The 283,426-nt window shown below is 52.0% G+C and overlaps 1 protein-coding gene across 5 annotated transcripts; it reads left to right on the top strand.

Moving 5' to 3' along the window:
• The first annotated feature begins 63,384 nt into the window (after positions 1 to 63,384).
• RXRA (retinoid X receptor alpha) lies at positions 63,385 to 178,335 on the top strand. Of its 5 annotated transcripts, none has more exons than XM_074923763.1 (10): positions 63,385 to 63,531; positions 138,474 to 138,739; positions 143,514 to 143,661; positions 144,623 to 144,802; positions 157,060 to 157,229; positions 162,798 to 162,927; positions 167,688 to 167,820; positions 168,943 to 169,034; positions 170,723 to 170,828; positions 174,756 to 178,335. In XM_074923763.1, the coding sequence occupies exons 1-10, from the start codon at positions 63,504 to 63,506 to the stop codon at positions 174,901 to 174,903; spliced, it is 1,401 nt and encodes a 466-aa protein (XP_074779864.1). In that variant the 5' UTR covers positions 63,385 to 63,503; the 3' UTR covers positions 174,904 to 178,335. The 5 variants fall into 5 exon arrangements, with proteins under 5 accessions (XP_074779864.1, XP_074779867.1, XP_074779865.1 ...); XM_074923766.1 differs by lacking the exon at positions 63,385 to 63,531 and adding an exon at positions 99,049 to 99,092; XM_074923764.1 differs by lacking the exon at positions 63,385 to 63,531 and adding an exon at positions 99,568 to 99,668.
• Positions 178,336 to 283,426: the final 105,091 nt, after the last annotated feature.

The following is a 283,426-nucleotide window of genomic DNA, read 5'->3' as shown; positions in this document are numbered from 1 at the left end:
AGAGCACAGCCCATGTTTCAGGTCTGGCTGCTCTGGAGGGTCTTTTCTTTCTTTTTTAACCATCTGCTGTAGTTAAAATCTTAACCGGGACTTCCAATTAATGTACAGTTGGTACCAGTCAGCTTGTCAGCCTGTTCTGGAAAGCTAGGAGGAGTGTTATCTGATTTGATCCTTCATCAGACTTTGAGGACATGGTTCACCAGGTTTGTGTACACTGCAGCCTTTCTCTTTTTGATTAAAAAGATGCATTCTGCCGTCTGAGATGTCTCAGACATCAGCAGAAACTGCATTAAGAACAGCCATTTAGTACAGTAAGCCCCAGGCTTCAGAAATGCTCTGACTAAGCCTATCTTCACTGGTACAGATGTCTCCTATGCCCCACGGAGAAACAAGGTTTAACTGATACAAGCTTGGAGACTAATAGGACAGTCCATCTACTTCGCTGGAAGTTTAAACTTTTGGAGCCATGTCTTCTTCTGCAGCTGGGGTAGGGCTCAGAGGGAGAAATCCCTCAGATGCGGCACACTACATTGCAGCGGACATTTTGATTGAGCAAGTTTTAAGACTGAGTCAGAGAGATTTCCTAACACCTCTTCCCTCCCTGCGCGCCCCAGATAACAAACATCAGCTCTAAATGACAGAAAAGCCCTGCTTCTCACCCATTTTGACTACAGACGGCTGCCCTGGGGTCAGATGGGGACCCTGCCCAAAGGCTGCGAGCTTCCCTCCACAATCTTTAATTGCCCTCAACTATTCATGAGATGAAGGGCACCCTAAAAATGCTACATACCCTAATAGTGATTGAGTTCATAGTTTTCTTCTTCCAAACTCCCCTCTCTTGAGTTAAAGTAGCCCTGATAGAGCAGTCCCATTCTCTACTGGTCCCTACAAGAGCCCCCAGCATCTTCCCAGAAAGCAAGCCCCAGCTGGAGCAGGGCATGGTCTTATACAGCAGCCTCAGTGTCTCAGCTTGCTCTGGTGTGTGTTCTCCTCACCCTAAGGGGTTCTTGGTTCGAGAGAGTAAAAGACCCAACACCCCAGGAGGTGCTTTGTTGCTCAGCTTTAACAGTTAAAGGGATGAAAATAAATGTAAGGCCCTATTCAAACCGGAGACATGTCCATGTTTCCAGGCCATCCATCTGCTTCTTTCAGTTCCTTTGCTTTCCTTTTAATGTATGTAGATGGAGAATGCAAATACCATCATGAAAAAACTGACCTTTTGGCTGAATGTCACCAAGTTCTGCAGCAGTGGGAGTATTTGCATTCAGTCGTTAGCTTTAGCCTGTACAATTATTTATACATATCCCTGTAAGACTCGACGGGATGACTCAAAAATGTTTTTGACGTTGGTTGTTCTAGTGGTTTGATGGGCTTCAGTCCTTAAATATTGTGTTGTTAACATCGATGCTAGCCTTTCAGATCAGCAGCCCCTCACATGTACCTGGGTCTGCCACTGCCCTAGAAACATCATTGTCCAACAGCTGGGAAAACCAGCCAGCAGTCTGAGATGACACCTCCGGGAATGGAGTCATCTAATAAACTCCATTACCAACATGATGCTTAATCATGGAAACCTAAAATATAAGGTATTGAGCTTGAAATTCCTGAGGGACCTTGTTTTCAGAGCTTTTAATTGATGAAGTCAACTTCAAAGGCACCCCAAAACATTCCTCTTTGGCCGTCATGGGCTGGATATGACCCCATGGTGCTGCTATGGAGTAGCAAACATTTTTTTTCATAGAAATTCAGCCCAAAATACAGCTGTGGTGCCACTTTAGAATACCTTGGCCACACTGCCCGTGCCTGCAGGCATCTCACGGTGCTTCTTCAGCCCTCGCCTCCCTAGGAGGGGTTCGAAGGTTGAGTTGGCGTGGTCTCAAACTTTTCTCCTGTATGGATTTCATGCTGTTTGAAGAAAAAAATGTTCTCTGTGCTGCATTACAGGCAAGCAGCCTGCCTGGCTGCTGGACTCCCTCGCTCTGAATTCTAACGCTTTGCTTTTGTACTTGCTCGCCTCTCATTGAAGCTCTGTTGATTTTCATTCCAGCAGTCTTACATCGTACACTTCCTTTATGTGATGTTAAAATCTGTCTCTGCCGTTCTCGAGGTGGTCGGCTGAGCGCCCTGGGCTGAGCCATGTGCATGGGGAGGGGTTTTATGGCTCGAAAACCTGGGACGGGGTTTGGAGTGAGCCGTGGAGGACCAGAAACGGAGCCAGGAGTCATCTGAGTGGGGCTCCGGCAGCTTGGCTGCCCCAGGTCTCTCTCTCTCCATCCTGCCACCGTCATTTTGACATCCAGCACCTCCAAACCCTTTCCTCGTCCTTTTCAGCCCTTATTTTACATGCCACAGCCATCCTGTCGCCTGCTTCTCAGTGATGTTGCTCAGAGAAATTAGGGCAACTGCTGTACAGGGTTTTTATTAGTATTGCCAAACTCTTTCAGCATTTTTAGAAAGGGCTTGAAAAGAGGCCAAGTCGTTTCTCCTTCTTCTGTTTCTTTTCCTCCACCTCCTCCCTCGCCATCCCCCCCACCCCCCCCACCCCCCTCCCCTTTGCTGTCTGCGGATGCTTTGGGATGAATTAATTTAGACGTGTGGTTTTTGAATGTTTTTGGCTCCTGGTTATCGAGCCATTCAGCAGTTCTGGGAGCCTCCCCCATCGGCTGTTATTGAACCAGACAGAGAGGGGCGGAGGAGATGGCAGCGGCCTGATTTGTTGGCTTGTTAGTTCTGCTCCTGCGAACCGTCCATCGTCTCATGTTTCTGCGGCTGACATGGAGCGATGGCAGCCAAAATGCTCCTCACAGGCTGGCTGCGGAGCGATGCCCCTGCACGGGACCATCGCTGGCATCTCAGTGTGAGCAAAAATGGGCTGTTCCTCTCTGTTCTCCCTTTGCCTCCCCCAGCACCCTGTCCCCAGGTCAGGCTGTCACCCCAGCTCTGGGATCCCCGTGGGTGTCTCGGTGAGGTATTTTTATCCCCAAGGGAAGGCAGAGCTGACTGAGCACAGCGATATGCACGTGGAGAAGACCTCTCCCGTCCTTGCTTACATCCTGGGCTGGCTTTGATTTTTCCTCCCCGGGGATGCTCAGGCTCTGCCCCAAAGCCCTGTGGCTCCATCAAGCTGCAGGAGCCCTGGTCCAAGGGCAGCCCTGCCAGGTCCCCCAGCCCCACAGTGACCTTCGTGACAGGACAAGGCTCGGTGGGCACCGATGCCGTCGGCAGAGCCGGGCTCACCACTGCTAAAGGACTGGTGAGATCCAGGACGGCTCTCCTGGAGCCTCCTGTAATGTAAGCAGAAGCAGAGATAACCACTAAATCCCTCTGAAAAGCACTTCCGACTGGTGCCACCCCGGGGGGTCGTGCTAAGACCCTTTAATCATAGGGAGGGTTGTTAGAATTCATTATTTTCTCGGTTTTCTATTTAAATTTTAAAAGCCCACCTGAAACTCTCATTATTCCCTGTCAAGACTTTCTTTGAGTGTACTTCTGCTCTGATTTCATACTAGGCTAATATCTAAGAAAAATATTATCTCTCTGCTTGGCTTACTGCCATCCCGGCCGTGTTTGTATTTCAGGGGTGGATGAAGCTGCTCCAGTTTATTTATGTAGCTGGTAAAGCTGCCCTTCCAGATGAGGGACGCGGCAGGACTCCCCTTGCTCTGAACTCAGGGCCCAAGTACAGCAGGGCCCGGTGAAAATCCCATATGGCTTCCAACCATCACGGTGTGCGTGCCATGGCCCTGCACCAGGCAGAGCTCTCTTCCTGGAGCTCTGCGTAGACAGCTGTGCTTTAAACAGCAAAGAAAAAGCGCAGAGCCTTAATTCATGCCATTCACGAGGTGGTATCAGGAATTGGTAGAAAGTCTTTGGGTGCAGAAGTTCCGGTTTTTCAATCTGTTTCATCTGTCTTACTCACTAGGTACCAGATTAAAATGTCAGCGGTGCAAACAGACAGTTTGAGAGGTTGCAGTGAGCTTTGGAGCCTTTGTTTTGGTAATTTAAGCTCAGATCCAGAGAGGTTTTGAAGATGTAACTCCCACTGGTGTAATTAAAATCCTCCTGAGATCTACCACCAGAGCTGTGATGGGGAGAGGGCTGGTGCTGCGGGACGGGGTGCTCACCACACCAACAAGCCCCTGCAAGGGTTTTTTTCAATTGATCCCTTTGGGAGAGAGTTAACACACCCCAAAAAGGGAACTTTTGGCCCCAACCTGTACGAAAGCATGACTTGTGTGAGTGTGAGCACACTTCTCTCCATCCCTGATTCCTGATGGGCTCGGGAAATGTGCATCACCTTTCCTGCAAGCTGAGATCACTCCCAGCTGTGGTTAAGAGAAGAACATTACTCTAGTTTGGGCTTTTTTTTTTGCCAACATTACCACCTGGACCGTCTGCTACCTGAGCTGAGTCAGGCAGGCACTGCTATGGCTGTTCCTGTCGGAGCTCTGGCTGCTGTCCCAGAAGAAGGTACAGCCACATGAGAAAGTTAACACGAGGTAACCTAAGGCATGATTTTACAGCACAGCAGCTGCTCTGTGGCCGTGGCCTGAGTGCATGTTTTACCCCACGGTGAAGGAAAAGAGCTCCGCGATCTGCTGCCCTGTGGGGCTGGGGATGAGCTGCCTGCGGGAAAGGAGCAGGGCGCAGACGCTGCTCAGCAAACCTTACAAACCTACCCCACGGCGAGGGCTTGCAAAGGGAATTATCCCAAAACATTTGCAGCAGGAAAATGCCGTGCAAAGAGCTCTGCTGGTAAATTCCCTCTGTTCCTGAGGCTGCAGGAGCTGGGACTGGAGGATGCTTTAATGCACTCATCTCGCACAGAGCACTTGATGCATCTCCTCCATGCGAGATGGGGAAGAATAGAGAAGAATGTGTGAGGGCAGAGGAGAGCGGTGCCAGCGCTGTTGAGTGTCTGAGGTGGATGGCGGCGAGGCACTCTGCGAGCAGCCTTTCTCCAGCTGGGTTCCTCTTTTGCAATTCCAGCGCCTTGTTTGTCAGTAATTTATATTGACAGAGTCTCAAAACACTTTAGGGTTGTTTACAACATTGAGCAAGAACATTTTGTTTCATGTCCTCCTCATTCTTAAAGACAATCCTCTCCGTCCATCCTCCCGCTCCCCTCCGCCGGCTCGCAGGAGAAGCTGCCCCTTGCTCTCTGTAAATCTGATGGGCTAGAAAAGAACTTGCAAATCTACTTGATGTGCTGTTCCTTTGCCTCTATTTACTCATTAGCTTTTCCAACCAGGGAAAAACTCACCTTTTCAATGGCAGAAACCTCCCCACGCCAGAAGCGCTCACTCACATGTGCGTGTTGGTGCCCATGGAGTGTGGTTGTGAAGTGGGGAGCCAACGTGACACAAACACTGCAGTGAGAAACGGGAATGTTCAGGTTGTGCTCCAGCATCCTCACATCATCATCCGAGCCTGTGGCCCAGGCCACCCTCTGCCAGGCCAGCTCTGATGTTTGACCTTCAAGCGCTGAGCGCAAGGAGCAAGAGTGTTGCTGGAGCCCAGCGAGAGCCTGGCCTGCAGCAAGCCCTCTCCTCTCCATCCCTCCTGATTTCTGCAGCCTTTTGCAGCGGGCTGGCCCATCTGGACATCCTTGTTGTCCCTTGTTCCCTGGCACATTGTCCTAAGAGCACTGGGAAGACGATTCTCTTATAAAACCTGTCAAATCCTGTCCCCATGCCACCAGCAATGACCAGTTTAGAACCTTTTAAAAGTCTCCTTCAGCCTTGCAGGCAAAGGTGTTTTGAAACCCTTTTACATAGGGAAACGGAACAAAGGACTTGGACTCCCTGGGTAGACAAATCTCCTCTGCAAAACCAGCTACTCCTGGGGCTTGCAAGCAAAGTGCTGGCCAAGCGTGGCAGCCCTGCCCCAGGCAGCTTTAACACAGCCAGCACAGGGGGGAGAGCGGAGCAGCACGATCCCCGGGCAGGCACTGAGACCGTAGTACTGTCTGTCCAGTCTGGCATGGTGTGTGCTCAAACCTGCATCGCCGCGCTCTCACCGCCTGTGTCCTATTCCAGTCAGATAAAAGCTTATACATGTTTGACTACCCATGCCACAATAATCCTCCCATTTGCACTTATCTAAGAAGGCTAGAGTGCCCAATTAGTTTAGAATCTGCCGTTTCACATGCTCTTGGCTTTGATAAGACTTTTCATCTTTCAGGCAGACATCAAAGTGAAACCTTGAGTTTTCCAGCACTGCATCATGGGCTTGGGGTGTTCTTGCTGCTTCCTTGTGATTAGCAGATGGGCTGCCTGGATGGCAAAGCAGCAGGGAGGGAGAACTGTGCCTCCAGGTAGAGGAGCAGGGCAGGGAATGAGGACATTTCACCAAAGTCTTCCTCCTCCTGCCCTGCTCTTTTCTACCCTTCCTACCTCCTTCCTTCCTACCCTCCTCTGAGAGGTTGCCCAGAAGACCAAGCCCATCCACTGTTATCATTGAGCACTGTTTCCAGGAGGGGACAAATTTAGTGAGCTCAGGAAAAAAGCACCAAACAGTGCTTTGGCTTTCTAATCCCAGCCTCTGGCGTGGCTTTAAGCCACTTGGTGCAATCAGTAGCCTTATACCAAAACCAGTAAAAACAAGGGAGGTCTTGGCAAGGTGTAGGTCTGGCCTGGTGGGTTTTCCCCATCCATGAAGGTATGGTCCAGCATTCCTCCTTCCTCTCCCTGTTCATTAGGACAACAGTCACAGCAGCATTCACCCAAATTAATCGCCCTCCTACCTCCATACCTCATCCCTTGCAGAGATGTGCTCATCCGAGGGACAGGTGAGGCTGTCACTGTGTCCCCTCATCAATTGCCCTGCAGGTCTAGGCAATGGTGGCACTGCTGGGAAACATTTAAATACATTAAGAGGGAAAATGGGGGCGTGCGTCTCAAGGAGGCTCCCCGACACATGGCATCTGGCTGATGAGAGAGTCTGTCAGGAGCAGCCTGCGTGGTGGATGCTCCCTGCGATGATAACTGTTCAAAGTGGATGAGCTTTCTGTCAACAACTTAATAATCTGCGTCTGCCACGATCCCATGTCAGCCAACACTCTGGTAACGAATGGCTGATAAGGAGAAGGTTAGACTGGGGAAAATGGGCTGTTTTGTCAGCACAATGTTCTTGTCAACAAAAAGACTCTGGAAAAGCTTGCTGGATCCTTCGGAGCTCACCCAGGATGATTCACCAGTCCCACAGCCCAGCAAGTCCCAAAGTCTTTCTCCACCAACCCCTGCAGTAAGCAGATGTGGTTGAGTCTCCTCCTAACCCAAGCAATTAGACTGGTTTTCATCCTGAATCTTTTCTATCTCTTCCCCACATCTTTATTTTTTAAACTATTGCTCTTGTATGTGTACAGTTTCTTATTATCCCTTGTGAATTCAGTCCATGCTGAAACTCTGCAGCAGTTTTGCCCTGCGGCAAGGAGTCCTGCAACTGAGCTACCCTCCGTGAGGAGAAACCTTCCCTTTTGCTCCCAAAATCAGTGGGAATAATAGGAATGAGAAGCCAAGATGTGGCACATCTCCCCCAGACCAGGTCCCAGATCTGCCTGTGGATGAGCTGATGAAAACCAGGGCACCCATGGGGGGGAAGGGGTGGAGGAGGCTGCTGCCCTCCAGCAGCACCCAGTCCTGCATCTCTTCTTCACCCTGGGCTTGTCCCAGTCCCACCACTCCTGGGACATGATGGTCCCATCACCCAGCTCACGCTGTGGAGCGGGATGCACTGGGGGAACCAAGCCTAGAGCCCCGATCTAGAGACTGGCAGGAGACCAGCCCATCCTTGTTGCACAACAGGAGCCGTCCCATGGGCTTCTTCTGGGGAAAAAGAAGGAATTAGCGCTCAGGGAGCAAATTCCTCCGGCTGCTTGAGGCCAGGGCTCAGCGCTCTGGAATGCCAAAGCGATAAGAAAAAAGCGAACGTTTAAAGGGGCTGTGGATGCAAAGAGCAACCCCGAGACCTGTCCCAGGCTGCAGCCCAAAACTCGCAGCTTTAAGCTGCTGTTGCAACCAAGAGCACTTGGTCGGAAGGACCAACACCCAGGGCTCAGTTCCTGGGCTGGTGTAAGCTGACAGAATTGCCTCACATTTAATGGTGTTTCCTCTGGTTTGTATGAGCTGAGTATCTGGCCCATTGTGTGCAAAATTAGCCACTCGTTAGCATTGCCTGCAATCCCTCAGTGTAGGGGTGAAATACAAACAGATGCCAAATTGCCACCTGGAGCAAATCTTTTACAATTTAATTCCAATTGGCTGGAGACAGGGTGAGTTTTTCATTCATGTTAGCTGTGTAACAAAAGCACTTGGAGGCTGCTGCTGCACTGGGATTTCATACCCAGGTCCAGCACAGCTCTCTGCATGTAACGGCATCTTCAGAACATCTTCAGCAGCCATAGGCACCAACGAGCCTCCAGCTGCAGCGTGAGGTGCCACAGTGCCAGCCTGCACGCTCGTGCCTTGCCATTAACCTATGCTTTGCAAGGAAGATGGGGTAGAAAGCTCCAGCCAGAGCCAGGCAGCAGCACCCCGAGTATGAAACCTCCACCTATTCTATCACAGATTGACACGCCACATTATGTTATGACATGCTCGTTAGCAATCATGCTTCTATTATGCACTACAATTTCTTTCATGTCATCAAGTAACGTAAAAAAAAATATTAAACTGAGACATCTCCTAAAATAAAACAGAATTTAAAGCTCTTATTTTTTATTTAGGAAGACATTCCGTTTCATTTTTTTAAATTATTTTTTTTCACTTTTGAAAAGAAATTAGCGATATTTTCCCAACTGATATTTTAATGTCTGGGGGACTGGAAGAATTTTTCCCTGAAGTACGTGGAAATGTTCAAGGAGGCGTCAGCACGGCCTTCCAGGGAACCCCAGCCTCTGTGGCATGGACCTCCCCATCATGAAACTACCAGGATACATGTCCTGGGTCTCTTACAACTTTGTTTAAGCAATGCTGCTATTTGTATTGGAGCTAATTAGCTGAAAGCTAGCCTGGATATGTCTACATATGATGCAATCACATTTCTGACTGCAGAGAGATAACTCTGTCACTTTTTGCTGGGAAGTTTTTGATGTGTTTGAGACAGAAAACATTTGTGGGCACATTTTGAAATGTAGGCAATGCACACCCACGAAACCCAACCTTTATGAAACTTTCTCTTTGTAGGAAACGTACTGATGTTAACGTTTTTTGATGTATAAATTCTAGTTTTTATAAAGAACAGTCATGGGAGATTCGTTTGAATCAGGCATTTGATATTCATGTATATGTACGACTCTATAGCTCCCAATTCATTTGGTAAATTCACCATTTGCCATATCCACTCATGCACTCAGTCAGAAAAGCCTGCTGGAACAGCATGGAAAATCAAAGTCACTTTTGCCTGGCTCAGAAAGAAAATTCTTGCAAGCTGCCAACATCTGCTTTCATCTTGCTGCTTCTGGAAGTGCCGAGGGGAGTGGGGAAAAGGCAGAGAGAGGACAAGTGTGCCATGCGGGAGCAATCACGCTGATGGACCCCATGAAAAATAATAATCATCTTTTCCACCTGAGTTCATGCTCAGTGCCTAGGTGAGACTGAGTCACCTTCCCGGTGCGATACCCAGATGCGCGGAGCAGAGCGTGGGGCGTGCAGCCGTGCCATGGATCAGTCTGCTCCAGGCTGTCAGACCAGGAGCAGGGTCAGGCAATCACAAGCAATAGCATTAGCACGTTTTCAGAAGCTCCTGCGCCCTTTCCTAGGACGAGTAATGGGTGAAGGATGGCAGTAATATGAAGTGAACAGTCCCAATTGCTTGATATCATCTGGCTCCAGCCCTGGGCATGTTCTAGCTCTGTGCCACAGCTGGGGTCCTCAGGGTGCTGGTTTCTGTACTGAGTCCATGTCCTTCTTTCTCCCCTTCTGTCTCCCCATCACAATGTCTTGCCTGGCTGATTTCGTGCTCAGAAGCACCATTGCTGGTTTAAAGGCTGGCAGCTGGCAACATTTTCCCTTGGAGTCAAATAGCAAAGCGTCTGGTCTCCCAAGCCAGCCTGGGAAGGTTGGCTTTGCTGGTCCAAGCACAAATATTTCTGGCAGGACACGCTCGCTGCAAGTTTGCAGTTGATCTCACTCATTTCCTCAGTGCTAAGGAAATGCAAAGGGATTTTCAGTGGATTCTCCATAACCTCATTTTCAAGACAAGGATTGCTTAAGCAGGATAGAGCTCAAGTTCTCAAACACTCTGCAAAATCACAAGGCACTTCTGATGTCACCATGGGATCAGGAGCCACTCCATCATTGTCAGGGATGAGCCACTCACTCAAAACTACTGGCACCATGGGGCACCCGTCCTTATTTACATGGCTCCAACGTTTGTGGAGGCTCAGCGTCATTCATTTCCTGAATGGCTCCCTTTAATGGAAAACATGATGTTTTGGGAAAGACACCGGGCCAAACTGGGCATAAAACTCTTTAAGTCATTTATCCAGGTGAAGCAATGTTATCTTCACATCCTGTTTTCGGAAAAAGGTTTAGGGATTCGGGCAGGTGCCCACATCCTGTTTCATCAGGAGTTGAATGTTTAACTCAATTAGACTCTTTTGGAAAGCCTGGTTTAACCCCACACTTCACTTCAGATGTGTCCTTTGGTCTCATGGAAGGCAACAGGACTTCTGTACATCGCTTAAAGTTTAACTGACGGTTGCATGAGCGGCTGAATCGAAATCCAAACATTCGGCTGCAGTTCTGGGGCCAAAAGCAGCCCTGCTTTCAATAGCATCCGCCTTTGCACCAGCACTTGTGAATCTGTAGAACTCAAAGCACTTTGCAAAGCCCTAAGCCTCGATGCTGACTTCTTGTAGGTGGGAAAAATGAGTTGCAAAGGGTCACCTGGAATGGTCCAGCAAGGTGGTGGGAAAGACCATCCCTGTGTCCTAGCCCAGGGCTCTGCCTCCTGAGGGCGCTTCACCTCACTTCTGGAGGGGTTGGGGTGTACGTGGTGGGACTGGCGGCAGACTTGCACCGATCCAGGCAACATCAGGATAATGGCAGTTTCCATGCAGGCAGCCTGGGAGCTGTGGAAGGAAGGACCAGCAAAAGGAGGGCTCTGAAATGAATGCTTTTGCACGTCAGGGTAATTCTCCCTCTGTACTGAGTACCAAAATGGAGCCCTTCTGCTGATTCTGGAGGAGGGAGGAGGACTGAGCCTGAAATATGTATTTAACCTGATCTCAGCACAGCTCTTTCCTTTCAGACTGTTTTAAAAATAATATTTTTTTTCTCCCTTTTTATCCTTTTCTTTGCATTGGGAAAGCTGCCAGAGGAGGACTGAGCAGTTTCTGTGTGCATGGATCCAGCTCATTTCCAGGCAGGAGCCAGGCAGGGAGCAGGGAATACGGCCCATGTACAAGTCATACATTTCATTTATTTCACAACCAAATCCCAGACCCACTTCCCAGCCCTAGCCCCATGTTTGCACTTTGCCTTTGGAAAGAGAGGGCCTTGTCCCTGCCAGAGGACCCGATCCACCTGGATATCTGGAAAAGCTTCTCCAGATCCATTTCTAAGAGCAAAGTTATCTTTGCAACGGTGTAAATCAGGAGTGTGATTCTATTAAATGAGGAACAGAAGAGCCAGGAGGTAGGGTTTAAAATAAAATCTGCTTCTTTAATACAAAACCATCTTGCTGCTCTGAAATGAAACAGGGCCATAGCTTCCCTGGCTTGGGCTGGCTTGGCCCTGGCTTTACAGATGGGATTATTATTCTCTTGGCAGGAGTAGGTTTTGCAGATTTCAGAGTGAAGCCAGTTCTTGGCATTGTCGGGGCGTTGCTTGTGTCCAAATATTTCTTAGTCCTTCATGATCATTTAGGTCAACCATTGCACATTGGGTTGTAGATCTGAACACGGGATTAAAAAGGCCATAAAACCTCTTGGGACCTAGCGGTGGATCCGATGCCGTGAGCAAAGCTCAGTCACATTTCTGGGCTGCGAGTGGGTTACAAACAGCAAAGAGATACCCCAGCTCAGCGGTTTATACCTGAGGTCATGCCAGTACCAGATACATCACAGGCAGGTGGGAAGGGGACTAGAGAACTTGCTTCACACATATTGATGTGGGTGGTTGAATGATCAAAATTTGGGGATTGATGCTGAAACAGGCGGGCGTGTTCTGGAAATAGTCTGCTTTGGATTTCCATCAAGAGATGCCACGCTTTGGAGCCTGTTCTTGCAGCCTGGCACCAACAGAAGCAAGCTTTGGACGTGGCTGTGCATGTCCTCCTGCTTTGTCACTCATGCACGCAGGTGGACATGGAAACCTCCTGCACAGCAGGAGATGTAGGCGGCACGGCCGTGAAGTGCCTCAACACAGACATCTGTTGAAGAATGTGCGTGACAAAAATCTTGTACCAATACAAACTGGCCTGCAAAGAAAGAGAAAATAGAAAGCCATCCTGTGACTCAAGATGTGTCTGTTAGCTAAAGCTGCCGAGCTGCAGTGACTGGACTCAGCTCTGAGTCCGAATCGCTGCACTTACGGGAGAAAAATCCTTTGACAGCAGCAGGTGGGAGATGTTTCTCTGTTCACCACCATTTGTTTTGATGCTCCTGTACAGCCTGTGGGAGTCCTGCTTTGGTGTTACGGTCATAAGTGTGATACAGAATAGCTCTACCAAGGGTTTTCATGGCTTATCCATGGCTCTCCAAATACGCGTGCCAGATCTCCTCATTTCCTCAAGGGTCCTGAGGCATTTGGTGCTCATCTTCAGTCTCTACTCTCTCTGAAGTCCTGATTCTATGGACATTTCAGTTATAATTACAATACTAGTAAAAAGGCCTTCTGGCACCCCTGGTTATGAATAAACCTGACCCTTCTGGGAAGACTAAATCCAGAATTTCAGAAGTAAGGTCTCGAGGGGAAGGGCTTGGAAAAGAGAAGAAAACATCCTTATCCCATGGGAAAAGCTGAGGCAGGGCAGTCCCCTTCACTCCCAAGCTGGGATGAAAATCACAGTCCTGGGAATTCTTTTCCTGAAGGGAAAACTCAACATTTCCTTTGCTTCAGTCTTATCAAGACATCTTACTTTGACACAGCACGACAGCCTGGGACCACGACAGTCAAATCAATATGCTTCCAGCCCATCTAAAGGAGCGTGATCTTTCCAAGCTCCAAATTAAGCAGAAGTCAGTCCTTCCCCGCTTTTCTGTTGGAAAAAGGAAGCTGAATGGCTGCGTTATCAGGACTTCTGACCAACAGATCTGCCACTGGCAGCATCCCCAGGAGCATTCACGGAACAGTTCTCACTCTTTTACCTGTGTCCTCACAGGTGAGCATGTCCTCACATCCAAATTACAGGGGCCAGAGGGAGCTGGGGATTTTCTTACACTCAGATCCCCTGATAATTGCTCCTAGGAGGATTTTGGTCATTGCTCAGCCTGTAAGCCAAACCTGTTCTGCTTCCCTGGGCTTGCAGCTTCCTCAAAACCCATCACAAAGAGCCATTGTAGGTCCTGCCTCGCGCTCCCGGCTCTCTGCAGTGAGCACAGTCATTGTCGGAAGAGGCACCTCTTGCCCACTTAGCTGGGAGATAAAGGCTGATTTGTCTTGAGTGGGAGGAAAGCATGGGGTGTGCTGCTGCCAGGTTTCGTGGTACGCGGTCGCCTGCTTTCTCTGCTGTTGCTGGGCTGGGCAGGCAGGTTTGCAGAGCTCCCTGGGATGATGGAGGCTGCGGAGTGGGGACCCCCTGCTCTCTCCTCTCCACCTCCCTGCTGCTCTCCCTCCGAAGCTGCTGCATTTCGAGCTGCCTGCTGAGCAGGGATCAATGCGATGTGCCGCAGCCTGGGCTGTATGAGTCTGTGCTCCTGGGGGCGAAGGCAGCCCCCCCCAGGGGCTCCGGCTGTGGGTGCATTCATGGCTCGAGGCCCGGTGGATTCAGAGGAAAGCATTCCTCCTCCTTGCTTTGCCTCACCTGGGGATGAAATAACAAAGACCCCCTCCCTCCCTCCAAGCTCTGTTTCTGTTTTGGTTTTCTTGCCTCCCCCAGCCCTCTGCATCCCGGCCCTCCTCGGCTGTTTTTCCCACAGCACGATGCTGTGAGTGGGTTCAGAAACACCCCCTCCAGCTGGGCAAGCCCCAGCGGCTCCAAACTCCCTGGGTTTGTCTGTGGGCTTCGGCTCTGGGATGGGCATGGCCATCACAGAGCCAAAAAATGCAGTGGGGGTTGCTCTGTGTGGCTCCTTTTCTACCAGGTCTGGGTTCAACAGGGAGCAAAAGCTCAGTCTGAATACAGCAGGGAAAAGCAAACTGGCGTATGGCTGATAATAGCCCTTTTGCATCCCCTCTGGGGTGGCTCTTGCTGCCTGTACTCGTCCAGTGTGAGTGTCCTAGCGTCCATCACCTTGTTAAGTCGGCCAGTTACCCCAGTCTCTCTGTGTCTCTGGGCCTGGTGGGAATCAGCTGCCAGATCCAGGTCCATTTTCTGTCCTTGTGCCCTCTCCTTCCACCAGAGGAGGATGCTGGTGTGTGGCTGAGTACTAAACCTCGCCGGGTAGTCCAGCAACCCGGCAGCCTCCAGTGTCACAGGGCTGCCCTGGGGTGGAGGTGGGTCAGGGTGAACCAGTCACGGGGACACAGGAGAGAGCAGGTTTCATCCCCAGCATCTCTGCAACCTCCTTCATCCCCACCATCAGCTCGGCCAGGCTGGGAGCACCAGGAAGGAAGGAAAAACCAAGAAAACTTGATGATAAGAGCTTACGCATCGCTGGGCAAGTCACATCTGGCTGATGGCTCTGCGAGTGGGGACAGCAACAGGGCCCAGTCTCTCCTGGGTGACACAAGGCCACTTCAGTGCAGAGCTGGCCCAATCCTCACTCTCTGCTCTGGTTGTATGGTAGATGCTAGTCAAAAATCTATGCTTCCAGGGTGATACGGCAGATGTTGCGCTCCTGATAGATTATTGCATGCCTGGAGTGCTGCTGTAATGCTGGAGATTTGGAGGCTAAGTGACTATAACCAGCTGAGCAGACTAATAACCCTGCAGAAATGCACTGCCTGCAGTCTTGTTTCCCTGCCTTAGCAGTGCCAAACTCAGAGTAAAGATGCAAGGCAGAACAGCAGGGAGGACCTTCCCCAGGACTCCACATCCCACTTAGAGATTGCTGTCTGTGTCATGGTCCTTGCTGGAGACACTGCCCCGTCGCTGGCTGCTGAGCAGAGGGGGCAAATTTCCACAAGAGTTGAATTGCAACCAGGCGAGAAAGGACCCAGGGTGTCGTGGAGGATGAGAGTAAGAGCTGTGTGGTGGGTGAGGTGCCTTGCAAGTCACGCTGAGTGGCTGGGGGCTGTGTGGGGGCAGATGCTGGCAGGCTGGGTTTGTTAGCGGTGGCTCAGCGCTGCACTGACCGCAGCCACACGTTCCAGCATGAAGCCAGGGCTGGCTTAAGCCAGCAAAGAGTATCTGCTTGCAAAATACCCAGAGGAGAAGTCAGACCAGCCTTGTACCCAACCCTGCACTGTGTTTTCCAAGGGAGCTGCCCACGTCCAGTGTCTGAAAGCCCTTTCGCATCCTGGCTGTGTAAGTCTGTCCCCCCTGGATGTCTGTCCCCCTTCGATCCTCCGGCTGCTTGAAGTGTTCCACACTGCCCGTGCCCTTTGCCCGCTGACAGCGTAGCACCGGACTTCACCCCGAGGACGCTGCTGCCAGCCAGACGATGCAGACTTGGGCTTGTGCAAACAGCCAGAGGCACGGGCCTCGGCACGTGCCCCTTCGCGTGCTGCCCACTAAGCCCAGGGCAGTGGAACGACTGGTCCGCTCCGATCTGACCAGTTCCACAAGCGGCATTGTCACGGCCCAGGAAAAAACACGGGAAGACATCATCGGGCTGCGGCTAATAATTGGATTGTGGCTAATGTGGAACAGTCCCTCGAATAGTTTCCTGATGTTGAGTTGCTCCTGGCAGGGTTCAGAGGGAGAGAAAACTCCAGGACTGGTGGGGAATCTGGAGCTCATTTCAAAAGGGCACCGTTGAGTCCCTTTGGTCAAAAAATTGAAGGTAGCTTTCATGCTGTCAGTCCCTGGGGGAGAAAGACCCCGTGTTATAATACGGGGTAGAGCTGGAGAAAACTCTTTTCAGTTCTGGTGGGTTGAAACAGAAAAAAGAAGACAATGTGGGTCCTCCAAATAAACAGCACACATGTGCTGCCATACTGGAGGGAGCATGTGTCTCTGATTTGCATGCAGTCTGGGAAGTGCCACATCCGCCTTATGTCTGGAATATTTCAGCTCTCCAAGGCCTGAATTTAACCCCTGCCCTCTCCTCCCTCCCGCCTCTTCCAGCAGAGCTGGCAGCATCGCTGCTCTCCCCTTGGCGTAAGATCTCAAGATGAGCTCGATGCTGAAGGAGGCACAAGGAAGCTGATGGAGTAGAGGGGCTCCCAGGTTGTGGAGGTGTGTGTCACCTCATCCAGGCGTGTCACAACAAAGACCCAAGAGAATAGAAACCGCAGCAGCCAGGCAAGACTTTCAACCCATTGCTGTTCTGCTCTGAGCTACCCGGGTCAGCCGACTTCTTAAGGAGGGTGCCTGTACGCTGGGAGATATTGCTGTTTGTTGAAAAAAACTAGTGAGTGGAGGTGTGTAGACATGATTTAAGAGCCATTTCTTCTTCTTTCAGCATGGAGTCCGGCAAGTATAACCCCTGGTCAGTGGGACATTGAAGGATATGGCACAGGAGGGGGAAGTAAAGGCAGATATTTCTAGTGATTGTTCTCCGCTTTTCCTCTGTGTGCTTCCAGAAAGGGCTTCAGCATGAAAAAGGATGTCAGGACAGGAAGGATATTGAGCTGGCTTCGGCTCTGTCATACAAATAGCTTAAGTGACCTTTCTCTAGCAAAACACCAACTATCGTAGTATGGATTTGTTCTAAAGGGTTGTCAGCTCTGGAAGAGTGCAGCCATTTCACGAGCAAGAGGTTCAAAGATGGGTAGATAGATAGATAGGTAAATAGATGGATGGTGTAGGGGGTAGAGACAGAAATAGAGGCAGACAAATGCAGCCTTTACAAAACTTGTTTTAACTGCCCTCATTTATAACATAGGTTTTGATGCCTTTGGAAGGGGACTTCATGTATCTTCACACCGTTCCTGAGTGTGGCAGTATTTGCACAGTGTTAATGTCTCAGGCCTGATCCTGTATTCCTTCCCCTCATGCATACCTCCCACCCAGATGGGGAAACTGAGGCACGTAGCAGCAAAGTAACTTCTAAAGGTCCCATGACATGTGGGAAGCAAAACCAGGCATGGCATCCTCCATCCTCTCTTCTAAGTGTTGCCCCTCGCTGTGTTGCCTGTTATGATCCCTGTCACACCTCTGAGAAGATGTCACCTCCTTTCAGGGATGATGAACACCCACTCTCAGGAGTCTGTGTGCATGAGTCACGCAGGAAGAGCCGAGAGTTGCGAGGTGGGAGCTGGGCACTTTCCAGGAAAAGCTGGGCTGAAACCACAGAAGCCATTTCCTTGCAGACTCGAGCCACTATCCCCCTGCCAGAAATGACTGCTTTGCACATGCTGAGCCCTTCTGAGGTTGAGATTTGCTCCCACATGTCCTCACCGCAGAGCTGCCGCTTGCCCACCCTCTGGGCTGCTCCCAGAAGCGTGTCCTGGCATGAGGACAACCATGGGACCATCTCTGCCTCACTGCTCATCTCACTCCTTCTGTAGCTTCCCTGGATTAACAACCCCTCTCTGCACTGTTGCCATAAGCTTCTTGGTCAGTTTTGACCTAAACCAGACACCATCCACTAAGAAAAATCACTACTCCCCATTTAGAGAGGTGTAGACCTTTCCCGTGAGCTGCAACCCCTCCAGCTTTGAGGCAAAAAAATCCATAGCTTCAGGCTTTTTCCACCAAAGAACAGGCACCCTTAGCTCCAAGTGCAAATTTTAGGACTTTAATCTCTCTTCTGGACTGAATTAGTCCCCAGAACATCATTAATAGATCAATAATAGATCAATAGAGAAATGGTATTGGAAGAAGTTGGCTTGACGTAGCTGTTGAGAGAGGTTGTTGTATTTCCTTGTCGCTGAGGCCTCAGGGTTGCAAACGTTAATTTGGGTAATTCATCCATTCCTCATGTCCAGGAGAGGTGAAACAAAGGAAAAAAAAAAATAAAACACCCCAGCTCTTGGGACACCATTACATTGCATTGCTCTTGCTAGGTGGGACTGTATCTACAGCTCAACCGTAGAGCAGGAGAAACCAACCCCAGGAACTGTTACGTTACTCTGAGCTTGGCTGCTGATAGGTAGCAAAGATTGTCGGGAACATTCTGGAAACACCAAAACTCAAGGAATATTTTGTAGCTGCATGTCCCTGGCCCAACCCCGCTCTCAGTGAGAGATCCTCTTTGTTCACAGGCTGACTGACAGCAGTTGTGTGTGCTCTATAAACATCGAATGGAAGAGACACTTTTAATGTAATTATAATTTAAGCATAAAATATGTCACTTCTGTAGGGTTTTGTTGTCTGGTGCGTAATTACTTTATGGCACTATAAAAATATATTACATTATGATGCCTTGCTGTGCTTTGCTCAAATAATTTATAGCACAGTAATAGTGTAGAACAATATTCAAGACCATTGTATCCAATCTAGCATATAAATAAAAATTGTGGAAAATAATGATCTTGGTTAAACGCTCATTTAATTATTTTGCAGTCTTGGCTAAGGTTTTTTTATCCCAGTTTTGTTCCCACATCCTCACCAGATTATATTCGAAATATCTAGAGGGAGACTTTTTAAAGCTCAGAGAAAATAAGAGCTATATATGGTGTATTTTCAATATGCTGCCGTTTCCAAACAACTGGGAAGAAGTGTTTGCTGCAGGTTGACTGGAATTGAAAAAATTCCCAAAAACCTATTCCCAAGCAACATGCTGAAAAATTTTTCATTTCAAGCCCACTGAAAAATTTTGCTGGCTTAAAAAAACCAACCCCCCCTTCCTTCTGCTTTTGAGGTTCTTAACATTTATGCCCTTGAACCAAAACTTCAGTCACTTTTGAAGCAAGACATTGATTCAAAAAACCCAACCCCTTTGTTGCCTTAAAAACAGGGAAGTGAAACCTTTCTCTCTTTTCCTCTCAGCATCCCTCCCCCGGGTGTCTGCTGTGACCACAAGTGGCAAAATGTTTCCCATCTGCCCATGCACATCCCTTCCCCGAATGCCCCCTCCCCAAAAGCCCTCGGGGACACTCTGCCCAGTGGTACCCCATCCCCTCCCACACCAGGAGGCTTTTTTGGGCCGTTCGCACGGATTTGCTCGGTGGAGGGATGCCCTGCATCCTCAGAGGGATGACCCTCCCTGAGATGAGCGGGTCACCTGCACTAAGACCATTTTATTTATGTTTTAGTGTTATGTTTAGCAAGATAACTACGGATGGAGTGGGAAGGAGATGTCAGGCAGGAAAACTCCAGGCAAAGCAAGTCTCATTAGCAGAGTTTACAGCTGAATTTATAGCTCACGAAGGATTGGGAAGCCTCACTGGTATCGCAGGGACTCACTGGCAGAAAGCAATAATACTTTTCCTTTTAATCTCCACGTTTTCCTCTGTGTGTGCATGTGCACATGTGTGGGAAGCTGTGGTGGCTTTGGGGAGAAGGACAACTTGTGTTTCTCTTGCAGGAAGGTCACTCCTGCTTAGCTGTTGCTTTGCCCAGTGCAGGGTTAGGACGGGCTCAACCAAAGTCCCTGCAAAGGATCTGTAGGGTTTGAGGATGAGGATGGAGGCACATGGGCCTGTGAGGTGCTTCATCGTTGCTCCCCAGATGGGCACACAACCCCGCTGGATGCCAGACAGCCCCGGGGTGGGTGTGATGACGGTCACCGAGACACCAGTAAGAACCATTGCTCCGGACGCCTCAGGGTGCCGTTGCAGTGAGGTGGAGGGATGGGGCAGTTTGGGGCTGAATCCCCAGGGCTGCTCTGGGGTGAAGGTGCCCAAGCCGGGCAGGTTCGCAGGCTGGAGCCAAGGCGAGGGAGAGGGGTGAAGCCACGGGGACATGCCCTCCCTCATCCAGCAGGATCTTCCCCACCAGGTCCCTCCTCTGCCTCCTCCATCCTCTTCCTCCTGGGTCTGCAGCAGGAGCTGGGACACAGATCTAAAAATAGTGGTGGGCCCTGTATATGCATCTTCAGCAAAGAGACTCATAAATGCAGCCAGGACTGAAAATCAATTCTTTAAAGCTGAAATCAATAACAATAACTAATATTAATAGTGATTATCCTTTCTTTATTGCACTTTGCAGTTGGAAATGAATTGTTTTTAAGGATTAGCGGCAGCTGAACTCTGTAATGCAATGTAAGACTGAAGATTTACTATGAAAACACAGCTTATGAGGAAAGACCCATTACTGCTGATGGAATACACTTTCGAAAGAGCCCCGGCGACGGCCGCCGCTGCGGCTGAGCACACGGAGCCTCACAACCTGAAGTCAGCCGTGGGTTTAGATTTCTGGCAGAAGACAGGGATTTTTGGTCTCTAACCCTGTCTGGTTTTCTTGCAGTCTGACTTTTTCGTTCCCAGACATCCCAAATGCATTTTCATTTTGGGTATCTTTTATCTGAAACAGCTTCAGACATGCAAAACTCAGGGAGGGGGGAGGGAAGGAAGAAAGGGAAGTATGTTAAGCCAGTCTCATATATATATCTGAGTCAGCCATACATATATGAGACAGCAGTGTCTAGAGCTATCTGCTCTGTGTGTCAGAGTTTCCAAAAAGCAGAGCATATTAGGTGTGCGCTGAGCACTTTAGGAAAATCTGGTCTCCAGCATCCCCATGGGACTCCCCCGGCGCTGAAGCACTTCTGCAAACTACCTGCTCTGACAATCTGGTTTCGGGTCTGTGTGAAACTCCTCACTTAGAGGAGAGGCAGCACACCTGGAGGCACGGGGCTCCATTCTCACGTCTCTGCTCCTCTGCTCGTGGGCCAGCCCTAACCCTGCTTCTTGAGTCTGTCTCCCATCTCTGGAAAGTGGCAGATACTTCCAGTGTTGAGAATAGATTTTTATTTATTTCCATTTCTTTGCTATTATTTGTGCTTTCTGGGGAGATCCTCCTCCAGGAGCTAGCCAGAGACCAGGGCTGGTGGGATGGGACACGAGGAACCACCCAGCAGAGTGGAAAGGATCACAAACAGGAATTATGGTGAGCAGCTCCACTGCCAAAAGCCTGTTTGCTGTCCCTAAGAGGGTTCATTTTTGAGGAAGCGGAGACTATTTAGTCCCACACTGTTCCTCATACGGGGGCTCTTGGCATCTTCCCATTTACCTGAAGGCCAGGAGCCCTTTCCGTGTGTAAAGACCAGCAGAGCAGCCATCTGGTAGGCAGAGCTGGTCATGGCACTCAGACTCTCCTTGAGCTCAGTTTTTCCTAGCAGACAGTAATGTACCCGAGCCAGGTGGGGAGATGGGGCTTTAGCGTGGTTTGCTGAGCGCCGGGGATGAAGTGCAGCACCCTGCCTGTATGAGATCTCCCAGCATCAACACCACACCCATCAGAAGGTCTTGAAGGTGGGCAGCTCCAGCTATCTCATTGACATGTGGCTGTATTTTCCCCAAGGGATATTTGTGCTTATTTAATGTGGGCCTTAAAAGTTGCCTAGAACAACCTTGCTCCAGGCATGGCATTCTCTCAACTACAGAATTTAGTGGGATGGAGTTGAGGATGACAATAGAAATTCAGAAAAACACAGTGGGTAAAATCCTGCCTCTGTTAGAGTTGATGGCAAATCTCCCGTTGAGCTCAGGTAAGATGGGATTTTACCACTCGGGTTGGCATCTCTTCCTCCAGCGTGCAGGATCTTGAGGATATTTGGGTCCTGGACCGTTGATTCTGGGTTGTTTACTCACTTTTCTTTTTAACACTATGAAGTTTTTTACTATTAGCTAAATTGTAAAGACAGACAGAATGAAAGCCTTTTGCAAACAGCAATAGATCAGCGGCAGCCAGCACGAGCAGCCAGATTGTATCGCGTTATTGATCTCTGTTAAAAGGGATTGACATTTTTCACCTGGGAAGGTTCTTTTATTTTTATTGAAAAAATGGCTTTTCTCCGGAAATAAAATTGGACTCTTACCTCCATTTTTCTCTGCCATTTTAATTCATAGTTGCCTTCCGATTTTGTAAAGGTTTTCATCATATTTGTCCTAACAGCTTTGAAAATCTGTGTTTCAATCAGAAAACACACTTTTCAGTGGACACCACATTCAGGTAAATAGAGGAATAACCATGTCCAAAATGAAGATAACTTGGATGGCTCAACACTTTCTCTGAAGCTGTTTTTTTTTCCTCACTTGTGTTTAATTCTCTCTTCTTTCCACCGAGTCCCTTCAGCCACCTCAGAAACAGAAGCACTGGGAACTTTCCCAGTTGGGTTGAGCAGTGCTCGAGTTTCCTTCCATCGGTGCCAGCCTGGAAAGATTTATTAGTGTTTCACTGAGCCTGGCATGTGGTGTGCAGATGTCTCCAGACTGGTTCAGCTTTGAACTTGCTCGAACAATTCAATTTTTTCAGTTGTGCATCACTGCTAATTTCCTCCAACTCATCTTCTGAGGGTGGGGGTCTGCAAAGCAGTTTCTTTTTCCCAGCTCAGAGAAAACAGCCCTCCCTGGACTTCAGGAAAATAAGATGGGGACTGCAGGTATTGGCCACTCTGAAAAATACCTAAAAAGACTGTGGCCTGCGCCTTGAGATGGCAGCAGCAGCAAGGCAAGATGCAGCAAAGCAAGATGAAACATTCTTGAGGAAACTGAGAATCCGGCTGGGAGGGAAGGCTTATTCCCACTTGGGATAGGTGCATACGCCCGGAGGATGCACTAAGTGCAGATTCGTGGGACTGTCCCTTTTCCAGAGCAGCATCTGCTGGGTAGCAGCTTGCTAAGATGCTCCTGGCCACATCATACTTTCCTGATGAGTGTGTCTCATGGCAGCAAATGAGTCACGGTGAGGGGCAGGAAGACACAATGAACTCCTAGCACACACAGGACCAGATTTCAACTCCCAACCCCTCCTGGGCTATTTCACTCCCAACTGGCAGAGTGGGAAATACAGGCAGAGACAGGCAGGAGCCACGACCAGTGCTTTTTAACCAGGGACTTTTAAACACTTGCACTCTGGGGGTTGTCTCTGTCCTCCTGAAGAGATGGGACCTTGTGAGGGCTGGGATGCACGGCAGGCAACGAATCCCGTCACTACACATGCACACAGAAACCCAGGTTTTAGAAAGGAAGTGGTTAGTGATTTATATTCTTTTTTTTTTTTTTTTTTTTTAACAGATCTGAGCCTTCTGTCTGTGCTTCCAGCGACCTGCTTCACATCGCTGTGTTTGCCCTGCTGTCAGTCCGCCCGACGCTAACAAACAGCGGCAGGAGGGACAAGAAGGGAACAAGATGTGGGGGATGGAGAGAGAAAAGGGAGAAATGAGATAACGTGGGGATTGATCTGTCCAAAGGTTAAGAAGCTGAACTTATTTAACTCCTGTTAGTTTATTTATTGTCCCTGAGCTATATTTGTGACTGCGACTGAGCAGATTAGCGCCGGATTGCTGGGTAGATTTAGAAAGCTTCAGTGTTTTTCTAGCTCAATATGCATGGGTGCATGTGTCCATGTGCATGCGCATTGTGCGCCGTGTTCTCACTTTTCACCAAGCAGTCCCTTTCCCACTCCCGTTATGGATGAATGTAAGCACTCATCTATACAATTAGGGACAGAGAAGGGGAAAAATTTCTTTGCTCATCAGATCAGAAGCTAAATTTATGCAGGGTACAACACATGCTCTTTATTATACCATGAAAGCAGTGGGTAATAATTCCTCTGTCCCCAGAAACAGGGACACTCACTTCAGTAAAAAATACATATATATAAAAAAACCCCTCCCACTGGTGGTAAACATATGCGTCATGCAAGACTGATAGAAGCTGGAGCTGGTAAGTGCTGGATGTGGATGAGTAATGTTTGTTATGGCCTTGCTGGCTACCGGGCACTCTCGGTAGCAGAAACTAGAGAGAAGGAGCAGCCCAGTGGGAAGGACCGTCTGGTGGGCAAAGGGCCCAGGAGAGACCCACGGTCCCTTCCAAGCCTGCCTGCAGGCTAGTGGGGGTCCCCGTCTTCCTCAGAGCCCTGCTTTCCCTTGGAGGGAGCTGGGGTGGGTTCAGAGGCTGATCTCGGTGTCATTCCCACAGACCCCGTTGCTGCCTGGGTCAGGCAGCGAGAGCAGAGCCCAGGCTGGGTCTAGCTGCAGAAATTGGAGGGAGCAGGCTGGATGTCACCGATCAGGAGCGAGGTGCATTAGTCAGATGGCTTGGCTAATATCTCCTATTACATCAGTTTCTTTCTCTGCCTCTGTAAAAAAGCCACAAAAAACAATGAGTAATTTCTCTGCGGAATATTCATCTTTAAAAAGCCAGGCCCAGTGCTTCAGCGCATCCAGCACGTTATTTTTCTCCCCTTGACTTTGAGAGTGTGGCTGGCCTATAAAACCAGTGGGGAAAAGCTCTTACTAGGGGAGAGAAGAGTGCAGGAGAGGGTGTCCCGGGCTGGGATGAGCACGTTCCCTGAAGGTGCTGAGGCTGGCCGCAGCAGCGCTGCTGTTTACTGTGGATACAAACCCTTCCATACTAAATGAGCAACTGCAGTTTTCTATTTACCTCCTTTGCCTCCTTATAAAGGGAGGTTAAGCATCTCTTCTGCCTTGTGTCCGACCCTCCCCTCTCCCCCATCCTCTACCCTGCGCTGGTGATCTACCCCCTCAATGGATGTAGGGGTTATTCTCCACAGCAAACATGCGTCCTTTCCAGTGGAGAAAACACAGACAGCAAAGGGAGAACCACTGGCTGCATCCTGGGTGGTGGATGACATCCTTTTTTAACCAGCAACTGACATTCCAGGTATCTATTTATGTCACTCAGGGAAATCAGGGGGCACTTACCAGAACCCAGGAGGCACTGGGCATCCCTCTGCTCCCACCAGCCGTGGCCAGCAGTGTTTGGGAAGGGACAGTGATGCTGCCCGTGGGTGTGAGTGCCCAGCTGAGCCAGCTCTCAGCCAGGAAGGAGCCTGGGGTGGATCTGGTTTTGGAGCTCCTCGTGGGAGCTTGGAGGTGTTGGGTCCAAGGTTTGGGGTTGAGCTGGGATCAAGGACAAGGACCGGTATCCAGATTGCGCTGATTCCAGCATTTAAAACAATGCCACGCTGGGGCCAGCAAGCTGCTCGGAGGGGACCACTCATCCCGTTCATCTGTCAACCCTGGTGGGTTTTCACCCTTGTACAGGGGAGCAGACGCTGGTCCAGCAACAGCCCCGAAACTGTGAGGATTTACAGCAAGAATGGAAATACGCCTCACAGCAGCTCCAGCCAGCATAAAGGCAGCAGTGTGAAGGGACACTGTGTGATTGAATTTTTGCTTGAAAGAAAGTTCAAACCACAGTGTTGGAGCCAGGTACGAAGCTCCTTGGAAAAATCTCTTCGCCTTGTCCTAACATGGTGCCACCAGCTTTACTGCAAACACAGAGGCAGAGCTACTTTTTATAGATATAAAAAAAGTCACCGGCCATTTATTTTATTTATGGAGGAGACAGATAATTGACAGGTGGCTGTCTAAAAGAGATGAAGCCCTCCAGCTAAACACTGCAGCTCCAGCAAGGGTACGAACGACAGAGAAATGGCTCCAGAGGTGATAGACTTGTTACTTTTAACACTGCGAGATATATAAGAGAACAGGGTTGAATCGCAGTTCAAAACAATGATACCTAACCACTGAACTAAATAAAGCCGATGATTTCATACCGGTGTCTACAGAAGCTTTCGACTGAGCTGGAATTAATGAGCGTGTTGTTGCCTTCCAAAGGATCTTGCAAGCCTGAGGACTTCAGGTCCCTTTTTTAGGGTTTGAGTGCACCCATCCCGAACCGGGAGCGGGGTGGAGGGTCAGCGTTGTGTGTCCAGTGATGCTGAGCAGTGGTCCTGTTTGCCCATCAGCAAAGCAAACTTTGCTTCATGCTGGGGAGGCAAGCAGAAAATGGGACAGCTTTACTGGGACCAGTGTGCTGGGCTGGCTGGTTCTCTTGTGTCCCACAAGTTGCAAATATCAATCTTCGCTTGCTTGTCTTTTTTTTTTTTTTTTTTTTACCCCCTTCTTTCTTTCTCCTTTTGAACCAGCCTGCTGGAGACTTTGAAGCTGACAAATCTCTTCCAGGCCTGGATCTCATGCCCCTGGATGGATCTGTGCCTATTTCTAGGATATTCAGTATTATCTTGTCCTGACTATTAGAAACAAAACAAGGAGCTTAAATATTAACCCCCATCCATCACGCCACCACATTGTGCTACTTGAGAACTGCTTTCTCATATGAGAGATTTCCTTGCGTTTCTTAATCAACCTCAAACTTTTTTTTTTTTTTTTTTTTTTTTAATGTTTACTCCAGTTTTCCCCCCTGCAGGGCAGAGTAACATTTACGACGTAAAATTACAGAGGCTATTACTCCGCAGTGCCGCACACTATGGTGATTCAGTGTCAGGCTGGGATCAAGGGAACTAGAGCCTGTTAGCCGGATCCCTCCACTTTCCCACCTCCACATGGCTTTGCAGCAAATCAAAGTGCAACAAATGGCTTTGCATCATTTCTTCGAGGAGTCCTGGGCCTTGTATGTTATCTCGAGGGCAGGGTATATGCTATAATAAAAGACGGCTTTATTGCCAGCTGCAACAAAGCCAAGGATTCAGACACGTATCGCCTTGTGGGTTCATTGTAAACTCCCTTTTATGGCCCTTCCAGTTTATGGCTAATAGAGATTTACAGTGGGAAGAAGGGGCCATGTGCTGTAATTAATACTGTTATTAGCCTGGGTGGGTTCGATGCAATGAGCAGCGTGGCGGCACTGCCGCCAACCTTGGTATTTGCCCTTCGTTACCCGGCCCTGGAAACAAGATGGGGCCGGGCCGCCTGCGGCGCGGCAGGGCCGGCGTTACCGGCGCCGTGCTGGGAGGCGGCTGGACCAAAGTCCTTCCCCACTCAGAGGGACCCACCGTGGGTTTGGCCACCTCGGAGCAGGACACCACGTCACGCTTCCCTCGTGAGGCTGAGGAAGATAATTTCTACTCCAGATGGATTTCCCCCTCAAAGCAGACGATATTTTCTTCAGGTGGGAGGGAACGGGAAGGGGATGGATTATTTTCAACAGTTTCAGATGTTCTTGGACACAGGAATAATTTAAAAGTGTGACGCACAGAAGTTACCAACCCTCCCCACCGTCCCTTTTTGACGGAGCCTGTTTTAGTGCACTCAGCGTATGGGGCAGGGGCCAAACATGACAGATACAGGCAGCACACTAGATACGGCAGTGGGGATGGTGCCGAAAATATCCTATCCTGCCTGCTCGGCTGCTTTCTGCTGAACTTTTGTTCATTAAAAGCGACTGTTGTTCCTTGCCCTTCTCCAGACTCCGGAAGACTTCTGAACCAAACTCCAGCCCTGTCACCACTGGAGACACTGGAAGTGGCTCTGTTAATATCAACCTGGTTTCCATCACCCGCTGCTCTGTTGGAACGAAACCTCAAATGAGGCAAATTTCATGTGGTTGCAGCTTTTTGCTATGAATGTTTCATGCCGCTCTTCTTGGCAATTAAAAAGCAAAGAACCAGGGTGAGAACAGTCCTGCTAATGATTTGCAGTCAGCTCCTTAGAGCCAAGTTGTCTTTGAAAGCCAAAATTATATCATATCAGTCTCCAGAAGCTACCACAGAAGTTAAACATTAAGTGGATGAAGTTGCTGGAAACTTCCATGGTTTCCAACTGATCACAGGTCAAGGATAAAGTCAGTGAGAGCGTCCTTCCTCTCGAGCAACCACCATGAATATGCCCGAGCCCAGAGAGTGGCTCGCGAGGAACCTGCACCATAAACCCAACCACACGTGACTGCTCTTCTGGGCAGGCCCCATCCCAATGTTGCTACTGATGATCATAAATACAGGGAGGGATTTGGGGAATTGTCTCTCAGGTCAGGTGGAAGGGAATATCCAACTCAAGATGCTGAAGAGCCACCCCCTGGTTTTAAAAGCCTCATCCAGCCATATAGGCAGTGCCAGATATTGAAGACCCAAGCACAAGTATACTATTTTGTGAATTTTTTTTTGCCCAAATTTCATTCCAAGAATTTCCTACAAAAGGAAAAAAGACAAAGGTTGAGAGCTGCAAAGGTTTTGGGGGGAGTCACTGGGAATTGGGTACCGACCTGCCTTTGAGGGTTTGAGAAAGGACAGGGAATTGTTGACGGTTCATCGGTCATGGCGAGGTTCGGGATGGAGTGTGGGGTTCGCTGTGCTTTTAGAGAAGGAACTAAAAGATAACAGGCTCCTTCTCACCATTTTTATTAATATTCCAGCTAATTAACTTCACTGAGAGCTGGAGGAAATTGAATCTCAAGAAGAACCTAAGCTCTACTTTAGATCTTAAGCCATTTGGCGCTTTTGATTCGAAGCTTGTGCTTTTATTATTATTATTTTTAAATCTCCTTTTTATTTTTTTTTTTTTTTCTGCTAACACCTGGACCACTTTAGAGGTGATATAACAGTAATAAATGATTCTTATTAATTGGCCATCAGCTGACAGGGAGCAGCAGGCTTCCAGCTGAACAGAGCCCGTTTATGGGGGAATCAGAGTCAGGTTTGGAGGTGCCAGGAGGGTGAGCCTGGCCAGCACCCCTGTGTGGGGGCTCCCAGCAATGGGGGGCTCCTGACTGGGCACTAGGAACAGGGTCAGCCTAGATTAGTTGATGTAGGAGAGCTTTTGTGAGGCTAAATAAAAAATAGCTAAAAAAAAAAAAAAAAAAAGGAAGCTTTTACAAGCCAGAGCTTTAAGATGTGCCCTCCCTTTTTGCCCATTTATTAAGTAATAATGAAACACTTTTGTCAAAGCTTAGGCACCAAATTTCTGACACCAGATGAGCTTTAAAGCTAATCAGGGGATGGAAAAATGGGAATATAATTAAGGCTGCTGACAGCCCTGTGTCATTAACCTCACAGCTCTCAGGTGCCACACTGAACCACAGCTGCAAAAGATACAGTATTATGGGTAGTTGGTTTCAGCTGTGGAAATGAATTTGGCTTTTAATGGCTCTGTAATGTCTCTAGGGCTGTTTCATCTGGAGCTGAGGCAGCGTTAGAGGGGAAGGGAGCGATGGTCTCTGCTGGGTCCAGCTTGTCTCTAGCTCTTGTGCTTCTATAGCAAACAACCGAGGTTATTCTCACCTGGAGAAAATGAGGTTTTTCTGGGTAAGGGTTCAGGCTGGGGCAGTTCTGCTCTGTCCCTTCTTCCCCTGTAATTAATTATTATCATTGTTAGGAGTGTGGGTGTCTGCTTTGCCCTAGCACCCAGGATTCCTGCCTGCACCCCTCTGTGCGCTGTAGATCTAATTCTCTGATGTAACCCTGTAAGCTGTAGGGTTGATATCCAAACCTCCTACCTGCTCTGTGACTCAGTTTCCATTCGTGCAGAGGCAGTAATAATATTGGGACCTTTGGGAGGATGTTTGGAGGTTTGCCAATGTGTCTGTGTCCATTCCTCTTGGGATTCTGTTACTGAAGGAGCCTGTGATGGGCTCTGCTGGAAACACCCTCTCAAATCCCATGCCAGCTGGAGCACAGCTACGCAATGGGCAGTACTGGTGGTGGAACAAGGCTTTTCTCTCTCTTTTTTTTTTTTTTTTTAATGATTATCTAAGTTTTCTTTTATTCAGGATTTTACTGTTCAGAAGGTGAGAAAATGGGAAGTGGCTGTTCCCACACTTTGCTAGCACAAGTGCCTCCACCTTTGTAAAAACGCTTGTAAGAGGAATTGGTGGGACAGTCACATCGTGTATTGCAGTTAGGGAGCACCTGGGCTGCTGCCAAAATTATGACAGCAGTAACTCTGGAATGGAGCCTCTTATCTGGGGAATCTCAGAGCACATTTCAACCATTTCGCAAGGCCTCTTTCATAGACAGGTACCCTGGGACATGGAAAGGGTAAAAGCATTTGCCTGGGAAGGAAGGCGGCTGCAACACTGCCAGGAATAGCACCCCGGCATCCCGTGACCCAGGCTCTCCTGCAAAAAATGAGATAACATTTCCAGCAACGGGCGCTGAGCAGCCTTGGGAAAGCACCGCGAAGCCCCCTGCAAGCGCTGCTGCTTCAGATGATCAATGTGCTCTCGTCGTCGCTCACTGTTGTCTGAGCAAAGGCTCTCAGATCTCCCTTGATGTGAAAAATACCTATTAAGAGCTAATGAGCAGAATAACACTGAACCTGATTGAGCTCGGATGTTATTTGTCATTCATCCTCCGCTATCACCGCGGTGGCATCTGTTGCCCCAGACTTTTGAAGCGTGTCTCACACTTCCTCTGCAGCATTCCCGGTTTCTCAGGTGCAAGACTCAGGCCTCGGACAACAGCAAAACCAGTCAATTATGTTTTCACCCTGTCTGTTTTGAAAGCTCTGGAGTGTGCCTCGTGCAACCACAGCCGTAGGAACGCAGGAGTTCATGATAAATTAAAAACAAAAGCACCATTATCCATATGGGACCTCGTGAATGGTTCACATACCCCAGCAATTCCAAGCACTCTGTGTATGGTTCTTACTTGGTTTTAACTCAATTTCTTTGAGATGCAAATCAGAGGGATTATATTCAGAGGCTGCATCAGAGAGTCTTTAATCCAAATGGGCTATAAGATTTATTTAGAAGAGCCAAATGTCTTGTCTGGGACAGAAGCAACTGAGCTGAACTGAAACAGATGGACATAAAGGAAATTAAGCAACTCTAATGGTCTTACCCAGAGTTTCAAAGTATTTGGTCTTCTGAAAGCTCTAGCTCCTGGAAGCACGTGATGAGATGGGAAGCTCAGGTTTCACTTAAAAACAGGCTTTGCAGTTCACTGAGAAAAACAATAATAATGTTTTTATTCCTCCTGTGTACAGAGGGAGGGCTGCCTTCCAAATTCTGACTCCTTAGCTAGGCTCACATCATCAGATGAAAACATATTGTATGGGGTGTTTGGATTCCTCATTTTTATGACAGTGTCATTATTTCAGCAGTCTGGTTTCAGGATTTTGGGAAACCTGATGCTAGCAATAGGGATCACAGATAGTTTGTTTACTAATATAGAAAAAAATGTCCCGCTGAGGTTTTGTTCCCTGTTTCTGATGGAGATTTTACCTTAGGTCTAAGTCTGGGCTTTAGCTAGGATGTCAGCAATGCAGGGCCAAGGTCACCTCTGTCTGTGCTGGATGCAGCAACCCCAGAGCACACGTCTCTGACGCTGATAAACCATCGGGCTGGAAACCTCGACAGATCAGGCAGTCCCCTGAGATCCCGCGCTCCTCCACTTCTTCTGAGGTCACATTTGCAGCTGGCAGAAGAACCTTTCCTGGGATATTTGGATGTGTTTGGCCCCAGACAGACACCACAGACAGCAAAACAAGCATGAGGACGAAATCCCTACCACGTTACTGGAGCGTTTCTAAATCACAAAGATGGGTATAGCTTGAGGAGAAAAGTTTAGGATTGAGTTGGTTCTACAATCTTCGACTTTTAGGCTCTAAATAATGCCAAGGCGTGTTTATCACGAGTAAAAAACTGAATGCACTTCTTAATGCTTTCTGAGGGTCTCGAAGCACTGCCCAGTGGTCAAAGAGACCCCAGAGACAGATGATGGATGAATCCTCAGGGCTTCAGAGACAGGAGAGGCTAAGCGGGGAGGGGAGCCCTGCGCGTGCGGCTCCAGGCTGCTGCCTTCCTCCCAAGGCTGAGCAGGGCTCCTGGGGCTTGGGGTCCCAGAGCCAGCGTGTGTTTGCCATTATCTCTGCAAGCTGGGAAATACTTTTGCAGCTGAAACTCCTGCCAATAGCTGGGAGAAGTCTTTCTACTTGCATCTAAATGCAGCCCTCCTGAAGCCATCCCCAGCTTGGCTCAGCGAGTGAAGTATCCAGAGCGGAGAAACCTCACATGTTTGTGCATTTGCCATCCTTCACCTCAGTGCATTTGAAAGTGGATTAAATAAAAGGTAAGAGAAGTGGGGAGAAGGGGAGGGAGAACGAGGGAGTGAGTGTGAGAAGGAGCTCATCCATTATTATGCTGTGCACAAGGTAGGAAGTCTTGGCCTTCTGGTTTGAGTGCTTATTCCCCATAAAATACATCTGAGAGAAATCAATACAAGAAGCACGCAAGAACTTAAATCAAAGCACAAGGAAGCAGCACTTGGCGACTGGAGCGACCTTGCAGAGAGCTGTCAAAACTGGGGCCCCAGCCCTATGAATGCAAAACCTGCCAGGAAAAAAAAGCCCTGCAAGGCTGTCGTGCAGACTTCAGACTGGTGCGGGCTTCCTTGGCATGGGGTTCGCCCTGGGAAGCGCTCTGATCTCTGCGGCAGAAACATGTGGACAGGGTAGGTTGGTCATGGGCTGGGTCAACGGTACAAGGGCAAGCTGCCAGGTTGCTCCTGGGACAGCAAGGAGAGCTGATGTACTCTCTGTTGCCTATTTAGGCTCCTTAAGCCCGTGGGAGATAACAAAGCAAGGATGGCACCCAGCTTTGAGATACAGGACGTTCTCTCTCCAGCCTTGGCCGTGCCGGACCTTGGCCCCTGGGAACGTGTACACAGACCTAGAGCATCGGTCCACCTCCACCAGGTCCGTGTCCTCCTGAGCCTCCCTGCTTGCCCACCACCGCAGCCAAGGGTGGAGGGCTGTCTCCAGCAGCCGGGCCCCCTCCTGCAGAACGCCTGCCTCCTGTCAGGAAGGGCCACCTTCGCACGCAGGTGCCGGCCGCCCGACCTCGGCGGCAGGTCACAGCGCCGTGCCGCAGACATCATAAATCTGCAAAGGTTTTCTCCAGTCAAGCTCCACCTCTGCAGACCGCGGGGCACATGTTCCCATGCTGGGAAATCTGACCCCTCGGTAGCCTGAGAGACAGGCGAAGCCTGGGTTTGGTGTTTTGAATAAGTGGCTTTTTATCTGCAATCCCTTTGGGAGCATGAGCTCAGTAACCAATGAAATTATATCTGTTGTTTCAAGCAGTGAAGAAAACTTGGCCTGATGTTTATTGAGATTTATGGCTTCCCTTGAGCTTAATTGTCTTTGGGAGCCCTGGATCTTTTTAACAGTTCAGCTAAGTGGTACTAAGAAGGATGGTAATGGTTTGAACAGTCTGCCCCCTTAGCATATCTCTTTCCCTCACACGATTTGCTGATATTTGGGAAATATAGCTGATACACTCCCCTCCTGAGGTCACAGTTATTCATTGGTGTGAAACTTCAAGAGACAAAACCAGGTGTGAAAAGCTCCCCGTGAGTGTTTCCTTGGCGAGGTGCTGACTCCCATCTGTCAGGGCTGTGCTTCGGGGAAGAAGGGAAGAGGGCATGTCCCTGCTCCTGCAGGAGAGAGTCACCCAGACCAGAGGCACCACGGTCCCCCTGCTTTGTGACCCACTCCTGGATGCCATGCTTCATCTTCCTTGGTCTTTCTCGTCGCCATCAGCCCAGTGGCCTGGTGTAGACTCCTCTCTCATTCTCAGCTGTGGTGGCTTTTCCACCGTTTTTGCTGTGGGCTCTTTGTAGTGTGTAGCTTTAGCTGCTCACACCCGAGCACAGCCCAGCATCACTTCCCAATTCGGCCAGAGCTTGTTCAGGGGTGACCGGTGGGGTGGGCGTTGGGATCAACCCATGGGGATGCTCTGGGAGGAGTGCACCCCTTCTTTCTGCTCCTCACACTGGTCTGGACTGGGAAAGGATGATCTGGGCTGCGGGGAAGGAGCTTGCCACCCAGTGATCACCCTGCAGAGATGCAGCTTGGTGCCACCTGGCCATGGCTGGTCCCTCAGCGAAGCATCCTCTGTGCTGAAGAGCTTGTCGTTGGGAGGAAAAGATCGCCCTTCACACATAATTATTCCTCGCCCCTGGAGCCTTTTCATCTCTTACCAGTGGTGACCCTTGTTGGTTTGTTATCTCTCCCCAGTCATCCAACAGAGCCGTAGACCTGTCATCGTAGGGAATGACCTTAACCTATTTACCCACCTCCACACGATGCCGTGTCCACTCAGCCGGGCGCTCGCAGCAGGACTGCGGCAGCATCGCCTGGTCGCTCTGCGCCAGGAGCAGGGGATGCTGCGGCGGAGGTAATTACAACAGCCTGTTATGGTTCAGCAGGCACCTTCATTAATAAACCTCAGGTTTCAGAGGTGCCTAACTCGGCCATTTGAAACCACATCTGGCTGTAACTCTGCAGCTTGTCTAAGCTTTCAGCTCATCTCTGGCTGCCTAAGCGGTTTACAGGACGAGCAGTAAACAAAGTCTGTTTTGTTGGGCTTTTGCGTGCTTTAAGGCAAAGAAAGCAAACACGCTCACTGGGCTAATCTCCTCAGTGTGGAGCTGGAGGCTGACAGCTCCTTCCTGGGTCATGCCAATGGGATATTTATCTCTGATATGGCTCAAACAATGAGCGTGGAGAAGTTCTCCCGTGCACGTGCAGTCCTGGCTCGTGGCACTTGTCAGGGTGTCATTGCTCTTCTGTGGCACCTCCAAATTAAATGAAGTCAAGATGATCATGCTGGGTGTGTGGAAGTCTAAGACTGTGTTCTTCCTGCTAATAACTTTCGGAGCCATGGGCCAGTTCCAGCTTCATTAGAATAACGAAGTTATACTCTGACCTTTTCCATGGCCGTAGGCAGCCAGGAGCAGAAGAGCTGTGGTGAGTGTCTCGCTGGGGTGACGTTGGCAGTGTGGCCCTTGCAGAGATGCAGGAGATGCACGAGGAGTCCTTGTGCCGCTGCTTGCCTGTGTACTGGTTTGCCCATATATCTTTAAAACTTGACTCAGCAGTGGGGTCTATACTGGGATTGGCTCATCAGGGTTGCTGCTGGGTTGTAAGCTCCTTCCTTGCAGCTGGGTAAATAAATTAATTAACCTACAGCCCACATCACCTCTAAACTTTTAAACATTTTCCCTAGCATAAACCCAGCGTACAGGAGGATGAAATGCCATGTTGGAGGGAAGGATGGAGTCAAATTCCACGGGGGTGTAAGGAGAGGAGATGGGGTAAGGAGACAAGTCGGGGGATCAAAGGGAGTGGGTAGACAAACCTCCAGCTAAAACCAGCCCCACCCGTCAATAAAACATCCCCTCTAATAACCTGCATCCCACCAGAGCTGAAAGGCAAGTGAATACAAGCCCAAGGCTCCTCTGTGGGGGAGCTCTGGGGCGGACAACCTGAAGAGAAGGTCTGGATGCCCAGAGATTTGGGGGGTGCCTGAGCTGCTGGTTTGTGATGCCCGACTGGCCCCTGGGCAGTCTGGACTGCTCAGCAGCCTCAGACCACGCAGAGCCCTCCCAGAGCCCTGAGGCACAGGGGCTCGCGGTGGTGAGGGGAGCCCGGCCAGCTCCAGCCCTGCCTAGGGAGATGCCAGTAGCGGGGCCTGAAGCCATGCCCTTGTGCTGGGGGCTTCCAGGTCCAGCTGAAGGGAGAAGATGCCCAGCCTTTGGACCTGCAGAGCAGCTGCTCCTTCTGCAGCAGCCTCGGTTTCTCAGTAAGCCGCCAGGAAGGTGATGGGCTTGACACAGAGTTGCTACCCAGCCATCCGAGGGGACAGCTTTGTGCTCAGCCAACCTGCTGAGAGTGAGCCCAGTGCTGTGGGCGAGGGAGAAACTCCTGAGCATCCCCAACCGCTGCAGCCCCAGCACGGAGTGAGCGGAGGCCACCTCTGTGTTTCTCAGGCAAGGAGGGTGCTTTCCCACCCTGGGGAGCTGGAGAGGAGGTGGCAGCTTTGTCTGTGGGTTGCTGCCGAACTCGCTGGTGGATTGCTAATGATGTTTGTGAAAACCCTGAACTAAGACCACACACAGGAGGCTCAGGTGAACGATGTATCTTAGACCTTGAGGGTACGAGGCAAAAATGTTTTTGTGCCTGACTCACCCACTCTGTGCTAACACTGACTCATAATTACTGATTTTGATTCAGACAAAAGATTTATCTGCATTCAAACAGAAAACGTTAATGTAACCTGGTATTGAAAAGAGGAGGCAGTGCTGCTAAGTTGCCTACAGCCCTGTGTAAGGCCTGGGGAGGGTATGATGGACTGGAACCAGCTTCCTCATCCCAACCTGCATGTTGTCTGTGCAACTGGGATAAGCCCCTGAGGCCAGGGAGGGTCTGGTCACCATCATTCCAGCACAAAACTGGCTATACTGGAGGGAAATTTGCTTGCAAAACGTGACTTTTGCAACAATAGCCATTTTTCTGCCGAGCTGCCCAGACTGGTTGGGTCCCAGCTCTTTCTGTTTCCCTCAGCTCTGGAGACACCCCACTGTCCCTGGGGTCGCGTCTGGCCCCTTCTGCCACAGTTCCCATGCAGGAAGGCAGCTCTGGGGATGAAGATGTCTTGTGAGCAGCACATTGGACCTGAAAGCATGTTTGCACTGTTCCTCTGCTCCAGCACAATAGGTGCTGCACAGCGGGCCGGTCACGGACAGCAAACAAGAAAAGCCAGCCGAAGAAAGGCACAAGAGACTACAATCCCTGTTAGCGAGGTAGATTAAACCCAGAGCAGTGCCTGGGCTTTGTACCCGGGGCAGCCCTGGGCTGTAAGCTCCCAGTGTGATGGCAGAGGCTACGAAATCCTCGGCTCCTGCACGATGCCGTTCACGACTCAATCCCCAGCCGTCCCTGGGACCGTGCCACCTCCTGCCCTGCCTGTGCCCTCTCTGAATGCCCTGCCTGTGCCACCTTTCCCCCCTGCTGCTCAGCGCTGCTGGATGCTAAGTGAAAATTTCCTCTTTGTGCCAAGTGTTAAATACTTATCAAGCTAATACAGCGTCTTCGCGGAGGTGCGTACATGAGGCAACATGTTACCGTAATTAACAAGCAGCTGGAGTTGGCACCAGTCTCTGCTGCAGCTGCTCCCGGCGGCTTCCAGCGCCTTTCCCAGGGCTGCAGCTCTGCCTCCTCCATGCAATAACAGGGGGAGAAGCTGGAGTGGAGGGGGTTGATGCCTTGGAGGGCCCTTTCTCACTTCAAGGGGGATGGTTGTGGTTTTCAACCCAAGATTTGCAGACCTCTGGAAGTCTGGGGGCTATTTCTGACCTGTGTGAGGTGACTTGGATGAGTGTGTCTGTTCTCAGCAGGCAAAGGCTTACACATGGGGATGAGGAGCCACTCGGAGAAGTTTTGGGGTGCACCGATTTGGAAAGGTTTAGGGAAACCCGCTGCTGGAGGAAAATGAGTCATCGGGACTCCGTGGTTTGAGTGGTTGTTGATGCGCCTGCAGCAGCGCCCTTGGTTGCTTTGCTGCTGGAATTGCTCTCGTGCAGGGTCCCTTCCTCGGGCAGAGGTGGCTGAGTGCCACTGGGGTCTGCAGCACGGCTGCCAGTGACCGGGACGCTTCTGGTGGTATCACACCTGGGGAGAGATTGGGAGAGAAAGGGGCTGGGATGGGTTTGCAAGTCCAGCCTTTAGGAGGAAGGCTGCAGAGCGGGCTCTGGATGGTGGGAACCATTTGCAGAGTTTATCATCTGGTTGAATGTATCTTCACAGCGCCCAACCCCTTTTGTCTGGGCCGATATGGATTAGTTCACTCATCCATCTACCCACTCAGCCCTACACAGAGCTGCTGCACAAAACCTCCCCATCCTTTTAAATTGCCTTGAGCTCCCTAACTTTCCAACCCCAGAGAAGTCATCTCAGCAGTAGATGTTTGTATCATGACCTACATTGCTATTGGGCTTCAAATATATTTTTTTTTCCTGTGCTATATACTAGCTTCCCACATGCAAATTGCTCTGAGTGAACCATTTATCTGGAAAATAAAGGTTATGTTCTCAAAAGGCATTTAGTTCCCTTTCTGAATGATTGAGTGAGTTTTCCTCTGAGAAAACAAAGGTCTTTAACACAGTCCAAGCCAATGACAGGGAAAAAGGTTCAGGTAAAACCCCTCCATTTATTTAACAGCTCCCCCTTCCTCATTCATATTTACAAGATAAAAGGGGCTCCATCAACCCATTAAAGTTGAAATACGTGTCCTGTCTTCAAGGAAAGCAAATCCCATCTGGCATCCCTGGAGGAATATAACCTTAACTTCAGCTTAATGCCACATTAGGGTATCTTACAGATTCTGTCTGAGATTTACCTGCCTTAAAGGGAGATTTATTTCGGAAGTAAACAGGCTCATGTGACAAATCTCCTTCCACGAGCAACTTTGGCGAGGAGGTGCACGGCATTTGTGACTCACTGGTTCCTCCGTGTCTGCCCAGCCGCCGCAGGCAGGCAGAGGGGACGGTCACCCCGGGGGACCGCTGATCCCTGCCAGGGGCTCCATCGCGCGTCTTGGGACCTGTGGGATAGACCCAGCCCAGACAGGTTTGGGTCCCGCCTGCAAACCCAGGTCCCTGCCATGACACCCCAGCCATGGATCTGAGTAGCTGCAGGCTGGGGTGGGAAAATCAGAGCCCGTATCAGACTCGCTTTCCCTATCTTGCAGCCCATCCTGGGGGAGCCAGCGCAGCTCCCAGAGCGAAGGCGTTCCCGTCCACCCCCGCGGCCACAGGCCCCGGCCTGGGCTCCAGACCTGCAGGGCATCGCATCAAGGGAGATGTGTTTAAGGAAAGGCAGGTCCAGCAGCTGTCGACGCTGCTGAGGTGCTTGCACTTGCCTGGGAAATCAGGGAGTATTCCATGGCTAAGATTAGTGCTGCCTCTGCCTTTCTACAGCCCCATCCCAACACTGCCCCTTGTCCTCATCCTCCTGCCTTAATGCTGACAATGGCTACGAGCATCTCTCTTGCATGTAACGTAACTTTGGGGTTATGACAAAGATTGTTCTAAAAACACAGCCAGCAGTGGAGGACCAGAGGTGTGTGTGGTGCCCTGGACTCTGCAGTGGCAGACAGGGCTTGTCTGGCAGCACGTGGTGAGCTCCTGCCCGGCAGCCCAGCCCCTGCCTGGCCGGCAGTGGGGTGAGAAGCCAGCTCGGGGATTTCATCCGTGGCTCCAGGAATGTGCAGATTGAATTACTGTACAGTCCGTACCTCGTGTCGGACATACCAGGCGACTTCCTCCCAAATAATACCCTGTCTACCTGGTTCTCTGGGGCAGCAAAAAGAAAGATGGTTTGGGGTAGAAATCACAGCCTCCCCGTGTCTATTAAAAGGCTTTTGAGGCAGTGGGGACATGGGGACTGAAGTGTTGTGCGGCTCATCTGAATGGAGTGTTTCTGTACAGAGCTACCTGGAGGTACGCTTTGGTAGCCATCAGTTTATTATTATTAATATTATTATTATTGATGGTTTTAATAATATTCATTAAAAACAATGAAGGTTTTCTAATTACTGAATGGTTCCCAAATCCTTTCAAACATACAAGATTATTTTTAAAAGTCACGGGGCTAAAATATGAGAAGTCTGTGAATGGTGTTTCCCCATTGCCTGTGCTTCGGGTTCGTAGGTGTAGCCCTTCCTTCAGACGTTGCTTCTACAAGGGGGACCCCGATAAAAAGCCTCTGGTGGATGCTGAGTAGATGCTGCTCATGCGCAGGGGCTCTGGGGCCAGGGAAGGGCACGGCCAGCCTGCTGTCCTCTGTTACCAACCTGCAGATCATCAGGCTGTTGATGTACATGCTGTTCAGCCTGAGAACGAGAGGGCAAGTCAGCTGCAGGTGGGTGAAACCTATCTCCTCTCTACTTAACTGGCCTGCCTGACTGGTTTTTTTATGATTATTTTTTATTCTGTCTCCAGTTAGGCAATACACTTGCCTGTTAGAAATATCGCCCTGGGCTGCCAGCTCAGCGAAGGAGAAAAACGAGTGTGTGTTACCAAGGGAGGATGGGGCATCACCTCCCTCCCTGGGGTGGGCACCTCTCCCCTTCCTCTCCCTGGGCTGTATCTGCTGACCATCCCCTCCCTGCACTGGTGAATCTCTGCCATTCGAGAGGAGCATCCTTATGGGGGGCATTTTCTTAAAGGCTACCCCTGACTCACACCCTGAGGATCACTGGAGCAGGTTGCTGGACCGGAGTGGGTGAATTTAAGCCCAGCCGGTAGTTTGGGATCATTAAACATCAAGGTGCCCCTGGGAAGAAGCAAAAGTTATTTGGGAAAACTTGCTAACAGACTCTAATGACTTAATAATCCCTGCCGGAGAGAGCACGGCAGGTTATGTGAATGTCAAGTTTGTTTGCTTTGCCGAGAGCTGGCTGCTGGTTATGTAATCGGAGGGTGTGACCTCCTTCAAGGGGGTAAAAAGGGAAGAAAAAAGAAAGCTCCTGCCTGCTTCCACGCTGGGATACGGGTAAGCAGGAGCACAGGGATAGGTGTTAGCCAGGAGCCCCAGCAGCTCTGGCAGCACTGGCTGGGCACTGAGCTCTCCCCCTTCAGCCCTTTAGGAGGGTTGGGGGCTCGCAGCGTGCCCAAGGATGGGGTGGGGTCCACCCAGAGCAGCGGGTACCAGGGCAGGGTCACTGGAAATGCCACTGCCAGCAGAAGCAGCCGAGATCCCAAGTAGCAGTAGGGATGGATGCTAGGACATGCCTGCTGTGCTGGCATGTGCTGCAGAGGAAAGGGGGGACACAGGGTGGATGCTTGTCCCTGAGCAAGCTGTGACACAGCACAAGCCCTTATCCCTCTGCCAGATAAAGGTCTCTTGTTGCTCCAGCTCACCAGGTCGTTATTCCTGATGTAATTTCTGATTTGGGGAGGCAGGACCGAGAGCTGCTCAGGGGTCTGCTTGGTGGTGTTCAGAGGTGATGGCTGAGGTAGCTCGAAGCTCCTGGGCTGACGAAAGGGAGCGTCCAGCCTCGGCTCACAGCGAGGGCTGGGAGCGGGACAGGTGTCCTAAAAACTTTGGCCCCTCTCAGCCAAGGCTGCCCAGAGAGGGAAAGCTGTCCCTTTTTGGGGAGGCTCTGGGGAGTGCCTCTACTTCACCTGGCTAAAGGTGGTCAGGTCTGAGCGAGGCTCATGGTTTGTTGAATATTGGGGACTTCTCTGGAAGACGAAGGGAAGTCAGGGCTGTTAAGCTGTGGCACGCATTTAAACATGTTTTGCATTAGCTGGCACGACCCACGGCACTGGTATAGCCTGACCCCACTCCCCATTGGGGTCTGACATCTTGCTTGGAAGCCGAAACAAGGCAGGCGGGTGCTGGAACCCACTCCCCACGGCCGAGCCAGGGTGTATGGGGAACGCCGACTCTTTCCCCATGAAAACAAGCGCCCGGGCTCCTGGGGTGCAGGCTGCTGCCTTGCAGCCCCAGCGCTGCTCCTCAAGCTCGGACTTGCCTGCCATCAATACTGTTTAAACAAGCACATTTGCAGACGTAGCTCTAGGCCAAGTTGTGGGGCAGCCGGGAAGGAGCAGCCGCAGCCTGGCTCCAGACCCTTCTGCGGGAGGTCTGGGCGGCGGGCGCGTGGGTGCCAGCGGCATCGCGTGCCAGCCGTGGCTCTGCCCCAGGGCTTTCCTCCGCACCTGTGGCCACTTTGAACCCAAGCCACAGCCAAAAGATGCCAGTGGTGCGGGCAGAAAACATGGGAGCGCTGGGTCTTGGCAGGTATATGCCTGTTTATATGACCACCACTCGGTCCTTGCTCTTGGGGCAGGTTGCACATCCCAGCAGAGATGCACGTCCTTGCAATGGGGGAGTCCTGGGGTGCTCCCACTGAAGCACATGCCAGGCCAGCACTTCTACCATCTTCCTTCCTCCTGCTTTATGTCTGGTTTCCCAGGCTGACAGACTGCAAGAAATCTGGGGAAGATGCAGAGGAAGATGGCCCTGGGCAGGGTGGTCCCTGGAGTGCAGCCCCTCTGGAGGCACCCATGCACAGCACCAATGCACAGCACCCATGCACAGCACCCAGCCTTCCTGCTGGGAAACCAGTGCCACTGTGAGGGAGAGTGCAGACAGCTCCGGGAGTGTGAAAAGCACTCCTCCAAAAAAAAAAACCCAGAGAAAAAAAAAATACAGGCAGAAAAAAAGAAAAAAGGAAAAGGCTTCTGAAGCTTAGAGCTGGATATTTATACACTTGACATAAAGGATATTTCTGCATTGAAGTAATAAGCGTGACTCAGTAAACCAATGGGGAAAGGGTGTTCCCTTTGCAGCAAAACCTCAAAAGATCAAAGAACTTCTTGAGCGGTTTAACATTTCGAATGTTAAATGAATCGGGTTCCCCTCCCTCTCCCTTTCACCCCTGCCTTCAAGTTTTGTAAAATAAAAGGTTTGATTTTAGCTCAGAAAGGAGTGTTTTGGCACCTCTGGGGAAGCGTGGCGCTGGCCTGCCGGGAGCATGAAGGTCACGGGCACGTGTGTGCTCGGGTGTGGAGGATCCGGCCGCTTGCTCGGTGGACATCAGCCCTGCTGGGGACAGGGACATGCCACAGCCTTGGGGACTCTCGTTTGCCAGCTGAGCTCATGCTGGTTTATGAAAACTGGCTTTTCCATTGCTGTCACCTTCCAGACCTGCTCCTGCACCGGCCTCTGTCCTACGTGTCCCGGCTGGGGACCTTCCTGAGCCAGTGTAACGCTGCACAGGGGGACGGTCCCATTTTGGAACTGCAGCTTGCAGATGCCACGGTCCTGCAAGTGGTAGCCCGGCGTGCTCTGGCAGAGCCTGCAGCCCTGCGTGGCCACGGGATGGGTCTGGGCAGCCCTGGCTGCAGTGAAGCCACCGTGTACTGCCAAGGGTGTCCCAGCCCATCACTACAGACCAGGACGGGCTGGCTCAGGGCTTTGCACAGAGCTGAGCATCACCAGATTCCACTGAGTTGTTCCCTTGGGAAAAGAAAATCCTGATATTTTTCAGCATATATCCAGCAGTGGGGAGATATGAGGGGCTGGTCCCTGTCCCCAGCCTACACCCAGCAGCAAGCACTTGGGGCTGGCGTGCTGGGGGGAATGCAGCGGTGGATATTCGCCAGGGAGGGATCGAGCCTTGTTGGTGGCCCACGGACACATGTGCATTTCGGGGATCGATAGGCTGGAGTAATATATTGCACCGAGATAACAAATCACGTAGCTTATTGGGTCTTAATTAAGCCTCTTTTATCTCCGTGACAGCCACACACCTGGGCTATCACCCAGGCAAACCGTAGCCGTGGCCGAGCCGTGGGGACGCCGCGCTGGAGCCGGGGGATTGATGAGCCTCTGCTGGGTGGAATTACCTCATTGTGTTTGCAGCGCTTGGGGCCATCGATCTCCCAGCTCCCCTGTCCCTCCATGCCGGCACCCCGAGCTCCGGCCGCTGCCCTCTTCGCTCAGCACCCTGCGGGCAGGGGCAGGAGATGGGACAAGGGACCCCCACAGTCAGGTTGGCCTGGGTGCAGGTAGGTGAACTGGGGAAAGCTGCCCCGTTTGGCCTCCTGGGTAATAGATACAGTTGTTATAGTCCCTGACAGCATGAAATGAAGACCTACATCACCATAATGTATTGTCAGCCTGCAAGCACACTGCGGCCCCCGAGATGAATGAATGCAATATCTCTGCGTACGAGGGGGAAGGAAGGGAAGGGGGTTTTGCCGCTGCCGCCAGCCTCTGGGCTAGAAGGCAGTGCCGCCGCTTTGTGTGGCTGGAGAAGAAAAGGCATTTTTTATTTGTGATGTGGAGGTTGAGGGTGTCCGATCCCCGCGGAGCCTGTGACAGATACACTCCATGAAGGGGAGCGCTTAACAAACGGCTGAAATGCTCCTGTGATGAGTTCATCCAGCAATGAAGTAATCTTGCCCCTGCGTTACTGCCAGCTGAGGCAGCAGGGCAATCTGCTGCTCTGGGCTTAGACAGATCAACACCGATTTCGGCACATGTAACCCAAGAACGGAGGGGAACCATCCATACCAGGGAGGCCCATTCGACTGGAAACGTGTGTACGTGACAATAGGAATCTAAAGCACGTATTGCTTTTAGTTATTGGAAAGTAGGACAGTTTTTACTCTGAAGTATGACTGCTGCTGTACTGACTTGGAGTGAAATAATGAGAGCTGGGAGTTGCAAGCGACTTACAGCTGAGTCGCCAAGTCCTGCAGGACCCCTGTGTTTCTGTAGCAGCCACCTTCTTTAGGTTGATGTTTAAATCCTTTTCCATCTAGGTCTGACGCTAGGACTCATCCTGCCTGACAGGCACAGCGTGGCAAGAGGCAGCCCTTCATCTCTACTTCACACCCTGGCACCTGGTGCAGGCTGGCAGAGACGCTTCCAACACCAGAAAGGGTTGGAAAATAGATAGATATCCCCAAAATCAGGTCCCAGCATGACCATAGGCTGATTTTGTGACCATGGGCAAAAATTGCTTAGGATTTCTGCCTTCGCCAGAAATGGCAACAGCCATATCCAGCCTCCTTTAATGATTTTCGATTCTTGCAAGAGCAGTTGCAAGGTGCTGAGTGGGAAGATATTGCATGTTTGCAAATAGTCATTTAAAAAAAGAAAAATAAGGTTCTGTGCTGGAAGACAAGCAGCCCATAATTCATCTTAGTGTGAAACAAAGTCCAAAGTACTCACGTTACACAAAATCCAACAGAAGGGCAACACCCTTCTACTGTTCCTGAGTTTTCATGACTATTTACAGGTTTTTGGATAAACATGAGAAAGTTGATATAGAAACGGCCAAATCCCATAAGCTGTCGGTAAAACCTTCCTCTGCAGACTAGTTCAGCTGGGGCACATGATGTTGGTAAAGCCATTCACAATGTGGCTTCCACATGATGAACCCGTTCTTGGTCGCTCGTGATCTTTCACATCAGGTAGGACAGGGTTCCCCTCCCCGCCGGGGCAGTTTGGTTTGGGGGCTGTACTCAGCCTTTGGTTTCTCCTTCCCAAAACCTTCAGCCGGAGCCCTGGACTGTGAGAGCTGCTTTGGGGGGCGGTGGGGTGGCCACGTGTGGTGGGCAGGGGCCGAAGAAGGGCAAAGATCAGCTTGATCAGCTCCAACGGCACGATTAGCCATTGATGCCCGCAGCGATGCCATTTAGGCCAGGAGGTGCAAAGCCCAACGGCCTTCACATCATGGCACAGATGTCTGCTACCTCTTCACGTAAATATTTCCTAGCTTTATATCATTAACAGCCAGCCAGCAATGCCTTTTGTTATTGCGGGAGGCACCAGGCACGTGGCCACCGCATCATTTTTGCCATCTCCCTCTCTTTGCTACCAAACTCCCCGGCTTTCCCAAAGCACAAGCAGCTGCCAGAGGGACACAGCTCTGCTTGCTTTTTTTTTTTTTTTCTTTTTTTTTTTTTCTTGGCCGTTATTGTTGCTCTGAGATTTTTCGCTGAAAGGTTAGGCCAGCCCTCGCTCTGGTGTTCAGAGCCCGTCTCCATCGCTGATATATGATGCCCTTGTAATCTCCAGTGACATAAATTTTGCTCCTGTTTGTCTCCCTGTGTCATATCCTTCTTGTGCCGTGTCTGTTATTGTGTCTAGCGTTGCGGTTGTGTTCCAGCGCTTTCCGTTGTTTGTCTTCTTCACCTGAGGATGTCCATTATGGGATGTAACAGCTTTAATAGCTTATAAATGGGAGACTGGAGTTTTTATGCTTCTGGGAGTACTGCTTATGGCAGCCACCATTCAAAAGTGGCATTTGCTGGTACTTAGTACCTAAACCAGCACCTTCCATCCCAACTTTCTTTTGAACCCAGGGACAAACAACTCCTGTAAAGCTATCAGCCCTTACTGGGGATCAGGTTTGTACCTGCTGGCGTTTGGAGCTGGTGTGAGTGGTCTGGTTAGCTGGGATAGAGCCTGGCATGGCTGGGGGTGAACGGTGGCTCCTCTCCGCTCCCAGTGCCCGTGTTGGGTTTGTCCCTGTCCCCCCAGCTGATCAGCAGCCTTGAACCAGAGCTTGAGATGTCCAGTCTCACCGGTCTCTTCCCAGAATACTGCCCTGTGCACACGGGTGCCTGGAGGCAGAGAGAGCCAAGGCTCTGGAAGCAATTGTTCAACCTTCCCGCATCAGCACCTCTTCCAGAGCAGAGCGCTGTGCAACCAGGATCTAATTAAACTGGCTAATCTGAAGGAGGTACTACATCTCCATGGAAAACTGCTTCAGTTTGGCTTCTCTGAATAATAAACAAAGCACTTGGGCAGATGATAGGGCATTTAAGTGTTTACTCTTCAGAGCATTAAGTGCTAAATTTGTTTTTAGCTCCCTTATGAAAAGCCCTTGCAGAGTGAAAGCACACAAGGGTCTCAGTCATCCCTCGCAGCTTTCCTCCAAGCCTGCTGTGTCCAGCGGAGAGCCTGGCTGTGCAGCTGCCCCAAGGGGACAGCCAGAAGGACCGATCATTAATATCACAAGGAGCCACTGAGGTTTAATCTGCTGGCAAGGAGCAGGGAATAAACCAGAGCCAAGCCCAGATCCACCCATGGGGACGCTGTGCATGGAGCCAGCCCGGGCAGGGGGCTGTCTTCAGTTAGTCCAAACTAAGATGGGCCTCCACTTCTTTTTATTATTTTTTTTTTTAATCCATTCCGTCAATCACTTCGTGTAATAAACTCCCTAAATGGAAAAGATAGAGACAATAACCTTCAAGCGAGCTGGAGCACAGAGCTCATTTCTCTTGCCTCCTCCTCCTTACCGTGCCACGGCTGTTTTGGCAGCCGGTGCTCAGGCTTGGGATACAGGACCTGAGCAGGATTTGGCCAGGAGAATGTGGAAAAGGAGGGAAAAAAGGCGCCGGGATGGCTGTTTTGCAATCACAGGGGTGTAGAGGTTGTCCCACTGGTGTGGGGCTGCGATGGGGTGTACTGCTCACATATAGCCACCACCTCCTGCTCAGCCCAAAGACCACGCAGGGAGGGCTTCAGGGCTGAACTCGCCACTGGAGCTATAGAAATGGAGCACAAAAACCAACAAAACAACTTTCCATTTCTAAGGCTTGAAGGAGTTTGCACCCCACCATGCCAGGACAAAGGGAGAATTAGCAGTCAGCAAAGAGAAAAACAACACAAAGCCACATCACAGTGTCAAGAAGCCAGAAAGTTTTTTTCCTTCTTAACATGCGGGTACAGCTTAAATGACTCTTGTTCTCGATGCGATGCGGAGCCCGATGCAGTTCAGCTCTGCAGCACTTTGCATTCATCTGCATGTGCCTGAGCTGAGCTCTCCTTACTGCTGCTTCAGCTGTGATTTTTTAAACCAATTTTGACACATCAAAACCGATGCAGAATGACTCAGAAGTTTTCAGACAGAGCTTTCTCCTTGCAGAAGGGAAAGGAGGGGGCGCACGCATATTTAGCAGCAGCAGCCTCCTTTAAATCGACCTTTTTCAAGAGGAATACTATGGTTTAGGCAAATTTGGGATGTGTCTGAACATGCTTCCCGTCCACATCATGGATTCAATTACAACACAACACTTTGCAGATTTCTGTTAAATTTTAACTCGTTTCACATGGGTTGCGTGAACTTTGCCTGACATTTGGAAGCAGGCAACTTGTGTCATCAGGTTACACTCACACTTATCTCTGCAAACATATCCTTGTACCCAGACCAGCACCAGCACAGCCGCCTCTGCCGTGGATGGCATTAATTGAACCTGAAATGTGCTCTCCTCCGGCGCTACGCTCCCGCCCGCCCGCGGAGTGACGCGTGTGACCCTGTCCCCAGCCCGGCGAGCTCCGAGCGTGGTGGCTGTGTGCGTGGCCATGTGCGTGGGGCGGCCGGCAGCTGAGCCTGGAGGCGGTGGGGACAGGGGAAGCAGAAGGATGAGGCTCAATGAGCGGTGGGAGTGTGGTCTTGCTGAGGGTTTCTTGGTGAAGGGCAACACTGGTGCCATGAGAAGGGAAAGACTTTGAGATGATCCTACTTCTCTCAGCCTCGAAATTGCGGGGATGTGGCTGCAGCCAAGACAAGCGGGTGCTGCTGGTGGCCCCAGACCACATCTCCCAGGGGAATCCCACAGGTCCAGGAGCCCCTCTCCTGTCCCGAGAGCCTGGCAGGGACAGCGTGGTTGGGTGGCTCTTGCAGGACCGGTCAGCTGTGCTGGCCGTGCCCTGCTCTCCTCCATCGCATCACACCATGAAAACCCAGGGCTGAACATCTCCTTTAAGCAGCAGGTCCCTGAGATGGCTGAAAAATCACATCTGATCAAAGCCCAGCTTCTCTCCTGGTACTGGGGGTCAGCAGGGGGAGGGGGGAAATATTAAAATCCCAAGATCAGTCAGTTGCTGGTTCTTACTTCAGCTGCAAGAAGTGACTGGCTCTGCTGATCAAAGGCCTTGCCACTGTTGTTTTAAAGGTGACATTAACATTTAAGGAGCTTTTGAAAGCCCTGGCTTGCAATAAAAAGCCAGACACCCGGTCACAGAGCCACTCAAACGCAAGTTTAATGATAATGAAACAGCCTTTTGTTCTTAAACTCAAAGAAGAACCACAAACCTATTTATAGTGTTTATAATAAAGACTGTGAAGCCTTTTACACAGAATCCAGCAAACCGATACCTGCGAGCCACAGTGTTATCCAATGATCCCCGGAGTGTGCAGAGCAGGCTTTTGTGCGTGCTCCTCTCCTCGGCTTGCAGGCACAACCACCCCGTTTCCTTCTGAAGATGCCAGGCTTTGACCAGCGCCACGAGCACCGCGCGGAGGCCACTGGGCTGGGACTCGTGAGTGTGTCCCCGGGAGGGGAGGAATGGTGGGGCATGGCTCTACAGGGCATGTTTTGACACAGCACTGCTGTGCCATCCCATTCAGCTTGGAGCCTCCTGCACCAGGACAGATATTTTCGTGCCCGGCTCACGCACGCCGTTAGCACAGCAGTCACCGAACCTCCGTTTTACAGCAGCTGGGATCACCACTTTTCCTCCTTCCCCCTTTGTGCAGCCCCATGTCACTCCCTGCACCCACCAAAACTCTCTTTGGACTTATCCCTGCTGCAGATATGAACCCGGATGGCCGGGGCTGCCGCTCCCCTCTGCTCTCAGAGCTGGATCTCCGGGGAACCGGGTGCGTTTGAGCAGTGCGATGTGGGGAGCCGTGCGCGCCGTGCCGGGGGGCTCGATGCACACGACAGCCAGCCTTTGCCCAGCACTTCATTTATAAATAGCCTGGAAATGAGAGCTGGGTAGATAGGAGCCACAGCTGGGTAAGAAAATCCTCCTCTCCCCACACTGGTTGTGGCTGTATTGTCTCTCACTGTAAAGCTTTTTGCTTTATGGCTCCCAGCCCTGCGCTGTCTCCTGTATTTTACCTTGCAGCTCTGATAAGGGCAATTGCATGCACGTTCCTTATCATATGCAATTGGAAAGAGCAAGCAAATTCCCTCATTCTGCAAAGTCCTGGAGAGCCTCTGCTCTACTGTACAAACATGTTTTTATGACAGCGTGTTACATCAAAGATCTTTTTTTACTCCTCCCTCCCTCCTGGATGTGGTAAATAGCACTGGGGCCTGATCACATGCATTCCCTGAGCACGGAAAGAGCCAGGGAGCCGAGCAGGAGCAGGAAAGGGATGCTGCTTCATTTGGCTTCTTAAGGGCTTGGGCCTGGCAGGTCAGAGGTCCCAGAAGAAGGTGCAGAGGATCAATATCCTGCAATGCTGCTCCAAACCCCTCCTGCCCACGGCCCTGTCCAAGCGGGAATTCCCTCTCCTTCCTCTTGCAGCAGCAACCCAGGATTATTATTTCTGTTTTCTGGAGGGATGCACAGGCATCCCGCCCCGAGACCCTGCTCTGGCCACTGCCCTCTGCCTCCCGCGCCCGGCCAAGAGCCAGGGTGCTCTCCGAGCTGGGATGCTCTCAGCATGGAGGTCATTGTCTCGGAGCCCAAGAGGGGAACTCGGATCTCCCCTTTGATTTCTAATGGCATGGATATCCAGATAAATTAGCAATGGGAATGTGCGGGGGTGGGGGAGGCAGCAAGCGGAGAGCTGGCGGGCTGGAAGTGACCCAGACCCAGGGAACAGATGCAACTCATAACGTTAATGAGGGGTTGTTTTTTTATTCCTTCCCCAAAGGCACTGCACTCTTGAGAACGGGGGGCTTTCTATCCCATGGCAACACCAAGCAGGGAAAAAATGGGCCTGGCTTTTATTTCATTTTTTTGTCCTTTACAGGAATCGCAGGCAAACAAAAGCCCTGAACAGATTTATCATTTTTCTTTCTCCCCCACCCCCTCCTTTTCTTTCCTTTTATATTTTTTTAAAATAGGGTTAGAGCAAGATGGATGGTTCCCCCGGCCCAGGGAATGAGCAGATCGAGGCAACCCTGTCGTCTCTGGCATCCCATTAAGCCAAGCTCTGGGAGGAGGCCACCGTAAGACTTATTAAATTTGCCCCAGACCAGACCCCAAATGTCGGCCCCGGCACGGGGCTGCCCCAGCTTGGCTGCCTGTGTCCCACCTCACCCGCCTCCCTGGTGCCACCACCAGCACCTCTCCTGCATCCCCCCTCCCCAGGGCCCGATCCGGCCCCACTCTCGCCCCCCACATCAGCCCGGGAAGCACCTCCATCCGTTCTTGTCAGCCGAGGCCGATTCGTCACCGGCGGGGTGACAAGTGGTTGTATGGCTCTGTCAGCCCATCACCGGCAAGGGCTGGGCCCCCCACGGCAAAGCCAAGGGTCCCCCCCTGGGTGGGGGCTGGGGGCAGCGAGGAGGGGGCACGGCCAGCCCCCGACCTACCCCTGACCTGGGGGCTCCTGGGGCTGGAGAAACGGCAGCAAAGGAGAGGGAACACAAAGGGAAAAGGGGGAAAAAAGACCAAAAAAAAGGGGCTAAAAAAATAAATCGAGCCCTACTGGGTCCGCTGCTGGGGGGCATGGGGGCAGCCTCAGCCAGCGGGCAGGCAGGGAGGATGCTGTCCCATCCCCACCGCCCGCCAGCACCGTGTTAGCACGGTTATTTCCACTTTAATACTTAACAAGGATTTAAAACCCTTCTGTAGTCAGAGTTTGTTCTCAGCGATAAATTTTGAATAGCTTATAAATTATGGACACAACGCGGTGTCTCTGTCTGGGAGGAAGGGCCAGACCCGGGTGCTGTTACCGTGGTGTAAAGCCGGCACGGCCTCGCTGGCAGCGAGTCTGGCAGGTCGGCGTTCCCGGGAGCAGGATCCGACCCACTGCGCCTGGATATAACATTACTGTGACGATAGTATCATATCGCATGGCAAAGCACAGTCACGTCTGCTTCACACCTCCCGATAATAATCACCCGGGATGCAAAAATCACAGGACAGAATTACAGATGAACGGCGAAACGCACATCATCCCTCCCTCCACATATGTACGTATGTGTATATATAGATGTAGATACACAGATATATATATATAGCCACGAGCACTTGCACTTGTCTGGATGGAGAATATGCTCATGCTCAGGACAGGAGGGGTCAGATTGCCCATCTCCCATGGACAGTCATCCCCCCACGCCCCGGCTCTCCACCGAACACATCCCAGTCACCGCGCAGGGAACTGCAAACATCCACCTCAAATCCCTGCAAACACGGAGCTCCGGCTCCTGCAGAAACACTTCGAGTCGCTCCTGGCTCTGGGGCCGGGAGGGGATCCACGGCGAGAAAAAGCCTGGCTGGAAGAGATGATTTCATCTGCCCGGTGAGAGAAATAGCGAGCGTTTCTGAAAGCCACAGGGGTGTATGCAACGGGCCTTCCCTACTTCATCCCTGGCACACCGAAGCAAGTCGGTAATTAGGTTACAGCATCGCTCCAGCTTTATTTCAGTGCACCGATGTCCAATAAATGTGTATGAAGTTCGTATGTGGGCCTGTAGCGTATAAAGGCCGTCGGAAAATGGCCAGTTTTCACTACATTAATTCATAAAGCAGGCCATGTTGCTCTGGCCCTTTACCTCACTTGTTATTTCTATTTATTAGTAATATTGATGTTTCAACCAGGGATCAGGACCCTATCGAGCCAGCTTTAACATCAGAAAAGATTTAGCAGGAGAGCACTCTGTAAAGAAGCAACAATCCCAATGCCGAGCTCTTACGTAGCGCAGCTCACAAACACTATTATTATTTGTAATAATGTTTTATTTCGCGTTTCTCTTCCGCAGCAAATCCAGCATCTCCGATTACCCCGGCTTGGCCACGTAAAACGCCCGGCTGCACGCTCATCGGCAGGTTATTAAAAAGGACTGAAAACTAAAGAGGTTTAAATGAACAGACGTTCACTTTGTGGAGCCGCGGCGTTAACGGGCCAGGTACCCAGCTGGTGTAATTAGGTGCTACTGAGCAATGCCGATTGCGCCCGCGGGAGGTCTGGCAGGGCTGCCTGTGCGGGCAGCTGAGCGGGCAGCAGGGCAGGGGCTGTGGCAGCCCGTTGCCCATGTCAGGCTTGCTCTGCATGCGGATGGGTTTTCCCACCCTTTCTCCCTTTTTTTTTTTCACCGCAGGCTTTGAGGGTTTCTGCCAGCTCCCTGCTGAAGCTGCAGCGCGTGATGGAGAAACTTGAGCACCAACAAAATGCTGGATAAAACTGAGCGGTAGGTGCAGAGCTGGGGGTTATTTGGGAGCGTCAGGTGGTCAGCAGTGCTTACCTCTGGTCAGAGACAACACATCCTCCAGCGCTGGAGGATGGATCCCCGCCCAGAGCGGGGCACACGGGGCACCCTGGGACTGGCACCCCCAGGCCTGGTACCGCGCTCAGTCTCACTCTTGTGGCAGGGAAGGTATTTAGGTTGCATTAGGGAATGATCCCATATATGAATGCCAAAACTAAGTTTTTAAATCGTACTGCCTGGGAGCTCTACAAAGCCTAGAGCCACATCTAAACCAGCTTCAAATTCACTGCCTGCTGAGATGCTGAGCACGAGCCAGTCCTCAACCTTGAGTGATCCGCTTAAAGCCACGATATACTTAACCAGGGTTCGTCTGGCAAACACCCCTGGAACTATTGATCCTTGAGAAAAAGCGGTCAAGGGAAATAAAACTGTCCTGATTATTGCCTTACCGTGTTCTCCATCACAACTGCACAACTTTAGCAGCAGAAGCAAGGGCAGGACAATCACTCCGGCCTCGAGCAGATCTCCCTCAGTGGTTGCTGAGTTGGGTCACCTAAGTAAAGGACTCCTGTTTGGCCAGGCAGGCAGGACCCTCCAGGCATGGCATTACCTCTGGGTTTTTATTTTTGTCATTTCTTTCGGATGATAATATATACTAGAGCACAGTGGACCAGAAGCTGCATTTCTGTGGCACGCACAACAGCAGGATTGAAAACTGCTTCAAGCAGCATCAAACCCAGATGTTCCCAAAGAGTCGAGGGAAGATGTTACCTGCCTGCTTCATCAGCCCAGGGCTGCGATATTTCAGTGCCAAATGGTTTGAGCCTGAGCTTGGATCTATTGCATTTGTGGAGCAGAACTGTGCTGGGGGGGGGGGTACAAACGCCTGGGCGTCTCCTGGGAATTGGTGTCAGCACAGGGGGCTGGAGGAAGAAACGGAGAGATTTCAAGACATATTGGGAAAAGGGTCTCTTGAAATTCCAACCTTGCTCGCTAAACAAGATCTCAGGGGTCGGATTCTGCTCTCAGACGCTGCTGCAAAAGATAAGTAAATCTGGGGGAATTAGCCAAGGTCACTTCTGGCTGGGAAGTGACGTCTGATTTCCCATCGTGTAAATGGCAGGAGGATCTGCCCCCCCCCAATGCTTCTCTTCATCCCCCCTTCTGCCATCTCTTTGAAATGTTTATGTTGGATTGTCTTACGATTTACACTGGAAATCCGTGCAATGCGTCTCTCTCGCTGAAACGTGCAGTGTCAGCAGCTGGTGATCTGAAACCCTGGCCTCATCCTGGAAACCCCGGTGCTGAGAGAAGGGGGCACGAGTGCTGCGAAGGGCCGGGCACTGCTCATTCAAAACAAAATGCAGCACCTTCGGGGAGCGTTACAGGACCCGGGCTGTACAGGCAGGATGAGACCGAGCCGTGGCAGCAGGGCTGGTGCTGCTGGAGCCACTCGCAGCATCGCCGGCCGTCGTGTGGGCTGTGCAACCCCCTGTGTCTGCACCTTTTGCATGTGCAGCAGAGCCAAGTGGGAACTTTCTGGTGGACTTTCTTTTCTGCAGGGAAATTCCAGTCAGCTGAAATTGAAGCTTTAGCAGAGGAACCCTCCTGGGCTCTGGAGGAGGAGGAGGAGGAGAAGGGAAATTGCACAGCGCAGGGCTTGGGGCAGGGGGAATGAGCCAGGTTCAATCCCTGGCGCTGAGCCAGGCAGGACACGACCTCCGGCCTCAGGAATTATCCCAGTTTGAGTGTGACTCTGGGTTTTCCCACCTTTTCATGACAAATTCTGCTTTTTCACCAACACAGAAGAGGAAAAAAAATCAGCAGTGCCCCCAGACTCTCCCTTCGGCTGATGTGAAGCACGGCTGGCGCCGCAGTGCTGTCCCTGAGCTGAGATGAGCAGGGCTCATCGCCACCATCAAGGGGTGAATTACTTCTGCCTTGTGGCACTGACGGTGATTTTCCTGGGATAATGCAGGGAAGGTTTGCAAAGGCAGTTCCCTTGCTTCCTTGTGGGAATACGTGAGTGTACTTTGACAGACTCAGCAGGGATGGACCAGAGCACCCCCAGAACATCCCTCACCGGGACGAGGAGTACCTCAGTATGGGGACAGGAGCTCTGGGGTGTCTCTGCAGCCATTTCCGTGGCAGGTCCCCTCCACCGAGCCTGGCAGGGGGATGGAGCCTCTGTCCCTCAGCCATGTGCTGTTTACTGCTTGCTCTGCATCCTCACCGCAGGGCACAGAGACTGCAAGGCCATATGAGACCGTGGCGATGAACATCTAGCCTGACCTACTTACAGCCCGGGCCCTGGGACTTTCTGGAATTCATCCTCTTGGAAACACAACATATAATTTTAGGGCGGTAGAAATCCGCACTGGATAGGGATGTTGTCCCGGCCTCCGCCGGGTCCATGACGCTGGAATTGCTTTGACTGCCCCTGAGCGTGCTTGGCACTGCATATCAATGCACAGGCTCCATTAACAACTCAAATTGCCACTGATATGCTTCTCATTATATTTCAGGCCTTACGCATCATTATTTCATTTACAAGACGGTATTTGTTTTCCCTTCCCTGAATTCGCCGCCCCAAAAAAATCTCATTAAAACGTTGTCGCCCGTTGCAATTGGGAGCAAATCGCAGCTTAATCCAACCTGCCAGGGAAGCCAATTGCCCTGTAAAAATCTCCTTGAAGTCTCCATTCAGGGGCAGGCAAAGAGGGGAGAATAATAAAAAGACATCGAATTAGGAGGTGCCGAGGCTTGTTTGAGGAGAGAGGAAGGGACTGTGGATGCTGACAGGATAGTAATGCAAATCCCTTTCGGAGCACCCAAAGAATCAACCTAAATGGATTAATGTGCGGACAGAGAAGAAATGACTTTAGTTGTTTCCCTAATTTGATTCAATTTATTTTTATATGGCATCTTCATACAGAGCATCTCACAGCTGCTTCAGCCAGAAGAGAAATAATAGAGAAAGGCCGTTCTGGCAGAAGTGCTCACCAGTACAGGCATCTCAGTGGGAGGAAGGAATATGAGTGCTGGCCTTGAGGATTTGATTTTCCAAATCATCAGGAAATCACATGCTATTTTTTTCCCTTTTTTTTCCAATTTCAATATTACTAATTTCCCTAGGCTTTCCTCAAACCATCTCTGTAATATACTGAGGCTGATTCTAATCTCACACTGCTTTTATAGCACTGTAACTCTGATCTCACACTGGTTTTACACTGGTGCAGTTCCACTTATTTCAACTGAGTAAATTCCTGATTTATGTTCGTGTAAACGACGGCAGAAATAGGCCCATGGTTTTCCCTGGAGCAACGCCTGGCTCACTACGGAGTGAGGAAGATCAGGTCCCTCGCAGTGCCAATGATGTAGAAAACTGTCATTAAATTGCACCATGACCCTTATTTTCAAATATACTTTTGCTTTCTTTTATAAAATGTATTGTCAAAGTTACAAATGCATGGGAGGAGATCAGCCAGGAGGGGAGGCCAGGACACGTGGTTCTGGTGTTGATGGAGAGGACGAGTTTCAGTCCCCCGTTCCCCTCTACTTTTTTTGGGAAAATCAGTCTGCACCCCCTCCTTGTTCCAGTTTCTTTCACCCAGTTGTGCACAAACTGCTTCTCTCTTCCTTGAGCCCAGTTCTGTTCACCAAGAGTCTGGCACTTTGGCTTGAATTAAAATGTGTGCACGCTGTTTGCTTTAAAAATCTTAAAATATAATCCTGGGGGATGAAACCCCGTGAAGGCAGTGGTGTGACAGGGCAGCCTGCAGCACGGCCTTTCCCCCTCCTTAGTGTGCAGAGAAAGGAGGGCCCTTACCACCGCCAGAGATGAGAGCACAAGTGGGTTCCTCTGCAAAGATCCACTAATGTAACTCTAATTAATTTATTTTTTAAGGCTACACACGAGGGAGCTGATCAATGCTTTGCCCTGCGGTCTGGTTTGTTTGGAGCAGATATCATTTCCTTGATTTATTCTCTGATGTGGCAGGATGTAACTAAGCATCTTGATACCTGCCTCTGAGGCTGCTCCCCTCCCCTTGACACAAGCAGGCACAGCATCAGGAGATAAGTCCTGAGCTCTTTATGCAACCCCTGATCCCTATTAGACATTAGACGGCTGCTGTTAAAGGCAGCTCCCCTGGCTGCAGGGTGGTGATGCTGGGTTGACACCAGGCACCAGTGCTGGGGGTGATCTGTGCTCCTGGACACCCCCCCCAGACCCTGCTGGGTGAGACCAGGACTGCCACGTCCCAGGGATCCTGCCGAGCTGGGCTCTCCACCCAGGCAAGTCTCATCCTCACTGCTAAGGGAGGGAAAACCAGGGACTGCTGTGATTAATGATTGTGGCAGCCACTGATTGATCCTGGATTGGAGTGGTTTTCCCTTCTCATTTGCTCTTGGAAAAAAGCTGGGACAGAGATAAGGGAGATGAAGGCAGGCTGGCAGCCAGGAGGGAAGGGCACCTTTGCTTCTCTGGTAGTGATGGAAGGATGTTGTCTTTGGATGTGGGTCTGGTTTTGTGGCCAGAGGTCCCTCAACTCTCCAACCTCTGTGCTGTGCTCTGAGGAGCCTTTGGTGGAGGTGTGTGATGGTCAAACAGCACATAACTCAGTGTCGGTGGTGTCACCCACAACTCTCTCAGCTTTTTTCCTGCTCTAGCCCAGGTAGAGCCTTGCTGGTGCTCATGGAGGGTTGAAGATGTGTTTATCTCCTGCTGTGAACTGGTGCAGGGAAGGGAGTGAGGCTGCAGTCCTCCTGCAGATCCCTGGCTGGGGCAGGCTTTGGGCACAGGTAGCCAGTGGAGAGAAGAGGATTCAGGTGCCCAGCTCCCACTTCTGGGTGCCAGAGCCCCATTTGGGAAGCCTAGTGAGCATAAATCAGTTCAGCTGTAGTACTTTTATAGGGCTGTGCTGATTTCTGCCTGCTGAGGACCCTTTGCCATTGCAGAGGAGAGGCCATTCTCGCCCAGCCTGCTGGATAAACACCCAGCGTGGCACCAGCTTCTCCTTTGAGTCCCTCTCCCGCTGCTCCTTGCCTTCCTGCTCTGTACAGTCGGAGAAAGCACCGCCAGCACGACCCTCCCAGCACACACAACCTCCAAGCAGCCTCGCTGACAGACCCGGGGCTCTGCAGAGACCCCTCGCCCTCCCCAGCCTCCCAGACAGACCCAGGAGGAGGAGATGCCACAACCTGACATCAGCAGAGTAAAATACGGCCCTGGCAGTAACCTGATAGAACTCGATGGTAATTTGGGGTAGGGGGGGAGGTGAGGAGGAGGCATTGAAAAAAGGAGGCATTGAAAGTATGCTTCCTTTCAGTGCATTGCTGGGAAGACCATTAGGAAAACCACTAGATTATTTTTCACATTCTTCAGTGCAAAACTACTGCTTTTTATGACCACTATCAATAACAGCTATCATATTACTAATGCTACAGTTGCCACATATATAATATTTAAATCACATTTGTGGCTGACAGAGACCTATGGATATTCTCGATCCCAACAGGCTATTACAGTTCATATCATGTCTGTCATATAAATATTATGAATCATTTCCCACTATCTTTATGGGGGCTACACTGACATCGTCAAAAAGGCTCTGGGTACTGCCGGATACTGCATATTTATATACACCTTATGTATATGTATGGGAATGGAGGGAGATTTATACAACAATCATCAGTAATAAATGCCCATGATAAAGCGTATTATCTTCACACTTCATTTGCAAAGTGTTTTGTATGCAGGGACTAGGAGAAGGCTAGCAGGGAAGGCTCTAAGTGACTGGGCCACATCCCCAAGCCCTGGTGTAAATGGGGTGGCTTCTCTGCCAGCAGCTGATCTCTGATCAGCAGGTGAGGCACAGTTGGTCCCCTTACAGCGGTGCAGGACGAGCTTGGTCAGTGTGCTGCTGGCTGAGGTCCCACTCGCTGCATGGGTGATGCTCCATGTGCTTTCCGAGCTGTAAATCTCCTAGTTCATGCCACTGCATTTCATCTTCTATCTCCTAATGCTTTCTTTGCTGGCTTCCTTGGCAGTCAAGCCCTGGTCTGGGTGATGAGATGAAATAAAGAGATCTCCAGGTGTTATAAAAGGCAGGACTAGACTTTCCCTTTACAGAGTCTTTTTGCAAAGCAGTTAAACCACTGTCCCTGCAAGCCAGGTGAGACACATTAAACCCAATTCACCAGCAAAGCACGAGAGAGGAAGAAACCTCCCCTAGGATTATTCAAGCTAGATCCAGACAGGAACCCAGGTGCCCTGAGACCTCTTCCCCAAACCTGTTTTAACACTTTATTAAGACTCACTCCATATGTGGAGACAGACAAGAACAAATGCAACTTTATGGCTTGGAAGTTAGGAGGTCTTTAATAAGCATTTAACGTCCAGTCTTGAGGCAGCTGAAAGTGCAGCGTGGTACTTCTGACTGTGCGCTCTGTTATTTTATCTTGAGCAGCCTCCAAAAGAGGGGAGAATGCAGTGTCTCTGCCTGTCCTTGGCGTGGGAATGCGGCGCTCCAGCAGATCAAATAAATCATGTGCATTTCACTTCATAAACAAACATCATCAGCCTGTTAAATGCTGCTGGGAAAAAAACAAAGCAATTCGAATCTCTGGCACTGGGAGAAATGTCTCGTCCTTTGGCAGTTTTGCTGGTTTGCGTGTGTAGTGCCTCCCCGAGCAGTGGGGACCCACCCCCTGCAGCTGTTTGGGTTCGCAGGGATGCTCCTCAAGTGTCTGATGGGCGCTGACAATCCGGCAGAAGTCTGCTAAGTGGGCACGTGCTTGGGGACTGCCTCCCCTGTCACACTCTTGTGTCACGCCATCGCCTCTGACCCGTTTCCCCCAGATCCTGCCATGTCTCTGTTAGCTGCCGGGGGACTGGGCTGAAACTGCAAAGAAAAGCAACATCTGAGCTCCTCTTGTCCCTGAGCACAAGAGGTAGGTCCTGGCCTGAAGACTATAGTCCAGATACACCAGGTAGAAAGTTCCACAGTGCACAGACATTTTCAGAGACTGGTATCGCAGATCCTGCTCCTACGGCATCTGAAGAACTCCTGGAACCTGCCATGATTTTGGAGTTGAGGATGAGCCTGGGAAAGTCCCACAAAGCGTGCATGAGTGGAGGGCGTCTTTCCTTGGCTGCAATTGGTTTTCAGTTCGCATACGCGGCTGGATTGCTGGAGTTACGCGCTTCCTTCTCAGGGAGGGACTCTGTGGCCATAAGCCCCAGGCCAAGGGTTGCCACCACCCTCGCCCTTACATCAGGGTAGCTCTGGCCACCCATCGCAGCTGTGCAGGGAGATGGAGGCCGGACACAGCCCCTGAGCTGCTCTTGTTCTTTCTCACTTAGACTTTGTATTCGTTATTTCTTCAATCTGTAATAAAATGCAGCCAGGGAGGGAAATAGGTTTGGGATTGTTTTTTGAACTGTACAGGAGGACATAAAATAGGGGAAGCACAGCAGGTTTTGCTTTTGTCCCATCAGATAATTCTGGGTTATGGACAAGATAAGATGGAATCACTTAGGAAAAATAATAAAAGCTGTGATTTCTAAATCCCCTTACTGGGCCCAAGTGCCCAGTTCTGAATGCAGTCTTAGGTCTCAGCCCCCGCAAAGCAACCTGGCACCTACCTCCAGTTGATGCTCACCCCCCACCTCGACCCCTTTGCCCCAAATGTCTTGAGCACACGTGGCAGCAGCAGAGCGGGGGTGCAGGGATGGAGAGAGAAGCCTTTGCTTGACTCTTACATGTGAATGAACTGAGTCTCTCTGTTAAATTCAGCTAGAATTGAGCGATAGGACTGAAAGCTGTTCCGATGAGGACAGGTGGACCCCAAATTATTCTGTGACATAATCTACCTTCCTTGGGATCCCAGGCTAAAGGGTGTGTGCATTACCCAAGGGCAGAGAGAGCCAGAGCCTCTCAGTTTCACGAGTCAGCTCTCCCAGACAGCGTAGGACCTTCAAGCATCCCTGCATCAAGCAGATGTACAAGCCAATGACCTGCAAAAATTATCTTAACATCCCCCCATCACCCCCCGTGATGATTTAAGTCCTTAGCTAGGAAGCGCAAAGCTGAAGTTGAGCGCAGCATTAGGCAGCCTGGTAGAGCTTATTAAATTAATAGTGCATTAAAGAATTGAGGGGAGGCGAGTGGGAGGGGGGGGAAAGAGAAGGTTTGTAACATCACCGAAATCTCCTTGCTACCTTCTGGCATCTTCAAGAGACTGGAAATGTGGGACTGCATCCAGCTGTCTTCTCTGGGGCAAAATTCCTTTGGCTTCTGTGGGAGGTTTTACCCAAATAAGGACTGCAGGATCAGACCTGTTATTGTCACTGCAATTAACATTTAGATCCACATCTAACACGAACTGTTACAGGCTGGTTAGGGAGAAATTTAATTTGCTCTAAACAGCTTGATGGGAGAGGAGCGTGAAATGTCCTAGTTATGGTAATTTCATGTGTTCGAGTCTACAGAGGTGGGTTTTTCAGCCGTGGGTCTTATAACCCTGATATCTGCTGCAGCCATCGACCTGAGCGTGCTTTGGGATGCGGAGGTTTGGGGCCAGGCTCCGGCTGTGCTCGGTGGTGGGGTAAACCCTTTACACCAGGCTGTGGGATCACCGCGGACACGCTCAAAGCCGTAAAGGCCCACGCCGTTCCTGGGCTGTTACGGCACCGATGACTCAAACGGCGTTTGTGTGGTACGGGCAGGCGAGAGCCTGGATCTGCCCCGGCCAGGCACGGAGCAGCGTCGTCCCACATGTGTTTTCCCTTATCAGACACAACCATGAGCTTTAGTTTGTGTATCAGGGCACTGATTTCTGCCTTTTTGCTGTCAGGGTTTGTACACAGGTATCCACGAGGTCTATGATTTTTGCCCCGTCGACCCGTTCTTTGAGGCTTCGGACCTGCTTTTTCTAACAACCCTCAACTTTCTTCTATATCCTTATGTATTTCCTTCTTTCCCTTTTCTCCCAGGAGTTAATGTAACTCAGCCATAAAAACTGACTTGGAGATGAAACTTGGCATTTAAGGTCCCAGCCCGGGAGCAAATGAAGTTACCAGTTATAAACACACACCAAAATCTGTTTGGACATGCTGAAATTACAGGAGCAGAGGATAAAAAGGATCCAAGAGGTTTTATTTTGTTTTAACTTCTGCAGCTCCGCGTGAGTTTGCAGCCGCTTGCCTGACGCAAGATGGGTCCTCTTGGTGTTTTTCTTCTTGTTATAATTCAAGCCAATGAACTCCTGCTGTCCTGAGCGGGTCGGCACCAGGATCCTGTGGGGTTCCCAGCTGTGTACCCCTCATCTAATCATCCATGTGTGGGTCTGCCCAGAAGGACAGGCAGGGACTATCCCCTGGTAGATGCGCACAGAAGAGCAGCCAAGAGTTTTAAGAGAAATCAAAACATTTGGGCCTTTTCAGGGCTTCTTCTGTGTGGTTTCAGATATTAGTGACAGGTATGAGAGAGACCAGTAAGCGCAGGCAGGTGATAGACAGGGATATGGCACTGAAAGATAAGAGGCTTCATTTTTATAGGAGGAGGTGCTGGATTGCTAGTATTTATGGCACGAGACGCTTTGCCAATTAAAGAGTAAATCATGGCAGATAAGAGGCTCGGAAGCGCTCACAACACGCGGCGGGAGGATGGTTGGCGGTGGCAGCACACCCATGTGCTGTGGCAACTTCTGCCCCGTGTGCGTGTTGCAAACCGGGATGGCGATGGGTACCCCGATTTCCCCCCACCCGGGCTCTGCGCTGGGGGTTTCCTGTGCCATCACGACCCCCCCCAGCAGTTGTCCCTGGTGTCATTCCAGGTTTCCTGCGTGACTGTGTTGCTCCCCGCCGTGGGTGAGCAGCTGCAGCCGTGGGCCGAGCCTGTTTGTTATGCGTTACGGCCATCAAGAGTGAGGGTCGATATGATGTTTAATATGCTTCATGCATAGCGGAGTCGCTTTGGTCCATCAAGTCACTAATACACATTCTTACAGGGCTGAGTATCATTTATTAAACCTGGAGGCATGCCAGGGAGGGTGGGGGCCGGGGCCCCTGCTGCTGCTGGGGGTGTGGGGGGGGAGCAGGCAGAGGTGCTGGCGGGGTGGTACCCGCAGTGCCGGGGAGGTGAGAGTTTGCAGGCGAGCTGCACACGCACAGAGAGTTATTTGTCGTGCCTCATTTATGGGAAATGAAGTAAATCGTGTTTGGAACGCCGGCCGCTGTGCCACACGCTCAGGGGCTGGGGGTCTCACTGGTGGAGGTTGTGCAGCATCTCTCCAAGAGCCAGCCCCCCCCTCCGCCTCACTCTTTCCCCCCCCCCCACCCCGAGGCTGCCACCGCAGCGCTCTGCACTTTTTGATTTTTAAAACGATTTTTAAATTGATTTTTATTTTTAATTTTTATTTTAAAATTTATTTTTAATTTTTATTTAATTTTATATTTTCCCGTTTTTATCTTTCAAAATTGTTTTTAAAAAATGTTTTCAAATTTTTCAATTTTTTTTTTTTTTTTTTTCCCCCGTTTCCCCATCACTTTAAAAAAAATAAATAAATAAATGGCGGTTGTTACTCGCGGCGGGGCCGGGCGCGGGGCGGCGCTGCGCGGCGGCGGGGCGGGCGCGGCGCGGCGGGGCGGTCGCGGCGCTCGCTCCCCCCTGCGCGGGCCCCGGCGCGGAGCCGAGCGCGCCCGGCGGAGCTGAGCGGCGGAGTTACATTGTTGGGAGTTTTGCAACAACTCCGCGGCCTCGTCTGCGCTCCCGGCGCTGCGCGGGGCCGCCGGTGCGGGGCTGCAGCCGCCTCCTCCTCCTCCTCCGCCCCTTGGGCTTTTTTTTTTTTTTTGCTTTTTTTTTTTTTTTCCCTTCCCCCCTCCCTCTCCCCCTTTCGCTTTGATTTCGCTCTCCTCCCCTCTGCGCGCCCTGTGTGTGTGTTTTTCTCCGCCGATCTTCACCAAGCCCCTTGGCATGAGTTAAGCACCAGCTATGGACACCAAACACTTCCTGCCACTGGGTGAGTTTTGTTCCGAAAAAGATTCTCCATTCCTGCGGGTGTGTGTGTGGGGGGGTGTTTAAAAAAAAAAAAAAAAAAAAGGGGGGGGAAAAAAAAAAAAAAAAAGCTCCTGACCTGCCCCCTCCTCCGCTTCCCCCTCCGGCAGCCCGCACCGGGGAGGCGGCGGGCGGGGGATGCGCGGCCGCCCCGCGGGGAGAGTTGGTGTCAGCGCCGCGGAAAGTGCCGGGCGGGCCTGTCCGTGGCCCCGCTCCGGCCCGTTTTATTTTAGTTATTATTTTGGGGTTGTTTTCTTGGTTGTTTTTGTGTTGGTTTTGTTGTGGTGGTTTTTGTTGGTTTTTTGGTTTGTGTTTTTCTTTTTTTTTTTTTTTTTCTCCCGACGCGCAGCCTAGGGGACGGCGGGCCCCGGCCGGGGAGCTTGAGCCGAGCTCAGCCGAGCCGAGCCCAGCCGGGCCAGGCCGGGCGATCGGCCGCCGGCGGCGCAAGCGGTATTTTCAAACGGGGCAGCGGGCACCCGGGCTCGGCCGGGAGAACCCCTTCCCCGCCCGGGGCCACTTCTGCAGGAGGGCTTGGCAGCTCGCAGTTCCCCCTCTTGCTTTTCTTTCTCAGTTTATCTTTTAATTTTTTTTAAATTATTTTCTTTCCTGCCTTTTCTCCCTCCCTGCCAACATCTGGACCCCCAGAGGCTGCGCCCGCACTGACCCCTCTGCTCGCATCGTCCCTCACTGGCAGCTTCCAGAAGCCTGGGGACCCTCCTGACTTTTTTTTTTTTTTTCTTTCCTCTCCTTCTCTTCCTTTTAGTTACATTTTAAAAACCTATTTCCAGCTGGAGTTTGCCATCCTTTCGGTGACTGAGTCAAGTCCTGGCTTGTAAGGGCGAATGCCTCCTTGCGTCTCGGTTTCAGGAGAAGTGATATTGCAGAACTCAAGTGTTCAGGGTGGGGGGAAGAAAAGTTTTAGCGAAGTAGCCAGGCGCCAGGTCTGGGCGAGGGGGGAGAGGGACCAATCCTGCCGTCTCTGTCACCGCTCAGCGTGGCAGCGTGTGGGCTGCCAAGCTCCGGCCGAGCGAGCCCACGGCCAGTGGGAACATCCACTCCAGCTTCCCTGGGCTTTAAATCTGTGTTGGCCTGTGGTGGTGTGTTTTGTTTGTTTGTTTCTTTTTTTTTTAAAATGTTGTTTGGTTGGGGTTTTTTTTTGTTTTGTTTAAGAATTGCGATTTTAGTTGTTCCTTTCTAAGAGCGGAATAAATAAAAACACCATCACAAGGTCCCCAGCTAGCCCTGCCTCCCGGGAGGGTTTCCAGGACTGTTGTGGTCTGGGGACTTTGGCAGGGAGAACCTGGCCCCGTGGGCTGGCAGGTCTTCAGCTGGCATCTACTTTCTCCAAAAATCGTGGTTTTACAGTGCCCCTCGTTGATTCAGCTGTGAGGTGGGAAGCGCTGCTGGGTTGACTTACTCAGAGTTGCTGCTCGGGCTAAAAGCATCTCACCTGCAGTGTCCCCCCGGGAGCGGGTCCTGCTTTCTGAGCCCAACTGACTCCTTTTGGGTGGATCAAACGCAGGTGTCGGGGATTGAAGCAGAAAGCGCCGATTTCTTGCCGCACAAAAGTGGTTTTAGTCTTAGGGGTGGCTGTTGCGAGATTTACATTTCCCTTGATGCTCGCGTGGAAGACAGTCCAAACCTCTGCTGCTACGGGCAGGATCAGGCCCCTATGTATATACTTGCATTTTTTTTCAGGCCTGAGCTCTCATGATACTCCGTAAATGCTAAGTAATATGTTGTGTTATTAGTCATGTTGACTTTGACAGGGATGGAGGGGGGGGGGGGAGAGTGTGTCACCTTGCTGCTGGCTCGGGTGAGGATTTTCACCCTGGTGCAAATGAAAAACAACTGATTTATCAGCTCATTTATAAATGTGTGTGTATGGCAGGAGAGGGTGGGTCTTTGCACCGTGCGGTGCAGCACACCCGGAGCATCCAGAGGGAAACAAGGCGGCTGGCCCAGGCCAGCGGTGCTGGGTGGGGGGTTATAACTTCGCATCGCTGGTTTCGGAGAAAATTCAGCTGCCTGCGGGAGCTGTTTAGGGTGTGTGGTCTGGGTTTGTGTCTGCTGCGTGTTGTGCTGCTGCAGAAGCGACTCTTAAACTTTATTCACTGGCCTTTGGCCACTCATTACTGGAAAAATCAGCTTTGATTGTGAGGGCGGTGGGTGCTGCAGGTTTTGGAGGGGGAGATCTTGGTCCTGCTCGGAGGATGGGAGGCAGAGCCTGAAAGCGTGTGAGCACTTTGTAGGAGCCTCGAGGAGTGCGAGCAGAGAGCTTCCCAGTGAAACCAGAGCAGAACTGGTGGGGCTGTGGGGTGTTTTGGAGGCTGGCTGGTCCAAAATCCTCTGGGTCCTGGCTTTGCAGAGCTCTAGGGTGTTTGCCAGCCCCGTCCCCTAGCACAGTTGGGAGCTGCTGTTTGCAAGCTGGCGCTGGGATGAAGTAGCCAAGCTTGTGGAGTTTGTTTCCCTGCACACACCAGTATGGGCCTGAGCTGGAGAACTGGAGCAACTGGGGGCCAAAATCAGGCTCTGTTACTATGTGGCCCCATCAGAATCTCAGCTCCGTTTGGCCTAAACGCGGTGGAGGTTCCTAGCCAAGTCCTGCCTGTGGTTAGACTCAGATAACCCCGCTGATGTCATGGGTGGAAGCGTGGCCAGCGCTGGGCACTTTTAATAGTAGTATCTCATTTTCCTGCTTGTCTCGGGCGCTGCTGGCAGATGCCAGGCAGCGGCTTCCCACAAGGACAGCACGTCCCCAGGCATCTCCCGGGCTGGATGCCCTTGCCCTGCAGCTCTGTCTGCTGTCCCGCTCCCCGGACAACCTGCAGCCTGATGGCAGGGTCTGTGGACAGCCGGGCTGCCTGCGTCTGCCCCGTGTCTCCCTGCCTGCCTGCAGCCGTCCCGCGTGGCGTGGGTACCACCACAGCCCTGCTGAGGCTCGGAAACACCTCGGGGTCCAGCGGATGCTGCCTTAGAACCTGTCTGGGGCTGTAGATCTCCCTTCACTAGGTTTTAAATGATTGGGGATGTCTTGCTTTTGTTCCTATATGCTGTGCTGAGTCTCCAGGAGGAGGAAAATCAAGAAAAAGCCATCACATGAGTGCTTGCAAGGCTGGGGGGATCGTCTCCAGCCTAGTGGGGTGCACGTGCCAAGGTCAGGCTTTGCAGGGGGCGAGGCTGGGGACTGATGTGCAAACCAAGGAACGTGGTTCTTCGGGTTGCTGTTTGCTCCCAAAGCTCCGACCGTTGCAATCCTTTTATTGCTTCGTTTTCTTCGTTTCCCATTCCCCTAAGAAGGTGGTAGCTCCTGGGAAACATAAGAGGGATGGTGAGGTCGGGGAGTCCTCCCTCGAGGCTCAGCCTCATGGAGGGAAGAAACAGTTAATGGGTGTCCGAGGTTGGTGCTTCCCTCCCGGAGGTCAGTTCACCGGGTTGTAACCTCTGCGAGTCGCGCAGCCGTGCCAGGGACGCGGCAGCTGCTCAGGATGTGGGGTGAGAACTGGCCGTGCAGAGCCCTGCCGGAGCGGGAACGCCTCCGAGGAAAACAGCAAAACAACCCCCCTGGAGCGTGGGGGCTGGTTTGGGTGGAAGAGGGAGTGTGAGAGTCCGTGAGGCATCTTCATCCTGCAGCCCCTGGCCTTGCCGTCGGGCACGTGGCGGGGATGAGCCTGGGTGTTGAGCAGAACCCGAGGCAGATTGGTGGGAGCCCACGTCTGGGTTGAGACCTCAGCGTGATCCTCGGTTTGGCTTCTTTTACCTTCCGAAATTTACAGCAGAGAGGAAAATCCGTAGGGAGGAAAAACTCTTGACAGATGCAGAAAGTGTCACGGCTTGTCCGAGCATCCCTGTGAGGGAGGAGAATCCTCTGCCCCACATCTGGAGGATGTTGGCCGGCTCCGTGGGGCTGCTGGTGCTGCACCAGAGAGAAGCCTCATAGGAGCAAGAGATAAAGTATAGTCGTGTCCTGGTCTCTCTTGCTGAAGCCTAGTTTAGGGCTCGACCTCTCCCAGTTGACATATGCAAAACAAGCTGGGAAGGAATCTTTGCCTTTTTCAGAATCTGGGCTGTGACAGTTAAATAAATCCTCTGAGGGTCCCTGAGTTTACTCCACGTTGTCCTGCTGTGTTGGAGAGAGCGTTTGTGTTTCTCATATTTAGGGCATTTTATTTATTTAAAAGAGAGCGGGGGAGAAAGCCACAGAATTTTAGTTATTCATTGCAAATATTATTACTGGCATTTTGCTCCTGTTGAAAAAAAAATCAAGGGGGGAATCAAAACATTTCACTGGAAAATACACCCTGGCTTCGTCCCACCCACATCTTGAAAGCGAAAATAAATATTTATTAAGAAACGGGTTAAAAACCTTTTTGTTGGAGTATTGTTTTTTGAGAGCAGGGGTGGCTTCCCATATGCCACAGCTCTGCCACCCGGCTGAATTTTTTTTTTTTTTTGTGTATTATTCTTTTTGCAGGATGGTTAAAAAAGCAAACAACAGCGGAGCTGTGGGTGCCACGGGGCGGGGGCGTGGGCTTTGGGATGTTCTTTGGTCCTGCCTCATGCACAGGGCGTTTGTTTCTACGAGCATCCCGGTGCCTTTCTTGGGGGGGGACACCGTGTGTGAGCAGGGTATTCCCCCGAGGCTCTCGGCTGCCTGAAATCACCGAATCATTCTTGCTATAAATATCCCACGACCTCGCTGCGGGAGGCGGTGAGACAGCAAGAGGCCACGGCCCTTGGAAAGGGGCTTAACCGAGGGTGGTGGGGATGGAGCGGGGATGGCGAGGGGGTCCCTGTGCCCCAGCCGAGCTGGGCTGCCGCTGAGAACCGAAGCCGGGGACACCTCAAATCACTGCCAGCGCATTGCTGAGTATTGCAGGGACCTTCCCCGGGAGCTCGGTAACCTAATTGGGTTCTAATTAATCCTGTTCTCTGGCTCCGATCCCCAGCGCGTCTCCCCATCATCACCTCCCTTTGCGGAGGAAGGAACTGGGTCTCTCCTCCCTGCGGCCGGCGGTGCGGAGGGATGCTGGGCAGAGCGAGCACGCTGCCGGTGCAGGATCCAACCCAGCAGTTCCATAATTGGTTCCTAAAAGGCCCAGGTGGGCTCTCAAAGTCAGTATAGCTACGAAGCAATAGGGGAGGCAGCCTGGGTGGTTTTATTTTAATTGATTTTGTCAGGAGTTGCTGTATTTTATTACATTTAAAGACTAGACTCTGGGATAACTTTGAACGTTTGACACACACACAAAAAGCAGCTTTCTGACATTTTCCTCTTTGCTTGTCTTTTATTTTATTTCTCCCCTCTCCTCCTCCTCAAAGGAAAGCGTGTGCCTGGAGGGAGGACAGAGGAGGAGGGAGGAGTGGTTGTGTCTCTCCAAAGGCTGCTTGAACATCAAGGCAGCGCAGAGCAGACGAAATAATATTGCAAATAAGGATTTAAAAAACCCTACAGAAGGATCCCCACACATGCCAGCCAGCTCAAACTGCTCGAAGATTTTCAGACAGAAGCAATTTAGCCTGGGAAAATGCTCTATTGTTGAGATGGAAACTGGCTGGAAGAACTTGCCTTTTCTGACAACGTTTTGCTTAGCCAAAGCGAAGTCAGGGAAACAACCTGAGTTTTTATTTAGAGAAGAGTGAGCATTTCAAAATGGAGGGTGTTTTCTGAGATAAACAGGGAACAATTCTCTTACAAGAAAGGGAAGAAAGGGTTCAAATTAAGCCCAAACGTAGCTCCCCTCCTTTGAAATTGTTTAACGTGGAGTTAAAAAATAATCCAGTTCAAACAGACCACTGGTAAGCATAAAATGGTTTGGTTTTTGTTTTTTTTTTTTATTGTGATCTACAATAAAAAGTTTCAAGGTTGCACCTTGGGGCTGTAATTCTGATCACAGCCCTGTTTGTGCCAGCTCCTGCCTCTGCACATCAGGAGGGGACGGATCTTGCCTTGAAAACTCATAGTCTGCCCAGATGAGACAGATACCGGGTGGGAAACTGAGGCACGCGGGTGCGTCTGAGCGCCAGCGAAGCTGGGAACGGGGCCCGGAGCGAGGGCGTGGGGTGGTTGTGAAACCTCGGCTGGGATGGCGGCTTCCAGCCCCGTGGAGCAGATCCGTCTGGGATCTGAGCTCTGTAGGGCTCCCGTGGGCTTTTGAGGGTCCCGGCTCCTGGAAGCCAAGAGAAAACCCAAGCTGCTTCTTGGCCTGGGAGCAAAGAAGTGCTGGCGGTTGGGATTTCTGTGTAAGCCAGGTGCTCCCAAACCAGAGGGCAAGGATGAAACACACTGAATATTTGTTTTATTAAGCATCAAGAGCAGGGCTTGCATCCCCACTCTGCTTCAGTGGAAGCTGGTTCCTCTCACCGTGGGCATTGCTTCTTCTTTCAAACCCCGGGCAATTTAATTTTTTTTTTTTGTTGGGGGGGTTAATCTCTTGGTTTTGGTGGGCCCTGGGTGGAGGTTGATGGCGTATATGGATCTTGTCTGAGCCATAACCCTTTCCCTGGGCTGTATCGGATGCGAGATCACTGTGGAGCGAAGAGATAAAAGGTGCAATACTGGTATTTGTGACCAATAAAATGGTAATGGGGCTTCCCATCTGGTTGTTACTTTTCATGGTCTCCTCTTTTGTGGAGTTTTGGCTTTCTTCAGCTTTTACAGACTTAAAAAAAAAAAAAAAAGAAAAAATAAGAGGAGGGGGAGCTGAGGGCAGCTCCCTGAGGTTTACAGCCCCCTCAACTCATGGAGCAAATCCTTTGTGCTGGGGCTGCCAAGAGCGGATTAGGGAGGGATGCCCTGTCTGCTTTCAGCTGGCTGTGCAGCGCTGGGCGCGAAGGCAGAATCATTTGATTATTGTTTTTCCATTTTTGGCTGACAAGTAAGTGCTGGAAAGTTTTGGTGTTGGGTTTTTTTTTGTGTGTGTTTTTTTTTTTTTTTTTTTTCTGTGAACTCTGTGGGCTGCTGTGAGACAATTCTGTTGTGGGCAACGCGTCTCCTACGTGCCCATTACAGAGTCGAGATGAGGCAATGGCAGCGGTGAAGCAAGAGCGGAAGGAGAAGCGCGGGAGAGGGGGTGCGAGATCCGCCTGGAGATGTGGAGGTGACGAGACAGGGTTGGCACGGGATGCGGTGGAGGAGGCTTGATCTGAGCGGGTGAGATGGTGAGTGATGGCGGAGGCACGAAGGGGCGTAGAGAGGAGCGGGGTCAGAGGCAGGAGCAGACCCGGGGGCATTGCATCGACCTGGGGAAGCTGTTTTGGCTGCTCCCAGGGATGGGTGAGAGCAGTTTGCCAGCGCTGTGGTTTCCCTGCCCGGCACCTCAGGGAGCTGCAGCCTCTCCCCGAGGACCTGTGTGCAAGTGGGGGCTCTTGAAAAAGGGGGGAAAAAGAGAGACCCCCTTTCCCTGCCGGTCATCCTTGCCAGACCATGCTGGACTTCCCTTCTGCCCCCACCTCTTCCTTTTGCCGCCCCATTTTTTGTAAGATGAGTGACTTTATCAGGCCCGGGAAGCTGTGGGCTCTGCCTGGTGTGGAGGAGCTGTGGCCTCTGACGCCGCGGAGCAGGGCCCGGCCAGCAGCAGATAACGGCGTATCGGCGGCAGGTTGTGCCGGAGATGCTCGCTCATGCCGTGGTGGGGTGATGCACGGCCCCGTCGTGCTTCACATCAGTGTTGGGGCTGCTTCTGGAACTCCCCCTTGCACCCCACAGCTGCCCTGACCCACACCTGTGGGGCTGCGGCCTGGGGGGGGGGGCACAGGGGTGTGGGGTAAGAGCGGGGGTCCCTGCGAGGGACCAGACGACTTCAGCAAGTGGAAAACCGCTGGCTCAGAGCTCCACACCTGCCCGGCCGGCCCTCGCTTTTGACCTGCACTTGTTCAAGTGTGACTTTCAATTGATCATAAAAATCCGGTGTGATTCACAGCGCTTCTGCCCTCCAGCCTGCCGGGCTCCGTATCTCCACATTCGCTTAGCGTGAGAGAGCAAATTGCCCTCCAGTTCATCCTCCTCATTCTTAATGGGGAGCTGTTGCTTTCTGGGTCTGCTCCCCTCCCATGCGCTCCTTGAATTATAATACATTAGAGATGGTGGCTTAGCATTTTAATTTAATTTTCTTTTTTTTTTTTTTAATTTATTAAGAAAACCCATTTCAGTGCAAGCTCCCAAATGTCGGGGTGGGGAGGGAGGGAGGTGCAGCTCCCTGCTCCCTCCCAGCGAAGCCCCCGTGTGCATGCGTGTGCGTGTGGCTCACAGACAGTGAAATTGCACCCTAGAGTTATAAAGCAATTGTCTAGCTCAGCAGCAGAATGAGCATGAAATGGTGCAGAAAGCAACTAAATAAAATTGGGTAAGGCAGATGCATGAAAATAATGACATCTCTATACCGTAGTCAGGCACGCTTGCTCTTTCTCGCACACGCAGATAAACTTTTATAACAGACTTTGCATTTATTTTCCCAGGAAACTCTCCTGAAATGGAGATGTGTGTAAGTGTGCCGTGAGCCCTCACACCCCCTCTCCTGTGTTCCTGGGGCCGTTGGGCCGTGCACCGTTGCCCCTCTCCTCCCCCGCCGCCTTCCCCGTCCCCCTTTTCCCTTTTTTTTTTGTTTTCAGAGCAGGATTTTTATGCTCAGTCAAACACCAAAATGATAACCTTTGCGACTTCATTTCCCTTTGGCTGTGGTGGCTGTGCCGGGCTGAGGGGAGCGTTGTGGGCTCTCGGGGGTGACTAGCTACGTCCTCTGCAAACTGGATGAAGAGTTGCTTTCCTGGCTTGCTCTTGCTCTGGAGTTTTCTCTTTTTTTTTTTTTTTTTTTTCCCTCCCTGGATGGTGGCAGCTATAAGGACAGAACCATGTGGGCTGTTGCATGGAGCTTTGGGATGTGAGAGCAGGGATGGAAAACTCAAGTCAGTGCACTGGCTGCATCCCTGCATCCCTCCTCCCTGGTGATGGCTGGTGGCACCAGGACCACCCGCTGCCACCCTCCATATTTATTCAGCTGCACAGGTTAAATATACCCCAAACTGAGGGCCTAGAGAATTCACCTTAACTTCAGTTCCTCCCCAGACACCCTCCCCGGTGCTTCCTCTGGGCTCTGTGCTGCTGTCCCTGCTCTGACACTGCCCCAGAGCCTTTGCCTGGGCAGAGGCACATTCCCTCATCAGCTCCTGGGGAGCTGATATGTTTTCTGGACACAGTCTGGCATTTCGCTCCTCTTGCCCTGGGATCCCCACGAGGCTGGGAACAAGCTGCTAATCTTCCCACCCAAGAGGTCCTTTAGGTGACATTAAGGCTGTGTCTCCACCATCGCCGTGCCCTCCTGCCTCTGAAGGCTTTGCTGAGCACCGCTCCGTGTGCTCGTGGTGCTGGGGATGCCCCTTCGTGATGGGGTGCTGCCTGCTGCATCCCGCCTGGGCCGGCGTATCGCGGGGATGGGGAGCGGGTGGCAGCAGTTGGGCTCCCCCAGCTTCCCCAGTCTGCTGCTCCCCTGTTCAGAGAGCTCGGGACTGAGCTGGTCGTGGATCCTTTCCCTCTCTGCAAAGAAAATTAAGCCCATCCTTTGCACTGCTGGGCTTGCTGCGCCAGAACTTGGGGCTCACCACCCAGGTTTTTTCAGCAAAACTTCCATCTCTGTTTTTTCTTTGCTGGGATGTGTCCCTGGGGTCCCAGATCATCTGCTCCAGTGCTCTGCCCGCTGCCTCCCTGTCACACGCAGACCAGTGCGGGTCCCACGGGTGACTGGGAGCCACGTGTGGGCTGCACAGCCCCGAATGGCAGCGTGGGACGTGTGTGTTCCCCTCCCCACTGCCTGGCAAAACCCAGCTCCTCGGGAGAGGCAGAGGAGGAGGCTTCCCTGCAGAGATTGCTCTGCCTCTGGGCAGACGGATGCCGAGGCCCTGCCAGTGTTTTTGCTGGTGTGGAGCCACAGCACCAGAGTGGAGAGCAGGGAAGTGCACGCATGCAAAAATCAGTGTGAAGGCATAAATCAGGCCGAGAGTGAAAGGTTAAAGAAATCCAGAGGAAGTGGAGTGATGTGTGTGATAGAGAGGGGTTTCCTGTACCTACACAGGCCACCCAGACTCCTTTCCTGTCAGGGTAAACCTGCTAAATCTGAAACTTTCTGCACCCCTAAGCAAATTTTTGGTCTGCTGGATGGGCACATTGTGAGCAAGCCGTGCCAGCCATGGTGTTAATACTCTGTGCTTTACAATATGCTCTCCCCGAGCCTCAGCGGTGGTATTTATAGGATGCCCAGGCAGCTCTGGGGCAGAACCGCAGCCGTTTGACCCTGTGATGGGGAGCGGGAGACCTTGGGGAGTGCAGATGTGATGACCCATGCTGGAACCTGTGGTGCAGCCCTAAATTCCCTGTCCTCTTCACCGCCTTCCTCCCTGGGCTGGTTTTCTGCAGGTGAGCGGTGCCAGCCGGCTGCCCTGTGCTCCTCGACAGAGACCGGACATCAGAGGTGGCTCTGGGAAGAGTTAAGACTTCTGGGACAATTACCTGCAGGCCCCCATTTAAGCACTTAGGGAAGGCTTAGCCTGATCCCTGCCAAAGATAGCCTGGCCCCAGGCCAGCTGATACCCATTGTTTGCAAATGAGACTTTATCTAACCACGGTTCAGAGCCGGGGCTGGATGGGAGCAGGAATTCCAGAAGTGCTGGGGGGGGGGGGGGGGCCTCTGCTGACTTGCTGTGGGGTGGCGGGGGGAATGGTGCTGTGCAGGGACTTGCTCCTGAGATACGTAACAAGGCAACACCCCAAATGACACCTTGCCAGCAGATTTCTCTGCTGCTCATAGGGTTGGGAGACACGGATTTGGTGCCTTGGGGTTTTTGCCCGTGTTTCCAGCTGTGTTTTGGTAGCGGTGCTGCTGTGCCCTGCAGCTCCAGGGCTTTGCCTTGGAGCTCTGGTACTTCTCTGCCTCGGGGTTTCACCCTTCTCTGGGGGGGAAAAAGCCATCAGTTGCCTTACAGCAAGTCCACCCTCTTCGTGCCTCACCTGTGGGGCAGGTTTAGGCTGTGGAGATCAGAGGCCATCGGTCACCGCGGGCTGTGTTTCGCTTGGCCACTCGCTTTTCTCATCTTTGTTGTTTTTCCACCTGCGTTGCTATCGCCGAGGGGTGTTTGGTGCCGCTCCCTGCGGGCACTCTGCTTGGCCTGGTGTTATGCCATGGGAACTGAGGCTGGGTGGGCACAGAAAACCACATCTGGCTTTCCCAGCAAGGTTTCACAGCCTCTAGGTGTGTGCAGAGAATGTTGCAGGAAGGGATTTCTTGCCGCCAGCCCTGGGTGGCGGATAACAGAGCGGTGCCCATCTAAAGCCCCTGCCTACACAAATGGGGAGGCTCCATCTCTCCCTGCACCTTCCCAAGACCCCACAGCAGCGCAGGGGATGTGGAGCTGATCTGAGCATCCTCCCAGGTCTCTTTCTTGGCATTTGCCCCTGGGCGCTGTCACGGCTGCTGTAAGGTGCAGCCCACCCTGGGACTGCCATCTGGTGTAGCTCAGCAGTAGCTGGTACCGGGGGAACCCCAAAAACTCTTCTCAGGGATGCACAAGGAGGCGATCCCCAGGTCACAGCTTGGGCAGCAGTGCTGTTGAGGGCAGAAGCTCATCCTGGCTCATCCCCGAGAGCGGAGGGATGCTCCCAGTCTTGCCCAAAACGTGGGACCCCAAATCAGCCCTTTGGAGGGAGGAGAGTGCACACTGGGATGGAAAAGTGCCTGTGCTGGGTTGGGGTCCCTGCTGCCCACACTGGGTGGGAAGGGGTGAGCGTGGGGCCGGCTGTACATGCCGGGTGCAGGGAGGTGCCCGTGGGGTGGGAGCAGCCGGTCCTGCCAGTTCTCCCCGGCGCAGGGCTGGGTGCTGGGAAGTCCCGTGAGCCTCAGTTGAGGCTGGGGTGAGGGCTGATCCCGGGTTCCTCTCTGCCACCGCTTCCCCGGGCTCTTCCTTGGCTGTTCCTAATGGCTCAGCTGTCAGTTTTTGGGAGCGCAGGCTCTGGCAAAGCACCCCGAGAACCTGGCCCTGGCTGGGAGTAAAAGTTTGCTTTGCATGGGAAGGGAAAGGCAAAGCCAGCGTGCTCCCTAATGCACCTTTTCAAATTAATAAAATTGAAGTGACTCTACCAAAAAAAAAAAAATTAAAAAAAATAAATCCCAGTGCTGCCTGGCCCCGGGCTGGGGGTCACAGGTGACCTGTCAGTAGAGGAGCCTTTGCTTGGGGGTTTGGCTGGCAGAATCCTGCGAGTGCTGGCGGGATCAGCAGCTCGGCATTGATTTTATTGAATGGGTTCACGATCACGTCAGCTTAACTAAGGGCTGAGATTGATCCGCAGTGATTTGCTGACTTTATTATTAAGATGACGGTGTGGCTGGGCTGGGGGAGAGGGAGCTTCTCATTCCCATCTCTGCGTGGTGGGGTGGCTTGGTGCAGGACTTTTCCAGATTTTCATTGTGTGTTCTGCTGTGAAGAGGTAAAATCCTGAATGTACCTTGAAGGAGCATTTAGGAGAAGGACTTTCCATCCCAGCTCTTGGCCCTGTCAGTAGCTGCAGAAGAAGAATGTTATAAGGAGCTATTCATCATTGCAATTATTTTATTAAGAGTACACAGTGTGCTTGGGAGCTGGAAGAGATGGAGCTTTGGGATGTTTTCAGCATTATAAATACGGGTTGGTTACATCACCCAGCTTTTAAAAAATGGTATGTGTAGTCCTGGTGAAAGAGGATTTGCAGACAACCTTGGAGAGGAGAGCCGGGTGTCTGTTCCCAGCAGGGAGGGCAGCGCAGCTTCTGCCCTCGCATCTCCCTGAGGACCAGCAGGGAGAGAAATCTCTGGGCTCTGCCCTTGTGCAAAATCCCTTGGGGAGGAATTTGTGCCTGGTGTGGGCTGGAGATGGGTGAAATTTGCTCTTCGGGGAGCAGCTAAATCACTATCACAGGAGGTGGGTTATCTCCTCCGGCAGAACCGCTGCTCCCTCGCCTGTGAATGCTCCCTATAACCTCATGCTACCAAACCCCAGAATGCTCTGAGGCCTGTTCTGCAGTTTTCTGTCCTGCGTGGGGCCCTGCGTCTTCCGCAGGAGTTGCCCACCTCGGTGGCACCCCGGGAGCTGGCACCTCCGCGTGTGTTATCGCAGCCGCGCTCCGGGGCTAAAGTCCACGATGGGAAAATGCCCGGTGGACTTTTAACTGGAGTCCTCAGGAGAGCCCAGCTTAGAAACCTTTAACTGTTTCGTCGCAATCTCTGCTGGAAAACAGAGAAATCGGGGAGAGGGTGGGCTGCCCGCCCTCGGGTTAGGTCCCTGCGGTGGGGACTGGTGGCTGTGCCGAGGAGGTGATGGGGACGGTGCTGGCTGGTGCTGGGGTTGTCACTACACATGTCCGCCCCTCCGCTGGCTTTGCTGTCATACCCTCAGCTCTCGGCCAGGCAGTGCCGTGTAGGATGGCCCCCCCAAAATCCAGCTCTGGGTTTGTTGGGGCTGCACCAGGGTCACCCAACTGTCCTCCTTGGGACACATCTCAGCACGTGTCCCTGCCCTCCTCCTTTTCCTCTCCCTCCCGCTGCGTGGCCTGAAAAGATGAACCCTGTTCAGTGAGGAGGGGGTGGGCATGGCTCTGCAGCATCCATATCAATGGGGAGCTGCATCTCTGAGGGTTGAAAGGACACTTGGCTGCTGCTTTTTTTGCTGTCCCATACACTGGTTTTGCCTCCTGCTTCAGGCACCTGGGTGTCCAGGGGGGTTTATTTCAGCCTTTTCATCTTTATTCCTCTTGCCCTTTCCCTTGCTTTTTTTTTTGCTTTTATTTTTTTTTTTCCTTGCAAGTTGTGAGTCTTGTTTGCTCTGGGTGGGTCTGCAGGCCCCAAATGAGTTCCTGCTGCCGGCCCGGGGCTCAAGCGATGCCCGTGGGGGGGACGAGCGGGGCTTTCCCGTGACTCCAGCAAAACCAAACAGCCGCCCTCTCTGCGTCACAGGGCGATCGATCCGTCTGCAGCAGGGACAGGGCGTGCTCCCCCAAAGGGCCAGGGCTTTTCAGGGGGCAAATGGGCGCAAGGAGGGACGGGACAGGATGTGTGCCCGTTGAGACCAGCTGAGTGTGGGACGGCAGCACTGGCAGACCCCGGAGGCAGAGCTTTGTGGGGGAGCGGGAAAGCTCCTCGTGTGCCACGAGCTGTGCCCTCGGTGGAAGTGATTCCCGGGTGAGAAATTCCCACTGTGGAAGCCTGTATTACCGGGCAGAGCTAGGTTTGTTTTGTTTATCATCCATTTACTTGGCTTTGGAGGCATGCCCAGATTTCTCCAATTTTGTGTGTGTGGATGTGTGATTTATTAGGATTCAGGGTTTTTTTTTGGGGGGGGGGGTTAATTTGACTTCCTCAAACTGACAGGCCGTTTGAACAAACTTCTTTTGGATGATTTCCTCTATAGTCTTAAAGGGATGCCTAAAAATAAAGAGAAAATGTTGCAAGCATGGTTGACAATTAAAAAAACCACCCGGTCTGCTGCTGTGACAAACCTCAGTCCTGATTTCGGTAATGGAGAGAGCTCAGAGTGTGAAAAACCAACATGATTTCTCACTTTTGGGTACTTAGAGCTTTTGACAGCACTTCAGGGATCACTGGCTTTACTTGTTTCGCTGTAGAGTTGATCGTGCTGCGATCCCGCACACACTTAGGCATGTTCTTAGCTTGCTGCATGCAAGTGGTCCATTAAAATAGCTGTGCGTGTCTAAAGCTCTGCCAGCTCCAAGCTTTGGTTTCCTCTCTTTGGCTTGATCTGTTCCGCAGCAGTCAGGAAGAGGGGAAAAAAAAAAACAACAAAAAAACCCCAACAAACCAACCTCCATTTAAGAAACACTGGAAAATGTAATTGCAACCTCTGGAGAATGGGGAGCAGGTAGGAAAGGGCAGAGCACCTGTAGCTGCCTTGAGCTGTGTTTGCTGCTTTTGTTCTGCCGGGGTTTTTACAAGCTGGGATTTCACAATGGCAATGTGGCTTTCGAAATAACTAAGACAGGGTTTTGCCTGGGCGTTCTCCGGGGCTCGGCGCCGGGCGCGTTGCTGGCGATGCTGCCCGCGGCGCTGGGAGGTGGTGGGGTGCCCTGGTGGTGTCGGGGTGATGCTCAGGGGCTGCCCGGGTGCAGGCAGAGACCTGGGGAGCTGCTCTGTCCGTCACGCTTGCGGTGCCTGTCAGCAGAGAGATTGAGATGAAGGAAAACTTCCTTTCCCCTTGTCCAAGCTATAAAAGCATGAGAGAGAGAGAGAGAAAGATTTCCCCTAGGGATCAGCTGTGATAAAAAGCCTCTCTCTTGAAAAGCAATGAGAGAAAAGAAGTGTGTCTAATCCTCCTGGAGAAGAAAAGGAGAACATCCCTCTGTCGCGAGCTGTGCGGGGGCTGGAGGGACCCCGGTGTGGACGCAGCGACCCCGTGCTCCTGCCCGGCCGGATCCTGCCTGGCGCTGGCTGATGCGGAGAAAGGGCTGGATCCTCCGTGCAGGAGCAGAGATGCTTTTTATGGCACAGGATCCAGGCGGGTGGGCTCAGAGGCGCTCCTGGGAGCCAGCCCACGGGTCCTGGCAGCACCGGGGGGCTGGCTGTGCTGCGATGCAGGATGCAGGCAGTGGCGTGGGGCTCATGGGGGGGCTGCTGTCTTCGTTGCCATCCCCACATTGCTCTATCTTTGCAAAACTGCTGCGCTGGCACCCGCCGGGGGAGAGACATACACAGATTTTCTTTTCCCTTTTACCCTTGGCACTGGGGCTAGAGAAGGCTGGAAAGGGGAGATGCAGCCCCGAGCGAGGAGGGATGCTTGTCCCCGGGGTGGGTATCCAGGGGACTGCTGCCACCCTTGATTGCTTTTTCCTGGTGATATGGGGGTGTGCAGCTGGCCCAGCTGGCTGTGACCGCAGGTGCCTTTACCTTCCTGGTACAACCATGTCACTATTTCCTCGGTGACAATCTGCAGTGTCCAGGCTTGGCACAGGAGCCGCTCCGTCACCCTGCCAGCAATGGGGCGGCGGCGGCTCGGCCGCTGGTCCTGTACTTGCAGAGTCCGAGCTGAGGCCGCCCGGTTGCCTTTATTGCTGTTGTGGTTGATGATTTATTTCGAGCAGCATCTGCCCTGTCTTGTGACTTGATTAAAAAAGAAAGCAAACAGCAATGTGGCTACTGTGAGCTGGGGGGTCTCTTCCCTGAACCCCCACGGGGTTCCCAGCCTGTGCCTGAGCCCTGCGGGCTGGGGACAGGCTGCTCCGGGGGGGGCATTTAGCAGAAAAAACACGCTAGGGATGGTAGGGTAAAGGCAAATGGCAGCATCACGGTGGAATGACCTGTCTGGCCGGGAGAGTGGCTCGGCTGGGGAGGGAGAGGTGGGCGTTGGGGCAGGAGCCCTCCCCACGCCGGCTCACACGCAGCTGAGCGAGGCAAGGGGCGACTGCCCAGCTCCTGGGGAACCCACCGCCTCGCCCGTCAGAGGGGCTGAGGATCCTTTCATAGACTGTAGATGTTGTGAACAATTATTTGTGTCTCCTTGAACTGAATAATGGTAATCCGCAGCCGAGTCCCCGCTATGCTGAAATTAATGAGTTTGTTGTTCTTGGTTTTTTTAAACAAAAAGAAACCCAAACCCACGACCCTGCAAAGGAAACCCCTTCAGGAAGGAATGGCTTGATGGGGCAGCGGCGCGATGGAACTCTTGCCACAGCCCTGCTGCTGCTTCAGTGGCTGGGGAGGAAAATAAAGCTGCCATCCGGGTGTACCTGCTCTCTGCCCAGCCTGGGGTAGGCAGTGGCATCCCTGGGATTCATGCTGGGCTTCCCCAGCAGCCTCACCTCGGGAGTGTTCTCGCTTCTGGGTGAGGATTTTGGAGAGACCATCAGCGTGTTGCTGTTGGAGACACATGCTGTGCTGGCCGGTGGGCGAGCACGGAGCATCCTTGTGCGTGAGGAACCTTTGAGGCAGCTGGCATTAGACATGTCTCGGTGTCACTTGCTGCTCTTCTCAGTGACAGCGGGAAACTGGGGCTGAAATTTTGAATATCATCCTGGGATAATGACAAGTTTGATGCTGGGAGTTTATGCCCTGTCCATGGGGAGGGCTTTGGCAGAGCCCACCGCCCTCCACTCGTATATGGAGGGAGCAAGTGACTCATGAACCCCTCGCAGAGAAAGGGGAGCAGGAAGTTAGCTCACGGCTCTTGTGAAAGAGAGAAGCTGACATGATACCTATAATTAAAGCGGGTGTCAAGGAATGAAGAGCAAATTCCTCAGTGGGCATCTCACGGGGAGGGAAAGCAGCACCTGCCGACTGACCCGAAAGTGGCAGCTCCTCCCCGGCGAAGGGCTGCGGAGGGGCCGGTGCTGAGTCCACAAAGGCCAGGCGTGAGCCCCCTGCTCCCATCCCTCCTGACCTGGTGCGGATGGCAAAGCCACGTGTCTCCTGTCCCAGTCCTGTCCCCGTCCTGCTGCTCCAGCCAGCGCGAAGGAACCAGCTGCGGGGAGCTGCGGGAATGTTCTCAGTGCTCAGCGGGGATGGTGGGTCTGTCCTGGGCAAAAATGGTCCTGGGGGGCAAGTGGGGCTTGTCGGGGAGGTGAGAGGATGCTAGGCACAGAGCTGGGGAGAGGTAGGGGTAGAGAGTGAGTCGAGGGGGGATTTGGGGTGCTTGCTTTTGGATGTTGCAGGTGAGCGAGAGCAGGATGTGGAGGCCGTGATGGTGTGGTGGGGGTGGGATGGCCTCTGGGGGAGATGCGGCTCCTCCCTTGGGGGACCCATCCTGCTGAGGTGCCTGTGTCACCTTCATGGCCTCGTTCCCCCTAAAGTGTTTGTGTTGCCCCCCAGCATGCCTCTGCAGAGAAGGGAAACTGAGGCACGGGGCTCACGTTGTGTGGTTGTTTTGCGTGAGCGCTGAGCACGTGCATGGTGGCTCCAGGCTCCTGCACCGATCCCTCCTTTTCCAGCTGCTCCTACCTGGCATCCCTGGGCTGGTGCCAGGAGCACGCAGGGAGCAGTGGGGTCCCTTCGTCCAGCCCCCCCAGCACAGCACCCTGCCTCGGTCCCCACGGCTGTGAGCGCCTTGCCAGCAAATGTCAAATCTGCTGAGCAGATGGAAAAAAAGAAAGAAATTAAAAAAACAAACATCAAAAACCCAACCCAATAATACGAGGAAGAAATGCTGGTGTGTCCTGGGTGGATTAGTCGAGACTCCTCACCGGATTCCTCCGAAGGGAGGTGCTCGTGCTGGAAGCCAGCCACCAGCCGGGCCTGCTGCATTTTTCCTGGATTCTCTTACCATTTGGGGACTGAACTTTTGTCTGAAAAATACGTATTTTTAACTTGGTTGTGTCTGAAGCTTGTCTCGGCTTTGGGCTGCTTGGCTTTCTCCTGGCTTAGCATGTGCCGAGGTGGATGTGCTGGGAGGTGAGAACTCGATCCTCCATCCCGGATCGGACCAGGAGGAGGAAGTGAGAGAAGGAAAGGTTTGTTCTGACGCAAAAAAAAAAATTTCAGAAGGTGCCTCCTGCTTGGCCCCATCGCCTGACATACCCAGCAGAGGCATGGAGCAATGGCACTGGTGTGTCAGGACAAAAGCAACAGTGATGGAGACATCGGTGAGAAAAGCTGGTGTTAAGATAGTTAGGGGAGAAAAAGGAAAGGGGATAAACATCTCAGGCTTGTAGCCCCCAACACGCAGGACTGACAGACCCAGACACACGATTGCCTTGGAAACAGCCATTGAAGTGTGTGATATTTCTGTCTCTGGTTGCTTGTTTCCCTCCCAGCTGCGGGGCTGTCGTGGGGCACTGGCACCACCTGGGCCAGCTGCTCGCCCGCCGGCACAGTGCTTGAGCTGAGCCTAAGCCTGGCTCAGCCTGGCAGAGCGATAGTGTGGCCGCTGAGGATAGCACTGCTCCGCAGGGCAGGGATGAGGCCGGTGAGGTGCGACGGCTCCTTTGTTTATTGTAGGGTTGCCGGACACAGCGTGGCTCTGCGGGACTGCTAGTTCGCTTCCCCTGCTCAGGGACGGAGCCTGCCCAAGCCAGCAGGACAATCCGGGCTATGTTTTCATAATTAAAACAAATAAAACAAACCCGTACGCAGCATTATTTACAATACGCGCTCGGGAAGAGTCGAGCTGAATATTGTTTCCTCGCCGAGTTTTTCCCTTTGTCGCTCACACACGAATTTGTTGTTGTTGGCTGCTCCCGAGGCCGCGGTCTCGCGTGCCGGGCTGCTGCTGGCCCGCAGCGGGCTACCTGGGGAGCCAGCGTGGGGTGGCCAAGGCTGGGCTCTGCCCACCACGCTAGTGCAGGTTTTACTCTGTGGTACTTGGGGGTTTATTCCTGGAAAGATAGTTGAGGAGGTTGAAAGAAAAATGGAAAGGTGGTTGATGCTTTTGCGAAGTGATGCTGCTGCTCGTGGGACTTGGTGCTGGCACAGCAGGGATCTGTCTGGGGTGAAATAAAACGTTGGAGTTTTCTGAAGAGGGCTGGTGGGTGATTTTCCAGCAGAGACCAGCATCACTTGCTGGTTGTTGCCTGCAGCATCCATCTGGAGGGGCCGCGCTGTGCTCCACCAGCATTGCTCCTGCGTGGGGCCTGAGACCTGGAGGTTCTGCAGCGTCTGGTCAGATGGGCAGGGGTTGGGGTTTGGGGGCGGGGGGAGCAGCTCTGGCTCCTGGCCCCCACCCAGTGCTTTGAGCAAACGTTGCCCTGAGACTGGAGAGAGGAGATTTGACCCCCGGCGGCGGTGCTGGCTGCAGGGCTGCAGCAGTTGGGTGCTGCATCCACCGGGCAGAGTTAGTGCGGTCTCAGGTGATGCTGGATGCTGCCCCGGGGAGGGACATCACTCCCTGAGGAGGGGGAGATGGCTGTGGGTGTACACCCGTGGGGAGGGGGGTACGAATGTCCGCACTCACTGTGTTGTTTTTCACCCTGCTCCTTTCCAGCAGGCACTGATGTGGCGGGGAGGGATGCGGGGAGGGATGTGTGCCAGGTGCGGGATGTCACAGGGTGCAGGAGGAAGGTCCGTTCCTCCCCTCACGCCGAGCTGCAGGCAGACACGTTCGTATGGGAAGCATATGGCAGGTAATCCGGTGCCAGATGGGTATTTGCTTCCATTTCCCCTGCTGCCGGTGGGCCCGTGCGGCTCCTTCACACGCAGCCGGGCTGAGCGGCGTGGCCGGACCCCCGCCGGGGACAGCCCCGAAGGCTCCCCGGGAGCACGGTGTGGCAGGCTGGGCAGGGTGCCGGTGGCAGAGCTCGCCGGCCTCACGCAGCCCTGCAGAAACACCCTGCGGAGTGCCCGCAGCACCGCTCGGGCACCAGCGCAGCGAGCTGCGCAAGGGCTCAGCACGCACAGAGCCGGCGGAGCACGCCAGCCCCTGCCTACCAGGGCATGGCTTAAACCTGGGCTTAGGAGGTCAAAATCTAGCTAATGAGTTAATGGCAATTAATTAACTTCAGGGCACTTTACAAGCATTAACTAATTGTTTTGCTGCGAGCAAGGTCTGTGCGATTACCCCACCTTATAGACTGAGGCGCTCAGGTGTGGAGGAGCCGTGCTCCCGCAGTTGAGGCGCGTTAGCATCAGAGCTGCAACTAAAGGCAGGCACTAATCCTGCTCCTCTTAACGTGGTGAACAGTCGCCTCAGGGTTTTAGGCACGGCAGGGTCAGATCCCACCATAGGCTCCTGTTGGGTTTTCTGGGGAAGCAAACTGCACCCCGCGGACTTTGGAGCTGGAGCATCTCTCTGCCTGCTCCATCCCCGCGTGTGTTTTAGGGGGAGGCAGCTGTAATCATGATGCTCTCGGTAACCACTGCCCACGCAGGCAGTCTTATGTCTGTTGGCTTTTTATTGTGGTCCCCAGAAGCAGCAGCATCTGAGCAGCGTCTGTGGTACGCGCAGGGCAGTGGGGGTTTTGCAGAGGGAGAGGGGCCCCCCGAGGGCTCGGGCTGGGGCTCCTCGCTGGGCATGAGTAGGTGGGCGGTGAGGTTTGTGCAAGTACGGTTATTTTTAAATCCCTCTGGACAGAATGCTTTGGCCCTCCTGAGCTCACTGTTTGTTTGTTTGTTTACTTATTTCTGTGGCCTGAGAAGTTTGTAGAAATGCTGCAAACAGCAACTTATTTTGTCAGCTTTTTGGGCAGGGAAGAGATTAAATCTCAGAGGCCCATTGTGCGAGCAGAGCTAATTTTAGGCCTCTGATCTTAAAATAGAAGAAAGGAAAGGGAAAAAAAAAAATAAAAAAATTAGGCGTTTTCCCCTGGGCCAAGGGAAAACAGACTGCTGGCGTTGGCTTGACCACCTGCGAGGTGGCTCCAAGGAAGAGACGCGGTTGCTGACGGCCAAAGTCAACACGGAGGTGGCCAGGGCTGCTCCTGGCTGGCAGCGGCCGCCACCAGGAAAGGGCACGGCACAGAGTGGCGTGGGGATGAGGCGAGGATTAACCCCCCGGCGTGCTGGGCAGGGGAGGTCGTGGTGCTTGGCCATGCTGGACGTGTGCTGGGCACCCACGGCTGTGCTGGGTGCAGCAGCCCACGCCGATGGCTCGAGGCTGGTCTGACTCCTGCTGGGGAGTGTCCGCAGACCCCCGTGGCTGTGACCCCCTGTGCAGGAGGTGAGCCAGGCTCGGTCTCAGTATCCTTCCCTCTCGACATTAAAAAGGCAGCAGAGAAGTGTCCCCGTGATGGGCCAGCTCTGCGGAGGCTGGATCCCGTTTCGTGGCGGGGTTTGTCATCCTGTGAGCAAATATTCTGGCTATATTAAAATGCTTGGGATTTTCTAGCGAATTGAAGCTCTCCGAGCAGTGCCAAGAACAATTCAGCAGCCTCCAAAAACAGCTTTCCCTGAGGATTATTTGTTCCTCTTGCCAGAAGGATTGATGAGAACTGGTAGATTCAGGTGACTCAGCCCAGCGTGACCTGACGGTCTCGTCCCGGGCGGGCTGGCCGCTGGCTCCCGCTGCCATGGGACCGAGGGGTCCCCACTCTCTGTGCAGCCCCTGGAGGATGCTCAGAGGAGGCTGATGGCTTTCAGGGCATCCCGTGAGCTTGTCAGCACTTTGTAACCACCTTTCTCCCTTCTCCCCAGGAAATGTCTTGCAAAGGTGTTGACAAACTCAGGGGATGCTGTGACCGAGCCGGTGAGCGGGGTTAGATGAGCTGTGGCACAGGAGCAGTGTGCGGTTGGCTTGGTCCCCCCGAGCACCCACCAAACCCTCCTGCCACTGCCAGAGCCTCCCCAAACCTGCGGGAGCCTGGCTGGCTCCGAGGGGATGGAAACCTGCTCCTAATGACAGAGTGGGAATAATTCTGGCTGTTACCTTAATAACAAAACCAGCGAACGCTGCGAGCTGTCTTTTAAACTGCCAGAAGTAGCAAAAATGCAAGGCATGTGTTCAGGCAGAGTTTCAGTCTCTGGGTGTTTTTGGAGGAAAAAAAAAAAAATATGCACAAGGCTGTTTTCTTTTGGTTAAAACCTCTTTTGTGATCCCCCTCTTTTGGATAGCGCTCTAACTTTCAGCAGCTCGCGCAGTAGGTGGATGTTTGTGCTTGGAGATGTTTTTCCATATGCTTCCCTTAGCTCTGCTCGCAGGTTTTGCACATGGGATGGAAGAGAGAGGTAGGCTGCTTTAATATCATATGATAATATGAAATTAGCTCCACTTTACATAAATTGAGACACCCAAGCACTTTCAGGCCTGGGTAGGGCATGCTGGGGGTTCCTGTCCTCCTTCCCCTCTGCCCAGAGTGGGAGGCAGAGACCCCGGGGCTGCCTGGGAGCAGGAGCCCGCGTCTCTCCCTGCACACACAGCTATTTTCTCCCGTAATCCTTTGCCTGCAGAGGGTGAATTCCAACCCTTGGTGGGAATTTAGGTCAAAGGTGCTTTTAGTTCGGAGGAATATGATCAAATTAGGGCCTTTTCTGTTTGCTTGTGGTTTTTGTTTTTACTGTTTTTAAAAGGACTCGTGTAGGCAGGGCAGCAAGAAGAGCTTGGCAGGTAGATGGTCAGATCCTGACCATCCCTAAATTCAGGGCAGCGCTGTCTTTGCCTGCTGCAGGGCTGGGATTTCAGCTGGAAAGGTTTAGGGACTTCCCTGGCCTGGGGGTTGGAGGGATTAAAACTTTATCCCTTGGGAAAAGAGACAGCATCCCGTTGGTTGTGAGCTAGGAGGTTTCCACGACGTCCCTGCAGTCCTGGGAAGGGGGAGAGTTTGTTCCTGCTCCTCCGTTGCTCCAGCTCTGCTCCAGTGTCATCCATGCTCCGGGTGGGATCCCGTGGGAGCTTCCTCTGGTCCTGCTCGTGCTGTGGCTGCCCTTTGGGTCGGGGTGGGCTCGACGGGGTGCCGAGCCCTTTGCAGGATGGATGCGCCGGCCCAAAGGCACGTGCTCCTGGAGCAGGAGACGGCGGCTGGGAAGCAAGAGGGAGGGCATGGATGTGTGACTTGAAAACAAGTCGCTGTCAGCTCCTCCGCGCCTCTCCTGTTTCATGACACCCCCTTGCTTTCGCGTTGATCCAGTGAACCAGCCATTACAGCAATTTCCAGCCAGCGTGGGCTTCTGGTCCCCTCTGCAGCTGCTCCGTCGCCGCACTTGAGGCAGCATCGTGCTGGCTGCGCTCTGAGCCGGCAGAAACAGCCGCAAGCGGAGAGGAGGCGCAGGGAAATCCGGCCTTCCGCTAGCGGCAGGCTTGAGGAGCGGGGAGGAGGACAGTAATTAGGTTTGTGGTTAAGCGCCTCATCCGCTGGGACCTCTTTGCTGAGAGGAGATTGTCGTCCTTGTGCCAAAAATCAGCCATCACCATGCCGGGGCGTTAATCTGCTCCGGGCTGTCTCTGCAGGACCAGAGCATCCCTGCAGCCGTGGGATGTGCCAGGGCTGCATCGATTCTTCTGCCTCAAAGCCACCCCTTTGAAAGCGTCGGGGCTGAGCTGACAGAGCACAGAGAAAAAAGTCTCTCTGCTGCTCAGGCCTCTGGGCCGGCTAATAATAACCTTCCTCCTGGCTGCTGGGAGCTTCATTCATGAATGTTTGCAAAGTCCCTTCAGGTTTCGGAGGCAGGTGCTGCACATGGGGGCTCGGGAGCCCGGCCATCGCCCGCTCGGGGAGCGTGGCCCGTGGGGATGGCACCCCCTGAGTGGTGGGGGGCTGAGCCTGCCCGCTGCAGGCAGCTCTGCTCCATCCCATCACTATCCTGCCCGAACCACACTCGTGGGCAAGAGCAGGGGGAGAAGGGGCAGGTGCATGGCAGGTTCTTGCTGTAAATAGCCTAAAAAAGAAGCTTTTATGAAGAAATACATTAGTTGTCATCTGCTGTCTTAGCCAAGCTACCGCGGCCTCTTAAAACCTGTTTGTTTACATCCCTAACATTAATGCAAGGTCTGAAATAAGAGCTGCAATTTCCAGACACTTGTGCTATTAGTGATAGGCAGGAGTTAACCATTCAGGCTTAAATTAATTGTGCTGTGGTGTGTTGTGTTTTTTTTGTTTTTTTTTTTCTTATTGATGCATAATGTATGATGAGAAAAAGTGAAAAAATAATTAAAGTCTGAAGAGCGCTGCATGGATTCATTCATTATGAAATCTGGGTCAGCAGCCGGAGAAGGAAAACAAGGAGGGGGGGCTGCTGGAGTGGAAAAACAGGACTTCAGAAGCGCTGCAGGCATCGGAGGAATTCGCGAAAGGCCCTTTTCAGGCAGCCTGGGAAATCCAAAGTTGCATCGCAGCTGCCCCCCGAGGAGGAACGTGCCTCGTGGGGACGTGGCGGGGCGAGGGCTCCGCACCTCGCTGGCGAGGGGATTCCCTCTCCCGTCTCCGCTTGTGGCTTCTCTTTCAGACATGGGGTGGGGGCAGGCGCAGACGTGCTGAGCCAGCAGATCTGTGTGGAGGTGACTGAGGGGAGAGCCCGGAGAGGTGGGGAGGGCTGGGCTGGGTGTTTTGCAAAGCTGGGACTCAACAGCCAGGCTCTGCTTGTGCCACGAGCATCCCTGGGCCTTTCCTGGGAGCTTGTTGCTCCTGGTGCACTGAGCGCCTGGCAGAAGGGCTCGTGAGCTTTGTGCTGGGCTTTGTGGCCAGGTAGAAATGAGTCGGTGGCCATGCCCAGCTTGAAGCCTGCCTTTGCTCTCAGGCAGGCAGCTCGTAGGCACCCTGCCTTCACTAACCAGCCGTGGACGCATCCAGAAAACCCCAGTTTTTACGCAGCAGCGTGCACATCTCCACGCAGTCGAGTTTGGAGAGTTGCAGTGAGGGGTTTGCCTCGGGGATCGGAGGCTGGATGCTGTGGAGGTGACGGGGAGGCACGGGAGCTCCGCTCGCCCTGCTGCGCAGCCATGGTCAAGTTGCTGGGTTTTTGGTTCTTGTCTAGGACACAGCTAATTGAATTGCAAAGAGTGTGGTTGAAACTTGGGAGTCTTCCCCGTTGGCAGGAAACGCAGAGGTTTCAAACCGTGCTTTTGTCCTGATTTAGAAGAAAAGTCTTTTCGGAATTTAATCGCAAAATGGAAATTCCCCGCCTTCCTCATGCTCCGTCCACAGGAAATACAGTCCATATTGATCGGGCTTTGCAAACAATCAGCATTCATCCTTGGGAAATACTTCCATCATAGGAGCATTCATCCTTGAGAAATAATTTTCTGACCCAGCCAGATAAAGCGCTCTTCAGAGCAAGGACTCTCCATCCTAGTCCCCAGCAGAATGGAGACACGATCCCAGTGGGAGCTTTTGGGCTTTCCCTTCAAGCAAATATTAATTGTAGCAGCGATAGGAGAACCTTCCTCTTGTTTTACCCCACTAAACAGCCACATAAGCGTAGCGGCGTGTGCACCACAAGCCTGGATTCACGCACACACAAAGCTCCTCCCGGGGAAGCCCTCTGGTCTCGCTCGTGCACACGCACGTTTTTATCTTTCTCCGAAGATGCATTTCCTGCTCTCTCGCAGATCTGCTTGTATCATGTAGAGGCCATAAATAAATTGATGTTGAATTTAGATGCTTGTGTTGTAGCAGTGAGGATGATATAATCTTGCGCGCAGCAGACATGGCAGAACGGGATGGGGTTAAGGATGGATATGAATGCGTATCGATCGCCCGGCTGCTGCGGCACATACGCATCTGCCTTTTCCTCCCAGTGAACGTCCCGGGGCAGATCCAGCTTGGTGTGAGGGCTTTGATGGTTGCACGAGTGGGAGGATCTGTCCCTGTGGAGAAAAGCAGCAGGTTGGAGCTGGGGGAGGGTCCCTCCAGGGTCTGGATTAGTGGGGCTGCCTGTGGCACGCGTTGGTGTGTCCGGGGATGCGCCGTGCCAGAGGCTGACACCGTTTGCCCTCATGGTTCTCCTTCCCGGGGTAGTGGCATCGCCGGCTGTTGTGCTTTCTCTCGAGGTATCCGGTTTCTCTCCCGCTCCCCTCCTGGAAAGGCTGGCCTGATTTATTTCCAGTCTAGCAGAAGCAAAAGGGATGCTTTAGGGTGGGGAGTGCTGGGAAGAAACGGTTAAACCGGAGATGCCGGGATGTTTTCCCACACGCTGAATGGTGGGGGAACACAGAACACGTATTGAATTGGAGGGAAGTAATAACGCTTCTAATTTTCCTGTGTGATTTAATAAAAATGTAAATTGACTTCGGGTGGATGACTCACTATGGAGGGTGGTGTCGATCAAGATTAATTGGTGGCTGCGCGAAACCAGTTGGGCTTTGTTCCTTCTCCTCAGAGGCGACTGGAATGGCTCTGTGGTGATGGCGAGGCGGTGGCCCAGCCCCGGGGCTGCCAGGTACCCCTGCCAGGTACCTGCTGAGACCCTCGGCCCGTTTGGCCCCAGCATTTTGAGGCAGGGCACAGGGGGAGTGTTGTGTGGGCAAAGCCTCGTGGCTTTGTCCTGTGCTGGTGGATGTCTCCCACGGGGACCCCAAGCCCCAAGAGCAGGTCCCGGTGCTGTGGGGAGGGTGGTCTCGGTGCAGGACTCGCTGCCAAAGGAGTTTTGGACAGGATTTGGCCCCGTAGCAGCTGGGGGCTTCCATCTGCCTGCTCCTACCAGGGCGAGCAAAAGCGTGCCAGGATGCTGCACTCCGACCTGGGTTCAGCTCTGGACACTAATGGATTACAAATAACAATAATAAATTACAGGAGATGGGATAATCTACCTACTGTAATGTTGTATTACCATGACTGTTAGTTATATATTAATGTATAATTGTATTACATTAGCTACATATGCATAAACCTCATGCTTCAGGGCCTCAGCCAGCCTTTAACTCTCTGTGGCTCACGAAGAAACTTCATCTGGGGCTGGTTATCCCACGCGCCGCTGCCGGCGTCGGTGGCACCCTCTGCCGAGGTATCTCCTGTGTTTTTGCAGCCTGGTGCTGCCAACTAAAGCATTTCTGCTGCCTCGTCCTGTTCTGCCCAGCCCTCCTGGGGGTACCTACATCCCCATCTCCCTGAAACGTGGATGGAGAGATGCAGTCCTGAGAGCAGGGGCAGGATGTAAAGAGTTCTGGGCGTAAGGGATCTGTACATTTTGCAACGGCAGGTTGGGGAGAAGGGGAAAACCAAGCCCTGTGCAGCCCCCTTTCATCCCTGGCCCTGTTTAGCTTCAGCTTCACACCTGAGTGGCACAGGGGAGGGCTGTGGCGTGCGGCGCCGTGATTGCTCCCCAGCAGATACTTGGCGTGACCAAGACCCAGTTCTGTCGAAAGTAATGAAGTGCGAGCCCGTCCCTTCAGTTATTTTTAATGCGCTGAACCTCACGACGGTTCTGCTCAGGCTCTGGGAAATCCGAGCGAGCTGCCTTTTTTTTGCAGAGCCTCCCCCAGCACTTCTGGATTGCTTCTCTTGGGGTGAATTACTCCTTAGGTTGTGAGGCTGGATGGACTCCGTTGTGTTTGGTTTTGGGCTCTCCCCGGTGTGATTAAACATGGGTGCACATGCTTCCCTCCATGCTGTGACTGGGATCGAGGGTCTGGGGATCCGGATCGGTGCCTGTGCTGGGAATGGTGCATGGGGCAGCTGGGGACAAGGGGTTTCACCCTGCTGGGATGGGTTTCCAGCTGAGGAGGATGGTCTGGGGACTCTGTCCCTGCCCTGTGAAGGGACAGCTTGGCTTTTAACAACTCCAGCCCCACTTGCTCTGCTTCTCCTGGGGCACTGATGTGCTCTTCACTGGTCCTGTCCTCTGCTGAGAGGTGCCTGCGGGCTGGGCAGGGTGGCACTGGGAGGGATGGAAGATGGGAATTTCAGCCTTGCTTCCCTTCCCATCCTGGCACTGTCCTCCCTGCCATCCCGCCTTTAATTTTTGATCCTTTTCTCCTCTCTTTGCCTGAGAGCGCGAGAAGCAGAGGCAGGAAACGCAGCCTGCTGCCAGATGGCTAGAAATGTAGCATCTGTAATACTTTATCAGAAGAAATTACAGCCGAATCGCTCTCTCTGATTAAACAGCCTGTCCAGATCCTCTGCAAGCCAGCTGGACAGCCTCAGCCTCTCGTGACAGGAGGGGAAGCGACGGAAGCTGGAGACGGGGCGGATGGGGGCAGAGGGATGCTCAGATGGGGAACGAGTTGGACCGAGCCCTCCTGTAGCAAGGTCTGCATCCCTTGGGCAGGCTGTCACCTCCCTGGGCATGTCCTGCGGGGTGCCAGCTCCTGCCCTTCGTGTTCCCATGGGGTGTGGAGGTGGGCATCCCTCCCTCAGAGAGCAAGGGAGAAGGAGGAGAGGAGGAGCTGACATTTCCCCTCGCGGGGAATGCCAGGGATGCTGTAAAAGCACCTGCAAAAAGGAGACAGGCAGTGACGTTTGGCAAGAAGGGAAACTGAGGCAGGGTGGTGGGCTGTGTCTAAGATCTGAAAGGTCATCTGTAAAGCTAACAAGAGGCAGATCCAGAGTTTAAGCCTCTGAGCAACCTGTCCTCTGGCTCACCCTGCCCTTGTGCTTGTACTGAGCGCAGGGGCCAAAGCACGGTGCTACCGGTTTCAATGGACTTGGCGTACGGACGACTTTTCTATGAGTTCACTCTGTCTGGCTGGTGCAACGCAGGCGTGGACTAATGCCACTAATTTCCACTAATGCTGGTGGAAAAATCTCTTGCTGGCATGAGCAAGGACTGGTTTCCCAGGCTGCTGCGTGCAGGGGGCGAGCGGCCGTGTGGGGCCAGGGAGAGGGGGACACGCTGCCTTTGCAGAGGAATTTGCATCCAGGCATATGAAGCTGTTTTCTTCCCTGATTTTCTGCCCCAGTACTTGAAGTGGTGGCCAGATTTTTTCCTAAATGGAAAACAGGAGGAATCTGTGCTCTTAAATGTGTGGAATTAGCTGTAGGCTGTAGGAGGTTTATGTATGAAACACCTTAAATAGGGGGAGAGAGGTGTTGAGCGTCTGTGTTTGAGAGGGGGAGATCAGGCATTCCGAGCGTGGCCTGACACGGGATGCTTTTGGCCGGTGTCTGAGCTGTTTTGCATCCCCGTGTCACATCCCTGTGCCGACTCAGCCAGCAGATGCTGGCACCCGCTGCAGGCACGGACGTGCTCAGCCCTGGTCATCCCTCTGCCCTTGGTAGGGAAGATGTGCTTGGCCCAAGAAAGACACCAAAAAAATCATGTTTTCCACTCAAATCCAGTGGGGTTGAGGGGAAAGGATGCAGGCGAAGCAGTGATTTGAGCGGGGCTAGGGGTCTTGGTGCAGCTCCTGCGTCTTGGGAAGGTTGCGGCCACGGGGTCCTGCATGGAGGAGGATGGAGAAGCAGATTCCCTGGGTGGTGAAGCCTTTCTCCTGCAGCAACCTCGTGGGGGACTGCGCCGGATGAGGGGAACTGTACACCTGGAGAAACATTATCCCTTTCCTTACCCGTAAATATTTAACAAGCAGATTAAAAATTTAAGCCAAAATGAGCCCTGCCATCAGAAGAAACCGGCTTGGTTTCAAGTTCTGTTTAAGTATTTTTCTTTATAATGTAGCTGTGTCAATTAGAAAATGACATTGCTATTTAAAATGCTGTTCCGTAGCCCTCTTTAATTAAGGCAGCGATATAATACCAATCTGCTCTCATTAATGAATTTTTAACAATCAAAATGAGAGCTGAATGACGCACAGTTGGATTTTCAGCACGGGTGTTTTCTCCCAGAGCCTCCGACGGTGGAGTTAAAGGAGCAGCGGCTGGTGCAGGAGGAAGGCTGCTGCTCTTCCTCGGGCGGCCTTGGCACCGGGCTGAGGAGCTGGAGAGGTGTCTCAGCTGCTGTGTGGTGGGTATTGAAGGGCTTCAGCCCTCCATTGGCATCGGAGAGTCATCCTAGAGGGAGAAGGTCCTTCTGAGGCTGATGGGTGGCTTTGTGTGACCTGCGTGGGAGAGCTGTGAAAAACCAAAGACACGTGCCAGAGTCTCGCAGAAGCCTGAGCTTGATCAGAGTTTACTCGTCGTCCCTCCCCGGTGGGCAGTCCCGAGCAGAAGCAGCTGAAATGAGGGATGCGAATGTGGTTGTGAGCCCAGTGGTCACCTCGAGGGTTACATCCTGCCCAGCGCAGCATGTCCTGGCTGTTTGGACTCGCTGGGCATCCTTGGAGCATCCCTTGGCCCAGTTTCCCCTGGAAGTTTTGCTGCGGCAGCAAAGCGTACGATGCAGTGCCAGAGTTCACAGCTTTCCGACCCAAAATAAATACCCAATTGCAGCCCACTTTCCCGCGAAACATTTCTTTTTTTGTTTTGTCAAGGCAGGACAGATTAAAAGATGCTCCCACACGGTGGCTCGTGCTAATTGTCTCCCATTGTTTGAGCAGGAAGCCTTTTTTCCGCGGCAGTTATTATCTGTGATTGCTGAAGGAGCTCTCTCCCCTCTGGTTCTTCCTTCGAGGAGGCAAAACAAAAACAGGAATTTCTTTGGATAATAAAAAAATTAGCCAGGCGTGAAAAGCTTAAGTGCACTCATTTCCGTGGCCTGTTTTGATTTGAGTTGATATGATTTGTTTGCTCTCTTATCCTTCCTCCCCCTTTCCTCTTGGACACCCACTCTCTGCTCTGTCCTTTCCATGAAGAACAAATTGGGTATTTTTGGAGAAGCGCGTGCATCGTGCAGCATCCCTGGTGGAGCTGCTGTTGGAACAGGGTGGCTGCGGGCTGGAGAGCAGCTTCTGTCCCATGATCCAGCCCGGCAGCCACGTGGATTCAGCCCTGGTTGGGCTGGGATGCAGGTGCAGTGGGGATTTCTGCAAGTCCTTTCCTTCTCCCAGTGTCCCTCTGCTCGCTGGGGGTCTGCTGATGCTTCTGGGCACTGCACAGCCTTGGACCCAGATGAGCCACACGCGTGGCAAAGTTTCCTTTATAACAGTGTCAAAAGTTTTGCTTTAAAATAGTTTTGCGTCGAGCTGAAGCGACCAGCCCGAAGGGGGCTGGGGCTCCCCCAACCTCACTTGCCTGTGAGAGAGTTGGGTGAGTGGGTTGAGGTTTCCTGGCTGGGTTTTTGTTGCCATAGGGAAGAGAATTGAAGCCTGGAAACCATCTTGTGGGTGATGGGAGGAAGTGTAAATGTCTAGGAAAACAGAGAGAAAATAGCAGCGGCAGCAGCACGGTGGCATCCAAGCCCCGGTGCGAGTCGGTGCAAATCCTCCCAGCAGATGGGAAAGGCCGACGGGGTCGTGTTTGCCCTTCCTGGCATACGTGTGCCACGGCACCGCTGGCACGATGGACTGGTGGCCAACACGGGCAGTGGCCACAGCCCCGGGGAACAGGGCAGCCATCCCCAGAGCTCCTGCTCCCATCCCTTCTTACAGGGCTGGGAGGGAGAAGGATGTATTCATAGCGGGAAAAAAAAAAAAAAAAAAAAAGGCAAAAAATAAAAAAAGGGAATATATTCTGTGATGATTTCAAGAGGAGGAGAGAGAAGCAAAGGCGGCTTTGAGCTTTTGCCCAGGAATAGCCAGAGATTTGCTTGGAGGCTTACATCCCACTGTCGATAATTTTGGAGCTGAATCATCTGCATTTTTGCTGCTCCTGAGGCAGCGTCAGGAATAAGCATCCCCAGGGTGTCAGAGGCACATTTTTGAGTGTTGATAATGGGCCTGATTAAGAAGAACATCCCAAATGACATCTAATGCCGACATCCTTGAAGTCTGGACTCTTGTTGCTCATCTCCAATTCAGACACTTCGTAGGGATGCGCGTGGCCGTGGTTGGTTGTGTGGAGAGATGAGGGGATGAGTTAGACGAGCCTGTTCCTCCTCGCTCACCCGTGTGCAGATACGCTGTGATCTCCGTGCCCGGCCGGGATGGGCAGCGGCACGGATGGACTCCAGTGTGGGGATGTGTCTGTGAGCTGTCTGGAGCTGCAGGTTGGGGTCTCCCCCTTTTGCAGGGTCCCCCCTTTCTCAAGGTCCCCTTTGCTGCTGCAGCTCCCCTGGCAGGCCGAGCTGGTGCTCTGAGGGCAGCCAACTGTTCCTGGGGCCACATGTGCCTTGAGCCCAGGGGTTGGCTTGTCCTCCTGAGCGGAGCGTCGCCCTACGTCACCCTAAATGGCAGGACGTTTGGTTTCTGGGTTCCACCTTGCACCACCTGGGATGCGGCAGTGTGGGGGGAGACGTGCACCCACCCCTGTTGCCAGCTCCAGACCGTGGGATGATTAAAACCAGTGTGCAAATTGCTGAGGGAGAGGAGATGGAGCAGTGGGGTGGTGCAGCCTGGGGGGGCTGTGATGATGTTGGGGCTGTTGGGGTACCAGGGAAGGCTCCGGTGGGTGCTAACCCGGGTTCAACACAGCGCGGGGAGCAGGTGGAGCGTGCGGCCGGATGCGTTGCCAGCCCCTCTGGCCACTATCCGTCCAGCTCAGGTGTTGGGTCACTCTGTCCCCCAGCCAGCACAGGGGGTCAGGCAGCGGCCGCCCGAACTGCGGCATCACAGGGCTGGAGGGCTGGTACCCCCGCAGCCCCCCGCTGCCACCACCACCGCGGCGAGGGGCAGGTGTGCCCAGCCGGGGCTTGCTTTCCCCACGGCGGCCGTTTCGAAGCAGCCATCAGAGCTGGTTAACATAAACTTATGCACAAGCCAACCCTGGGACTCGGGGCGCTGGGGTCCGACCTGCCCAGCGGCACCTCTTGCTGCCCGGCTGAGCACCTGCCGGGAGACGGGGCATCGCGGGGTCGGCTTAACCCGTCCTTCACCGGGCAGCGATGCCGGGCACGGCGGTTGCCGTGTGTGTGCTCCGGGGATGGCGCAGTCCTGTGAGCGCTTCGTGACTCATTGCTTGCATAAAAAACGAAGCAGGAGGAGAGGGGGGGATAGCCGTGCCGTTCCTTGGGGAGCTGAGCTGATGCTAAGCTGCCCGGCGCTGCAAAAAGCAGAAGCCTGGCGGCTCCCCAACAGGCACAGAAGAACAGATTTCTCCGAGGAGAGAAATGTCTTTTGTCACCCAGCCTGGTATCAGGCGTTCGCTATAGGGCCTCCTCTGTCGCATCGGGTATTTCCGAAGCGGCTCCGCAGTCTGTTATCGCTCCTGACTTGCAGCGAGAGGCTGCGTGCGACTGCGGGGCCGGGAACCTCTGCGCGAGCTGCTCCTGCATGTGGGGAAGGGAGCGAAAATTAAATCAGGGGGAACCTCTGAGAGTGCAAGTTGCTTCTTAAGGCGACCCTGGAGGGAAGCTCCCGGGCTCTCCGGCGTCGCTGAGGCTCTGCAGCACACAGCCTGTCAGCAGGGAAGCAGGACTGGTGTCCCCAAGGTGCCACCACCTCGCTGCTTTGTCACCTGTTTGTAAGCCAGGCTGCCAGGTCATTTCCCATGTCTCGGGACGTGCCAGCTCATCGCTGGGATTGTCGCTGGGTTTACACCGGGACGTGGGAACTTCCTAGTGTCAGGGGTTTCGGGTGGCTGCGGCATCGCTGCAGGGACCAAGGCAGCGCTGCTTGGCAGAACCAGCGCAACCTCCACCCAGTTTATGTGCCCCACACCGATCGGTTTTCTCCTTCACTATGATGTGAAGACAACTTTCCTGGCTGGAAAAGAACCTTTCATCCCTCTCACGCTTATTTCTTGTCACTGCAGCTCTTGCCCTGCAAGTTGCAGCGGCACTTGGGGGTCTCAGAAGGACGTGGCTCAGGTGGAGGAGCCGGGCTCTCCTGCTGCTCTCCATCCTCCTACCCTGCCTCTGAGCCAGGCGGTCAGGCTGCGATCGTCCTGCGCCAGCACTCCACCTCCCCCTTCATCCTCTCACACCTGCTTTTTCCCCGCCAACGACTTTCCTTAACGTACTAATCAGGGTGTCTGCGCCGTGTCCTTGGGTAGGCGGCTTGGCTCCTTGGTGCTAATGGAGCTGCTGTCACAACAAACGCCATGGCACACGTGTTGCCCGTGCACCGAGCCTGGACGGAGGCTGCCGCATCCCCAGCACTCTCCTGCTCGCCCTGTGGTACCGGAGCTGCTCCTGGCAGCATCCTCATCCTCTGTCCCCGTGGCCCCAGGGGAACGGAACGGGGCCAGCGCTGCCTCGGTGCATGGTCCCGTCTGCAACCCCCCCAGCACGACACCACCCTCCTGCCTTCACCCCTTGTCCGTGGGGAGAGCCGAGTTAAGGGGTGGATTTTAATATATTTTATATTATTTAATATATTTTAATAGTAAATTTTCTAATAAATGGTGCTTTGGCAGGTCAGACATGGTTTGTCAAGTCTGGCTGGATTCAGAGAATAGTTTGATCTCCCAAAAGGGGACTGCAGTATTTTTAATATTTCTTCCTTTTCTGATCAACCTTCCCCTCCAAAATACAATTTTCCTTGTAAAAATAGACCCGCGCTGGCCAAACAGCCCCCAGATGAGACACAGCGCTTGCTTTGAGCTCGGGAGAAGCATTGCAGCTGGACAACAAAAACATTTTTCCTGCTTTTTTGGACTGTCGAAAAACCTGGAGATTTGGGGCTTTGCTTTAACCCCATCATTTCTGTGTGCTCGCCTTTCCCAGCCCCTCTTTGCTGCCAGTGGGAAGCCGGGAAGCACCAGGCAGGATTGCTGTTTGCCTGCACGGTGCTTTCTGTGTCTGAGCAGCACGTTCCTGTGTTGTCACGAAACAGAAGACAGGATAATTGAATTGCCCTTTTCCCAGCAAAATGTTACCGTCTCCGTGCCGCGGCGGGCCTGGCTGTGGCCCGTTGCCAGTCGCACATGCCTGGCTGCTGATGGAAGGTGTGAAAAGCGCTGGGGAGGAGACTGGGCTGGCGATTAGGGGAGTTTATATGGATATTTGTTGTCCCTTGGAAGGAGAGACCCAGCAGGCTGCAGGAGATGGAGGCTGGGGATGCCGTGGAGGGATCTGGGGTGCCCCCACCGGTAATTCCCATCCTTTAAGCTTCTCAAGAGCAGCAGGGGCTGCTCGAGGGCTCCTGGCACGGATAATCGAGATATTCTTGTCGTTAAGCCTCTCAAGCAGTGCAGGTCTTAAAAACGGCTCCGGCTGTTGAGTCCATCCACCGCCGGGTCGGGGGGGGGCTGGGGCTGTCGGGACACCATCAGGGCTGGGGACAGCGGGGCTGGCTGAGCCCTGGCAGCAAGAAGAGGCTCAGGAAAAGATGCCCGTGAGTACGTGGGATGGATGGGTGCAGCTTTGGCGGCTGCTGGCACCCTCCGGCAGCGGAGTGACTGGCAGGAAAACGCTCCAGCGCTGAGGATCCAGCCCAGCGCGGCGGCTGCGCGGCCCCTCGGGTTGCAGCAGGGCCCGTCGCCTCATCCCGAGGCTGCCTGGGTCTCCTGCCAGCCCTGGTCCCCTTCTGGGATGGCGTGATGCTCCCTTCCTAGGACAGGATCAGGCTAATTAATGAAACGGCTGTAAGAAGCTCATGGTGACCTCGCGTGAAGGCAGAGTGTATTTATGCTGTTTGTCACCCTTCCTCGTCTGCTTTCTTCTCTCCTTTCCTCCTCCAGCCTCTGCCACCCCAGCTTCTCAGATCCATCAGTGTTATTGCTTCGCCTGCAGCTATAACCCTGCTAACTGACTTTCTAGGGGCTGGCTCCCCCCGGCTGTTGTCACCCCCTTCGGTCCCCTCCCCTGAAATATTAACGCCACAAATCACAAGCGACAGCTGCTCGGCTGGAGCCCCCGTCGCTCGCGCGCCGGCCGGGAGGAGGTGTCGGAGGAGGGATGGGACAACACGGTGGGTTTGTGCTTCTCCTTGGGGGCTGTGTTTTGCTCCTAGGTCAGAGGGGAAGAGGGGTGAACCCCCCAGTTTAAAGATGGGGAGGTGGAAGGGCAGAGCATCAAGGCTTACAGTGCGCAGCCCGCGCGGGATGCGTTCGGTAGTCGACGGGGTCGCTCACGTGAGGACGAGCTGGGAACAGCAGATGTAAAGGAGATTACAGGCGGGTTTTTTTGCACGTGCGTGTACACGCACGCAGCCAGGGTGGCGGGACCGCAAAGCGTGCACGAGCATTGCACCCTCTCTGTAGAGACTGCAGAGAGAAACAAGGGGGGCAGCGGAGGAGAGGTGCGGGCATGGCTCTGCTCGCTGGGCTCTGCTCGCTGGCTCGCCGGTTGGTTTTGCACTGGTGGGTTTTGTAGTGGGGGGAAAGGGCAGTGCGGTAACGTGGGCCAGTCTCTGGCAGTTGCTCGGCCCTGGTTTGGTCCTTCTGTGCCTCGGTTTCCCCCAGCAGTGAAATGGGAATGGGATGGCTGTGACGGGAAGGGTCACTGTCCCTGCTGGGTGCATCCCCACGCACCATATCATCCTGAATTACACCCTGCTGTGGCAAACAGCATCCCTGGCCCTCTCAGTGCACCAGGAGCTCGCCACGGCCCCACGCTTTCCCTGGAGAGAGGTGGGAGAGCAGGAGCCAACCGACCTCTTTGGCTTTCACACTGGAAATGACAGCAGGGAGGGGGAGCAGTTGGACCCAAAGGTACCGGCAGTGCTGTTCAGGGTAAATACAGACATGGCTTTGCTTTTCCCTCACGTTCCCCCAGCGATGCATTTACAAGGTTGATTTGTGCATGGAGAGAGCTCTGCTCACGCCAACCCCTAGGACCGGCTTTGGGAAGGGATGCCCCAGCAGAGCGGGCACACGGCAGTCGCTGCTGCCCGTGGGGCGGCCGACTCCACCGCTGGAGACGACCTTCCCTCTCCGCTGACCTTCATGCCCATCAGCATCAGCTTTTGCTGCCATTTGACATCTCAGGATGCTGACGGTGGCAGCGGCCGGGGTGTGAGGCTGGGCAGTTGTTCCCGCAGGGGGCTCGCCCAGTGTCGGGGTGGGGGGGTTTATGGGCAGAGCCAGAGGGAGGTGGCGTGGGTGCACTCGGCTGTATAATTCAAGGACTTCGACTCGCTAACAGAGGTTAAAAGGGGAGCGGTGTGATCTGTTGGGAAAATCATTAATGGTAACCTCTGCCGGTGGTGCTGCTCATTAGCCTCCCCCTCGCCCCCACCTGCTTCCCTGAGCAGAGGGAGAAAATCACTGAGGGGGGAGAGTGGGAGAAACCACTGCTGCGGTGGGGTAGCTCTGCTGGAGCTGCCTGCCGAGGAGGAGCTGTTTCCCGGGGCCTGTCCCTTAAGGAAATAAAGATGTAACTGGTGTGGAAAATACGTACGGGTTGGGTGTCCCCGGGGAGGTCTCGGAGATGGGTGCTGCTCGCCCCGGGGGAGGCTGCCGTGGGGAGCAGGGTGCTGGATCCCTGCACGGGACAGGTTATGGGTGTCAGCGTGAAGGTCCGTGGGGTGGGAAGGGCAGGAGCTGGTCCCAGTTCCCAGGCTGCTCCCCAGGGTCTCCCCGCTGGCTCAGCCCCAGCTCTCCAAAGGGAAGTTTTGGTGTTACCGACTGCGGTGAAAGCTGCAGCCCCCGCACAGTCACCCCGGGGCCGTTCTGGGGGACAACAGGGGAATTTGCCTTTTTTAGCCTATTCCATCTTGACTGTCTGCCACAATGGGGGACAGGCTGGGCACTGCCTGCGGAAATGCCCGTCTTCTTGGAGCCCACAGGAGACCCCTCAGCCATCACCCAGGCGTCGCTGGAGGGGTTTTGGACCCGAGCACAGCCAGCTGCTTGTCTGGAAAGACCCCAAAGCATCCCTTGAGCTGAAGTGTGCCCCAGCCTCTTCATGGTGCCTCAAGCCATCCCATTCCTGCAGATGCCTGGGGAATATTAGCGATGCTGTAAGGAAACGGGTGGCAAAACAGCAACGCCGAGGTCTCCCCAGTGCTGCACGCTGCTTGAGGTGACACCTCCTTTTTTTTTTGGAAACATTTCATACACCGTGCTGCCGGACTGATGAATACCTGAACTAACTCACCATCAGCTGGATTACAAATGGGAAGAGCCATCAGCTCATTTGGGGTACCCCAATGCCCACAGGCTGCCAACGTGGAGGCGTTTGTAGGGCTCTCGGCTGAACTCACGGCGCTTTGCTGCTGCGGTTTCTGCCCCTGCCCCATGCCTGTGCCCAGCCGAACCCCTGAGTGATGCTCCAAGACACCCTCCTGATTCCCTGTGGTTGTTCTCCTCTTGGGCCTCCTCCAAAGCCCATCAACGGCCCTGGAAGCTGTTCTCAGATGGCTCCATCTGAGAAAAGAAAGTGTTGAAATACCACAGGAAACGCTGTTTTTCTGAGATATCTGCTTCAGCCAGAAATGGGAAAAAAACCAGTTTTGGATGAAAGGCTGGTTTTCTTGTCCTGGGCTTCAGCTCTCTGAAGTTCATTTCACCCAGGAACTGGCTGGTTTGGGCACAAAGTGGGTGCACGTGGCCCCGGGGGAGCAGCTCAACATGGCCACAGGTGCCACCGTGCCTGCGCCCCAGCACTGGCACCCTCCTGGGCACAGGAGGAAAACGGGCTGAATTTTGTTCCCCCAGCTGAAACCATGGCTTGTGTGCCCATGAGCCAGCTGCAGCAACCTCGGCGGGTCCCCGGGAGGCCCAAAGAGACAGATTTTGGCTACTGGGGACCCGGCGTGCTGGGGGGGTGTGCGCGGTGGCTGTCCTGGTGAACGTGGCAGCCAGTTTGGGGGGCACTGGGGGCCCCCCAACTTGTTCGCTGCAGCCAGGCCAGAGCTTCATTTTGCAAAACCAACTGTGATTCTGGTTTGGTTTGGTTTGGGTTTTGGTTTTTTTTTTGCACGTGAGCGCTGATCTTGTGGGGCATGGCTGACTTGGAGGCAAATTTCCTGACTTTGGCCTTGTCTCTAGCTTCGAGTCCTTTTTTTCTCTCATGGCAAACATCCGTTTTAACCCGCTGCAAGTCTATTATCACCAGCTTAACTGGGCTCCCGTCAGGACCGGCTGTGCAAATACACGGGCAGAGGGGGAAGCAGCTCTGCTGTGGAGCTGCGGCGGGGCCAGCTCGGCGTGCTGGGGAGCGTTACCCTCCTTGCACAGGGCACCCCAAATAGCTCTGTGCTTTATTCTGTGGAAGACGAATGTATGTCATGTTACGCAATGTGCATGCATAGGTTTAATATAGATATTTATATCCGTTGCATAATAGATGCACAACGATAGACTTTATGGTGCCGGGGGAGTTGCTGGGTGGTTTGCACCCCGGCTCGCTGCATGACAGGGTGGTGGAGGACTGTAAAGTCACTTGTTGGTGTGGCCTGGTGCTGTGACCCCTTGCCCGGTGAGTTTTGGGATGGCTGCTGGGCTGGGGCAGTCGGGTGGGGTGGGCTCGCTCGAGGGGCTGGGTGCATTGCCCAGGTAGCCCAGCACACACAGGCTGTCTGTCTGGAGGTTGGGGGGGGGGTTGCTGAAGCCACGTACCCCTTCATCCTCTGCTTCTCGCCCGCCCTCTCTGGGTTCTCCCTCTGAGTGATGGTGCTTGGGGATTTCTGCAGCGATTCCCGCATTGCTCCCTCTGTCCCTTCTTGAAGCAGCACCCTTGCCAAAACCTGTGTTACGGAGGTACCTGCAGCTCCTGTCTGAGAAATGGGCATGCAGGGGGGCTGTCTCCTATAGCACCCTGGCACTGGCGTGGCTCCTATAGCTCCCTGGCGCTGGCGTGGCTCCTATAGCACCCTGGCGCTGGCGTGGCTCCTATAGCACCCTGGCACTGGCGTGGCTCCTATAGCACCCTGGCGCTGGCGTGGCTCCTATAGCTCCCTGGCGCTGGCGTGGCTCCTATAGCACCCTGGCGCTGGCGTGGCTCCTATAGCACCCTGGCGCTGGCGTGGCTCCTATAGCTCCCTGGCACTGGCGTGGCTCCTATAGCTCCCTGGCGCTGGCGTGGCTCCTATAGCTCCCTGGCACTGGCGTGGCTCCTATAGCTCCCTGGCACTGGCGTGGCTCCTATAGCTCCCTGGCGCTGGCGTGGCTCCTATAGCACCCTGGCACTGGCGTGGCTCCTATAGCTCCCTGGCGCTGGCGTGGCTCCTATAGCACCCTGGCACTGGCGTGGCTCCTCTGTACATCCTAGAGAGGTTGCAGATGGGTGCCCATCTGTGCCGGTGTGGGGCAGAGGCTGTTCCCTGCTGCTTTTGGCCTCGCCTCCTCTGTTAGCTGCTGGCAGCGGGGTTTGCAAACAGGACGACGTCAGCTTCATCCGCTGCTCGGGGAGGACGAGGTCGCAAGGTGAGACGGGCAGGGACCAGCAGCAGCGCCCACCCTGCCCACCGCCCTGCTCGCCGGCCTGGTGCTGTGCAGAGTACCTGGCGAGGGGACCCAGGCCTCCCCCTGCATGAAGGAGGAAAAAATAATAATCTCCAAGCCAAGAAACTTGGAGCTGCTGGGAGCGTATTTATCACGGTGAAGAAAAAGGCTCTGTTCCCTGCCTCTCCGCAGCGGCTGTTTATCACACACACAAGGGTATGGAGAAAATGTTCCATTTGTTGGGTACAGCCGTCAACCCACACAGCGTATAAATTAAGGGCTTTTACATGCAGAGTTCCCGAAATAAAACACACACACACACACAAAAGAGAGAGGAGTTTTGTATCGGCCCCGGCGCGCTGCCTCTCCCTGGCTGTCCCTGCGCCCCGGCCCCGGCCGGCGCTGGCTCCCGTTCAGGAATTCCACATTATCTCCGACCGTTTCCAGCTTCCTCAGCAGGGAACAGCTCTGCTTCTGTCTTCCTGCAGCCACATCTGGAAAGTGTTACGCCAGGGTGTCAGCCGTCAGAGCCGGGCGGCTGGCATGTGCTCCCCCCGGCAGGCTCGCTCCCACCACCCTGCCTGCTCCCTGCCTGCTCACTCCCCTGCCTGCCTGCTCCCTGCCTGCACTCTCCCTGCCTGCCCGCTCCCTGCCTGCACTCTCCCTGCCTGCCCGCTCCCTGCCCACTCCCTGCCCGTTCCCTGCCTGCTCCCTGCCTGCCTGCCTGCTGCTGCGCTCAGGCTGCTGAGCCTTCCCCGGAGGCCTGCGGGGCCGAGTTTCAGTGGCTTCCCTTTTTTGAAGGAGCTTTTGTAGCTGCCAGGGGGATGATGGGGAGAGATGGCTCCGGGGAACCCCAAGGGTTGATCTCTGCAGGCAGGAGCTGCTGCAGGCAGGGATGCTCTGCTGTGGTCCTCAGCTCTGCTGCCTGCTGGGAGGCAGCGGGGAGAGCTGCGATGTAAATCCTCCTCTTTGCACGCTTTGTGGGGACTCCCTGCCAGCTCAGGGGAGTTTTCAGCTCCTGGCCCTGTTTCTGGGCTGGCAAAACCGGCAGCCCTGTGCTGCAGCACGGTGGGGATGTGGTGGTGTGTCTGCTAAAAGCTGGGGGTTAAAGAAGGGAGCTTGTGAGGGGGGAAAGGACCTGTGTGATTCCCCAGTGCTGCTGGAAGGGGTCTGGGGAGGTGCTCCCTGCGCTGAGAACAGCGGCTGTGCTTGTTCCTGATGACTCTGGGTTTATCTCACCGGGATTCCTTCATACGTAGGGGGGTACCTGGGGCGTAAAGGCATTTGGCTGTCAGTGTCTCGGTCCCCAAGGGGGAATCCCTGCTTCGTGTGGGGGCACATGGTGATGCTCGGCTGGATGATTACAGAAGGGGAGATGAAAATGAAAGAGCTCCCTGCGGCATCCTGGTATTTTTGGGTTCCTTCCTTGGTGCAGCGTGTTCCTTGTGACACCCTGGTCCCTTGCTGCAGGGTGATGGTGCGCCGAGGGAAGGAGCTTTGCACAAAGCAGGTGGTTCAGGGACTGATGTGCCCTTTAGAGCAAAGGACATGCAGAAAGCTGGTGTCCTGTTTTTAAAACGGGGGTAATGACAGTGACCTGGAAGCAGGCTTGCGTGCCTTAACGATCAACGCGTGCAGTACACGTGAGGGACTTTAACAGGGAGGGATGGTGAAAGTGGTTAAATGTGCCCTAACTTATCATCAGTGGGAATCAGAGGGGGCTCCCTGCAGTTGTCTTTTGGCGTTTTTCTCTTTTTTTTTGCTCTTGTTTTTAAACTGGCAGGCCTACCATTACGGGATTTTTAAATTAAAGCAAAAGAATAAAAAAAAAAAAAAAAGAAAAAGAAAACAGGCCTTGGTTTTATAGACCCTACAGATGCATCCGGCACCAAACTGATCCCAGATGCAGCTCCACTGTCAATAGTGTTACACGAGGGATCAATCCCCTTCATTGTTTTATGTGGCCTCTACAGCATCATCAGCTAATTAAAGCTAATGGGTCCCAGAGCAGCACTGACAGCATCTGATCCTATCAGCCCGCGCAGCCGTTTTAGCTTGACGGGCCACTCTGGAGCTGGATCCTGCGCTCCAGACCCTGGTGAAAGCCTGTATTGACTTGGGGGATCAGGCTACAGATCAATGGGAGCTGTTGTTAAACAAACATTGCCAGATTAATGTCAGCTCCGCAGGGGGAGGAGGTCGATGGCTGCTAATTCGAAAGGGGGTGGGAGGGAGGAAGGGGACGTGGTGACAGTGGTGACAGGGGATGGAGGGGGAGAGGCCAGGCTGTGAAAACGCTCCCCGTGTCTGCGGCAGCGTCTGAATGTTTCCCAATCTCAGATGTATCATCACCCTGGGCGGGAGGCTGAGCTGGAGAGGAGTCGGGTGATGTCCCCAAGGGCATTCGAGGTGCCTAAATCCCTTTGTGCCTGCAGGGAGGCGAGGTGGCCTTGGGCTGTCCCCGGAGGGGACAGGGACTCCCGTGTCCTTTCTGCACGCTGGCCTTAGCGTGAGCATCTCCCCAGCTGCAGAGGAGCACTGGAGCTCGGGTTCTGGCTTTCCCTTTTCTTGTGGCTCCCGTTGTCCTTTGCTGGGGCTCAGGGATGCCCAGGGATGCGGGTTGGGAAGGTTTCTGTTCCTGCAGTCAAACCACCCTGCACTGCAGCTAGTCTGTTTTGGACTCTCGTCTCTTTTTCCCACTTTTTTCCCCCATTTCTCTGTTGCCAGGGAGGGTGAGATGGGATGGGGAGAGTGGCCAGTGAACCCATCACTTGGCCCCATCACTTAGTCCCGTACCGCCACAGGGCAGGCAGGATGCGGAAACTCTCTTCAAGAGTATTTTTAAAATCTATCCCACCATTACTCCGGGATGAACTGTCACAGCAGGTGACTCTTACTCTTGTTGGCTTGCAGGATCGGGCGGCACGTTGCTTGGCAGGCGCACGGCCTCTGCCCCGTCCTCTCTGCAGAGGGGATGGAGCTGCTGCCTGCCCACAGGGCCACGGGGCGGGCTGGCTCTGCGCGCCCAGCGATGGGCGTTGCACGGCCCCCACGAAATTGGGCAGGAGACCTGGGTCAGAAGCAGCAAGGGGACCCTGGAGTCCCAGCCCTCCTGCTGAGCGAGGGTCCTGGTACCTACTTGGCAAGTTAATGAGTAAATACAGCCCCATAGGTTTAACCAGGGACCTTGGGCTCTGTCTGGAGACTCGATGAAAATCAAATGCTCTAAAATTGACTTTTCTCTTCCTGTTCTGGTGTGACAGAATCCATCTGGGGGAATCCTCAGGGTTTTGCAACCTGTTGGTGTGTCTCTGGCTCCCTTTGCAGCCCGACCCCAGCCCGGCGAAAGGGAGGACTGGGGGAGAGGGACAAGCTCCCAGCACATCCCTGCCCCATAAAGTGAGTTGATAATTAAATCCTGCAGCTTTTATGTGAATTCCAGGGCATTTTCCTTGGGCTGGAGCCATCTGCAGCATGCACCCCGCCCTCCTTCACCTCTCCCTTTGGCTCTCTGCAGCTTAATTTTTTTTCTTGCTTTGGTGTTGGGTGAATGTGATGCTCCAGGGAGCAAAGAGCCTCAGTGGCTCCTTGCAGCAGTGCAGCTCCTCTCCATGCAGCTCTTCCGTGGTCTCTGGAGCCTCATCCAGCACCAGCATCACCCTGCAGCCCCACTCCAGGCTCCTTTCCCATTATGCAGAGCCTGCACGCTCCTTTGACTGGCTTTGCACCACTTTGGCTGCTGCCGGCCCGGGCTTGTTGGCAGAAAATACCAGCCAGCTGTGGCAACCTTGGTGTCCGCTCCGGCGAGGCTCTTCTCTCCTGCGGCAGTGTGGGACGAGGCCATCGGATCCCCCCTCGCCAGGGCTGCAGGCTGGCCTCTCACCTGTCACTGCTGGGGGAACCAACGCCATTTGCAGCTATTGCTGGGTTTGTTTTTCCCCATTCTGGCAAATCTGGGGCTGTGTGGAGGCGCAGAGTTCACCCCCACATTTAAACCACAGGTGGTCTTGCAGGTCCTGGGGGGTTTAGGAGGGTGTTGGCTGCACCTCCCCTTGCGCCTCGTGCTGCCCCATCTCCCTCGGTGTCTTCCTCCCTGAGGTACATGAGCGCAGCACTGGTCTGCCCGGCCGTGGGTCTCCTGGATGAGCTCCTCTTAGAGATGGGACCCACGAGGGCCTGTGTCCCCTGGGTGTCCCCTCGTCTCCTGAGCAGCTCTGGAGTCTGGGACCTGGGGTTGCATTTCCAAAGCCAACAAGTCCACTGTGCAGGTGGGTTGTAGACATTTCTTTCAACCTGTGAGCTGGAGGAAGATACTCCAGTGCTGGCAGTCTTCCCCTCCAAGGAGCTTTGCCCAGAGGATGCAGAGGACACCAAGAATCTCTGGATTTGGCACAGATGTTGCCCAGAAAGTCTTTACTCCACACCTGCAGTAGCTGGGCTGAGGAGGGTCTGTCCTTTAGGACAGGCCCTTGGCTTTGGACTTTGCATTTCCCTTTACAGACAGAAAAAGCCTGAGGAAGACTCCCTCCCACCACCGCTTCTTCATCCTTCACTCCCCGTGCCCGCTTACTCTGAGCTGTCTCTTAACCAGGCTGTTCGCGCTGAGGTTAGTGGGAAGATTTGAGAAGTTATTTGAATGCCAAGCTCAAAGGAGGCGGCAGGAGCGTTCCTGGAGCTGTTACCAGCTGACGTCGGGGCACACAGCAGAACTCTGATGTCAGTGCAGATGAAAGCAGAGGAGGTGGGAAGCCCCAGACACCTGCAATTTGGTTAATAAATATTTATTTGGAGGTGACAAATACTCTTCTGGATAGAGCCGAGTTAGCAGAAGAAAGATTGCGAGGGAGTGACAGGGTGTGCTTTTTTTGAGGGTTTACCATGGGGATGTTGAAACGAGCAGCTGATGAGCTGAAGGATGTTGAAATCTGCAGTTGTTTCCCAAAGCGGGCTGGCTGACGTCAGGGGACGCAGGCAACCGTCCCCCCTTGGCGAGCGAGTGCCCGGCATGAGGCACCCTCACCCTGCAGGGACGGTGGTAATTCGGCGGGGGGCTGGGGTCACCCCCCTCTCACGGGTAAGATGTGACGGGAGGGGATGGGAGCCAGGGAAGATGCAGCAACCCTGTGTTTGGAGTCTGGTATGGATGATAAAAAGGCTGAAGTTTAATTTTTCTCTTACAAAGGAGAAGCAAAGTGAGGGGAGCTGGCCTGGGAGGGGAGGGTGATGGGTGCTGTCACCTCACGGTGTCTCGGGGCTCCAGTGGATGATTTTGTGGGGGACAGGGTGGATGCCTCAGGCACTAACCCCATTCACCCCTGGGAAGCTGGCCCGTTCCTCCTGGGAAAATGGGAAAAGCTGCTTCAGTTTCGCCCCTGGTCCCTCTGTGTGTGATCTGGGGAGGGGAAACTTTCTGTACTGGGACTTTGTCTATAATAAGATCGACATCCAGCGGGGTTTTTCTGGGCAGTGGGGCTGCTGTGTGCTGTCAGCAGTGTGGACGAGACGACCTCCTGGGGGTCTGCTAAACCCTCCCTGCTCCACGCTGGGCTCGGCTCACCCTGGGTCAGCCCGAGTGCTCAGTTCCTTCACCTCTCTCCTTCCCCTTAGCAGCCGACACCTAACCACGGCGCCCGTGGCTGTGGTTAGAGGCACTGGAGGCGAGACACGGTGTGGACGGCTGCCAGGAGTGCTGCCTTTAGTCTGGGGGGGCTGGGGGCGCTGTCATCTGTCCCCGTCCTGAAGCTGCTGATGATGATGCTGGGCCCTGTGTTGCAAACGTGCCCACGGTACCTCCAGCTGCAGAGTGAGAGGACGAGCCGGGCAGCTCTGTACCGGTGACTCAGTATCTTCTGGCTTCGGAGGAAGCGGCTGCTGGAGATGCTGATGTGTGTGGGCAGCAGGGCAGCGCATGGCTCCGCCGGGACACAGCCTGCACCGGCTCAGCACCACGCTGTGCTGGAGCAGGAGCCTGGGATACGGCAGCGTGTGGGAATCAAAGCCCCTCGGATCCTTCCAGCAGCCAGCCTGCACAGCTCATCCGGATCCTGGGGCTGATGTGCTGCTCCTGAGCAGCGCTAGCTTGGGGTGGCCACGAGCGCCAACAGTTTTTGATACTGGCTTTGTTTGTGTGGGGAGGCTTTTAGCAGAGGAGGAGGAAGGCAGGGCCGTGCTGGGAACGGGAGCTGTTTCCAGGGAATCTTGCCTGGCCATCCTTAACTCTCTCTGTGCCCTGGGGAGGTCTGTGGCTTGGCTCTCCATCGTGTCTTGGTGCTGTGAGATGATTTTCCCACTGTGAGACCTTCCCTGGGGCTGGTAGCCCTCACTTAGGCCCTGGTCTATTTGAGCTGAAGGCTTGGTGTGAGCCCTCCTGTCTTTACAGGTTCTCATGCCCCACGCTGTAGTGGAGGGAGGAACCACCTCTGTCCCACTGCCGCTTGCTCATCTTCTCTGCGGCTGCACGTGGAAATGAGTTCAGTGAAATCAAACCTCAGGAAACGCCTGGCGCTGGCGTCGGAGGAGGTTTTACCCACCCAGGAGCAGCGTAGCTCAGCTGGGGAGTGAAGCCTCTGGGCCACGTGTGAGCAAGCACAGAGGGGCTGTGGTGCTGCCCTGCTGTCCCCTCCCCTCCCGTGGGGACCGGGGGTGGCAATGGCAAAGCTGGCAGCAGCGGAGGGGGAGGGAGCCTGCAACCTTCGAGATTAATAATAGAAACGCTGGCATCCGTTTTAGATTAGCGAGAGAAAGCTCAGTACCCATCTCGCCCAGCATGTAACTTTAATGCTGAGATAATGAGCAATGATATTTATTTGTAAAAGATCTGGAGATATCGCTGCCCAGGGAGCAGCCAGGAGCTGTTACAGCCCTCTCTGTCCCCGCCGCGGCTGCTCCGAGCTGTAACCCAAGTGCTCTCCTCCAACCAGCTCACTTTTCACACTCCAGCTCCGTTAACCGAGCAGGGCACCTGGCCCGATGCGGAGCCCTGGCTTAAGATTTGCTGAAGCCGCTCGTGATTTGGGCCGTTGCGGCGAGGAGATGTCTGTCTTGCAGGATGGGCTAGAAACATCCCCTGGCACCCGCAGGGCTGCCGGGATGGGGTTTAAACCCATCTTTGAGCCTTCCCCGCCGCTGACTCCTCTCCCAGCCGTCCAGGCGCCAGGGCTGGAGTGTCGGGGTGTGCCCGGGGAGGGCTGGCAGGAAGGATGTGGGGTGCAGGGAGGAGGTGGCACGGCATCAGCGGAGCTGGCGAGGGGAGGGCGGTCCGGAGAGCCTGCTGACAGGCGCTTCCCTCCGCCGAGCCCCTGCCCTGGCTGAGATTTTGGGGTTGTTTTGGGGAGTTTGGGGGCAGATAGCTTTTCCTGATGGCAGGGTCCAGGAGGACGTTGGGGGCAGAGATGGCCCCTGCTCCAGGGAAACAGCTGGGTCTGATGGGCATCTGGGTTCCCTCAGACCCCCCTGGTTTGGGACAGAGCTGCTCCTGCTCCCCTTCCCCTGCCTGGGTTTGTCCGAGAGGGCTGGAGGATGCACGCACCAGCGTGCCCAGCCTTGTGTTGTGTAACTGGACAGGAGGCAGGCTTAGGCTGTATTTGGCAGGTGGGTGTCCCTTCCTCATTAAGCCATCCCCTGGGTAATTACTGGGTTAAGGCCTGATGAGATAATGCTTCATTATTTTTGTGCTATTGGGGGATTAGGAGCAGTGGGATTTCTCAAAGGCTTTATCTCTGCTAAGGACCTTGGGCTGCGAGGCACGTTTGCAGGGTAAGAGGACCCGGGCTCTGCCAGCCCCCTGGCTCTGCTTGCCTTCCCGGGGGGGGTCCGTGCTGGAGCCTGGGGGGGGTGGATGCGGGTTCAACGGCTCTGGGCAAGGGGGGAGCTGCTTCTGCCCCGCTTCTGGCTGGGGTCTGCCATGAGGAATCTCCTTTTAATGCTGTTGCAGCCCCATTCATCACCGCGCTCCCGCGGCAGGCTGCGTGCCAGCGGGAGGGAGGAGGTGACACTTAGGAATAAACAGGGAGGTGGGTGGTGTGCGCCGAGACAGGGAGCGGAGGGCGTCCTGGGGGGCTCCTCCTGTGATTTATGGCTGAGATGACGCGGAGCTATCAGCGCGGCCTCTGGGAGCTGTTTACTAACAGTGTCATCTCCTGGCTGGTACGCCGGCGTGGGCTGCTGGCGGGCGTTGCGAGGGGAAAACATCAGCCCTGCATCGCTCCTGCGACGCGTCCCGCTCCCAGGATCCTCGTGCCCTTCCCGGGAGCCCGGCCAGAGACAGGCTCAGGGTGCTGACGGGTCCGGCGTCCAGCCCTCTGAGAGTCCCAGGGATGCTCTTAATGAGGGAGTTTGGATGGCAGGAAGCAGGAATAGAGTAAAATGGGCTTAAGGAAACAGGCCTGGCTTGGCAGGGGCTCCCCTCCTCGCTGCCACCCAGGCACAGCCAGCCCTCAAGGCGGAGGGATGGAGTTGGCACCGGAGTGGGGAAGAGGCAGGCTGGACGCGGGCCAGGCTGTGCACTTGATCCAAACACAGCTGGAGCTGATCTGATGAAGTGAGAGGTTAAGAAGAGAGCATCTGTTATCTAAAGGGGACACACAGTGGGAAACTGTAAGCTCTTTATTCCCCCCACCCCACCCCCTCTGTTCAGTGCATCATCCCTGACTTTATTTCTTTGATTTATTAAGGAAGCCTGAGCTTCCGGGGCTGTAATTAAGTGCCACTGTGTGAGCTTTTGATAGCGAGTGAATGATATAATGGCTTGCACATTCGCTGTCTGCTCAAGTGCTTTAGGATCTAGATAACACGAGGAGGGATTTCTGCTGCCCCCCGGGAACCGCAGCGGTGCCGGGGCTGAGTCACGGCGGGGTTTAGCTGAGCGTGGTGGTGCCGGGGGAACGGGGAGGGATGCGGGAGCCACTTAGCACTGCCGTGGAAGCAGGGTGCAGGAGAGCATCCATGACCCAGGCTACAGTTCAGCTGAGAAGGGAGTTCACATCCTCTTGCAGAAACCCATCACAGCATCTTCACAGGCTGCTGGAGACTAAATCGGGTGTCAACCCTCCTTGTTCCCTTCCAGCCTCGGGTGGTGATGGAGGTGGAGAGGGGACCACGGCCCCTCCGCCGAGGCTCCTGGCTGTACCGTGGTGCTGTCCCTGTGCCAGGGTGTTTTTTAGGGTAGAGAGGGCTCGAGCATCTGTAGCCTCGAAGAACAGTTGGCGTCAGCATCCTGCCTGACACGCAGGTTCCCCTCCGCTGCCAGAGCAGTTTGCTGGCACCGTGTTGGTGCAGAGCCAGGGGCTGGGGAGTGCTGCCCAGCAGCATCTTCTGCTGCCCCTGCCAGCTGCTGGGAAGGGGCCAGCGCTCACAACCACATGCAGCTGGAGGTGCCAGGAGGGTTTTGCTGGAGCTGTGTCACCCCCTGCACCCTCCTGAAATTCCTGGCATGCCACCTCCGCCCCTGTGACAAGGTGCTGTCCTGCGCCTCCCTGCACAACAAGGAAAGGCTCCCAGGCAGGGGTGGCATTTCTAGGCAGACATGCAGGGTATTGTCGTAATGCCAAGGGAAAGGTCTTCTACTCTAAAGCAGGAGCCTCAGCAAGTGGTCTGGTTTACATTCCCACTGGGCGTCTCCGTATGCCGTGCTCCAGGCTGCCCGGCGCTGGGGTCTCTGATGCTGCTGGCAGCCCTGTCCCTGTCCCCGTGATGTCCCAGACCACGCTGGGAAACCCACGGTCACTACTGAGGTCTCTGGCTTTCCCCCAGGGCTCAGTTCTGCCCTTGGTTCCCAGGACCAAGGCTGAGCCTCCCTCTGTGCCCCAGCAGTGCTGCTCCGACACCCCCACGCCTGGTTTTTAGGCAGATATAAATTTCTTTTTATTATAAGGACCGTTTTTGATAGATAACAGGGTTATTTTAGTGGCTTGGCTAACAGCCACAGGAGCGAGCTCAGTGTCCAGAGCAGCATTTCTCAGCAGTGGCTGGTGCTGCGGCTCACGAGCTGGCTGCCTGCAGCTGCGGGGGCAGCAGGAGGAGGAGGAGGAAGGGGTAAAAAAAACCCCAGCAACCCTACATGTAAATAAACTTAAAAATAAAAAAGTGACAGAGATTATTTGCTGCTTAATGAACTAAAATGTCCAACCTCCCACTGAGCAGCAACATTGTTTATAAACTACAGAAAGGGCTTTATTTTAATGGGCAGTAAATCTCATTCATCCCCAGCCCTGGCAGTCAGGAGTGTGCGGGATGAATAGGCTGGCGCTGAACGTGGCCTCCTCGCTCCTGCACTCCCTCTGGCCGGCTTCTCTCCTGGGTATTTTTTCCCCCCTTGCCCATATTTGCTGTTTTCCTCTCCTTCTTAATCCCCTCCACAGTGCTGATAACAGTTATCTGGCCAGGAAGAAAGGAAGAATCCATCCCTGTGCCTCGGCATGTCACATCCGCTCGGTTTTGTTTATTCACTTGAAAAAAATACACCCCCTGCCCCATTCTGTCTCTGGGTGGCAGCTGGAGAGTGGCCCGAGATAATCACAGCCTTATTTTTTATTTATTCCTCTTAAATAAAGCCTCCTGTAGCCTGCAGGCAGATTTTGTCCAGTTGCCCCCATCCTGCTCCTTGCTCTGCAAATGGGGAGTGAGAGCGATGGTAATCGGAGCAGAACCCCGGTGCTTTGGGCAGGTCCCCCTGCAGATCCCCCTCGGAGGGGACATGGTGGCTCCACTGCGGGGACTGGAGTGGGCAGGACCAGCATCCCCTGCCCCACAGATGGCATCTGGCAGTCGAGTGATCGTAGGCACAAAATACCTTTCGATATTCGATCTCGGGCAGAGAATTGTAGAAAATAAATATACGGTCTGAGCGTCCGTGGAAGTGAGAGCATCTGAGGTGGGGGGCGAGATGCTTGGGAGAGGTTTCGCTGCTTGGGGTTGAAAGGGACGATGACAGGTTGTTCCGAGCTAAAAACAGGTTTGGGAGCTGGTCAGGCCTTGCGTGACACACGGGTGTTAGCTGGCAAGCACGTTGCTGAGACTTGAGCTGGGGGCTCTTGAGCTGCCAGGAAGAGTTGAGTACCCGCCACGGGAGAGGGGCCACGGTCAGGTCAGGTGGGAATTTCAGACGTGCGTGACTTTCCCCCGGGACAAATCAGGCACCTCAAAAACTTCTGACCATAACTCACAGGGTGACGTACTCCTAAGGCAAGAAGGAAAATAGTAATTTATCTATTCCTGTTTGAGTTTAATATCCATAATCTGCCATTAATCAAACCAGGACTATAAGATCCTTACTTAGGCCTAATCAGTGCATAATGGATTATCTACAGGAACTAATAAAAGGTAATTATCTATGCTTTGCAAGTTCCAATTACTGTACTTATATGATCAATTAATTCTTGTAACAGTTTCACAGGTGCAATTTGTGTGACAACATTACGCTGACTCCAGGCAGAGGCTCAGCGCCTGCCAGGCGACGCGGCGGCACGGCTGCGGGCAGGGACGTGGGGGGCAGCGGGTGCCGGCAGCCTCCTTACACGGAGCTGCCGGGCGGCGAGGAGCTGGTGTTCGCAGGCTTCCAGCCGTGCACGGTGGTCCTGCCCCCAGCAAAAGCACTTCTGCCCTGTGCTGTTTCCCTCCCCGAAGCAGGAGACGGAGCGCGGGTTCGGGAGCCGCTCGGCGCCGTCCATCGCTGCGTGTCCCAGGGGACATTACCCCTTCTCAGCATCACCCCGGGGAGCCCCGCTGCTCCCTTCCCATGCCCCAGCCTGGCCAGGAGGGCGAGCAGAGCCCTGTGCAAAAGGCAGCTGGCTCCAGTCATCTCCTTCTCCCCGCCTGTCCTCGCGTCCCTCTCGCTGGCTTGCAGAGTCGTCCGAAGGTCTTAAAGGAGGTGGAAATATTCCAGCAATGTCTGTGCAGTTTTAGGGATGGCTTAAAATTACAATAAATTTGAGACACTTTACATGTCCACTTGGGGCCCAGCATTGTTATGGTAATTTGAAGCAGATTGAGTCAAGGCTTGTGGCAAATGGCAGATCTAAGGGCTCTGGCAGGAACGGGGCCGGCGGGGGGATGGAGGAGGAGAGGTGGTGGGGAGTAAAGGAAAACACCATTTCTGCGATGTCAGTTGGAGCTGCAGAGCCAAATCCTCCCAGACTGGCCCCAGACACCTCTTTGCAGTGGTGCAGCCCTGACCCACCACTCAGCCTGGGGTTCTTTCTTCTCTGTGGGGGAATTCTCTTAATCTCCTGGAGCTCACTGTCACCTTCTGGTGTCCCCAAGCCTGTGTTGTGTCAGAGTATGTTTTGGGTGAAGCTGCTCACTTGGACTCGGGGCCCTAGAGCCAGGTCCTGCCCCTGAGGTGGCCTTTGGGGACATGGGGATGTGTCACCTCTTCCCTACCCAGGGTGTGGATGGTGAACCAGCCCCTCCCTACGAGGGCCAGTCCACAGCCCTGGGGAACCCAGGTCCGAGGGTGTTCGGGGAGGGTATTTGATGTGTTGAATGAAAGTTCTCTCAAGCTCTTCCTTGACATGGTAAGGTTGGGTAGGGGTTTGATAACGGGAACCACAGTCCTTGCCTGTGAGCGAGCGCTGCGGGTGAACCACCGGCTGCTCGGGTCGGTGGAGGGAGCAGAGCGGTGCCTCTGGACAGGCCGGGCGCTCAGTCACCATCCTTCCTCCTAACCTGCCTTTTTCTCAGTGCAGAAAGAGGAAAGCAGAGGATAAAGAGGACCAAGGCAGGGTGGGGCAATTGCTTTCTCCTGGGAGATCCTGGGGGCGTTGAAAACGTCTGTGAGTCCCGAGTGTCGTGCTCCCACACGGACCAGAGACACAGAAAGGACCACTTGGAACAGTTTGGTTTGATTTCAGGCTTTGCAGAGAGTTTCATGTCACTGCAAAGGAGCAGAAACAAGAATTTATTTCAATACGAAATTTGGGGTTTTTTTTAAAAAAAACTGTCAACATGGGATCTTTTGAGAATTTCCATTGTTGTTTCCCCCCAAACATGACATTAATTCATCTGTTTAAGTCCTTTTTCTGGGAACAGTCTTGGTTTCGTTGACATTTTTGGTTAACAAGGGAAAAAGCAAACCCACAAAAAAAAAAAAAAAGAAAAAACACCCCCCCCCCAAGCCTTTCTACTTAAAAAAGAAACTCCCCTCCCAGCTCTCCCAGTGACCATGATACAACTGCTGCTTTGTTCCCAGCACGGTTGATGTTGTTCTGAGCTGCTCCACCAGCCTGGGACCGTCCTGGACGGGGCCAGAGGGGAAGGGGCTGTTTCCTCCTCTCTGCTCTTGCACGAGCTCTGGGACGTGGTGGCATCCACGGTGCAAGAGGGGTGTTTGCTGGAGGGCATCTCAATGAGGCTTTGGTTTCGGTGGGTTCGGGCACACCTGCAGCTTTGCCGTGTCAAGGGACGGGGAAGTGGATGCGGGCAGGTGATGCTTCACCTCTCCATCCCCTCCAGGGGAAACTGAGGCACGCCGACAACTGAACTACCAGACCTGAGGGTACAAAATGACACTAAGGACAGGCACCAGCTCAAAGTGCAGCCCAGGTGCCCCAGCGCATCCCCCTCCTCTCCCCATCGCTGCCTGCCAGCCCCCTGGCACAGCCCCGTGCTGTCCCTCCGCGCCAATCCCCAGGGACATGTGCTTCCCCACGCCCGACGGCCACCACTCGGCTCCTGGCCTTGGCCACCCCTTCCTTTGGTTTTGTGTTCCACGTCTTGGCCACCGCTTCCAGCCCCGCCAGCGCACCGCGGGGAGGAAGCCCTCTTCGTGCTGCTGAGAGATGCAGCCACACGCAGCCCTCTCAGCGCCCGCCCGCAGCACCCGGCCGCTTCCAGAACTGCTTTTTCCTTCTTCTTTTCTTTCTTTTGTTTCTGTTACGCTTTTTTTTTTTTTTTTTTTCTTTTCCCAAGCAAGCCACCACAGGCTCCTTCAAACATTCCCCTGAAGATTATTCTCCCGCTTGTCTGCAACGTGTTTGCAATGCTGAAACTCCCGTTGCCCCATCCCAACCCTCTGCGCTTGCTTTCTTTTCTTGGCTCAGCTTCTGGATTGTCGGGACCAAGTCTGGGCATGCCAATTCCCATTCAGTACGTTTTTCATACCTCTGATTCCACCTTTCCCCTGACAACCCGGGGCTGGATCCCAGAGGCCGTGCGGACGTGACTCACTGCCCCGTGGATGTGCTGGTGCGGTGCACGGCTGCGAGGTTTGCTGGGTAGCGGTAGGTTTTGGAGCTCGATACCCACCTGCTGGCTGCCTCCAGCTGATTTACATCTTTCTGGGACAGCTCATCTTGCGCTAAACTCCAAAATTAGCTCGACAGCGAGGTGGCAGGGGCAGGTGGGTGATGCTGGCTGGGGTGCTCAGGCTCACCCGTGGGTTCCTGGGTGCAGGAGGGCAGGGATGCCGTGCCCCAGCCTGCCTGGCTGCCCTATGGAACTATAAGCCCCCCCAGTTCAGTGCTGGGTGGACGGCCACAGTGAATAGAGTTGGCTGCATTCACGTCATCAGACAGTGGTCAGCGTTAATTAATCTAATACTTCAGATTGCACTAATCATAGGTCTTGTCTGATAAAAAACCCAATCAACCCTATTTGATGGGATTTGCAAAGCGTGGTCTCGTCGGTTTGATGGAAAGCTCCTGGCTGTGGCGGGTGTAGAACAAGAGTGATACAGAGCACATTTAAAAATGCCACCCTTGGTGACATGGAATCACTGCTAAATAGCTGCTTGGCAGCAGGAAAAGGCCAATAACTGTTTGTCTGGATTGTGAAGCGTGTGGTTTGGCAAAGCCCGGTTTAGCAAGGGTCGAGTGCAGATAGACACATGTTACGGACCGTCTTTGCATTTGTTTTTGGCTTTGTTTTAAGTTGAAACTCAAGCCTCTTCCCTGTGGTTAGATCCTCCTCCCAGCTAAGCAAGTTTTAGCAGAGAGAAGTTGCTTAAGGAAGAGAGAGGATGCTGGACGCGGTGTAAAGTGAGAGCAACCGCTGTTACCACAGACACTTCCCGACCTCTGTTAACAAAACCATCAGCCCTCTTTGGTCACTTCTCTCCGTTCGGCCCCTTTTCCAGTGCAGTTATTTTCTAAGCCAACACTGCACGTTTTATTACTACTGCTTATTATTTAAATGATGCCAGAGGTGTACACAGCACTTTACAAACACGGGGGAAGAAAGGGTCCTTACTCAGAGGAGTTTTTATTATAATTTAGATGGTTGTAGTAGAAGTAATTAAGGCTGAGGCGGGTAGGCAGAGCTGTCAGAGCAGTAAGGTGAAAGGCCCGGCTTTGAGTGAGGTCCTCATGCGATCGTTCATCTGGGACTAGGGATGCTGATCTTTAGCAAGGTGGGTGATAGGAGAAGCATCAACTCTGCCACAGCAGGTTAAGCCATTACTCACTCAGAGGTTTTCTGACAACGGCGAGGTCGCAGAGCTTCAAAAAGGAAAGGGAAAAACAATCAAGGACTTGTGCCACCCGGTGATGCACTGACCCAATTGTGCACTGCTGTGTAAGGGGAGAGAAATTCCTTCCTGACCCTTGTACTCATCAGCCCATGCCCTGAAGCATGAGATTTGATTTTCATTATCTGGCTTTCCATAATTGCAGATGTCGTGTTTGGTACTCCCTGTACCCCACCCCTCGGAAACAGCATCTGCTGTATTTAACTCAATGGACCTTCTCCTCTGGGAGTTCAATCCTGACTCTTTTCTGGGAAGTGCCTGGAAGGAGGGAAGGAGACCTGGTCCCATCAGGCTCCCCAGCACGTTGGGGGTTTTCCCCTGGGGGTTGCTGGTTGCTCAGCTGGGCAGGGCAAGTGCCCCCTGACATCGTGCTACATCCTCCCTATTACTATGGACAGGCTTTATTCCAACCTGCCTGAAATATTTGAAGTTCAGTTTGTATGTAGGTATTTGTAAGGGTCACTTAGGGGTTATTTCTCCCTCTCTTTGCTGGACCCCAAGGAGCGGAGTGTGCCAAGGCCAGGCCTAAGCCCTGCTGCTGGTTTTTCTTTTGATGAGAAGGCACTTGAGGATGCATGAGCAGCTCAAAGCTTGGAGGGGAACCCATGGTATGTGAGCAGGAGGTGCCACTCCTGCCCTGCTGAGGGTAACCTCTCCGGGAGCATGGCTGGGGCTGCACGGGCAGCAGTTGCAGGCATGGCTTGAGCTGCCTTTGCTGCCTGCTCTGGAGTCAGGGCCCAGGGCCTTGCTTGGAGATGCAGCCATTGGGTGTTTCCTCTCCTTGGCACTGGTTTGTCTGGGGCTTTGCTGGCCCTGAGGAAGGGCAGAGCGTGCTGGCCAGGAGGGACGGTTGGGCCGGGAGGGTCTGTGTGACCCCCCGGGGTCATGGATAGCTGGCTTCATTTGCCTACCCTGTGGGTCACCTCCAAAACAGGGCAGGAGACGGTTTGTTGTGGCATAAGAGTAATGGGTGGAAAGTTCATTTTTCCCTGGAGCTCTCTATTGCCAGCAACGAGCATCACTCAGCCCCGTCTCAGCTACCAGACCATCTGCCTTTCTGCTCCAGCCATTTTGCATTGAGAAAGGAATGGGAGGGTGCTGCAAAACCCCGCACAGCCCCGATCGACCTGCACTGAGCTGCTTCTGCTCCTCAGCTCCATCCTGCCTGCTCCTCACCTCCATCCTGCCTGCTCCTCAGCTCCTCAGCTCCGTCCTTCCTACTCTGCTGTTGAACACCCAGGGATTGTCGGTGCCCTGTGAGCGGGGAGCCAGTCGGCAGAGCCCGTCCTGAAAGAGTTAAAGGCTCTCGCCCCTTCCAGCCTGGGGAAGTGGGATTAGTCACGGCCTTCAGTAGAAGTGCTGGCCAGGTTATAAAAATGACAAATGAGCACAAATCAATAATGAAGTTAGTGTTTTCTGGGAATGCCAGACACGAACGGAAAAGTACATCAACACGGGTGGTGGGAGCGGTGATCTATAGGATGAGCTGCCCCACATGTGCATCCCTTGCACAGGCGCGTGCAAGGGGGCAGGGTCCCTTTCACCTCCCCATCGTGCTTGACTCTCCCCTGGCACCATCTCTGCCACGGGAAGCTGTGACAGCTCCGCACACCAGCACCTCCCTGGGATTTTTGGTGCCTTTGGGAGCAGAGCGTGCACGATGGGAGCTGTCACTGGATGCTGGTTCAGCGTGAGGTGCCGAGGACGCAGCTCTGGGGTACCGGAGATCAGGGATTGCAAATGGTGCCCTGGGGATGTCAAGTGTCTGATTAATCTTCAGGACACACGGTAGCGTTTCCACAGCACCGAGGTAGCATTGGAGGCCATGTTTCCTTTTCCAAAGGGACTTGAGCATGTCTGGAAAGGAAACGGCCTTCTAATTAGATGGCTTGAAAATCTTTACCATCGCTCGTTACAAATACATTAATCAGCCCATATTGAAAGAACTGCACTGCAAAAATGACATAGTTATTATTATTTATTGTTTAGAGATGAATGAGTTTGTTCCCTCCTTAGCCTGGGCTGTGTTCAGAAATTGACCCCACGTCCCAGTGCTGTTTCTTGGCCCCAGTGTCACCTGGATTCTGTGTAACCATAAACCCACCTGGGATGTCTCAGGGATTTTCATCGCTGTCACCAGCCTGGCGCTGTCCCAGTTCCCTCCCAGCCATGGACAGCATGCAGAACCCGAAGGGGGGGTGTGAAAATGCAGATACCAACCCATCGTGGTTCTTCTTCACCTGCAGTGGTCTGGATGATGCCAGCAGGTCATGGGAGAGCAGGAGGAACCATTCACGCTGCATCTCAGTGGGACCAGAGATGCAGGCAGTTTTTTCACCACTATTGGTCTTGGCCAGTGTACCATCTTTGCACCTATGCAGGCTTCAGGTGCCAACCTCATCGTCAGAAACCTCTTTAGATGCATCAGCCACTTTCTGTCATGGCAAGTTACCCTCCAGACCTGGAGGAGAGGGAGCTTTTGGAGAGCAAGTGCCAGGGGTTAATGGTGGCTGAGGGTGATGGATACCTGGGAAGAGCTTGTCAGGGAGAATCGTGTTCCTTTGAGGAAATCGATAATGTGGGATGCTTATGCTGATCATTTTCAAGGGGTTGCCTTCATCACCACTTTTGAACTGAAAATAGTTGGGCCAGTGCGGGCAAGCTTGTTTTTCCTCCTCCTCCCTCAGTTGACTTTCAGTTGACGGTGTCGGTAGGGTCTCACCACGCTCCAGGCCAGCTCTTTACAATGCTGCAGGATGGTGAATCCAGAGCACAATCCAGAATGGACCCAACACAGAAGCTCCAACTCCAAACGCCCCAAGAGCTCAGCAAACTTAAAAAACACCCACAGCAAACCAACCCCAACCCTCCACCCTGCGTTCTTGGAAGGAATGAAGAAATACTTGAGCGTGAAGGTTTCCCAGCCCCTCTTTTGCCGTTGGCTGAGGTTGCCCTTCGCAGCAGAAAGGCGTGTGGTGCCCTGTTTGAGTGAGATGGACCTCAGGAGCATGATAAGGGGTGATCCCCCTGCTCCCACAGGTAGCTGTGCCTGGGGCACGTCTCGGCATGCTACGGCACGTCTGTGCGGCAGATTCCGGCAGAGCCGGGCTCTTGCCGTGACCGCGGCTCCACCACTGCCTGGGGCTGCACCAGTACAAGGTGATCTTCCTGCCTTGGGTCCTTGCCAGCACCCAGAGCTCTGCCCCATGTCCCTGAGCATGCGGTGGCACAGATCCAGTCCCCACGCTAATGAGATGGCTTCAAATAAGAGTTAATCATTTGCCAGCCGAGCGCCGCTGGGGTGTATCTGAATTCCTCACTCCTATAGATACACTGTCGTGCAGTAGATTGTTGTGCTCTCACCCAAAGCTGCTGCACCAAATGTTTTGCAACAAAAACCCCAAACCACATGAAAGTAGTTGAGTTTCATATTTCATTATAACCCCAAATTCAAGTTTGCCAAGAGTTTCAGTAGTTTTATGAACCGTTCCCATGAACCTTCAGCAAAGGCTGTAGTTTAACGTGGTTTTGATGAAAACCCAGGTGCGACTCGGTCGCTTTGAGCAACTTCTGAGGTTTGTGCAAATGCAAAATTTGAAGGCTTTTGAGAGGAAGGAAGAAAGGAACCTAAAAGCACTTCAGAAGCTGATGCCAGTGTTTGCAGGGAGCTCTGCGCCCATCTGGGGCCAAGCTGTAAGTCCTTGGGGACCTGGGCCCTGGGACCCGGGCACAGCATTGCCAGGCTGGCACGTCTGTGCCCAGGCTTTGTCCCAGGAGATGCTCTCGGTGATGCTTTGAACCCCGTTGGCAGCATTGCCACCAAACCAGCCGCGTCGATTCGGTGAGCGCTGGTGCTCTGAGCGCTGCGACACCCGGGCCTGACCCGTGGTCCCTGTGGCAGCATCTCCCGGAGTCTGGTGCTGCTGGGGCTTTGCTTTGGAGTGGTGGTGGGTGGGCCCGAGCTTTGCTCTCGGTGTTGCTTTAGGAATAACTCTGCAAAAGTCAGCGGTGTGCAGGAAAGCTCCAGAGCCAAAAACTAAAAGGCGGGTGGCATGCGAGGTGGGGATGGAGCTCCCGCTGAACCAGCCTGGCACACACTTGAGTCCTGCCTCTGGATTATGTGTATTATTATATCCACACGCGGATTGCTTTTTCGGCAGTGCCGTCTTTCCTTTCTCCAGCAATTTCCTGAAATAACGTTAGGGAAATGTGAAAATCTTGAACTTTTGAACCTCCCCGGAGGACGGCGCGCAGGGGGGTGGCGGCAGGAGGAGGGGACGCCCGCCTTCTCCCTGCCGTTTATTTTGGCTACAGGGCCCAGGGATGGGGAGGAAGGGGCTCGCCAGTCCCCCGGTTGGCTGAGGAGCAGGATCAGTGCTGCCCCTTATTAATTAATGGCTTTCTCATCAGTGGGTCGTGGAGGCGAGGAAGCCAGAGGAAGTTTTCTTTTGCTCACAGATGCCGGGGAGAAGGGGAGTGCCTGGGCTGGGTGGCGAGGGCAGGGGGTGACACGCGGGGTGATGGATGGGGCCTTGGATTTTTGGCTGGGCTCTGGACGTGGGCAGCTCGAACCGGTGAGGAAGAGAGAGGGGAAGGGGGATATGCTGTGCCTGGAAAGTACTTTTCCCTCTGATGAACTTCAGAGGCGTATAAATCACTGCCAGGCTGCAGCTGCGAAGCATGTGACGCTGGCAAATTAATGGTCCTTCGGAAAATGCCGGCCATCGCGCTCCCCTCCTCGCCTCTTAAAGGCACAGCCGGCAGCCGGGCTGGCCCCAGGCGTGGGAATCGGGGGGTCAGGGCCGGGCTGGGGGAGCCTCGTGTGCCTGCCAGCCCCTGGGATAGCTGGGGCTGGGTGTGCCCGCGGAGGGGGGCAGGCGCTAGGGGCTCCTGCAGCCCTCTCCGTCGTGGTGCAACACAATCCGTGGTACAAAGCTCTCCACGGTGTAAAGCTCTCCGTGGTGCAGTGCTCTCCGTGGTTGGCCCCTGCTCTGCTGCCCGCAGTCCTTGTGCAAACAGGACCTAGATGCTCCTGGGCGTGTTATTTTTTCCAAGGGGCCTTGGGCGCAGGGTGGGAGCTCCTGGTCTCTGCGTGGTGGTGCCGCTCTCACCCACCTGAGGTTTTTGCAGAGCAGTTACCAGGGGAGGATGGAGACATGGAGGGGATCCAGCACAAGCCGAAACCTTACGGTGACTGGGGTGTGGGATTTGCAGTCGAGACGGACATCACGCCAGGGGCTGACCACCCGCCTGGTTGCCAAGCGCCATAGCGAAGGACCACGGAGCATCTTTCTCACGGTGGCATCGAAAGGCCACCGCATGTCAGGGCTGGGCAATCACACCGGTGAGGCACAGCCATCCTGTGCAAACCTTACAGACAAACTGCTGCAGCAAACTCCCCAGGGCCACCACCCGTGTCCCAGACTGCTGCCTGCCCATCACACCATCTTCCTCCTCGTCCTTGCTCTCGCTCTTAAAAGCAGCGGTGGAAGAGGAGGGGAATCCAGCGCTGCAACTTCTGCTCAGTACTGCTGGTATGCAGGAGGGGGAGGGAGCTGAGCCACCGGCAGAACAGTTAAAAATTACTAAATACTTCCCTAATATAATTAGGTTTCCATGCAAGCCATTGCCTTAATTGCCAGAGGGATGTGGGGCAGTGGGGAGGGGAGCCAGCCTGGGCTCTCCCTCCGCTGCCGCTCCGGATGGTGTTTCACAACCCAGTGCTGATGCTCTGCTTGGGCTGGACCAAAGACCTCGTGGGGCAGATGTCCCCAGTGAAGCCTGAGTAAGGATTTGGCCCAGGCTGGGCAAGAAGTAAATAAAAGAGTGTTGCAAACGCGACAGGGCTTGGCATGACCCTTGTTGGCCCCCTTGGATGGGTTTGCCAAGGAGATTGAGCTCGGAGGCTACACTATGCTGCAGTTTAAATTGCTGTTTATTTTCTAACTGCTGTTGGAGCAGGGAAAGTTAGCCAGGCAGGCAGGAAAAAAAAAAAAAAAAAAGACAGAGCCCACTCTGTGATTTACGTGGTAAAGGAGATAAGTGGGGATTTAAAGAGAAGGGAATATATAATTGAGACGAACATGTAATATGAGCACAGATCCAAACAGAGAGATCGTAATCAGAAGTGTTAGGAGAAGCTGAGGTTTATTAATGAAACATCTCATCTATTTGTCAGCTGAAGAGGAACAGCCTTTCCTGGCAGCCGGAGGTGGAGGGAGCGGACGGGGGGATTGCATTCGGCGTTCCTGCTGCTGCTGCAGGGATCGAGGCTGCTTTCCTGCCCAGGTGGATGATGCTCAGGCCTGAAAGCAAAGGCAGGGTTAGAGGAGAAAAGGAAATACGTGGGTTTTAGGAAGGTGGACGGTGTCATTTTCCTCGCTGTAATCTGCTGTAGAAGGCAGGAGCTGGCAGAGTGCTGCCAGGGGGGGTGATACCTGCCTGAGGAAGGGCTTGCTGGAGCCTTCCTCAAAGCCCCTCTCCTCCTCTTCACTCTTCTGCCCAGCTGGCTGCCTCCGGGTGCAGTCACTTGTTGTCTGCCCTGGCAAGGCATGACGGATACTCGGCAGCTGGGAGTAAATGTCCCTGCAGCCTTGGGAGCAGCCTCAACTGCTGGGTTCAACTGTGCCTCTGGCCATGGGTCTGTGCGGGGCTTTTCCACGGCTCCGACCTGCTCGTGGGGCCAAAGTGCTTCTGTCCAGCTCGTTTCTCACCCTGACACTCCCTACATCTTCCTCACTGCTCTCCCTGAGACCAATTCTTGGCTGCCCTGTAGTTTTCCCCCATGCTCCTCATCTGACTACAGCCAGGTCGCGATGCCCAGGCGTGTCTGGAGCTGCTGTTGACCTTGGGCCAGAGCCGTGTTGGCTCACGGAGCCGTGGTGGTAGCTTGGACAAACCCTACTTTGGTGACTGGAAGCTGCAGTCTGGTGCAGGCACATCTAAGCCAGCTTTGGAGGAGGTGTTGGTAGCTCTGCGGGGATGTGGAGAACACAGCACACCACGTTAGTCTCGCTGTTTTTTCGGTAGCCGTGTGGCTGGGAATTCAGCTGGTTTGCTGTATGGCGTGTGGTGTGGCTCACCAAGCTCCTGTCTTTGGGGCGACACCGTGAGAGGTGCACACCAGAGCTTGGTGGGCAAGCCACCCTATTTATCCTCCACCCCTGCCCCAGCATTGCCGTTGGGGCATCTTCATCGCTTGGGGTTCCTCAGGCACGAGGGTGATGCTGGCGGCACCCGAGGGGTTAACCTGGCGCTGTATGCAGCTTTGGCAGGGAAAGGCTCTGGCTGTACGTGAAGTGAACATTTTTGTAAGGGTCTTTCCCCTTCCCAGGCCCTGGCAGTTATCTGTGGGCTGACAAAACGCCTGGAATGCAGAGACCCGCTGGACATTGACCCATCTGTGCCGAGCTCAATTAGCCGAGGCTATCTGATTGGACTTGGCGCAGCCTAATTAGCTTTGGACTTGAACCAGGAACTCAAACCCAAAGGCAGCTTGCAGCCAGACCATCCTGTGCTGCAGCCTGCCCGGGGAAGGGGGAAAGGCTTTCACAAGCCTCTTCTCTGCCCTGGGAAGGGGGAGCAACCCACCAACCTTGCCAGCCCATCCTCCCGGCCACGCAGCTCCTGTCGAGGGGGCTTAAACCTTCCCTCCTACCCAGCGTCTGTTACTGAACCCAGGCGAGTCATGTAAGACCAGAGGCAGCTTCTTTCTCTTGAAAAATGGTGCATGCTGTCTAGTTCGAGTGAACTTGCTTTTATTGAAGGTGACCTGGCTCTGGCAGCTCCCTTCCCTGTCTTGTCAGGCACCTTCCTGGGTGGGCACCCAGTTCTCAGGCTCCTTCTCCTGGACCTCCAGCTGTGGTGCACAAAGTGGGTGGTTTGTCCTTGAGGCAACTGGCTCACTCCAGAGCGTGCTCCAGTCATCGGTGGAGATGTGGAGAAGGAGCTGAGCTGGGAAGGGATGGCTGTTTTGGGACTCCAGGATCCTTTGCCCATCTGCATTTCCAGCTCTGCGCGCTCTGTGAGAATTGAAGCACAAAAATGCTGGTGGGAAGGGACCTCCAGGGATCTGTTGACCAACCTACCACCAAGCACGGGCTGGGGTGTGGGCATTTCCCCAAGGAGACTTAGAAAATGGTGTTCACATGTGCTGCCCTTGCACAGCTGCCAGCAGTGAAGCTCTTGGGGGGAATGGCTCATCCCACTTGGATGCTCATGAGATGTCTCCTGACCAGATGACACCTCATGCCAGGCCTGCTGGGTCTCACCTGGGAGATGGGAAGACCCATGTGGCCTTACAGTCACCCGCTGTGGTCCAGCATCCCTTAAGGAAAACTCCCATAACTGGTTTTCTGGAAAACCAGTTAGCGGTGTTGCCTTTTGCTGGTCATGGTGTGGCTGGCTGGTGGCAGCGCAGCTTCGGGGTGTTGGGATGCCAGCTGCACGCCGGCGGCGAGCACCAGCGCCAGCCACGTTGGATCAATTAAAGCCCATTATGCCAAGTGAATGACTGTAATTATCTCAAATCTGGATTAATGCGCGCGCACAGCACCGTAATATAATCCGTCTGGCCGGTGGTTTGTAGGCCATTGGAAGCCAGATGCAGAAGAGGATCTTGCAATACACGGCTGTGTCCTCCCCCTCTCACCTCCTGCTGCTGTCTCAGACCCCGAGGATGGAGCTTGTCCCATCGGATGGATCCTGCACACGTAGTGTAGGACCTTTTAAAGCGACGTGGGGTGGTGGTTGCTCTCCGTGATGACCACAGACGGGAGCAGAAGAGCAACTGGGAAGTGTAGAGATGCTGTCACTCCTGCCAGTGCCTCCAGCCAATCCGCATAATTAGCAAAACCGGGGTGGATGGAGCACTTCTACTGGTGTCCCTGGGCTCTGTGTCTCTAGGACCCATCGGTGAGGGGGAAGCACATATTTTAGCCCACAGATCTCAAAGCTGGAGGCAGGGAGAGCCGCTGGGCTGCTCCTGCTCCTAGTCTTTAGGATTTGGCTCATCCCAGATCTCCTGGAGAGAGAATACGAAGAGCTGCTGGGTCTCGTCCCCAGCTGCGGGCAGGGCAGGGCAGCAGCACGTATGAAGGGTTAATGCCGCGGGAAGCAGCGGGGACATTTATTTCTGAATCCCCTGGGCTTCGAGCCCCACGGGTCGGCTGTTTTGGCTGCTTCTTTCCCTGCCTGCTTTGGAGAGGAGTATTTTAGGCTTCCCCAGGAGAGGAGCCTGCTTAGCTCCAGGTCTGAGACCCATCTCCTTTCCATGTCCATCCCCCTGCCTGGAGCCCAGCCTGGGGACAGGACCCCGGTGCTGAGGGGCAGCGCGTGGTCCGGGTTCACCAGTGGGCCCGACACGTGCCCTCGTGTGTGGCTCATTACCACGAGGACCTGGGGGAGCTTCGATGTGAGACAAAACTTCTCCTCTTTCTGCTAGAGCGAGCCTAATGCTTTTGAGCTCCCCTTGTGTCTCCAGGGATCCTGCTTGGTTTTTCATAGCTCAGAGCGTAGCACCCCCTCAAGGGCAATTAGATCACTTCCAATTTGCCCGTAAGCCCATAAAACTGCAATTGAAGGTAATTAAAAGGCCATAATGAGCTTCAGCAACCTGCGGGACCACTGCACTTTTGCTCTCACTGTGCTCTTTTTGGAGATTGGGAAGGAGTTGGGGAGGCTGCGAAGGTCAGTGGTGGCAGGGAGGATGAGGAGCTCCCAGCAGAGCTCCCCGGTTCCCAGGATGGGACAGACAGACACAGGGAAGCACCTGGGTGCCACCAGCACCATGTGCCTGCGCTGGTGGTGCCCGCCAGGGAGGGCTGAGGGGGGTCCTGGGTGCAGCCCTCCGTCTCTGCAGAGCAGAGGGAACGTCTTCCCCTCTGTTGGCATCTTTTGCTGCTGCTTTGGCTCCACAGATGCTCTTTGGAGGCTGGAACGGTGCCAGCGGGGATAAGTCCCCTCTCACTGTGGCCTGGTTTGCTCCTGGTGTGCGTTTGGGGAAGGTTAGTGGCAGGGGACAATTGCAGTGATGGGGGCTCAGCCCTTGTGCTTTGGCAGTGAGGTGTGGCTCCCCCAAACCATCCTTGTGGGGGTGCATGGGGACACCTCAGAGGATGGAGAGGTGCAACCCCAAGCAAGGCTCACCTGGGGGGGCTCACGCGAGAGCTGGGGGCATCCCCCGGGTGTGTGCCAGGCAGCGCCCGCTCCCCGAAAGCGCGGGGCTCGGAGGGGACAGCGAGCCCCCGCTGCGGGCTGCTCCTGACGGCAATGGCACGAGCTCAAAAGAGCCGCGGCGTTGAGTCCTTCAGCAGACGTCTCCCCGGCCCCGCTGCCAGCCCAGGAGCCCTGGCAGCGGCACTACACTGCACCTATTATTGCCTGTTCCTGCAGCGGGTTCCCAGCCAGTAAATTAGGGGCACTCGCTGAGCCGCTGACAGCAGAACAGAGCGCATTGTAAGAGCAAGGACAGCGCTGGCCCTTGAGGGATGAAATAGGAGCCTGTAATTTCTCAGGACTGTTGTGACATCTTTGCACAAGCGTGTGATTGAGTCACATTTGCTTTATCAGCAGAATCCTTGTTTGCCTGGGTGCACCCTCCCCCTCCACCCACTCCTGCCAGGCTGGGGGAGAGCCGAGCCCGGCTGCCCGTTCCCCTCCCCCTGGGTTTGCCTTTGCTTTTGCCTTTCCCTTCTCTCCAAGGGGCTCCTCACACTTTCCATATGTCACGCTCTCCCTCTTGCTCACGCTTCCTGCTTCTGCCTTCTCCACCCGCCGCCCCGGCTCCTGCCGAGGGGGGCTCGGAGCCTGCCCCGCGGAGATGCAAACCCAAAAAACATGGGGCGTGGGGGGGGTCCTCTGTGGTTAGGGGGGGCTAGGGGGATCCTCCATGGGTGTGGGGTGTGGTTAGTGATGGGGTCTGTCTGGGGCAGGAAGCTGGGAGCGCCGGCGTGCCGGAGGAAGAGGCGTTCGCAAGCGTTTCCTCCGGTGACACGGTGGCTCAACGGGGAGAGCAGCTTCTGGAAAATTCCTCTTTGAGTCCTTCCCCCTCAGAGATGGGAATAGCCCCTGCAGGCTTCCGGCTCTGCCAGTGCCTCCGGGAGCGGGCTGCGTTTTTACAGAGCTCCTGAAGGCAAAAAAAAGACAAATTAAGCCCCATTGCCGGAGCTGAACATGTTTGATCAGCCCCGGTGTGGGGTCTGTGCCTGTCTTGCACACACACGTCTGTAGTGGGGCTGCTCCCCCCTGTCCATGCTAGCTCTGTAGCATCAGGCAGAAGCATCCCATTTTTTGGTGTGGGTCCTGCGGTGGGACAACACCAGACCTCTGGGCATCCAGGTGATGGGGTGGGTTAGGGGTGAGTGTCTCTCAGAGGGGACCCTGTGGTGCTTTAAGCCAGGCTGCCAAAAACTGGGAACGTTGCTGAGCCTGTGATGATCCATGGGGAGAGACCCCCAAATGCCACGCAGCACTTGCCAGCCCAAGTCCACGGCACAGACCACAGAGTCCTTCTTCTTAGCGCTGGGGAGGTCTAATATTACTTAAAAAGTTGCATCCAGAGGAGAAAATAAAATAGGAGAGGAAGAATGGGTGTTGGGGCTGCAGGAACAGAAGTGTCCAGGTCTGCCCCATGGGGTAGGGATGCTCTGCAGAGCACTGCCACGAGATTTGGGCTGGGCACCACTTTGGAGAGCCCCCATCCACCCTGTCCCATGGCCTGGGGATGGGATGCTTTTGCATTTCTCCTTCTTGTCTGGGAGAAGAGCAGAGGTTTCCCTAAGCTGCAGTGACGGGGAGTTGGGCTGGGGAAAGCAGAAGTTGGTGTGCGGGGTGCAGTGGAAAAGCTGCTCGTGGGCCCTGTGATCTCCTGCCATGGCCCATCAACCCCGTGAGGTGAAATGCTGGCAGGAGGCAGCAGCTAATGCCTGTTGATCGCCTGCAAGGGGCCGGGCTGGCAGCGTGCAGAGGGGTGCTGCCGGATTTCCTCCAGCCAAGGAAACCCCCTGGAAGGGGACCCCGACACGGCTCGAAGCCCCGAAACGTGCCTCTGCTCCTCGCTGGGTTTGACAGCGGCTGTGCCGAGCTGTCTTGGGCAGGAGGAGGGAGCTGGGGGCGAGAAGCCATGTGGCTTTGAGGTTTTAGTTTGGTCAGAGTGAAACCAGGCAGGAGGAGGAACCCACCGGGAGCAGAGAGCAGCTGAAACTTGAGTTTCTCACCGTCCCTGAGCGGCTTGAACCGTCGCGGCATCGCCCGGCACTTCTTGGGGAAAGCGCCAAAACTCTCCCAAACCTCGGAGCAGGTTCCTGAGGAGAAACTGCACGTGGTGATTTTTAAGTGCTTTGGGAGGGTCTGAGGGGGATGTTCTTGGGTTTGTCTTTGTATTCAAGTCCAGCGATGTAAAAAGAAAAAGCTAAAGTTACGTTTTGGTGAAGTCACAGCTACTCGGGACCAACGCACTTGATGCGGTGTGGGCCAGGGCTCCTACACCCTCTTACCCATAGCTGTGGCAGCGATCCTCAGAAGGGAAGGGATGTATGAAAAACCTACAGCTGCATCTTCTGACATCTCGGGGTGTCTGTTCCCAGGGATGCCTTTGCCATGTGCCTGGTGCCCAGGTGGTTTAAGGAGACCAGTTGCCTCTCCTTGCTGGGCAAAGTGTTACAAATGCAATTAATGTGCCTGGGCCACAAGATGATGGTTTGTTTCTTGGACCCACGAGTGATTTTTCTGGGGTAACAGCCACGCTGCACCATGTAGGTTGTCTCCCTGAGGTCGCCCAAGTTGGGCACTGTCAGATCCGTGGCAGCAGCCAGCATTGGAAGGGAAAGAGGCAGCTCTTGCTGCATCCTCGCTTCAGTTCTCAGCTGTGCTGGTGTAAATTGAGAGGAAACTTACTCCAGATTGTAGGCCAGGGGCTATTTAAATTCATCTGCTGTAAACATACTCTCTGTTCACTCAAGTTTTTGATCAGGGACAAAAGTGAGGACCTGACCTCTTGTGGTCACTGTACTCCCATGCCAATTTTGACATGAAGACTACGGTCAGACCCCAGTGTCCTGCCCAGATTTGCTGCCTGCCCCTTGCTCTCAGCATCCCGCTGCGTAGGCAGGTGCTGGCTGTTTGCCACCGGTGCCTTGGTTTGCTGTGCTGGGGGAGGCGAGAGGTGGGGAGGTTCCTTGGATGGAAAGCACACGAAGAGATTTCTGTACTACTTTTGAGGAATGAGAGTAAATGGACAGTGATTCTCACTACCAAGTTTATTTAGGGAAACTCACCACCCGCAGAGACACTGAAAGAAGGAACAGTGCTCTCCGCGCTCGGTGCGCTGCGTTTACGTGCAGATTCACGTGCATTTGGATGTCAGTTTTGAACCTGGTCAACACCAAAGTGACACTTGAGAGGAGAGGAGGAGGACATTTCCCAAAGCCTGATCTCAGCTGCTGGTCCCGATCCCCTCCAGACGTGGCCCCACAGTGCTGCAAAGCCCTAACGCAGAGGACTGATTTAAGGAAGGGAGTGGCAACCCAAATTTAGAATTTCCTGCTGTTTAATACCAAGAATTGATCTGCTTTCTGATTAAGGAGGAAGAGGTGCTGAGAAGAGGAAAAAAAAAAAAAAAAAAAAGCGGAAGCAGGGGGGTGCGGGTGGCTTTCCAAATCTCTGCTGGCGTCAGGGCCCGGCACGGGGGTGCTTGTGGTGTGGTGGCTCCCTGGAGCCATGGGGGCCTGCAGACCCCTCTGAGCCCGCTCGGATGGGCTGTGGGCTTGTGTCCTGGGTCTGCAGCCCTCCTCGGCGGCAGAAAACCGTGGGTCCAGCAGTCTGTTTGTGCCTTGAGATAGTTTGTTGGTTTTTTTTTAACTTCCCGTCTCTCAGAAGCAGACTGCCGAGCCACCGAGCTGCTGAGTAAACTCCCTGGATGTGCGAGAAAAGGTTTTCCAGCAGAGCTAGGTCACTGTAGTTTTACTGGCAAAGCCTCTTAAGCATAAATGAAGATTATACTGGTGAAAGCTTATGCTGGTACAGTTTATTCTGGTACAAATGAGCTATGCTGGGAAAAAAACACCTCCGCGCTGTTGTAATTGTTTCTGCTCTGGGACATTTTGTGGTTTAGAAACGTTAAAATCACAGCCCTCCTTGATAGTGCCCTATCAGCAAAAGCTGTTATTAGCTGAGGGGCTGCTGCAGGCCTACCCCGGCCAAACAGCAACACTTGAAGAGTCCCGGGCACTGGTTGATAAAATGCAACAGGAAAGTATTGCGAGGACTGGTGGCACGGTCGGATGCTCTCAACAGCTGCAGCTCCCAGGGGGTCTGACCTGCCTGTCGGGCTGCATCCAGGCGTGGGGGTTTGCTGGTCCAAGCTGGAGGTTTCTACCGTTGGACCCGAGAATGCCAAAGGGATGGAAAATAGCAGTGAAGCTTTGTTTGGTGCTGGTCTGAGTGTCTAAAGCAGCTGGATGACAGTGGCGACAAATGTTTTATAAAGATGTTTTCTTCCCTTATTGGAAATTAATAGTGAAGAAGTGTTGTGTATCACGAAGCCAGGAGGAGAAGAAAAAAAAATAATTACAGAGCAGGTTGATTCAGCAGTCAAGATGCTAGTTGGGGTCTTGCAATAGCCAGGATCTATTCCCAGCTTTGGCTCCAGTTTCCTGCATGACCTTGGTGAGGGTCACGTAAGCCTGTGCCCTACTTGTGCCGTCTGTCTGCTAGCGGGGCTGCTGCCTCGTCGGGGGCATTGCGGTCCCGTGCCTCGGTTTCCCAACCTGTGAAGCAGAGATGGTGGCATCCAAAGGAGATGTTGCAAAGCCAGATACCTGCTAAGGGGAAAGGGCAGCGAGGGGCACCCTGCCAGAAAAACAAGACCCAGGCTCTTTATCTCGAGGCCAGATCAAAACCCGCTGGCTCTAGTCTCTGCGATGGGTTTTCAGTGTTTCTCTGCCGCGGAGGAGGAGAGCTGAAAGCACGCACATGGCTCTGCACAGCCACCGCACTCCGTCGCTTCAGATGGATCATGTGGCCCTGCCCTAAATGTCTTCTTCTTTGGGAAAAATTCCCAGCCAAATTCTGTGGCTCGCGGGTTTCGTAGTTTAGAGAAAGAAAAGGAGCTTCATTGCAAATTCTTCAGCTGCTGAAGAGCTCTCCTTTCCGATCTCCCAACTGCCATGGGGCATCTTAGAAGATATATAGAGGTCGTTGTGTTTAAACAAAGGACACACAGAGAAAATAGCTGCAATTTATGGGTGCGGCAAGAGGGGAAATGCTTTGAGAACTTTTTTTTTTTTTTCTTTAATTTAGAAACAGGCACAGAGTTTATTTTGGTCAAAAGATAGTCACACACACCAGCTTTAAATGGCAAAACTACGCAAGAAAAAATGAATAGTCTCACACGGCTTGAACTGAAAACGTGTTTGGGAAAATACCTCCCCTGTTTGCTGCAGTCCAGGCAGTATCCATCAGTTTGGGGGTATATTTGTTTCTATTAAGATATTTTCTCAATTTAATCTTTTTTCCTTTCTAAATTAATTTTTTCTAGCGCTCCTTTAGCTTTCAAGGTCCTATAGGATGCTTGTGATGAGTGAGGAGGGCAGAATTCTCACATCCAGCTCCGGATCCCCATCTCTCCACCTCAAGTCATTATTTTCCCCAAATGCATCTTCCCTCAGGGAGCGTTACCCCTCAAGTGGGGGCTGGCAGCAGCTGCACTGAGTTGCTTCAGGTGGACTTTTGATTTTCCTAAGAAAAAAAAAAACACAACCTTTTTACATATTTGCTGGTTGGTTGGGGGTAAACGTTTCCCATTGCTGCAGCTCTTACAGTGGGGTTCTGGGCTGTGGAGGAGGAGGTGTTTGGGTGAGGAGTGGAAACATCCCGGTGTCCAAGGGGTTGCTTTGAAGCGGGCTTTGAGTCATGATGCTCTCAAGGAGTTCGGGTTTGGTTTAGATTTCAGAGCCAAGGGTTTTGGGTGAAAACACACCCAAATGTGTCCATGCCTGCACACACTTCTCCCCAACAGGCCTGTGCAGTGCAAGGTTACTCCTCCTCTCGCCTTCTTTCCTTTTCGTTGCTGTTGCCTGAATTATTTTCTCCAGACCAGCCCTACCACACACACGCAGTTCCTCACTGGGTGCTGAGGATTGCGTCTGCGGGGACAGCAAAGTGTGTAAACAGGACGGGTGAGGGGAGCTGGCTCGGGGGTGCGGGGTGCCCAGGGAGGGGGAGCTCCTGTGGTACCCAGAGGATGGGTATTTTGGGAGAGGTGTCAGCTCTGCAAGTGCTTTGCTTTCTGATGTGCTTGAGTAGGCACGGGCCGGTCGCCAGTAACCTGCCTGTGACCCCTCCTGCCTTAAATATTCAGGATCTTTTAAAAGGAAGGACTGTACTTCGCTGCCTTCCCTTGGCCAGCAGGTCAAGTGCCTGTTTCCCCTGGCCAGGGGATCCAGCGCATCCCTGGCAGGTCTCCGTGCATCACCATGGCTGACGGGTGTTTCTGGGGGTGCTGGCTGGGACCCCGTGCCCAGACACACAACTGCTGCAGGATGAGCTCCGGCTTTCCCCCCCCTGGACCTGGGATGGCGGCAGGGGCACAGCACAGCCACATCCCAGCTCGCCGGAGCACATCCCATCACCCAGCCCCGCTCCTCCTCCCGTGTAAAGACCAAAAAGCAGAGAGCCAGGCAGCACGGTCCTGCTGGGCTAAACCCCAGGGGCAGACTAAACCCCAGGGGCAGACTAAACCCCAGGGGCAGACTAAACCCCAGGAGCAGACCTCGAAGCCTCGAGGAATTTCCCGGGGTTCCTGTTGCACCACCCGCACGTCACTCGGCCACGGGTGACGTGGTGGCCGCCGGTTGTTTTCTATCAACATCCTGTGGGAGCCGATGCGAGGTCAGCCCCCGGGGATGCCTGGAGCACAGGGTCTGGGCGTGTGTCCCCTCTGCCTGTCCCCTCGCTGGTGCAGAAGGAGCTGGCAACATCCCAGCCCAGGAGCCTCATCCTCATTTTTGCATCCAAATCCCCATTTTTGCATCCAAACCTCCTCCCCTCTTCTACCCCCCCACCCCAGGGATCCCACTTTCAGATCTTGTGTGGGAATTTAAGGAATTATCTGTGCAGGGAGTTAGCCTCCTGGTGTGTGTAACCCTGCTATGCCTGCAGCAGGGAAGGTGCTTCAGGGGGGCGCTGGGGGCAGCTGGGCTGTGTGGGGGGGACACGTGTCACGGGGAGCTTGGGGTGTCAGGACAGCACGGCTGGCCATGGCAATGGCTCTGCGTGGGGGAAACCCTCGGGGGTCTCTGTGCCCCTCCAGCACCCTCGCGAGGCAGGGATGGGGCTGAATCAAGGCTGGAAGGAAGGTGCCAGGGCAGGAGGTGTGACCGTGTGGGGTGCAGTGGTGGGACTTGGGGTGCAGCAATGGGACTCTGGCTGCTGTGGTGGGACTCTGGGTGCAATGGTGGGACTTGGGGTGCAGTGGTGGGACTCTGGGTGGAATGGTGGGACTCTGGGTGCTGTGATGGGACTCTGGGTGCAATGATGGGACTCTGGGTGCGATGATGGGACTCTGGGTGCAGTGATGGGACTCTGGGTGCAGTGGTCGGACTCTGGGTGGAATGGTGGGACTCTGGGTGCAGCAGTGGGGTGCTGGCTGCATGACTGCAGGAGAGGCATCACTGCTTGGCTGGGCCTTCGCTTCCTCCTGCTGAGGCATCCCCTCCGGGATCAGTGATCTCCAGGGAAGGTTGCCGGGGCTGGGCTTGCTCTGGGTTCATCAAGCGTGTTATAACATTCCTATACTAATGCTCCGAAATCCTGGGGAGACAGCTGACCCCGTGCAGGTGATTGAAGACGCTATTTCCCAGAATTTAGTTAACTTCGGGCCCTGTAGCTGAAAGCAGTGGCTCCCAGACCTGCCTGTGAACAGCCCCTGCCTGTGAACAGCCTCTCTGGGGCCATGTTTGCTGGTGTGAACCGGGGGGTCCCAGCGAGTGTTGGGGTGAGCGATGGCGATGCCGTGGGGTCCCTGCCCACGCTGCCCATCCGCCCTTGCTGCCTTCTAGCAGCTCCTCCTTGCAGCCCGCCCGGGGGCCACGAGCCAGCCCCTTCCTCGCTCGGGATTGTTTTGCAAGCAGCGTGACAGGATGAGGAGGAAATGTGCCAGGAATGGCTACATGTCTCCTCTCGGGAGAACTGGAATCTATTTTTAACACACACACCCCCTTCCCGCCCCCCCCCCCCCCCCCCCTTTCTCCCGCTCCCCCAGGACAACGGAGCTGCTGGGGCGCAGGCAGACCCAGCCCATGTGCTGCTGCCTGCAGAAAGCTGCCCCCCGCTACCCGCCCAACAGACAGGCCTGTTCCTCCTCGCCGACACACTCAGACTTCCCCATCGCACGCTTGTGCCCTGGGCAGACACACAAACCCCCCCATGCAATGCTCAAAGACACGTTTTGGCCACCAAACCGCCCTCCCTGCCGCCGCAGCGGGCGGCCCCGCGGGCGCTGCTCCTCGGCGCTCCCCATGCATGGCCCAGCCCTGAGATGCTGTGATAAATTTGAATTATTCTGTAGCACGGAAGGGCATCTGTCCGCTCCCGTGATGGGGTTGCTGCCCGTGCATCAGCCGGAGCAGTGATGCTGCCTCTGTGGCAGAGTTTCGAGCTGGGATGCGGCGGTGGGCGAGATGGAGGAGGGCAGTGACGACGGGCTCGTGAGGTGGGAATGTTCTCGGCGGCTGTCTTAACACCAGCGTAGGCACTCCAGCAGAAGGGGGGTTTGAAAAATGGGGGGTGCATTGGGAATTTCGGGGGCAGGTTGAAAATCAGCCCCTCGGTGGGGCGAGGAGCGGGGGGCTGCTGCGTAGGTCTTGCTGTGGAGATGTGCCTGTCCTAGACAGGAGACTCAGCCCCGTTTCTCTCTTTCCTCTCTTAACAGATTTCTCCAACCAAGTCAATTCGACGTCCCTGAACTCTCCCACGAGCCGAGGGCCCATGGCCACCCCGTCCCTCCACCCGTCCATTGGGCCGGGCATCGGCTCTTCGCTGGGCTCCCCGGGCCAGCTCCACTCGCCCATCAGCACCCTGAGCTCGCCCATCAACGGCATGGGACCTCCGTTCTCCGTCATCAGCTCCCCCATGGGCCCACACTCAATGTCCGTCCCCTCCACCCCCAGCCTGGGATTCGGCACCAGCAGCCCGCAGGTAAGGGGAAGGTGGCAGGACGTTGCTGCTGCCTGTTGACTTGGGGAGAAGCCACCTCCCTGGGTTTGCTGATCCAGAACCGGCTCTGGGCTCCCCGCTGCAAGCCCTGGCTCGCTGGAGGCTGGGCTGGCTGGGCACGCACAAGGAAAACCCCATCACAAGCAGGTGCTGAAGGGAGAAATAAAGCAGAAACCCAAGGGGAAAACTAAGCCGGAGGCATCCTGCTCTTCTGGCCAGAGTTGGGGGGCTACAGCCACCTTTGGGGCTGCCCTCAGTGGGCTCCAAGGGACCAGCACAGCCGGGCTACGGCCATCCATCCCCTCCCATCGCTTGTCCCCACCCATCCTCCCCTGTTCATCCCCAAGGCTGGGGATGAAAGGGGAGCAGTGACTACCCCTGGGTCAGCCGGGGGCTGCTGTAGCTCTGGCAGGAGCCTGAGCCACCCTTGGACTGTCTGCACCCCATGTTCCTCGCCCAAGCAGTCCCATCCCCTCCCTGGGAAGCTGCACGTCCCCTCCGGGGCCAGCCCATGGTCCCCGTGGCGTGCGCCGAGGGGTCCCCTGCCCGCTGCCCCTTTCTCCTTGCAGGGGAAGGACTGGCATTCGCTGGCTGAAGATTATGTAAAAAACCTCCAACTACGGAGAGATAAGCTCTTTTTAAAAATAGCAAGATCGGGGCGCGCAGGCCAGCCCCTGCCACCTGTTGCTGGCTGCTCGCACGGTATATGTTTAGTAAAAGGGCAGATTAAGGAATTGGCCGCCACCTGCCACTCGCTGCGGGTTTATTTATTCCAGGCCTTCTCTGGGAGTCAAGCACCTGCCGGCACCTTTATTTTTAAATATTGGCCTGATTTATTTCCAGAGATAACAGGTCTTTCTACCCGGGGCTGGGGAGGGCTCTGCTGTGCTAAGTTCCAACCCTGGGGACCCCCAGGCACTTTCCCCAGCATCCCCATGTTGGCTGGAGGAGTGGCAGCTTTATTTGCCTTTTGAGAGGCTTCTCCAGGCAGGATCCAGCCCGTGACCCCCATAGATGTGTGGAGACCTGGGGCTGGGTCCCGCTCCCCAGTGCAGGAGATGTGTGGGGTGGACGTGCCACCTCCCGTCCCATGGCCAAGGGAAGAGGAACTGAAACGGCGCCTGGGAATGGGTGGTCAGAGCAAAATTAGCAGCGAGAGCACCAGAATGGTGGGGAAGCAGTGGGAAGGGGGGATGTGAAGCAATGCAGGGGTGAGCCGCAAGCCGGGGAGGAAACAGGGAAGGGGCGATGCAGCCCCAGCGTCAATTCTGAGGCGCGGTTGGGTTTAGGGGCCGGCGAGCTGGGGGAACTGAAATGAAACGCAGCCACAGGACAGAAAGGGGAATTGAGAGCGTGGTCAGATGGTGCCAGGGAGTGAGGTAGCAGCACGGCGGCTCCAGCCCTCTCGGCGCGGTGCAGGCGCCCGTCCTTTGCTCAGGGACTTGTCTTAAGTGGTTTTCCTAGAGGTGACAGTCAGGAGGTCTTCAGCCTAATGACTCCTGCCATCTGTTCCCTGTCTGGGCGCATTAGGTCCCTGTCCCCGTCCCTGCAGCGGGTGGAAGCGCCTACCTGGGCCCGCAGAGGAGCACAGGAGGAGGAGGAGGGTGCGGGAGGATGCTCGGAGGGGAGCGTGGCCCCCCGCATCACTGCACCGGTCGGCAAAGCGCCGGGGGTAATGAGGCGTGCGGCCCCCGTCGCCGGGCGGGGATGGCACTGATGGAAGGTGGTTTGAATCAGATGGCAGATGCCACTTGCCATCAGGCCATGCCTCGTCGCCTCTGGAAAAGCCAGCGGAGCAGAAGGGCACGGGGCGTGCGAGGTGCAGTGGGTCCCACAGGGTGGGTCCCTTCCACCCCAGCTCCTGCTGGCACCGGGGTGGGAAGGAGGCAGCAAGCTCCCAAAATCTGGGGTGCTTTCCCTCTCCAGTTTGGTCCAGTGGAGGTGAGGAACCAGCAGCCCTTGGTGCCAGTGCTGGAGGATGCTCAAAGCGCTCCCAGCACCCTCCTTCCAGCACTTTCCAGGACCTTGCATGGTTTCCAAATGAAGCCCCAAATTCCGGGCACGAGGCACAGTATCCCAGCCCCCAGGGAGCACCCAGACCCCCTCCAGGAGGAGATGCTGGCACCGAGCTGGGCCAGGGGTGAGATTTGCAGTGGTGAGCAAGGTCCTAGCCAGACTGGGAGGTTAGACCCAGCAGCTCTGCTGCTTCCTGGGATTTAGCACATATTTAAACCCTCTTACCTAAGAATTCTGGGAAGACAGGGAAAAAAAAAAAAGCAGGATTTTCAGTAAGAGCTGAAAGGGAGGGACTTTCCACGGGATTCTCAGGGTAGCACCGGCGCAGCCGCCCCAGGCATCACTGGCAGCAGCTCGGGGCGCCTGGGGGAGAGCGGGGAGAGATCAGACACGGGATTAGGCTTTTCCAGAGCCGCTCTCTGTCTTTGCACAATGCTCTTTGTGAGGGTGCCTGGGGGACCGGAGAAGGGGTTTGGTTTTTTTGGATGGGAGGAGGAATAAAGCTCTGCTTGCCAGAAGGGACAGGATTCGGTCCCCGGTGCAATGAACTGAACAAGGAAGGGAGAGGAGCCGAGGAGTCCCAGCGTCACGGGGGAAGCAGAGCCTGGTTCCTCCCTCGTCCTTTCTCACTTGCTGAGCTGGAGTTGTCCTGCCCCAGAGCAGAAGTGCTGTGCCAAGGCCGGGGGCTGCTGCCTCCCCTTCTGCCTGCTCCCTGCCTGCACGTGCTGCCGGTTTCGCTTGGCGGCCGCCAGCGGCGAGGGGAAGGCACGGGGCAGGCGCCGGGCTGGTGTGGGAACCCCGGGGTGCACGTGGTGCCTGGGCTGAGGTTTTGGGCCCGCGCTGTGAGAGGAACCGATGACTTCCCCCACCCCAGCCCGCGGCTGACTCAGCTCTGACTGGGGTGTCCTGCTGATGCACGGGACCCCCTCACCCTCCTGAGCTGGTGCAGGGGCTTGGCCCATCTTGCTCTGCCCATCACCGCCCCCCCCCAGCTGCCTCTGGGGGGCTGCTGGGGCTGGGAGAAGTGGTAGCGAAGGGCTTACCTTCAGCAGGTGGCCAATGGCCTCTGTCCTTGCTCCCATGTGGCAGCGTCACGAGCCGTAGCCACCGGCTGCACCTGGGAAATGGCTCCGTTTCCCGGGAGGTGCACTGGGGGCAATTGCTGGAGCCGGTGATCCCGGAGCCACGGAGGGATGTGCCTGGGGGCTCTGTGCCTGGGGACTCACAGATCCCAAAGAGAGATGCTTCTCCTTGGGAACCCACTCACCCCTTCCCTCTCGGCCCCATCGCAGTGTAACCAACCAGCAGCTCAAGCCCCTGAGCCTGTATCTCAGTGGCATCGGGTCCCGGCAGCCTCTGATTCATCAGCTGGCACAGGCAGGGCGGGAGAGGGAGGCAGATCCATCACATTTCTCCCGGGTGGGTTTACCTTGCTCTGTTCTGTGGTTGTTAGTCATCTGCCTGCCAAAGATTCCCCACCAGTCTGGAGGCTTTAAAGCCGGAGGAACGGCTGCGCTGCTCTAATTGACAGATCACAAGCCCTGGGACTTCCCTGAATTAATTTGTGACAAGTGCAATTGCTGAGTATCTCTATTAGGGCAGAGAAACACAACAAAACAAAGCACAAATCCTGCGTATTCAACCTGGATTTAGAAGTTGGCAGGGACGGAGGCTCTTGTGACAGTCCCTGGCAGGCTGGTCCCCAGGAGGGCAGCCACAGCAGTCCTGGCTGGTGCTGCATCCCGAGCTGACTGAGCCTGGCGCCCCTGTCCACACCCAGACCTCCCTGAACCTGCCCTGCACTGGGTCGGGATTGCTGTGAGCTTGTCTCTCTTATTAAGATGGGTCTGTCCTGCATGTCCATGCCTCAGTTTCTCTCTGTACACCGGGGAATAACAGCCCTGCCTTGCTACACAGGGAAATGTGGGAATCAACTCAGGAATCCTTCACTCAGTACCAGAGCTGGCAGGGCCATGCCAGCACCCAGCTCCCACCCAATTCTCTTCTTTCCTCGCTGTCTGTTGGGGACCGAGCTCACCGACAGGGAAGGAGCGGGGTGTGGACAGGCTGCTGGAAGACTGGGAGTTGCAGAGAAGTGTCCCACCCAAGCCAGCTCTGGAAAGCCAGTCCCCATTGCATCTGGGATCTATTTATTTACTGTGAAGCTTTCCTTTGGAAAGATAATGCTAAAAGGATGTCTATAAATTGCAGAACTAAAGCACGAGTGTCCTGGCCTTCATCATCCATGCAAGCACTCGCTCCCAGCCAGCAGCTCTCCTGCAAATCATCGCTGAAAATCACCTTCCCTCCCTTCATCCCGAGGCGGCCTGAAGCTGCCGTGGGGGCTGTGCCATGGGCAGGGGTCTGGCAGTGCAGGAGGAACTCGCTTTCCCCTTAAATCATGGAGGAGCATCCTTCATGGGGTGTCAGCCCTGCGTGGCTCCTGGCGGTGCACAGGGGACTGGCCACATCCCTGCTCCTTCTGCCCTGGTGCCAACAGTGAGGCCCGGTGGTATCCTGCTGCCAGCTCAGAGCCACACCAGCTTTCACACCAGGGCAGCAGATGAGCAACTGTGCCTTTGGTCTCTGGACTCATGTGTCCAAATCCTCCTCCTGGTTCAGTTTTGTGGGTGGGTGTTTTAAGTGGAAGCTCAGCCCCAACTTGGTGCTCCTGCCCCGTGTCTGAGTGCATCCGTGCTGCCTCGGCTCCCCGCTGAGCATTGTCCTTTTGTCTCAACAGCTCAACTCGCCCATGAACTCAGTCAGCTCAGAAGACATTAAGCCACCCCTGGGGCTCAATGGAGTCCTCAAAGTGCCAGCACATCCCTCAGGAACGATGGCCTCCTTCACCAAGCACATATGTGCCATCTGTGGGGACAGATCTTCAGGTAAGACTGGTGCCTGCCCCGGGGGGGCAGGGGTGCTCCCAGCAGTGTGCTGGGGCTGTGCTCACGTGTGGATGCCCTGGAGAGCGTGGTGAGGGTTTGCGTGGCTCCCCTGCTCCCTGCAGCACAGCCACTGCAGGGGGGGACTCGCCAGTGGGAGAGGAGCTGCCCATGCCCTCAGAGAAGGGCATGAAAAATCCCTTATTGAGCAGCCTCGCCCAGCCTGCCTGGTCTGGGGCAGGCTCTGAGCTGAGCCAGGAGACCCCGGGTCTTTGCTCAGCAGCGGTGTTACATCCTCAGCCCTGAGCAGCGCAGCCCCTCTGAAGACAAGGCAAGAGTGAGCGTCCCTCCCTCTGTCCATCCTTTGATCCTCAGTGGTATTGTCACGTAGTGCCAGATAAAAAGATGTGCTTCACATGGAGTCTCGCTGCTCCTGGGAGATAAAGATGTGCTAATTCCCTTTACTCTGATTCTGGTTTTAAAAGCTTTCAGCTCCAGAAGTGTTCTGGTCCACTAGTTTGTCCTTGGGGACACCTCCTGCGCCTGTTGGGCTCCAGGGCTGGAAGAAGAGGGTGGGCATGTGGGGCAGAGCAGGCTGGGCTCTGAGTCTGATGTGGGGAGTCTGATGGGTTGTGGGGGGCTCAGTCCCCCCCTCCCCATTTCACCACTGTGCTGCCTTGCCCCTGATGTATGGCTAAGAAATGGCGAGGGCTTTTCCTGGGTGTAAGGCAGGTTGTCACCCATGGAGGGCATCCTGATTTTAGAGGAGTCAAGTCAAGACGAAGCCGCTGCTCTTTAGCTCCTGCTCCCAGCTCTGAGAAACCGCAGCTTCCCCCCACCACGGCTGGGAGAGGCCCTGGGAAGACCCGATGGTCTTTGCGGTGAGGGAGAGCAAAGGGGCGGTGCTGGGGGCACCCGAGACACTCAGTGAGTCCCTTTAACCCGAGTCGCATCCCCCCCACAGGTAAACATTACGGGGTTTACAGCTGCGAGGGCTGCAAAGGCTTCTTCAAGCGCACGGTGCGGAAAGACCTCACCTACACGTGCCGCGACAACAAGGACTGCTTGATCGACAAGCGCCAGCGCAACCGCTGCCAGTACTGCCGCTACCAGAAGTGTCTGGCCATGGGGATGAAGCGAGAAGGTAAGGCAGAGCCTGGCCGGAGCACCCATGGGTGCTGCAGGTCCCTTTCCTTCTTTGGGAGGCTTCAGCAGGTTCCTGCCCGTCAGCAGTGTGGCAGCACCAGGGCACCAGAGCCAGCACGAGCCTCGCCAAGGGCTGCCTGCACCCGAGTGCCAAAAATATACGTGTCTCAGTTGTATTTTGCTTTTGCGCCACAGCCACGGCCTCTAATGGGCTCCAAAGCAGCGCTAAGTCCCAGAGTGGTACCCGGGTGATGGATGGTTGCATGTTAGTAAATGAGCCAGTGCCCAGAGGCAGCGAGCACAGCACCGGGGAGGAGCGGGGGCAGTGAAAGCAGACAGTGCTCACGAGGTCCTTTGCTGTCCTGGAACTTGCACTCCCCATTTTGCACCCGCTGCCTCGTGTTGGGAGCAGCGATGGCAAATACACGGAGCTCTTCCCTTTCCCCGCAGAGCCCCATCAAGCAAGAGGTGCGGAAGCTGTGGGGGCTGAGTGCATTTCGGGTGACAAATGCTGCCTCCTGGCCTGGCCCTTCTTTCTCCATGCAGCACGGGATTGTCGCATCCTGGAGAACTGGAGCTGATTAGGGGACACTGGCAAGATAAAGATCGTGATTAATTCGCTAGTTACTAATCGCCGTGCTGCCAGGGCAGTGAGAGGCTCCCACGTGTGTCCCAGCTGCATGCTGTTTGCAGTGCACACCTTGCTCAGGAGGGGCAGGGAAACCTGGTGAATTATTGTCCTTCTTGTCAGAGTCTGCTGCTCAGGCACCAGCACCGAGCACCGGCTGCTCTAACTCAGTAGCATTCCCTAGCAGTCGCAATAGTTGATTTTTTTTTTTCTCATTGGAAAGAAGAAAGAAATTCAGTCTCATAAAAGATATCTCTCCCCTTACTGGAATTTAAATTTAGGATGTAAAACTCCCCGGCAGTGCCTCTTTTAAATGCTGACTGGGTCTGTTTTAAACTGCTGGCAAAACAGGCTTTTACCAGACGTGACGTGAAAATGACCCCGTGGTGCTGCTCAGTTCTCTGCTGCCTTCTCCCTTTACATCTTCTGCTCCACTCTCACCTCCCTGACCCGCCGATAAACCCGTCCCTCCGCCGAGCAGCGCTCCAACCCGGGTCTGTTTGAAGAGCACTTAGTCTTGTCTGAAGTGCTCACGGAGCTGCACCCAGCGCTGAGCAGCCCCTGCCACGCTCGATTTACGGGGTTACCCAAGGACCCACGACACGCGGAGCCTTCAGTGTCAAAGCTGCCTCTGCTCCAGGTGTGGGGGGGATGGCAGCGGGCTGGGAGGTGAAGACACCCAGAGGACCTCCTTGGCCCTGCACAGCTTAACCCGTCAGTGCCCGGAAACAAAGCTTTCTGACCCACCAGACCTCTCATCTTAAATGGAGACGTTCAGAAAATGCCTCTAAAGATGAGTGGTACAGGGCAGGCGTGGTGCTTTGTGTGCGGGGGGCTGGTGTTGCCCTGGCATGATGGGCAGAGCTGGGGAATGTCCTGGATCCCATGGGAGGTGTGTGGCAGGAGGAGGAAGGTCTGATCTCCAGCCATGGGAGACTCGGGTGACTAAAAAAAAGCCAAGAAGTCTCCTGCGTGTTCAGCAGCAGCACTTTCTTCTCCGGGGAGGGATGCAGGTGTGGATAGGTGTGGAGCATCCCATTACCCTGGCTTTGCCTCCACCACCTCGCAGCAGCAGCTGGAGCCCCTCTTTCCTTTCAGACCCCTAGAACATCTCAGCCAGCGTCTGTAGGGAAGGGAACACCAGCAGTGATGCTTTAACTCCACAGCCTGCACTGACATCCTGTGCTCGGGTACCTGCTTCATGCCTACCGTTAGCGGTGATTGCATGGGCAGCATCACTAAAATTATAGGTCCATTAATTAATTTCTAAATGGTGGTGGAATTCCCCAGGGAGTGCGTACAGTATGAGGACTCTATTAATTCATCTTGATTAACATTATCACAATGAATACCAAATGAATTCATAACGATCAGCCAATTATTTAAAAGTGTGACAGATGGGATCTTCGTAACTCTAGAATTGCATTCAGGCGGCGCTGGCTGATCTTCCCATGCCGGCGCTGCATGAGGACAGCTTCAGAGAAGGGCAGAAAGCCAGTGCTTTGGCAGTCAGTGGGTGTTCAGGGTATAATCCCCACATAGGGAAGGCTGGAATAACCCCCCCCCCCGTCCCCAGATAAAGCTCGCTTGTTATAAATCTAAAAATTCACCGTGTCTTCTGGCAGGTTTGGAGATGTCCTAGTGTTGTTCTAGACCTGAAAGTCAGAAGTTAGGCCTCGCTGAGCTTTGGTTTTGAGCAGCTCTTGAGTTTCACATGGGATGTCTACCAGATTTGTCAAAAAAGAGTCTCCTTCCCGTTGCATCCCACCCAGCTCGCTGCTGCTGCCCATGCACTTTGCCAGCCAGGAGTCCTTACACCGGTCCTGCTGCCTCCCCATCATCTCTGATTTAGGGAACAGTTTTGGGCTAAATCCTGCATTCCTCATTCCTTTTGCCTAAATGCTCACAACATAGCCAGCTTTTTATCCTCTGGTGTAAACTGTTGCATATTTTAAGTAACAGAGCTGGGGTAATGGGCCTCATTTCCCTAAAAAATATCTTGCTCTGGAGACCTAATTTACAGCTACATAAAGGCATAGCAGATTCCTGCTGGGGAAGTATCTCTCCTGTAGCCCAAAGGTATTTGTATGTCATGAAAGTACAGTAAAACCCTCTAAATGAAGTACTGTAGCTCAGGTGAGAGAATAAGTGTTAAAGGCATCCTGCAAGGTGGTGAGAAGTGCTGCAACCTGCAGTGGTGCTGGGAAGAAGAGGGGTGAGGGCCATGTTTGTACCCAAAAAACCTGTGCCGGAAAGGTAAAAGGAAAGGGTCTCTTAGAAGTTGGCTTAAAGGAGCAAAATCAAGGCGACCCCTGGGACAGCTGATGGGGCTCTGGAAGGGTTTGATCCCGACACCTGGGGGGTCTCCGGGTGAACGTGCCAAGAGCAGACCCGGCGGGATGGACCTTGACCACGTGCTCCGGGAAGGAGCCTGGCCACAGCAGACGGAGCAGGGTGGCAAGAGGCAAGGGGTGGCCGTGGGCTACTGCTGGAAGGCCGGGGCATTGCTTCAGGGCTGCGAGGCTTGGCTTAAAGGGGTGAGAGCCTGCAGAAGCGGAAGATTCCTTCTGGTGCGTGCGTCTCTGCTTGCTGCTCCCTGTTAAAAACATTTAAGATCCTGACGCTGTGTTCATGGTGAATGAGCCTCATGGACTCTGAGGTATTGCAGCTATAATAAATAAGCAACTGGGAACATTTTTCCCCTATGAATTACTGCCAGCTGTGTGAGGCTTTGGTTCTTGTACTCTGTCTCCCACTAAATACCGGATAGTCAACAAAATTAAGATTACCATCAGGGATCTTGACTAATGCAGGGATTATTATTGTGGGGGTGGCTGTTTGCATCCAGAAGCATAACTCTCTGCTTGATCTGTTACTCATTAGAGTCTAAGGTGTCTGTGTATCAGCAGCCTTACATTTTAAAGGGAAAAAAGTGGAAACTGCCTTTGAGTTAGGGAAGCAGAGGTCTTGTGAAGAGGTGGGAGTAAACACCGAGGGTCTTGGGATAAAGGCGTCTTGCATGTGGTGCCGTTAGCTGGGGTTAACTCCAGAGGTGAAGGGGGTCATCAGAGACGACAAACTCCATGGCCTGGCGTTGCAGTGTGCTGCTATCTCGTACGACGAGGTCCCGGCCCCACCATTGCTGGCAACGCCGCCGGCTCGCACAGCGAGCAGGAAATACCAGCGAGGAGCCCTTTCTCATGCTCCCGCCGGCCGCTCTTGGACGGCTCACAGGGAGCAGACGTTGGGAACCGGCACAGCCCGGCCCCGCTCCGTCTTCTGCTTCTCCTTCCCCCAGCGCTGCCTCCGGACATGAGCGGCTCCTCGGGTGAGCCAGACTGTCTCCGTAGGACCTGCTGGGCTACCCAGTTTGTTAACAGGGCTACCACTTGCCAAGCTGAAGCCTGCAGCCCGAGCGCGCTGCGGAGCGCTAACAGCGGCGTTTGGTGCTGACTTGGTAAAATGGATGTTGATGCATCTCCGCTGGGAAGTTCGTAGCCCATCTGGAGACCAGAAGGCTGTCCTCCCCCAGCGGCTACGGCTCAGGCTGCATAACTGACCCCCAAGATCGTTCCTAAATCCAGGCGCAGATACCGGCACGGCGGTGGCCTGGGTACGGCGTGGCTGCAGCTTGCCTCTGTCAGCTGCCGTGACATGATCCAGAGTCCTGCTCTGAGGATCCAGGATACCTTCTGTCCGGTTGCACGCCTGATCTCTGACTTTAAGACTTCATTAAACTTCACAGCCTGAGATAATTCTTCCTCTTCCCTTGTGTTTGTGCGTTGGCTTTTCCCCTCTTGCTTGGCGCTGGCGTTGAGCTGAGGGATTTAACTTGGGAAGGGTTTGACTTGGAGCATCGCAGGGACCGACTCTAGTCTGCAGCTCAGAGACCTCTGCGTGTCTCCAGGGAGCTGCTCAGATACATCACTTAGCCCAGAGGGATCAAAGTTTCCCCCTGTTTTAACCCGGAGTGACTTGGAGCTCAGCTCCTGCACTAACGCAGCAATCACTGAGCTGTGCCTGACCTTCCTGACATGGCTGTGTGTCCCCCCTGCACCCCCAGAGCTGGAGCCATCTCGGCTCCCGGAGCATCTCGGGACCAAGAGGAGCAAGGGGAGTCTGGGGAGAAGGAGCAGGAATTCAGGTCCAAGTCAATGTAAAAGCAGGCAAGTAGCCATAGCCTAGTGAAGGGGCAGAGTTCAAGAGCACAGTTATTTTTAGTAATAATTTTGGAATGGAAAATGTCTTTCAGCTTAATGAGCTTGTTTCTTATATCCTTTTAAAGTGCTGCTCTTTAAACCAGCTGGTTAAATGATGTTGGGTTTGTTTTTTGTTTTTAAGGATACTCTTAGGTTGAGAACAAGAGTTTGGTTTATGATTTTCTCTCATCGTTTCAGCAATGTTGCTGTTGCTTGTGCTTTGCAGTGTCCGGCTTTTGAGAGTGAAGTGAGCTAGCGATTTTTTTCTGTTGTTTTCCAGATCTGTTGCCCATGTGGACTGACTGCATGCAAAGGTTTTAATCCACTTTTTAACACTCTGAAGTTACTTTTTTTTTTTTTTTTAATCATCACAGCGGTATTTTGCCTATCTTAAAAAAAATGTAGTATTAAAAATGTCAGAGAAAACACCACTGTTTATTTCTGGTATGTCAGCTTTTGAGGCTGCTTAAAGTAGTAGAAAGCTGCATGTTTGAAAAAAGAGGACCACAAAAGCAAAGCAGAAGAAACACTGTCTGAATTAGTTTCCTCGGCTATCATGGCATTTTCGATATAAACAGGTACCTCAGGCATAAGCGCTTCAAGATGCTGATGATACACGGCTCCGATGTAGCTTCATAAAAAGGTAGCAGAGCCCAATAAATTCCATCGCTAGTGAAACGGAAATCCCCAATAACCCTCCACCCAGCACTTCATAAATAAAGCAGCCACCCACTTGTAGGCTTAGAGAAGACTGGGCAGATTTGGGTCTCAGAGGCCAGCAGAGCCTCTGGGCTCTCCCGGAGGAGAGTGGCGTGCCCTGGGCAGGGGCATGTCCCCAAAATGCGTCCAGGTTGGAGCAGTCCGGAAAGCATCATCATCCCTGTTTGTTTTATGGGTCCCTGCATCTGCCAGGGAATGGCAAGGAGCAAAAGGGATGAATGTGGGAGAGGATCGGAGCGTGCTAAGACAAACGGGAGAACCAAGGCCCATAATTGCATCTTCTGTTCACCCACGGCTGAGAAATGGGCTGAGCATCGGCGCCTGGCCCCCGCGGTGCTGGGCTCCCCGTGCCCAGGGACTCCAGATGCTGGATCTGTGCCCCAGAGAAAACCCCATTCAGTCCATTTTTGGTGGGAGTGAATTATCCTTCCCCCTCCTCCCTCATGAAAAGAAACAAACCCCAGCCAGTCATCCACACTATTGTTCCTGGAAGGATGGGTTTTTGTCTCAGAAACAAGTGCTCATCTGTATTAACGCTGGGTGAGTGGTAATTAGGAGCCGCTGTAGCCTCCACATCTCTCTCGGCAAACAAACAAGCCTGCGATGCTCGTACCCACAGGGACTCTAAGAAACACGTCTGCTTTGGTGAAAAATCCTGTCCCCTTTGTGCCTCTTTCTCCCCTCATGGCAGCCGTGGCCGCACCGAGGTGTGGGGGACCCGGCTGAGAGTGCCCGCATTGCACCTATGGCTTTAAAAACAGAGCATCCACTTGTCATATCTTTTAAAAAATGTAATTAGTCTGCGGATCACAGCATCAGGTTTCTCTCCATGAGCCCAAGGATTAAAAAGGGAATAGCTTTTGCTGGCGGATTGGGGTTCGGGGGTGTTCACACGGCTCAAAGAGCAGGGACTTGGCGGTGTTCATCATAAGGCTTGTAGTGAAGGGCCAGGAGTTGGGGATGCTGCAGTGATCTCTCAGCAGTGTCCCCCAAATCCTCCCCAGAGCCTCAGCGAGTGGCTTGTTCTCTCCAGCAGCTGGGAAGTTCATTACTCAACCGCAGTCACCCACACCAGTTGGTTTGGCCACCTGAGCTGGGTTGGTTTCTCACTTTGGAACGGACTCAAACCTGCTTGTTGCTGCACCACGAGCGAAGGCAAAGGCGTCCAGTGCTGGTGTGCACACTGGCAGAGGATGGGTCTGGCATTTTTGCACATCAGTCCTTGGACCCAGGTGGCTGAGGCTCATCTGCAGTCCACGGGACGAGACGTTTTGATTCTTAGAGAGGTCACCAAGAAGTGGTCTTGACACATGGGGCTCCATGTCTTGCTGTAGCGTAGCCTGAGGAAGTGCAGATGGGCTGGAGAAGCTCGAGATGAAAAATGACAGCAACTGGCCTTAGGCAAGTAAAGGCCAAATCAAGCAGAATAACACGACAGCCTCTTCATCAGGTGCCATGGAAAACACAGGCTTCTGTCCTTGGCTCAGCTGAGACATAGCTGGAGGAGGTGGGGCTGCCTCTCAGAGCTCTTTGACTACAACATCTTTTTTTTCTCCTCAAGTGGATTGCAGGGTTTAAATGCTTCCCTTATGTTAAGAAAATCAGACGAGAAAACCTCTCAACCATACGAGTCTCCTTGAAGAAAATGAAAGCATTGGCACAGCCATCAACAGCAGAGAGCGCGGGAAAGCTCATCTCTGAAAACACGGCAGACAAGGGCTGGTGTGACGACAGCTTGGGAATGCTTTGCCTCGCAGGAGAGTGTTTTCTGTGTTGCAGCAAGCAAGAAAAATCTTCACCATTGGGAACAGCACAGTTCTAAGAGTGGATCTCATCGAACACCCGCAGCTGGAGCGGTGAGGTGGAAGGACCAGGACACGGGCTCCTCTCGATGGCTTCCCCCCCTCCATCCGAGACAAGCCCCACAGTTTGTCCGGATGAGCCCGTCTGCTGAGGCAGTAGTTGAGTGTGATGGGACACACGAGGGTCATACTGGTCTTGCCAAGTCCTGGTCAGCCCTTCCCTCATCTTGGTGAGCAGCAGCCGGGGAGGTGTTCTCCAGCCCTTCACCTCGTTGTCACCATCTTATTGCAGTAAGAGCAAGACAGCCCCACCTGAGGTTTGGAAAGGCCCTTGTAGGTCATGCTGCCAAGTGCCTTGTTATCACAGCCGCTCTGTAGTTTAATTCTCATCCCAAGGTCCTCTTGGAGAGAAGCTGGATGTCTCCTGACCCACCCAGCTGAGCAGAAGGGCACAGTGCAGAGCGGGGCATCGGTGATGAGCAAGGGAGCTACAGCAGAGCCAGCTCCCCTGAAATGCCACGCTGTGTCCTGTCCTTGCTAATCCTGCGAAGCATCACAAGCAAGACAGGAGGGAGAAGCATCTTGTGGCCGCTCTAGAGTTGAGAATAATTTTTTTTCTTAAATATACATTGATTGTGCCACAAGGGAGAATTTGGGTTGGAGGAGCCAGTTGCAGAACCCCACTGTTTTTTTGTCTTTAACCTGTGAGTTTACAACATACCCAAAAAGAAGAGAAAAATCTAGCAGAAGCAACAAGAGCCAAATGATATAATGATCTTTGTTTCTAAATTTTACTGTGTTACAGGGATGGAGCACCATCCATCCCAGCACGCAAGACTTCTGGGAAGCCGAGAAGAACAAGGTATTCCCGTTTCAGTATTACCAGACAAGCTGCCATGCAGCTACCACATTTGTATTTAAAAAAAAAAAGAAAAGATAAGAAACCAAAGCCACAAAAAAACCCGGCTTCCAAACCAAATCCATTTGAAAAATGCATTTTTGTCATTCCACCGTGGTTTATTTGACTAATCCCCAGTGGGAGTGGGGAGTGGACTCCAGAGATGAGGTCCTAGGTCTTTATGGTGAGGGTTTATATACTGAAGATTTTCCTTCACACAAACATCCCATATTGCATTACTTTTTTTTTTTTTTTTAAAAAAAAAGCAGCTCATTTGCTTGAATACTTGCTTCTTTTTGCTTTTCCCCTACCCCACCTGCTATTTTTTCCTACATCTCAGGAAACACAGTCCCCATTCTTTGGTGAAATGGTGATGTGTCCCTCAGCATCACTCCTAAGAAGGAGCACCAGCTTGTCAGGTCTCAGCAGGTCTGAGAAAATACTGATGGCAGTGAATTGCAGACATCTGTCCCTGGGCTTATGCCAGTGGAGATCAGAGACATGGAGGACTCTGCTAAGAAGCTGTATGACTGGCAGCTCTTAGACAATTTTGCCTGCTCCTTGCATCTTGGATGTCCTCTCCGTTCTGCTGAGCTTCTGAGGCACAGACTGCGGGGGTGACTGCATCTGCAGGAAAGTCCAAGTCTTGGAACCCACAGAGTACAAGAGTCTTGAATGCCAAACTGCAAATCCCTGCGCCTCTCAGGACGTTGTGTTGGGCTTGCCACCCCTGGAGCTGTATGGTGCTGCAACTAGGAAAGCGGAGACGCTAGATTTGAGATGAATTCAACCTTTGCATCCTGAAGAGGGACTCTGAGTGTGCCACACCAGGGAGAAGGAGGTGACAGTAAGGTGACCGTTGGAGGGGAGCTCATGTGTGCACTGGCAGCTTACCCCAGTGCCAGGCACAGAGCTGCTGCAGGAGCCGACCTGTTGCTCACGTGCAGGATGAAGCTGCTCCCACTTCATTCCTTGAGTTGCCCATGGAGAGAAAATAGCATCTACAACTGAGGCAGCATCTAGAGGAGTCGCTGCCTCTTGGGCATCCCCAAAAGCTACATCCGACAACCAGGGCTGGGCAGGTGTCCTCAGTCATTGCCACATGTCGGGTTCATAAATACCTGGTGACGTGGGTCCTGCGAGCCAGCAGCAGCTGAACTTCACGTGGTACAGTCACCTCCTCCTGCAGATGCACGCCTTGGTGAAGACCTGTGCATGAAGCAGCTTCGCAGGGGGAAGGGAGGATAACAGCATCTCTGAAACGGTCTCTGCAGCTCAGAGAGCCAGGGGCAGGGGATGGATGGATGGATGGATGGATGGATGGATGGACGGATGTCGGTCATCCAAGCTGCGGGGAGGATCACAAAGCAATGCCAGGCTTATCCTGGCTTTAGAGAGGGCCGTCTGGTCTTGGAAACACCGGGGTAGCAAAGCAGGTGATGCTCTCCCTGGCAAGGTTTATCTTTGGACCTGACATACTCAGTGAGAATGCGCCATCTGCTCTGGCTGGGGTGTCATTGCTGCCGACAGCCAGCTGGGCAGGGGTGAGAGCCAAGCGTTTGGCGTGGGGCTGGGCAGGCTGGGATGAGTCAGCTCTGCTGACCAGACCCGCAGCGAGCAGCAGCATCAACTTGCTGGTGTAACAGCTCAAAGCACAGATCAATAGAAATAAATACCAACATCTATAATCTCTTTCCATCTGTCTCTTCCATCTATTGTTTATATCAGCTAGATTCAGCTTAATCGCTAGCAAACGCTGTCGTGACGACCTGCAAAATTCCCTCTCCTAGAACCCTTCAAGTGTTTCTCTGATTCTTCACCCCCCCCCAAGAATGTGACTGTTGGTTTTGATGAGGTTGAGATTTGCAGATTTCAGGCTTTAAGTAGCCCCTGTCTCCCCAGACCTCTGCACTGCTTTCCCACAAATCCCAGTGTCCAGCTAAGCCACTGGCAGCTGAGCAAGAGGATGTGTTTTTTGGACTAACACCCCTTCCCGGCGGAGTGGCCCCAGCAGCGGGGGTGGTTGATCTCAGAGCAAGGAAACACGCTTTGCACCTTTATCCTTGAGACCTCCTGTGACTGTGCATCAGGTCTTTGGCATTTAAGTCATTTTATAAAATCCCATTTGTTGAGGGTTTGCCTTTCTCTTAGGCTTTTCTGTTATTTAGTAGGTGTTTTATCTCTTCTAATGTGCCCAGAGGAGTTTTGGTGCATCTGTGCTGTTGAAGGAGGGTTGGCATTAAGCAAAAAATTTCTAGCCTTTTGATGATTGAGAAAGCAGGAGTAGGGGTGGGGGAAGAAATTTAAGCAGGATTTTATGTTGGCCTGAAAAAGTAAAGAGAAGAATCTGTGCCAGACAAGAGCCAGATGGACAAAAGCCACGACACAAATCTGAGCTCTGACAGCAGCAGCTTACCTGCTCTGGCAGAGCCAGCAGAAAAGCGTTGCGTGGGCCTCGGGAGCCTCTGCAGCCCATAAACTTAAGAGCAGTTTGCAAAAAATAACCTCTTGCTTTTTTTTTTTGCATAACAGCTTTCACATGGAAGGAGTCTGAACAGTGTTGACGTGCAGCAAACAGCAACGCTGCACCGGTGGCTGCTGCGGGAGGGGAGTGGAAATCAGCCCCAGGCCTTGGCGAGCTGGGTTAATGGGATCAATGTCCATCTAGGACTCTTCTCCCGTGTGTCTTAATTTCCTGGGTTTTTTTTAAGAAATAAGTTTTATATTCTAGGTTTTATTTTTGCACTTTGCTTAGAGCTGGTCCCACTGATGGCTTGAAAAGCCTTATTGTGTTACAGACAGCTCTGATTTCCCTAGAACAATACCTGCACCCCTGCTGCTTTCTCTTAACATCACATAACCAGCTTCAAATTCAGCAGAGAGGTAAAGTGTTGGGATAATTGTCAATAAATAGCAGTCGTTTTACATTACTGAATGCCTCTTTCAGTCCTCAACAAAAAGCTGGGTAAGTTCAGGGAGTTGTCTCTCATGACCAGTGATGGAAACTCCTGTTTCTTGGGCTGTTCTCAACTAGACTGGGCTAAAACATATTGTGGGAAACAACGGTGCATGGAAAAATGTGTGATTTAGGGTAGGTAACATGATGATTGAGAAGGAGATAGTTGCTGGTGTAACTGCATAAAGGTACTTTCTAGGTTTAGGGAAAGCCTGTGTGCTCGTTTCAAAGGGAGATCCTTATTACTAGCATCTAGTAAGTGTTTTTCATCTACTTACTGCTCAGACATTAACTCATCAGCATGTCACATGCTTCTGGCTAGATTACTCCTACCACACGGGATTTGGGACAGGTCTCTCCTGTCTGTTTAGAAATTGCCCCGAGACAAAGGCGGGATGGTGGTTTGCATAGAGCTGCGCCGGCAGGTCCCTGCTCCCAGCGCCTGTCCCGCGGGAGCCTGGTGGCAGCCGGTACCATCGCTGCTGGACTGGGGAACTCGGAACATGACATGACCCCCACGGACATTCAGCACTGCCTGGCTCAGAAGATGGTTGTACTCTGGATTTAAGCTTTAAGCTGACCGATTTATCTTTTCTTTAGGATTCCCTTGTACTATCGCTTCACCCATCCATTTCCCTCTCCCCCAGTGACTCGCTGTGTCGCTTCTTTTTCTTTTCATTGTGTGTCTTTAACTTTTTTGTTCCCAGGACCTCTCCCTCTGCAGAAAGGGGGTTTTCCCAGCAGAGTCCAGGGCTAAGCTGGAGCCTCCCTCACCGTGCTCTTAGGAGCAGCTCTCCCAGGCCAGGGCTGCTCGGTGTCTTCTCCAAACCTCACACCCCCTTGGACTATCCAAGCCCAAGACCCACTGACCACACTGGTGGCAAGGTCAGGTGGGAGAACAAGACCTCAGATGTCTGTGTGATCCTACAGGTCTAGGATGCTTTAGATTTTCATGGCTCAGTAGCTCCGTGGAGCTTCAGGGTCCCAGCTCAGCCCATAACATCATGGCCAGGGGCCCAAGACTGACACTGTCCCCTCTCTGTCACTTCCAGCTGTCCAGGAGGAGAGGCAGCGGGGGAAAGACCGCAACGAGAACGAGGTGGAGTCAACAAGTAGCGCCAATGAGGACATGCCCGTGGAAAAGATCTTGGAAGCTGAACTCGCGGTGGAGCCAAAGACAGAGACGTACATTGAAGCAAATATGGGCTTGACGCCGAGCTCGGTAAGGCACCGCTTCCCTTGGCCCCAGGATTGGCCAGGATTGACCTAGCAGTCAGGATTGACCTAGCATACAGCAGCGAGCCTAGGTCAGAGAGGGGTTATCCTGTGGGAAAAGAAATAGAGCTCAGAAATGCAACTTCTTAGCTCTGCTGTAGACACCGTGTGTGAGCTTAGATGAAAGCAGGAAGAAAGCAAACTCCTCTGCCCCTGCACAACCACCAGCACTGGTACTTTCCTGTCTCACAGCCATAGGGAAGGAACAGATACTGTAGGGCATGATGAGAAGGGCTCACAGGAAAGATTTTATTTTAGTTAACAGCCCATAGTGCTAAAAGGCAGGAAGATACTCCATGCTCTGAAGAGCTCAGAGTCCAGTCAAGCCGACAAACAGACTGGTGTGGCTGAAGTGCAAAGAGATAAGAGCTGTAAAATTAGGGTGTGACTTTTCAGATGCAGAATTATAAAGCTGCTTGGCTCTAAGAAGAGAAAATCTGGAGAAGTTTGGTGAGAAGTTTGCTTCCAATTTCCTTTCCCATTTAGAAGCTTGCGTTTAGGGCCTGCTTGAAGCATCTGGGCTCTAACAGGACCTTGTGTAAACAAGAGATAGCTGACAGGGAAATAGGAAAAGAGTGAGAAGCTGTGGTGAGGGAAACTGTTTTGGTCCCTTTCCTAAGAGATTCCCTTATCTGCAGGCTATAGCCTTGCTTAGAGAAAGCCTCCCTGCAAAGCAGCTGCCTCCAAATGTGAGAGCCAACCTACCCTCTAAAATTCTGTTTCTAGGAGAGACTCTATGCAAATCCCTCATAAAGAGCCCTGTGGCAGAGCAAGTACCTGCTGCCCAGCCGAGGCAGCATTTAGGATGCAGTCCCCATTCCTCGACAGCCCCTATTCCCCTGAAAGCGATGGGAATAGAGGAATGCCTCGAACAGATCGGACAGCAGTTGAGGCAACTAGCATAGCAGTAGGGTCAGGAGTGGGGCTAATTACCCTCACCCCTGGGTGCACCGGGGGAGCCCTGAGGGACTGGGAAGTCTCAAAGCAAAGAGATGGAGGGAGAGAGGAAAATAAAATTTAAAAAAAAAATTGCCGTGCTCTATTGTGCGTGTGCTTTTGGGGCCGGGGTCAGCTGCACGTGTTTAATTTCCCATTTACCTTACGGCGATGCCTTCTGGCAGGCACAGCCCAGCCCACATGCTCTGGGAGCAGGAAGGGCCGCTGCTGGTGTCATCAGGGCTGCGGAGGGGCTCAATTAACCCCAGGACCCTGGTAGCTCTTGCCGGCCGTGCTGCTGGGGAGTGGGGAGCATCCCCTGGCTGCCTGGCTCTGCCAGCGTGCAGGCTGGCTCAGCCGGGAGAGCAGGATCCTACGCTGAAATATCCCTCTGCATTTCCTATTGCTCCGTGCTAGGTGTCTCTGAGGTTGGGATGATGAAATGCAGCTATTTCTAGCAAGTGGAAAGTCTCTGCAGTATTTATTTTCTGCTACAATCATACTTTATCTCTGTCTTTATAAGAGGCTGGGAGGATTGAGACAGGAGTACCTGATCTGGCAGGGCATGACAGGAGGTCTGCAAGTCAGGCCGTTCCTTGGATGAGATGCTCTTTTAGGCCTTTATCTACAAGGATGCTTTAGGGCTGGCTTGCTAGGTGAGGCTTAAGGCTTTAGGGCTGGCTTTAGGCTGACTTGCTAGGTGAGGAGTAGGGCTTCTGGCTACAGACAGAACCAGTTCCTCCTCAGTGAGACTCTGCAGAAATGGGTACAGGGCCATGGTGCTCCCCTGCATTTGCGACCCCGGTGATGCCCCCCGGCCGGAGGGTCCCATCGCCGTGAGGCTGCAAAAGGGGCTTTTTTGGAGGAGGTAGCTCAGCCATGGTTAGTGAGGGGCTCGGAGAGGCTCTGACGGCTATCAGGATTAAAAATACTTCAGGGGAGTTGTAGCCAGCGTTGTGCTGACTTGAAAACAAACCCCAGAGAGCGAGCTGAAATAAATGGCTTCGTCTGGCACTGCGTCTCCTCAGCCTCTTGTAGCAAATTGAAAGCTGGTTCCTGCATAATTCAACACGCATTACTGCGAACAAGGATGTGTGTTGCATCTAAATAGAAGCAGGAGGCTTGTTGAAATGCCCTATTATTGTCAAGCGGCTTCTGTCGATGAGGTGACATTTGTAGCAGGTTTAGCAGATGTATGAGATCAGCAGCTCGTGGTGACGAGGCCACCGGATGAGCCGAGGGAAGACGAAGGAGCTGCTCTCCTCCCAGCCCTCCCCAGAGAGCCCGAGTGACGGACAGGCAGACAAAGTCAGTCCCTAATACACATGGGGTAAAAAATAATTTTTTTTTTAGTTCCTATTAGCCTGGTATGTTGGGTCCTTTTAGTTGTGCCCCTGCACCTCAGTCCATCCACAGTGAATGCTGCTGGTGAGAGGGAGAGCTCCAGCACTTGCATGGCCCTTTCTACCAGGCTGACACAGGCTGGGATGGGGTGTCAGGGTGCTGTAGGAGTTCACACCGACCTCTCCTAGATGCGACTGTCACCTCGTGCCATGATGCCCGGCTGCTCTGAGGGCAGAGATCCCAACTCCGGTTGAGGGAGGTCCCTCTGCTCCACCAGGCTGGCACTGGCACTGATTTCTTTTGCCTAGGACTGTGTGGGACCCAACTGTGGGGCTTCAGCACAGTCCTCAGAGCTGGTAAAAGGGGAGGGCAAAGTGTCTGCAGCCTCTTGGTGGTGAAGTGCTGCTCCGAGTATGTGTCCAGGGACCCATGGCTCTGTCCTGAGACCTTGGTTGGCCCCAGAGAGGATGGGTACGTTCATGGTTTGAAGTCCATGATGGGGAAGGGGGGGTATAGTGGGGTGTGAACCTTGCAGGTGGCATGGACGGGACAGGGAAGGATGCTGAGCCAGGCCCAAAGCACTAAGACAGAGGGACGTGCCCCTGCAGATCTGCTCTCCTGCCTTGGGTGGTAGGAGAGTGTCAAGACTAGCTTTTCCATGACCATCACTAAAACACTCACTAGAAGTAATTGCACTGGTGAGCTCCTGATAACAGCTCTTCAGCCACTGCAGATAGCTGCTAACTGAGATGGTTGTCTGGCTTCTGACCGTGGAGAAGGGGATAAACCCTTTGAGAGGTTCCCACAAGCTGTAATCCTGCACGGCTGCAGGATCCCTCCACACTGCGTCCCCCGGAAAGCCCCCAGACCCCGTGTGATCCGTGTCCCTCGGGTGCTGGGGACTGGCCCTACGCCCTCAGCAGGTGCCTGTCCCCAGGCAGGACGATGGGGCGCAGGGATGGGTTTGCCTCAGCCCCGTGTCCCTGGCAGCGGTGAAGCTGGGCTCCTGCAGTGTAAGCACCACCTCGGATGGGCTCCTGGCCACTGAAAGGCAAAGCCTGTAACTGAGAGGCGTTATCCCCATTAGCTCTTAATTGGCCTTTGAGCAGCTGGTTTCAAGTCACCATTTTCTGGAAGATGTCTCCAAGCTCTGGTTTTCCAGAAGGATCAGGTGCCTGCATGTCCTTTCATTCTGTCACACTCCGGCACCGTGCCCTTGCTATTTACTGCAGGAGGGGATTTGCTTACCCTGCTCAGGGAGGGTTTCTAGCACCGCTTCGCAGATCCTCTCCTGGAGACAGGCAGGACCCTTTCAGCTTCAGGGATGATACTTTTAGCTGCCTCCCAAGGTATGGCGATTAAGTCCTGCCAGGAAGCACCGTGGTGGTTCCAGGAACTGCCATTTGAGGTGTAATCAAAGGCTGGGCCCCTCGTTGAGGCTTTGTACGAAGCACCAAAGGCTGGCTACAGCTTGTGCAGCGGTGATACAGCCTGGGTTTGCTGCAGCCGGGCGAGTCCTAGAGACGGTGACAACCTGCCCAGAGGCAACCCCTGATAAAAGCTTTGGCAGAAACATCTCACTTTCCTAAAATCCCCCTTTCGTGGGGCCGTGCAGGCACCTGTTGCTTCGTGAGTTGGTTTCTTTTGCAGGATGGGGTCTTGCCTAAGCCATGACCCCTCCGGGGCATGAAGGGCTCCATCCCCACCCTGAGGGAGATGGGACGCCTGGGTTCGCCACCTGGCTGCTCCAGCTTGCTGACCAAACTCAGATGACTTGAAGATGGTGATGTTTCCATACCCTAGGCCCCAGATGTCCCTTCTCACCCTTTCTGCAAACGCCTCTGAGTGCCCATGTTCCCTGTTTTTCTAGTGAAACACTTAACCCTGCAAAGCTCCTCACACCCAGCTTGGGGTTTTCCTGTTGTCCAGAGGAAATCCTGTCTTACCTCCCTCTCCCAAGGAAAAGTCCAGTCCCTGCTCACATCTCTGTCCCCAGGGAAGAGCCCAAGCTCCCTCAGAGCAAGACTCCCCTGCCCTTGCATGCGTCGGGGAGCTGCTGGAGATGGGCAGAGCAAGGAGGGAAAATCCCCGTAACGATGCTCCCTGCTCCTCAGCTGCGCTGCTGAACGCCAGCCCATTCCCATCCATCTCCGCACACAACAGGTGAAAATGCTTCGAAGGCAGGTGCCCCTGAGCTTGCCAGATGCTGGTTATTTTAAGCCTGGAGAATGGGAGACATTGGCCACTGAGGCACAGAGTTTGTGTTTGCTGCCAGGGGACAGCGGAGGGGACTGGACAGGGGTCTGGGGCACGGCTCTGGGGGGGCAGGAGTGAGATTTAGCAGTGTGGTCCTTGTCTGCTGAGCCTGGGAGAGGGGTTTGTCATAGCACAGCCAGCTCATGATGAAGAATGGCCTGGTCCTGCTGAAAGCAAGCCTTGCAGGAGAAAGAGGTTATGCTGGCCTTTGTGTCTACTCTGCCTCTGAATTCACACCCCTTCCCCCTGCAGTCCAGGGGTGAAGTAAACACTCCTTCTCCGATTTGGAAACTGCTCTTTTAAGGACATAGAAGAAAAATAATTGTACAAGCAAAGCTGCTAGATATCAGCAGGGATTACAGTGGGATATGTGGAGGGGCTCATACATCCCTGTCCAGAGAGGTAAACCCTATGTACACACTTGTACTAGTAAGGTCTGTCTTTGCCAGGGTTAGACAGGCTCTTCCAGTTCCTAATCACAAGCCCACTTGAGCTGTTAGCAGTTCCTTTAAACAGGGATTTGGTGTGTTTAGGCTGACTGTCCTCCTTGAGAGCAGATGGTTTTTGTTACTGGATAATATTTCAAAGGAAAGTTTTTTTTCTCTTTTTTCCATAATGCCCCCTCTGGTGCTGGTTTATCGAGCTGAGAGGTGCTGGCATGGGGAGCAAGCGTGCTACATGGGTGGGAGCCTGCCCTTCCCTAGGCTGGAGCTCGTTTGGTTCATCAGTCCTTGTGATGGATATTGGGTCTCATGGTTCCTGATTTGGAGCTTGCTAAAAACTATTTAAAATCACGTGGTGGAAAAACCAAGTCAACCTCCTCTCCTTGTGACTGATAACGTCCACTTCTGGGGTGCTTCCAAATCTGGGGTCCTACACTGCAGCAGGGAGGCAGCAAGCCCCTTCAGCTCCTCCTCCAGCCTCTCCTCTTCTCCTTGCTCTGCCTTCTCCAAGCCTTTCGATCTCCTTTTCTTGGCAGCCCAATGACCCGGTGACGAACATATGCCAAGCAGCAGACAAACAGCTCTTCACCCTGGTGGAGTGGGCCAAGAGGATTCCCCACTTCTCCGAGCTTCCCCTGGACGACCAGGTCATCTTGCTCAGAGCAGGTGAGTGGGAACAGTCCCCGTAGGAATGCTACATCTCACCCGTGACAGGTATTACATGTAGATTTAGGTCCCCGGGAACTTGAAAGCTGTTAGCTGATTCTGAGTAATAGCCTCTGATAATTCAGTTGCTAAATAGGATTTTAAAGGCCCCAAGGGATGCGTTGCTGAATGTGATCCAAAATGTTGCACTAGCTGCCAATCAGCTGAAAAATGGCCCAGATGAAGATCTCTGATGAACGAGGCGCTCGGAGATGTGCACTGGGTGGTTTAAACCAAGGGAGCTACGCGCTGCCTTCCTCCCAAGCCGAGACTTGAAAGATCAAGTGGGCTTGGAACTCCGTGAAATTTCATCCAACTAAGATGTTTGATCATAATTAAAACCAGAAAGGGGAGAAAAGTATATCAACCTCCTTCTCCCACCCACCAAGATGAAAATAAAATTCTCTGGGCTTGCTTTAAATTTCCTTGTGTGGCAGGGGGTCTGCAAGAACAGAGTCTTTGGGAGGTGAAAAGCAGTTAACTGTGAAAAGGGACTTCTTCCAATGAGTAAATTAAGGCCTGACTACTGACAGGTTATGAACAAAGAGCAAGGAGAGCAAGATATAAAGAGCAGAGCTTGACAAGGGTGTATTTTAGGGATGAAGCTCTTTGCGTAGCTCCAGTCATCAGATAAGCCTTTTTAAAGGCTTTGGCTTGAAGGAGTGGAGAGTTTTGCTCCCTTAAGCAAAGAGGAAGGCAAGTTGTCAGTGGGACACATGAAGCTCCTTCCAGCAAATTACAAACTCCATGTGAAGGGTGAGATTGGGAGAGGAAATGAGGAGGCCTTGATGGCTGGTGGTGGCACCCAGCTCTCTGCTGGGCCTTGAGAGACACCAGCCTTGGCTACTCGAAGTAGGCAAGGGAATTCAAAAGGGAATGATGGAGGAGTCTGGGGCAGTGAGTGAGGTGCAGCCTCAGAGCAGGGTGAGCTGGAGACCTACCTGGAGCAAACCAGCCCATCAGCCCAACCCGAGCAAGCCAAGGACTCTGAAGGCCCTTGTAGTTTTAAAAGTTCCTCTTGTTTGCCCAAAACGTACTTTCATAGGGAAATCAAGAGGGGAAAAACATGTGTTCCTCCATCTGCACTCTTCTGGCCTCAGGTTAATGGCCTCTGTAGACAAGACGCTGCTGATCCACCTTGATGTCAGCGTTCCTGGCTTCTTACCGTTGAAAGTGTGTGCCCCAAAATAAATGCGCGTGAAATGGGGCAGGAAAGTGCTTTAAGAACCAAGTGCAAGGTATTCACATCAACACTAAACATAGGAACTGCCACAGCTCTTCCAATCCAAGGTCTGTCTAGGTGGCTTCAGGAGGAGGTATAAGGGCTCCAGAGTAGAAGGATGATGGGATCAGTGTTTCCCCCTTCCCAGCACATAAACACTAGCTGTCATTCTGTTTAATAAGACTGACTGTAGCCCAGATGCATGAATCTTAATACTTTCTGCAGATTTTTATTGGCTATCAAGCAGTCTAACTGCGTACCTTGGCCCTACATCCAAATACCCAGTGCCTCTTGCAACCTCTCTGAAATCCTTGACCTTGATGGTTTCTGGCCACACCATTTACTGGTGTAGGTTTTCCACTCTTCTTGTATTACTGAAAGGAGATTTTTATAGTCACATTTCATCTAGTGATTACAGCAGTAGTCTGGGAATGGAGAATTTGGGGGTTTTATACTTGCTGCAGGCTTGGCCAAGTCCCATGCCCTCCCTGGGTGGCTCCTGCTAGCCCTTTGGTGAAGGTGCTCCTCTGACTTTTCCGTGGGTGTGAGGATTACCAGAGCTGGCTCAGGACCCTTTCTGGAAAATACAAAAAGTGTATTTCTGAAGAGGGTCTCTAGAGCCTCTTGTGAGAGTGGATGAGCAGGGGAAGCATCTCTGTAGAAATCTTCGAGGGCTTTCTGCAAATATCGCAGGGAAGAACTGGATTCAGGCAAAAAAGCTGCCTTTTTCTTTCGTGAAATGGAAACAAACCCCACAACAACAGTTCAAGCTTTTCCTTTCTCTTTAACAGAAGGCTAATGAAGGCTAAATCGGAGATATTCTGCCCTGATGTTCTCTCCTTCGTGCTGGTGCTTGTTATGACAAGTTCTGAGCTGCCATCCTGGAGGGGCCACTCCAGGGGGCAGGAGAGGGGGCTGCAGACCCATCGCATCCCAGATTTCATGGTGGCTCTAACCCCATGGCCATGAGGCGGGCTGAGCGCCTGGAGCGGCTCCGATGGGCTCCCTGCTCCAAGCGTCTCTGTCAGGGCCTCAGATAACCCCTCCCAAGTCTTTTAACCAGTGACTCTATCTATTATTGAGTGGGGAGAGCGGCCTGCTGAGAACAGCTGCCCATGAAATATTTAAGTATTAAAATTTAGCTAAGAGCGTCAGGTTCAGTCATGCATCCTCGGAGGCAAAATTAAGTGGAGCGCGCATCTTTGGAGGAGCAGTGCTGGATGGGCTGGCAGTAGTTTTCCTCTCATCCTGAATCATTTAAAAATTTTCCCCCTCTGAGCTTTTTTTGGAGAAGAAAACCCAACTTTTCAAACCTGTTTTCCCTGGATTTTCGTGTTTCCAAGCTTGCTGTGGCTGAGACGGGAATAACCTGATGTTTTCTCTATGTCAAGGCCAGCCTGGCAAAGGATGCTGAGCACCGCATCTGCAGCTGCAGCTCATTTTGTAGGGCTGGTGGGGAAACTTTGTAGTGAGATGGATTAACACGGGGGTCACCGCACTGCCAGGTGCCTTCCCTACCCCCGAGGAGCCATTCCCGGCAGCTGCAGCCTCCTTGTCTGATGAGAAGGGAGTCACGAGAGTCAAAGATATCTCCTCTGCTTCTCTCCGGAGCTTGGGCTGAGATGCAAAACTCTTTGGGTAGACTTGTTTGTTCTCTGACTCAGATTTGCTGCCTAATTTTTCCTGCTTGCCTGCTTATCTTGTCAGCTCTTTGGGGATGCTCTGGTGAAATAAGTTCCCTATTTCAGCCCAAACATCCCAGCTCTAAATGGCAATAGTTCAGCTGAAGGATGGTGATTAATCCAGCGCTCCTTAGCTGGAATAAGCCCAGCACAGATGTTGGCAGCACCCTGCAGCCTCACCATTTTCACATATTTCTGGCAAGCTGGAGGCTGGATTCGGCATCACTGGGGCTGTGCGGAGCCGTGGCAGAGGGGTGTTGGGTGATGGCCAAGGGCAGAGTTGTGAAAGCTGGTGCCATGGAGGGACGTTGTGAACCAGCTTTGCTCTGTGTTGGTTGGAGCTCTGTGGAGAGGCTGCCTGTGGAGTTGCTGTGGGTCTGCGTGTGACGGCTGGTGGGAGGCACCCACGGCACCTTTCTGTGGGTCTGGCTCTGGGAGGGCCCCTTCAGCCACGGAGCGTGGTTCCAGCAGGCTCCTGGTGCAGTCCCACGGCTTCTCCCCCGTCCTCCTTGGGTTTCACAGTGTTGCAATCCCTCTGCAAGTGCCAGGCCTCGCCCAGTAAATAGCCAAATAAATGTTCCCGTGATTGGGGTGGAAACATCCTGTGGCCACTTAGGAAAGAGTGAACTTTATTCCTTGTCAACATTTCTTGTGGCACAACCCATCTCTGCAACAGTGGGTAAATACAGCACACATGGACCTTGTATTTATTCCAGTCAGTGAGAAAAGACTCGTTTCTGTGGCAGGAGGGGAGGTGAACGATGTTGTTTTGCTTTTCCAACCTGGGAAAAAAGATAAAAAATCAAAATATCTTGATGTTTATGGACCCTGCCAAGCACCCCTGTGTTCTGGACCCCAGAACATTTTCAGGCCAGGTACATCAGCCACGGGTGTTGCAGAAGACTCATCTTGTTTTAGTGAAGATGTTTCTCCTGGTGGAAAGTCACCAAAATTTCCACCCTGCGAACTTTACAGCATTTTTTTCTTGTTATGGGTTTGTTTCAGACATTTTTGAACTCAGCCAGTAATGGATTTAAGAATTTGAAGAAGTGTTAAATCAGGAGGGGGAGCTGGAAGGTGGGGAGGGAGGTCGCACCTCCCTTCCCTTCCCCATTTGTGACTAACTCACACTGCTCCCGTGGTGTCCGGGCTCAGAGGATGTGTTTGCTCTCTCCTGAAGTAGCATGGCCAGTAACTAGTAATACAAAATTTCCACGCAGCTGTGGAAAGCTGTTAGTGGAGCAGTCATGGAGGATGGTCATCCCAGTACAGCCTGAGGAGAGGCAATCCCTCCCAGTATTTATGTGGCAGAAGCAACAAACCTGCAAGCAAGGGTTTTCTTGGTCCCCATTTACACAGCTGAATAAGGGTGAATGAACTTTTGTGCCCCATCATGGCCTGAAAATGAGCCCAATTAGCTGATACAAAGCATTAATAGGTCTTTAACTGCTCAGAGGCACTGGTATAAGGTCAGAGGGGGAAAGCAGGGCTCCACACCCACTCGTAGGTTCACAGAGGAGCAGGGCAGTGAGCTGTTTGCTCTGGTGCCTGGAAGGTTTATAGAGGAAACTGCTTCCCTTATTAGTGTTATATTTTTAGTGCATTTGTTCCTTAACGGTTTTTTCCTTCCCTGACATCCAAGAAAGGGTTGGATTCCCGCTCCCTTCCCACGTCTAGCCTCGTTACTCTACCAAAGACGGTTCTTGAGTGGTTTCCTCCTCTCTTTTTAGCGTTGAGGGGGTGACTTTGCTGACTGCCAAACCTGCTGAGGACCCTGTGGCTCTAACCTGCAGCCTTGGTTCTTTTCTCCTCCCCAGGGTGGAACGAGCTCCTAATCGCCTCCTTCTCCCACCGCTCCATCGCCGTCAAAGACGGGATCCTCTTAGCCACGGGGCTCCACGTGCACCGGAACAGCGCGCACAGTGCCGGCGTCGGGGCCATCTTCGACAGGTGGGCAGGGGGAGGGATGGGTGGTGGGGACCATGGCTCCGGCCACCTTGCTTAGACATCCCCCATCTCTGTCTCTGCACCCCTCTGCCTCCGTTCCCCACGTTGCAGCTTGCCTGAGGGGTGGGGTGGAGATGCGTTGGCACGTGGGCTGGTGGTCGGAGAAGCCCGGGCTGAGGCGTGTCCATCCCACGGCCTGCATGAAAATGTCATGGTCCTTGCTGCAGGCGATGACATTAAATCTCTCCTCTTAAACCTGCAGAAACCAACAGCCCAAAATAGTCAGGGAGAGGGCTGCCCAGTGCAAATCGAAGCCTCTTTCATGGGGTCCAGATGCCTTGTAATGTTACGAGCAGGCCACTCCTGTATTTCTTTTCATCTTTAATTGGACCAAGACATGATTTTATTTTCACAATGAAAAAGCACCAAAAATACCCAGCAGGTTCCACATGCGTATCCCGAGGGCTCTTTAATCTCATACTTTGGGAAAGTGTTTTAAAGCCAGACTTCCAGGGTGTTGGACCCACAGTGTGGCTCCAGACGCCGCTTAAATTTCTCTGCCCGAGACTCATCTTGAGACGACTCACTCGAAACCAAATCACCTTTGCTTCTTTGCTTTGCAAGGAAATTTTTCTTTGGACCTGGGTGACATCATTCGTTTCCTGTGAGGTCATAAGTGCAAGATCATGACTTCACTGCAGGATCTAACAGGAAAAACTGGGCAATCAGTGAAAAATATTTCAAGACCGGCACCTGCAGTAAGAGCAAAGGGAGTAATAAAAATTACCGGCAGAGGAAATTGCTTTTAGATACCTGTTGGGGTTTTTTTTGGTTGTTATTATTATTTTTTATTTTTAGGCAGCTTTCTCAGGTGCCAAAGCCTTTCAGTGAATGTATGAAGCCAGTTTTTATGGTCCCTGTTGCATCTCACAGGAACTATTGATGTTCCTAATGAGCTATTTTTGATACAGGAGGAAAATGAGGGCATATCCTCAGCTGGTAAAGCGAGCACTATCCCATGACTTCATTAACCACACACCAGAGGACCTCGCTCTGGGTCTGACACCTGGGTGTTTTTTCATTTCTTTTTAACGCTGACGCCTGTGATTTCTCTGTCCTTTGCAGAGTACTGACAGAACTCGTGTCAAAGATGCGAGACATGCAGATGGACAAGACAGAGCTAGGCTGCCTGCGAGCCATTGTCCTCTTCAACCCTGGTACATGCCGTTACCTTCTCTCCTGTCCTCTCTTGGCTGATGCTTGTCCCTTTGGTTCCTCTTCTTACCTATAAAGCTCCATTGCAAATAACCGAGGGCACCCAACTCCTGAGGACAGGGCAAGAAGGAAGAGAGGCAGGAATGAAAGTCAAACTAAGTGCTGCACCTGCATCTGCCACCTTACAAGCGTGTCCTTTGCAGGTCAGGGACGGCTCTGGATTCGTGCCCAGGGTTGCTCTCTAGGTCTCCCTTTCCAAGAAGTGTTTTCCCATTTGTAGAGGGCAGAACAGTTTCATGGTCCAAAATATTGCCCATACAGGGTCCAGCCTTGGCCAGGACTTGGCTGCAATTCTCTGAGGAGATGGCAAGTCCTGCTTTGGGAGCTGATTGCTACTGATGGGCTGAGCTGTCTGTTGAGCTTGAGGGGCTTTGGTTTGATCAATGTACACAGTCCTGTTTTCAGTGTTTCAGCTGACTCTGTAAAAATAAAGTTCTGGTGCTTGAGACAGTTGTCCCTGAATAGGAGCAAAGAGGAATCTAAATATCCTTCAGGGCAAAAGTATGGGTTAGAACAAAGTTAGAGCATGGACCTTGTTGTCCTCTCTTTTCTGATCTCAACATCCAAGGGCTTTTATTAAGTGCATTTCTGGAAGAGCCCTCTGCAGAGCCCGCAGAGGGTGAAGGGCATGAAACCTGCTCACAGCATACACCAGAACTGTCCTTTTTGTCAGCAGCTTGCTTAGTTTTACAGACTCCAGGAGGCTTCATGCTGCTCATGTTTCCCCCTTGGCCCCAGCTGCCCAAGGAAGGAAGAAGGTTCAGTGCTGGGGGTTGTCTCCAGCGTGTTAGAGAGCAAAGCAGGAGATAGACTGCCAGCCTGCAGATACCTGTACGGCTCTCTTGGGGGGTTCCTCAGCTTTTAGAGCAGGCCAGTCCAGAGCAGAAGCAGATGGCAGCCGAGGACAGACCTCCACATCTGCAGCCACCCCTCCCTGCCCTAGCAGGAGCATGGTTTGTGCCCAAGCATGGCTCTTTCTCTGGCCTTTCCCACCAAACCCGGGCCAGGGCATTTCAGCAGGGTTTATTGCTGTTTCTTGGGTTTGTTTTTCTGCTTGACTTTTTTTTTTTTTTTTTTTTTCCCTCCCCTCGCCTTGTAATCACCAGTAATTTATTGTCTGTAATTTGGGATTAGCCGTATATGGTAAAAGAAGGGGAATCTGGAGAGGTTCCCGTGGCACATGTGCTTGGGGATATCGATTGCTTGACTGTCCCTTTCACCCTACTAAAAACAGATCCTTACTGTGTTGCAGGGGACCTGCCAGAGCAGAGGCTTTTCCTTTAGCCCTGTCTCAGTGCTTTGTGCTGGAGGGAGAAATCCCACTAGCCCAGGACTTGAGGGGGACTTAAACCCTTTAAATGAGCCTCTGTGACCACTGGAATGTGCCAGAACACTTGGGGTTGGGGTATGAGGTGGGGTAAAACAGATCTGGAATCACAGAGCAAAGCTTTCAGGGCTTGAATGCTCCCCGGGAGGTGTTAGGTCCTGCCCCAAATTCCTGGGGTTCAGGCCCCACGTCCACGCTGTGTCCTGGGAGGGATGGAGGGGGTGTTGGGGGTGCACAGGGGGGTCTTTGCCTGCCTGGAAAGCCTGGAGGTTTTTGACTGATGGTCCTTTCGTTGCCTTTCAGACTCGAAAGGTCTCTCCAACCCGGCTGAAGTGGAGGCGTTACGGGAGAAGGTGTACGCGTCGCTAGAGGCATACTGCAAACACAAATACCCCGACCAGCCTGGGAGGTGAGTTGCTGGCTGTGCCTTGTTCTCCTGCACCCTCACGGCCCTGCAGAGCCCCGTGCAGTGGGTGCTGCAGCCCAGGACAGGGTCCGAGTGTCATCCTCGGGGTCATGCACCTGTGTGCGGGTGCTGGGTCCCTTCCATTCAGGGCTCTCTATTCCCACACCTTCTGGGAGTGAACTCCGCTGAGAAAACCACTCATTTCTACCTGCTTCAGCTGTGAACATCCTTAGAAAATGGCCCTGTGAAGCGCAGAGAGGTTTTTTTTTCCCTCGTGCCAGTAAACGCGACACAGCCAGGACAAGGTCGGGCAGTAACGGCGGTGCCGGGACCCGAGGAGCCCGGCTCCTGCGGCCGCAGCAGTGGGTTGAGCACACGGGGGAAGGGGTATCATTTCCCTTTTGGCAACCACGGAGAGCAAACCACAGTGAAAATAAGACTCACACGGAGTTAATTTTCGGTGGCAGATGAGCATCATTGCTGGGAAGTGAAAGCCTCAATTGATGCTCTTTTCTCCCCTCCCCGCCTCCCCCAATCCAGCTGGGAATGGGAGGGGGAATTAGGAATGCTTTCCTGGACTGCTCTGGAGCTGAGTGGGCGCATTTTCCCAGTTACAGCCTGAAGCTGGCAACTGCCAGTTAAGTTACTGACAGCCATTTGAGAAACCAAGCAAAACGCTGGAAACTGCTGCTGTTGCGTATCACTGCTGAGGCGTGAATATTGGGAAAAACAGCCCAAGCCACTGGGATTTACATCTCACCTGCATTCCCGGTCTTGCGTGTCTGGATGGTTAAATGAAAAAAAAGAATGCTTTTACAGCAGTGAATGCAGTGGGCAGATCACGCCCTCAGAAGTAATATTGGACTTATTTTTCCCCCCTTTGGGTAGCTGGCAGATGGAAAAAGTTGCATTGTTAAGGGGCTTCTTGGATGTTCATGGTTGGCTTGTGGCAGGAGAGGTGGGATGAAGGTCCCGCTGGGTGTGTTTGCCTCTGCGGTGAGGAGGGGAAGCGGGGGATGAGCACAGTGCACAGAGCAGGGGTGATTACCTCTCCTCTCCCGGGTGGTTTCTGTGGACCTCAGGCCAACTCTCAAGCCAACTCCTCTTCCAAAAAGCGTTATTAAATTGCAGTTCCTAAGCAAATCCAGACCCAGACCCTGGACTTTGGCTGTTCTGGTGTTTCAGAAGAGTTCTGCTCGCCTTGGGGCTCACAATGAGCAGCCAGCCGTACCTGGCACAAGGAGAGCTGCCTTGGGAATCGTGGCCAATCCTGGATTATTCCCCCGGTGGGATGAACTCTGCTTTACACAGGCATCCAGTGTCGGCAGCTGAGCCGTGCTGCCCTCGCACCCGGCTGCAGGCTGGGCTGGGGCTGGCGTGGGGACAGCCCCGCTCCTCATCGACCAAACCACCACGAAGCTGCTGTGCGTGACTGAGCAAAGTCGCTGAGCCACCAGCAAAATCAGTTCCCCAGGGCTCTACCTCAACGAGCAGTGATGTGTAAGGGAGCATTTTAGGTTCGGTAGCCTGCACCAGGAGCTCTGGATTCTGATCTCTCACTGGCTTTGAATGACCTTGTGCTGGGGACTTCCTTGTGTGATCCTCACACCTTTCTTGGTGAATTTAAAGATTTTTGTACGCTTAAGGCTGTTCTGAGAACTGTGACTGGGCATTGCTGACCTTACTCCATCTCTTCTGTGGTTCAGGGCAATGGTGGAATAAGCCCAGGTGGCTTGGGAGGGTTAACTCGTGGGCTGGGAGTCCGGAGTTGCACAAGAGCTAAACAAAGCTCCCAGAAGCTCTCTCCATCCTCCTGGTCTCATGGCACAATGTGATCACCATCTGGGCCTGGAAACAAGTTCTTCCTGTGGCTGAGCAAACGCCTGGTCGATCCCGTGGTGGGAGCAGCCCTCCCCTGCTCCACGCTGCGGCGAGCGCTTGGCTTCCCCCCCCCACTTCAGATGCCCTTTGGCGTGTGACTTCAGCCCAGTCCCCGGCCATCGAGAGCTTGTGAGCACCATGTAAACACCAAAAGGGAACTTCTCTGCAGCGCCGAGACGAGGGAGGCATTCCTAGGAAACCCAGCTGTGCTCCCCCCACGCCAGCCCCTGCTCCTCTGCTGGGGGGGGGAGGGACAGACACCATGTGTACGTGACACCGAGCAGCCGCAGGGAATCGGGGCTATTTTGGGGCTATTTTCTCCCCTCCCAGCCGCAGCCCTGGCACGTTGTGCTGCGGGCTGGTTATCTCACAGTTAAACATATCCAAGGGCTGGAGCCATCATCTGGTTTGGTTTAAAGTGAAACTTCCTGAATGGGATGGTAGGACTGATTTGTTTTTCCTGGCTCTGCTCCCACTGTTCTCGCCAGCTCAGCAAAAAAAAAAAATAAAAAAAAAATAGGGAGAGAGAAGTGTGCATCCATGTATAATAACTGTATGTTTGTGCATGTCTCTCTCTCTATGTGTGTGTTTTCTAGAGAGTCCCCTTCTCCCTGGGCTGGTTCCGGCCTTTGCTTATGTTAAAGCCCTGATTGTGCAGCAGTAAAAACAAATAAATGCGCTCCCGACCATTAAAGCGCCTTTTCCTCGTTTTGAGAGCGGGAAGGCAACATCCCGCAGCGCCTGGGCTTGCTGCCTGCACCCCCGGGGCGTGGGCAGGCAGGATGGGGGCACCCCGGGTGGCACCGCGGGGTGCTCCAGAGCACCCTTGCAGGAGCTGGTTTCTGCAGCCTTTTGCCAGCCTTGGAGCCCAGCACACAGCAGCCTTTCCCCAGCACGGCCGGGTGGCCCTTGGGCTCGTCTCCTTCGCCCCGGCCGGCTCCTGCAGCACTGTCGGCTCTCCCCAGCCCCCCTGGCTCTCCCCTGCCTGGCTGCGCAGCCCTCCTGCCTGTCAGCTCTTGCCGGCATCGAGGGTGCGACCTGACAAGCGTCTGCACAGGCAGGGCAGGCTGGGGAGAAAGGGCTTTTGTTAGGCTGGGCCTAATCGGAGCCCCGCGTTGGGCAGGGAGAAGGGGAGCACCCCGTGTCCCAGCTGAGTTGCAGTGCTTCTTCCAGCTTTTGCGTCAAAGCCCTTGTCTCCTCCATTGGCTTCATCGCCAGGGTGCCCCCAGCCCGGCTGTCAGCAGGGTTTCTGCTGTGCCAGCAGCCCCAGGGATCGCTGGTGGAGCTGCCTGGGAGGTGCCGAGGTGCCTGTAGGAAAGGGGCATTGACGAGCCAAGAGCCAGCTAACCCCACTCAGCATCTTCTCCATCCCCTTCCCGGCTACTTGCCCTTTTCCCTGACCGTGTATCGGCTGCTGGGGCTCCTGCACCACTGCCTGCACCAAGGCTTCTTCCCTGTGAGGGGGGTGAGGCCCTGGCACAGGTCGCCCAGAGCAGCTGTGGCTGCCCCCTCCCTGGCAGGGTTCAAGGCCAGGTTGGACGGGGCTTTGGGCAACCTGGGCTGGTGGAAGGTGGCCCTGCCCAGGGCAGGGGGGTGAGACTGGATGATCTTTAAGGTCCCTCCCAACCCAAACCGTTCGATGATTCTATGATCCGTGGCACTTCCTCCCTGTTGCTGTGGTGTAGGGACCCCACGAGCATCTTGGGGTACTCACGGAACAGTAATGCACATGTATGACACAGATGCATGAAGCCGGTGGTACACCCCAGCCCAGAGACAGCCTTTCATTTCTTATTTTACTCTTCCAGCTCAGCTGTCAGCACATTTGTTGTGAATGTGCACTGTGGCTGCCTCATCTTCAAGACTGGGGACATCATTAATGATTTCCCGGTACAGCTCTGAGGGTACCCCCATGACTTCGGTAGCAAAAGAGCTTGTGTCTGACTCCCAGCCCTTCTGAGCAGGAGCAGCCAGAGTAGCTTTGGGGGTCAGGGCAGAAGCAGGGCTGCTGGTGAGGATGTCTGACCGTGTCCTGTCTCCTGCCCCCAGGTTTGCAAAGCTCTTGCTCCGTCTCCCAGCCCTCCGGTCCATCGGCCTGAAATGCCTGGAGCACCTCTTCTTCTTCAAGCTAATAGGCGACACACCAATCGATACCTTCTTGATGGAAATGCTGGAAGCGCCCCATCAAATGACTTAGAGAACTGCTGCTGGGTCAGTCCCTCGCCCGGCCGGGGTCTCGCAGGGCCCCTTCCTCTGCTTTCCTCCGCTGCCGCCCCAGCCCATCCCTCCCTCCTCTCCCCAGCGCTGGAGGCACCGTCTGATCCGGGGCGACCCCCTGCCGTCCTTGCCTCCTCGTCGCCTTCTCCCTTGTCTGTTTGCTGTCACTGCTGCATCTCAAGACCTGCTCGCTGGTCCCCTGCGCTAGATGTAGAGAAGTGGGAGCGGAGAGAGCTTGCCACCCGCCGCCCCGGCTCGCACCTCTGCCCCGGCCCCCGCCGTGCCATGAGTTTTGGGGTGAGCCGCTGGCCGGGCTTGGCATCACCCTGCGTGCGTGCAGGGATGGGGACGGTCCCAGCCCTTGGGGCAGTGGGGTTTGGACAAGCCGAGGGGAGTGGTTGAACTTGCCGGATTGCAGCTGGCTATTTTCAGAGGATGGAGTTTTTGAAAAAGAGAAGAAAAAAAAAAAAAAAAAGAGAAAAAAAAAAAAAGAATTCTATTTTTGGTTTGTAACTATTATTAGTAGTCTCGGTAGTTACTTCGCGGAGGGAGAGGCGGGCTGAAGAGGCGGCCCGGCCCGTGCCCTGCAAATGAGTCACCCGTGGCTGCACAGAGCCTTCTCCTTTCAGTTAAAAGCAGAGGATTTGGGATTGAGCTGAATCCCCCCAAAATAACGAGGCAACTGGTGGCACAGGGAGCCCGGGCACCCTCTCACTCTCTGTGCCGAACGGCAGCACCTGAAAAATCCCCTTCTGCCATCCCAGAGGGCAGCCGGGCATCGCTGCTCTTCCCAGAGATGCCTCTGCGCTCGGTGTGGAGCTGCCCACGCGGGCACGAGCCGGCTGCAGCACTTGCTTTAAGGCTGACAGGGCCTCAACATCACCCTTCCCCAGCTCGTAGGGTCTTGCTGGGACCCCTGCCCTCAGCACCACTCCCGGCATTCCGGCACAGCCCCCTCGCTAGGCTCGGGCCAGCCTGTCCTGCCAGACCCATGCTTTATTTCAAGGGCTCTTGGGTCAGCGCAGCAGGAGCTGACGTGAGAGCAATAGCTCCTTGGTTTTTTTGGTCCTGACCTGCTTTAGGGAGGTTGGAGGAGTATTTCCAGCTGATGGAGTGGGCTCACCAAAACACCCACTCTGCGGCCGCGTTGCGGGGATGTGGCAGCCCCAGGTACCGGCAGGCGTTTCCCCGGGGCCAGCAGCACCCTCGCCCTCGCCTCACACGGGGGTTTCGGCTCGCCCAGGCGGCTGCTCCTGTTGATTCAGCAGCTGCTGTGCAAAACACTGTAAGGCAACAATTAGTGGGAGTGCTTGGCCAGGCTGGTAATTGTGGCTGTTAATTAGTGGTGGAGCAAGAACAAGGCTCCCCCTCCCCTCGATCTCCCTGGTTGGGCAGGGATGCGGGGGCTGAGAGGTCCCGGCTGGGTGGGCATCGTCCCCATCCAGGATGCCAAAAGCACGTTGGCTTTTGCACGGTCCTCTCCTTGACTCTTGGTGTGACAGCAGGGAGATGGGCAGGTTTTTCGGGATTAGGGAATGTGCCCACACCCCACAGGATGGGTCTCCCCAGGAGCACCTGGGGAGAGGAGGTCAGCTAGGGAGTCCTTCCCCTTCACCTCCCCATTTCACCCTCATCAGATGTCTCCAGAACCCCACTGAAAATACGAGTTAGAGAAAAAAAAAAAAAAAAAGGCAGAGCAAGCGGCGAGGGATGTTAGGCAGAGTTTTTTCCCTCCTTGGCAGGACGGACTGTCCCGAACACACCGTGGGACGGGCACTTGGAGCCAAGAACGAGGTGCCTGCCTGCGGTTGGCCTGGGGCCAAGGGCTTCCCCACTGCTTTCGTGTCTTCTGTTCTTTTAAAATGGCAAAGTATTAGGTCCCAAACGTGTTTCTCTTCTTGCTCCCCGTGGGTTGTAGCTGGCTCCTCAAACATCTCCTTTGTGCCTGGAGGGGATGGAGCAGTGCCCACCAGCTCCCACCTCTGTTTTTGAGGGGCACAGTTGTCACAGGCCTGTCATCATCCCGCCTGGCAGCTCAAGTCCCCATCCCCTGCAGTTAACCAGGCCATCTCATTGCTAAATAAATACTCAAGATTTCAGGTCATAACTTTCCCTTAGGCTGGCCTGAAGTGGCAAATCCAGAGAGGCAGGGAAAGTGTTTTGGCTGTGTTTCTCCAGCAGCCTGCACGCCGCCGAAAATATTATTAAACAGCTTCACCCTGCAAGAATTTGCCAAGAAAACTAGGCAAGAGAAATGAAATATGTAAAGGGTGCCAGTAAACACGAGCAGGCTGTTCCTTGCCAGCGTAAGGCTGGCGCAGCCCCGCAGGGGGCTTGCAGGGAGGGGGTAGCTCCCAGCCAGCCGGCACAGAGCTCAGCCTGGAGCCAAACCAGCCCCCGGCCGCCGGCAGCCCCCAGCCCAGCTCTGGCTGGCAGAAAGGAGCCTGGAGCTCGCTTGCCGGAGAGGATGGGGGTGTTTTGTGAAGGAGTTGGTGGATGTTGCACTAGAATAAACCCACTGTCCTCCGTTGGGTGGAACCACTTTTTTCCTGATTGGTGGCTTGGAAGGGGCTGTTTGGTGCTGGGTGCTGAGCTGTGGGGCTTTGCAAGGCTGTGCCACTGCCGAGCTGCAGAGCGGGAGCTATCCCATCCCATCCCATCCCATCCCATCCCATCCCGTCCCGTCCCGTCCCATCCCATCCTATCCCATCCCATCCCATCCCATCCCGTCCCATCCCATCCTACCCCATCCCATCCCGTCCCGTCCCGTCCCATCCCATCCTATCCCATCCCATCCCATCCCATCCCATCCCGTCCCATCCCATCCTACCCCATCCCATCCCATCCCATCCCATCCCACCCCATCCCATCCCATCCCATCCCAGTTAGCATTTAACCCCATAAAAATAAAATGCCACGAGCAAGGGGGTGTCCTCACAAGTAGCGTGGTGCAAAGGGGAAGGCTCCATGGACCAGGGGCTCTCGGTCAGGACACGCATCTCCGTGCCTCCATTTCCCTGCTAGAGCAGCGCACAGCTTCAGTTCCTGCCCCCAGCCGAGGAGGATTTTGGGGAAAAGCTGAGCATTGTCCTGGGCGCTCTCTTTTCAGCAGGCGTCGAGGGACCTCCCCACTGCTGTAACTCAGCATGACCATGTTGCTTTCAGTGAAGCTCTTCTGGTTTCCCCAGGAGCCACACCAGGCATTTCAGTTTGCCAGAGGGTCCTGAATGGGTGTGACCAACCCCCGAGCCCAGACCCCAGCCCACCCCACCGCCTCCCCCTCCAACGTCACCAGCCCAGCCCTCGCCATCAGAAGGAAAAGCTTTCGTGCATTTGGTAACATCTGCCACAGCAGCCTTAAAGCAACGTGCTTTTGCATGAGTTTTGAGTCTTTCATTTGTATTCTTTTTCATTTTTGGCTTTTTTTTTTTTTTTTTTTTGTCCTCATCATAGTAATTATAAATATACTACATGCTTGTTTGAAGAGGTGATACATGGATAAAAGAAAAAAAAAAGGCACATTATTCACTAGAGAGGTAGGACTTTCATTTAACCAGATCTTAGTACTCTAGCAAAAATCTGGTTTGATTAGGGTGATCTATTTTTTAATTATTATTTTTTTTTTAAATTCCTTTTTGTTGGTGGGACAATCTTTAATTTTCTAAAGATAGCACAAACATCAGCTTTTCAGCCACCCGCCTGCCACCCTGGATGTTCCTCGCTGCCTTCTCATGTGTGCGTGTTTCAACCAAGCCCTGACCCAAACCGAGCCCAACCCCGCGCCCCCGCGGGGGCCCCCCCCGTGAGGATGCCGAAGCTTCCTGAGCATCCATCCACGCCGAAGGGCTGAGCACCGCTGCCGGGTGGGACCCCAGGAGGGGAGTTACAGACAAAGGACCTTCATCTCCCGGCACTTGGAGGGGTAGGAAGCTCACTCCGACCCCGCCGAGCTCACCGGCAGCGTCTCGGTGCTTCGGAGCTGGTGCCCCCCACCCATCCTCAGTGCCCTCCGCGGGGGGCAGAGCCGTAGCACCGCTGGCTGGGCTCAGCTCCTGGTTGTAAAAGGGTTGAGGATGGTGGGCCCGTGGCTCAAGAGCTGATGCTGTCCCCATCAGTGACGAGCGTGCATGAGCTGGTTTAAGTTGATCCATATGTGCGTGTGTATACATGTATGTACTGTAGATATATACACTGTATAAATATCCTCACTCACATATACATATATTATAACCGTAGCAATTACAGACTTTCTGTGGGGTTTTGTTTTTTGTTTTTTTTCTTTTGTTTTAAGTCGATTCTTTTTTCCTATTTTTTTTTTCCTGCTTTTTGGGGGTTTTTTTGCTTCATGTAAGCGAGTACATTGTATCCGAAGCCCTTTCCGAATTGGCAGATGCCAAATCTGGATCTTTATTCCTCGAGACAATGGAACTGCATCTATTTTAAGATGCCTTTTTGTTTTTTTGGGGGTTTTTTTGTTGTTTGTTTGTTTTTTGTTTTGTTTTTCTTTTGAGCAGCAGGTGGTTTTGAGTAAAAATAGCTTTAGCAATTCCCAATACTTAGCGATGGATGCCTTGGCTATGGGATGCATAGATAAAAAATAAAATACGTTAAAATTTAGAATGACAAAAAAAAAAAAAAAAGAGAAAAGATAAGGAAAAATATCTAAAGCATCAATAAAATTAAAATCTATTTTTGTACAAATGTAATTTTATCCCTTACGTATTCTTGGATATTTTCTTTCTGGATTGTTTTGTTTCTTCTACAGAGATTGTTATAAACTCTCTTTATTTTTTCTCTTTCTCTCTCTCTCTCTTTCTCTCTGTAAGTGTTCAGCCACAGGGACAGGGATCTGGAGAAGAGGGAGAAACTTTTGACCGTGTTTTAAAGGCTTTATATGAAAACTCTTTTGAAATAATTTTTTTGAATGAACTTTTTATTTTTTCCCCCCAATTCCAAAATCTTTTTCGGGGAGGGGGGGGGTGGGGGGAGGGGGTGGGCTGGTCTGGGGGTGTCTTTTGTCACGTATATCCGGCGTTCCCGCAGGTCTGTTTTACTGTGAAATCACTACCGTATATTATTATTCACTTAAAAAAAGGAAAAAAAGGAAAAAAAAAAAAAGAATTGCTGCTGGAAACGCCAGTATTTTGATGAACAATTGTATTAGAATTGTGGAAAAAAAAGAAAAAGAAAAAAAGAAAAAGAAAAAAGGAGAAAAAAAAAAAAGAAAATATATGAGCATTTTAAAATATAACCCAGTCCAAGTCCTCTTTTTTTCTTCATTGCTGTGTTCTGAGTTACTCCTTCAGGTACTCCCCCTTGGGGGGGGCTGTTCCCAGGGGTCCATCCCCCCCCCTGCTCACTGTGAGGCCGAGTCAGAGTAAATCCAGCCTGGTTGGTTGTAAGTAAGGAGCGACAGCAGAACCCAAGGAGGAACCCCAAGACTCAGCGAAGGAGATTTTTTTTTTTTTTCCTTCCCCTCGGAAATTTCCCTTGAATGAATTTCAGATCCCTTTGACATCTCCAGCTGCACCCTGCTAGGGTCACCCCCCACCCCCCCCAGCTGTCCCCTTCCTTTGCAGCAAATGGGGCAAGTGGCCACTGTCCCCAAGAGGGATGTGCCGTGCATGGGTGGCACTGGGACGGTCCCCATGCCATCGCTGCACCCAGTAAATCTCCCAGCTCTGCCCTGGGGGGGGGGGCATCTCAGCTTCGGCGGGGGGGAGCCTGTGACCCAGGGGCACGTCTGGAGGGCGTGGGGCCGTGGAGGCTGGGTGGCACCCCCAGACACGGGTGTATCGGTGAGCTCCGGTGGACGCGAGGGGACAACAGGCTGTTTGCCACCCCTTGTCCCTCCCGGAGTCACGTCAGGGCCCCTGGAGCAGGAGCGTTGCTGCAGAGGGGGTGCTGGGAGCCCCGGCGCAGCGAGTGCGGGAACAGGAGCCGTTAGCGCTGGCCTTAGCTTAACCTGGATTTGTTGCCAGGTACAAACAAGATTGAACTTGCTCTTGGGTTTACAGCTGAGATAAATTCTCCCCCGATGGCTGCAGAGCCGGTCAAATAGAGAAGGAAAATAAGAGTTTCAATTTGGTTAGTGACGATCCGTGTGTTTCTAACTTGGCCGCAATATTTTTTCATTTGAGAAGCCCTGGGAGGTGGCTGGTGGAGGGCAGGGGAAGGAGCACGGGGGATTATCCCCAACCTGCTGCTCCCCAGTGCGGGGTCCTGCCTGCTCCCACCCCCCCCAGCCCCACTTTGGGACACCCCAGGGACCGGGCGGGGGGGCAGCCAGCCGTACTCACACATCTGATGGCTCCTGCTGCACAGGGTGGTTATGTGTCTTGTTAACCTCCAGGCAGCAGTTTGTGTTTAGAGAGTAAATATTTACCTCCCTTCCTAAGGGTTTTTTTGGGTTTTTTTTTTCCTTCCCCCATTTCCCGGGGTGGAGAGAGCTGGGGTCCATGGGGCAGCACTCACTGGGATGCTCATCCCCGTGCCACAGGCTGACCACTGCCTCGAAAACCACACTTTGCTTGGAAAATCAGGTTTGCTTCTCAATTTAAAGATGCTAGAACAGAAAGAAAAGCAGAGCCAAACCAGCCCCTGATGGGTTTGGTTTTGTTTTTTTCTTGTGGGTGATTGCTGCTGTGTTTGCTCTTGCCCCTCTGCAAAAGTGGGGGGGTTTTCCCAGGCCCCCAAACCCAGCTCTGGGGAAGGGCTGTGCTCCCCCTCCTCTGCTGCCGGGGAGGGAGGAGGAGGTTTGCACCTTGGCCAACTCGTTGCTGTTTCTCCAGCTTCTGCAGGGATCAAAGTGCCTGTTTTGACTCCCCTCCCGATTCCTTGATAACAGAAGATGGTTGTAATGCAATTAAACGTCTCACACACGCAATGGCTTGGGGCTTTTGTTGTGTCTTGGGGCTGGGTGTGCGCAGGATTCATCCTTGCCCCGTGAGCAGCGTGGAGAAATGGAGCTCAGGGATGGCACACTCAGAGGGATCCAGAGCTCTCTGGTTTATCAGGAGCCTCCGAATACCAGATTCCTTAAACCCTGAGCTCTTGGATGCGCGGGATTTGGGAGGAGACTTCAGTTTCCCCCTCAAAACACCATTTCTGGTCCTCCGGGTGCTTGAGGGGACGCAGAGTAGAAGATGCTGTGTTGGGGAGGGGGGATGTGCAGAGCACGCTCGGGGTGCTCACTCCTGGAAATGCATCTTGCTTGGTGGCACCAGGCTGACCGCTGAATTTCTGCGCATCCCCAGCGCTGACAGAGATGGAGCGATGTGTCAGCAGACTGTTTTGAAATCCTTAAGAGAAGGGCTGTGATCCCGCTCTTCGCCTTGCCTTAGTTTTGCAGCGAGGAGGGGGCTCTACAAATAAATACAGACAGATGAGCTCTTTCACCGGTAATTTGTCACTTCATAATTGCCAAAGAAAAGCAGGTTAGTTTTCTCCTCCTGACCTCTCTCAAGTAGCCTTTTCACCCCAGCTGGCCCCTGGGCCGGGGTCGGGGTCCCGCCGTGCCCCCGCAGGGCAGCCTTTCCCCCCCCGCCCCGCGCGAGGGCCGCAAAGGGCACCTTGGCCTTCGGCATCGCGACGTTTCCACGGGTCTCCCCATGGCATCACCAAGCCGTAGGGACACCCACCCCTCCTCAGGGGTGCCCCAGGGTGCCCCACCGCCTCCCCCATGTGTGGGGTGACAGTGGGAGCGGACGGGAGCGCTGGGACATGGGTGCTTAGAGGACGTGGTAGAGGGTGAGTCCCAGGTACTGACAAAATCTGGGGGGTCCAAGCAGTGGGGACGCACCCGAGGACCCATCTGACCCCATCGCCATCCCCGGCACCCCGGGGCCGTGTCCAGGCGTTTTCCTGGGGGGGTTTTGAGCTGGAGCCCCCGGGGTGGTTCATCCGCCGGGAGCCGGCGTGGCTACGAGACCGCACGTCGCAGGGCAGGAGGCTGAATTTAGAGAAGGCAGCGGGCCAGCAGCTCCCAGGAGCGGGGCTAATTCCCCCCTGGGGTGGGAGGCAGGCAGCCCCCGGGGTCCGGCGTGGCCCGTCCGAGCAAAGAGCAAAGTGCTGCTGCCACCTCCCGACCGGAGCGAGCCCTGCCCGCCCCGCAGGAGCCGAGCGGCTGCCGGGGTCGCTCTCCCCCTTCCCAGTCCTTCCCCCTTCCCAGTCAGTCCCTCTTCCCTTTCCCAGTCGTTCCCCCTTCCCAGTCAGTCCCTCTTCCCTTTCCCAGTCAGTCCCTCTCCCCTTTCCCAGTCCCTCTCCCCCTGCCTGGTCCTTCTCCTCCTGCCCAGAGCACCCCAAACAGATCAACCTCTGGGAAAAAAAAAAAAAAAAAAAAAAAAAATTGTTTTGGTTTATTGCTCACTTTTGACACCGTCCCGGAAGGCTGCGGAGTTGGTGAGGCGAAGCTCTGCCTCCCTCTCGTGCTCCCTGGTGCCATGTGAGGACCTCGGGCCTTTCTGAGCCCCTTTGCTGAGCAGCTTTCTGTCCCTGAAAGGTGCTTTGCTGTCGGTCACCTCCATTTCCTTCCCCCCTCCTTGCCCTGACTCTAAAATTTCTGTCTGGACTCTAATTTCTTGCCGTGGCAAGTTGCACAGATTCAACAGCCCACAGCCCAAACCACTTGGTATTTTAAGTATTTTAACTCACTTTTCCTCCAAAGAATGCAAGCGCCTGCTTTTTCCTTGCAGTATGACAAAGGGTTAACAAAATGCTTTAAGTAAAGCATTGCCTAAAATGAGTATCCTTCATTTCCAAAGAGCCTGAGATCCCAAGGCACAGGCAAGAAACACTAGCCACAAAAATTTTGCATCTCTCTCCCTTACAACACTGGCAGTGAAACCTTGTTTGGCTTTATATGCAAGATTTTCCATACCGTGCTCCAACGCAACTCAATTCCACTAAGCCCACATCTTGTTTTCCTACTGACAAAGTGAGGTATGATTCTTGGCTCGGTGATTTTCTGCTGTGGAAGACTAAATGAAAAGATGCTTTTAAAGCTCATTCACTCAACACTCAACCCAAAACCCAGGGGGAGGGTCAAATGGAAATTTGCTGAAGTTATCAGACGAGCTTTCTGCCGTATTTCTTTTATGGTGGGTATTAAGCTGAAGAAAATTAAATGAAGACACAAGTGTTTGCTAAGATACTGTTAAAGGTAGACCGGCCCGATGAGTAAACCAGCCAAGTCATTTAATTTATTTTCTTATAAAAAGCTTGTGTTTGAGTCATTGTGATTCCTAAGGACACAGCTCTTATTGTTCATTTTGTCTGGACCTTTTAATTTATAACATAAAAGCACCCCACTTTGTAATAAGTGCAGCCACGTCCTTTGCTGTGGTAGGGGCTACCTTGTGTGAGGCCACCGCAGAGCTGGAGCAAGCGGGGAGGGAGACGAGAGGCCAGCGTGAGGGAAAACCCCTTCCTCACCCCTGGACTGGCCATCTGAGGGACTGTGGCCACCATGTGCCACAGGAGGAGTGGAGAGGGATGGCACTGTCCCCCCTGGCTCTCTTGGCCCCCATCAGTCACTACCCAGGGCCTGTCATCCCTTCCCGATCCCTGCTCCATCCCTGCTCCATTCCTCCTCCATCTTTGCCCCATCCCTTGCTCCATCCCTTACTCCACCCCTGCTCCATCCCTCCTCCATCCCTCCTCCATCCTCTGCTCCATCCTTCCTCCATCTTTGCCCCATCCTTTGCTCCATCCCTTACTCCATCCCTGCTCCATCCCTCCTCCATCCCTCCTCCATCCTCTGCTCCATCCTTCCTCCATCTTTGCCCCATCCCTTGCTCCATCCCTTACTCCACCCCTGCTCCATCCCTCCTCCATCCTCTGACCCATCCCTCCTCTATCTTTGCCCCATCCCTCCTCCATCCTTGCCTCATCCTTGCTCCATCCCTCCTCTGCTCCATCCCTGCCCCAACCCTTACTCCATCCCTACCACATCCTTGCTCCATCCCTGCTCCATCCCTGCCCCATCCTTGTCCCGGGACAGGTTGGGAGGGCTGCTGTATCCATGTCCATCAACATCTGTCTCCCCCCAGCTCGCTGCCTGCGCAGACACATCAGGACGTAGGTTCCTGGGCGATCTGAAGACATTACCTAATCCTCTGAAACCGGATCCTCCCGTCAGACTCCGGTTGGATGAGAAAAGCTTGCTCTGGCCTGTCTGTTCCTGCTCCAAAAATGTTTCTCTCCTTATGGCAAAGAAAGTGCTGTGCACAATTTCCTGCTATCTGGAGGGTGGAGGTGGGTCCCCAAAGGCCCCATGGATTAACCCCTGCCTGAAGGGATCTGGTCTTCATGTGCTGATAAATCTCCTTGTTTCTTTTTGGAGGACCACTGTTTCTGTCATCTTTCTCTGCTGAAAATTCCCACCTCTTCTGCCCCAAGCTCTCTGCCTTGCCCTTGGAAGAGGCTCGTTGTCAGGAGTTTCCTTCAAGTACATCAAAAGTGCTCCCCACGAGTTTCAGGCTCTGCCTTACAAAGCTTGAACAGCTCAGTTCAGCTGTTTTTTAGCTCTGACCTTACACAGCACCATGTCCCCAAGCACAAACCAGCCTGTGCTGGTGATGGCAGAGGCAGTGGGGTGGATCTCAGGGGCTGATCTGTGGTAGCAAGCAAGAGATAAGCCACATGGAACATTCCCCACTTCCAGAGCCATTTGCACCATCCAGGTAGCTGTGGAGTCACTGTGCTCCCACACAATAAAAATCTGGAGTGGTGTGAGAAGGTGGAAAAGGTTCTTCAACTGTCCAGTGCTTCCTCTGGCGTGTGTCCCTCCCGTGTCGCTTGGTTTCGGCAGGGACTGTGGCAGGAGAAGGGCTCGGTGGGATTGAGAAAAGGCCCCTGGATGGCTTGGTGGGGTGCACACAGCCCATTTCAGCATCCGTGCTGGGAGCTGGGGGCTCTCCGAGCATATCAGCCTGCTGACAAGCGGGAGGAAGGCCGGTAGGAGAGACAATTTGTGGCTAGCTATTTGCTGTTGTCACTCCAACCATTTTACCTTAAGAGGCAATAAAGATGAAAGCCAATAATAATCAGCCAGCCATCATTTGGGGGGGAAAGGCTATAATTTACTCTGCCAGGGCTGCAGGGAGTCCATCTGAGGCTGGTGTTATTGACAGGAAGTCTATATGGTTTGTTTCTTACAGTACTTACGTGTGCTCAGAGCAGTTGAGGGTGACATTTTTGAAATCTAAAAATATACAGCCGGTAGCAAACTTCCAGCAGCATGGAAAGGAGGCGAAGGATTTATGCCCAGAACATTTTGAACTTGAAGAAAAGTACATTTGTAGAAAAGGTTTTAAAGGGCTCACAGGACGGGAACAGTCCCTGGGCTGCTGCTGGCTGGGGGTGCTGCTGGAGCTGTTGGGTTTTGACCGTTGATGCTTTGCTGAAGGACCATGTCCAGGGTGAGGTTGTTGTACCTTCATGGGGATGTAAATCAGGAACAACACTGCTCAAGTCATGGAAGTTACAGACAGATCAAACAAAGGAACCAGGTGCTTTTGTGCAGCCCTGGGTTGTAACCCCTAAACCAGGCTGTGCCTCTACGGAGAGCCCTGGGTGGGGTTTCTGTGCTGCTGAGGAGCGTCATTCCCCAGACAGATGCCACTGCGGAGCGTGAGCAGAGCACACGGCTAATCCTGCTCCGTGGCTCTGCTGGAACAGGTCAGCCTGCAGCTGAGGGCAAACCCAGCTCTGGTGGGAGCAGCCACGTCCCCTTTGATCTGGTCCAGAGGACAGGGCTGCCTTACATGTGTCTTCCCAGTAAACACAGTAGAAACGATGTTTTTACCCTCAAAGGAAGATGATTTGGATTCTCATTTTCTTCTGCTCAAAATAAGCAGTAACCTTGCTGACAGCAACACTTTCCCAGGAGTACGAGGGCTTGATCCTACGAATCCGGGGAACTCAATGATTAAGACCCGTTGTAGCTTTTCTCACAAGGAGCTTCAAACCCTTCCTTCTCTTCAAGTCATCATCTTGTGGGGGAGGGAGGAGGTGGTTTCAGGAAACACAACCAATGACTAATCTCTCTCCTGCCTCTGCCAAGGGAGAACAACCAGCCTCACGAGCATCCCTGCTGCTTGCGAGAGGTCTGGGATGTCAGCAGGGTTATGATTTATGGCAATCAATCCATCATCCTTATTTATAGCAGCAGCTCTATGTGAGATTTCACACACGGAGATTGGCTTGTTCTATGGCCTCGCTCCTGCCAAAATTGTCTCTGGGCCTCCTGACCTTCCTGGGGGGCTTTGCCATGCCTCTGCCATGCCCATGTGGGGAGGAGCCATTCCTGCCCCATTCCTGCCCCATTCCTACCAACTCTTCCCTTCCTTATTGCCTCTGTCATTAGAGTGCTTTCTCACAGCCAGAGTTTTTCAAAAAAGCATGAGGACTGCTGAGGTAAGAGGGGAAACAGTCTCTTCTGCCCTGCAGCACTGGGCAGAAACAGAGGGCTCTCCTTCCTAGCAAGAGTGAGCTGCATGTTACTTTATCAAAAATGTGAACTTCACCTCTGTGAAATGTCCATCTTGACTATTCAAAATACTTTCCTGCTTGCCAGATGTTGTTGTTTGGGCCCTTTTCCATCCCACTGGGATTTTGCATGTTTTTTCTGCGGCTCCTGGACATCCTAGTGTCCACTGGTCCATGCGGGCTGTTGCTGGTTTCCAGCACCCCAGGATCTCCCAGACACCTGGAAAGCGATGGGGGCATCTAATCCACTTTGCAGCAGAAGGCTTGAAAACTAGAACTCAGATATCATCCTTAAAGTCCAGAAAACATGGCAAAGGAATGAGCATATAGGAATGAGCCGGCAAACCCCCTGATCCTGTGACAGCAGAAGGGAGCAGGAGTCTCACAGTCACCTGGGGATCGCAATTACATTTTCTCTCTGATTATCTACGAATGGGCACCCTGGAAACCCTTTTCCCTGTTGCAATACATGGTGACAGTGAGAGAAAGTGTTGCAGCCTCTGTTTAAACCTGAACCTGCTCCCAGTTGTTCGGTCAGCCCCGTTTCTGTGCCGTGATGAATGGAGCCCTGGGACGCGATGCCTGTAACAGCCAAATCACTTACCTTGAAAATGCAAACCTTATGGAAAGCGAATCAATAATTTCTGGAGCCTGGGTTTTGCTGACATGCGGCCCGAGCCCGCAGGAAATAAACCCTTTGTTAATCTTTCTCAAGAGGCACGCAGTCTCCTATAAAAAGCTTCTGAAGTAAGTAACTAATTACAGCCTGCACGAGGCTCCAGTCTGTCACCCCCGACAGCTCTGTGGGAGAAGGGGCTGCGGCGCTGCTGGCCAGCATGATGGACGAGTGTGCACGAGCTCTTGGCTTCGCTCTGAAAGAGGAAGAATTAATGGGCAAATAAATTACAAATCAATTATTAAACCTTAGCAGCGTGCAGGGCCCTGTTCAGCCTGGGTATCAAATATACATTTCTAATTAACTCAACAACTCTTGTCTAATGTGCACTGGATGCTACCTACTGCTAGAAATACGAATTTTTGTCACGCACTCTAGAGTCTTTTATTTCTCTCTCCTTGCCTACCGAGACGGTTCAGGCCGCAGGTCTATGAGGAGCACTTTTTATGCGTAGACAGCACCGAGAAACCCCCAGCTTCATGCTGAGACTCAGGACGGCCCCAGGCAAGCTGCGTGAGCTGCAACGCAGCAGAGAGCAACTCTGACACATACTAAGTGCTCAGTGTGCTGTGGGGCCTTGTTCACTCTCTCTGAGCCCAAAATCCCCGATTAAGCGGGACGCCACGATATTTTCCTCTCCTCCCTGCTTGCTCAGGACTGTCTGTCAGCACCTGGAGCTATTGCCACGAGAATAACCACTGCCTGCTACCTGCCTGCAATGTCTAGACAGATCCCAGGCCAGAAGTTCTTCCTGGAGCACTAAGAAAATAAAAAGGGCTTGGCAGATGGACGGCTGCACTTACAGACCCACCTCTGCTATCCTTGGACGAATCGTGTCCTTGAGTTATCAGCATGCTTCCAGGTTCAGCACCGCTGCTCCTGGGTGAGAGGGGCAAGAAGCCCCTCAGGGAATTTTGGCTGCCACTGGAGTGCGGCTGGAGGGTGATTTTTGGGATGGAACGAAGGCCAGAGTCACTGTAGTGTCAGGCCCCTTGAAGGAGCTAAACCTTTGAGGTATTCATGCTCCGTACCATGGCAATATTTCTGCCGCTCACTAATCAATTATAATTCTTAGACAAGCTCCCATATGGTGCCTTTATAAATCACTCTCTCCAGTTATCAAGCCTGTCTTATTTGCCTGACATGAGCTATAAGGAGGGTGGTTTTTTAGGCTAATGTTAACTCAAGTGCACAGAATGTGATTTATATATAGAGTTTGATAAAAGTGTTTTAAAAGTCAAAATCTGGGTCCTAAGGAGCTAAACAAAAGGCTGAAGATTAATTCTGCAGCTTCAGCCTGAAGATCTCCCTGGTTCAGAGAGCTGGCCCATAAATACAGATCCTTGGTCACAGCACAAAGGTCTGTGGGGCTCGGGGCAGACCCTCCTCAAGGGACCTTGGTGGTGGGACCTGCCACATCTGTCCCACTGGAGAGGCTCTCCTGGACAGTGCTTGGCCTGGGAGGCCGAGGGGCCCTGGGGACAGGCAGGGCACTTGGACAGTGCCCTGAAGGTTGGAGACTTGGCAGAGGAGCCGGGCAGAGAGCAGGGACAAAGGGCCTGAGGAGGAACTAGAGCAAAGAGAGGAGCCCATTGCCTCCCCGTCTGAGCAGAAAACAGCACCAGGTCTGTGGAGCGCTGGTGCTGAGCACAGAGGAGGACACCAGGGGTATGGCAAAGCCCTGTGCCCTTGTCACGGGCAAGACAGAGTAAAGGACAGTCCGCAATGGATCTGGATGCTGGGGTTCAGCTATGAGCAAGATCTGAGCTTTTCCCCACCTCCGCTCCCTCATATGACTCACTTGCTCCCCCCAGTGCTGTGTTCACCCCACTCGCCCCCTTCCCAACATCCCTGCCTTTGCCTCCACGCACCTCCCTGATCTCCAGGATTTTGCCAATTCCAGGATGTTTCCTCCAGCCACAAGGAAATTCCTTTCTTTCCAGGCCCCCTACTTCTCTCCAAAACCACTTCTTCAGTTTGGGAATCCTTCTTTCTGGCTTTGCCTTCTTTCCAAAAATCTAAGTCCCCATTTTTCCGCATCTAAATAGTCTATGTGAAGGAGCACGATGTGTGATCAGCCTCTTAATCAGTGGCTGTTTCTTCTCTCTTTACAGGAACATTCAAGATATGCCACTTTCTCCTACCAAAATTTACAGCCAGCCTGCACCGGTTGCAGATTGTGCTAGGAGGCTTCTGGTTGAGTGCTCAAAAGTTCAGTTTTACCATTCACCTCCCCATAGATACACATCTAATTACCTCCCACCTGTAAGATTTCACAATTTAAGCTGTGATTTTTTTGCCTACAACAGCTCTGAACTACACTAATGCTCTCTACTCTACCGAGAGGCAAAACTCTTTGGTGCCTGGTGCTAGAGTTTAGTTTTTCTCCCCTAGAGCTTTGGTTCTAGCACCCGTAAAGCCAGGAGTGGGGTGGGGGCTGCTTCCACACCTGACAGTACTGAATAAACAGCTTTTCTTCTTTTTTTTTTTTTTTCTTTTTTTCTTTTCTTTTTCTCATGGGAAAAATTATTCCGCCTGAAAGGAAAATCCAGCATATCAGCTCGGTGTCATAAGGGAAGGGAACTTCCCTGGACCTGTTGCGTTTACATGATTTGCATGATCTGAAGAGGATAAGAGTATGGAAACCAGCATTAGGAACTAGAAAAAGCAGGCACTGCTACAGACAGGTTTCTCGGGAAGTCTCGGGGAGCCGTCATTGACCGGCTTTTTTTCCTAGTGCGAACAAGTCAGAGCTTGCAGCCATTGCAAAGCAGTTCTGGGGAGGACCGGAGGAAGCCTGTGGCTTGCTAACACGACACCAAGTTTATGTGAGGAAGCAAAGCATTTAAGCTTGGGACCTTAAGTTCCTTCTGGGTTTATCAAAGTCAAAAAGACAAAAAACCCCTACACTTAGCTCCTGTGCTCTGCTGCCACACTGCACAGTATAAACCGGCTATGATGAAACTTCATATTGCAAACCACTGGGGACCAGGGTGACATGGGGACGCCTCAGCGTGCGCCTGTGGGGAAGCCCCCAGGGTTTTGGCTCTGCGGCCGGAGTCTGGCCAGGGTCTGCCTGCGGTCTGGCCAGGTCTAGCTGAGGTCTGGCAGGGGTCTGGCCAGGTCTAGCTGAGGTCTAGCAGGGGTCTGGCCAGGTCTAGCTGAGGTCTAGCAGGGGTCTGGCTGGGTCTAGCTGGGGCCTGGCTGAGTCTGCCCACAGGGTCTAGTCTGGCCAGGTGTAGCCGAGGCCTGGCCAGGTCTGGCTGGGTCTAGCCGATGCCTGGCCAGGTCTAGCCAAGGCCTGGCCGGGCCTGGCCGGATCTGGCCAGATCTAGCTGAGGCCTGGCCGGGTCTGCCCGGGTCTAGCCGAGGTCTGGCCGGGTCTAGCTGGGGCCTGGCTGAGTCTGCCCACAAGGTCTAGTCTGGCCAGGTCTAGCCGAGGCCTGCCCGGGTCTAGCCGAGGCCTGGCAGGGGTCTGGCTGGGTCTGGCCTGGTCTAGCCGAGTCCTGCCCGGGTCTGGCCAGGTCGGTCCCGCGGGCGGGATCCGCCAGCGCCGGTGCCGCGCTCCACGGCGCCCACCAGGTGGCGCACTAGGACTGCTCATCCGCCGCCGCCGAGCCCTCCCATTGGCTGCGCCGCCGCGTTGCCCTGGCAACGCTCTGGCAGTAGGTCCCGCCCCCCCCCTTCATCTCTCCACCCCGCCATCGCTTGGGTCTCCCACAAACTCTCCGCTTTTCCCCTTCTCTTGCTCTCCCCGTCTCTACCGCGGGGGATCAGCGGCGGGGGAGCCGGGGTGAAGCTGCTGCCAAAGCCGTGTCCCGCTGTGAGACAGGGAGGGTCGTGCCAGGCCGCACGGCTTCGCTAATGCCGCCTCCGCGGCTGTGCCGCTCCCAGACCTGGACACCAGACCCGTTCTCCTTTCCTTTCCATCTCTCTCTGCCCTTTTTTTCTCCCCCCATTCGCTGTGCGGGTGGGTGCCGCGCGGGGTGTGGGCTGCGGTGCCCATTTTGGGGTCAGTCTTGCCGAATTCTCTGGGGAAGAGCACAATGGCTCAGATCGATGCCGACGGCCAGGCCGCGGTGTGGAGCTGGGCAGTGGCCTGCGGTAGTAACATCTGGCTGGCCTTGGCTGAGAAGCAGAAGTACAGACTATCTAGAAACTCAGGACAATCTTTTAGAGGCCAAATTTCCTTTTCTTACTCTGGCTCCTCCAGCCAGGTCTCATTCTTGCCCTGGGTGGAGCTAGATTTCCATTCCTCTGGGAACAGCAAACTGTGCCAAGGGTAGAGAAGGCCCAAGGCCCTTCAAACGGGATGGAGCACCAGCCCTCGAGGCCTTGGCGATGTGTTCCCATGCAGATTACATTTAACCCTTCTTTTGCCTACGCTGGGGAGGCACAAAACAAGCTTTCGGCCTACTACCTGTTCCCAGCAGGGAGACGGGACGCATTGCACTCACTGGTGTTTCTAAAACAACTCAGCAATAGACCCAGGGGGTTGCAGCTATGGTTTCTCCCTCCTCTTTAGAAAGGGCAGAACATCTGGAATGGGTTTGGATGAGCTGTATTTGCACTCCCAACAGGAGGCTGGAAACCACCCCCTCACTATTAGGAGTTTGATGCTCTGAAGATCCTGGATATGACTTAATTTTGAGGTCTTTAAGTTGATTCAGAGATGCGTTTGACCCAGACTCTCAACAATTCTTGGCTGGCTGCATATTTTCCCACCCCCTCATGCTACTAGTTCGGCGGGCTCTGTAGTCCTTAGGAAGTGCTTGATTCATTTCAGCTGTACCTGCCTCATTCCCTAATAAATATGCTGGGCTCACTGATCAAGTGGAGTCATTGTGGTGGTCTCCTGGGGCTGCATCACCCTGTGTGCTGTAGGGGAATGGTGCTGAGAGCACTGCTGCATCCTTTGCTCTGTCAGCTCAAAGAGAAGGTCATTCCTGCAGGATGGGGCCACCCCTGCCTTCTTACAGCTGCTACGAAACTGCAGGAAAGCACTGCAGATGGGATTTCTCTGCTGGCTGGGGGGGAAGGCAGGACTGGTCTGGCTACCGCAGACAGTGGTCCCTGCCATCCCCTCTGAGCTCACCCCTCGCCACCTCCTCCTGTGGGCACTGTGGCTTCTCCTCCCATCATAGGGCAGGGAGAGGCATGAGGTGGGATCAGCAGAGCCTGCCCCACTGATGGGGTTTAGCCCTCATCCTCTGGGACCACAGCTTTTCTGGTCCCAGCATGGCAGGGGTTGTGTAGGAAGAAAGAGGCGTTTTCAGTAGGGTGTGACTCCTTCCTTTCCCCAAAGAAAGGGAGCTTGGTGGAGAGAGGGCAGGGTTTCAGGCACCTCCTTAGGAGTTTGTGTTACCCTCCTCCAAGCCAGCTCAGTAAATTACAGCCCTGATTGAAACCATGCCTAGGCTGTGCTTGACTAAATCGTGGCGTGAGCATTTCTGCTTGTAGTGGGGCTGTTTGCAGGGACAGAGGAGCTCCTCCTGTGTCAGTGAGCAGGGCTCTGTCTCTAACAGGCCATTTGGTGCTCCAGCAGGGTCATAAATTTTTACCCTGCATCATTCGTGAGGGTCAGTGAGGCTTGGATGCCTGCAGCACTTGGGGGTCTTTAAAAACTGATGCAAGTGCCTCATGTGAGGCTCCCTAGGTGCAAACTCACCTCCTAAGGTGACAGTTTATGAGTGGGTGTAAGCAGCTCCACAAAGGCATTGGCAACCAGTAGAAATGGTGGTTTATCAAAGTCCTGAAAGTGCTCAGAGTTCAGGAAGGGGCAGGCGAAGGTTCTGTTGGGAGCCACCACTTCGATAAAGGGCAACAGGCAGGTGAGGAGCCCAGTCTGAGGTTAGAAGAAGTCCTACATGGCTCTGGGATTTCCCCTAATGTGGAGGCTGACTGTGCCCAGGGCATATGTTCAGCACCCCTTGCTCAGCTCAGGACCATTTCAGGGTTCCCAGCCTGGACTGTGGGGTGATGGAGAGGCTGGGCCCGCTGCTAGTGAGGATGGGATGGGATGGGATGGGATGGGATGGGAGAGTGTGGTCCTGCATCAGGCCCACGGGCAGCGAGATCCCTGCGCCTCAGCAGTCAGGGAGCTGCTGGGCTGCTCTGAACAAAGGCTGCGGCTTTCACCGCTCCCCTCCTTTGGCTAGGGAGCTCTCGCTGCCACGTGGCCTTTTCCACTACAGCACCCTCCTCTCTGCCTTGCTTTGCTTCTTGCTCTTTTTCTTTTTTCCTCAGGAAACATCTGGAAGCTGAGTGAGAAACATTAAAAGGGGGAAAAAAAAAAAAAAGAAAAGGAAAAAAAGCAAGGGGGAGGGGATCTTGGGAACACCATATGATTTCACTTTCCTAAGACAACTGCAATTATGCCTTTGAGGCTTTACCAGTCACTGTAGATTCAAACCATGTTGGATGATGTAAGTGGGAAAATATGAAGGGCCTACTGGCTGCTTAAAAAGAAAAAGAGAGAGAGATCCGTTTCTGGCATTTTATTTAACATTATGATTCAGAAGAAGGGCGCCGTCCAGATGGGCTTTTTCTTTATTGCTTTCCTAGACTTGGTTGTGCCTTGCTGATCCCTTGGGAGAGGGGAAATGCCTCCTCTATCTGTCCAAATGAACCTCCTCTGTCCAGCAAGTCTGCTTCTGCCATGAGCCCCGAGGTCCCCACGGGCAGAGCTGGGGATGGGTTGCTCCCGGCCGAGACACATCCAAGGCTGGGCTCTTCTTGCTTGCACTGACAAGGGACTATTTGCTTTTTGGAAGCCCAGCTGGTGAATGGGGTAAGCAGGAGCTGTTGATCCCAGTTTAGAAACCATGAGGACTCCTGTTTTCAGGCAACTTCCAGCTAACCTTGCCTATTTAATGCTGGCTCCCGGGCTAGTTTCGGGAGTTTTGGATGTGATATCTCTGTGTGGAGGCTGGAGACCAAAGCCTGGCACAGGGGCAGAGCCACTTGAAAGGATAAAGATGTTGCTGTCAGATTTAATGGACTTTCCATCTGAAAAAGCAGGAGGCTGCAGGGGAGCTGGGCTTTCAGCTGACAGGGGTTAAGCTGTCATCAAATAGGCTTGGGAATAATGAAAAACTTTCCCTGCCCCCATTTCCCACAGGAAGAAATCAGGTGTGCAAACGGAGAGGGGAAATCCTGTGCCAAAAGGAGTTGCCCAAAGCCCCCATTGCTGATGCTGGGGGAGCCAGCGCCTGAGTGGAGGTTGAGAGAAATGTGTGAGTCTCTCCTTGGCTGTGAATGAAGAAGCAATCTGGGTTTCTGACATTTTCCTTTTTTTTTTTTTTTTCTTTTTTAATGAACAGCTCCGGATCCCAGCATATCTCATTAAGCAGCTGATGTGAAGACATTTTAGCGACTTGTTTTCATTAATGAAAGCTTGAATGTTTCTGGGTCTTCTGGAGCAGTAGCTTTGGAGAGAGCCAACGCCAGGCATCACTTGCAGGGCAGGACCGGGGTGGTCACCCCAGTTCAAGGTGTCCATCAGTCTCTGGGATGGTGCTGGGGTCTCTTCTCCCCGTGGGAAGGGGCTGGTGGTGGGAGAGGGGCACGGCTGGGCAGACATCTTTGTGTTTAACACTGAGGAGGAAACGGGTGCTGCTGGAGCTTCTATATAAAAGCCTCTTTTTAAAGAAGGGGGGTGTGAGTGTGTTTGCTCATCAGAAATAAGGGCAGAGGAGATATTCCAGGAGTTTGGGCTAAAAAAAGAAAAAAAAAAAAGAAGAGATTATTTCCTAATCTTTTGGCTGCTGAAACGCAGAAAACGGTGCCCAGCTGGAATTTCTCAGCTCACCGTCACTGAAGACATAGACCCTGATTATTTCAGTACAAACCCAGGACAGTTTCAAGGAAAATATCCAGTGAAAAAACTTGGGTTTCACCAGTCTGTCAGAAGTAAAAAACCCCTACAATCAAATGGAGGTGAAGCCCTGCCCTGCCCTGCCTGGGTGGAAACAGAGAATGTCCCCAGCATCCCCATGTCCCAGTCAGGCCTGGCCCAGGCTGCTGGGCTGCGTGGCTGGGGTTTTTGGGGGAGTGAGCAGGGCAGGAATGATGGGGGATGCTCTACAGCCTCTCTTTACCACAGATCTCCCTTGATGAAGAATTGTCTGGTGCGTGGTCGTGACAGACCCCTGCCCACACTGCCTTCCCTTCTCCTTCCTATCGCTGAAGGGATGGAAAAATTCATCCAACTTGAGTAAAACCTCCCTGCAGATTTTCCTCGTCTGAAACCTGCCTGGTGCCTGCCTGCCCTGCCTGGAGACCCTTACCCTGCGGTGCCTGGGCGCTCCTTGGCTGTCCAGAGCTCCCCATTCTGTGCCTCCCCCTGGACTGGACTCAGAAACAGCCCATCAGGCTGCATATGGGAAGGTTTTGCCGCGGATTAGTCCTCCGGGGGTTTTCCTGGCATCTCTCCATCAGCTTGTAACCTTTTTTTGCTTTGCAGTTTAAAACAACAGAGAGATCCTGGCAGAGCTATATGGACTATATGGAGGGAATTGGTGATAAATCCAAGGAGTTCATAAAACCCAGGAATTGGAGAGTCCTGGGAGCCACAGCCCAGCCACAGAGAGGCAGCCCTCCTCAGCTCCATCCCCAAAATTCCTGGCCAGCCAATGCACAGGCCAGGTCTTTCCTTCCTTTATGTAGCCCTGAGCTCATGGGGGGATGGCAGCCTGCTGCAGACCTGCTCCTTCCTCCAGGTCCTGAGCATCCCCAGGGACAGTGTGGGGCCACGAGTGGGTTTTTGTTGGGGCCAGGAGGGCTCATAGCAGACATCACCCTGCCCTTACCAGCACAGCACATCTCCATCGCGTGTCACCACAGTGATCCCATAAAGATCTTATAGTATAAATGGACAGGAAGAAGGAAGTGTTATTATCTTAGATTTTTTGGGCAGAGAATGAGAGTGGAAAAATTAAATGACTTGCCCAAGGTCAGTCAGGGAAACTGTCAGCGATCCTGGGAAAGGGGCCAGATTTTCTGAGCTTCTCGGTGCTCGAGATGTGCCTGAGGCTGCAGGGCACATCCCGGGCACTAGCAGCAGCGAGGCTGGGCTCCTCTTGCCTCCTCAGGGAGGGGAGACCCTGAGGACCCCGTGACACTGGGCTGAGTTTTGCTCTCTGACCATGTGGGCAAGTGGCACGGCATGACTTGAGACCAGCAAACAGAGCTCTCCCCTGCCCTGGAGCAGGGTGCAGCCCAGACCCTGGAGTTGTCTTGGGGAACATGACTTGTGCCAGGAGCTGTACAGGAGCATTTGAGCCCGTCCCCTGGCCCTGTTTGACTGCAGCAGGTCAGGTAGTACCTGGTGCTCCCCATTTCTTCCAACCTCCCGTGAGACCAAGCCCTTGCTCCTGCCCCGCTCCGCCCTCTGCCCACCTCTCACCTCTGGGTGCAGGGTGCCTCTGGGTGCGGAGAAAGGAGGTGGTGATGGGGAGGACCCCAAGGTGGGACTCAACCTCTGGTTTCTGCTGTCTGTGCCTCTGAGGGGGTTGATGCCACCATGATTCAGGCTCAGGCCTTGGCTGCCTGGAGCCAGCGCCCACGCCGGGCGGCGAGAGCTTCCTCCTGGCTCGTGGGGGTGGCTCCACGCCTGGGAAAGCTCCTGGCTTGATTAAGAGCTTCCTGAGCTGATGCACACCGAGCTCTTGGGCTTCTCGTTAAGAGTCATTTCCTACTAAAACTTGGAGTAGTCAAAGATGGGGAAGATCAAAGTAAAGTGAACCCAACAGCGCTGCTCTGTGCAAGGACCAGCTTTAGCCTGATTTCCCCAGAGTTTAAAGATGCTCCTTCCCCAGCTTCCCAAAGCGTCATCCTCCAGAGATTTGTCCTCTGGGAGACTTTTTACAGCTCCCTGTTTACCAGGGAAAGAGCTATTTGCAGATTAAAGCTTCCCCGGATCTGTGTGAACAAACAGCACAAGTGTACAAGATGGTGGGAGGGGTGTAGGAGGGGACATCCCTCTGGGTGATGCTGGGAAGCCTTCCTGGTTTTCTTACAGCAAAGGAGATTTTATTTCACAGTCACAACGTGGGGGACCACTGCCTGGAAGGGAAGGGAAGAGGAAAACTCATCCCGTCCTCAACCTCTGCATAAGGGGAGGGAGCAAGTGTGCCCATAGCAGCACTGGAGATAGCCCAGTACCTGTGTGTGCATACTGGTGGCTGGCAGGAAAGGAGCCTGTGGGCAGTCTCCGGGCAGCTGGAGTAGCTGGAGGGCTGGATCACTGGAGTAAAAGTCTGTTTTCCACCCTTGGATGTCCCTCTTGCCTGGCAAATGGCTGGACACCAAAATGCATCCCCACGTTCCCAGGACAAGCTGTGTTTGGAGAACTGGGACTTTGCTTCAGCTCCTTCTGGAGACTGGAGCCAGCTGCAAACCTTGGACTTGGGTCCCAGCTCGGGGCCTGCCTGTGGCCGGCCGAGCGTGGGGAAGGGGGTACGAGGGGAACCAGCAGTGCCCACCCCGTCCCACCATCCCCCTGTGCTCTGCTACTGTGGAAGATCCCAGCAGCACGGCTTCCTGCAGGCAATCACATAGAGACTTTAATCTGCAGGCATTTAAAATATGCAGCATTTCCTCTCATCTGAACCCGAACAAAGCCTGGAGAGGATGAATGCTCCCTGCCCATGTCCCAGGTGATCCTCCTGCCTTGAACACAGGCCCGTGGGCATGTGGACATCAGTCCAGGCATGGCTCGTGTCCCCTGGCGATGGCTCTGGACAGGTACAGTGGGCGAGGGCTCGCCGGAGGGACGAGGGGACCAGCAGGTCAGCTCTGCTGCAGTTGTGCAGCTGCCTTGGGAAGAGCTGAAGGGATAAACCTCACCCAAACAGGCGAGTTGAAAATCTCTTGCCTCATTTCAGATGTTCTCTTTGACTCCTGGGCATTGCAACCCCCAGATATACAGCTCAGGTGGCCTTGAGGAGCTGAAAGAGCCGTGGGGCAGCCCCAAAGCCTGCTTTGGGCTTTTCTACAGTAACAGCTTCAGGTTCAGCTGCTTCCTGTGACATTTTTCTTTTTTTAACTTGGTAAAATGGGGCTGAATTCTTGCTTTGAGTTCTCTTCCCATCGAGGTGGAGCTGGAAAGGCCAAGGGCAACCCACTGGGGTTAAGCCTCAGCCAGGTTCCTACAGAAACCTCCACACTACATCTTTGTCTCACATCTAGCCAAAACTTAATTCGAATGGTGATTGTAACAATGAATATTATTTGTTTAGTTTTTACACTGATAAGGTTTGCGATGGACACCAAGTTTCCAGAATCTCTGACCCCAAAGTTCTTGCCATTATTTCAAGAAATGCAACAAGTAGAGGAGGCACAGGAAGAAGTGACTTTTCCAGGGATGCTAAAACCCTGGATTTTCTTTTTCTCTGTCCTGACTCTGGGACTCAGCAATTTGGTCCATATTTTATCATTTAGCTGATGAGTTCTGCAAGGCTTGTGCAGAGTGCCTGCATTCTTCAATGCAAAAATGGAGCATGAACTTCTACAGAGCCCGGCTCCTCCCTGGCACCACTCTCGGGCTGCTCCAGCCGCTCTGCCGTGGCACACACAGCTCACAGCGAAGCAAAGCAGCCCAAGTCCAGCCAGCCTGGCTGGAGCTGCTTCCCCTAAGCCCTGACGTGTGCCATGATTGCAGATGACAGCCAGCCCTGCATTAAAAGCTCACTCAAGCCAATGCAAATCTTCCACTCGCTCCAGCAGCTTTGGTGAGCCTTGTTTGGAGGCAACGGGATTTTTGCTGGTTTTATGGGTTATCAAAGCCAAAAGTTGATTTCCACGCACACTGGAAACAACGAAACAGAAATGTTCCTGGAAAGCAAATACTTCAGGACTGCAAATATGGATGTGTTAACAGTTGTAGTTGGATTTAAGCGAAGGCACACACAAAAGCCTCTCAGAGGGAGGGACGCCAGGGACACCCTTGGGATGGTGAACCCAGCCCTATGCGGGCTCTGGGTCCCTCCTGCTCCAGGAGCAGTAACACCTACGGAGGGGCAGGGTGAGCCCAGCAGGTGGGATGGATCAAGTTTAAACCTGCCGAGACTCATTCTGCAGAGCCCTCAGCAGAAGGAGAAGAAATCAGGTCCACGGGGCCCGGGATGTGACCTCTCCTTGCAGCACAACATGACTCTTGTCTCTGCTTTGTCCTTTCAAGGTGTCCATGCTCGGTGAACCCCCCATTTATACGTGCAATCTGCACAGCCAATTTACACCTCGCCTGTCCTGTGTGTATGTGTTTTTACTAACCTGACCTTTTCAAGCTGTTAACACTGTCCATGGGATGACGTCTTGAACCCTTTGTAAGGTTTTTCGGTGGTGGCAGTAAATAGCATTTCCTGACATATTTGTGGAGATGCAGGTCAGGCCTTTTGATAATGTCTCGCAAACACGATGCTCTCAGCATCCTGAAAGGTTTTGCTGCTTTTTTGTGAATCCTAGGGGAAGGCAGGAGTGCAAATGAGAATGCAAGTGTTTACAGCTTATGGGGCCTCACAGCCAGCCTCCTCCAGCCCCTCTTTGCAAGGGATTCTCCTGTCCAGATGTCCTTTGTGTCACGAAGACACAGAGACAGCCCTGAAAAGATATTTAGGGACCTGATTCATGCTCATTTCCATCAGCTGGTTGTTGAACAGGAGATACCCAACCCCCTCAAAACCCTCTCTCAACACCCACCTTTGCTTTCCTAATTGCCATATGAAGAAAATATTATTCCTTTACTGCTACTCTTTACACAGTCTATTACCCTGTGCTATTTCAGCTCGTGTTACAGCTCTAGCCTCACTGTTTGAAGCCAAGACTAATCCTAAATCATGAATGGATATTAGGCAGGTAGGGTGAAGGCAAGGGCACTGCACAACATGCCTGGCTTCACTCCCTGAGTACATGGAGGAGCCCTGGCTGGGCTGGGAGCTGGAGCTGCTGGTCCCATCAGCCACATCCCTGCTGCTCCCTCTGTGCTTCTACTGCTTCTTCTTCCTCTTCCTCCTCCTCCTCCTCCTCCTCCTCCTCCTCCTCTGCCATCCACTCCCACCAGCACCCCATCCCCAGATGCTCCCTCGGGGCTGCAGCCCCAGCAGAGCATCTGTGAGTGCCTGGTAACTTAAGGCCCAAAAAGAGCTTTAAAGCACCAAATTCCCCCCCCTTTTTTTAAACCCAATTAAAATGTTCATTCATGGACTTCAGGACTCGGATTGCAGCAATTAATTAATTTCCGTGTCCCCAGGCACATCTTGCTCACTTGCTGAGGCGAAATCAGGAAAAGCATTTCAGTTTCTATCTAACCCCACAACTTCAGCTGTCCCTTTGGTGGCTGGGAACTGAGCCTAGACATGAAATAATGAACTAAAATCCTTCCATGCATTGACCAAAGAAAACAAGCTGTCAAATAGAAATATTCCCTTGCTTCTTTTCAAGGCATACCAAATCTCCTTCCCATCTGTAGGTATCGTTATGTCGGGAAGGCAGCATAAGTAACTCAGCATGAAATTGTCAGCGACAGCATGTGATACTGTTTGTAGAGCATAAATCAGTCTAGGAAATGAAAAGCACTAGCTTCTTTTTTCCAGGTTTGCTCAGCATTTTATACCTCTGCGGGGATGTTATGAAGGAGATTTTTTTGGCGGATTAAACCCAAGTCCAACATTTGTCATTAGGGCCTTAATGATGTTCAGTCTTCTTTTTGCTGTTTGCATTAGGCCATAATATCTCCCTCTCCCGAGCTCCAGCGAACCCCAACAGAGTCAGTGACTCCACTTAAGCATGAAAATGCTGGTGGAGAGGTTGAAGCTCCCCAGGTTTGCCGGCATTCAGCTCTTGGCTCAGCCTGGAGAATGAAAGAAGTCAGGGCAATTTCATTGCCTCTTTCGCATGGGTTTCCCCTCCACGGCTGTGCTGAAGCTCCTGCCTCCACAGAGACAGTAAATGCGATGGAGGATAATACAGCAAATTGGGCAGAGGTTTCTGGGTGTTGAAAACTGAAGACTGGTTTTGAAAGGACAGCTTTGTGCAGAGCCTCCCTGCCAATGCCGGGGGTTGCTGGCCTCTGCATCTGAAGTCTTCAGGAGTAGCCTGAGCTCAGTCACATCCACACCGCCCAATGCAGTCAATACTCTCTCTGAAGCAGAGAGAAACTTGGTAATTACCCTTTAATCCTGTTTAAAGATGATCCAAACCACCAAACCCGGTACTGAACACTCCTCTAAGCCGAATGAAAAGAGGCTGTCTCCGTTCTCCCTCTGGGGTAATGCAGGAGAGGAAATGTTTGAAGTTGTCTGGTATCTGCCAGCAAATAGGTGGCTCCAAGTCTCTCTGGAATAAATCAGGTCAAATCTCACCAACAAGTGACATCAGGGTACGGTGGTGATGGCACTGTCAGGCTGGGGTGCATGCTGTTCTCCATGCCTGGGTCTCCACAGGCTCGTTCTGCCCCCTTGTACTTTGGCATTACCAGTTGTAGGGTTCAGAGCTTTACCCAGCCTTACCCCCAGCTTTCCTGCCTCTCTTCCTTTCCAAAAAAGCAAACCAGAGCCAATCACCATTGTTTCTCGGAGCTCGCACAGCTCCTGTGCCATGGTAGCTGTTCAGACTGCACAGCCGAGCCCGTGGATTCTCCGGCAAAGCAACAATTAGTACAGATTTTCCTAGACAGCTGCTCCCATCTGCTCTGCGGGTTATTTGTATTTGCTTAGTGAAGATAGCATTTTTTGCTGAACTCCCATGGTTTCTTGCGGTTGAATTTGACAGAGTGAGATGGGCCATTTCATTTAAGCCAGTTCCTTCTTTTTTTTTTTTTTTTTTGCAGAGAGCCTAGGCGAGAGTTTTGGTTTAGACTGCATGATAATGCTACATAGACCAAAAACCTCCGAGGAGGCACAAACGTTAGAAATGTCTCAGCTGCTTGGCTGATGAGCTGTAGAATTGGGATGAGCTTTTCACATGGCTTTGCATTCAGCACAATCATTGCATTTTTGTGAGGTTTTGCTCAACGGTACAGGTTTCACTCAGCTGCACTGGGAACAAACTCCTCCTTTCTTCCCCACTCTCTCCTGCTCAGATTGGAAATTCAGCGCTGGCTCGTGGTCCTGGAGACCACGATGGTACCTCATGACTGCGGAACCTGGGCTGTAACTGGAGCTGCAAAGCCGTGAGGAAATGCCTTTTCTGGGATGGTTTGGGTTTGCAGGAAAGAGGGTGCCTTTGGGAAGGTGGTGTCTGCAGGAGGCCTTGCAGGTGCAGCTTGGGGTTTAGCCGTGCATTGCTAGGGCTAAGGGACCACTTGCTGGAAGCAGAAAATACAGCCAAGGCAGAGCTAATTCATGGGCATAATTAGGACCAGTCAAACAGTCTGGAAATGGGACCTACTCTTTGCAAACGGTGGGCCAGGAGATCTCTGCTCCACAGGAAGGGTAGTTCACATGCTCCCTATAGAGCATCACTTGCTGCAGGGGACCAAAGGCATGGGGATTTGTTTAAGTCTTCTGGAAATCTGCACTGGGTCAAAGATATAGCCCCATCTTCTGCACCCCAGCCCTGCTGACCCTCCTTGTTGAGAGATTGGAACATATTTGCAGAACTTCAATGCAAAGTGTCTCCTCTCTCCAGGAAAAAAGGCTCCTCACGGGTTGTGCCTCATCTCTTGGCACTTCCCGGTGACCCCCCTTCCCTGGAAGCCGTTGTGGGAAGCTGTAAAGCCCCGTTGTGACAGGCTGAGCGGGAAGCGACAGACGGCATTTAGGGGAGGAGTGCTGGGAGGGTCAACTTCCAGAACTGCAGCACTGAGCACAGTGGAAAGCGAGAAGGAAGGTGGACATTGATCTATTACTTTTATTAATAAAGAAAGTGGTTATCTGACCAGGTAGCAGAAGTTTCTCAGTATATCCTTGAGAAATCAGGGTTACTAGGGCTGGCTTTTATGTGGCATTAACATTAACGCTCTTTTCACCCATTTCTTCCTTCACTGCTCTTCCAACAAGATCAGCTCATTTATTGCCAAACACCTTGCTGCTAGGACGCCTGCCTCGTGGCTTTGAAACCCACTTTCCCTGCTGAAGAAGTATGGATTACTCCTTCCAGCTGAGCAGCCGAGAGGGATGGAGAGCCGCTTGTGGTGGTGGGGAGGCAGGACAGCAACTCTGTCAGGGACTGCGAATGCTTTTACACCCCCCTGCCCAGTAACACTGGGGAGAACGCAGGTACGTGGGTGAGTAGGTGCTAGAAGGACTGCATGGTCTGAATGGCACCTCAGAGGAGGGCAGAAAACACAGTTATGGCCCTCAAATACGTGCCTGCAAAGAAGTGGGGAAATGTGAGCATTATTCAACACAGAAATAAGGAGGTTATGGGTGAACGGGTGGCTTGTGCAGCCCTACCAGGACACGGGAGTCCAAGGGGAAGGTCTCCTCTGGGTCTGGGTCTTTGGGGGTCTCCCAGACCGGGCTGAATTCGGACTCTCAGAGCTGGTTCAGTTCCTGTCCCAGCTGACATTGCCAAGCTGAATTCTGCTTAGCTGCAGCCCCGGCCCTGGCATGTTGTCAGCTCTGAGTTCATTTGTACCGACTGGCAGGTGGGGAAAAGAAATCCCTGCCCTGGGCTGGCAGAGCATCAGGAAACCCTGGAGAACCCCGCGGGCACAGGCACCACCTTTGCTGGTATTGTCTATTCAGCTTGACACCTCCTGAATTTGCAGCTTTGTCCATGATCGGGGCTTCTTGTCATTTCTGTAATCCGTGTGATATAATCAAGACTGTCTAATCCTTTGGGAAGTGACGTTGCCACTTCCCCCAGAGCAGGATTAACCAAAAAATTGTTAGGGAGGTTTCCAGCAGGCCCCACCATCAGAAAGCATCTGGTCTCCGAATAGAAATGTCCCCCAAATTCAAACTTCTCTGGCCAGTGAAGAGTTGTTACGAGGTGTTGCTCTAGCAGCGTTGCAAAGCTGAGCCCTGCCGCATGCCGCTGTGTTATCATCTGGAATGCATTTGGGATGGCGTGTGGCTCAACCTTGCGTCTTGAGCCCAGCCGGGCTCACAGTTAATCGCACAGAAAGGCCACGCCACGTTGTGATGCTGTGCAGCCCGGAGGCGTTGATGCAATGGGTGGGAAGGGCCAGGCAAAGTATTCCAGCAAACCTGCTGGCCCCTGGAGGAAGTATTTATGGGGACAACGGAAAGTTGAAGAGTGAACTGAAGATAACAGGCAAATAAATTCATTATTTTTATAAAATATTGATGCTCTTCAGGCCCGTTACACCAGGTCCTGAGCACAGGCAAAGGAGAAGAGGGGAGACAATGGTAGCACTTGCTGAACTGAGCTCACCAGGCTGCTGCCCTAGGCATTGCCTCTAGGACAGGGGTGTTCTTCCTGCCTCGGTCTGTGTCGTGTCCCACAGCCCACCGCAGAGCCTGCCTGTGCCTTTCCCTATCGACATTTGGGAAGGAGAACACCTCTCAGGAGGCTGCTTTCCATTTGGTTTTGATTTCTACCCCCTGCCAAGCTGTTATTCCTCCCTTATGACCTGCCATCTGTTTCTCAAGGGAGAGCCCGGTGACAACGGCGCTTTGTCACACACACAGCTCCGCACAGGAGCAAGGCAGCACTAGTTGTCCTGCTGAAAATGGGGCATTCAAAGCCCTTGGCCTAGTGGACTTGGCATGAAACACCCCTTCTTCATTTTAAAAGCACTGGAGCATGAGCGTGGCTGGCTGGTCTGCGTTCCCTCTACCTATGTGCTGCAGATGTTCAGCCTCCTCATCCCACCAAGATCTTGTCCTTGCTGTCCCAAAGCCCCTTGGCCCTGGGACACACCAACAGTCCATGTTCTTGCCCATGCCCGTGCCTTTTTCACCTAAACTCTTCTCTCTGCATCACGGTAATTGGCCAGAGAGATGTGTCCTGGTGCTTGTTGTAGAGCATTTGGAGACATACAAGTGGCTGCCATGTCATTTCTGTCCCCAGCCAGCACCTGAGCCCACAAAGGGTTGACCGGCTCCGGTCCCAGGCAGCAGCAGGGAGCCCACGAGCATCCTACAGACAAAACTTCATTCTAGGATGGAGGAGAGGGGCAAAGCATCACAGCCCCAAAGAGCTGTGCCAGCCTCATCTGTGAGCCTCCAAAACTGTCCTCTCCACGTGCCTGGGGGCTGCCCAACACCAACCTTGGTGTCTGCGGGAGCAGTGGCTGTGGCGGGACGGGAGGGGGATTCGTGAAGGGGGTTGAGCTGATGGGGCAGGGGAATGAATAGCGCTTCTGTTCGGTGCAAAGGGCTTGGATTTCAGCTCGGGGAGGGAGTGTGTGCTGGAGCAGCAGGAGAAGCCCTGGTTTACAAAATAAATAAACCACTGTGGCTTATGAGCACGAGTAATCCGTTATTCTGAACGGTCCAGGGATAATTTACCACCTGATGTCAAACTCTACATTTTGAAAGTGAAGTTAACAAATGGAAGCTGAGACGGAGAGGGGGAAAGGCTGTTTTCCCACAGTTGCTTTGTTTTTTAACTCCATTAACCCAGGCTGTTTAAGCCCAGTGTGTTACTCTGCCTCTGGGGACAGGGGTGAATGTGGCCACAGCTTGTCCCCGAGACCAGGCAGCACATCTGCAGAAGGGCTGGAGCCGCCACTGTCCCAGCACTACCCACCCCATCCCACGGGCTGGGGATGCTGCTGCACCGCTCACCCCAGGGTCTCCAGGTCGCCTTTCTCCTGGCCTCAGAGGCAGTGCTGGCACGAACCCTGGTGCGAGGGCACGAGGGGTGCATCCCATCACGTCCATCTGCGTCTGCGTTGGGATCAAACCCTGAAATGCTCAAAGGGTGAAATAACCTGAACATTTTCTTTGGCAGCTCCATCTGACTCCTGACAGTAACTGTGGCCACCCCTTCCCTGTTTACATGACATCATTCTAGCACAGTCGGCAGTGGTTAGAGTGGGCCTTTTTGTTTGGACTAATTTAATCTTTCCATTTTCAAAATTGCTGATTTTTATAAACAGTTTTAAGCCAGAGGCTGAGCTGGATGCTCTGTTTCCTTGAAGTATGGCACTTGCCCAGCAGCGCTATGTGAAAATCCTATCCGGACAATTTTGTAACCATAAGCAGCTTGTGTCTGAGATTCCTGGGAACAGAGCATAGGGGAGAGTCGGGTCCACATAGCGCTGAGGGATCTGGTGTAGTTGGGAACTGTCGGTGCTAGGTTAACGGTTGGACTGGATGATCTTCGAGGTCCTTTCCAACCTAGATGATTCTGTGATTCTGTGAAAAGGGCAAGTATCCGATACACACAATGACAAGTTCATAAGCCATCGGAGTGTCTTGGGAGCCAGGATTTATTCCCTGGCAGCAGGGGAAAACACACTCTGGCTGTGCCAGATGCTTTTCTAGGACCTTTCCTGCTGTGTGTGTGGTAGAAACACTGGGTCAGCCCTTAAACAGGAGCAGCAGCCAGCTCTGGGTTTCCAACCTCTGATGCCCAGACCCACCAAGCTTCACAGATCAGCTCTGATTTTTGCCATTTCCCAGCTTATCCCGCCAGCACTTTGCATTAGCGTGACGTCTCCATGTGTGCTCGGTGGAACCAAAGACACCTGGGATGGGTGATGCCTTGTCTGTGGCGGGGGATGGCTCTGTGAGATGTCCCCATCACATACACATCACATCGGGGTTCTCGTCTCCCTGCTGGCTTTTGGGGACGTCGATAGCAGATGGCCACGGAGAGCTGCGAGGTGCCGGGGGGGGGTAACCAGCGGTGAGGGTCAAGCTCTCGCTGCTGCTAAAGATGAGCCGTGCTGTGGGAAAAAAGTAGTTTTGGAAAGAGGGAGGAAAAAAAGAACAGCAAAAACTCCTTGCAGCCTTGAAACACCATTAATCTCCCAGCTGACCCCGCTGCCTGCTTGCTCTGCTGCTGGCAGACCAGAGCAGAAGCCCAGCGAGGAGCGTGTCGATGTGGATCCTGCTGTCAGAGCTGCAGCGCCGGGCGGCCTCGAGCAGCTCCAGATGCTGCCGTGAGGTCAGCCGGGGACTCGGCCCTCCCCAGGAGCGGGGCTGGCCGGCGGGACAGCGCTTTGCTTGTGTTTTGCAAACACCAAGGCAAAGCCAGGCTTACTTCCAGGCTTGCCCCTAGTTTGCAAACACAGTCCTAAGGTGCTGCAGGATACTGAGCAAATTGGGGTGCTGCTGGAGCTGGCAGGGTGTCTGCTCCGTCCAGACACGGGTGTGAGATGATCCTGGGCTGAGCTCCAGCGGCTGTGACTGTGTGAGGCACTCAGTGAGCACCCAGTCCTGGCTGGGGAGGAACTGGGAGGAGGTTGGACACAGATAGCATCCCCAGGGAAAGGCACAGGGCATCCTCGGAAGCAACCAGGAGGAGGGTTTGCTGCCTGCGGGCACTAACACCGGTGGTTTTGTAGGATGTAGCCCAGGGGGTTCCCTCTACTTTGGGGATGGGAGCCAGGCAGCACCCTCCCACCTCGCTGCTCTCGGGGGTCCCGTTGGAGGGGTTACCACAGCTGGATCAAACCCTGCGCTGCGTTTCCCTGCCTGCTGCAGGCTCTGGCAGCCAGAGCTGGGAGGAAAACACTAGATGGCAGGTTGAGGCCATGTCTGAGCACCTGGCTGCCAGCCCAGGCCCAGAACAGGGTGGCGTAGGATGGCTGACAGGGTTGCGCTGGCCCTGCGGGCTGGCTCTCTGAGACAGGGCGGGTGCAGGATCCTTCTGGCTTTATCCAGCTGCACGTTTTCGTGAAACGTCTTCAGAACTCTTCCCCTCGGGCCCCTGGGCCTCTGCCAAATCTGGCAGCAGTTGACAAGGAGGGTTGCCAGCTATGCAGGCAGGGCAATGGCCTGAACAGTGTATTTGCAGAAAGTTAGGCTGAAAACTAGACAGATTATTTCCGTCTTGCTCTGTGCCCCTTCATGCAAGGGCTGCCTCCGCTCACCATTGCAGCCCCAGTTGCTTCCGAGCTGCTCAGCATAAACTGGAAAGAGCCAGGCAGGTGGGATCGGGGCAGGACCCTGCATCCCCGGAGCAGGGGGCGATGCACCCCAAAAGACATCCAGCCACCCTCGTGAGCCTTGTTCGCTCTCAGCGCCCGGGTGCAGAGCAGAGCACCCTCTGCAAGGCACCACACAAACCGGGACAAAATGGGGTGTCTGTCCCAGAAACAGTTGCTCTCAAAGGGTGACTTTTGAGGAACGGTTTTTCCTTTCTCCTTTTATTAAATCTGTGCAAGCTGGAATCCCAGATTTATTACTCTCCAGGGATCCAGCAGGCACATGAGGGGCTGATTAGAGACATGCCAGGAGTTTTTAAGGACAGGGACAAGAGGTAAGGCCATCCTCTAGTCCAACACTTGCCGTTACCAGACTTTTGTCTGACTGTAATGTACTTTATAGCCGCTCGGTGTCTCCAAGGGCTGCCGGGAGCTGCAGGCTGGGGAGTCGTGGAAAATCGGGGAGCAAAGCAGGGAAATGAGCTGCAGCGGTCTGGGCTTTAGGTCAGTGTTTGCCAGTGAATATGCAAAACTGCTGGTGAGCTGTGGTTCCCTGTAGCTCTTTGATTTCTGGAGCAAAATGTTAAAACAAAGGAGTTGGGAACTGTGGGATGCTGGTTCTCGGCTGTGAGCTGAGCAGTATAAACCCTGTCTGGAGAGGGGCTGGTCGGCTCCGAGTTTGTTATCTGCTCATGGGATTTGGGCTTTAAAGAGAAGCCAATGGCTGGGACACGGCTTTCTCCAGGCCAATTTTGCAGATTGGAGACGTTTCGCATCAGTCGTGGCTGAACTCCTGAACTCCTACACACTTCCCAGAGCTGCACCCCAGCCCCGGGGTTGGCCCTGGCTCCAGGGAAAGCCATCTCCCTCGGGGCCCCCCGGGACATCTGGGGACGTGGCTCCCCAGGGGCGGCTTTTTCACCCATGGAGCCTCCATCACGCTTGACACTTGTTAGTTCAAAGCAGGCACTCAGACCCTGCCATTTTGGGTGCCAAGAGCTGGAGGAAGCAACATCCAAACAATCAACAAAAATGGCAAAAGCACGCGTTCGGGCTGTGCACGCAAAGAGCAGCTGATTTATGGGGAAGTGTGGTCTGTCCCGAGAGGAATATTTAGTGAGAGATCTCCCGGGGGCTTGCTCTGAAAAGGGAAATCTTGCTGCGACTGCTTTTTGAGCGTTCCTTGGAAAGGGGGCTGTGATGAGAGCTTGCAGCTGGGGGGTCTGAGTGAGGAGTGGGGCTGCCCCAGTGCTGCAGGGTCCAGCCCCGCTACCACTGTGTCCCCCAGCACCCCTGTCATGGGATGCAGAGGGGCAGGACAGTCCCTCCGGGGCTCTTCACCCCCAGATCTGCGAGTTGTGTGGGTGCTCAGGTCCCAAGCGGGGCTGCCTGGGTCTTGCTCCTACCCGGGGTGCCGGTGTGGGCTGTCGGGGAGCTGCAGTGGCCGGGGCCATGCCTCAGCAGAAGGGAATGTTCTTCTTGAGAAATTTTAAATGCAGCCTGAAACGCTCGGTCCAGATCTTATGAGTCACCTACCACTGCACATGTGGGCTCCGACACAGCCAACATCCCCCAGTGCCAACAGCAACACTGCGTAGCCTAGCAATGAGGAGCAACCCTACAATAATAAACCGGAGGGAGAAGCGCTCATAACCCTGTACAGCAAACCCATGTAAACTAATTATGTTTGATGAGGATTTTCCAGCAGGCAAAGTCTGTGATCATGAGGAGGGAAAGTAGAGACAAAGTATTTGTCTAAAGCAGCCTCGAGGTCAGGGCTCTGTGTCTGCCTGCTGCTCACACACCTCCTCCATCCTTCTTTTTTTTTTTCCTTTCCCATTCTCCCCCCATCCATCTCTCTTTGCTTTTTTTTTTTTTTTTTTTTCAAATCCTTTTCATGGGGTGTTGCTTGCTGGCCTTGCACTGCCGGCAGCCATCAGAGACTGCCACGTGGACCCCCCAGACGCCCCCCCAGCCATGCGATGCCCCCAGAGCCCAGCTGGTGTCACTCAGAGCTGCTGGCCACAGCCAGGCTGCGTCAAGAGCCAGGTCCACATGTTGCCGAACAGCAGCATGACCTCCAGGGATTGCAACAGGCCCTGAATCAGGCCTTGACTGCTCAGTGCGTCTTGTCTGGATGGTGCATTCACATGTGGTTGGCTTTAACTAATCTCCTTAAAATATAGGCGTAGCTTCAGCACAGGATGCGTCCCTCCGCCATGGCCCAGAAGAGGGGCAGTTACTCTGACCTGGGAACAATATATTATCCTGAAACATGTCTTTGCTGTTGGATAAGACTTATTCTTGGAAAGAGAAACAGGGCAGCTCTCTGGAAGGTCCCTGTATGGATGAATAGTATGCTGCCTCCTGCTCGTTCAGCCCCCCAGCCAGGCTGGCTCCAGGCGTGGGAAGAGGTGCAATGTGGGAAAACACCAGCTATTAGTGTCTCCAAGTGCCTCAGTGATGAAAAGAAGCACCATTAAATGTTCTGAACTTAGGTATAAATTAACTGTCCCGGCTATGGTCATTTATGATGTCTTTCAGGTTAAAAAACGGTCCTCATTTCTAAGGATTTAGAGTCCCCACCTGCCTTTAATGGAACTATTCTCCTTACAGCTATTGCTGTAGGTAAAGACTTAAAGTCAAACAATAATTACTCCCAGGAAAGAAACACTGTTTTCTTGTCATGTTCCATTAAATAGTTCACAGCATGAGCCAAAGAATTAATGGCCTTATTATCTGGCCTTCAAAATAGATCATATTAAATAGGAGAAGGCAGCTCTGAAGAGTACAGAAGACACCAGGGATGCCACTGCCCTGGATGATACAGCTACAAGGCTGTCGGGATGTTTAATATGTTTTAGCTCAGTATTGGCTCGATCACCAAGGGATGGAGGGTGACGATGGGAGAGGACCCCGGCCTGGGCAGACTGGAGATGTGCCCTCCCTGCTGGGATTTGCTTCCCGCAGAGGTGAGGTTGATTTTTCACCCTCGCTATGTGCGATCGGCTCCATCCCGGCTTCGCCTAGGGTGAGTTAGTTGTGGTAGGTATTTTTGCTGCTACATGAGGGCTGGCATCCACACGTCTTGGCATGATGGCAGATGTCAGCTCGGGAAGTGAATGTGCCGCAGCCACGTGCTGGCAGCGGGAACCTGAAATTCATTTGATTAATGCGTGTTGTTGTTTCCCCTTGAGCTGGAGAACCTGGCAGCCTCCAAATGATTTGGAAGTACATCAAATCCCCCAAGGAAGAGAGAGAGAGTTTCCAGCCCTCCCCCACAACTTCAGGGCTCTTCGTAGAGAGGATTCAGAGCAGTTCATCTCCCAGACACCTGCAGACACACTCAGGCATGTGCACATAGGTGCGGTGCTGGCGGCTGAATTCCTCGTGGCTGAAGGGCTGCATATTCCACCTTTCTGCCTCTCTGGCCCTGAGGATTAAGAGATTTGCTCAGTTTTGATGAAGTCTGAGCAGTTGTAGGATCACTCTGATTATTCTCAGCTGCTCACAGTTCAATTCGGCCATTCGTGACAGCAGGGGAAGCTGAGGCAGGGGAATGCCCTGAGCAGAGATCCCTTTTCCTTGTACACCCTCCGGACGGAAATCCCTGTAGAGAGATCTCAAAGTTCAGTTGGTGGCACAGATGTTGGTCCCACGGTCTCATGTGGGTGGGTGGATGGATGGATGGATGGATGGATGGATGGATGGAGTCACCCCGCTGAGCTGGGTCTTATTGCACCTCCAGAAATACATGGTACGACTTTGCCCGGCTTGATCCTCTAAACTTCTTTTGTTTTTGTTTCCTAGTTAGCCTTCAAATAAGAGGTGATATGGGCTATTTTTGGCTTTTCATGAATATTAAATTGTAGAGTGGAAATGTGGGGAAAATCACTCATGGCTGTCATGGGCCTGTGTCCATGCTGCCTCATCCGTCAATCTTTAATTAGTTTAAGGACAGATTTGCCAATATTTTCTTCCCCTCATTTTATGGGGTCAGTGGAGAGAATGAGAGCCCTCTGGTTGTGTCTTTTTATTTTTTCCCTGGCTCGGGAGGTGGGGATCTCTGCTGCTGAACGTTGGCAGAGGTCTGGTGTTGCAGGGCCAGCCCACCTCACAAAGCAGGACAGGCTTATGTCGTCTCCTCCGTTTTTCACTCGATGGCTTGTTTCCCCTCAGGGGTGTCACTGGGAGACACGCCGTGATGCAGATGGATGCAGGACCCCTGCACTATCCCAGGATGCTGCATGTTTGCTGCCGAGGCTGGAGAGGAGAAGCAAAGGGAAGGAAACTCCCACCCAGCTCATGAGCACCGTGCTTGAGCCAAGCGCTGCCGTCGGGACGGACGGGTGTCTGCTGCTCCCTGGCATGGGCCCTGGCCACCCCAGAAACACACACAGGATCATCCTAGACAAGACCTCATGTAGCCCGTGAAAAGTCTGGAAAGACAGGAGAGAAAGGGCCGGTTGTTTTTTGTTTTCCTTCCTCTCCTCTCTTCTCCTGTTGCATGAGCTGGCAGAGACCAGCGACGTTTTAATCAAATTTGGCATGTGGTAAGAGAAAAAGAAGGAAGGCAGGGAATTGTAGGGAGCCAGGAGCCCCCTGGAAAGGCAGGCAGAGGGAAGGGAGAGAGCACAGGGAATTAGAAAGTCCATTCTGGGTCTGAGTGGGGGGAAGATGTCTGGAGCAAACCCTTCTGGAGAGCCAGAGAAGCAGTGAGCAGCCCCATCCTTGGGGGAACTGGCTGAAGACGTGCTGCTCCTCCCGTTATTCCTTTTCTTGCATTCCTTGTGTCCCTCCACCACTCATTCCCATATGTTATGTGCCTGTTCTTACCTCCAGGATGATGCCTCCTATATAGAATGGATCAATTTTCCCCCAAGCCATGGTTTCAGCTAAAAGTGCATTATTTGAACTCAAGAAACCTACTTGGGGAGTGTTTTTTGAGTGACACTGTTGTGTTGCCTCTTACATGGGGACACCAGAAACGCCAGCGGGCTGCAAGGCTCCGCTCCAGAACTTCCTCACTCCATGGGGAGAGCAGCTCACATGGGGACACAAGGATCAGGGCTGTGCCTACCAACAATTCATATGGCACAAGGAGACCAGCACAACGTCAGACCAGTCTAGGTCTGCCTTCACCCTTCTCAGGGGACCACACTTCCCTAGGACATGCTTTTTGCAGCAGACCCACGCACCGATCTCGCTGGGATGTGTCTCATTTTGGGTGGGGGAGACACTTCTGCTGCAGCCTGGCAGGGATGTGCAGGGCTGCAACGGCCCTGGGTGGGCGCAGGGAGTCACGGCCAGGACCCTGCTGTGCTGTGGCACTGCTGTCATCCCCACTGAGGATTTCTCATGGTGCTCCTACTCCAGCCCTGATGCTGCCTCTTGCCGAGGGCACGGTGCTGCCTGAGCTGCTGCGGGCTGCCCCACGCCGGGAGAGCAAAGTCTGGGCTGGCACCGTCTGCATTTACCTGGCCTTGTGTCCTGGAAAGCTTCTCTCTGGCCCATGCGTCTCTCTGGACTCTCTTCAGATGTGTCAGGCAGCCCAGGAGAGCACAAAGCAAAAAGGAAATAAATCTGCATAAAATTCCTTCAAGGCTTTCATTTTTTTTTTTTAATTTTTTTTTTAAATTTTTTTTTTTTAGGTTCTGCTGCACCATTCCTTGCAGACCAAATGTTATCTTCCACTTCCTGAAGGACACAGCAGCTGTAACATTTTAAATAGCACCTTCCTCTTCTAAACACACCAATCTAGAAGGCTCATTTTTATATGCGTTGATCTATATTAATTTCTTTACCTATTTCTATTTCAGTACTGATATTGCTGAAAAACTTTGAAGATGAAGGGGCACCCTGCTGCCCATTTGTTTTCTGCTGCAGCCTGATGACATTCATCTGGTTTGCATGATATTTTCATTAAGGGGGCTAGGCCTAATGGGACTTTACAGTTGAAAAATATCTCTGCATGCTTGCAGGGTACTTAAAGGATACGGCCCTCATCCAGCAAGCATCACTAGACTTGAGGCAAAGAACTCGGCTAAGGACAGTGGGACGCCTTGGAGTGACACCAGACACACATGAGCACAGATGCTTTCAGGATATAAAATATCTCCTTCAAAATCAAACTCAGAAGGAAGTGTTGCATGCCAGCAGGCACACTGAACCTGCTTTTGCTATCTAAAAAAAAAATTGTTGACACATGAGGTATAATCAGTACGGTGCTTTGCAACATTTTCAAAAATGTTGCTTTTAATTCTTATTCAATTTCTTCAGGCACTAGCAATGTTGTGGCTTGGGTTTGTTTGTTGTTCTTCTCTTAAAATTTTCAAAATGTTCTTTTCCCACATAGTGGGAACACTCTCCGCCTTCCTCTTATTCCATGGAGGTGACTAAAAACCCAAATTGCAAGAATGAAAAGAAAGTCAGGCTCACCATTATTATCCAACCTGTCTTCTTACGGCTCTGAGGATTCACAAGCTAATATTCCCACAGTTCTACTTGGGCATAGGAAAATGGAACATTATCCAGAAATTCTCTTGGATTTTTCTGGGTAGGGAAAAATATAAAGCTAATGCCCTCTTGTGGCTCCTTACAGCAAAGTGTTTGGCTGCAGAGTGGTAGCAGAGTTCTCTCACCTTTTGGTTGTTATGAGGTAGGAACTATTTAGGGGTCGTGTCCCCCCATCCCTTCATTTCAACAAGATTTTAAGGGCTGTAGGTACAAGGTGGGTTTTTGGCTCACGCCTGCGGGGAAGCCCCGGGGCATCATCTGAGCCTTGGGCAGGGCTGTGGCGAGGCTGCGGCGGGGGATGCCGGCTGAGGGGCTGGGGTGCAGGCAGCAGACCTCATCTGGAAGGCAGCATCCCAGCTCCTGGCCTTGGCAGGCTGTTCTCCACCAGAAAGAAGCGGTTTTAGAAATATTTAAGTCGGTTTTGCAGATTTGGAGGCAGTCCAAAAAAGCATGGTGTTCTTCTCCCAAGGCAAAACAGCCTGAGGGCACACGGGATGGAGGAGCCCACTGCTCCATCCATCCATCCATCCATCCATCCATCCATCCATCCACAAAGTCCATCCAATCCAGCAGACTTTGTAGGAACATTTAGCCTAAGAAAATTAGATGGTTTAGGGGTTTTCATCAAAGCCCAGCTCACATTTTGTTCTGAACTGCTCCGAAATGTATAGCCTGTTGTTGCCTGTTGTTGGTGCAAGGCACCATGTACCGAAGTACATCAAAAATATTTTTAAAAGCATAAACATTCACAATAATAAAAAGTCTCTATATTTTAGAGCCCATGTGCCTGCCCCCACACCAGCCTGCCAGGAAAGACCTCCATCAGCATCTGCTTCCGATTAAACATCATTGGGTTCCAGCCCAAAATAACTTCAAAGATTTATTAACTTCCATGATTTCTAAATAACTCCCAAAGAGCAGCGGAGAGCCCGGTGTCAGCTCCACTAACCCGGTGGGATGAGATGGTGCTCCATGCTCCTCATCCCACTGTTTATCCGAATATGGAGCTAATCACTCCCCATTTGAATGTTAACCTAAAAACTATTTCCACTGTGAAATTTTAGGAATTCAGGACTAGTACAATTGCTGAGTAGATCAGAGATCAAACCAATGGTCCACATTACCCAGTAACCTACCCCAGCAGTGATCTCCTGTTGCCTGTGAGAAGTTGCCATCTGTTAGAGGCTAGCATCTTAAAATAGGAGGACCATAACTCCTCCGTGCATTTCTTTCAGTCCTTCTTCTTGTAAGCTGGATAGTCTCTCCTTCTAAATAAATGCTGAGCATCTGATCAAGCCCTGCAAGTGTCTGGTGGCTGAGTGCGCCACACACTCCAGGACCAGCATCGCTGCTGAGATGGTTCTTCAATTTTTATTCTTTTTTTTTTTTTTTAATTATTATCCATGAGAAATTTCAGCAACACCAAGTTTTCTGTCAAAATACTACTTCAGAATTTTTGCAGAGGTATTTTCAGCTTGAAGTTTTCCTCTATAAAGCTTCCAAACACCAAAAATTATGGAGATTTTTAGCTTTAAAAGAGGAGGTTTTTTCACTTTCAGCTTTTTGGCAAAGACCCAAACTTATTTTCCTAGGAAAAGTGTGAGCTGCAAGAGGGCAAAGTTCCTTTTGTGAGCGCACCACACACCATCAGGAGGATGCTTACAAAAATAACACTGGAGAAGCTAAGCCATCTTAGCCAAACTGCAGACATTGCATCGACGTGTCCCCACCACGGGCAGGGGCACGCTGCCGGGCTGGGAGCCAGGAGCATCCAGCATCCAGCTCTTTGCTCTGCAAACATCCCCTGGAGTGAGCAACTACATGGGTCCTCCCTGCTGGGATGAGCCTTGCCTGCCCCTTACCCTCTGCCCAAGCAAATCCTTCCCTCCTAGACATCCTTCTGGGCTCTTGGCTGCTCGCTGGCCAGTATAGAAATGGCCAGTATAGAAATGGGTCCTTTATGGACACAAGCAGCTGTGATATTGCTGCTGTGAGCCAAGTACCAGCTCCCAAAACTGCCCCATAAAACAACAGGGAAATTGCCAAGTGAGTCCCTGTTTGGCGAAGACCAGCCCCAGCACCTTTCCTCCTTGGCTTGACCAGGTGAGATCTTTTAAGATGCCGTGTGACAGCTCAGGTTTACCAGTGTGAGAGTGTTTAAGCAGAGCTGATGCTTTTTCTGGGGTCTTCAACACCGTCGTAGGGAAAAAATAGAAAGTGTGACAAGGTCACACCTTGAGGAGCCCCTGGAAGCATCCACCAAGAAAGGGATGTTGGGGGAAGAAGCGAGCAGAGAAGTTTGGCAGGGAGGCAACACACATCTGGCCCTGCGAGACTGTATGTGCAGTCCCAGTACTCTCTGCTCATTTCTCACATTTTCCTTTTTAAATGTCCACTTAAGGCAGAGAAATGGCTGAGAAAAGAAGAGCGGTCGGCTTTTTTGGCCACAGGCCTGGAGAGTGTCTGGCTGACTGATGGTGATGCCGGGAGGGATGTGCCCAGCGGCAGCGGGTGCTGCAGAGGGGCCTTCCAGGGTTTTGTTTTTTTCTGATGGCTCATGTTTGAAAGGAGGGCTGTGGGAGGGGGAGGCGAGCAGATGGACAGCCGAGTTTGACGGCTGGTGGGGGGACTGACGGCTGAGATGCCGTGACAAGGAGAAGGGTAGGGGGTGGAGAAGGGAGTTTGCAGCCTCTGAGGATGTTTCTGATAGGATTTCCCTCCTTACTTCCAAGCTCTGTTCAAACCAGGGTGCTGTTTTCTGCCTTGAAAGCAGAGGCTCCTTCGAGGGGCTTTTCTTTCTCTCAACCAAATACAGATCTACTAAAAAGCATGGCTCTGATCTCTGCCAAGAGCTCCATTTCCATCAGGATTTCAGGGACTACTTAGTGTCTTCATTTCCCGGGAATCTCTTTCCAAGAGCTTTCTGCTGGTCCTTCCTCGCTTTGCTGTGGGGCTGTGGGGAAGAGGTGTGTGGGTGAGCACCGAGACCCAGGGCAGCGGGATGCTCTCATCCAGCTGCACTGGTGCACAGAGCGAGGTGCAGTGTCCAAGCTGCACCTCATGCACTATGAAACACGGTGCTTCCCCCAGACCCTGCCACTTTTTCCAAGCTAAACCAATGCCTAGAAAAGACTGAGGGTATTTTTTCACTGACTCAGGTGGGGCTGTGCTGGAGATGTGCACGTCTAGTTTCTGTTGCAGTAATCACTGAGCGGGTGAGCAGTGGGAAACATCAGCCACTCTGATGGATTTTCACCCCAGAAAAGGTCGGGGGGAAATACCATGCTTTGCACAAGGGAGAGCTCTGTTAGGTCTCTCTGCTAAGTAGTGAGCAGGGCAGGAGGGTGCTGCTTCTCCCCGCCTGCCTGCTGAGAGGGGCTGGGACTGTTTGCCAGTTGCTGCTGCTCTCAGACAAAAAAAAAGAGATGGAAAAGCCTCGGTCCTCACGCCTCTTTTGTGGCCTGGACAATGTGAGTCATGCTGAGTGCCCGGAGCATCCGAGGCTGCTGCCGGCTGTCCCCCCCTTCCCCCAGCACTGTGGCTGCCTCTTTGCCCCGCCAACGTGGCAAGGCAATGCTTCTGCCTCGGGTTCAAGGCGAGGAAGACAGAGGGCCATATGGGAGAGGATGGAAGGACAGACTCCAGCAGGGAATGGGAAGGAGAATAAGCCCCCGAACAGCTCAGATCAGAGAGAAAGGAGCCGGCGTGTAGCAGAAGACTCTGGCAGGAGCGTTCCCAAGCCTTCGGATCAGCAGTGGGACAGAGGAGTAAATTCGACACATATTTTCCATCCTCAGCTATCCACATTGCCCCTAACCTGATCCCAATTAGATATACAGAGGCAGCTGCCAAGGAACTTTTATGACTCATTTGAAAGGGAGCCTGCACAAGAACCGTGCATTCGAATCCAGCTGTCTCCTCTCTGTTGTTGTTTAGGGAGGACATTTGTGCTTGCTTAGCTCACCTAGGAAAGGGCCAGCGGGCCCCTGGACACAGGGGAAACTGGTTGTCAGCCCAGCCTGGGAACATGCTGTGTATTCCTTAAAAAACAAAAAACAAAAAAAAAAAAAAGGAGAGCCAGAGCTGAGCTGGCAGGACTCAGGCGGCAGCCCCCTGCTCTGGGGGAGCCCTCCTCGCCGCCTTGCCTTTCGCCTTGGCAGGCTCGGCTGAGAGCAGAGCTGTTCCCCACCAAGCAGCACACTGCTGGGGACCCCAAAGCACCCCGGGGAGTGGAAATCACTGGGGCTTGGCAGCTCCCACTTGTTCACAGGGGTAAAGCCCTCTCCTCTCGCAGAGGCACCAACAGAAGTGAGATGCGGAGAGCATCGGGTGCGACCTAAAAGCGGGCTGATGATCAGCAGGCAGGTCTAAGTGACACGGTCGAGCCTTGCTCAGGGAGGACAAGGGAAATCCCAGGTTAAATGAGACCTGAAGCCCATCTGCATCTCTTAGAGCAGCCAGGTACCGCTGCTGTGGAGGCAGGCGGAGGACTCACACCAGTGGCTGTGCCTGCCCTTATTAACTCTCACCCCGGTCTTTAATTACGACAGATCAACCTGAACCCTGAAGAGTGAGATTGAAAATCCCTTCCCAAACACTTGCTGTTATTATAACTGCAGTGATCCATGCTATTGCCACGCACACAAATTCCCTGCCTGTCCCCTGTTGTGCTTGAGGTATCGGCTGTTCTGGGACAAGGTGCTTGGGATGTTTTCAGCTGGAATTGGGCAAAGAGCTAGAAAGAATATGATGAATACTTTGCACTAGGAGTTTAGAGGCTGTTGAGCTGGTTTTGTTAGCAAAATGCATCCTTTCTGATTCCAGCCTAGTACCAGAAACCAGGAGGTTTATCTTGAAAGCTGTGACATTAAAACAAACCAAACCAGCCACCCCCGTCTCGTGAGAGAGCAGAGCAGGCTGTCAGTGGCACTTTAGCTCTCAAAATACAAAACGAGCCTGGAGATGCCACAGTCTCAGCGGTGCCTGTCCTGGGCAAGGTTGATTTTCCTGGGCAAACCCTCTGACTTATAAACATTTTGCTTTTAGTATAGAACAGGCCACGTTTTCACTCGATACCTTGAAAATATTCACTAAGTGGAATTGTCCTTTCAGCAGCCATCTCTAAAATCCCGCATCCACGATACATCTTTTACTTGGCTTTTCAAGTTTCCGAAGCCCTGCCGCTCTTTTAGCTCATATTTTCCTAGCGTTTCAAATAAGTACTGTTAAATGAAAGCTGAGACACTTATAAATTCACATAATTCTGGGAAATAGATCTTTAAGAAAAGTACCTGCTACCCTTCCTAAGCCCTTCCTAGCCAGTGCCATGGTGTGTCACGAGCCCAGGTGGGATCCTCCTGGCACCGGCACCCTCTGCCCTTTCAGGACAGGGGTTTAGACACCCCAAAAGCTGGAGCAGCACCCCGCAGAGCTGACCACCCCTGCGCTGCTCAAAGGATGGTGGAAGCCCTTCCTCCCTCCCTGGGGCAGGAATGCAATGCGCAGCACCCAACCCAGCCCCCCCAACCCGGCTACCGTGGGGTTTTTTGGGGCCGGTTGGCTCAGGGCCTGCCCGGGCAGGCCTTCACCGAGAGGACAGCAGCCGGTATCACTAGATGGTGCTAACGGTTGCGTTTTCCCAGCTCCCGGAGCCGCGGAGCAGCGCCCGGGCAGCGGGCAACCCGGCGGAGATGCTGGGAGGGGGCTCCCGGTGGTACCTCGGGCCCCTCTCCTCGGGGCCTTGGGATAAGGGTGTTGCCATTTATAATAACGGCGATGAGGAAGATGTCTCCTTACTCTCCAGGCTCTCAAGGGGAAGGAGCTGGGCTCAGCAAGTTGCAGGATGCGTCCCTGGGGTGTTGAGGGGAACCTGCCCTTCCTACTGCTGCTCCCTTGGAGGATCCCTGTTCCCTCTCTGCATCCTTTTGCACTGACTCAAACCCGAGCCAGACACAAGTTTGTTGAGGCCGAGGGAGCAAAGCTGCCGTGTGGGTAGGGATAACCGGCTGCAATTCCCAGTCGGTGCTCCCTGTGCTGGTGATGAGCTGGGAACACACACGCATGTTCCTCCCCAGGGCCCCCACCACCAGAGCACAGCCCTGGGCAGGTTTGTCAGGCACTCAAACAGGAGCTGGTAGGATGGGGACTTTCTCTCTTGTGGAAGGATCACTGCCTTTTGGGAGTTCCTCTCTAAATCCCTGGCTGATAAGGCACAGCCTGAGCTACAGCTGGCTGATCTTACCCCTCCTCGCTGGGGGAACTGCCCTGGGGAGGTGCTGGGGCACAAGGAGGGGGGAGCAGAGCTCACCCACACAGCTGACTCAATGCCGATAAGCTGCCACAGCCAGACACTAAAGAAATGTGTCTGGGAATGTCATGTTTCTGTTCCCCAAGCCCTCCTCACGGCTTGCAAGGCTGAGCTCAGGGGACAGAGCTGCCCCTCATGCCTTGGAGGAAATCCGTGCTTGGACAGTGGGGCTGAGTCAGCTGGAGGGTGTTGAGAGGCTCATGGTAATGGGATGAATTCCCAGCAGGAGAGGACATAGTCGGCAGTGCCCTTCTGCAGCATCGGCCGAGGCTGCCATCACTCCCAGACAGGGTGCTCAGGCCCAGCCCCGGGATGCAGAAGCAGCAGGGATGTTCAGTCATGAACTCTTCCATGGGGAGAGAGCACAGATGCACTCTGTACCCTGCCCATCATCCAGAGGGCTTCCAGCTCCTGCAGAGATGGAGATTGTTGCAAAAACCAAGGTATCTAAATGTAATTTTTCTCATGGAATTGGACAAAATATGGATATTTCAAGTCTCCAGAGAGTCCTGTTGGGAAGGGCAGGGACGCCAGAGCATCCGGAGCAGAACCAAAGCAAGCTTTAGCTTGCTGATTCTCAGCTTTTCCCTCCCTTGTTCCCACCCTCCTCTGTGAGCAAACCCTCCAGAGCATTGTCAGCTCAGCCGTGGAAGTGACTTATTTGAGGTCAACCCATAAGAGAGCTCACAAGGGAACCCAGAGCTCTGCCCTGTTTGTGAGGAACCCCAGCTTTGCAGGTCACTGCTCTGGCCCATCCTCACACCACTCACAGTGCCACCACCCCAGTTGTTGTTGCTCTTGGAAGATAACTGGAACCAGAAACAGAGAAACATGAAAGAAACCACACAGAGAGACCAAAGCAAACCCAGGCTCAAATGCCAGCGGTTACACCAACCTCACCGGCCTTGTAGTGCCACCAGATCTCGTTCAGGATGGAGAAACACTTACACAGCATTTACTGTGCAGGGGGAGAGGCCAGCATTTACCTGCGGCAGCTGACACCGCTTTGCCGCAGAAGGTTACCTCTGGCTAGGTGAGGAGCTTTGGCTGTTTGATCAGACGCATGGGAGTAATTAACATCCTGATTTTAGGATCTGATCATATCAGGCTGAGCAAATAAGCCCCTGACATTTTTAATCAAAAGCTCTTCTCCTCACACCGTGTTCAAAGGCAGAGAGGACGCTGGGAGGAGGATGAGGGCTGGGTGGCTGCCGTCTCCCTGATGAGGACTGTGTGTCAGACCTGCTGCCACGTGCCAGCCCCGCTGCACCAGGCTCCTCTTGCCGGGCTCCTCCGTCTCCCGTGGGGCTCACATAGCCGTGAGTCACTGCAGCCATCGCTGCGCCACATCCTCCGAGACAAACCCACACAGGAGCAAGAGAAGCTCAGGGCATTCTCTGAAGAAATTGCTTTCTCATGACTAAATGTCAATGTGCGGAAAAAATAAACCACGACCACAGATTTACTTAAAAATCATCAGTGACTCCCCAGCCTGGGGATAAGTGTCAATGTGGTGGTGTGAAGCAGATGCGGGGAGAGGGGTTGCTTGTGTTGGTGGGGGCTGCTCAAACACATCTCCTTTCAAAGAGCTTCCTCCAGCAAGCTAATGACCTGGGCAGCAGTGGACCTCCACTGGGGTGGCCTCCAAAAGGGCGTTTTTTTGGTCTTTATTATTGTAAATAATGATTTATTTATTAGCAGCTCCTTGAGGCACCCAGGAGAGGAGCAGCTGGGAGTGCACTGACACACAAACTGGTGGGGAAGCTTCAAATCAGCTCTGGCTTTCTGCAAGTCCCCTTCCCGGGGGCAGGTTGGGGCATGGGCAGGGCAGGAGCTGCTCCCAGCCGGGTGCCCTGTGACAGCAACACCAGCACCTTTCTGCAAATTAAACGAAAATCCCACTCTAACCTGTCATTGGGGGCCCTTGTTTTCTGCTTTCTCATTCCCTTTCTTCTTGGGTTTGAGGGTGGTTAGAAAAATGCCAGCAACACACGAGATAGAGAGTTATCGTAGGCATGGCTGGGTGCCAGCCACCCTTGTAATTTTGTTAATAGACTAATAGAGGAGCAAATGAAGCCATTGTAGGTAATACTAACACTGCACAGCCCCATCGTGGTCAGAAATGTTTCAGGCTACTTCCTTAATAATTTTTTCTCCTGCACGATCTCATTTGCCCTTGGCTATATCAGGACTGGGCTGGTGTGGGTAGCGTTTTCAATTCTTTAGTAAAGTTTGGTTTTTCTTTTAAATGAACAGGCATTAACAGACTGTTTAAGTTCAGTTTTTAATGACCTGATATAAACCTGAAATGAGGTTAACACACCCATTTCAGCTGTCCAGGAGTGGCAGACAGCCCTGGGGCTCCTGCAGAAACCTGCTCTGCACCAGCACCGGGCCCCTGGGATGTCCCAGCACTAAGAGAGCGGAAAATCCTTATGACAGGTCAGAAAGGCAAACCCTGTGCTGCATCGAGAAATGGCTTTAGCAGAGGAGCTCTGCCGTGATGTAAACCCTGCAAATGCAGATGCCCAGGTTGCTCTGGAGAAAGCCATCAGCGTTACTTCTCTTCCTGCAGTTCCCGTCGCTCATGCCAGCTGGGATCGCCTTTGCCATCTTTCCCCGTTTCTCGGGCAGGACAGGGGTGGAAAGAGTCACACGATGAGGATGGGGGGAATCACCCCCTGCACACAGCAGCTCACTTCAGCCTGGGACAGCCCCGATGGGCTACTTACCTTCCATACAGTGCAGAAGCTGGAGTGTTAAACTGCAGCCTTGAGATGAAGGTGCTTGGTGGCTGCAACCCTTCTTGCAAAAAGCATTTCCCTTTTCCTGGTCCTGCGTGGCGTTTGGGAGTGAAATGCTGGAAATCAGGATGGCTGGTTTGGGGAGGAGGCAGCCGGTGGTGCTGACAGGCTGCAGCCAGGGCTGCTGGTGCCCATTTTTCCTGGGCTGTGGAGACAGTCACAGAAGCAGAGCCACCACACACGGGGATGCGGCATTCTCTGAGATGGAAACCATCATCCTCTGCCCAGGCAGAGGAAGCACAGCTGGGTAACAATAAGGCGCAGATGAACATCACTTTTGGGCTCAGTTATGGGGCTATTCCAGGACCTGAACTTGCACGTGCAGAAATGTGACTCTCTCTGCTGTAACAGCTCATGGTTTGCTTTGACTTCAGCAGACAGGCTTTCACCACCACAGGCTTTTCTCCCCACATTCCAGGCCCCATTAGCACAGCCCTACCGCGGTTTCCTACCACGTGGGACTGGACCATCGCAAATTTTAGTCACCTCTTCTAGAAAGACGCTTCCTAGTGAATGACACGGTGTTAACTCACCTGCTCCCAACAGCAGGCAGCGCCCAGCAGCACATCGCTTTCGGCTCCCAAGCCCTAAGATGAAAGCTGTGGCAGTGCTAATTGTCAATGAAAACCCTCTGTTTGAATCTTCTAGCTGTGAAAGGGGAGGGCAAGATGCAAAAAATCCTTCTGAACTTCCCTTTCCTTCAATTATTTTACAAAACACTTTAGGGTTGGGTAAAGAAACGAACAGTCCTTTATGACCATCTAGCACCTTTTTTTCTCCTGCTCTTGATAATGAGGACCAGAGTGATGGACCACAGTAGACACAGCCATTTCCTCACTGATGCTAACTGGGAAGGAACAATTCCTGGAGAAATGGCAGAAAAAAGGAGAAATTTTGTCTGGGCAAACCAGACCATGCAGCCCAGAGCAGAAAGTGAAGGAGTGGGAAAGGCAGAGAGTGGAGAGTGCCGACCACGGGGTCACACTGGCTTGGAGCGAGCTGGGAGGGGAAGGACACGGTCCAGGAGAAATTTGAGGGAAAATGTAAGGAGGCAGAAGGGATTACTCCCTGCTGGGGTTAGCCAGGATGAGCTAAACACCCAGGCTCTTGCGCTTTCACCCAGGACCCAGGCAGAGGTGATCTGGATGTGTTGCAGGAGGGTTTAGGATGGTTGGGGGGAGCCCAGTGCCTGTGGGACTTGTCCCAGTGCAGGACCCCGCGCTCTGTGAGTTGCCTGACCTCACACTCTGCGCCCACGAAACCGGGGAGCGAGCAAAAAGGAGTCTGAGCAACATGAGTGATCGCAAATGTGTTTCCACTTAGCTGGTCCTCCGAGGCCAAATGATGTAACTCCCGCGAAGCCCTGCAATATGTTGGCAGGAGGAGCCTAGTGACAACTCCAACTGTAAGTTCCTGAGCTAATGAGCAGAAAAGTTGAATAAAAAAAAAAAAAAAAAAAGGCTTTTTCTTTGGCTTAACATAGCGATCCTCCCTAGGACTGTTTTCTGAGCAGAGAAACAGCACACCGAAGGAAAAAAATCCAGCCCCCAAAGACCTTGGCTCCTCTCCTCTGGGTCTGGTGGGGCAAAGCCAAGGGGTCTACACCCATCAGGGCCCACCAAACCAGCGGAGCTGGGGGTTTGCTCAGCCTGCCGAGATGCCGGAGCAGATCCCTGCTCCAGAAGCAGCTCGCTGCCACCCTGCTCTCCAGCCTTTATGGAGTTAACCACAATTATTATTACTAAGGGTGGGTTTTTCTGTCTATGTGTGTGTTACCAGCAAAGAATGTTTTACTACAGCTCTCCACACAGCCACCAGCCTCCAAATGGACCATGTTACAGTAGAGCTAAATATTGTGTCAGGGACCATGTGTTTCTTGTAAGATGGGCTTGAGCCACAACTGTGTAGGAAATTGTTTATCTCTCTCCCCCCCTCCCTCTTTCTGCTTTTATCCTCCCACGGGCCGCGTGGACGGACGGGGTGCTGGGAACTTTCCTGGGGATGCTGGTGGATTTTTTTTTTTTTTGCAGCCGATGCAAGTAGCGAGGAGCAAGCTCTGTCTGGGAGAGGCGGCTGCGGGCCACCGTGTCTCCCCGTCTGCCGGGTGACATGCCAATCCTGTCATCCCGAGGGACACGGGTGGCTGTCACCGGGCTCGGGTGTCACAAGGCACTGCCCCAGGCTGGCTCGACACCGAAGATGCCTGGGGAACCTCTGCTAGAGGGTTCAGGAGGGGCCAAACCAAAGCACGATGCTGCATGTTTCAGAGTGAAATTTGGCCCGAGAGGTATTGCCAACCCCAGGGTCAAGGTGGAGATCAACCACCATCTTTGATTTGCTGGAAATCCCGCTGTCTGCAGCGTGGGCTATAGAGCCAGGTGATTAAAGGAGGAGTAGAGCAACCTCACTGAAAATTGTTTTATTGCTGCTGCAGCCAGCGCAGAGCAGAGCAGAGCAGCCCCTCCGCTGCCTGAGCCATGGGCAGGGCACAGCTGACCCCACGGGCAGGGTAAAACCTTGCCTTCACGCTCCGATGCTGCACATCCACCCATGGCTCAGCGCTGGGCAGAGGCACCGTGGGCAGGGAAAGCCCCTTTGCCTTCTCTGAGGAGGAGACAGAAGATCTGGGACTTGTCTCTCCCCTGCTCTGCTCTGCAAGAAGAACGTCAGGGAAACCTGAGCCCCTCGTGCTTTCCTCTCCTTATCCATCCATCTCGACGCCATCCCCAAATGCAAAAACGCACTTTTCCTTTTTACTGTCTCTGCTCTCTCCCCGCCACTGATCCACACAATAGTATAATTGGATATAAACATCTGATTTCTTTTATTTTGCCCCAGTAATAGCTTGTAGCAACCCTTTCCAACATCTATTAATACTGTGCCATATATTAGATCCAGACTTCAGATCCCCAAATGTGACTGTCTTCAGAATAAAGTGGGGAAAGCCTGAACACAGATCAAACGTTTGCCCTCTGGTCAGTTTTAAATATAGTATAAACTGCACCTCTATATAAATTTAGCAAGGGCTCTTGCTTCTAAACACCTTGCACTTTTCTCTCTGTGAGATTATTATAAATGATGCCCACCTGGATCAGACTAATGATCTCTCAGCATCAGTATCTCACGTTTCAGCAAAGGCCAGCTGGACCTGGCAGAGCAGAACTCATCCCTTTTGTGTAGAGCAGAGCTATAAGAGATCAAGATCTCGACTTCTTAGAGGAAAAACATGAGCACAAAGAGATGAATTGACTCATCCAAAACCAGCCAGCAGCCAGGTGGAAGGTAGAAACCACTGGAGCTTGATGGTGGTCGCTGTGTCCAGCAATCCCAGGACCCGGGGTGGGTTTCTGATGGGAACGATGCTGAGATGCTATTTCAGTGCTTTACATTTGCTCCTTGTAACACACAGGGAGATTTCCAGAGGTGCAGTTGCTTCCTCAGTCATAAAGGCCTGCATTTTCCTCACATTTTGGAACAGGAGGATTTTTACTTATAGAGAAATGAAGATTTTTCCAGATGGATTTTTTTTTTTTTTCTTTTTTTTTTTTTCCCTGGTTTGACTTTAGACAGATTTGGGGGACTTCTCATCGAATGTGGCTTGCCCTGTCTCTTACCTACCCACCTGCAGAGGCAAAAGCAAAAAAAGCAGCAAAAATATAGCTAAAAATATAAGCCATATCTAACTCCTGTTCCTTCCCACCATAAGATTGGATGATTTTTGAGCAATTCTGTACATGCCAGCTCGTGTTTTGGCATAGCTGCAAGGCCTGGCTGTGCTGGCAGGCAGAGCACCCGTCAAGAACAGCACCATGCTTGACCAAAGTCAGAGGCAGGGGAAGGGGCAGCACTTTCCATTGGGAAATAATCTTTCTTTGCCCAAAAAAAGAAAAATCCACACGGGTTATAATAACAAAAAGTAACATGTTAGTCCTGATTGTATCTCTAGGAATGAGAAAAACAGCCAGGGTTAAAATCTTCCAGTTGGTTTTAATCCCTGAGAAGTACCCCCTGCCCTTCCTTGTTAGGACAATGTCAGGGTCCGGTTCCAAATTTGAAAAAGAACATATATTTTTTTTCAAAAACAAACTGTAAAACTGCATCCTCAGCTATATCTTCCACTGCTCCATGGCATGCACACACCCCAGTTAGTGGCTGCCTGTGCTAGAGCTGCTGTGAGATGGTCGTGACTGCTTTGTACATCACTTTGCTCCTCCCGTGACCCAACAGAAGATACTTAATGAGAAAAGGACACTGAAGAATTTGGCTTGGAGAGAAAAACTGTGTGCGAAGATCTGCTGGGGCTCTCTGGTTTTTAGGATTAGTAGGGCTGCTAAAAGAGATCAGATTCTTTTTCCCCTTCATCAGAAATAGTTTGGGGATTTCTGTGGTTCTGCTTTGCTTCTTGCTACTGGCCCACGCGTCTAAATTGTGCTGGGTGAAGCAAAGTGGCTGTACATTTTTCTGCTCCTGATGGCTGGGATCATTAAAAAGCCTGAACTGAACATAGACTGGACCAGCCCTTCAGATGACAACTTTCTTTACCACCAGCCTGTGCCCCATATTTATTAGGTTGCAGCTGGGAATCTTTCTCTTTGATCCATCTCCCCTATTAAACAGCTTCAGATAAAGCTGAAAAGCTCGTTTCTAGGAAAGGAAGCAAAACAACCTAAATCTTGGAGCTGAACAGTAGTGAGGAGCCGATCCACAAGCTGCATCTCCTCACCAGCTTCAAAAGCAGCTCATTTTAACACACTGCATGGCACTTCAGCAATGATTAAAGTACCTTAAACGTGCACATTTTTCATCACAGACCTGTCTGCTGACAGGGTGCCAAGGACAACAAACCCAATCAAAAGCACCATCCCTGTGATGGATCTAATTGTTATTGTCTTATTTCCCGAACAAGAAGAGCTGTAACAAAAATAGAGCCTGGAGAAACATGCACATCCTCGTACAGAAATAACCCCCTAAAAGCAAACTGCAAAGCCATAGAGGAGCCAGCCTACGAGCTACAGACACAAAGTGCCGAGCGAAGGAGATAACTGGCTGGTGGATGCTGGGAAATAATACCCTAAAATCCTTCTGAGCCCATTCATCACCCCGGCTTCAGTGATCATCTCAGCAATAAATTCCCTTATCATCCTATTGGAATTTGACATTAATGACCTGCCTGTTATTTCAGAGGGAGATGGACTGTAACCGGCGGGTAATTGGTAGGAAAAATTGCCAGTTATAGCAAAGATCTGATACCATCAGAGTAGTTACACCATGAGAGAGGGAGATTAGGGAGCTCTGTTTACCACAAGGGGCTTATTCATCCTGAATAAATGTGTTAGCTGCCCAGAGCCTTCCTCGCACACCCTCATTCCCTTTCAGTGGCATCTTAACATCAGCGCCAACACAGGTTTTTTCCCAATGTTTCCAGTTTTCTGGTATGAAAACCAGCAAAGACACCACACAGCAGAAGCTGTTGTCAGCGCACAGGTGACTGTAAAAACGATTAAAAAGTTCTCCTCAAACAACTCCCATTAGTTTGTGTCTTTATTTCTGAGTTGTCTCAGGAAAGACAACTGTAATTTCTTAATCATTGACATGACTCAGAACGCTTCTGCAAACATCTCTAGGTCTGCGAAATTTTTCGCAAGCAACCACCCAGGCTGTGACTGGTTTAGGTTTTGATTGTATTTCTCTGCTGGAGCGACACAATAGATTTATTAACATTTTTCATTGCACCTGCAGGCCAGCTTCAGGTGTGCTGTACCTAAATCACAGAGCCCACGTTTGCAGGGGGAACCTGCAGCCTTCACCAAAAATAGGACAACTGACTCTCTAGAGCATGTTGGGGGAGAGCTAGAAGCAACTCCAGAGGGGAAATCCTGGCTCTGCTGCAATGAATGATAGCTTTGCCCTGACTTGATGGCTCTGTACCTTTCTCAAAGTTTTCCTGCTCCTATCTTCCACTGCCCAGCTAACAGGACCAGCAACAGAGACATCTTTTTTTTTTTTTTTTTTTTGGTGAACACACCTGCTTTTTCAATTAGTTCCCTGGAGTATTCACAAAAACAAAACTACAAGACACATCCACATGTCAGGACTGAATTTGCTACAGAAATACTGGCAGATATTCGTAATAAAACATCTGTACGATTTGCCCAGCTCTGATTGTAACTGCCCTCCATGTCCTGCATCCTGGGAAGGAAAAACTGGTGATGGTGGTGGGAAAATTGATTCGCTGGAATCAAAGGGGATTTCACAATCACTTTCACTGGAGCCAGGGCTGCTTTTAACCCTGTGTGCTCCCCACCCTATGGGCTCCCCGCCACTCTAAGCAGTGGTGGAGGGAAAGAAATGCTTCTTTTCTGTGCAAATTCTCCCTGGCGGGCTCGAAGGTGGTGGGGATGGCCCCAAAGCCTCCCTCAGAAGGAGACTGTCTCTGACAAAATTCACCTTCCAGGCTCTACTGAGCGCTCAGATGTGCCAGTCTGGGTGTGAGTGCAGAAGGGCCAGCCCTAGGGTCTGCTGCCTGTCCTCAGCATCACCGCAGGACGCCATGATCTGGGGACAAGCTACACGCCAGCAACATCCTTCCAAACCAGCAAAACTACCCAGAGAGAAAGACTAGCTGGAGCTCCTCTCAACCGCTCTTTAAAACAGTGGTTTGAAATCGGGCTCAGTGCAGAGACGGAGCATCAGACCCTTCAAGAGGGAGCAGAGCTTGGAGGGATGGATGGAAATTTTGAGCTCCGCGTTGGTAGCATCTGAGACAGGAGGCTGCAGCAGCCCTGGAGCTGCAGCACGCTGCCCCGGCGCTGAACCGTCCTCTCCGATGGCTTTAACAGCGGTTGGGACTCGATTCCCAGGTCTCTGGAGCCGTCCAGAGAGGAAGGTGCAGGTAACGAGCTATGGCCGTGCCTCTGCTGGAGACGACTGCACGACAAACCCGAAGGTTGGATTTCTTCCCTACAGCCTTTCTTCCCTACAGCCACATAAAAAGCTGTTAACTGCCACGGCAGGAACCGAGCCTGCGAATCCCGGCTCGCTGCACTCTTTTTTCATGGGAGGCTCTTCATGCAAAAAAACCATCCGCAGGATGAATTAAATGCCGTTGTAGTGGCCACATTCCCACATGCTCCTTGTGCTCTTCCACTTGACTCACCAATAAAGAAGCCAAGATATTTTGTAGAGGCTGTTTTGAAAACACTCTTATCGATTTAATTCATAGCCAGAGGCCTCCCGGCTCACTTGCTGGACGTTCCCCCAGGAACGTGTTTAATCCCTGGTTGCCCTGGGTCGATGGAGATGGTGTCCTCCAGCCCGTTCCCTATTGGTGACAAGACCGTGCCTGGGGAATGAGTTTTTTTCTGCTGTTCTTCAAGGTCACGCACAAGAATGAAAACATTGGTGACAGCCTGAAATAAGCTTCAATTTCTTTTTGCCTGGTTGAAAGGCATGTTGTTTACTGCAGACAAATTGAGGATGAACACACCGTGAGAGTCCAGTGAATTCATAAAATAAAACCCGGAATAATCACAATACAATATTCTGCAAGAAAGGTTTTCTTATCTTGATTTTTTTCTCCCCTTTTTTTTTTTTTCTCTCTCTCCCCACCCCATCTTGGACTAATCACTACCAGACCAGGAACCTTCAAACGGTTTTGTTTGGAGACTTGGCGTGAGCTCCATGGTAGCTAAAGATTTCTTGCTTTCTCTACAAAAAAACAGAGACCATTCGGAGGGGAAGGGGAGCTCCAACGCTCAAGTCAGAACTTAAACAGCATATGTTGCAAACAAGATGAGAAGTAGAAAGCTGCCTAAAACATCTCTGGCCCCTTCCCTGTACATCTACAGCAGAATCGCTTTCCCTTTGGCTTGTGGCATCTGAGTTGAAAATGCTACAAGGATGAACCCAGAAGCCTCCTGTGGTTTGTTCTTTACATATTTGAGAGGAGGCTTCCAAAATAAAGTTTGAAGGCTGTCAGTCTTGTCTCAAACAGCCACAGGCAATGACGTGTCAGTCTGTGGGAAAGCCTGGAGGTTCATCCGCACGGAACGACTGGGTTAGCAGCACTCCCCCGCCGCCCTGCCTGGGTCCTTGCCTGTGGTGATGCACCCCTGATGGAAAACGGGGTGTCGTGAGGTGGGCTGCTTGGGATCTACAGGAACAGGTTGAGGGGCTCATGAAAGTGATGAGAGAGATCCCCCAAGGGCTGTTGTGGTCTGGAACAGCCGGGCAGCCCCCCAACTTTGGGGAAATGGACCCAAAAGATGGTTGGGACTACGCTTTGGGATGTGGCTGTGCCATGGGGAGCAAAACCAAGAGGCAGGACCCCATGGTGCAGAGTGAGGAGGGGGGGGCGCTTTCTGAGGGCCTTTCTGCTTAGCTCAGAGGGGAGAGGGTTGGAAACTGAGGATTTCATGTCTTCCTCAGCTGGAAGTTTCAGCCAATGGCAACACCAATGGAAAGCCCCCCCCAAACACGAGTGTCCCATCCCAAGGGTCTATCCCCCTAACCAGGGGCAGGGATGATGCCTGAGCAGGAAATATGTCGGCCATATGAGTTTGTGAGTCATCCTGGTTGAGAACAGCACACTAGTCAAGAGTTGGCTAATGTGTACATCAGGACATATGCATTTATATGTTCTTCTTCTGAATCTTTCTCTTTACCTCTTTGTCCCAGAAAACATCCAAGCTGCTAACACTCTGAGGAGGATGACGCAGCAAAAATAAATGTTTTAGCAAGAAACAGAGAAATGAGATTTGCATATGTTTTTCTGGGAAAAGTATCAAATTTTCCCTGTTAGAAAACGAATGTGTTGGAAACTGGCTTGCAGAACTTGAAGCCTGACTCGAGCGTTGATTTGTCACGGGACTGTCACCTACACTCGTTGTTCATGAGGACGGCTCAACCCTCTGTCCAAAAGGAAAGATTTCTGGCTGTTGCTGTTTTACTGATGGATTTGTGGAAAAGCAAGTCCTGGTCAGTGAAGTGACTGCAGAAGCTTTCTCTGGATTCAGCAGCGGGCGAGGAAAGTTTGTGGAATATAGAATTATCCTCTGCTTGCTGCAGAGCTGTTCCCAGGGAGATTGGGAGCACAGTGATAAATGAATTTCAGAAAGCCTGGGGGTTCAGCTTGGCCAATGGGAAAAATGCTGGTGTCTATCCGAACGCTGCAAACCCGATTTTCCGCTTACATGCCTGATTATAAATCAGCAGTAAATGTACTTATGTTGACACGCCAAGTTTTCCCTTGAACGTCGTACTATAGGCACATGCTCCTTTGACTACAGGTGATTAGATTTGATGAAGAAACCATGGAGCGAGGTGCTTTGGCGGGTGTCAGCAGGAGATCCTGTTGGATCAGCGCAGCGCTGCCTCTCGCCCTCTGATGCTCTGACTGCTCGGCTGAGGCAGAAGAGAGATGCCAGCAGAGACTGTGACCCAGCACAGACCCCACCAGTGGGAATCCTCTGTCTGCAAAGCTCCTCAAGTCTGTAAAAACTGGGTTGGAAATCTCTTAAGAGGTTTTTGATTCATGTAAATTGCTTTTTTTTTTTTTTTTTTTTTTTCAGCAAAGTAAAGCTTTGGTTTATATTCACGTTCCCTTGAGACTTATTCAATCTGAGGTTTCCTTGCTGAGAAGTATGTACAGCTCTTCTTTTTGTTTTCATTTAAGCAGGAGAGAAAGCATCCCAGTGCCTGTATTTCTGAAGAAGCCAAGGCCTGAGCCTGCAAACCAACCTAAGCCATGAGAAGAACAAGGCAGAGCACTCCAGGCCAGCTTCTGCGAACTGCAGGAAAGGAGTCGCTTGGAAACTGGGGCAAAAGTTGAAACAGGATTTAATTTTATCTGTATTGATTCATCTGTCCCTAATTAGTAATAGCTTCCCAGTGCATGACGTAAGAATATGCAGAGGGTTTTTTAATGAATAACTCTCGGCTAAGATAAAATATAGCCGTGCTCAGATAGTTCTTTTTAGACGCCAATAGAGATTTGTGCAGTCAAAGATGAAAAATAGATGAGATCCCACAGTCACACATGTTGAAGACTAAAATCTTTTAGAGTATGGATCCTGTCTTCTTACCAATTTATTGTGGAAAAAACAGTAAATTTTGCATATCCTCCGGTTTACTATCCGTATTTACTTTCACTGAGGGAGGACCCTTAAGCTCCCAAAACTGCACAAAGCATGATGCTGCACAACATCTGCCTGTGACTGTTCTGAAAGTCCCAAAACCAGCTAGCAAAAAATGTTCATGTTTAATGGCACTTCAACAAAATAAATGAAGCTATTAGTTAAATTGAAAAATCCATATTTTCCAAGTTTTCATGGCAACAATATGAAACTGGGCCACAGGTTGATCTCGCTCACCTCATAATGCACAGTCCTCCCTCTTCTAAATCATTCCTTTGCTCCTAGTTATATCTCCGTGTACCATCCCACATATTTCATCCTCTGTGCTCACACCCTTGAAATCCTTCCAGGTTGCTATCGTTGTCCACTTCTCTAACTCACCTCTTGGAGCCAAGCTATACATCCAGGCTCTAATTCTTCCCCATAAACCAATCCCTCTGGCTCCTGACCGTTTTCTGATATTTCCATGAGCTGTGCAACAACTTGTGGGTTCATGTCTCCTTTTCTAACATCAATAAAAGTCCAGAAACACCAGATAATCGGGTTTCTGGGTTTATTTTATAACCGGAGTGAAAGATGAAGCTGGGGGATGCTGTACAGGGTCCTCACTGAGCGGTGAAGAACCAGGGCAGGACATGTTGAGCAGATGGTGATTCTGGACTGCAGATGAGGACTAAATTACTGTGTTCAAATCACATCTTTGATACACTTCCAGCTTTTATCAGATGGTTCCACTCAATGTTTGGCACAGCTGATGCAAAGGGGAGGCCAGGAGAGCAATCAAACAGCGTGAGCAGCTGAAGCAGCCCAGCGCAGGAGAAGGGCCCCATCCCTGGGGTTCTCTGGCTGTCACGGTCCTTCCCCACCTCCTGGGAAGCAGCACACTGAAGTGGGGACTTCCCTGACAGCTCCCACTCTTCCAGCACCTGCGGAGCTTTAATATTTACCCAGACGTGCAAAAAATCCCAGCACCTCACCGGCTACACAGCTTCTGCTCCCTCCTGCCACATCACTTCATGTTGCAAGCAGCTTGCCCAGGCGATGTGATTGTAAGTTAAAGTATCTGGGAGGATTGAGAGCATGTAAGCGATTTCTTGGAGTTAAAACACTCTCTTCCTCGGGTTTTGGCTTTGGATGACCCGCGCTTCTAATGCACTCTTCACTTAATTCACCCCTGCCAGTGCAAATGCTCTTATTTATGAGGTTGGTAATCACTTTCTATCAACACGCTCTGAAAATCTGCTCCTTCCACAAAACATTCCTTCAAGTAAATCCTTCCCCATGAATATTCTCAGTACAAGCTGTGTCCAGGACCTGATCAGGGCATAGGAGAAGACTTTCAAAGGACTCCCACTGAGTTCAATTGGCTCAGACCCCAAGTGAACACACATCCACACCCACAAAGCTCTGTTATAAATGGTCTCATAGAAGCTCACAAGAAGGAAACCAAACCTTTCCCAAAGCCTTTAGGAGGGTCCGTGGTTATTTTGCCATCCTATTGCTGCACATGGACCACAGGGTTTTACCTCTCAGGAGAAATCTCAGGCAGCACCATAAAGCTGAAGGGCTGCGCTAATTTAAAACCCTTCCAGAACACTGTGTTTGGTGTCTTTTTTTTTTCTTCCTAAACTTAAAAGCCAGAAAAATATCTAGAAAAGTCTGTGCAGGAGAATCAATCACATACTAAGGAACCTTCTGGGTCCCATGAAAGAGCCCGTGTTTTCAGCCTTGGCAGTTTATTCTTCCTCCTTTTGGGAGGCAGCACAGATATGTTTTCCATTTGAAATATCCCAGGGGTCTTGCAGCTCATGCTGAGCCCTCAGAAGTAAATGAGCCACTTTTCCCCTCAGCAACCCCAGCTACAATTAAGATTTTTTTTTTTTTTTTTCAGCATACCCAGACTGGCGTTTGGTTCAAGCCATAGGAAAGCTGAGGCACAAAGTCCACACTAGAGCAGTACCAACAAATATATAACATATGAATGAACATCTTTAGCTCAGAGTTTTCTGCTCCATATCTCTCAGCTGTTTCACAGGCCAACTAGAGCTCTTTATCGGTGTCATTTACTCAGCTGTCAAGTGGGTTTTTTATCCTAAAGCTCCACAGTGGGGAAATAGGAACCCGCAATGAACTTGCCTCACACAGAAACAGATATTTAACTAGAATAAACCAGTGGCTGGACTGAATAAACACTGCAGGCACTTTAGAAAGAATGTTAAGTTGACATAAGATCTGTTGGGTGAGTTCAAGAAATGGGAGACTTTATGCTGAAGTCATAAATCTGCTGGGTTAAAAAGGGGATACTGCTGAGCTCTGCACCTTGGTGCTTCGCTAGGACAGACCATTGCAGGAGATTTGCTGTCCCAGAGGCTGCAGAGCTGTCGGTAGGGGCAGGTAGACTTCTTTCTCCTCACAGCTGCTGAGGAGTGTGGACTTTATCTCCATTTCTCCCCTCCCCAACTGCTGCAGCTCGCCGAAGCCTCTGGCAAAGGGTCCTGTCCTCTGCCTCTGTGAACCTGGGTGTTTCGTGGGGAGCTAAGTCTTGGCTGCTAAGCCCTGATACACGAACGTCTTGAAGGACAGTGAAATTCAGGGTCTCTGGGCCAACAATATTCCTTCCAGCTGGGACAGACCCAGATGCTGTTGAAGGCCAAGGCAGCGATGAAACCCAGTGGCTGTTCTGGTGGGGCTGTCGCAGGGCAGCGAAGCTGCTCCAGCTCTCGCTGTGTTTGGAAACCACGGTGCCCTCGTATGACCCTGTCTCTGCTCTCCTTTTCCTCTGAAAACGCAAGGATGGATGAAAGGGCGGGTCTGGGTCTTGGCTCCTGATCTCTTCTGAGCAGCCCTGTTGATCTCAGGGGCAAGTAGGAGCACGTCTCCTCCAGGCTGGCAGATGCCAGCAGCTGTGGAAGGTGTGAACTGCCTTCGGGCTGGGCTCTGCACGGGACATCCAACCAATTCCCTGCACCTCCGAGGGCAAACTCGAAATGTTGATAACCCCGGGTAAGGTTGGGCCCCGTGCTGAGTGGAGCAAAACCTTCAGCGGTACTGAAATCCCGTTTAATGTCATCGGGCAGTGGACTTGTCAGAACAGTCTGCTGGAACACGGGTGGATGTTGTCACTGCACAGCAGCAGCCAGTCACAAAAAATGTGCAGGCTGGGAAGGAGCTGTTGCTTTTGTTTGTTTTTAAAGAAAAGTGTACTTAATAAAGACAGGCTTTCAAAAACTGGGTATCGCAGGAGACCGCGACACTAATCCACCTGTGATGAATCGCCTGGGCTGGCAGAACCCGTGGCCTTTGCTCGGCCAGACGTGACAGTGAATGTCTTGAGAGGGTTTGGACGTGACTGCAGTTCTGCCTACACCTGCAAACCCCCTCTTGAGAACGTAGCTCACGTTTCCTGCGAAGCGGGCTGAGCTCAGCAAAATGCATGCCACGTCCCTCCGTGGCGCCTGCAGGGTGGACTAAGCAGTGGTCCACGGGGTGAGAGCTCACCCTGGTAAGTCAGCCTGGGCTAAAGAATCACAGATGTTTAATATTTGTGGTCCCTGCTCCGAGGAGAGGGAGAGAGGAGCTGCAGAGAGTGCAGCAATATTTTTTTCAATCCATTCCATATGTTTCCTCCATAAGTCAGGATTAAACAGTGGTGCTGGTCGGAATAGAAATCAGCCTGCCCGCTGTTCTGCTGCCTTTGGAGGAGGAGTGAGCCCTAGCACAGGCTCTGACCTGACTGGAGAACACATTTCCACGGGGACAAGTGGACTTGTCGCTCACACTGTCACCGCTCTCGCTGGTGCCGTTGACTTTGCAAGAAGGACTAGTCAGCCCTGGCCACACCTGCCTGGTAGAAAACCCTGAATTTTGGCACAACAGCTTGGAGGCCTCATGTTATCCTCGTGCTGCAGCCTGGTGTGACATTCCTGGGCAAAATGTGATGTCCTTTGGGTGTCCCAGCCCTGGGCATTCAAACACAAAGGTGGTGCAAGAATCTCAGCTCATGCCTCAGCGCCCGCAGCCCAGGTCCATCGAGCCCTCGGTTATCATCCCTCCCATGAGTGCATTTTTTCTAATTTTTCCCCTGTTTTCTCACTCCAGCAGCATTATTTCAGTCTTGTTACCATCACCACTCCAGTTGCTTAGCTCCAGTCACTGCAAAAGCCATCGCTGAAGATGGCAGGTCCACAGGGAGGAGGAAAACCCAGCAACCAGGAGGGGAAGGAATTTGCTCTCTCCTGAAGGGCACACTCAGTATAATTATGCCAGCCAAATGTGCACAGAAGCCCTCAGTAATTGCTATGGTAATCATTTCACATGTGTGGGATTTTTTAGGCTAAAGTATAATTACAGCTAATTGCTGTTTGATTTTGTTCCTGTTTATATACCCATTAAAGGAATTGTTGAAATGTCTCTGCTAAAAGACTTTCTTCTTTCTTTTTTTCTTCTCTTTTTCTTAAATCATCCAGGAAAAAAAAAAATAATAAAAAGGGATCATGTTGCAACACTCCCGAGTTCATGAATGGCCATTAGCTCTCCAATGATTTTACAACAAAGAGCCATGTTAAGCCCGCAAGAGCCTGATGTTTTCCCAGTGTTGGGAACTGACAGTCCTTGAATTTGCAGAACTAACGAGAATCTGCAAAGATCTTGGCTGTTTGTTAATGAAACCCTTCTGGGCAGGAGGCTGAGTCTGAATTCATGTGGGGAGATGGGAGGATCTGAACTGTCTGAGGTGCCTTCAACCAGCTGTTTTGGTGATGGAAATAAGTTACGTTTCTGCTGCGTGCTCCCTGTGGGAAACTGGCCCAGGTAAACACTACAAAAATACCTCTGATGGCCTTTGTTTTCAGAAGGGGACAGTGTTTTGGACTGTCTCTTTTTTTTTTTTTTTTTCTTTCCCCATCCTGCATTGATTTGACATTTTGCCCCCTTGCTAGAGCCAGCAAAGAGAGAACCGAAGCTGGTGGGGCTCAGTGCAGGTCCAGGGACACTGGGAGCTTCTCTCAGCATGGCTCGTACCGGTATCATCACTGATTATTTTTTTCTCAGCCCTGTTTTTTTCACACAGTTGTCCCAGAGGACAACTTGGAGAGAATTAAACATCAGGTGTGCTCAAAATATGGGGAGTTATCATGTTCTAATGTCTTGCAGTGCAGGCAGATCATTCCCTTATCAATATAAATATATATATGTCTGTGAGCCATCCTTCAGAATGGCTTTTGCAAGTTTTATTTTTCTGGCAGAAAATTTGCTTTATGTTAAGGTGCTGAGCAGGTTTTGGTAAAAGAAACAGAACGAGTCAATTTTCCTGTCCTGGGAGAATCCCCCATCCCCATTTGGAATGACAAACTGGAAATGGGAACAATGCCAAAAGGTGAAAACATTTTTTTACTATGCCCATTGAAATGATTTAGGTTCTTTCAGCATTTGACAACTAAATATCACACAAAACACATGCATAAAACCCCCTTTTCTTCCTGGGTTTATACTATTTCAGCAGTCATTTTTCCAGGAGCTTCTCCCTTACTATGTGCTTCTCCAGGGGCTGGAGCACTTGGTAGAAGCTCATGGACATGAGGTGGAGGATGCTCAGCAGAAAAGCTGCTGGAAGAAGGGCTGGAGAGGGGCTTTTATGACTCCTTTAAACACATTCTGGAAGAGGTGCCAGGGGAGCATCTTAGCAGGCACTCCTACCTCACCGAAATGCAATGTTCTGCTGGAGGAAGGGAGATGCCCTGGCTCACGAGGGCTGTAATATTCTCATTCCTCAGCATTGTATCCTTCGGAGGAGACCGAGGCCACATGAAAACAGTCTTGACTGTGGTGAACCACAAGCGATTGCTCCAGTCCCTCATCAGCCTCATACAAAATTCAGAGCAGGGAGTGATCACAGAAAATGCAGAACTACGTTGCTAAGGGACTGGATGGAAAGAGCAGGCTGGTGCCATCACAGCCCTTTGCCTTGGAAAACAGGGAGCTTGTTTGCTCTATTTTTTTTCCCCTTTCGATTTGGCTTCTGCCTCTGCTCCGAGAAGCCAAATTAGCTCATGGTCTGAGGCTCCAGAACTGAACATAAGCAGAAGCAAGATGACATTGGCTTGAAATAGAAGCAGAAATAGAGCTGTTTACCATCCTGTTTCACTTTGACACTTGGAGGGAGCAGGAAACAATTTCAGGGCACGGGCACTCACACAAGCATGACTCCTTCCCATGTGGCAGACGCTTTATGGCTGCTGCTTATATCCACTCCAAAACCCTATGGGTGAGGACATCATCTCCTTCGGTTTGGAGGTCCCACCACATCCAGTGATTGTGAAGGAGATGATTTCCAAGGCGCTACATTGCTTTCCCTGACCAAAAGACGGGAGTCCAAATCTCAACCCGGAATCTCTCACCGATGCACAGTTTATTCAGGGAATACGAAATAGAAATTGAAAAACACAATATCCCAGCTGACTGCTTATTCCTAATTAAGATCCCTTTAAGCTGGTGACTGTATCTAAAAGCTGCTGCCCCTCTCAGCACCAGAGCCTGCATGGATATGTGGTGTATTTTTAACCAGGCTCTTCTGAGGAGGATAATGATACGGTGTGGTACCTCCTCCCTGCAATTTTGTGAAGTCTCTGTGTTTGGAAGATGATTTCAGCCATGGTGCTTACATGCTAAATAGCAGGCAGAAGAAGAATGAGCTCTTGATTAAAATACGTCTAGACGGCTTTCTGTATTTTTAGGTCCTAATTTAGAGGACCTAGGTGTGGAGGGATTTACGTAGCTTCCAAAATCTGATGCGTTGTTTCTAAGGGGGGTAGGACAGTCCTCATGGTCAATCCTCAACTTCAGTAGCAGTCTTGGGGTATTTGGTGTTTTTCCGGTGGCCCCAATGGCTATGGAAGAATAGCTGCTTCCTTTTCTGCAAAAATAGGAAACTCTTATCCTTAATGATCCCAGAGCAAATGAGACCCATAATGGTTGAAGTATGGGATGGGGAGGGAAGTGGAAGAAGATTTCTATTAAATGGGACATTTTGAGACATGTCATGACTTCTAAAGGCTTGGGGTTGCTATGCCTGTGGAGGAGACCTTTATAGCTTTCAGGCTACTTGTGTAGCTTAAAATTCCCAGTCCTGAGTCTAGGACTGCCAACAGCCTGCAGAGTTTCTTTACCCAGCATTCACCAAACCCTCTGAAGGTAAACGCTGCCATGCAGGAATGACAGCCCCAGGACGCTCAATGTGGTAACTGAGTCTTTCCATTGGAAGATCAGCTTCTTCCAATTCAAGCCATGTTGGCAGCATCCTAAGGTTACACCAAGTTTGCTGCCGGGCTGGGAGCTGCTGCCAGAAGGACGTGTTTTCTAACGGTGTGAACACACTCAACCTAAGAGCAGTTTACTCTGCTTGTAGAAAAGCATCAGGACCCCAGTGAGGCGTGCTCCAGGTCGCTGTGACAGCACAAATCCCCCCCTGATTAGTAGGGGCATCGGGTCCTCAAATACTCCACTGCAATTATGGCTGGCACTCAGCTTGATCTGGAAATCAAGTGACCTAATAGCCCTATTATTTAAACTTGTGCAGCAGACCAAAAGTTGAGTCTGTAGCTTCCCTCCACCAACAATCAGCTTGAGTGTTTTTAGCATTTGCATCACTCGGCCATGCGTTTGGTTACAAAGGCTTGAGGCAGGAGGAACTCACCGTTAGATGCGTGTATTGAAGAAGTCTACAATTATTGGCCTCTCCAATGCAGACGCAGTTGGTAGCCAGAGTTAATTTTCCTGGGAAAGAGAAGCTGAAACTCTTCAGACTCCACTAAGAACAAAAAGTGACGTTTGGGTGTATTTTGCAGAGATCTAGAGAAAACAGGCTCTGGATACAAAATTACTTCTGCCAAAATCTGTTTTTCCTTCAGAAGAACCTGATTCTGTGAGGCATGGAGACGGTCGGGTAGGAGAGCTTGCTCCACACTGCAGAAAGCAGGTTTCCAAATAACCACGCTCTGATCTGGTGAACTAACAAAGGAAAAGGAATGGAGACACTAACTGAGACGTAATTAAGTTTAAATTAATTCCTAAAAGGTCTTTAAGGAGAAAATCAGAGGAGCTTTTTGGTCCTGGTAGAGTACCCAATTTGCAATTGCTCCCATAACCAGTAGCATTAAAAAGATGTCAGGATAAGAAAAATGAGAACCTCTGGGCCTTTTAAAATCCTCTGTTCTGTTGGGTTTAATGGCTCTTTCTTTTTGAGAAATGCTTCATCCTATGGATGTGTAACCAGCACCAAGGAGAGGATGGCATTGCACATCTGGAATAATGCTTCGTGACAGCTCTGTGGAGGTGGTGGGACTTGAAAAAGTTAATGAGAAACATAAGCTCGCAAAAAAAGTGGGTGGGAAAAAGGGTTAGAGATACAGCAAAGTGGTTTGCATCCAGATTGCAGGAACATTTAATGACACAGTGTGTGCTGATTTTTGAGCTAGAGATGTTGTCAACTCCTTAATGATTTCTCCATCCATGGGCCCATTAAGACAGGTTTAATGTACTTAAGACATGAGTCACTATTCCAGCCCTTACAAGGCAGAAAAACCCAGGGAAAAAGATGAAATGGATCCTTATTATGCTTGTGGATGACTAACCCCAGGAGCTCTCTAACTCTGTCATCTCAAGGGTATCATTCAAAACCAGTATGGGAACCCTCCCAGTGCCACACCACGATGGTGGATGGGTAGCCTGCACCACAAGGCGAGGTTTATTTTTGAATCTGGGCCTCGCTTTCGAGAGCCATGATCCCTTCTCCCATCGCCTGTCAGCATCCTAGGCTTCTCCCAGCCTGGGACCATCCCGGTTCTTTGGATGAGAGCTCATTTCAAAGGCAGACGAGGCTTCCCACAGCTATTGTCCTGTGGCTGTCTGCATATTTCAGCCCTTCACTATCCCTGCTCCCAGCAAGCATCTGATCAGAAGCTCTGAACTTCATCTGAAAGCACACAAATTAAACTTTGAACTAAATAAAAAGACACCACCCCCCCTCGAACCTTTACTGAAATACTCTTTAAAAACAAATCCTTATATATTCTAAACTCAAAACCATCTGGGTTTCCAAGCCTCAGGAAATTACAACTGCCATTCTGGAAATAAAATACATGTTTGTCCATATATCACATTAATTAAACCCCATAATATGGAAAGAGGCTGGTAAAATGCTTTCCTGATGGCTAGCAGATTTGCATAGCAATTTGTAATATTACCCATTGCAATTATTATTATTATTACTACTATTATTATATTATCATCGTCATCGTCATCTTTTCCTTTATGTCAGCTGTGTGTAGAAAAATGGTGTGGTCTTTGCTGATGAAGAGAGAGAAGTATCTGGCCTCACAGTGATCTAATTATTATTTAAATGCCCTGTCTCTCCCTTGGGGAATCCCAAAGCCTTGTCGACATGCTGACTTATTGATTGTAGCATGTGATTTTAGCAAGGAAGGGATTTCAAATTGAATGATGATGCTGGTGATTTATAAAAACAAGCTATGACAGGCTGAAGAAGACTGCAGATCTGTTCTCCAGCCTGCTACTGGAAGGGCTGTGGTTATATCCCCCCATTTCTGTCTCAGGGATAATTTCCCATCTGCCTGTGCTAAGCAGTGGATGGGGAAAGCCCTCAGAGATGGAGTCTGCTCCATCTATTTCTGCTCCTGAGCTGTGTGCCTGCAGCTCCTGGCCCGTGAGCTGGATTGTAGGAAATGCCACATCAGAAACATTCCAGCTACTGGGGAAAAGGATTTGGGGACTGGGAAAACTGCAGACTTCAGTTGTTCTTCGTGGGTTTTGCATTTTTTCCTAGTGAGGTACAGTGCACGGAAAACCATCGTACACTATGTGGTCAGCATTTTTACCATAAACAGAGAGGTTGCAAATTGTTAAATTATTATTAGCTCAGCTACCACTGGGGAGGTTGTTTCAGCCTCCTCCAACAGGACTAAAACAAACATCCATTGGTTGCACAAGCTCTTGACTAGTTGTGTGTTAGGATGAACGCATGGCACTCCCGTAACGTGCTCCATCTCACATCTGTCCTCCCAGACACCGACCCTTCTTCCCCCAGAGCCAGGGGAAAGGAGTCCGAGCAGGCATGCCTCCGCAGAGGAAATTATTTCCAAAGAGATGGGTTGAACTTGTGGATTCTGAGCAGAGTCCAAATTGTCTCAGACTTCTGTACATGCTTTCATTCCCCAGTTGTGTCAGCCCATCCTAAGTTGAAGAAGTCACTGCCAAAGGAAATCTGGACCCAAATTTTGAATTCCAAACTCTGAAGCTGGCAGTATTTGCATCAAGAAATATGACAAAATTAGGGAAGATTTTCATGGCCAACTTTTTCTGCCTGGATACAACTCATGCCATTCAGGTATGCCAATATCAATATCGATTTTATGAAATATTTTTATGGCATTTTGCTATGCCTGTGCCATGGGAAAAAGGCATTATTTTATCAGGAAAGGTCTGTAGAAAGAGCACCTAGCAAATCCAACTTCTCATCCTCATCCAAGGGGCAGCCATCAAAACGAAGTTTGGACTAGAAGCAGCTGTAAGTCTCAGCCCGAACCTGGAGTGACCATCCCGCTGTTAGGGAGGAGGATTTCAGCCTCCAAAGTCCCGTTGGATGGAGACTGCCCACAAACGTGGCCGTCTGTGGCAGTAATCTCCCTGCCATGAGGATCTGCCACAGCGCCAGCTGGCAGCGGCGTGTTGGGTCACTGGGAATCCCACTGGGTGGGAATGTGTCTCGCATCCCAGGCAGGCTTCACTGACCTCCCCAGACCTCCTCAGCCTGTGCGAGGATTGCAAGGCTTCCTCTCCCTCGACAGCCCAGGCAGGCTTCGTTCTCTGCAATTAACAGCTACGTTATTGTCAGCCAAGTAACCGTATACTCCATATGAGAAAGGCAGGAGATCCTGTGACAGCTACCTCATCTCACAAAGCAGGGGATGTTGCACGAGACAAAACATCCCATTCCCTCTCCTCCCTTGTTAAAATAAATGTCATATACTCTGATCAGCCTCTGTGTACATGCACGCAGCCAGCAGGAGAAAATCAAACATCAAAAGGGAAAAAAAAAAAAAAAAAAGAACAGGATATTGACATCAATAGGAGTTCTGTGAATTGAGATGAAGTGTAAAATTGAGTTGCAATCTGCCTGATAGAAGTTAAAGACACCGTTAACCCTTGAGCAGGTCTGCTGCTGACATGAAAGGAAGGAGAGCTGTTAAGGCTCTGGGCTACTTGTTCTTACACGGGCACCTGGGCTGTGCTTTTCTCGGGAATCTGGAGAGAATTTGGCACCCAAATTCTTTGGGAAGTTAGACACATAACGTCATAGGTTCCCTGGAAATTGCCACTTCTCTTCAATCACTGCTACAGATCCAACATGTCAAAGGGGAGAAAACCACTTTCCTTCATTTGTCTCTCGCCATAATTTTTCCATTGCTTCTTTCCTAATGGAAAGAACTCTGTATCAGTGGTGAGGCAAAAAAAAAAAAGGATGGCAAAGGAGAAAGAGAGCAAAGATGCAGGACAAGATTTTCTGCCAGGATTTTTAGTTTGGGATGAGAAATAAAAAAAAAAAAAGAACTAAAAGTTCCTGATGGAGAATTCCTAGCAGCTTTAACGTCACAACCTCTGACCTTTGGTCACTTCAGCAGAAAAAGCTTGCAGACACTCTAACGTATTCCCAGCACTGTGGTCTGGACACCAGGTCTGGATTAACCCACCCTTGCAGAAGCAAAACTCAGTTTGGGAAATCAGACCCTGAATCCAGTTCTGGGGGGTTCAGGAATCCAATTCCACTCCCACTGTCAGACACCCCAACCACCACCCCTACCCAAAAACCGTGCCCTAACGGGACGTGACCCCTAGCTGCAACCTGAAATGCGTGATGTTCATATCTATCCTTACAAAACTCAATTTATATCCTTAATGCTGTTTTATTTATTTACTTTAAGAAAGAATCAGGTGTAGAGTTTGTATTAAGGACTGGCTTTTCTTGCACATTTTTATCTGACGGAAAGAAGGGTTTTATTTCTGCGACGAAGAAACAGCAAAACAGCTTGTACAGGCACACTGTAATTCCATCTATTTGAAGTTGTTTCTGGCTCTGCAATAGCCCCAGATAACTTAAGATGTTGCAAGTTCAGAAGGGATTTTTATCTCCTTGCCTGGAAAAGCATCGCCTTGACTTCATGGGTGGAATCTCAACATGAGGCTGTTGTTTAAATAACAGGAAGCAAAAGCAGTTACCCCAGGTCCAAGTTTGCCCCAGGATTTGGGATGAAAGGCTGGCTGGCTGGCAGGGGACCCCTTCTCCAGATCCATCCCACCACCTTTCCTCCCATGGATGTATTTTGGAGAGACTCACGCCATCCCCACCGCTTCAGGGGGCCTCGGCACAAAGTGTAAAGCAAAGCCTTGATGGAAGAAAGCAGAATAACTCCGTGCTGGGGATTCCTGGACCACGGCAGGGTGAGCAGGTCCCATCCCTGACACAGACAGACACATCCCCACCAGGACTTGGGTTTGACTCTCAAGTGCTCTGTCTGCTCAGCCGATGCCAGCTGTTAACCAGCACCACTTGCTTGGCCTGAGCTGACCTGACCGGTACCTGGAAGCAATGAAGCAAAGAGGCCACGAAGGCAAAGGGCTTGTTATTTAACGTGTTTTAACCCCTGAGCAATGCACCCCTCGGCAGGCCCGTGGTGCTGTGCGCTCAGGAGGGAAAAAGGCAATTTGCACCATCACTCAGAGTGCCAGCGCTCAGCACAGGTGTCTTCAGGGTTTGTTGCTTCTTACCTTCAGGTTTTCAGTTTCCATTTCTTCTCCCGTTTTGTTGAAAAAACCTTAATTATTCCCTGTTGCAGCAGGATTAGGACAAAGGTGATTAGCTGCAAGTTTTCGTGTATACGAGCTTAGGCAGAAAGCAATTCCCACCCATGCAATGCTGCAGACCTGGACCTCAGCAGTTGGGTTTGCATTGGAACTTCACTAGAGACAGACCTTTTGGGACAAAATGTGCATGTGCCCTGCCAGGAGGGGCAGGCAGGAGGCTGTGGGTGCTCATCTCCGAGCAGGATGGAGCAAGGGGTGTGTTACCAGCCCGGCTCTGCCTCTCGGACCTGGGATCCCGGCCATGCGGTATATCACAAGGGCGATGACACAGGACATATGGAGCTGTGTGTTTCAACATACATTTTCAAAAAAGCTATTTAAAACATTCCTTCACACCGAGTAATGCACTGGAAAGGATCCAGGCTTGGGGATGTTTCTATAAACACATCATCTCTTGCGGTTCTTCTACCTCCTTTGCTGTGAGCTGAAGGATATGGTGTTTCCTTCTCTTGCTGTGGAAACCTTGGGTGTCACTTGAGATCTTGCTGGTCTATTAAAGCACAATCTTTCATTCTTACTCAACTCTCAAGTCAGTGTAGTCCACGTCAGAAAACCTCGCAGTCTGCGGAGTTTCATATAGCCTGTGCCTTGAGGAGATGATTTCCTAGAAGCAGCCTTCTATTTCTCCAGCTATGAAAACATTCCCAGTACATCCTGTATGTGGAGATGATTATATGCAGCACACACACCCATTAGATTGTTGGTTTGTTTTTTTTTTTTGCTATCTTATTATTTGTTTGAATTGTTACTAGAGCTAGGTGACGTTTTCTCACAAAGATTTTTCAACTGGAAATTGCAGATTCAAAGATACTAGAGAGCTTTGAAAACGTCCGTTGAACCTACCTGTTTCACCATTTAGGAAAAGATAAACTTTCAAAGTTATTTTGAAATAGAAAGCTGTTAGAAAGAAGCTGTAGATCTATATATCTATATAACCAGCAAACAAATATATATTTTAATGTTGAAAATATCAAATCTGTTGGGTTGTGAATTTTACTTAAAAAGAACAAACATTTTAAAGCTTGGACTCAAACCTGGATACTCTGTTCAAACCCAGGCAGATGTATTCCAGTTGAGGAGGAGGAGGAGGAGGTATTCAAAACAAAGTTTGATTGTTTTCCCACAATTTCTAAATTGCCAAAAAAGCAAAATCAGCATTGGTTGTTCCAGCCTGATGTTCAAATCCACCCTTAATTGAGCCTGAAACTACCACAGCTGCTTATCTCCCGCAGAAGAAAAACCCCGTGTTTAAATTTTACAGAGGGAGATGGTATGAAAAACTGTCCTTGACTGTGGTGGGCGGGAATCAGCCTCTGTCCCCAGCAGCTCAGGGATATCCAGAGCATCCTGAAAACTGTGCTGAAAGTAGGGATTCAGCAGTAAAACCGATTGAACAATATTATTTTCAGAAAATAGTTTGCATCTGTAAAATGTAAATCTTTCCAAGAAAATACGTTGTTTTGGGGGAAAAATTCTGCTGGGAGGGTGGTTCCTAGGTGCAGGGTAGGATAGCAGTGGAAATGGGAACCACCCCAACGCACATACTGGGAGCATGGGTGAGAGACCCAGTATGTGACTGATCCAGATCCAACCCCCCTCGGGGAGGTCTCACAGGGTCCATCCACCTAATTTTCTCCTCTTGGATGTACTCAGCTTGGTCCAAAGAGAGACAAATGGAGTAAAGAGAAGACCCTGGAGCTAAGGATGATCTGAACCGAGTCACTCATTTACTCTCGTGCTCTCTCCCAGAAATGTGATGGTGGGTCCCCCTCTCCCTGCGAGGCGGATCGCGAGCAAACGTCACGGTCGTGACCTTGCCCCTGTTGCATTTCTTGCTCTCCCACCATCCCAGTTCAGCAGTTTTCCTCACGGTGAAGCAATCTTTCTCACAGCCTTTAACTTACATTTTTGGTCAAGTTTTCAGAGCTTGTCCTTAATCATTTGGACTTTATTTTTCCTACCAGTTTCTGGCTCTGGTCCAGCCCATCATCTCTGGAAAGAGCCTTTACTCAGCAAATCTCCTCTTTTTCTTTTTTTGTGTGCGTTGAGATTCTCAGTCTCCAGGACAAATGCTTTCAAAGCAAAGTAAAATATGAGCTAATTGGAAGATACAACGCAGAGTGCCCTCCATGCACACACAAATGACCATCTCTGCTCTTGGTCAAATTATCCGGAGCGAGCAGCTCGTGCTGATGCTGCGCCTTTGCCTTCCTGCTCATGTGTTGGGCTTTGATCACACCTGCAATCCTGACAACCTTCATCTACTAGCAACCACAGAGAATGTCCCATGAGCTAGTGCAAAGCGAGCATAAAGGGAGAGGTGACTCCGCTGACCCTAATTAAGAATTTATAATTAACACTAAAACCCCAGAGTTAATTTTTCTGCAGTATTCAACCAACTTTGCTGCACCAGTAACACATGAAGCACCCCTGAGGCTCACAATTTACTGGTGCTGTCCTAAAGGAAGGGATAAATGAGGGCACGAACAGAAGGGATTATGGTTTATGGCTTCTTGGATGAAGGGATGTGGGAGAAGGCATGGCCCTTACCCTGCTCCCTCCGCAGGTATCTCAGGAAGGCATGGTGGATTATTTTTCCCCACAACTGGCCATCGCTAGGCACGAGAGGGGAGTGCAGTAATTTTCTAGGTAGTCCGACAAGCAGAGAACTACACAAGCCCTGCTCACTGCCCATTAAGATCTGCTTAATTAGAGTCAGAAGAAATGGCCAGTAAGTTAGGGCCAAGTTTCTATTTTATTCTAAAATTTCTTTAACGCCTCTACATCCAAGCAGAGAGTAGCAGGTTCTGCTGTGTTTTACTCTCCTGTTGCAAGCATGAAACATCACTTCTAATAGAGCTTCATCTTCTTCCTCAGAGTTAGAGACTGAACATGTGTAATTAGAACAAAAGTCATGTGTCTGCATTCAGAGAGACATAACAATAAATGCAGTTTGCATTTGGAGTTGTCTTGAGTTAAATCTAGGGGCTGGATCAAGCTATCTCCAATTTTATTCTAAATGCTAATTGGAGTCTGAGAGCTCTTTGATTGAAGTAACAAGGAAAAACCAGCATGCATCATTTGGTCCAATTTCCAGAAAGCACTACGCATGAGAACTGGACTCCCAGTTTAATTTATATTGTGAGAATCCCTCACCGCATAATGCCTCTGTTTCCAGATATTATTAACAGAGCTGGAGTGTCCTTCCATGTGTTCTGGTGGAAACTAACTATAAATCAAACATGCTTCTGGGATGATTGCAAAACCTCCATGAAGCTTGACTCACAGTCTAAAAATGTGCTTGTGGAATGATGGTTGCATCATGTAGGTGCTGCAAAGCAAACACCAATTGGGGAACCTCCCCTCCCCACTGTCACTCTTTTCTGCAGCACGTTGCCACGTATGTCCTCCCCAAGGGGTTGCAGGACACTGAAAGTGCATCTCCAGGAACTTGCAATGCTCCTCTCCATCTCTGCTTCCACTGTTGCTTTTCTTAGCAGCAAAAGAATTACTGGAGTTGGGATCAAAGAGGTTTGTTTCAGCTCCTGAGCTCTGTTGCTGCAGTGGAGGAGAATAAAAGAGAAGGGAAGGGAGAGGAGAAACACATCTGGAGGCTGGTGCATGGCAGCTCGGTCTTCACTTCCAGTGAGCAGCATTTGGAGAGGAAATTGCCTCGTGGATAGCTGATACGAGTGTGTGCTCTGGGGTGAGCGGTGGGCCTGGGCAGGGGAGGGAATTCCTGAATGCCAAGTCAGATACAGGAAAGAGAATGTGGATTCTGCAAGAAAAACTCTCCACTGGAGACAGACAGCCTAGTGCTGGCCAGACACTGAGGATGGGCACGGGTGGTGATCTGAGGTCCTGTGCCCTGGTGTCCTTGGTGTCCTGGTGTCCTTGGTGTCCTGGTGTCCTGGTGTCCTGGTGTCCTTGGTGTCCTGTTGTCCTGGCATCCCAGTGGAGCCCTTGGGCCCCTTCATGGTCCAGTGCTGTGCTTGGGAATGGCTGGTTTGATGGCCTGCTACAGTCTCTCATGGTTTATCCATTTTTTGAGCCATCCTGAACCATCTTCCAGCTTCTTCATGATGTGGAACAAGCAGTGAGGGAAAAAGAAAGGAAAAAAGGGGAAAAAAAAAATCAACAAACCAAACCAACAGTATTTTCTGTGACCCTCCTCTGGCTTCTGCTCACAAAAAATCCTGGCATCCATAATGATCAGGTCTTTGAATGACATTTTAATTTGGGATATATTAAAACAGCATGTTTTCCATGAACGACCTCAGCACAGAAAGGGAAGATGAGGCTCACAAGAACCTCTTCAGCTTCAGAGTCACAACATGTGCCCCAGATGCCATCACGACATCTTTGATAGGCAGGACAGTTGATTTAAAGGAGGGCAGGGGGGTTCAGCTAATTGAAACCATTGTGTTATGATAACCAAATGTCCTACATCTTTTGCATCTCCCATAGATGGCAATGCATACTGAAAAAAGGAAATAATAATGCTACGTCCGTTTTCAGGGAGAGATCAAAGGATCTCCTGGAAAGAGGAGCCCGGTTGTCCCTTGAATGCATCTGGGCTGCAGACAGCCTCTGAAAAAGCCGATTTCATTCATTCATGAGGCAGAGGAATGTTGTCTGGATGCTTTGAAAAGTGCATGGGCTGGTTGAGGGAGGAAAAGTCTCTGTGTGAAGAGGGCTGTGAGACCTCAACATGGCTTTTGTGGCCAGCCGTGCCCAGGTCATCTGTCCATCTCTTGCCCCTCCTATTGCAGTGGTCCTCTGACCGTGCTGTGCTTTTCAGCAAGAGATACAGCTGGTGCCGTGGTACTTGTAACACCCTTTGTGGCCTGTAACGAGAGATATCTGGCAACCAGGGAGGAGGAGATCCAGTGTGGCAAACAAAAAGAAATTCAGTGGTACTGGGTAACCAAAGCTCCCTGCAATCCTTGGGGTGAACAGCATTCTCCAGTCTAATTGTTGTTTTTGGAGAATTAAGCCCCAGGAGCCAACATACTCCTTGAAAGCATCTTGGCAGAAATATATTTATTTATCCAGACCGTGGCCTCTGAGGTAGCTCTGCCCCCACCTGCTTTCAGCTTGAATTTGGACCCGAGTCGACGGATGCAGCGAAGCTTTCTCCGCAGCACAGGAGATGCTGTCCAGCTGAATCAGAATCATCCCAGCCCTGCAAAAAAAAAATCAAAAAAAAAAAAGAAAAAGGCATGTCCCTCTTGGGATCGCCCGGACACGTTCCTCTGCAGAACATCTGCTCCTGCACACCCAGCTGCTGCTGCTGCTGCTCCCATGGGGCTGCCGCTCACCTTCCCTGCTCCCGGCACTCTCGCCTGACCCCAACGGCTCCGCACGGCCAAGAACCACTTATGCAACGGCTTTTGGCTCTTAAACGGGGAGATATCTCCTTTATTTATAAGTTAGCACTGTTTCTGCAGTAAGGAAAACGGCGGTGCCCGAGAATCAGATGGTTTGAAGGAACCTGGCTGGGCCCCTACAGGGATGGACCCGATTCCTCCCTCCGCAAAGGCAAACGGCGTTACGGCAACACAGCTCAGACAACCTGAGTCCTCCCTCCCTGCTGTAACCATGGGACCAGCCCTTTTCCTCACCAGAGGATAAATCCCCTCACAGGATATATTAAAAAATAACACGTACATAATTAGCATAAATTAGAAACAGAACATGGAGGGGAAAGGAGAGATTCGTTCCTCTGGTGCTGTTTGACCCTGATACCTCCAAGGATGCTTCTGCCCCCTGCTCACAAAGATATTTCTGAGGAAAAAGGGGTGGGTTTTGCTGAGTTTGAAAGGCATCTGATTGTACCAGATGGTAAATATATATTTTTTCATTCTCCTGGAGGATGCCCCGTGAATCACCTAAAAGGGCTTTATTACTTTCTTCTGCATCCCCTGGCAAATTTCTGAGTGCAAAAACTCTGTTTTGTTTGCATTTATAATGAGGCATTTGGAAACATCTGCCAACAGCTCAGCTTACCAACCAGACAGAAAGCCCAATTTCATTTATGGGTATTTTAAACAGCAATTAAAATTACAGACCATCTTCTCCTCATCCTTCCACAAGCAGGAATATGGGGTATGGCCTCTAGAAACCCAGAATAAATGAAAGCAGAGCTTGCTCCTATGCTTCTTGCTCCTATGCTTCATCGAGCATTATTCTGAACGCAGAACATAACAACAACAACAAAAACTTTATTAAACGCATAACCCTGAGTGGATAGTTTTGCTAAACATTTATGAGATACTGGAAAATTCAGCTCCAGCTCTCATGTTTCATCAGCTGCAGCTAAATGCTTCAGTACAGATGGACAGAGCCCAGATGGCAACCTCGTCTGTGGAATTTGTCTCTGCTCTGGACCATATGCTGCTCAGAAGTAAAAAGGATGCAGAGCTTACTTTGAAGCTTGGTCTGGGGTGCTCCGCGGGCGGACGGGTGCCACATGGAGACTCAGATCTTCTCATCTGCATGTGACCGACCTGCGAACTGAAGCCTTGGTGACATGGCAGGGACGTGGTGCTGGCACTCCCATCCATGGGTATTTGTGGAGACACATCCTACCAGGGAGTAAGGGCCGTCCCAGGGACCCGCGGGCATTCACGCTGGGACTTTGTGATGCCGTTACTGGGTCAGTGGATAAGCTGGGGGTGTCATCAGGGCAAGACATGTTTTTGGGATGGAGTTAGCAGAGTGAGAAAGCTTTGGTAGCTTGGGCTGAGCATGCACTTAAGAGCAGGGAGTTTTTCTTTCTGGAGAATGCGAGAGCTGAGCAAGCACCTTCAGCCACAGTCTGTCTAAGTCTGCAGCTGAATTTTGTGTCCTCCCTGAAACACTGCTGCTCTGCATGTAGAAATCAGCCTCCTTTATGCCTTCCACATTCCCATGACATATTCTGTTGAAGGTGCCAAGCTTTGGATGAGTAACATTCCCCAACTGTGCATCAGTTCCATCAGCACCTGGTTAGCCAATCAGCAGAATCAGTGTGAGAGGAGGATGAATAGGGCTCCTACACACATGCCTAATTGCTAAGACAGTTTTCATCCCCAAGTCTGCTGTGTCTGGCTTGGTGCATGGTGGCAAACTGGGGACAAGGCTGCCTTGCCTCAGCACAGAGGAGCACTTTTAACGAGCTGCTGAATCCCCAGATCAGAGAAAAGATTTGGGGATAACAAGATGCAAGTGGATGCTTGATGGAAACACAAACGGCTGTTGGAGAAACCACAAGAGGGGGAATAAACAGGTTTAATCGAGGCTGTGTTCTCTTGGCAAGTTGTGCCATGACCAATACCTCACCTTCACTTTGCTCCTGGGCACGGGGTGCAGCTCATGGCAAACTCCAGGAGACCTTCTCCCTTGGCTCCATCTCCACCACACCCTTGCAAAGGGGAGTGCAGCACAGCTGGGTGCCCTCCATCACACCCTGCGCCGCGATTCCCCTGGCCCCAACTGCCTTCCCTGAGCAGGCACCAGACAAGACCTTCAGAGAGTCCTGTGCAATGTTTATGTTTCGGAGATATGTTTTTAAAGGTACCAGACAGAGAACGCCGTTTGCCAATTCTTTTTGGTTTAACCACTGCTCTGGGAGCTTTTCCCTTATTTATTAACTTCGAAAGCAGAAGCGTGGTACCAGCCTTCATGGAGATGCAGTTTACTGATCCCCCTTTTTCATCCCTCTCTTGCACCACACAAATCTTTCCCCTTCCCAAGCCCCTGACATCACCATGGGCACTTGGATCTGGGCAGTGAGGGCAGAGCTGGATCCTTCCCTTCCCACTTTCATCCTTCTGCTCCCCGCTCCCTCCAATCTCACGCTTCAGCATGGCTCTAATGGAGAAGCAGAGGCATTTTTATTGCACACACAGAGCTCTGTGTATCTTTTCCTTAGCATTTGTTTTTCCTAGATATACTCACGTTTATCCACAGCCATTTCTACAGTCAGAGATGTTAATTTGGCATCGTATGTGGAAAGTTTTAGACATCTGTCCAGGATCAGTACAAGCTTCTGGGATTTGCTTGCCAGATGAAGGAAAGAGAAAAGGCCAATATTAAAAAGAAGCTTTTCCTTAATAAACATAAGTAGTGCAAATATAAACACTTAAAAAGGCTGTTAACTGTATTCAGAAAGTTCTGGTGAATCAGTAGAATGCGGAGGTGAAACAGGCAAGCAGAGGCAATGAAATACAAAATCTGCGTTTTTTTCTTCGAGTGCCCTGACAGATCCAGGCTTTAAAAAAGCTGCCCCTCAACCTGCGTGTCTGATTTTCTACATGCATCTTACTGTGTTTGCTTTGGGCCTGACCCAAAGTCCTTTAAAGTCACTGCAATGGACTGGAGTGGTGCTTTTCCACACTCCCCCCAGCATCCGTGGCTGCGGATGCCGCCCGAGCTGCAGCTCGCCCAGCCGTCGCGGCAGAGGATGCCTCCAGCAGCGTTCAAACACACCTTACTCCACGAAATGCCACCAGCTGAGGGCTCGGCAGCTGTTCTTCAACAATTCCTGCCATACAGGAGTCCAGAACAGAGGAGGGAAAGCCTCTGAGCTGGCCCTTTCTGCACACTGTAAGTTTATCCTAAACCAGGCACCTAAAAAGTGGGGCAGGAGGGGGGGGTGTCTCATATCTGACCCCACCTCACCCGCACTCAGACTGATTTTAGAAGCAGTGGAGGCAGAAACCCTGGATTCAGTGGCTCACTGTGCTGCTAAAGAGAGCTTGGGGACCCTGTGAGCTTTTCCTTTTTTTCTACTCTTTTTTTTTTCCTAAGGCACTCAGGGTTTGGCGTGTCTAGAACTGCAGGTGCAAAGCTCAGAGGAAGGTTTGCCGGTGAGAGACCACGACCTTTGCAGAGGGGATTTGGGTGTCTTAACCATCCACAGGAGGACTTTCTGGATCAGAGCAGCAGAACGTGCCAAAAGCACAGCGCTCTCCAAATGCTCCAGGGACAGCCCGAGCCCGACGCTCCCCTGCAATCACGAAGCAAAATCTGCCCGGCTCTGGCCCCCACCTATTCGCACCCACCCTCCCAGCACCTGAGCCTTCCCTCCAGGGCACGTGTCAAAAAGCCACCTTCATTTTCCTGACGTGCCTTTCCTGCTCCCAGGGCTGAATTCACACTCAATAAGACCCAGATTCCTCTGTAATTAAGGGCCTCTGTTCCACATCAGTCTGTTACTGAAGATCCTCCTCTGTTGCAAGGAAATTTGCTCGTTCCTTCGTCTCCTCCTCCTCCGACCCCAACACGCCCAGCTCCCTCCTCTTTTACATTTCCTTGTCGTGTTCCTCTGGGATCCAGCTTCATGTTCCCCCTCCACTGTCAACAAGGGATGTGACGGGTTTCTCCCACCTCTTCCCCTGTTCTTTGAACCGAGGACAGAGCACATGTTTTCCATGAATGAGAAAGCAATTTGAAGCCATGTAAATAAAAATAGCAACAACAACCAAATCTAACAGAACAACCCGGAAGAAGATGCATGGGAATGGTCAGAAATTCTTGCTTTCTCTTTTTCCTTGCAAGTTTTATTTCTTTCCAACCTTTCCATCTTCCGCGCTCTCCACCTACCAAAGCTTGAGAAATCTCAAGGAAAGGCTGGCCCAAAGAGAAGTGAAAAAACTCTCCAGAAAACTCATTTGCTTCCATATCCCTGTGCTTTTGCAGTTTCTTTTAGGACTAGGGTTTGTCTCCTCCACTTTAGCTCCCAGTATACGTGTTCCTGGCTCCCATGGAGGCACCACTGGACAGCCCATGCCAAACAGCACGCCAAAAACTTGACCTTCTCCTGAACTATTTTCTAGTCTGCACCCAGCTCCTTGCAGGCAGGACTGTCTGGCCAGTGGATCCTGGCCTTTTTGCATGGAAAATGAGATGTGTGGGCCTGCATGGCCGGGTGGCTTGCCAGCTGTGTCCCCAACAGCCCTTCACAGCCTCCTCACGCTCCTCCCTTCCTTGTTCAACCCGTTGCCTTTGCTCATATTCTCTTCGCACATGGCTCTGCAACAAGGGGACTTGGGAGATTGGCCTTGGTGGCCCTGGGCCAGCTGGCTAACCCCAGCTTTCCCGCTGCAGCAACCGGCATGCTCCTCGACACAATAGAAGTTAATGTACGGTTTTGCTTTTTTTTTTTTTTTTTTCCTTCTTTTTTTCTCTTTCTTCCTCTTTCCAGAACGGCTCAGCATTTTAGTTAACACTTTCCCCACTTCCCCAGTTTTCAGCTCAGGGTACACAGGGCTCCTTACCTTCCCCTCGCAGCACCTGGTGCTTGCTCACCTGGCTAAGATCCAGTTTGTGCTGGAGCTAAACCCAGCAACACTCCTGACTCAAATCAATATTAACTACCCCAGCCTAAGGCAGTTTATGCTGATATTAATAATGAGGCATCGAGTTCCAGCGCTAAGGCTCTGCATTAAGCTCACTGCTCAGAACTATAATTGAATTTCATAGCAACCTCTGGCTGCTGGGTCACCAGCTTTTGCAGGGGCTCCCAAACCTCGTCTGGCAAAGCCCCCCACCCAGTCTCTTCCTCCCTCGTTACCTGTAAGATCAGGGACAACCTCATTACTCCCAGACCCCTGTTTGTTCTGCACTTACTCCATCAAAGGGAGATCTCTGCATAAGTGGTTCTTCCAGTTACCCCATTAATGAGCCTTTTAATTAGTATCCTTTTTTGCTAAGTAATTGCTACAGTGTGAGATCCGCTTGGGAGATGCAAATGAACTGGAAGCGGGATGTTGCAAGGTACTGGAGGAGCTGAACGCTGCTATTAATATCTTCTGACAGGTTGTGTTAGGAGGGGCTGTAGCGGCCCTGGGCAGGCTCGTACCTGCCGGGGATCCTGTGGTTTCCCTTCGCCATCACTCGCCTGCTGAGCAGCCCCTCTGCCCCCGATACCGACGGCTCACGGGCAGCTGCCTGGTGCCTGCCTTGCCAAGGGCCACTGGCTGGTGCTAAATTCATTTCGCTGACCTGGAAAGACCTTGCACAGGAGTGCAGTCGTTTGAGCTGCAAAAGAGGATGCGTTTTACCCGCATGAACCGTTGCTTTAGGCACAGGCCAGGTTAAGCCACAGAAATGAGAAATGTCTGCAGAGGGGATGCTTTTCTCAGCAGCGTGAGATTGAAGTTTTGTACTCCCACAGCTCTCTCAGGCTCCACTTTTAACTTTCCCTTACGTCAGGACAGCATTAGAGCTGTCACTGGTCTTCATCACACACTTTGGGGGGGAATATTGGGCACGCAAGTGAGCAGGCATGCCCCAGCCAGCACGCTAAATCCCAGTCCTCACCAGGATCTCATCTCAGTCACTGACACAGCCTGCTTCTTCACAGGCCTGACTGTACCAGCTCTCTAACAGCCACACTGCTCACGTGCTGAGCTGCTTCTTGCCCTTGAGCCAAGTGACTTCTGCAATGCAATGAGCTGCTCGGCACCGCTGGCTTGGGGCTTGGTAGGTCCAAAGCATGATTCCCCCCAGTGTGGCGGTTGTCCTGCCAAACGAGGAAAGCAACAGCCTGTCGCTTCTGGGAAACGGCTGAGCAAAAAGTCAGCCAAAGCTGCTTTTTGTCTGAAAAAAAGGAGGATACGCTCAAAGGGGCTTCTTTGGAGAAGAACAGCCCTTGTGTTGAACAGGAGGGAAGTGTTAGACTTCAGGCAGCAGATACTTGGTAAAGATGCTCAATCACGTAAGCAGGATGAGGCTGTGGTCAAATGACCATCAGGCTTTTGGCCCATAGTATTCTCCTCTGTGGAGACTCAGTTGAGATTTTGCCCACATCCTTTAACAACCACTAAACAAAATGCTCCTCTACCAAAAAGGACAGCAAGAAAACCTTGATGGACTTACTTCTGCCCAGGCTGGCTCCCTTCCCAGGTTTGGTTGGGTATTTCATGTGCATCACTGTCTCACTGCAGTTTTGTTCTTGCTTCTTTCGAGGGTCCAGCCCTGGTCCCCATGTGTGTGTGCTCCTGGACTGGCGAAAGGCCATGTCCCAGGTCCGGCACAGAGGCACAGCCATCCCTGCTCCAGGGGGGCCGGGGTCTGGAACAGGAGGGGTCCCCAGGCACCAGCTGGGCTTACTGGGTCAAGCACCCTGGCAGGCCCCAGACTGCTACAGCAGCCTGCTAAAATTTGCAAAGAAAAGCAGAAAGAAGGATCTGAAACCCCACCAGAGGGCTGGGGCTGGCAGCACCGCTGCAGGTAAAGATCTACTTGGGAAATTTCCAGCTTAGCCGAATTCTGCTGACGCACAGTAAATGGGGACCTTTGTAGCAGCGCTGTTCAAAGCTCCCACCTTTAAGGGCACATTTCCCCCAGCGCTGCGACGAATGTTTCCTTTGTCAATACAGCAGGTACCCCGTGAACCCACATCTCGCCCCTCTCCCGGAGGCACCCACATGGCCGCCAGTTCTGCTGCTGCTGCTGCCTTCTATCCTCTGCATCCCTGCGCAGAGCTCACAAATGATGCTTTGTACTGGAGCTAGAAAAAAAAAAAAAGACGTGTGTTCTAACACATAAAAGAAAAAACCTCATCTCACCCCTTGTGTTTTTCCTGGAAGTGTCACTGCCCTTAATGCATCAAATAATTAGAATCACTTCTCCTCTTTTGTTTGCCTTGGCCCTCGCAGCTCACATTGAACAGGCCAACATAAGCCTGCGGGTGCCACAGGAATTTTGGGTACAGCCTATTCTGCAGTGCTGGGCTTGGGGGGGGGAAAAACTCTGAAACACCATTTCCCCAGCTCTGCTTTGTGGGTCCGAGCAGCTACAGGTGCAGTTGGGCACTGCCCTGCAGAGGAGCTGGGAGCCCACGGGCCAGTGTCCTCCTCCATCACAAGACTTGTCTGTAGAGATGGAGTATTCACTCCCGGGGATCCGCCTCTGAGAAAACCCTCGGCCCTGGCATCAAGGAAGAGAAAATTGGGACGTTTATATGAATGGGAGATTTCAGCTGGGAACAGCCAGGGCTGAGGAGCACGTGCTCAACTCAGAGCTGGCAGAGATATGAGGGATAGCGGTGGGATGGGTACACTGCAGCCAGCCTGCAGCAGATGGCAGCTCCTCTTCCCCTTCCCCTTGCGCAGATGCTGCTGCTTCATTTATTTTGACTGTCTTCTCCCCCGTGCACAGGTTAGAACAGAGTTTGGGATATGCAGGGCCAGACACTGGGGGTGATGGGCCCATGGGGAGGTCCCTGATGCCAATGCCAGGGAGGAGAAGGAGCAGCTGATGCCTGTTTTGGTGTCAGAATTGTGTCAGCCCTGAATGGGAGATCTGAGAGCGATGCTCATGGTTCATGTGAGTAGATATCTCCCTGAATTCCTGGTGGGATGTTGAACGAGTCACTTGGTAACTGGGAGTGTGGAGGAAGGTCCCTTCTGCTCTGGGCACCGTAGAGGTGATGTGGTGATGTGGGAGAAGAGATCCCTTCCAAGTGCTGGAAAATCACCTGTCCTGGGTGAGGTGGTGTTGTACCACAAACCTGGGTGCAGAGCAGTTGTTCAGCACTCTCCTGGTCCCCAGTGTGCCATCCATAGTGATCTGGACGGACAGATGGACAGCAGAGCGGGGTTAGGCCCAGGGAGGAGCACACAAGGGCGACAGCACGGACCCTGCACGCTCAGCACCTGCCTGCTGCTGCCTGCCTACTCCCAACACTGGCTCTGATGGTAGGTTAAATATATGTCAATAGACTGTTAAATAAATATATCGAGGATTAGCTGAGCTGTAGGTGTAGACTCCTTTCAGATTTGCTAAGTTTCAGCAAGTGTGTTTTCAATAATTGACTACAGTTTTAAAGAAATTAATAAAAACTATGCTGCTAACTCCAGCCCTTCTCTTATTATAAGACATTTACTGCATGCTCACAAGCAGATGTCTTTAATATCAGAAGCAAAGGAAAGTAATATATAAGGGATCTCTTCTTAAACGTGAATACATGTAGTCATAATCACAATTATTAGCTATCATCAAACGTGCACTAATGAAATAAAGAAACTCTACATTAGCAACTTTACAACCGGCCACGCTTAAGAAATAAAGATAAATAAGGGAATTTCCCTCTTAACGCTTTGAGATTTCACAAGACAGAAAAAGGATCAAGCGTGCTGAGATTTCTCTGTATCTTTGAGGAGATTTGTAGACAAAACAAACGGATAGATTTCTTGGGAAGCTGTGCAAACAGTTCTGGAAGCCAGTCTTGCTCCTGATTCCTGGTGATTATATTCTCTTGAAAAACTAAAATTGGAAAACTACCTTCCTGCTGCTGTCATCACAGAGGTATACTGATGTGCCTTCGCAGAACTGCATTCGCTTGCTGATTTATTTGTACCAACACTGACTTTATTCCTGTGGGGAAATAATTGTCCAAATTCTTGGTGAGAAGAACCACATGGTCTTCAAAAGATTTTTTTTGTCTGAGAACGAAATCAGCTGAGATCAGTCCTGCTCTCAGAGACCTGAGCAAAACTCTTAAATATTACTCACGGAGTTATTTTTGTGTAAGAGGGAAAAAACTGGCCCTAGCTGCGTATACCTTCCTAATGGTATTCACAGCACTTTGTCCATCTTAACTCTTCCTCCTCACTGCACCACCTGAAACATATACAGAAAATAAAAGCTGAAAATAGGCCATCCTTTTCCGACAGTGAGTATAATTAAACCTTGGAACAGATTCCCCAGGGATATAATGCATCCCAAACTGCTTGGAGAACTTAAATCAAGACTGGGGCAGCGATGCTGGCTTGCTCAGAGCAAGCTGCATGATACGAGCGAGTCCCCCGAGACCCACTGTCGGGGTTCAGGGTCTCCAGACCGGCTCTCGCTGGGGTTTTGACGCATTTTGGACACCACCAGACCCAACTGCTCTCAGTTCAGCTTCCAGTGTGACCACTTTTGTTATAGGGCCAAATCAGTGAGACGCCGGCAGATGCTGGTTACCAAACCCACTTGCTGTTTTGCCTGGCGTGTTTAATGGCATCTGTGTGGGACTGGGAACAAACTGGAGGCAGCTGGGGTCGCTCTGTGGATCTCTTGTGCTGCAGCTGGGTCCTCCGTGCTGTGTCTGCTCGTCTGGGGCTGCAGCTCTGCTCGTGGGGCCGATTGCACCAGCTTCTCTTCCATGGAGCAACAATCCGCCTGGGATTTGGCCCAAATTGATAGCCCTGGCCCAACTGCAGAAATGAGTTTAGAAAGGGGAAATGCCCCTCAAATCACGTACAAACCTCCATGTGGAGAAAATCTATTGAGATGAAGGACAAAAGCAGCCCCCCAGGGAAGCTCCTCTGCGTCCCCTCTCCAGCCCCCATCGGCGCAGGGGCTGCAGCGGGCGCTGCCTGGGCTTCATGGCTGCGGAATTTTTTAAACCTTTGATGTAGGTATATGCATTTCAAACCCTCACCTTACAACAGACGGAGAAGATACCCGATGATCTTCCTTGCTTCCAAGTCCAAGGACATCAGCCCTCAGACTCTCCGAGCTGAACATGCTGCCCGTGGATGCCACTCAGCTCCACAGGTTTCAGCATTGCTGTCACCAGCTGAGACTCTGCCCACATCAAATTTGCTTTCTTATTTTGTTTCTAAGCTGGTGCTTGAGTTTTTTGGCTCACAGACAGATTTCCTCTTCCAAGATTTCAGTGTTGGAGAACTGTTTCCCGAATCCCCAATAGTTTAAGATTATCTCTAGCCAACTATTAATCAAAATCAGAATCTAGCACTGCTTGCTTGTGCTGTTGCACTTGAGCACATAAAAAAGTCTTCTTTTTCCCCTGAAGAAACACGGTTGCTAGTTTTTTAATTTGCCTCTGTTTCCTTTAGCAGCAGCTCCTCAGACACAGAACAAGTCACTTTTCTCATTCAATACTCAATATCGTACCAGGATGCCACATGGGCCAAGGAATGCTTTAAAAACACAGGTAAAACAAGCAAACACGAATTCAGGAAAGGCTTAAAATAAGCTGGAAAACAACAAAGAAACTCTATTATTTTCTCCTTTCACAGCATGCTCCTTTGAGTGCAGAAGAATTAATTGCCTTATAAAAACCTGGCATATTGATAGACAATTAACTTGTGCTGTGACATGGGTTATAGAGCAGAAGATGGATTTTTACAGTGCCTTCCATAAGTCATGTCTCCAAAAGCCTTCTCAGAGAAGTGAATTAGATACCACTGACTTTTTAGGGTTGTGTAGCTGGAACTGCTTCCATAGCAAGTTGTGCAAAGTGGCGTGTTTCAAGCCCCGTTGGCATATTGCAAAAGAGGAGTCACAGCGCCCGAAGAACAAGTCACAGGAATCTGTTTACAGGAGAGTCTGGCTCCTCCACTGACGTGGGAGCAAATTCCAGCTTAGCCACACACAGGGTTTGTACCCAGGATAGGGACTTTTCCTGTTTCTCATCCCCTGTTTTATGGTTAAATCAATTCTTAACACCAGCGTGCTCCCATGGCCGGCAGAGTAGCACCCAGGCACTTGGCACTTGGGTAGTCGCCCTAAATAATTTGTTTGTTTGGGTACATGAAATGCTAAGACGTGTTCTCTGAACACTGCACTTTTGAGAAATGTTGAAAATGCAATCAAAATCACTGAAGGAAACAAGCATCCTTCCTCCCGTGCCAGCATCTCACAGGGACCGCTTGGCTCTGAGCACAGTGGAGATGCCGGTGCCCCCACTTCAGGCTCCCATCAATCCCAAATCCTTGCTCAGGAATTGATGCTCTGGGTGACCCTGGAAGGTCCAGCTGGATCCAACCTTTTCAGATCCACTGCAGACCCTGCAATAGCCATTTTTTTTCCAATCGCAGAGCCTTCTGATTGAGGCTTACATCAGCTCAAGCTGCCTCTCTATTTAACATCTCTCCAGGCTAAAAAGAAACCACACTCCCCGCAGCAACACAAAACAGGGCAACTGGTGCCGCTTTGTCATATCTAATTTCAGGCAGCTCTTTTCCTTAAGCTGGTCCCGAACAAGCGAGGATAATGTAACACATAACTTGTTTTGAAAATGATTCTCCCATGCTGAGTTCCGATCTACCACTGTCTGAGGCTCTTTGCTCAATAGATTACAGCCCGATGCCAGCTCTGCCTGGCAGACTACACAGGAGTTGCAGCCACAAAACTGGAGGTGATTTGCATTTGTCCCGCTCACTCTGAGAGCTGTCACAGGGGATGGATACTGCTCTCTGGCTGGCACTCGATATCTGCTAAGGAATCCCATGTTATCACGGCTGTCATCTTCCAAGCTGTGTGCTACACAGAGAAGGAAAGCTGCCAGGTTGCTCTGCAAGCCAGTAGGTATTCTTGGAGACAAAAACCTGAGCCTAGTCCCAAATCCGTTGTTTAAGCTTTACTTGGGTTTTATTTCCTTGAGAATTGGATGCTCCTCTCCCTCTGTCAGCTCACAAAAGTGCAGCCTGGATCAGACCAGCTGCCTCCTCCGTTTCAAACCAAGGAGCTGATCCAGAGCTCAGCAAAGCTGGAGGACCAGCCCCCATTGTCCCAGTGGTTTCAGGATCAGGCCCAGAGAAGAGGGCTCTGGTCTTGGCAGCATCTGCCCTCTTCTCCCTCGTGCCCGTGGAGCTCATGGCAGGAGCGCCGGCGCTGCCAGCCCTTGGCTCAGCCTTGCTTTGAAGAAGGTGCTCTTGGACCTTCTGCTGGGCAAGTTTTACCAAGTTTTTACAAGAAACACTGCTGAAAATGGGAAGTTCACATAAAATCATCATATAATAACTGTGAGGGACTCAATTTCTAAATGTACTGTCTGCTGGAATAGTTCTGCCTCCTCTATTTACCAGCCAGCAATTATCCTCACTTGAGTTGCTCCTTATTTAGCCGCTCCTCAATTGAAATGAACAGGAATGGCATTTGCTTGCTGAAGTATAAAATGGAAATCTCATCTTCGCTGAGGAAGCACCAGCTCTGGCTGCATCCTCCACTTCTGAGCATCGACGTGACCTGGGCACAGGCTTCGGAGGGGGGGGGATGTCTGTAGGGAGCATGTTTATCTTTTGGTCACACCAGAGACACAAAAATCCTTCTTACAAGCCAAGGCTTCCTAAAGCAGAGGGACAACTTTGAGCAGAAAAGCAGACTGTAAAACTCCTGCCATCATGCTTCATTGTGCAGATCTGGGTATTTAAATGGTAATTTTTTGTGAGAGGGGGACACAAACAGACCACTCCAAGTCTGTATTAGCTGTGTGTGCTCCCTCCTCTAACATCAGTTCGCAGGCTGCTGTTCACGACCCAGAATGGCATTTATTTTATAACCTAGGAGCCTTCAAGAAAGATAGGTACGTCATAATTTTCTTCACAGTGCTTTTTTCACCAGAACTTGCCACAATCTGGAAAGGGGAGAAGCAGCAGCTTAACAAGGGAATAGTTGAAGAAAGAAAAACATTATTACCAAAAAGTCTGATTAAAGCCAGGAGTACCACAAGGCCCCCTTTAAATGCTGAAGGCAGCTGAAGACACAGTGTTCTTAAAGAAAATTTTAATAAAGTTAAAATAAAATTTAAAAAGAAGATGGTTTTGTGGTAAATGGAAAACACAGCTCAGCAGAGAGACGGGGGAGCTGTGGATTTGAACTGCAGCAGAGCAGGGCTGCGTGCTTGCCGTGCACCACAAGGCTACGGTCCTGGGCGGGTTTGGAAGATCAGCTGCTTGATACGTGGTGCCAAGCAATGATGCAGAACTGGGAACATTATATATATATGGATCAGCATCTGGAGGCCTCTGAGGCCAGGAGCCCACTATAGGTCCCTGGTGACCCACCAGCTCCTCTTAAACCTCTTTTGAATGATCCCGTGCTGCAGAGTGCACCACCCTGCACAAATATGTACACTTACATATATATGTATGTGTTTATTTGGCCAGGATGTGTAAACTCTGCAATGGTCTTTGGACACAAGTGCGTGTGATCGTTGCTGATAGCTCACTGGAAAGGGATCTCAATAAATGTAAAATTTCCTGCTGTGTGCCTCTACTGCTGTCCCTGCTCTGAGAGTGCCAGCTTTCCCCACAGTTTACTCCCAGGGGGTATGTGTGTATCCCCCCACTCCCTTCAGCCAGCACCCACAGCACTCAAGTTGGAGACAGAGGCACTGGCTGCGATGCTCCGCTGGAAGGAACGTCCAGTTCCCCAGCTGTACCCCCTCTGCTCCCTTCTGCTGGCCTACACGAGCTGAGCCGCTCTAGCAAAGGAAGCTCTTCATCCGCAGGTGATTCGTCTGCTCATCTCCTTTTTTAAGGAAAATTGGAGGATTCCTTGTGGACCCTCAATGCAGCACATGCATGATCAGAGAGAGCTGCTGGACCGAAATTAGATGCGAGTTAGACAAGTGGAGATAAGGCATGGTAGAAAAGAACCATTCGCTCATTTGCAGCCAACGAGCCCAGGCACGGAGCAATTAAACAGCTTGACAAAGGTCATGCAAAGAACATGTGGCAGAGCTGAGATTAAATCCAGATCTAAGCCTTTAACCACACAGCTGCTCTCTTGTGTGTGCTGCTACAGCACAAATCGTAATTGCTCCTGAGCTTTGTCCCATTTCCAAATAAAAGCATAAAAGCTGATGGGCGACCTCCATGCCCCAGTCCCGGAGAGGACATGTGTGTGCCCTTGTGACAGCAAACGGCAGGGCTGCAGCCTTCACGCTGCTCTCCCTCTTCTAGGGTGATTTCTCTGGGGTCTCCAGGCTGGAGGGCTGAGTCCCAGCAGGAAAGAGCCAAACGTCTGTCCGATGGGAGCTCCTGGGGGAGACGGGGATGGAAGGGGTTTGAGGGGGGGGAATGGGACCATCACAGCACTCTCTGTGGCTGTGGCAGAGCAGAAGGTGCAGCCCGAGGTGCCACGGAGGCTCTGAACCCTTCTCCGAGGACATACTCCACCTTCACATCTCACCTACGTCAGAATTACCTCATGTTCATAACTCCAGGAATTTCCAGCTGGCGCAGCCAAGTCTTTAGCTGCTAAATTAAAGTTTCTACCTCTCCCCACAGAGTTATTTTCCCTCCGTTCTTTTTATTAATAAGTTAATAATAAAGTATTGTGCGGGAGAGAGATGGTGGATTCGGCTTCAAGCGTGGCAGAGCGGAACAAGTATAAACATCAGCTTGTTTATAAGCACGTCTGTCTGCAGGGTTTGGGTACCAGAAATCAAATCCTCCGCTTAGCACTTGCCAGAGCAACTGAAAGGTGTGATGGATGCTTTTATAGGAAAAAAAAACAAACAACCTCCTTCTTTCTGCTCACACCATGGCATAGCTTACCCAGCCTGGCGGCCAAGCCCTGCTCCGTGGTGGGATCTGATCCCTGGCACCCTCTTCCCGTGCAGGGGGATGAGTGCTCCCTTCATCTCTGACCGCTGGGATTTCTTCAAGGCAGACCCACAAAATACTTAAAGCCCGGCGTACCCAGGGCAGCAAGGCTCTCGGGTTCCTCACCACTCGTCAGGGAGGTTTTGCTTTGTGACCGAGACCTGTTTTGTCTCCCTGCAACAAATCCTAGATCATGTCTCCAGAAGTAAACCCAGCCCATCCTCTTCATGATGGGCAAAGCTGGCAGGAAGCAAGGTAAGGCTTGGGGTTGGCAGCCAGTGATTTTCCTAAGGGTGCAACCCTACAAAATCCTTTCTGGAAAAAAACAAGATCTCATCCCTTCTTCTGTACGGGAGGAGACATGAAGGTTTGCTTCTTACACCTTTTTTTTAGTCACCAATGATCAAATTCTAGTGCTCTTCCTGCAAGATAGCTTCAGGTTTTGACTTAAACAAGTGCATTTACTGCTAGATCAACATATATTCTCTCTTATCTCATTTATAGCCCTGGAGGGAGCAGCAGGCAGCTGAAACGTGATTGTGGTGGCAGGAAGTTTCAGATGTGGCCACTGATGAGCAGGTCAGGGCTTTGATGAGGCATTGATTGCAGCACCTGACGAGTACAAATAGGTCAGCGATGAAGAGAATGACTGAACATATGGAGCCTGGCCCGTAAACTGGAGCCAGCCCAGAAGTGGGATTTTTGCAGCTGGTTCCCATGCTTGTTTTCCGTGCTCCCACACGCAGTTGGTGCTGCACGAGGGTCCTGCTTCCCACGTGGAGGGAGGGGGACCACCTGCCCCAAACAAACCAAGCGCTGGGGTGCGTGTGCTTAGATACAGGATTATATGTCAGGCAGGGAGAAGGCAAATGAAGGGAGGGCGAGTGGACTCTGCACCAAGGCTCGTGTTTTCCATACCTCTACAACAAGGCGTTGCTGCCAGCTTCCTAACACTAACCTGGAAAAAACAGCTGGGCCTCAAGGCAAATGCAAGGAAAAACCTCCACCTTGCACCAATAACCCCGGCCTCAGCTTTATGCCGAAGGCTGCTTCTGCAACAGAGCAGGGTAGGCTCGGGGTGGTTAATAAATCCCCATATTCACTGTGTCGGTGAGTTACACACATTGACACACAACAAACAGGGGTGGCCCACGGGCCATGCAGATCCATGCAGATGTTATTGTTCTACACGTGGGTAAATGTCCATATGGGCAGGACATAAATAAATCATCCCCCCTCTAACCACATCTCTGCTTTCTGTTGTGATCTGAGCTCAGATGCCAAGGGACATCGCACAGTTGTAAACACAAACAGAAAACTGCACAGTCGGCGATCTGTTGGTTCATTAAAGTGCATATATTGTTTTATCCATTAACCTGGGACCTGGTTTTGTAATCGCCGCACAAATCTCCAACTGAACGTTGATTTATGATGGCGCCTTTCCCCCAGCCTTTCGGTGCTTTACAAGAACTACAAGCTGACTACACAAAGGGATTTTTTTTTTTGGCATCGCAACGTGCAGCCATCTTCGGGGCTGTGGTGTAGCGGGAGCTTAATGATGTACAGCGAAATGGCTGAATGCTGAAACATGGCAACTGGGAAGGGAAGAGAGATGCAAAGGAACAGACACTTCTTGAACCTGTAAAGCTGTGACACGGTAGCAGCTATGGAGTTGATATGCCCTGAAATGTCACTGTATGATGAATTATACATACGACGTTGGAGAGGAAAAGTTGCCATCCAGTTGGCTGGAAATAAAACACAATTCTGGGTTCGTTTACACCGCAGTGGAAATTTGTGTCTGCAGAAGGCGCATCCCTGATGTGGAAATTATCCAGGAAAGTGGTGGCTGACACCTCTGCTCTCCCTTGCAGCACAGCAGGGCCTTGGTGGGAGCCATCCTTTTTATTTCCCATCAAGGGATCTGCAGCAGAGCATCTGCTTGCCCGCTCCAGGGCAATCAGGACAAATCCTACGGCACATTATCCTGTCCTGCTGGCAGAGGTCCGGGCTCTACACAGGGCTAATGTGCAAGCCCTGCTCTGGCAGGGTAGCCAGCAGGGCTTCTACCTCTGCCAGGGGAGAAGGACTGTAGGACAGGAGAGAAAGATTTACAGGAAACACCTTAGAATAGCCAAGCTTTGGAAAAAAAGCAGCAGGAGGTTGAAGTTCCACATTATTAACAGCTGAGCTGCCAGCTGAGCCCAGTTCTGGGGGATTGAGCAGAGCAGGGGTGGGCTTTATTAGGAGCCCATAGGTAGCCCTCCCTTCTCTACCTGCCCCTACCCCACCACAGGCAGGGTAGAGGTAAGCTGAGGCACAGATATGCCAGGTAACAGCTTCCTCTGGGTCCTGTGAGGCTGCTGAAGATTGTCAGTGTTTTGGTTTTTGTTGTTTTTTTTTCATGCCTGGCATCCTTGGGAAGCACCTTCAAAATACTGATTATCAGTAAGTGCTGAAGGTGGGAAAGGTTCTCTGGGAACTTCTGTGCAAGGGGCTCTGTGGGGTCTGGGGGACCCTGGGACCAGCTCCTGGTGCAGAGGATGCTACAGGCAGCTGGGGAGGGCTCCCCCCGGGGAATGAAAGCAGAGGCAGCATTTTCTTTCTTATAGAGATTTTTGTATATTCCTTGTGCGTTTGAGCTAAAAAAAAGCCTGTATGCTTTTGATGTGGGCCAGGTTGAATGTTGTGGGTAACGACAGGCTAAAATTCCTGAGTGGTCCTGTAGATACAGCTGGTTGGATATTATAGCTTGAGTCGGGCCAAGTCTGCTAGCGGGCGATCTAGAAATTACAGACATACCCCTGCCTAAAGCTATAGAAAAAAAGGCTGTTAATGGGTGGAAGTGCTATTTGTGTGTGTATTAGTGTGAAAAGATGTTTGTCTCGACGCGCTTATGCGGAAGGAATGCATTTGTACTACAGCAGCACCCCAGCAGTGGACTGGTACGTTATTTTGCACAAAATGTAAAATATAAAGCTGGAAGGTGCTGCTTTGTCCTATGATCTTGTAACCCAAAGGGCTGAGGACACTCCCCAGGCCACACTGGCATGTAGAGGCTTTTCTCTGACCTTACTCAGAGAGCACAGGCTGCCATTAGCTGGTAAAACTTTAACTTCTGCTGAAGTGGGATTTAATTAGAGGAAAAGAACTATTTCTGTGAATGAATAGTAGCTTTAGGAATATAATAATGAACTTTCCAATGACTGGGGTTTTTAGCTTTGCTTAATACCGATAGGAAAGAAGGCAAAATATCTTGGGTTGTGATATTTATTGCTCACAGCTTAGTTTGATTTGCTTGAACCTGAATTTCAAAGCCACATTAAAGTCAAGGGGTGTGAATCCACTTAAATTGAAACCAAATGATAGCTGGCTGGGATCCCTGGGAAGGGAAACCACTGAGCTATGCATGCTTCCCATTGAAGCTGATGGGAAAATGATTATACCTTCGTCAATGGGAAAAATCCCATTGACTGCTGATGGCAAAATCAGAATTTGAGTCAGCACGTTCATACGATGCCCGTGCTTGTAACCTTGTGTGTGAATGAAGACCCAAAATAATGGACTTTGTAGCTTCAGCCTGGAGGTTGGTGTGGGTTGCTGAGGTCCAGCTGAACTGTTGAGGAGCAGTGGGTGATACTCATGGGGAGGAGACAGTTTTCAGCCTAAACAGTTAAAAATAACTTGACATAACCACAGACTAGCATTCCAGGGACTGGAGGCACCATGCCTTCTTCCTCATTAATTAAAAATAATCTGAAATGACTGTTTCTAATTATTTGCAGGGAAGAGTTAAGCAGCTCTAACATGGTGCAGTGCTTGGAGTTGAAAAACTCCTTAAATCCCAGGAAAAGGTAAACCAGTGTCACTAAAAGCAAGTATCTCTATGAACTATTAAGATGTGTAGTTCTGAATTAATGAGGAGGAGGGTTGGAGTGCCCACAACGCTGGTGTGTTGTTCTGTAGCTCTGCTGGTGCTGAGATGCACTTAGAGGATTTGGTTTGCTTTAAGTGCCTCTTGTGTTCCCAGTCAATGGTGAATTAGTTCCAGCTATTAGCAATAATTACCGGCTTCTCCTTGAAGATGAGCTGAGTTTTGCAGACTGCAAAGCTGATAGTTGCAGATTTCTCTCCCAAATGTTTCTTGAGTGTCTTCACCTACTTGCATTTATGTGCAGGTGAGGAGCTGTCATTAATTCATGCTGCTTCTGGATGCACATCGAGATGCTCTAATGTGTTCACACTGTGGTTGCACCAGTGAAGAAATGCTTGGTCCATCCGTTGGGCTTTTTTTTTTTGTGCTTGACATATGAGAAGCTTCTTCACTCGTATCAAAGCCAAAGTTCATCTCTTTTGCTTGGTGGTTCTCACACAGCACGCCTTGCGGACTGCAAGTCTAAGCATGCTTTGAGGAGGGATGGGGATAAATATAAAGAGGGGGTTTCTGACCTCTGGGGGATCTTCCCAATCCCTGAGACAGCATGAGGAAGTGGTGGGGTGTCTGCTAGAGAACCTGGCAGGTTGGGATGGTGGGATCAGCGCTGCTCTGTGCAAAGAATGTCAGTAAAAATATTAGTGAGAAGAAATAGGGTGACATGACTTGCAGTGCCAAACAGGCCCTTGAAAATGATGCTAAATGCCTGGGGAAATTAATAGAGAAGTTGTGGGGGAAAGTGTGAAGCTGGTGGAAAAATATGCAGTTTAAAAGCACTTTCTGCAGTACTGCTGAATAGATGGAAACTGAGCTCGTGTATCAGGTACAGCTGCTGCTTGTCAGGAGGCCCAGGGAGGTGGTGGAGTCCCCATCCCTGGAGGTGTTTAAGAGTTGGGTCGATTTAGAGCTTAAGGACACGGTGTAGTTGGGAACCACCAGTGTTAGGTTAACGGTTGGACTGGATGATCTTCAAGGTCCTCTCCAACCCTGTTGATTCTGTGGTTCTGAGGCCCTGTGGCTGTGAGGATGCTGTGCTGGGCTTGCAGCAGCCTTTTCAAACCCCGGGGCTCTGCTGGACCCATTGCCCTGGTAAGGGCAGGACAGAGCCCAACCTGCTGGGGTCTGGCCCCTCCATCCAACTTGCTGAGGTTGGAGGTCTGGCAGTTACTTGGCTTTTTTTGTGCCCAGCCCAGGGTTGTCTGTTATATGCACACAGGACATAGGGGAAAAATGCCAAAGATGTGGGGGTGACACTTGAAATGGGGTTTACTGGTGCAGGAGAGCAGGCCCCCCAGGCTGGGGGGAGGGAAGTGTTTTCCCCTGCCTAGGGGCAGGGAAGGAAAGTGAGAGGAAGGGCTGGTTTTGACCCCAAATCCTACTCAGGATATAGCCTTGCCCTTTGAGCTTCTGTTTTTCTCTGCTACCAATCCCCTGTAAAATAGGAATTGAAGATCTTTGTTTTATTTTACTGGGCTAATGTTTGAAACAAGGACTTTGGGATCAAGTCTTGACTCATGAAGTGAATCTGAAGTCACACCATGCAGCTCATGTCAGGCACAGCTCCCCTTACCCAGCCAGGCTCATCCACTCCCCCGTGATACTCCCTTCCCTCTTGGCTTTATAGATTGTCATAGCCTTGTGCCTCTTGAGCTCATACTTCACTACTGAGCTGCCTCATGGTCAATCCTCATTAACCATTACCAATCTTGTATAGTTTCTTACTCTGATTTCATGCTGAAATAATTCTTTAATCTTTTCCAGAATAATACGAGCTTAGTATGAATTGCTTGCAACTCCATACAACAATTTAAGAAAGGGGTAGGGGGTGAGACACAAAAGATGTTTTAGAGAAATGAAACTTTTGTCTCAAGTCATAGAAATATTTAGGTTGAAAAAGGTCTGTAAGATCAAGTCCAACTGTAAACCAATGCTTGTCTTGAAACAAAAAGGACTGTGCCAGACATCTTACAACTGGGGAGGGGGAAAACCCACCCTGTAATCCTATGGCCATCAGCTGAATGACTCTACACAGGTAATTTAATGAAGCCAGTGAATGTCTGGTACTCTGCTTTTTAAAGGTTTGCAGCAAGCTGTCTCCTAAATGCACATTTGCTGCATGGGAGACCAGACTGAGAGAGCCAAGACATGAGGATGCTTATTGTGCTGCTGAACTCCTTGGAGCAGAGAGGGCTTAAAGTTCCCCCAAATTATTTCCTGTCTAGGACAAACCATGTGCATCACCCTGCTCTAAGGCAGGAGGCACATGTACCTCCTAATTTAAAAAAAAAAAAAAAGAAAAAGTATGAGCAGGGTTTTGAAAAGTCATTTATAGTTCTCATCACAGCTTGCATAGGTGTCACCCTGTAGTTTCTAGCCAACAGAGAGTCTGTAGCTGAGAGCAAAAAAAAAAAAGCCCCATGGGCATCTCCTCAGCTCGTGTTGATGGCTACCAACCCCACGTGTTTGAATTCTGAAGATGCTGAGAACATGGATGTGGACCTCTGTCCTCCCTGCTATTTGCACCATGTGTGAGAGGACTCTGGGGTGTGTGTCCTCCCTCCCCAGCAAGAGAAACAAGTGAAAGTGGCAACAACAGTCACTTTTTAGACCCTGCCAGCTAAATGGAAGAACTAATCAATCTGTCTTGCTCTGCTTGTTTAATGTTCCTCTTCTGCAGAGAAGTGAGACAGTTACTTACACTTTCCAATATGTTGGGACAGTCTTTTGGCTTCAAAATGCTCCAGAATAATGAAAAAGTCTATTTACAGTAGCAAAAGCTCAGTCTGTTACCTCCTGGGATTAATTTACTACACTGGGATTTCTGAAAAGACTGTTTTCTGTCTCAAAAATAAGAGTGTCTTGGCAGCTTCTTACTAATGCCAGGTATTAAATTTTCACAAAAGTACTATGTGATTTATTTCTTAAAGATTTGTGAGACCTTTTTTGACGGGAAAGGGAAAAAAAACCTCTCTTCTCCTGTTGATGGCAAGAGTGGCAGAGCTGCTCTTAGACTGCAGATGGATCTGAAAGAGCTGCAAGCCCTGCAGCTGGGACTGGAAGTGTTTGCAGAAGGGTCAGGCTGGCAAAGCTTCCCAAATCCTCCTTGCCCAAGGGCTATTGGTATTACCAGCCTCACGGTGAAGGTCTTGATCCAGTTGCATGCAGCAGGAAAATGCAGCCCCAGCCCTGGGCCTGGAGCCAGCGTAGCCACAGCAATCCCCTCGCTTTGCTTGGCTTGAGGGCTGGCCAACTTTTTGGGGGAGCCAGGTTTGGCCCAGCAGCTCCTGGGCTACTCTTCTTGATTTGAATCACCGTTTCAATTTACAGCTTTGGAAGTGGCTTAGTTTTCAGGCTGCCCCTTGGAGCTGGGAACGTGATATTTTGCAGGGCTGGTTGCTCCTGCTCTTCGCAGACATCTGAGGGTGCAGAAGTGCAGGTGCCATTGCCAGGGAAGATGGTTTAGGAGCAGCAGGACCCTGTGGGATGCACCTGTGCTCCGAGAGGTGTTGGGAACATCCCAGGAGCTGGTGAAGCTGTTCTGTGTTGAGGCGGTTGGATACTGTGCGATAGCAGCTGTATTGGGGAAAGGCTTTGCAAAATGTTGTCTTGTGTTTTGGTGGGTGAGGAGGACAGCGCTGCGAGCACCAGACACATCTTATTATCTGGGACTCCCTAAATCTGTCCCTTTTGGAAGCTGCTGTGTTTATTACAGTTATTGTTTTGCTTTGCTGTTATTTTGCTTTGGAGGAGTACTAGGGGAGGTTCTGGCACTTGGTAGACACACATGCTCAGTGTAGCATTGAGCTGTGATCTTTGCTGCCCTGATCTGTGGGATATATTTATTTGTTCTGTAAACTGGTGTCTGGAGCAGGGCTGTAAGGGAAGACCCTTTGCCGCTGGCAGCGGTGAGGGGGGGCTACCCCCTGCTCATCCCACACTCTCTGCCATGGCCTCAGAAAGCCCAAGCATGACAGCTTTTCCTATTGTAGGTCCATTCCTGCCACAGAATATCACAGTTTGCCCATGTGAAAAACGAGCAAACCCAACCAGCCACTGAACTGAAAGGAGTATAATAGAAATGCATGTTTTATCTTGCCCTGGATGCGGACTGTGGTCTTTCCCATCCTCACCTGCTGGCTTCTTCCCTCCTCACTCACCAGTGCCTCTGCACACGTGCGGTTTTGCCAGTGGATTTACATTCTTTGAGTCAAAATTGGACTTGGAGTTCCTGCTGCAGCTTTGATTCACAAAACTCCAGGCTCATGTTGCTGGAGGCAGTTAAAGAGGGGGAAAAAAAAAACACAGGAGAAATGAAAAAGCCAGCTGTGTAGTGCTGGGCTTTTGCTATTCCAGGTCACAACTGGGATTTCACCTTTGTATCATGATGCCAGTTGGGGTACATCAGTCCCCGGGCTGCCCAAAGGGGTTAGGGGTTTCTTTGTTGCAGGCTATAGATCCTAGAGAAAGACAAGCTGACTTTCCATTACTGAGAAACTCTCTGGATCCCAGAGGGTCCCTGAACTTAATTATTCCTAAGGCTGACCAGCTCATAAATTTCACATTTCATTAAACTGGTTGCTCTTGTTTAAAAACAACATCCCAGCTGTTCCCTGTGTCCACCTCGGGTCTAACGGGGAGGGGGGAATGCAAGGCTTGTCCAAGAGTCTCAGAGTGTAGCTTTTTCCATATGATATCTTCTGTGTTGAAGAGCTGGTAGACTCGTTATGATGTCTTCTAGCTGCAAGATGTGTTTGGCAAGAAGAAATCCCTTTTTCTCTTCTTGCGTCAAAAGAAAGCCATTGGTATGTATGAGAAATGCAAACAGCTTGGCTAATTTTGGAAGTCAGCAGCTAAGATTATGGCCTGTATCCCACAGAGTGGGATTGAGCTTTGGCCCTGGTTCTTCACACTGTGTGTATTGTCAGCTGCAACTGCACTGTTGTCAAACCTCTGGATAAAATAAGTGATGAACCTAGTAAAGCCAGAAGTAATTCAGCCCTTAGGAGGAAGGTGATATACTGTGCTGTTCTTTTTCTTGCAAGAGATTTTCAGTTAACCTTACTAAATATCCTGAAAATGTTCACGTTTAACTCTTCTATGGATGTAAAAAAGAAATACCCACATTGCTCACTTGTGTGCGCATCCATGCCTCTTCACTAGAACCAATGTAACTTGAATTTCCAAATTTGCATGCAGGGTTTGAACAGGGTCAGGAGAAAAACATTTGTGATGGCACTCTTATTTTTTTTTTTTTCCACCTTTCCCTGAAGTATAGCGGTAGTTTTGTCTCTCACCTCTGAATACCAAGATTTTCCATGCTAGTTCCAGTTTATGCAGGTAAATACACTGAGCTGGAAAGAAGATTGTGGTGTAACGAGGCAAAGCCATGACACAGTGGCAAGAAAGATTCATTTATTTCATGATCTGTGGCAGTAATGGTTGGCATGGTGTTTTGTTCCACTGGCACAGATGTGTTTATGAACTGGTGCCTCCTCCAAAGTACATGCTGGAAATGGTTCCCCCTGAGGCCCCCAAAAGCTGTTGCAGTCACTGGGACAGCTGGACCTGGGAACAGGGAGGGGGAGCACTGGAGCAATGCCTCTTGCTCTCTGGAAGAAACAAATGGTGAGTGCCCCAGGAGGGACAGTGTGTCTAGAAAGGGCTATTTGACAGCCTCCAAGCGGTGTTTTGGCAGGGATGCTTATAGAATTATCAAAAGCCATAGAAAGCTAGAGTTTTGCAGTCTCTCCTTTTTGTAACAAAGCCCATAGATTATCTCGTCTTCATATTACTGTGCTTTAAAAGGGATGGGAGTGATGGCTACAGAGAGCAGCTCTTTTCCTCATCCCCAGGGCTATTGATGCCAATACAGCATTTGTGAAACAACAGAGCTCCTGTTTAAACTAATATTGTCAACTCCATGTCATAGCATAGCCGGTGAGTGGATGAATAACCCTGTACGGTTAATTGCCATTTGGCTTAAGCACAATGATGAAAACATGCTGTTTATATTGTAAACCTTTACTGTGCAGGAGAAATAATAGTGATGCTTGGTCCTGTTGATAGCTGGAGCCTTGCAAGGGAAGAGGAGATGTCCTTGCTGGGAGGAGAGCCCCAAGGAGAGAGGGTTGTGATGGCCACAATGGCTCAAAGGTCTCTTGTTTGCACACCCTGCTTCCAACCGGGCTCCTGCAAGGGTGTAAATCAATTGAGAGAAAAGGAGAGGCTCTTCTGGGCTGCTGGTGGACAGGTAGTGCCCCCACCTCCGTGTAGCTCTCCTGGAGACAATGTTTGCAGGGTGCCTGGGTTCACCACCCAGTGAGCTGCCCGCTGCTCTTTGGCAGTGTCTCTGGATGCCAGCGCTCTCACTGCACACCGCTCCTCCAGAGCTGCCGGGACAAACTCTGCAGATAACCTGGCCCTGGGGTTTTGAGCAAATGGCCCAAACTTCACCCCAAACTCGTTCTTGATTCCCGTGATGCTGCTGCTGCCGTTGTGTAAAATGCTGATTCTGCGCTCTCGCATGCGTAATTATTGGCAGAGTTCGGTTTTGTGCGCAAATCACCATATTTGTCTTGCTTTGGGAGGATCTGCATGTGAATTAACTTCACTTACACTGAATTGACATTTTTAGCAGCAGATGTTGATCTCAGTCCTGCTATTAAATGATACTTGCGCTGCCACATGCTGATTGTCTGTAGAGAACGGAGATACTCGGTGTCTCTGAAGGCCAAACCGTATATTGGAAGTTGTTATTCCTTCTGTGCTTCTGTATTCAAGGGACTTCAGTAAATGAAAAGCCAGAGCAGGATGATAAGGAAGACATGAATCCAGCTTATCAGACTTCATGTATCAGATGCTGCAGCACTTGGGAGAAGTTGCAGCTGGCAGTAAATAGAACAGCCACCAGCCAGATTTTTTTGTCATGTCCCACGGGGATAACATTGTGTGTGATAGAATGACCCACAGGAAGCAAATGGAGCAAAGTGAGTCACTCTTGGGGTTGGGGGGGGGTTGCTCTTGGGCTTTTAAATGGTACCTTAGGGAGGCTGGCATCTCCTCCTGGAACTGAGAGAGAATCTGGACTGTAGCAAGGAGAACAGAGCAGCAACTGGGCTTGTCTGGCTTCATTTACACCATGGGGATTTGTGTGGGGGATAATGATTTTACAGTGGACTCCAGACTGATACTTTTCATGAATGTGTTTCCAACCTGAGGAATTTGCTCGATCCATGCTTAAACTACAGACTTGAGGAACACAGATATTCAGAGGTATTTAGTTATTCATTCGGGGATGCAAGAATGCAGGTGCTGAAGAGGTCAGCATATAACTTTACTGGGAAATGATTGAACCAGCACATCTGTGATGCTCCTAGCATTAGGACACAGTTCAGCTACTCTACAATATGCCAAAACCCCTAAACTGCATAATGATGTGACTGAACAGCTTTCAGCACAACACTATGCATGCACCTATGACCAACACTCCTGTACTCCAGAACTAGCACTGCATTAAACCACAGCTTTTCATACCTAAAAGAGCCACTTCTGACTTTTTTTCCTCTTCATCCTGCCTTGTAGTAGATCAAGTGAAAAGTCACAGGTGAAAGATTTACAGGATATTTTTCAGAGCTGTCTGAGAATGATTTTGATATGTTTGCTTCCTCTGCAGTTGGCAAGCTCTGCTTCTCTGGGACTAAACCTTGTGGAAACTTATCATTTATCTTCCACAGCTGGGGAGGAGAAGGCAGCCAGGTTTAAGTCTGTGCTCCAGATCGGGTAGACAGTACTACATCTCAAAATAGGCAACATTCAGTGCTTTTTCTCAACAAAAGTAGTTTTGCAGACCAGTTCAGTGACTGCTGATAAACTTCAGTGCCTGATTCATCAAAGAGTCAGTAGAGGAACTGGGAAATGCTTTAGGTTTCTTTGCTGTGCCAGTGACTCAGGCAAAAGGCTCTTTCCTCTGGCTCTCATGGAGAGCCACCAGTTCGGGCAGGAGCTGTGCAACATCTTGCTGCTGGAAGTCCTCAGCTTGGTCCCTGCTGAGGTCTCTTGGTGTCTTAGAGGCTAGACTGCTTCCTGCTGTGTTAAGACAAATTAGCAGAGGATGTGGGAGGACCAGGGTTGGTTGCTGTGCCTGCCCTCTGCTGCAGAGGCATTTTATTAGGAGCGTGCAAGTCGTTTGAGCAGGACAGGTGCTGTTCCCGCAGGCTGCTCTGTGCTTCCTTTCCTTGTCTTCTGCAAACCCGATTTCCTCCACTCGCACATCTGCTTTCCACATTCGCTGCCTCCAGCTCCAGGAAGGGTCTGACAGAGCTGCTGGGTGAGATCCCAACTCTCCTCCATCATCCATGGGGCCCCCACCCAGCCGAGATCCTCCAGTGCTGCTGGTGGGGAATGGGGACTGCGTTGTCTGCTGCTCAGATGTGCAGGGCAGGAGGGTGAAGCCAGCGTGCAGCAGTGCTACTCTGGCTTTCCCTGAATGACTGTCCTTATTCGGATCCCAGGCCACAGCACCTGGGCTTTTTCACATTAAAAAAAACCTCAATGAAGTCAAAGAAGTTCATGGGGCAACAGGATTGTTTTAGCTGCAAGTAGTTCTACTGATACACTTGTGTGTAACTAAGCAGAGGTCAGGTGCAGGGTCTTTAGGAGACTTGATTTTTTTTACGTTTCTTTTTGAGAGTTTTGGTGTTAGACTAACTCCTTGCTTTGCAATCCAATTTTTTTTATTGGATGCATCAAATTATAAATGGTCCTGGAGAGCTCAGAAGGAAAGAATCAGCTTGGAAATTCATTCTGGAGCTATTCTGTGAAACTTGTAATTTCCAGTGGCATATAAAAAAAAATCACCTTAAAATCAGTGTTTTGGGTGCTTAGCCAAACAGCAAACATCCTGCAAGTCACTTATTGCTAATCAGAGGAAAGTAAAACTGTTGCAATTAAAAGTGAAGTTATTTAGAAGTTGAAGTGCTGTTGCAATTGGGTGCAACTTAGAAAATGGTTTGTTTTCATAATTTTTTTCTTGAGGAATTGAACACCTCTTCACTAATTATAAAACTTGTTTCCATGCAACAAGGCATTTGGAGTAAAAGCTATTTTATTTCAGTGATGCAGTGTGGGTTTAATGAATGCAAGGATGGGAATAGCCCAAAGGGTTTCCCTTAGTAGCACTGGAAGCATTGACAGGGAAAAAGAAACGTGGCATCCAAGACCCTGCCTCTCGAGGGTCCCAGCTTGCAATACCTGCTTGCTAAAAGTCTGCATGACGTGCAGTAACTCTGTGTGGCCACTTATTCCAAGGGACTGGACTTTTGCAAGGCTCCCCCCCCATCAATGGGACACAGGACATTCATATCTGAGCTTTCCAACATTGTAGAGCTTAAACTAGTATTAGTTTTCTCTCAATAACCTGAAATGCTAAAGGAAATGACCTTCTGCTGAATCTCTGTTCCCTTTAGAGGGAAAATGCAATCCCAGAGGTGTAAGAAATGCAAAAAAAAAAAAACCAACCTTGTCAGGGATGAACACTTTCATGACATAATGTCAGTGATGTGACTCGCCAGTCCAAACTTGGCTGGCATATTGAGGCTGTAAGCTGTATCCGCTGGGTAAGCAAATGCTGTCACCCTCTTCCCAGATCCTGAACAACCTCCTCAATGTGTAGGCAGCAGCCGCTGATCCTCCTGGAACAAACATGTCCCCTTCCAACATGGGAGACAACACAAGGTTCTTTGATTCCTTCTAATTGCATTTCAGTGTTTGTGGCCCAATTGTACAGTTTCTGCAGAAGTTCAGCAATTTTGGTTGCTGGCTTCCTCTCCTTGCTGACCTACAAATACCAGTTTTCAGGGAAAGATTTATGAGCAGCATGAAATTACCATCTTGTAAAAGCACAAATCATGGCTATAAATAGGGGTCTGGAATATGCACAAAACTCCCAAGGGAATAGTGACTCTTGCTTTGTCTGTGCAGGACAGCCCTGCTAACCCAGGTTGAGTTGTCCAGTGCTTGGGCTCTTGCAGGCTGGCAGAGCACCAGCCAACCTTCCCCTGATCCAGATCCTCGCAGGGATTGGCATAACATCTGGCCTGACTGACAGTAGTCAGGCTTTATAGTCAGGGAGAGCTCTGAAAACTGAACCTTCTCAAGCCTTGTATGCATTTATCTTCCTTTCCAGAACATTAGTAGGCAGAGTTTGTTTTCAGTGAGTTATTTAGCAGAAAGAGGGATTAGACCTTGGGCTAGCATTGATTAACCCCTGCATGTTGAGTTGTTTAACAGCATAATGGATTAGTCATGTTTGCTGGTGACCTTTGTCAATTGAATCCTTCATCTGAAGACTTCTGTCTTCTTAAATACACAGATCCTTACAAGTGGAATCTACGCTAAAATAGCCCTCCAGCCAATAGCTGGCTTAGCAGAGCGCAAGACTGGGGCAAATAGTCCCAGAGTTTCTCATTTTAGGTTTGACATTGCCTGAGTTAAGTCACGGGAGCCCCACTTACGCAGCTGGCTACTTGGCACTGCCTGTAGAATTGATCTGTGAGTGTTTGGAGTCCTGATGAGAGCTGTGTACAAGCTGGAAACAAATTGTTTTCTGAATGGAAAAGCATTTCTGGAGGAGGACTGAATTTTCTGTGGGTCTTGGGGAAGACTGTAGAATGAGAGTCCAGTTAGCAATAAGATTTAATGCCACCCTGGAAATTTAAATCACAGTCAGGCTTGGTGATTAAGTAGTTGACTTTTTCATTTAAAGGAAGGCATGGGGGCAGGGATGCTGTGAGCATAAATGTGTGAAGCCTCATTGCCTTTGATGGAGCTCTGTCAATTTAAATCAGCTGAGCATCTGATCTAGATCATATACATTGCTGCTGCCGAAGCCAGGGACCAAGGGGGAGAAAAACTGCTCAATGGGAACAAACATGACACCAAGAAAAGCATCTTAAACTGCAAGAAGGCACTGGCAGCAATTTAAGGGCTGCCAGAAGGGTATAAAGGGCCCTTACATAAATCAGCCTTGGACCCAGTAGAATGTGTCTGAGATGAGGGTGTCTCCTCAGATCTTCCATTCCCTCAGCAGTGCCACGAGGAAGCTGTTATACTTGACTTTTCAAGCAAAATACCTTCCCACTGCAGCCTGGAGTTCTTTCTGGGCTCATTTTGCTGTAGTACAAGTCAGGTCAAGAAGTTTGTTTGGTTTGCTCAAAAAGATACTCTAGTTCAAACAAGACTTAATTCATTGAAGCCCCATGGCCTCTGTGAAACATGAGCCCCTCTGGCCTCATGATTTATGAATACAAAGCCATGGGGAAGTCTTGCCAGGGGAAAACAAGCTGTCTGATAGGTAAATAAAAGGCAGTGGGGC

This window comes from Athene noctua, chromosome 20 (genome assembly GCF_965140245.1).
Source record: "Athene noctua chromosome 20, bAthNoc1.hap1.1, whole genome shotgun sequence".
NCBI lineage: Eukaryota > Metazoa > Chordata > Aves > Strigiformes > Strigidae > Athene > Athene noctua.
The sequence above is the reverse complement of the archived record's forward strand: the minus strand, read 5'-3'. Positions and strand labels throughout refer to the sequence as shown.

Bases quoted from the DNA above. Each gene is read 5' to 3' on its own strand.
- RXRA (XM_074923762.1), top strand. From the start codon at position 103,054: ATGACAGGGTGGTGGAGGACTGTAAAGTCACTTGTTGGTGTGGCCTGG. The intron at 138,740-143,513 runs GTAAGGGGAAGG...TTGTCTCAACAG, and splicing joins TCGGCACCAGCAGCCCGCAG to CTCAACTCGCCCATGAACTC. The intron at 144,803-157,059 runs GTAAGGCAGAGC...TGTCACTTCCAG, and splicing joins CATGGGGATGAAGCGAGAAG to CTGTCCAGGAGGAGAGGCAG.